Genomic DNA, 288,358 nt, shown 5'->3' with positions numbered 1-288,358 from the left:
TGAACTGTGCTAGAACTTCGACTTTAACACACTGGTTAACTCAGAAGATCCAGGACTGTAGTGACACTTGACTCCTGAGACTCTGTTTAGCTCAAAAGTCCAATGAACAGCTCCCTCCAGCACTTCACTGACTGAGGTAGCTCCTTGTAACTGCTTGTGCTGCTGCAACCCTTAACACTGTACACTGCACACTGCACGCTGTACACTTAACTCTTCAGGGCCCAACCGCTGGCGCCCCCTTTACACTTCCAGTGTCCTCTCACTAGGCACCCCCTCTGACACTTCAAGGTACTCTCACTAGGCACCCCCTTTCTTTGCTGCTAGCTAGCTCCTGGATCCCAGGGACCCTCACCGGAGTGGTCCCCTTTAAGCTGGGCAGACCCCTAGGGGCAGTTCACAGTACTCACGAACTTGGAATGCTTTCCTGGAACTGAACCCCTCTTTCTCCGCTGGTCCTCGGCACACCGGATCCTCTCTGCAGCTCAGCTCAGCCCTCTCTCTGGATTCTCAGGCACACCACCCGAGGCACCCGATCCTCCTGACAGGAGGAGAGACAGCCGTACTCTCCCTCCTGGGACTCTGCTTCCCGCCAAAGACGCTGCGTCATGCACTCCCTTCAAACTTATACCCACTCTCAGAATCCTCTGCGGCAGAATCTGCCTTCTGGGGTAGATACAGGCCTGAATGTGCCTCTGATTGGGTTTCCTCCACTACCCAATGAGAATCCTCTCATGCAGCCAGTGGGGAGACTCCCCTCAGCAGCCACACCTGGGAGACATGACAGCCCAGCTGAAAATCATGGCCCTGCTGTTAAGCAGCCAAGGCTCAGTATACTTTTGCCGGGCAGTGAGCACAGAGCCCACTAGAGGACGTTGGGCCCCCAAGCCATCCTCATGAAGTCTGTTTCTGATTGTTTGGTCAGAAACATTCACACCAGTGGCCTGCTGGAGGTCATTTTGTAGGGCTCTGGCAGTGCTCATCCTGTTCCTCCTTGCACAAAGAAGCAGATATTGGTCCTGCTGATGAGTTAAGGACCTTCTACGACCCTCTCCAACTCTCCTAGAGTAACTGCCTGTCTCCAAGAATCTCCTCCATGCTCTTGGTGGTGGTGGGAGACACAGCAAACCTTCTGGCAATGACACGTATTGATGTGCCATCCTGGAGGAGTTGGAATGCCTGTGCAACCTCTATAGGGTCCAGGTATAGCCTCATGCTACCAGCAATGACACTGACCCTAGCCAAATGCAAAACGAGTGAAAAACAGTCAGAAAAGTAGGGAAAAAAATGTCAATGGCCTCCATTCTGTTTTGAAGGCCTTCTAGTGCCCATCTAGTGCCCCTGTAGTTAATTTCATTAACATCAAAGTAGCTGAAACTGATTACCAACCCCCTCTGCTACTTAACTTTCCAGATCAATTTCCCATGACTTGATGCTATACAAAAATTGTTCCTTTCATTTTTTTGAGCATGTAGTTTGTAAAAATAATTATCACAGTGCCTGTCTCCAGCACACCCTGCCATCATGCCACAGTGTTGCCCCCTCTAGTCCTGGGGCCACTGTCCCCAACTACGTCCAGCACCATGTCAATCTTTACCAGTCTGGCAGCATTCTGCCACTGCAACCTTGCCCCCATGAACTCTTAAAACAGCCAAGATGGACCAAGCATACATTTTCACATACACCATATATATCGACCCACATGTAATGACACAGGAATGTACAGGAAGGCAGACTGCCTTGCAGTGTGTAAAGAAATACTTCCAGTCCCTGCCCACACTGTCCATGTTACTGGCACCAAGAATCATGTCAATGTGATGCAGGGTTGTAGTGCAACAACCCTGCGGCTTCGCCTTTGCCACTGACAGACACTTTGGTGGGGTTTGTACCTCCATATCCCTCCCTTATCTACCCCTCTGTACTACAGCTGTCAGAACCATGCAATGTACAACATAACATACAGCATGCAGCATGCAGCAGTCAGAGGTACGTATTCTAGGGCCTGGTGCATTTGTGTGCCATTCCTTCTTAATGGCACCCCAATGAAAACTGCCATGGGTTGCAGAGCACCACAATGCAGAGTGACTCACTGTCGTGCATTGTAATGCACTGCTTTACGCAAAATAGTACATACACCATTTTTTTTTTTGGCAGCTCATGTGCATGCTGGAGTAAACAAAAAAAAGTGTGAGTCAGTGGGGGGTATTGGTGGTTAGTGTGTGTTGAGAGGGAGACATAGAGTCAGGTCCATAAATATTGGGACATGGACACAATTCTAATCTTTTTGGCTCTATACACCACCACAATGGATTTGAAATAAAACAAACAAGGTGTACTTTAACTGCAGACGTTCAGCTTTAATTTGAGGGTATTTACATCCAAATCAGGTGAACGGCGTAGAAATTACAACAGTTTGTATATGTGCCTCACACTTTTCAAGGGACCAAAAGTAATGGGACAGATTAACAATCATAAATCAAACTTTCACTTTTTAATACTTGGTTGCAAATCCTTTGCAGTCAATTACAGCCTGAAGTCTGGAACGCATAGACATCACCAGACGCTGGGTTTCATCCCTTGTGATGCTCTACCAGGCCTTTACTGCAACTGTCTTCAGTTCCTGCTTGTTCTTGGGGCATTTTCCCTTCAGTTTGGTCTTCAGCAAGTGAAATGCATGCTCAATCGGATTCAGGTCAGGTGATTGACTTGGCCATTGCATAACATTCCACTTCTTTCCCTTAAAAATCTCTTTGGTTGCTTTTGCAGTATACTTCGGGTCATTGTCCATCTGCACTGTGAAACACTGTCCAATGAGTTCTAAAGCATTTTGCTGAATATGAGCAGATAATATTGACCAAAACACTTCAGAATTCATTCTGCTGCTTTTGTCAGCAGTCACATCATCAATAAATACAAGAGAACCAGTTCCATTGGCAGCCATACATGCCCATGCCATGACACTACCACCACCATGCTTCACTGATGAGGTGGTATGCTTTGGATCATGAGCAGTTCCTTTCCTGCTCCATACTCTTCTCTTCCCATCACTCTGGTACGAGTTGATCTTGGTCTCATCTGTCCATAGGATGTTGTTCCAGAACTGTGAAAGCTTTTTTAGATATTGTTTGGCAAACTCTAATCTGGCCTTTCTGTTTTTGAGGCTCACCAATGGTTTACATCTTGTGGTGAACCCTCTGTATTCACTCTGGTGAAGTCTTGTCTTGATTGTTGACTTTGACACACATACACCTACTTCCTGGAGAGTGTTCTTGATCTTGCCAACTGTTGTGAAGGGTGTTTTCTTCACCAGAGAAAGAATTCTTCGGTCATCCACCACAGTTGTTTTTCGTGGTCTTCCGGGTCTTTTGGTGTTGCTGAGCTCACCGGTGCGTTCTTTCTTTTTCTGGATGTTCCAAACAGTTGATTTGGCCACACCTAATGTTTTTGCTATCTCTCTGATGAGTTTGTTTTGTTTTTTCAGCCTAATGATGGCTTGCTTCACTGATAGGGACAGCTCTTTGGATCTCATATTGAGAGTTAAAATAGGGTGTAAAGGAAAATCCGTGCTTAGGATAAGAGAAGGGAGGTGGTAGGGGAAAAAAAGGGAATCCAATCGGGTGCAGCCCACTTCGGAATATAACCTACCAGAGGTTATACTAAATATGTGAAGAAAAGGGGGGAAGTGCTTGGCGCTGCCAATATGTGCGTGAAATGAAATAGGTGCTTCACTCAATGGTGGGAGATAAATAGGTGTAAATATCACAAATATTGTATACAATAAGAAATGCAGAGCAATAGGTATATAAATAAATAAATAGGTGGTGTGTAGGTTCTCAAATGGTTAAAAGGTAAATACAATGGTGTAGTATAAAACTTTATAAAAGACAACAATAGGTGTGTATAAAAACTAAATAGTGACATAAAATATCATGAATGCACTATAGTGAAAAGTGGTGCCCTTCAAGTGAGGGTGAGGTAGTGGCGTTGATAAAAATGAATAAAGTGCAGTGAATAGTTAGTAGAGTAACCAAGCAGAACCAATATATGGAAATACAAAAACCAAAATGTATGGTTGAAAATATATATATTAATTAGAGTGACTTAAGTAGCTGGAGAGTGACGTGCTCAAAAGAGTAATCTCAATCCCAAAAGGGGGAAGAGAGTGCCCAGTGGGGTACCCCGAATGACAGTGGGGTAAACCAAAAAAGTGAAAAAATGAAAAAACGGATACAAAAAATTTGAATGGGTGTCTATTATACAAGATGTCTCCAAAGCAAAGGCGTGCTAGTGGAAGAGATGCGCAAGAGAAAGTCCTCAGAAGCGCATATAGATTTAACAGTCCACAGTCCCCCCTTTTCTTCTCATATTGAGAGTTGACAGCAACAGATTCCAAATGCAAAAAGCACACTTGAAATTAACTCTGGACCTTTTATCTGCTCCTTGTAAATGGGATAATGAGGGAATAACACACACCTGGCTGGGAGGCACATATACAAACTGTTGTAATTCCTACACCTTTCTTCTGATTTGGATGTAAATACCCTCAAATTAGAGCTGAAAGTCTGCAGTTAAAACACATCTTGTTTGTTTCATTTCAAATCCATTGTGGTGGTGTATAGAGACATAAAGATTAGAATTGTGTCGATGTCCCAATATTTATGGACCTGACTGTAGATGGCCAGAGGGGGTTGAGCAGTATTGACTTAGGTGTATTGCGAGTGTCTTGTGTCATTAATCTTGCTCCTCTTTCCTCCTGCTACCGGGACTATGCATGTACTGTTGGCAGGAGATTTTTGCAAAGAGTGAGAACCAGGTGTTGGAACAAGGGTTTTGGCACTTGGCTCCTGAAAACACCCCAGATCTGCTGGACACTGGGATTGGGCTAACAACCTGGGACAATCCCACAGAATCTGGGACAGTTGAGGTGTATGTTGCAGCTAGAGTTAGAGGAAGGAGCTTGCATAGGCTTGTATAGGTTTGACGTAAACTTGCAGAGGAATTTTAGAGGGCTCTATATTAAGGCAATTGGAGAGCACTGGGAAGGTACTGTATGCGGCATCTACTCTGCAGCCTCTGCATCAGTTAGTTTAGTGTTTATTCTTAACAGAGTTGCTTAATTTTTTTTTTTTTTTTTTGTGGTTTTTCTGAGGATTAAAACAGTAGGTAGGCAAAATGAAAAAAAATAAGGTTTAAAAATGTTGCCACTTTTTTGCCTCAGCTGGATGTTTCATTTATCAAAATCTGTTTTATCTCCCTTTACACTGTCTTCATTGCATGGCTTGATGTCCTCCAGCCATGAAATGAGATGGGCTCTATCTTGCTGCAGCTTCTAACACACATTGTGAGAGGTTCACAATGTGCAGTAACATCAAAGTAAGCAAGTCCAGTACAGTAGAGGAGTCTGTATAACTGTGAAAGACATAGTTACATAGGTAATCTGGTTGAAAAAAGACACTAGTCCATCTACTTCAACCAACATAGAAAAAATATATACTATCCTATACCCACAGTTGATCCAGAGGAAGACAAAAAAACACCAATAAAACATGATCCAATTTACTCCAGCAGGGGAAAAAAATCCTTCCTGATCCCCTCCAAGAGGCAATTGGATATTCACTGGATCAACTTTACCTATAAATATTAGTATCCAGTTATATTATGTGCATTAAGGAAAATAAACCAGGCCTAAAAGCAATCTACTGAGCTGGCCAGAACTAGCTCTTGAAAGAGTTGATTCCACATTTTTACAGCTCTTACTGTGAAGAAGCCTTTCCATATTTGGAGATTAAATATCTTTTCCTCCAGACGTTAAGTGTGCCCCCTTGTCCTCTGTGATGACCTTAAAGTGAATAACTCTAAAGAGAGTTCACTATATGGACCACTTATGTATTTATACATGGTGATCATATCCCCCTTAATCTGCTTTATTCAAGAGAGAATAAATTCAGTTCCTCTAATCTTTCCCCATAGCGGAGCTCCTCCATGCAGTGGCGCACCAATGGGGGGGGTGTCAGGCCGCTCAGGGGTGCCCGCCGCCGGGGCCGTCGGGCCAGCACGCATATCCCTGTGAAGGCAGCTGCAATAACAGCTCCTTCAGTCAGCGGCGCGCTGCTCACAGGAGGCGGGAAGAAAGAAGGTAAGTGCTGTGTGCTCACTGTGATGGATAGGAGAAGCGGCTGGGACAGCTACATAAAGAGGAACTGATCTTTTCATATATCTCCTGTGTCCGTTGAATGACTGATTCTCCTCCTCTCCCTCCTGCAGGCATTCAACAGTGCAGGAGATATATGGAAAGATCAATTCCTCTTTATGCAGCTGTCCCACCGCCCCTAATATACAAATTCCTTTGCTGGCCCCCAGTGCTATCCAGCACCCCACCCACCCCAGTGCTCTTCAACCCCCTCTCTCCAGCCCCCCCCCCCCCCAGTGCTCTTTAGCCCCCCTCCTCCCAGTTCTCTTCAGCTCCCCACAGTGCTTTGCAGCTCCCCCCAATGCTCCCTGGCTCCCCCAGTGCTTTCCACTCCCTGTGCACCCTGCCCCCCCTCAGTTATCTCCAGTTCCCCCAGTGCCCCCCCCCCAGTGATCTCCAGTTCCCCCAGTGCTCTCTACCCCCCCTGTGCACCCTGGCTCCCGCCCCCCTCAGTGATCTCCACCCCCCTGTGCACCCTGCCCCCTCTTTAGTGATCTCCAGTTCCCCCCCCAGTGCTCTCCACCCCCCTGTGCACCCTGGCTCCCCCCCTCAATGATCTCCAGTCCCCCCAGTGCTCTCCACCCCCCTGTGCACCCTGGCTCCCCCCCTCAATGATCTCCAGTTCCCCCCAGTGCTCTTCACCCTCCTGTGCACCCTGGCTCCCCCCCCATAAGTGATCTCCAGTCCCCCCCAGTGCTCTCCACCCCCTTAGTGATCTCCAGTTCCCCCCCGGTGCTCTCCAGTCCCCCCCGTGCTCTCCACCACCCCCCCCCCCCAGTGCTCTCTCCACTCCTCACACTTTCCAACCCCCCTGCAATGCTTTCCACACCCCCCCCCCTTAATTCTCTCCAGTGCTCTCTGCTTCCTCTGTGCTCTCTGGCCCCCTAGTGCTCTTCTATCTTCTATCATGTCTGCAGTCTCTGACCATCTCTTGTATCATGTCTGCAGTCTCTGACCATCTCTTGTATCATGTCTGCAGTCTCTGACCATCTCCTGTATCATGTCTGCAGTCTCTGACCATCTCTTGTATCATGTCTGTAGACTCTAACCATCTCTTGTATCACATCCTCAGTCTCTGACGATCTCTGGTATCATGTCTGCAGTCTGACCATCTCTTGTATCATGTCTGCAGGGAGGGGGTGGGGACAGACTGCAAGGGGCACTGTGATGGGGGGCTGTGAAATGTGTGCAATAAATACTCTTGAAAACATTACAAATTTTTTAGGCGTTTTTACATTTTAAAGGGGGGGTGCCAGATATAGGATCCGCCCCGGGTGCCAAATGCTCTAGGTACGCCACTGCCTCCATGTCTCTTATCTGCACTTTCTCCAGTTTCCCAATATCCTTTTTGTGAGCTGATGCCCAAAACTGAACTGCATTCTCCAGATGAGGGTTTACTTATGATTTTTTACAGGAGCAGAATTATGCCTCTCTGCAGTCCATACCTCCTTTTAATACAAGAAAGGATTTTGCTAGCTTTGAAAACCACAGCTTACCATTATTAAAGTGGAGTTCCGGCCTATTTTGCAACTTTAGTGATTCCTGGAGTGCTCGCTATGCTGATCAACAATTGGGCATTTTCAATTTTTTTCGGGGGTCCCTTACCTTATTTTCAGGGCATTTTTGATTGTACTTCCTCCTTCTCCCCCCCTCTGTGGCCGCGGCCAACGACATAACTTCCGCCTTTGCATTGCCTCCTGGGAGCTGTTTGTCATCACTCCCAGGAGGCTGGAATCAGGAAGAACTCTCAGAACACTCCCTGGAATCAGGAAGAAGGACACAGAAGATTACACTGCGGCTTCAGATGCCCACATCCAAGATGGCCACGCCCAGACAGCGTTTTTAAAAGTAAGATTTTGACTAAAATCCAATATTGTACACCTTGTAAGTATGAGACTAGCGGCTCTGTAAAGGGCGATGGATTAGTATTATAGGGGTATTTTTAGTTAAAAAAGGTATTTGAGGCCGGAACTCCGCTATAAAGTAGAACTTTAAGCAAAACTCTTTTTCATTTTGGATTGAGCAAGCGGAGGGGGGGGGGGGGTTATAACCCCTGTCAGATTTTTTTTTAGCATCTGCATCCCATTAAGGAGATTTCCATTTAATTCCTGTTCCATAACCGAACAGGATGTTAAAGGGAAATCCTTGCAAATTAAGGAAAACCCTTCCCTTGGGGCCCCTAGGGTCACCAGAACTAGTGTCCTCATTGGAAGATTTCCCAGTTTTTACTTTTCTGGGGACAATCCAAAATGTGGAATTTTCTTTTACTCTCACTTTCAGTGATAATGGTAAACAGGAAAAATAGAGAGAGCGAATTTCCTTAATTGGGGCACAATCAGCAATAAAAACAGACAGCGGTTCTTATCCCTCTCCGCTCTATCCAAAACTAAAAAAAAAAAAAAGACTTGCCCTTAGTTATACTTTAAGCTTAGGATCTATCAGAACACCAAGATTTTTTTTTCCATCATTGATTCCCCCAGCTGTTCTCCTCCTAGTATGTATGATGCATGCATGTTTTTAGCCCTCAAGTGCATAACTTTACATTTGTCAACAATAAACCTCATTTGCCACACAATTGCCCAATTAAACAGAGCATTGAGGTTGGCTTGTAAGTTGGAGACATCGTATAAGGACGTTATTCCACTGCATAGCTTAGTGTCATCTGCAAAGACTGAAATGGTACTTTAAATCCCAGATCCTATATCATTTATAAATATATTAAATAGTAAGGGTCCCAACCAGGGCTTTTTTTTCTCAGAAAATAGGGCCACGACCCCCAAAACCCCCCTCCCTACACATACACCCTCCAAACCGCATCAAATGAATAGGTGTGGTCAGATTTCACTAACAGTGGGAGGATCTTAAAGTAGCACTAAATACCAGGAGTGCAAGCTACCAAGTGTAGAGTTCGGAGGTGGGGGTTACACACAGAATGCAGAGTTCAGGGATGCGGTATTTACATAGTGTAGACTTCAGAGGTGCACTACATACAGAGTGCAGAGTTCAGACTACTTCCACAGCTACTTACCCCTGCATCCCCCATATTCATCTCACTTTCACCCCTCTTTAGCTCTGACCTCTGCATGCAACTCCCCCTCCACTGCCCCAATCTTCTCCCCCCCCCCCCCCCCTGCACTCCACCAACTTCCACATGTCTTACTTTTGTTGCCCTATTAAGCTGAAACACCCAGTCAGCTCTAGTGCCTCCCCACACACTGTAGGTGGCTCTGCCTCTCTCACTTGCAGAGAGATCAACCAGTAGGGGTGTAGGCATCCGCACTGCAACCTGGGAACCTGCATCCCCCTTGTCCCCATCCTGCATTCTGTGGGAGCTGCTCAGGAGATCAGGTCTATTGGAGCCATTGGGAGATGAGCTGTCACTTGTAAACACAACACAGAAGCTGGACTTCTGTGTTTACAAGTGATAGTGGTGAGCAGAAAGCAGGGGGCCTGAGCCAGATGTGGTGGGACTGAGTTCCACCAAGTTCCAGCTGAAAAAAAGCCCTGGTCCCAACACTGAACCTCGGGATACACCACCAGAGATGTATAGTAACTAAGTAGAACTACTTCACTACTGTACTTAAGTACCGAAAGGCGGTGTCTGTACTTTCCTAGAGTAGAATTTTTTTATCTTACTTCCACTTTTACTTCACTACATTTTTTCAATGATTTCAATACTTCTACTCCGATATTTTTTTTTTGTGCTGCATAGTTACTCGTTACTATTATAAAAATTACCACTGCCAGAACAGTAGATGGCAGGTTTCATGAAGCTCAAAACATGTGTATTATCAGCGCATACGAAAATAAATGCTACTGTATGTATAAATAAAAGCTGCATTTGAAATAATAAAAAACAATATGATGTTCAAACTTTTGACTTCTTTCTTTAATAACTACATAACACAGTACTTGTACTTTTACTTTCAGTACTTGAGTAGCAATTTTTTTTTTCAAAACTACTGGTACTTTTACTTTCAGTACTTGAGTAGCAACATTTTTAAAAAAACGACTTGCAATACTTAAGTACAAAAAATGTTGAATACTTTAGTACTTCTACTCAAGTCACTTTTTGATCGAGCACTTCCACTTCTACTCAAGTCACTTTTTGATCGAGCACTTGTACTTTTACTCAAGTATGGGTTTCGAGTACTTTATACAACTCTGTACACCAATAACAACACTAGACCATCCAGAGGCTGAATCATTAACCACTGCTTTCTAAATATGGCCTTTTCTCTAGTTTTCTATACATTTTCCTTACACATTAGCCATGTGTGGGGAACTGTGTCAAACACTTTTGCAAATCCAAGTATACTACATCCACAGAAACCCCTCTGTCTTTCATGAATCCATGCTGACTTTTGCTTAAAATGCTTTTTTCAGCAAGAACTCATCTATGAGGTATTTTAATAAACTCTCCAGTATCTTCCCAACTATAGAAATTAAACTAACAGGTCTATAGTTACTTGGTAAAGACTTTGACTCCTTTTAAATATAGGCACCACATTGGCCTTACGTCACTTCTTTGTGGTTCTTTGCCAGTCAAAGAGTTCCTAAAAATTAGAAACAATGGCTTAAAAATTATATAACTCAATTCTTTTAGGATCCATGGGTGTATGCCATTTGATCCAGGTGCTTTATTCACCTTTATCCTGTCTAACAAATTCTGGACCAATTTTCAGCCATAGTGGATCATTTGGGGCTGTGTCAATACCAACCCTATTATGGACATGAGCTCCCCCATGCTCCTTTATACACACAGAGCTGAATGTATTTAATAAATCTGCCTTCTCTTTGTCCCTAGTCACCAACTCCATATTCTTTTGTAAAGGGCTTATTTCTCAGACCTGACCTTTTTGCTATTAATATATTTGAAGAATTTCTTTGGGTTTGTCTTACTCTCTTTTGCAATCTACCATTTGTTTTGGATTTTTGCAGCATTGATTTTCCTGACTGAAGTGTGACTTTGACTGTTTAGGTAGTATGTGGGGTACTTTGTTTAAGAAGTGCTGTAGGTGAGGTCAGTGATGTAAACAATATTAGTATGCCTTTAATATAAAAATTCCTAAAGTGGACCTAGAATCAATTTTTTTCACGTTAAATACATGCATGCTAAGGAATGTGCAAATGTAGTACTTTAGGTATTTCTTAAGCCTCGTACACACGCATCGATAGTTGGCCGTGAATTTTCGGCCAACGTCCGATCGGCCGATTTTCGGCTTGTTAGTATGATGCTTTCGACAACCGACTCCGACTTTTCGGCCGAACAAAATCAACACACTGGACAAAAGACGGCCGATCGGTCGGCCGATAATCGTTGCGTGTGTACGAGGCATTACTCTCAAACAGATCAAAGTACTCCACCCCTCTACTTTTCTCAGCAGGAGGTTGAAGTCAACTTTGTTCAGACATCATTCAGGTTTCGCATCTACTTCCTGGACTAGGATGCGGGCTCAGAGATATCACAATCATGATGATTGTTCAGTTGGCTGTGTCTGTCACAGATCAGCCTCTGCTACAGCCCCTCACCTTGAGACTTGCCACAAAGTTATAATGTTTTAATCACTGGGAGTCATCACTGGGAAGGAGGAGACCGGGGACATTTTTTCTCTTACCTACAGCAGAATAATGACATAATCTCAGCCCAGGCAAAGTGCATTGGCTAGAGCTCAAGTGCTATCTTTGAATTATAAAACGTACAAATAATTAAATACAAAATATAGTTAGGTATATACAGTATAGAACATATCCGGAATAGTGATAGGCCTGGGTTTGGTCCAAACCTGGAAGTTAGCTGTCATTGCTGGGCCTATGAGCTGAGGGAAAGCCATGTGGCCATATTAGGTCAATGATGCCTTGAGCCTTCCACTTCTTTGTATATGTGCAGCTGCAGGACCGGGATCTCCTACACACCAGTCATTGGCCCAGCAATGACAGCTATCTTCCGTGTTCAGACTGAACCCAAGTTTATACCTAATCAGGGATTTATTCATGTAGATCAAGCATAGTTACTAAAAAGTCACCTTTAAGTTAAACTGTTATTTCTAGGTTACTTTAGAGTTACACCGGGTCATGTTACCTTACCTTTTTTGGAAGTCAGACAACTAAGACATGTTTATTTACAATCACGCACTTTGGTACTTAAAACCAAATTTCATTTACAACTGTTTTGTCAGTGTTATGGACCACGGTAATATTGGAATTCCTTAGAGAGTTGGTTACACTGCCAGACATGAATGCTTTGTTTCCTGTTTATTATTATTTTCTTTGAGGAGTTGGGTTTTTACTAGCAGTGTACAATGCATTCACTACCAAAAGAATAATCATGCCATAACAGGAAAGCCATTTGTCAGGTATGAACAGGATAAACTCATTCAAATGAATATTCTACTGTTTAATAGCAGCTAAAAGTGAGGTGTCTGGAGAAGTTGTGTATGTAGGAAAATTAATGGCTTCCGATGCTTTGGATAGAGAACACGTTTCATTGAATTAAAATGACCTACCCAATAGGTCACAATAGATGAAAACACAAGCATAAATAGCAATATAGCTCAGTAGTTGAATGTCAATGCACAGGACACAATCACCCTTACAGCTAACTGAATGTACAGTATGTGTGTTAACAAGGTAATGTAAAATTTAGAAAGTGCGTCGTTTAAATAAAATCATGTCTTTATTTATATTGTAGAGTATAAAAAGTCACAAACTATGCCAAGATTGCTTTGATACATTACATTCACCATTCAGTAACCTAAAAGGTCTGGACAAATGAATTTTTGGGAACAGTAAACCTGGGGAAAGATAAACAGGGAATGCACTTGTAGGCAGTTAGTATCTGCTACCTTGCCCAGGGCCCTATTCTTACCTAAGTACGAAAATGGGCTTTTCCTCTCTACAATATTAAGAAAACCTTTTTTTTTTTTTAACTTCAGCCTGTAGGCAGGTGCAGTCTGCTGTCTCTACTGCAGGTGGTGCTCAACCACGTGCAGATGGAAGTCATGGGGAACAGGGTTCCTCTATGGTTTCCTGAGTTACTAGGACAGCGATCCGATTGGATGCTGGCTATTTTAGGTGTGGCAGAGTGTATTTAAGACCTGGGACCCTGGGTTTGGCGTGCTTTTCGTGGCTGGGTAGTATAGGGAAAGTTACTCCATCTGTTAGGGACAGTACTAGCAGTAGGAAAAGTTTCTTGGTGAGGAGGGAAAGCGTAGGCACACAACTCTTCTGGACATCTTTCCGATTGGGCATAAGACCCCCAGGCTGCAATATGCCCTGCTCAACAGACGCTGTCAATCCGACAGGAACCCGTTACTGGAAACTGTGAGTGCATCTGGTTGGGTAGTCTTCCCATCGGGTTTGTTGTGAACTGTTGTTGCATTGCTTCCATACGCGTTTTCTATTGCATTTACCTGTGTGAGTTATTGCCGCCTCGCCACACTGCACCACACCTACACTTGGCAGCAATGGGCAGGATATGTCCATTGCGGCTGGTGCAGAGGTAGGATAGGGATCCAGCATGGCTCAGTTGGGATCGGTCTTAGCCCTGATACCGAAGTTTATTGTCTCTAACATTACTCTGTGGAGAGTGGGAGGAGAGACTGTAGAGTACTGTGCACCTGTACTAGGTCCCTGCCTGGCTGGTGGCAGAGCTAGCTATTATTGCTTTAGAGGCGGATGCACACTACGCGTTTGAGCCTGTATACCTCAAAGAAGGGGTCCTGGCATCGTCACCACTGTTGGCCATGAAAACCGCACTGACGACACTAAGCAGGGGGTAGCCTCCTCCAAAAGGGACTCACCCCATAGGGGTAAGAACCGGTTACATAAGGACCTGGAAGAAGACAGAAAATGGTGGTGTGGTCGCTATGAACACATTTTCAAGAACTGTGGGTGGTCTGGACTCAGGAACCATTCTAGGCCGTGATAAAACTACTAACTTCTGGGGCAGAGGGACAACTCCAGGAAAATCAACCCAGAGTCCCAACAAGTCTGAAGGAATGGTTGTTTCAAGCCCAGTGGTATCTACCCTAGTCAATGGGCAAGAGGTCTCATGTTTGCTTGTCACTGGGTCCGAGGTCATAGTCATAGAATATGATTTCTATGTGCAGAGAGATGGAGCTCGGGAACAGCTGGACCCCGGTTGGCTGTATCTCCGAACAGCCATCTCCTAGTCAAAGGCATCACTTGGGTGAAGATTCAAATTGAGGACCAGATAGTGGGGTGGGTCAGAGTAGTCGTGACCCGCGGCCCAGTTAGATCCGCAGTGCCCATAGTGCTAGGCATAAACATCTTGAAGGACTTGAATCTGCACTGCCTGTTAGACGAATAAGAACATTGGGGCTGGCGGGCCGTTGCTGCAGCCTGCAGGCTGTATGGCTCAGAGCATTTTTAGGCTTTTGAGGCACAACACAGAGCTACTAAGAGGTAACCTGATCAAGTGAGCCCACAAGAAGCTACAGTGATGGTAGACCCCTACAAGGATCCCGTAATGCCAGGAGAATGGCTGGTCGGCCATACCCTATCTAGGATTCACCACAAAAGGGTGTTGGTATAGCTCATCAACCTGGGTTCAACACCAATCTCACTGCCCAGGCACGCTGCATTAGTGGACATCTACGCTGTTGAGGTGTTGAAGTCGTATGTATCCTGGGATGAGACCCAATATAAGCCTCTTAGAACAGCTGGACATTACTTTTAAAGACTTCTCCTTACCTCAACAGACTGCTTTATCAGCTGTTGAAAAACATTTATTGGCATTCGCCATCAGTCCTGATGACTACGGATTTACTGAAGCCATTGACCACCCTGTTCCCCCAGCGTTGTGCCATAAGGTTAAGGAGTTACTTTGCAAGATGCTACAATGTGGGGTGATTCAGGAAAGCCACAGTCCATGGGCCGCTCCTGTTCCACAAGAAAGATGGCGGTCTATGAGTCTACATCAAATATTGCAAACTTAACACCTGCACCCTTAAGGATGTTTACCCCCTTCCTTGGGTTGAGGAATCCCTAATAGCCCTTGGACAAGCCAAGTTCTTCTCTACCCTGGACCTGGCTACATCATCAAGACTGGAAGAAGAACCGCCTTTATTACACCCCCCGGGCCTGTTCAAGTTCAATTGTATGCTCTTCGACCTTAGCAATGCCCTCAGCACCTTCCAGTGCCTGATGGAGAGATGTCTTGGGGATTTCAATTTCGAAATTGTTAGTTTAACTCAATATTATCATCTCCTCAAAGTCCTTTGAGGAGCACATGAAACATCTGGACTGGATGTTCTCCCATTTTGCGCAATATGGCTTAAAACTTAAGCTTAGCAAATGCCGCCTGATGAAGCAAGAGATCCAGGACTTGGGGCATATGGTTGAGGCTATTTCCCCAGACCTGGGCAAAGTACTGGCTTGGACCCCCCCCCCCCAAAGGATTGGCACCCCCCCCCCCCCCCGATGCAAAATGGGAGGTATTGGAGAAGAGGCGGGCAGCTTGCTGGCACAGTTTAAACTTAAAATACATTACTGGCCAAGGAAGCTCAATGGGCTTGAAAAAACACCCTGTCCCTTTTCCCGGTGGAGTGCCCGGGAGAGAAGATGGAATCTAATCTGGAAGACATAGAGATTGCTCCTGTTCTGCCTGTACCAGCTGCCTCAGGTGCCATTGAGGGACAGAATCCTGACCCACGGGTCAAGGCAGCAGAGCTTTAGGGAAAAGAGGAATGGATGCTGATCCAATAAAAGGACCCAGGCCTCATACAGGTGCAGCGCTACCTCTCTTGGAAGTACAGGCCTACCTCACTGGAATGTCAAAGGTTGTTTCCTGTGGCCCGACCATCCTGAGAAAATAGGATCGGCTGGAATTGCGAGACAAGGAACTCTATCAGTAGGCCTGAATCCCATCTGAACAGCGAGATATCCTGCAAGTTGTGGTCCCCCAGTCGCATAACTTGGAAGTCTGTCAAGCACCGTTTCGGGGCAGATCCGACTGAGTCACTGGTCCAGAGGTACTTCTTTTGCCCCCATTTGTCACACTGAGTACACAAAGCTTGCCAGGAGTGCAGAAGCTGTACCATCCATATGTCCTCCACGAGAAGGTAGCACCTATGACCATCACCATCTCTGAACTGTTTTAGTTGGTGACTATGGAATTCTTGACAATCTTTAGCACACCCTCTGGGTACCAGTATGCGCTGATCTTTATTGACCACTTACCAAATTTGCGGTGGTAGTATCTGCCAAGGACCAGAAAGCTGTCACCACTGCCAAACTCTTCTGGGAGCAACTTGTTCAACCATATGGTTGTCCGAAACTGATTCTATCAGACCAAGGCCTGAATTTTTAAAACAAAACATTATAAATACCCTTTTTTTTTTATAGGTGATCACATTCCCACTGTTCCCACTCTTCTTAGTTGCATTAGAGCTGGGGGGGGGGGGGGGGACAACGGTCCGCTGATCTTCCAAGTGAAATGCTGTGGGGGGTAGGTGTCAAGTTTGATCAGTGGAGGAGAGCAGGCTGAGTTCCCAGCACAGCTAGGGAACTGACCACAATGAGCTCTCCTGCCTAGTGTGGTCAGTTTTTACCAGGAAAGAAGAGGGACTGGCAAGAACACCAGGCAATTCACACAGTGGAAGCAATACAAAGCAGACAGGATACTTTTTCATACAAATACATGGTACAGAAGGCACATATAAGGAATTTGGAGTGCTGGGGTAAAAAACACTTTAAGTGGCATCAGGAAGTCCCACACTACTCCCTATCATCCCCAAGGCAATGGCGCCTGTGAGCGGATTAACTCCACCTTTCTGGGGATGCTGTGGACTCGAGAGCTGGCACCAACACATAGGCTGTGTTGTGGGCCTTAAACAACACCATCCACAAGTCCACCAGCCACATATCCTTCTTCCAAATGTTTGGGTAATACGGCCGTATGCCTGTGGACCTCCTAATGGGAAAAATGGAGCACCTCCCACCCAGTACACCCAGCTCTTGGGTACAGGAGCATTGGGAGCAGATGCAAAAGGCCAAACTGTTGGTGTTGGACAAGAACAAAAAGATGGCTTCTAAATCTGTTCTGGAAGAACTGCCACTGTGTCCTAGGACAGATTGCTGGTAAAGAACACCAAGTGAACCAGAGGAAGCAAGCTGGAGCCCAGGTGGGAACACACCCCATACCAGGTGGTGGGGCAGGCTTTTCCACGTACTCCAGTCTATGACCTTGTCTTGGAGAGGCCCAACCCCATGAAAAAGAGACTGTATAGGAACATGCCAAGACCTTATGTGCTGGGCGGTGACTGTCCCGAGAGGCCTACAGAGGACCAGGAGGTGGTTGATGCTGTGGATCTTCTCTTGGTTTATGAATCCCCAACTGACTGGTTCCTGCCTCCTCTTCTACCGACTCCGTGACTGACAGCTCTGGTACTGGGCCCAGAAGACCCAGCAGCCCCATCCAGCACAACAGACTGTACTGATGTTTCTGAGGATGCAACCTTGTGCCCAGATGAGGGGCAAGCAGATGACATGTGTGAACCCTTGTCATCTGAGATCCCTAAGCCACTACCCAAAGATAAACCTTTGCCAAGTGACTCGGCTGAAAGTCAAGAGAACAGCGCCCTTTGCGGTCTAATTGCGTGCAACTCCCTGCAAGATTGCAAGATATTCAGACTATGTTATTGGAAATTGTTTGTTGCTCTGCTTAACCATGCTCTGGTATGTTTTCATTGTTACTGTGTTTTCATGTTGCTGTGATATCAAGGACAGCGTCTGTTAAAGGGGGGTTAGGCAGGTGCAGTTCCCTGAGGGTTTCCTGAGTCACTGGGACAGCAATCTGACATGTGTCTCTGGTAGCCATCTTAGACTCTCATTAAGACCCTAGGCCCTGGGGGTTTAGCAGACTTTTTGCAAGTAGATAGTGTAAGGAAAGGTACCCCATTTGTTAGGGGCAATACTAGCAGATTTCTGACAGGGGATGGAAAGCGCAGGGATGCAACTCTTCTGGACATGTTAATTGGGCACATGACAGGCAGGCAGCATTCTGCCACTCTCAACAGACAGTGTCGCATCTGGTTACATTGCTGGAAACTGTAAGTGCACCGGTAGGGCAGTCTTCCCACCGGGTTTGTTGTGAACTGTTGCTACATTACTTCAGTACATTTTCTATTGCACATGACTATTGGAATTATTTCCACCGCATCATGCTGAACCACACCTGCAACACCACCTCCTGCCTGTATTCTCACCTAGGTGTCTTTGCATCCCAGTAAGGTTCAGGGCTATCTGAAAAACACTGCACATGTGCAGTGGAACATCATCAGCAGGGGCCAGGCTGCTAGGACTCGGAAGAGAAAACAAACTGTGAATGACATCAGCAGAGAAGACAGCAACGTGGGACCAGGAGTGACCTTCAGCCAACACAGGAAACCAGGTACAGGGAAAGAAAAAAAAATATTACACAGAGGGGTAAAGCTTCAGTTTAGGCAGAACTCTATGATGTCCTCAGTCTTCTGTGTTGAATGATGATGAACATTTTTCAACCCATTTTCACTGAGCCCAGTCTGTCATTCACCCTTCCTATCCTTCTACAGGACAGTGAACAAGCAGCGGAACAGTAATAGACTTATTTCTGTGGCACTCTGCGTTTTCCTCCTATAAGCAAACTCTGTGCCACCGCATGCACTAATTGGCTTTTTGACCTGTTTATTCCTCCCTTACTCAGTGCTCTGCTGCACAGGGGCTGCAGTAAGCAAATGCCAGTTTTCATTCAGGTACTTGCATTGCTTTAATTTAACAAAACACATTTAATGATGTATTCATGACTACAGAGATTCCTTCATTTGTGTATTTGATGTTTGCCTAGAGCTTAGCTTTAAAATCATAGCTGTATGCACAGTGAAATTTATTTCTACGATGTATGATTGTATTTCTTGACCATGAGCCAAAGACTACACATTGCAGATTATAGAGTTTTCACTTACAGATAACGGCAATGAGGCTGCCAAGAGACAATCCATTTTCATCAGTGTAAAATGACTTGTACACAGCAATAGGATATCCTTATATTTTCAAATTTAATTTAATTACACTTTAAACTCTGCCCACATTTCACTGAGAAGCACAACCTGGTATATCAAGAAATTGACCCTCCAAGTTCATTTTGTTTGTTAACAAATACAAGATCCTTCTAAGTGTTCTCTTGAGTGAGAATGACCGGATCTCGGGGAACGTGGCTGTTTTGGCTCAAAGTGTATCTCCAGCACTACAATATCAAGGCCAGGATACAGCTGCCTTTTGACTACATGCATGTTTAGTGAGCAAGTCATACCCAATCACTACACGTCACCAGACATCTGTTTCCTGTTTTCATTCCTTCTTTGCTATGCTACTATCATGCTTCCCTTTCACCTGTAGGGACATTTACAGACTGACGACAAATGCTTGGGCTACCCTGGAATGTGTTATTGCAAGAATTTGTTGCTCATACCTAACCTTCTATAAGAAATGGACCAAAATATTTATTAACTCAAGCATGTCTCAGAATACACCGCTCTTGACCCTTGGGCTAACAAGGGTTATCCTCAACAAGTCACCTTCTCAAGAGTGTTGAGCTAGGGTGATACATTGTTGATCTCAAACATCAATCTGTAGCCCAAGGAAGGATGATCATACATGTAATGAAAAAGTTAAGGCAGCTGCCTTCTAACAGATTCCAGCATTCCACAAAACATTGTAATTACCAATCAAATACCCATTTGACTGGATATGGTCACTTTCCAGCTGAAAATATATTTGACCCAACTCCAACAAATGTCAAATGAAAAATCAACTTTTGGCAAGCAAGGTGATGCCAACAGGGTCCCCCATAGCTCACATTTTGAACAATTCAGATGGAATCAGCTACAATTCAAGGCATGTATGACAGAGACAAGAAAATAACAGCAACAATATATGACAGTTGGACAAAAAACTGGATTTTTGTAAGAACTTAAAGTAAAATCCTTTTCTCTGAAGTCCATTGACAGACGCAGCTCTTATGCTTCTCATACCATGGGGATTATGGTGCCCCCTACAGGAGCAGTATTAGGCAGGAAAAAAATCACTGACATGCCTACAGGGGCTGTCCTTCATGGCATAACCCCACACACACTCTGCCACAAGCCAGTTTTTTAGCAAGCATGCTACTCATGCTTCTTATACCATAGGGATGTCCCAAAGCAGAATAGGCATGAGGGGTGGGAAGAACGCAACCAAAAAACAGATAACATTTTTCCAAAGGCTGAACGTAGCCAACTGGGTAACAAAGCTCAACCAGGAACAACAGGAGCTTACCCATAGAAAGCAAATATAAACCCCTGAAAGAGAAAAACAAGTCTCTAAACAGCAGCCTGCAAAACCTTGCAGCCAAAGGATGCATCCGAAACTGCCAACAAATCTACCTTGTAGAATTTTATAAAAGTATGCACGGATGACCAAGTCGCCACCTTACACACTTAAGTAACAGGCCTGATCATGAAAAAACCCTAAAGACACTAAGCGCTCTGGTAGGACGCGCTGTCACAGGGAAAGGAGGAACCTGACCCTTCAATGAATAAGCCTGTACAACCGTCTGCCTAATCCATCTGGATAATAGTCCCTTACGAGATCCCTCAGTAAGGACAAAAAGAGAGTCTGATTTCCTAAAGGGCTCTGTGGCCAACCGGTAAACCCTGATCGCCTGAACCACATCCAGAGAGTACAGGGCAATTTCCTTGGGATGCTTAGGCTTAGGACAGAGTGAAGACAAAACAATGTCTTCATTTAAATGGAAATCAGACACCACCGTAGGAAGACAAAAACGGATTAGGTTGAAGAACCACTTTATCTCTGTGGACGATCAAACATGGCGACCGTCAGGAAAGCGCCGCCAACTCAGATACTCTGCGAGCAGAAGTAATAGCCATCAAAAAAAAGCAACCTTCTGAGATAACAAAGGCAGAGGTATGTCCCTATATTCTCAAAAAGAGGCTTTTGAAGAATAGATAAAACCAAAGTCCAATCCCACGGAAACAAAGGGGATCTTCTCGGAGGAACCATATGACACATCCCTTGAATAAAGGTGCGAATTAAGGTATTAGCAGCCAACGGGCGTTGGAAACATTGCCGAATCCAACACTTGGCCCTTGATCATGCCCAAGGCTAACAATAGCTCAACTCCTTTCTGCAAGAAAGCCAAAACCCTAACCACCAAAAAAAAGGGTGCAATTTTTGCGATTCACACCATGAAATATTCATCTTCCACGTGCGATGATAAATCTTTCTGGAAGTCACTTTTCTAGCCCTTAGTAGGGTAGGAAGCACACACTCAGAGAGACCGCTATCTCTCAGCACCTGGCCTTCAAGAGGAAGTAAACCCTATAGGTACTGTAAATATCTCCTAAACATGTACCGTTTAGGAGATATTCACCTTACATGCAGCCAGTGACATCACTGGCGCATACGCTCTGAAGGAACGGCAGCTGGTGAAGTTCCTTCAGAGCCCCGTGCCGTGACCGTCGGCTCCCGCGCGCGTGAGTGACGTCACCGCGGCTCCGGCCAATCAGATGGCCGGATGCCGTGATCCCGGAAGACGGACGACTGGACATGTCGCCCGTCATACAGGTAAGCGGGCGGCACGGCGGGGGCTCGTTCTAAGGTAAGTATTTCATAATGAGCTAGTATGCGATGCACACTAGCTCATGTTTCTCTTTCAGGTTGAAAAAAATTGATTTTTGTAAAATCTTACCGTAAAATCCTTTTCTCTTAGCTCATTGACAGACGTAGTCCTCGGTGATACACCACCTTCGGGTTATGTTGCCTCCACAGGAGCAGGACTAGACAGGAAATTAAAAAGCTCTGGCCACACCCTAGGGGCAGTCCCAGAGGGTATATCCTCTCTCTCTCTGCCTCAGCAAATCAGTTATGTGAAAAAGCAGTCTTTAGAGATTTTAACCCAACTCAAAAAACAGAGGGGCGGGGACTACGTCTGTCAATGAGCTAAGAGAAAAGGATTTTACGGTAAGATTTTACAAAAATCCATTTTTCTCTAGCGCTCATTGACAGACGTAGTCCTCGGTGATACACCACCTTCGGGACGTCCCAGAGCAGTATCACAACTGAGGGGTGGGAATATGAAATCAAATCCCAATCTAGAAGGCCCAACCGGTGCCAACTAGAAGTTTACAATGCTCATCCTTAATGATGAGACTCAACAAAAAAAGAGAAAAAATTTTTTTTTTTTTCAAACAGAAAAAAACCCTCGAGGTAGACCACCGGTCTCCTCAAATTGCGGCCTGCAAAACCTTGCGGCCAAATGAGGCATCCGCCGATGCCGTCACATCAATTTTATAGAATTTTGTAAAGGTATGTACCGACGACCAGGTGGCCGCCTTACATACCTGGACCACTGACGCCTGATGGCGAAAGGCCCAAGAAGTACTGAGCGCTCGAGTGGAGTGCGCCCTAACAGGGAACGGAGGACTCTGACCCTTAATAGAATAAGCCTGTACCACCGTTTGTCTAATCCATTTGGCAATGGTCGCGGCAGATGCAGGCAAACCCTTTCTGGGGCCATCCGTGATCACAAAAAGTGAATCCGTCTTACGGAAAGATTCCGTAGCTTTCAGGTATACCCTGATTGCCCGAACCACATCTAAGGAATGCAACGCATGTTCCCGATGATGCTTGGGCTGAGGACACAAGGAAGGTAGTACAATATCTTCCTTCAGATGAAAATCTGAAACCACCTTAGGAAGAAAAGATGGCTTAGGATGAAGTACTACCTTATCCCTATGAATCACTAGGTATGGGGACTGGCATGATAATGCAGCCAGTTCTGACACCCTGCGAGCAGAAGTAATAGCCACCAAGAAGGCCACCTTCTGGGATAAAGTAAGCAAGGGAATCTCCCTGATGTTTTCAAAGGGAGGTTTCTGTAGAACCGACAAAACCAAATTAAGATCCCAGGGCGGTAAGGGCGCGCGGACTGGAGGAGCCAGGTGCCGCACCCCCTGGATGAAATTCCGCACCAAGGATTTGGTAGCTAAAGGCTTCTGAAAGAAGATTGCTAATGCTGAAACTTGACCCTTGATGGTGCTCAAGGCTAGCTTCTGCTCAACCCCTTGTTGCAAAAAGGCCAATATTCGAGTCACCGAATAGGTACGTGGAGGAAATCCTAAAGATTCGCACCACGCAATATAAGTCTTCCATGTGTGATAATAGACTTTGCTGGAAGTCGCTTTCCTTGCTTTAATAAGGGTAGGAATGACTGAAGTAGACAAACCTCTGTCCTTCAGTACTTGGGTCTCAATGGCCAGGCCATTAAACCCAGCGACTGTAAAGCATGATGGTAAATTGGTCCTAGAGACCACAGACACTCCCTGAGACGAAGTTCCCACGGAACGTCTACGACTAACATGTCCAAGTCGGCCAGGCCGGCTTGAGGAGGCCAGCCTAGAATTTCTAGGACCACTGGCGCTGATAGAATCTGAACCAGGCGTCCCTAGGAGGTATCTGGCCCCGACCATCCGAGAAAGTCTGGTCGTTTTCTGTTCCCACACATTCATCAGATACCTGATAGTTATCAGGAAAGGTGATCTTTTCTGGTTGAACCTCAGGGACCGAAGTCACCCGACTAGAGGCTACTTGGCCTATCTGGTCAACCAGATCCGATTCCTGTGAGGTATCGGGACTAATCTTAGGAAAAGGTAAAGGAAAAGATCTATTCAGGGAACGGTAACTACCGCTTCCTGTAGTACTTAAATGTTGGGAGGGAAGAATCGCACCGGTAGTAGTGGTTGATGCTCGATCTAATGTCCTGAATACCGGTGAAAACGTCCCCCCACCCTGAAACCGGGTGGGGGCGCACCTTCAGGCTGTGTACTCCTTTGCTTCGGGTTTGGCTGGGTTGGTCCTTTGCTTGTCCGACCAGCCCTTCTTGAACCCTCCTGGAGGAGTCTTGCCTTTCCCGCTAGTACCAGCCGGGAGCCCTTTATGGGCAGTAAAGAAAGGTCCTCGCTTGTTGCGAGGTCCCTTAGCTTTAGCAGCCTGTGGCAAAAAAGTGCTCTTGCCCCCAGTGGTATCCTAATGATTTCATCTAGGTTGGCCCCAAATAGACGATTCCCCTGAAAAGGGAGATTAGTCAAGGTCTTTTTGGAACCTAGGTCAGCTGACCAGCATTTTAACCACAGCACACGTCTGAGGATCACCGCTGACTTAGATGCATGCCCTAATAAGGGAGTAGTGTCCAAGGCTGCGTCACAGATAAACTGTAGCCCTTGTATAATCTGTTCCATCAAATCAGATGTCTCCTGGGGAATATCTTTTCCCCTAAGATCTTGGCGTACCATTTTCGCCCATTCCGTAAGTGTCTGGGAAACTAGACCAATAACAATTACTGGTCTAAATGCTGACCCTATCAGAGAGAAGATGGTGCGGGACTCTGCTTCCATCTTTCGATCCACCGGATCCTTAAAGGACGAAGTGTCCTCCACTGGAATAACCGTGGCTTTATTCAGCCTGGAAATAGGTGGATCCACCACTGGTGGTACCGTCCATTTCTTAATGATGGATTCCTCAAACGGATAGCGTCTAGCAATACGCTTGGAAATAGTAAAGGTACGTTTAGAATGCTCCCATTCTCCTTTAATCTGATTACCGAAACATTTAGGTACAGGAAAAACCTTCACCGTTTTGATGGGCTTATTAGTACCAAAGGGAATCTCTGTTTCAGTTGCCTCTGCCGGTAAAGCCTCAAGTTTTAAGGTTTCCTGCACTGCCACAACTAGTGCGTCCACCAATGCTTCTTCCTGAATTATAGCAGGAGAAGAAGCGTCCTCCTCACTGTCTGAGGGGGCTTTACCTGGGATAACAGCCCTTGCAGAGGAACCTGCAACTGCAGTGACCATCTCTGAATCAGAGTCAGAGGTGTCAGATAGTATAGGGGTAGGCGGGGGTCGCTTCCTTGACCCCCGTCCCTGACAGGCCGCCTCCACCCGAGCCACCATAGACTCCAAAATTGCTGTAAATGACTCTATACTCTGTGCACCGGCGGGTCCCGTGGCCCCCTCGAGGGAAACAGGTGGGGGAATATGTGTGGCAGGGTCCATGATAATTCCAGTCACTTCCTGGATAATATAATTCAAAAATAAAAAACTTTTTTTTTTTTTTTTTCAGACCCCCAGCGCCACAAAAGCCCCTTAGTGTTACCTGCTAGGGATCCCTATCGATCGAGAGAGAGAGAGAGAGATAGACCCCCAGGCTCACCACTTGATGCTCAGAGTTTAACTGCAACAGGTTACAGCGCTGTCTTGACAAACAGGAAGTCTTTTGGCTGGCTGCCCAGGAAGAAAGGAGGCGGCTCCGCCCCTCTGCACGCCTTCCGGCGCCTCCCCCAAGCTCCACAAGGTGTTTGGATCACCTCAAACATGGCCGCCCCCATGCTGGAGACACGAGGCTACGCCAAAATGGCGGCTTGTGCGATCCAGCAAAAAAAATGGCGGCGGCCTGTACTGAATAGCGGTGTGCTGCAGGGCACACAACACTCTCTCTGCATGGGGATATGGCGTGGTTGGCGGTACCGGCCCTGGCGGACCGCATGGCCATTCCGGAGGCCTGCTAATAGCTGGAGATCTGATTAGGAAGGCAGTCTACATGTCCGTGGCTTCTGACTGGTAGGTAGCGTATTCTTAACACCGTAAGATTCCCAGAATGCCACAGATTACATCTTTTTAACATGTATACAATTAGATTGTTAGCTCCCAAACCAAGCCTCCTGGCTTTTTGCACATAAAATCACACTCAAAGTAGGAGGATCTGTGTCATGTTATAGGATAGAGAGGGACTCTATCTTACCATACAGAGAGGGGCCCGCGTTCACCACAAGACCCGTCAGGGGAAAAGGGGGAACATACTACTCACCATACCGGAACCAGGCGGGCACCAACTCCTGACAGTACCCCTCTCCACCGGGGCGGGAGGGCTGTCGACCGATACGGACGCCGTGACTCATGGTCTTTGGCGTTTCAGCGAGACGTTTAACTCGCGTGGACAGTCCTTTAATGGGACTTTGTCGCGGCCGACCCAGCGCGGAGCTATGGCCTGCACGCGCTCGTAGGCTGAACTGGGGTGACCACCGGATCTCAACATCCAGCCCGTCGCCCAGTTCAGCTTTCTTGCTTGAAGATCTCACAGGAACACTGGAGAAAAAAAAAAAAAGCTGTCTAAAAAATCCTTTAAGAAAAAATTCTTGCCAGGACCTAAGATCCCAGCAAGGTATCTAGGTCCTTACTCCTAACTAGACAGAAAATAACTGATTTGCTGAGGCAGAGAGAGAGAGGATATACCCTCTGGGACTGCCCCTAGGGTGTGGCCAGAGCTTTTTAATTTCCTGTCTAGTCCTGCTCCTGTGGAGGCAACATAACCCGAAGGTGGTGTATCACCGAGGACTACGTCTGTCAATGAGCGCTAGAGAAACATTTTTTTTTATGGGTTTACAACCTCTTTTAACAGCCGTGCCATTAAGGCCAGTGACCATAAAGCAGGATGAAGGGTCGGCCCCTGAGACAGCAGAACCTCCCTCAAAGGCAACCGCCAGGGAGGCACAGCGACCATCGTTACCAGGTCTAGCAAGACCGACGAGGCTAGTCTGGAACCACCAGAATCACCTGAACATTCTCCACCGCCATCCTGCGGAGAAACCTCAACAACAGCTGTTTCGGAGGGAAGGCATAAATCAGCTGATACTGGCTCCAAGGAGCTACCAATGCGTCTGTGGCGTCGGCCAGAAGAACTCGAGCCCTGGCCATGAACCTTTGCACCTCTTTAATTAGCCAAGACGCAAACAGGTCAACCTCCGGGGTCCCCCAACAGACACACAGGAGACCAAATACCTCTGGCTGAAGGGACCATGCCCCATGATCAAGAACCTGACGACTCATGTAATCCGCTTGCCAATTCTCCACTCACGGAATGTGAAAGGTCTTTCCTGCCAGACCAATCTGTTAACATTCTATGAGGAAGCGAGCTGCCATCTAGCTAGGAGGAGGCCTGTGGATGTGGTGTATCTGGATTTCACAGAAGCATTCGATGCAGTTCCCCAGGAACACTTAATCACACAGCGGTGCTCTGTCCCATCGCCTGCTCTCTTGTCACAGGCTGCAGTACAAGCCAATGGCCACACATGCACTGCTCAGGTCACATTTACAGCATCCTCGCTATGTCGTGGCGATGTGACTCCCATGTGCATGAATACGAGTGACGTCACCACAGCCCGGCCATTCAAGCAGCTGAAGAGATGGAACCCAGATAGAGGATAGGCGAAGATGGAAGGGCCAGGGATCATGGGGAGCATGACAGTTCAGCGCTGGAGGGCTCTTGATGTAGAGGCACTCTCAGCAGAACTATATCTGCTTAGGAGAAATGCAGCTTTTGAATTAAACTCTTCATCTATTCCAGGCAGCTCTGAGAGAGAACTGGGTGACCGGTCTCCTCAACAGGAAATGGAGCGACTGGGACAATTTAAAAGAAAGGTTTCCACAAAGATATCAAGAGAATAGAGGAAAAAACTGAATTTTTGTAAAATCTTACCTGTAAAATTCCTTTCTCTGAGTCCTCCGACAGTCGCCGCCATCTTCATATTCGTCACAATGGGGGTATTAGACTTTGCTCCGTAGGAGTAGCTAGGCAACAGAATATGTCAATATTAAAGCTTTTAACATATCCCCACCCCAGGGGGTGGTCCCCTCAGTCTATACCCTCCTGCTTCCTGTTTCCTGCTTCAGTTTCAGTGGAATAGCAGTAGAGTACCTAAACCCCAAAAGAGGGGCGGGGGCGGCGACTGTCGGAGGACTCAGAGAAAGGAATTTTACAGGTAAGATTTTACAAAAATTCCGTTTTCTCTTACGTCCTCCGACAGTCGCCGCCATCTTCATATTCGTCACAATGGGGACGTCCCAAAGCAGTGCAAACATGAGGGGTGGGAAACGCAGCCGCGCCTAAAGGCAACGCAGTCTCCGCATCAAGAAAGTAACCTTACCAAAGGAAGGAAACCAGCTGGGCAACACGAGAAAAAATTTGCTTAACGGGAGCAATAACCCAGGAAAAAAACAAATAACCCAGGGATACAAAGAAATCCCAAACAGCCCAAAGGACCAAAACCAGGGACCCTAAGGGACCGCCGCACTAAGAACCTTGCGGCCAAAGGAAGCATCTGCCGATGCTTGAACATCCACTCTGTGGAACAGAGTGAAGGTGTGCACGGTCGACCAAGTCGCCGCCCTACACACCTGGGCCACAGAAGCCCCATGACGACAGGCCCAAGACGTACTCAGAGATCTGGTAGAGTGCGCCCTCACAGGCATAAGGGAAACTTTTCCCCGCAAAGCATAGGCCTGTTCAACGGCCTGTCTGAACCAATTGGCGACGGCAGAAGCCGACGCCGCCACGCCCTTCCGAGGACCCCCGGAAGGACAAACAAAGAATCCGACTTGTGAAAAGATTCAGACGATTTTAGGTAAACCCTAATCGCCATGAACAGCATCCAAGGAGTGCAACACCACCTCCTCCGAATGTTTAGACTTCGCGCAAGGCGAAGGCAAGACAATGTCCTCATTGAGGTGAAATTCCGAAACCCTCTTCGGAAAAAAAGAAGGGTTAGGTCGCAAGACCACCTTAACCAAGTGATTGACCAGATACGGACAATGGCAGGACAGGCTGCCAGCTCCGACACTCTGCGAGCCGAATTGATCGCCACCAAAAAAGGTGACCTTCTAGGACAACATAGACAACGAGATCTACCCGATCCGTTCAAAAAAGAACCATGTTGTAACACGGACAGAACAAGATTCCAGTCCCAAGGAGGCAGAGGCACCCTCCTAGGAGGGACCAGATGCCCCCGAACCAAAGTGCCAATCAAGGAGATAGATGCCATAGGACGTTGAAAAAAGAACGGCCATCGCAGACACCTGACCCTTGATCATAGCCAGCGCCAAACGCTGTCAACACCCTTTCGAAGGAAGGACAACACCCCAGACACCGACCACGGGCGAGGTGAAGACCCCTGAACTCACACCAGGCAAAATAGGCCTCCGAAATACGGTAAAAGACCTACCCCGAGGAAAAAATTCCTCGCGTCGATCAAAGTGTGAATGACCTCAGGGGAGAGACCCCTATCCCTCAGGGCCTCGGTTTCAACAGCCAGGCCAGCAAAGCCAGCGACTGCAAGGCAGGATGAAATATCAGCCCTTGAGACCAGAGATCTTCCCGAAGAGGCAGACGCCACGGGGCGTCGACCACCAAATGCACGAGGTCTGCGTACCAGGACCGGCGAGGCCAGTCCGGTGTCACAAGAATCACCGTGTTTTGGTTCCGAGACCAACCTGCGAAGGAACCTGGGCAGCAATTGAAACGGTGAAAACGCATACATCAGTCGGTACTGATGCCACGGAGCTACCAACGCGTCTGCCCGAGGATCGCGTGGCCTAGCCACGAACCTGTACACCTTGCTGTACAGACGAGACGCGAACAGGTCCACCTCCGGAAGACCTCACGTCGCGCACAACATCTGGAGAACACCCGGACGGAGGGGCCATTCCCCCTGGTCCAGGGACTGGCGGCATCAGATAATCCGCCCGCCAGTTCTCCAACCCCTGGAATGTGAACCGCCGATATCGCCGGGACATGCGTCTCGGCCCAAGACAGAATGTCGGCCACTTCCCGAGCCACCCGGGCCCTCTTGGTGTCCCCTTGGCGAATGACGTAAGCCACCGCCGTGGCAATGTCCGTCTGCACCCGAACCGGACAGCCCTGCAGCCTGTCCGGCCAACGTTGAAGGCAGAGAATCATCGCACGCAATTCCAGAATGCTGACCGGAAGGGAGGATTCCCCCTCCGACCAAGTTCCCTGGGCGGACAGAACACCCAGAACACCACCCCAGCCCGACAGGCTGGCATCCGTGGTGACCACCGTCCATGAGAGAGGACGAAAAGACTTGCCCCCTGACACCGGCGGGGACAGGAGCCACCACAGAAGAACCTTCTGGTGCGATGGCCCAACGAAATCCGGATCCAGAGATCGCGGTCGCCCGTCCCACCTGGACAGGATCTCTGCTTGGAGACCCCGCGTGTGAAACTGGGCGAAGGGAATCGTCTCGAAAGCCGAGACCATCAATCCCAGACATCTCATGCACGTCCGAGTGGACGAGGATGGAGCGTCCCTGAGGGACCTGACTTCCTTCCTGAAGAGTCCTGAGTTTGTCGTCCGGTAGGAAGACCTTCGCCTGGACAGAGTCCAGAACCATTCCCAGGTAAGGGAGACGAACCGATGGGCACAGTGCTGACTTTGGAAAAGTTATCGTCCAACCAAACTCCTGCAGAGACTGCATCGTAACGGACAGAGCCTTCTCCAGACCCTGGCTGGTCGCAGACCGAACCAGAATATCGTCCAGATACCCTAGGACAGAGACGCCCTGGGCTCTCAACAAAGCCAAAACCGGTGCCCGCACCTTGGTGAACACCCGTGGAGCCGAGGCGAGACCAAAGGGCAACGCCACAAATTGGTAGTGATCCTCCGCTATGGCGAATCGAAGGTACCTCTGGTGACCCTCGAAATTCGGGATGTGAAGATACGCATTCTTCAAGTCGATGGAAGCCATGAACTCCCCCGGAACCAGGGCAGCCACCACCGACCGCAGAGATTCCATGCGGAACTTGCGCACCCGCACAAAGCGGTTCAGCGCCTTTAAGTCCAGAATCGGACGTACCTTGCCCTCCTTCCCGGGCACGGTGAACAGATTGGAATAGAACCCCCAAAACCTGTCCCGATGAGGCACCGGGACCACCACTCCCTGAGCCCTCAGGTCCTGCACCGCTAGATGCAGATCCCGCAAACGCTCCGGGGACAGTAGAAGATTTGAGGGAAAAAATCTGCGCTCCGGCCTATAGAGAAACTCGATCTCGTAGCCAGATCGAACGATTTCCTGAACCCACCTGTCCCGAACCCGGGACAGCCATGGCTGAAGGAAACCGAGCAAGCGTCCCCCCACCCCAGAGTCGGGTGAGGGCGCCCCTTCAGGCCGCACTGTTGTGGGCCGCTGAACCGGAATGGCCGGACTTTTGCTTACCAGTGCACGGCTTCTTACCAGGAGCCGTCTTAGCCTTGTGGGATTAGGGTAAGAGCGTGCTCTTACCACCCGTGATCCCCCTAATTAACGTATCTAGGGACTCACCAAAAAAGGCGAGAACCATCATAGGGCAGATTAGCCAAGGTCTTACGCGAAGATTGGTCCACCGACCAACACTTCAACCAAACCAAAACGGCGAGACAATACCGCCACACCATGTACACGTGCAGCCAACGGAACCATATCCAGGTCCGCATCACACAAATACATGACACCCTGGTGGATTTGATCCACCATATCCAAAGTCGCCTGGAGGGCAGAATCAGCCACCAGGACGCGATTAAGCACCTGCGTCCAGCTCGCGACAGCCTGGGCCGCCATAAGTGAAGCAAATAAAGCTTTCAGCATAGAACCCATAATAGAATAGGCATGACGGGCAAGGGACTCCGTCCGTTTGTCCGTGGCATCCCGGAACACCGGGATATCCTCAGCAGGAATCGCAGTGGGCTTATTCAGAACCGCTATCGCGTGATCTACCGGAGGTGGGACACACCAACGCCCATCAGTAGCGGGCGTAAAAGGATAGCGCAGCTTAAACCTACTTGGTATAGCAAAAGGCTTGCGTATATTACGCCAATGTTCCTTTACAGCGCATTGAAAATCATCAGTGCAGGGAAATACCTGCGATGTTTTGCGTCTTTTCTGCGTCCCATAAGCCGCCAAGGCAGCAGGAGGACAAGGTTCATCCTGTAAACGCAGTGTTTGCTTGATAGAAGCAACCAATCCATCCATGAGTGCAAGCTCTTCAGACGAGCCAGGGGGAGAAATATCAACCCCCTCAACCTCAGCCTCCATTTCTGACCCTACAAGGTCCAGGGAGGAACGGGACCCCGACAAAGAGACCCCAGCAACAGCAGCCCCATCACCAACACCCTCTGAATCAGAGGAAATTGAAAACTCTGGGCCTTTTTGAGGATTGAGCAGCCATCAGCAATTGCACCTGAGTCGCAAGGCTAGCCACAATCGCAGCCAAATCCCCCCCCCCCGAGGGGGAAAACCGCAGTCCCCTGGCTTCCCACCAATGTGACAGGAAATTTGCTTTCCTGAGAATTCATGCCCCAAAATGAGTAAAATAAAATGGGTGACCGCCCCTTTAAATAAGGCGCTGCGAACGTAGCCCACCGCCACACAAGCACACCCACACCAGGGACCCCCACAGGGAGAAGTTATACTCAGGCAAGGATACAGAGAATAGAGGGAAAAAACCTGGAGAGACCGCTGCTGCTGCTGGCCAGATCGGTGCTCCTGTAGAAAAGGAATTGCTGATATTCAGGGCGCTCCATTAAAGCCTATGGGAGGCTACAAGAAAATGGCCGCCATGCATGTGTACCATGCGGCCGGAGCGAGTACAGCCAAAATGGCGCCGTTTGGCGCAGAAACCGCCGCTCCCCCACCTCATGAAGGTGGAATAAAAATACACCACATAGTTATAAAGAACATGGTGGACCGCCGCAGCGGCGCTGTAATGTGCCCCAAACATGATAGCATCAAGTTCCACAGCACACAGCCGTTCACACACTCAGACTGACACAGAAGTGCAGCACAGCCCCCCCTCCTTGCAGCCCACAGCATGCAGTGTGAGAGATAGGGAAACATCAATAGTGTGAACACAGGGCAAGGTAACAAAGTCCCAGACTGACACCCCCCCGACAGACAGGTCCCACACATGAATACACTTACTCTTACATGGCGTGGGGGACCCGCACAGGCGAACAAGCCGCTGTACATGAGACAGGGAGAGTCGCATCCAGGACGCAGCAGAAGGTGGGTTGAGAAACCGCACAGCGTCCAGTGAGGTAGCCACCTCACCCTAGCATCCCTGCACGGAACAGGGATGGGTCGTTCAGAAAACTCAGGAGCGGTACCTGACTGAACGCTCGATGGCGGGCTGAGAAGCCACTGACCCACAACCTGCGACCAGGGGAGTCAGCCCGAGACGCAGCCCGCATTATCCTCTTCATCCGAAGATCTAACTATTGCTGGTAAAAATAACAGCTAAATAAAGAAAGAGAGAAAAAACTCAAATAAAATAAAAAAAGAGAGAAGGCTGAGACAAAATGCCCCAGCATAGAGACATCCAGCTACTCCTGACAAGCTAGACATTGAAACTGAAGCAGGAAGCAGGAGGGTATAGACTGAGGGGACCACCCCCTGGGGTGGGGATATGTTAAAAGCTTTAATATTGACATATTCTGTTGCCTAGCTACTCCTACGGAGCAAAGTCTAATACCCCCATTGTGACGAATATGAAGATGGCGGCGACTGTCGGAGGACGTAAGAGAAAGCAAGGTTTTTTTTTTTTTTTTTTTTTTTTTTTTTTTACAACCGGCAAGTACATTGCTGCATTCGACTGTTTTTATAATACCTGGAGATCAGCTTAAAGAAACAAAAAGGTTTCAAGCACAATATTGGATAATTGACGTGAACACAGCTTTACCTTCACTTTGTTAAGTGAAAAGCCTTAAAGCCGTAATAGAGAAAATGTCACCAGCACACCATGGATCTCCAGAATGGGTCCAAAGTTTTATTCAGCGATCACATCGTTACAGCAAATAACATTTCAGAGCCTCACAGGACCCCTTCATCAGGCATGTTTGTATGCCTGAAGAGGTCCTGCAAGGCTCTGAAATGCTGCCATAACGATGTGATTGTTAAAAACTTTGGACCCATTTTGGAGATCCACGGTGTGCTGGTGACATTTTCTCGCTCTGACTATTTACGGTTCCAGCCGGTTTCTTCAGCACCCACTTATATACACAGCCATTTCTACAGGAACATGTATTTTGGAAATAGTGCATTAAAGCAGTATTAGACCCAAAAGCAAAATGTACTATATTGCAACTTACCATTTCTGTGATGTGAAGGCTGCATTCATTTTTTTTTTTTTTTTTTTTAGGATTTTTCTTCTATTTTCAGCTGGTCCTAGAGCCTTTAAGTGTTGTTTTTCAAAAGAACAAGCTCTCCAGCAGAATGTATTGGATACAGTGATTAGACAAACCGTAGCAGGGGTGCTTAAAATGATCAGCTTTTTTATGTAAAACCTTTACCCCAAAAGGAAAAAACTGTTTCTTTAAATGCTTATAAAAGTATTAGCTACAGTTTGGCTTCAATTTGTTAGTGTATTTAAATCAGCTAGCATATCTAACACTCTCCTTCCCCCAGACTGACAATGCTGCTGTCCAAAAGGTAACTTTTCTTCATCCAGAGTGGGGGCATTCTAATACAGGTGGTGAGTTACTGGCCAGATCACCAGGAGGAAACAAAGGGGGGTTTATTACCACTTTAATTCCTTTAGTAAAATCAACTCCATAGTGTCTGTCTGCCACATTACTGAATGTGGAGTTTATAAAATAGAAATGATACATAAAGACACAACATACCGATACATACACACACTGTATAGTTGATTCATTTAAAAAGGCATAAATAAGTCACCAAAAATAACGTTTTTGTTGCAGGGTAGACTTCCTTTATAGCCAACACATTAGCACTACTTTTTCCTGCTTGTTCATTTAAAACTTCTGAAGAACCGGAGTACAATAGTGAATATGTTCATAAAACAAAATCCTTACAAATAAGGGAAGCCAATTCATAATCCAAAACTGCTTCTGAAGCATTGTGATAGTGAAGAGAAAGCAGCTTGTCAAGTGTGTATGTTGCTCAGTCAGGATACAGGATAGTTTTAGTATTGAAATCAAGGAAGGCATTTTAAGAGTGCATTATTAAATTCAAGGAAAGAGGCTTCCAAGGGACTACTAGTTGCCAATGTTTTTTCATAATGTCCATTTTATACAGATATTTTCTTTAGTTTACAACAGATTGTATGCAGACCTAGAAAAATCTTGGCTAAGTACCTTTGGTTGATTGTGTTGACTGAGTTGCTTTCTCTGCAAGCTTTTATTCCTTCTGTTTTTGACCTGTAAAGCTCCGTACACACGTAGCGATTGTCGGCCGAACGATCGGCCGTCTTTTGTCCGGTGCTGTCCTGTCGGTTGAAAAGTGCTAAAGACTGCACACGAATAATGTCGGCCAACAACAGCCGACTGCAGAAGTGATGCCATGTGATGGTTAACTTTCCGTGTGTTTTTTCTTCTCTGAGCATGCCCAGTCTTGCTCATCTGCTGTTTGTCGGCCGAATTCTGTACTGACTGAGGAACAATCGGCCGTTCTGGTGTTGGCCAGCAAAAATTTTAAAGCCTGCACACCAGATTCTGTTCGGCCGAAAAGTCGCAGTCGGTTGTCGGAAGCATCATACTAACAAGCCGACAATGGGCCGATCGGACGTTGGCCGAATATTTACGGCCGACAATCGCTACGTGTGTATGGGCCTTTACTCCTACCAATGAGAGACTTCGGGTCCTAGGTGACTAGTCCACAACCAGCCTCCCGTTTACATGCATCATTCATACTGGAAAGTAAAGCTTTCATTGGCAAATAAAGTTTAAAATCACACCTGCACACAACAGTGATGCACATTATAGCAAAATTACTTCTTTGCATTGCTATTTAGGGTTTTTACTTTAATTTTCCTATTTTTATAGGTTCAATTATTCCAGCTGGTAAATATGCCATCAAATGTCCACAGCTACAGTACTCCCAACAGATGCCCATATCAGTGCTGTGGTTTCAATGCCATTTTATCCAAAGGTAAGTCGGTATTTTCAAGGTGAACTCAATTTCTTAGAAATCAATTAAAGAATTAGTACACTTTTATGTGAAAACTGAGCTCTTGGGGAGGAGGGAGGGGGGAATCAGGTACCTGATTTTGACAAGTACCTGCTCACATTTCCATTCTAATCGCCTTAGGCGATCAGAAGTGGAGTTTCTCCTTCCCAAAGTCTTCTGGGACACGACAGGTCCTAGAAAACTTCAGGATCAGTCACAGAGCGCAGCGTCGCTCGCGCATGCGCAGTGGACACCCGGCTGTAAAGCCGCAAGCTGTTACAGCCGGGTGCCCATAGTAGAGCTGCTGGCGCCACCGAGGGACACAAGGTGAATACGACTGAGGTGAGTACACCGCTGGATCGTGGGACAGGTGAGTGGCTGTTTATTTACTACAAAAAGTGTAGCTGCTGACTTTTAATAAACAAAAAAATTACTGGAACTACATTTAAAAAAAATAAATAAATAAATACTAACAACCTATCTTATGTTGGGCTACAAAGTATTCAGAGGGCCTCTAACGACTATAATATGTAATATCACTTTAGGAAGAAAAAAAAAGTGAATATTTGTAATATCACTTTAGAAAAAAAACAAAAACAATACTACGCATTTGTATATTTAGTTATAGAAATTGGCTCCATTGGTGTAAAATGACAAACAAGGTTGGAGTTGTACACAAAAAAGAGAGACACAACCAGGGTATGCAATAAAATGAAAGTGTATATACAGGGGTTGGACAAAAATATGGAAACACCAAGTAAAAACAAAATTGTGCAACATAACAATATAGTGCAGGGGAAGGTATACCTAATTATAGCAGTAGCCCTGCCCGGCTGCACTTGATATGTTTCGTCCCTGCCACTGGGCGTCTTCAGAGTATGTTCTCAAGTAGCAGATACTAGTCACTGACCGGCTGCGTTTGACATGTTTCGCTCCTCCCACTGGGCGTCTTCAGAGCGTGTTCTTATGTAGCAGATGCTAGTAATTGACCGACTGCGCTTCACGTTTCACCCCTCCCACTGGGCATCTTCAGGGCTTCTGAAGACGCCTAGTGGGAGGGGCGAAACATGTTAAGCATGGCCAGTCAGTGACTAGTATTTGCTACATGAGAACACGCCGAGACGGCTTGTGGATCCATTTTTGCTTTTATTGATCGTTTTAGGCAAGTACAATTGCATTTTTATTCTTTATTAATAGTCAACAATTTTACACTATGAATGTTCTGCTGTCCTTTTCATAGTGATACCTATGCTGGTTCACATTAGGGGAGTGAAATGGAGGAGAGGGGTTGGTGATAAGGAGTGATTATAGTCAAATGCCTGATTTAGATACCACTAACAGCCAAACACCAATAAGTGGAAGGAGTGGAGGGAGGAACATATATAATCAAAGTCTGTCTTATACATACAGGTGGTGAGTATGGACACATAGGAGGGGAGCACGCCACTTTAAATTCACATTGCAGCCAGACACGCCTTAAGTTTGTCGTTTTTTTTTTCATGGTTATAGACTCTTTGATTTGATACTGCACTCAGCACTTTTAATACTAGCACTTTTTAACACCGTTAGCACTTCATCTTTAGCACTTTACCAAATGTTTATTTTGTATCACAATTGATGAATATTTTGCTCATTATTTGAATGCACTTTATTAGGGCAGCACTGTAGTCACTACTTATAATAATATAGTTACATTATGAGGTATATATGGCAGTGTACAAAATGTCATCAGTTGTAGGGTCCTGAATCTTGTTTGTTTATTATTGTGTCTATATTAGAAGGCATACTCGTGTATCCCAAAATGACAAATTGGTCACTGGATTTTGTCTGATTGCAAACCCTTTGAGAAAGGGAGCAAAGTATATGGGGGGTTGATATGCTAAAGGCAAATCCACTGTGCACTATAAATGCACTGCAAGTGTACTTGGAAGTGCAGTCGCTGTAGATCCGAGGGGGACATGATCAGATGATAGAAATCAGCAGATCTTCCCCTCAGATCTACAGCGACTGCACTTCTAAGTGCACTTGTCGTGCACAGTGGATTTGCCTTTAGTAGATAAACCCCATGGATTTGTTTAGGCCTGTGGGGTTGTGGCCCATAGTCTAAGAATCCACCTTTGTTTGTGTTGAAGCAAAATTTTGTTCCAATCGCCTCCTCGATCGGGAACGTGTATCCGATTGAGTGCAGTAAAGGTGACTCTTGTCGCGTTTAAAACACTACATGTCCACTGATGGGAAGGTATCAGTTTCCAATTGACATACTATACATTTACTTTGAAATGCATCGCCAAAATTCTTGTTTCGTCTTCGGGATTTTTGACTTACCGTAAAATCCATTTCTCTGATGTTCATTGACGGACACAGCTCCTTATCTTCTTGACCATTGGGTTATACTGCCTCCTACAGGAGTAGGACACTAGGCAGGAAAAAGCTTGACTACGCCTATGGGGCAGTCCCAGGGGCTATATTCCAACTCTCAGCTATAGACACAGTTGTATTACATGCAGTGTCAGAAGAAAGCCAACTTTACAAAGCGGTGGGTGGTGTGTCCATCAATGAACATCAGAGAAACTGATTTTACAGTAAGTCAAAAATCACATTTTCTCTATCTTATGGACGGTGACAGCTCTTTATCTTCTGGATCATTGGTATGTCCCAAAGCAGTGTCAAACAGGAGGGGTAGGAACAGCAAGAAAAAATTCCCAAGGCTAAACCATAGCCAACCAGGAAACATGGAGCTCAACCATAAACTGGAGCTCACCTGAAAAAACAATATACCCTTCAAAGAGGACCAGGTCCTCTAAAACAGCAGTCTGCAAAACCTTGCGCCCAAAAGCAGCATCCGCATATGCCAACACATCCACCTTATAAAACTTTGTAAAAAGTGTGCACAGACGACCAGGTGGCTGCCTTGCAAACCTGCAGCACAGACGCCTGATGACGGAAGGCCCAGGAGGCACCAAGCGCCCGAGTAGACTGCACCACAGGAAAAGGAGGAACCTGGCCCTTAATGTCTGATCCATCTGGAAATGGTCACAGCAAAAGCAGCCGACACTTTCCGAGGTCCATTCGTGAGTACAAATAGTGATTCTAACTTCCTAAAAGACTCCGTAGCTGATAGGTACACCCTGATTGCCCGAACCACATCCAGGGAATGCAAGGCAATTTCAGTAGTATGTTTAGGCCTGGGACATAGGAAAGACAAAATGTCTTCATTCAAATGGAAATCAAAGACGACCTTTGGAAGGAACGACAGACAAAGAACCACCTTATCTCTGTGAACCACCAGGTAAAGCGAGCGACAAGACAACACCGCCAGCTCCGACACCCTACACGCAGCAGTAACCACCACCAAAAATGGCCACGTTCTGAGACAACGCAAGCAGGGGAATCTCCCGAATATTTCCGAAGGAAGGTTTCAGGATAACCGATAACCAGATTGAGGTTCCACGGTGGCAATAGAGAGCGCACCGGAGGAGCTAAGTGTCAAACTCTCTAGATAAAGCGAAAAACCACCAAGGCCAAAACCTGGCCCTTGATGGTACTCAAGACCAGGCGCTGCTCAACCCCCAGCTGGTGGAAGGCCAAGATCCGAGCCACCAAAAAGGAGCGAGGGAGAACCCCAAGAGACTCACCCCACACAATGTACGTCTTCCAAGTACGATGGTAGCTCTTCCTAGAGGTCGATTTTCTAGCCTTTAACAGCGTAGGAATCACAAATTCAGACAAACCTACATCCCTCAACACCTGGCTTTCAACAGCCAAGCCGTTAAAATTCAGCAACTGTAAAGCAGAATGGAAGATTAGCCCTTGGGACAGCAGATCTTCCCTGAGAGGAAATCTCCAACGAGCATCAGCGACCAGCCGTACTAGATCAGCGTACCAAGACAGGCGAGGCCAGTCTGGAGCCACTAGAAAGACCGGAGTCCCTTCGGTCTCGATCCTGCACAGGAGTCTTGGCAGAAGTTAGAGAGGAGGGAAGGTGCAAATCAGACGATACTGACTCAAAGGAGCCACGAATGCGTCTGCAGTTGGCCAGAGGATCCCCAGACCGTGCCACAAACCTCTGTACCTTCCTTGGAATGTGTACCTCAGAGAGGGCTGGAATGAATGGGTCTGCCCACCTTAGAATGCCGACTACTCCCTGAACCCCTAGGAATCTTTTTGTGTCCCCTTGCTGATTGACATAGACCACGGCCGTGGAATTGTCTGACTGAAGACAAATTGTCTAAGGATCCAGACAAAGTCTGATCGCTTGTAGTTCCAGTACAATAAATCGGCAGTCTGGACTCTTCCAGAGTCCAGACCCCCTGAGCACATCTGTGCAGAGGACGCCTCCCCATCTGGACAGGCTGACATCCGTGGTGACAAGCGTCCAGTACAGGGGGGAGAAGGATTTTCCCTGTGGAAGTGCCGGAGAATGAAGTCACCTCTAGAGACCGTGGATTCTTGTCCCATTTCACCAGAATCTCTTTCCAGAGATTTAGTGTGGAACTGTGGAAACGGAACCACCTTAAAAAGGTAGACACCATCAGGCCCAGTACCCGCATGCAAGCCCGGAGGGATGACCATCTGCTGGCCAACAGAAGCTGAATTGCCTCCTGCAAGGTCTGGAGTTTTTCCAGAGGAAGAAACACTCTGGCTGAGGCCAAGTCCAGAGTCAGGCCTAGATAGTCCAGTTTTGTGGAGAGAACCAGATCAGACTGCTGAAGGTTCAGAAACCAACCAAACTCCCTCAGAGTTTGCAGAGTAATCTCCAAGTTGTCCATCAGACTCCACTCGCAGAAGATCCTCCAGGTACCCCCGTACAGCGATCCCCCACTGACGCAACAATGCTGGCACCGGGGCCAAACACATTTGTGAAGACCTGAGGAGCTGAGGCGAGACCAAGGGGTAATGCCACAAACTGATAATGCTCCTTGCCTATAGCAAAGCGGAGGAAATCCCCCTTATGTAGGGACGCCACTACCGTGTGTATGGACTCCATTCAGAACTTCTGTACCGGCACAAAGCAGTTTAGCTCTTTAAGGGCCATAATTGGGACATACCTTGCCTTCCTTCCTGGGAACTGTAACGAGGTTAAACCCCTGAAAATGTTCCGAAGTCAGAACCAGAACAATCACCCCTTGAAGTAACAAGTCTTGCACTGCCCCAAAGAAACCCCGTAAGCTATCTGGGGACAAGTGCAGGTTGGAAGGGAAGAACCTTTTCCAAGGATAAGACCGAAACTCGATCTTGTAGCTGGACAAAATGACTTCATGGACCCACTTGTCTTGTATCAGGGAGGTTCAGGGATCCGGAAACCAGTGAAGATGTCCCCCCACCCCAGATACGGGTGAGGTTGCCTCTCCATGCAGAGGAAGCCTTGTCCACAGGTCTGGAAAAGCCCGCTCGTGGCTTGTCAGACCAGGTCCTCTTGGAGCCCCTGAAGGGCTTTGATCCTTTGTCTTGAGACCCTAAGGGACGAAAAGGCCTCTTATGAGCCGAGAAGAATGGCCCACGTCTACGACGGGGCTCCTTGCCCTTGATAGCCTGCGGAAGAAGAGTACTCTTCCATCCCTGTGAGACCCTTAATGATGTCATCCAAAGAAGCTCCAAACAGACGATCCCCTACAAGGAGGAGATCAGATAAGGCCTACTTTGGTTTTCAGACCAGCATTTCAGCCAGATAATACACCGAAAGACCACTGCTGATACAAACAGCCTAGAAATAAAAAGTAGCTGCAACCAAAGAGGCTTTACAGATAAACTAGCCCCTGGACCAACTGATCCGCCAGCTCCGCAAAAGGCAGGGGGGAAGTGGTTTCCCCTCCAGGTCCCGGCGTAAAAGTTTAGCCCACTCGGTCAGAGTTTACTACACAAGGGAAATAGTAAATACTGTTATAAGTGCCGAACCAGCCACAGTGAACATATGGTGGGCCAAAGCCTCTGCCCACCTATCAGCCGGATCTTTAAAGGCTGGGGACTCCTCAACCAGAATTAGGGTAGTTCTATTTAACCTGGAAACTGGCGAGTCCACTACAGGTGGGGCCGTCCACTTTTGAAGCAGGGAATCCCCATAAGGATACTGCATAGCAAAACGCTTAGGGGCCACAAGGGTGTGTTTTGGACAACCTCACTGTTGTGTGACAATGTCAAAGTAAGCGGAAAAGGGGAACATCCTCGCCGATTTGGAGAGTCTGTGGGTGGCAAAAGGGACTGGCGCCTCCAACGCAGCATCAGCCGCATCCTGCATTTGTAAAGTTTTATGCACTGACACAATCAGTGCATCCACCAGCGTCTTTCCATGCACACTAGAGGAGCAGAGGAATCATTCTCACCATCTGAGCACTCAGGGTGCATAGACGTAGACTCAGTTGGGTAACTCGCATCCGCAGCAGCCGAAAATAATTCAGGATCGGATTAGACAGATGAGGGCGGGTGGCACTATATACTAAGCTCACCCGGAAAACAATCAGGGAAGGGACGCCGACTGCGATCCCACAAAGGGGGCACTGACCAAGGGCCCACGAATAGACTACCTACTGGACCCCTCAAACCAAAAAAAAAGGGGGGGCACCCTCCAAGGCCCACATAATAGGAAATTGCCCCTTTAAAAGGCTGACGCGCAGGCAGGGTACCCTGATGGGCCCGCAGCCCTAAAGAGGGGCAAGTACCCTTCACAATAATGGCAGCATGGCTAATATCATAAAAATAAACTAGCCCCAGTGCCAATGGAGGCGCCACGCTGGCCGGATGGCCTCGTAGGCTGCAAGCCGTGGCCTCAATTTTTGTGGAGCCCCAGCCACAAGCGCATGGATCCCAGCCAGGCCGGGGGCTTCAGTATTCTCACTGGGGCCATCCCCCAACTGAGGCACCCAACTTGGCAACATGGCCTAGTAGGCCGCAAGTTGCGGCCGCCCAGCTGCTTGGGCGCAAGCCCCAGCGGAGCCGACCACCCAGTGGTAGCAGAGGGGAGGGCGGATGCCCAAACTGAGGGTAGTGGTTTCAGCCACCCTCACTGGGGCCACCCCACATAGCTCCCAACCAGTAGACCGCAAAGCCGCAAACTAAATTTTTGGCTGGATCCAGCCGAGTGAGGTGCGGACCCACAGATGGCTCCCGCAGCCCAACAACTGCAGCAGGGAGCCCAGAAGACATCCCTGCCCCCAGGGTGGCGAGGAAATCTGCTCAACCCCCCCGTTGTGCATCAGGAAAAGCCCTGTCAGCAGCAACTCCAACAAGCCTCCCTTAAGAGCATGTGGCAAAAGCCAGCTCGTAAACTCACCCAGGGAGGAAGAGGGGACTGGAATACCCACAGTGCCCATCCAAATTTTATAGAGGCTGGGGGGGGGGGGAACCCAGGGGTCCACCGTTCAAGGGATGGGTCCACGCCCACCCCAAAACCCTCCAGGGGAAGAGGGGGGGGACAGCTACATACCATACCAGGAACAGGGTGGGCACCGCTCCTGACAGACCACTGCTCCATTGGAATGTGGGTGGCTGTCGGCCAGGAGGAACGCTGCGACTCAGGCCGAGGCCAGGTCATATGCGCTCTCGTGAGACCTTTAACTCGCAGGCCAGTTCCCATCCAGTGGGGCTATGTCGCGGTTGACCTAGCGCAGAGCTGAGGCCTGTGCGCACTCTCTCCGACCAGACTAGGGGGACCCTCTGGATCTAGATTATCCAGTCCGGCAGTTGATTGTAGATTCTAGATTGTAGATTCTCACAGGAACAAAACAACGGAAAAAGTTTCATTTAAAAGGAAAAAAAATTGCCAGGACCGAAGATCCCAGCAAGGAACTAGGTCCTTTCTCCCGACTAGGCAGAAAAAAACTGAGTGCCTATAGCTGAGAGTGGGAGTATATTCCCTGGGACTGTCCCATAGGCGTAGTCAAGCTTTTCCTGCCCAGTGTCCTACTCCTGTAGGGAGCAGTATAACCCAATAGTCAAGCAGATAAGAAGCTATGTCCGTCCATAAACGAAAGAGAAAATCTTTTAACGAATTGTTTAATCAAAACATTTTTTTTTACAATGTATTTGATTGCATAACTTACTTGCTGCTAAAAAAGCCCTGGGGGAACTAGACCAAATTCTCTGCCATTCATTTGGGGTGTGCAGCCTCTCCTTCTCAATATGTTCTTCTAAATTTAAAGAACAAAATCATTGCCCAATATGGTGTTGGACCATCTTTGGCATCCAAGCTGGCCTGAATTCTCCTGGGAGTTGACAAATTTAAATCTTGGATAGTGGAATCGGATACCACTCAAGATTGATTTCAGTGGGGGAGTTTGTTATAGGTCAAAAAACATCAGCTGATCGAGAGTATTCTGGCAGTTCTGGGGGGTCCTTTAGGATAGGCTATTTAAGGTTACCTGACCCTCTAGAACAGTGTTTCTCAACCTTTTTTCAGTCAAGGCACCCTTTAAAATTATAGACAACCTCAGGCATCCTTTAAAATTATAGACAGTCTCAAGGCACCCCATTCTAAAATGTAAAAAAATATTCTAATAGTTTTACATAATGTGGCAGCATCGACATAAGCAGAACATTATAGGTGATTTATTCTTCCAAAGCAAATACACTTTTGCACACCGGTACCGACTAGTATTTCGGCACTTCCTCAGTTTCTCTCGATCACTCAGCTATTGTGACCCCAGTGTTGACGGAGAGGGGCAGGGGAGGGTCAAACAAGGATGCTGTGCAGGCAATCAGCACCCTTATCAACACTGATGACGTCACTGGTTGTTAGAAAGCAGGTGGCTGGAAGGTTGAAATGGTGCACAATGAAAACCCATGGCTCTGTGTAACTAAAAGGCAGGTTTAATCCACCTGCTGGCTTGTATACAATCTTGGGCAACTTTTAGGGCATTTTTCCAAGGCACCCCTAAACAAACCTCAAGCCTGGGCACCCTAGTTTAAAAAAAGCTGCCCTAGAACATTACAGAAATTCTAAAGAGGCTGGGGGGGGGGGGGGGGTTGAGGACTGAACCAAACTGTAGGAGTCATTAGACACACACAGTGCAGCTCAGGATCAATCCCGCACAAGTGTCCCCATAGCAAGTGGCTTGCTATGGGGGGCACTCACAGAAGAAAAAGAGCCAGGAGTGTCAGAGGTGGATCCAAGAAGAGGAGGTTTAAGGTCATTCTGTGTGATTCTATTGCACAGAGCAAGTAAATATAAACTTATTAAAAAAAAAAAATTTAATTCCTTTACAATCACTTTAATATTATTTTTAGTGAAAACGCTGCCAAAGTAGCCATAGAAAAAAAAGAAAAAAAGAAAAAAAAAAAAAAAAAAAAAAAGAGAATTATACACACTGGACCGTGTGGCTGTTCTAGTCGCTTAAGAACTGTAATATGCCAGTAGTCGCTCATCTGTAGGCTTCAAGATCTTCTTTTCAGCCATGTTGACCACCCAACCTGGAGCAAGGCCAAAGAATATCTGCCGCGGATCCTTGCGCTGGCACAACATTTCATACAGTTCATCTTTGGTAACGTCAGGAAGGATATAGCCATATTTCCAAGCAAGTTGCTTCCTTGCTTCAGAAACCTTTATGGGATCTGCTAAGTAGCCACGTTTTTCAGCATTAGTATAATATTTCACCAAGTCCTCTGGTGGAAGCATTCTTTTGGGAATTGGTTTACCACGCATGAAAAATGGGACTGGTTTACACAGGATCTCTGCAAGGGAAATAAAACAGGTTTGGCAACACTAGAGAAATAAATGATATGGACAAACAACAAAAACCCAGTAAACACAGATTTCATCCTGTCAAAGGATATTACTCATCAGTAGTATTTATTCTAGAGCATGTTTTCATCTTCCATCTACACTAGCCAACATACATAGCAAAGTGCACATAGGACCATCTCCCTTTCCAAAAAATGAGAATGAAAAACTTCCAAGGGGTAACTACTTTTTTATGTTTCCATATGTTACGTCATACAACACTGAATCAATGTGGATTTATTTCAAAGATTAATTTCAATAGAAATAGATGGCAACTACCAAGGTGTTGGCCATTTTACTTTTTTTCCAAAGGTATGCAGTCCCCAAGACTTGAATTGGGTCACCCTCATGAAGGATCAGCTGCGAAAAAGCAGCAGAGGCTTGTCCTATAGTCTAAAGACTGAACAAACCCAAAGAAAAAGGCTGGCCACACTCTCTTCATGCGTTTCATTCACCAGGCTGGGCTTAAATCATAGAGGTGAGGAGGAGCAGGAAAGAACAAACATACTTGTTATCTTTATAGAAGCGCAACTCTTTTTTTGTTTAATTTAAGTTTGACTGTGTATAGTATCTCACGGAGGAGTTGCTGCTCTAATTTAACTTGGTTTTGTATGTATTCAATTTATAGTGCAGTTTCTTTTTTTAAATTTTGGTATTTAAAAAGGTGTGTAGCAGCCGCCCCAGCACCCCCTAATACTTACCTGAGCCCCCTCTCTATCCAGCAATGTCCACGAGCACCTTGGCCATCTGGAACTCTCCCTCCTGATTGGCTGAGACACAGCAGCAGCTCCATTGGCTCCAGCTGCTGTCAAAGTCAGTTAGCCAATCAGGAGAGAGAGAGGGGCGGGTCGAAATGATGTTACAATGTTTCAAAGAAATACCCACAAGTGCATTCATCATTAGGGTTCATAATCCATTGAAACAGTTCATTGAATATGAATAAAGTGGCCAAAAATAGTGCCAAATGTATGTGAAAATACAAAACAAAACAAAAAAAAAAAAAGTGTTCCTCTTGTCTTCTAATATTAATACAGACTAGGAATCGGCCGAATATCGGCAAGGCCAATATATCGAAGGCCGATATTGACTTTTGCCGATATATCTGCATCACCCCCGGAACTGGCGATATTGCCAATATTCCAAATAGTGCTCATTTGAGGGTAAATGATGTAACATAGCATAACTCCGTTTACAAAGGTTATTGAATATGCCACTCACATATGTACAAATTAACCACTTAAGCCCCGGAAGATCTTACCCCCATTCCGACCAGGGGGTATTTTGCGATTCGGCACTGCGTGACTTTAACGGACAATTGCGCGGTCGTGCGACGCTGTACCTAAACGAATTTGGCGTCCTTTTTTTCCCACAAACAGAGCTTTCTTTTGGTGGTATTTGATCACCTGTGCGATTTTTTGATCACGCGCTATAAACAAAAAAAGAGCGTCAATTTTGCAAAAATAACAATATTTTTCAAATTTTTTTATATGAAATTCCCCCAAAAAAAATGTAAAAATCAAAATTTTTTAACATTTTCGGCCAATTTGTTTTATGCTACCTATGTTTGGTAAAAAAAAAAAAAAAAAAAAAAAAAAAAAATCGCAAAAAGCGTATTTTGATTGGTTTGCGCAAAAGTTATCGCGTTTACTAACAAAGGGAAAGATTTTTGTCATTTTTGTTGTTTTTTTTTTTTAACGCGTAATGGCGGCGATCTGCGATTTTTTTTGCGGTACTGTGACATTGGGGCGGACAGATCGGACCCTTGACTGACATTTTTGACACTTTTGGGGTTACCAGTGACATTTCTACAGTAATCAGTGCTATACATATGCACTGTTACTGTAAAAATGCACTGGTAGTGAAGGGGTTAACTTTATTTGGGAGGGAGGGGCTGTGTGTGTCCCTAGGGGCGTGCTTTCTACTGTGATTGGCTGTGGCTTCAGCTGTAAGGACACTGATCAACGGATCTACATAGTAGATCCATGTGATCTGTGTCTTTGCAGCGAGGAGAATGACAGGCAGCTTGTTTACACAAGCTGCCTGACATTCTCCCTCTCCCCCGCCGATCGCCGAGTGACCGGCGGACATCGGGTCCGCTGGTCACACGCTGTCCGTGACCACGCGGGAGCGCGCCTCCGGGGGCGCGCGCTCGCTCCCTAGACCCTCACGAGCAAGCAACGTAGCCCTACGTTAGTTTGCCTGTGAGGGGCTGACCGCCGACGTAGATAGTCGTGCGGCGGTCGGCAAGTGGTTAAAGATACAAGCAATGAAGTGATGTCATGACATCACTTCCGGGTACGGGCGCCAGATTAAAAAAAAAAAAATCACAGCATTCAAAAACAGCCAAACTTGGCGTTTTGAATGCTATTAAGTGCAGAGGAGGGGTTTGGGGTCTTTTAGGCCCCCCAGATCCCTCCACAAGAGTACCTGTCACGTGATAAAAATAAAAAAATATATATTTTTTTTAAATGTACGAAAATATCGGCCGATACCGATATGCAATGGCCAAAATATCGGTATCGGCAACGAAAAACCAATATCGGTTGATCACTAATACAAACTGCCCTGTGAAGACGTCCAATGACAAAACGTACATGGGCGTGAGCTGGAGAAATTGCTATCACATTGAGTCGGATTGGCTCGCAGCAGCAGAGAAGTTGGAGCCAGCCCGCATATGAACCAATGCTGTTTACACTCATGTCAGTGGAGACACTTTTAAATGTGAGTGTTAAATTGTTTTAATAAAGTGGGAATATTTTTAAAGGATCTTATGCTATGCCATGCTCTTTTCTCTTCCACTGATTTCCTCCATGCCTGAGATATCCATTGAGAGCAAGAGAGGAGCATTTTAAAAGATTATTCCAGAGGGCTGCAGACTCTCACTCCCCACAAAGAAAAACGCTTGCATGCTGGTTTATCATATTACCAGCCATTCCATCTGGTGAGTGAATTCATTATAAGGAGGTGGTGGATCATATTTTTTCTTGATTTGACAAGAGGAGCACACAATTTTTTATTTTTATTTTCACATTCATTTAGCACAATTTTTGGACACGTTATTCATATTAATTCAATTAATTGTTTTAATGAATTGTGAACTCTAAGGCCCCTTTCACACAGGGGAGTCAGTCGGCAGACTCTGTTTATCTCAGCGGGGGATGGCAGCTCTGTCTCCGTGCTGTGTTCGGAGACAGAGCTGTCAGGTCCCCGCTGTTCTCTATGGGGAAATCGGATGGGAATGGACCGTCTGTCCGTTCTCATCCGATCCCATCCGCTGGACTGATGGAAAAACTGAATTTATGTAAAATCTTACCTGTAAAATTCCTTTCTCGAAGTCCTCCGACAGTCGCCGCCTCTCCATATTCGTCACAATAGGGTATTTGACTTTGCTCCGTAGAAGTAGCTAGGCAACAGAATATGTCAATATTAAAGCTTTTAACATATCCCACCCCCAGGGGGTGGTCCCCTCAGTCAATACCCTCCTACTTCCTGTATCCATACCTCAGTTTCAGTAGAATAGCAGTAGGGTACATAACAAACCCCAAAAGAGGGGCGGGGGCGGCGACTGTCGGAGGACTCAGAGAAAGGAATTTTACAGGTAAGATTTTACAAAAATTCAGTTTTCTCTTACGTCCTCCGACAGTACCCGCCTCTCCATATTCGTCACAATGGGGACGTCCCAAAGCAGTGCAAACATGAGGGGTGGGAAACGCAGCCGCGCCTAAGGCAACGCAGTCTCCACATCAGAGAAAGGAACCTTACCAAGGGAAGGAAACCAGCTGGGCAGCATGAAAAAAAACTTGCTCAACAGGAGCAACAACCCAGGAAAAAACAAACAACCTAGGGATAAAAAATATATCCCAAACAGCCAAGGGTCTAAAAACAATGGACCCCAAGGAACCGCCGCACTAAGAACCTTGCGGCCAAAGGAAGCATCTGCCGATGCCTGAACATCCACCTTGTAGAACTTTGAGAAGGTGTGAACGGACGACCAAGTCGCCGCCTACACACCTGGGCCACCGAGGCCCGACGATGACAGGCCCAAGACGTACTCAGAGATCTGGTAGAGTGCGCCTTCACAGGCATGGGGGGAACTTTCCCCTTCAGAACATAAGCCTGTTCAATGGTCTGTCTGATCCATTTCAAACAAAGAATCCGACTTGCGAAAAGATTCAGTCTATTTTAGGTAAACCTTAATCGCCCGAACAACATCCAAGGAGTGCAAATTCACCTCCTTCGGATGTTTAGGCTTCGCGCAGAGCGAAGGCAAGACAATGTCCTCATTGAGGTGAAATTCTGAAATCCTCTTCGGAAGAAAGGAAGGGTTAGGTCGCAAGACCACCTTATCCAAGTGAATGCGGAGACCTGCAGGACAAGGCTGCCAGCTTCGACACTCCGCGAGCCGAAGTGATCGCCACCAAAAAGACGACCTTCTTGGACAACATAGACAACGAGATCCTCCCGATCTGTTCAAAAGGAGCATGTTGTAACACGGATAGAACAAGATTCAAGTCCCAAGGAGGCAGAGGTTCCCTCCTAGGAGGGACCAGATGCCGCACCCTGTGAACAAATGTGCTAACCAAGGAGTTAGACGCCACAGGACATTGAAAAAGAACGGCCAGCGCAGAGATCTGACCCTTGATCGTAGCCAGCGCCAAACGCTGGTCAACACCCGTCTGAAGGAAGGACAACACCCTAGACACCGAGTAAGTGCGAGGTGAAAAACCCCCTGGACTCACACCAGGCAAAATAGGCCTTCCAAGTACGGTAATAGACCTTCCCCGAGGAAGACTTCCTCGCGTTGATCAAAGTGTGAATGACCTCAGGGGAGAGACCCCTATCCTTCAGGACCTCGGTTTCAACAGGCTGTCAAAGCCAGCGACTGTAAAACAGGATGGAATATTGGTCCTTGAGACAGAAGATCTTCTCGAAGAGGCAGACGCCACGGGGCGTCGACCGCCAGATTCACGAGGTCTGCGTACTAGGACCGGCGAGGCCAGTCCGGCGCCACAAGAATCACCGTGTGCGGTTCCGAGTACAACCTGCGAAGGAACCTGGACAGCAGTTGAATCGGTGGAAATGCATACATCAGTCGGTACTGATGCCACGGAGCTACCAACGCGTCTGACGCGTCTGCCTGAGGATCGCGCGACCTTGCCACGAACCTTTCCACCTTGTTGTTCAGACGAGACGCAAACAGGTCCACATCCGGAAGACCCCACTTTGCGCACAACATCTGGAATACATCCGGGTGGAGGGACCATTCCCCCTGGTCCAGGAACTGGCGACAATCCGCCTGCCAGTTCTCCACCCCCGGAATGTGAACCGCCGTTATCGCTGGGACGTGCGTCTCGGCCCAAGACAGAATGTCGGCCACTTCCGAAGCCGCTCGGACACTCCTGGTGCCCCCTTGGTGGTTGATGTAGGCCACCGCCGTGGCATTGTCCGTCTGCACCCGAACCGGACGGCCCTGCAGCCTGTCCGTCCAACGTCGAAGGCAGAGATTTATCGCTCGCAATTCCAGAATGTTGATCGGAAGGGAGGATTCCTCCTCCGACCAAGTTCCCTGGGCGGACAGAACGCCCAGAACACCACCCCAGCCCGACAGGCTGGCATCCGTGGTGACCACCGTCCATGAGAGAGGACGAAAAGACTTGCCCCCCGACACCGCCGGGGACTAGAGCCACCACAGAAGATCCCTTCTGGTGCGATGACCCAACGAAATCTGGAGATCCAGAGATTGCGGTCGCCCGTCCCACCTGGACAGGATCTCCGCTTGGAGACCCCACGTGTGAAACTGGGCGAAGGGAATTGCCTCGAAAGCCGAGACCATCAATCCCAAACATCGCATGCACGTCCGGAGTGACGAGCACGGAACGTCCCTGAGGGACCTGACTTCTTCCTGAAGAGTCCTGAGCTTGTCGTCCGGTAGGAAGACCCTCGCCTGGACCGAGTCCAGAATCATTCCCAGGTAGGGAAGACGAACCGACGGGCACAGCGTCGATTTTGGAAAGTTTATCGTCCAACCAAACTCCTGCAGAGTCTGCATCGTGACGGACAGGTCCTTCACCAGACCCTGCCTGGTCGCAGACCGAACCAGAATGTCGTCCAGATACCCCAGGACAGAGATGCCCTGGGCTCTCAACAAAGCCAGAACCGGTGCAAGCACCTTGGTGAACACCCGTGGAGCCGAAGCGAGACCAAAAGGTAGCGCCACGAATTGGTAATGATCCTTCGCAATGGAGAATCGAAGGTACCTCTGGTGACCCTCGAAAAATGGAATGTGAAGGTACGCATCCTTCAAGTCGATGGAGGCCATGAATTCCCCCGGAACCAGGGCAGCCACCACCGACCGCAGGGATTCCATGCGGAACTTGCGAACCCGCACAAAGCGGTTCAGAGCCTTTAAGTCCAGAAATGGACGCACCTTGCCCTCCTTCCTGGGCACGGTGAACAGATTGGAATAGAACCCCCGAAATCTGTCCCGATGAGGCACCGGAACCACCACTCCCTGAGCTCACAGGTCCCGCACCGCCAGGTGCAGATCCCGCAACCGCTCCGGAGACAGTTGAAGATTTGAGGCAAAAAATCTGCTCGCCGGCCGAGAGAGAAACTCGATCTTGTAGCCAGATTGAACGATTTCCTGAACCCACCTGTCCCGAACACGGGCCATCCAGGGTTGAAGAAAACCGAGCAAACGTCCCCCCACCCCAGAACTGGGTGAGGGCGTCCCTTCAGGCCGCATTGTTATGGGCAGCGGAGCCGGACTGGCCGGACTTCTGCTTACCTGTCCACGGCTTCTTTTGGGAGCCTTGACCTTTGAAGGGCTTGCCCTTATAGTGTGACCGAAAGGCACGAAAGGACCCCTGAGAGGGCCGAAAAGAAGCATGCTTCTTACCCGGAGCAACCTTAGCCTTGTGGGATTGGGGTAAGAGTGTGCTCTTACCACCCGTGGTCCCTTTTATCAGCGCATCCAAGGGTTCGCCAAAAAGGCGAGATCCCGTATAGGGTAGATTAGCTAAGGTTTTGCGCGAAGATTTTGTCCACAGACCAACACTTCAGCCAAATCAGGCGGCGTGACAACACCGCCACGCTGTGCACACGTGCAGCCAACGGGACTATATCCAAGTCCGCATCACACAAATACATGACACCCTGACGGATTTGATCCACCATAGCCAGCGTCGCTGGAGGGGCAGAGTCAGCCACCAGGACGCGCCTAAGTACCTGCGTCCAATCCGCGACAGCCTGAGCTGCCATAAGAGAAGCAAAAATAGCTTTCAGCATGGAACCGGTAACCGAATAAGTATGACGGGCAAGTGACTCCAGCCTCCTGTCCGTGGCATCCCGGAACACCGGGGTATCCTCAGCAGGAATCGCAGTGGACTTATTCAAAACCGCCACCGCTCATCAGTAGCGGGTGAGAAAGGATAACGCAGCTTGACCTACTTGGCACAGCAAAAGGCTTCCGTATATTGCGCCATTGTTCACTAACAGCGCACTGAAAATCCTCAGTGCAAGGAAAAACCTGCGATAATTTGCGTCTTCGCTGCGTCCCATAAGAGGCCAGGACAGCAGGAGGACAAGGCTCATCCTGCAAACGCAGTGTTTGTTTGATAGAAGCAACCAAGTCATCCATGAGTGCAAGCTCTTCAGACGAGCCAGGGGGGGAATTATCAACCCCTTCAACCTCAGCCTCCACTTCAGACCCTACAAGGTCCAGACACGAACGGGACCCCGATAAGGAGACCCCAGCCATAGCAGCCCCATCACCATCACCCTCTGAATCAGAGGAAATTGAAACTCTGGGCCGTTTTGTGGATTGAGCAGCCACAAGCATTTGCACCTGAGCAGCAAGGTTAGCCACAACAGTAGCCAAATCACCCCCCTCGGGGGAAGCAGCAGCAGTCCCCTGGCCCCCCACTAAGGTGAGAGGAAATTTGCTTTCCTGAGAATCCATGCCCCCAAAAGTGTGTTAGGAAGAAAAGGAGTACTGCCCCTTTAACAGCGCGGCGAGCGCAGCCCACCGCACACAAGCACACACCGACCCCCACAGGGATAAACACAAAACTTAGGCAAGGAATACAGGGATAAGGAAGATAAACCTGGAGAGAACACTCAGCTGCTGCACCGATCGCTGTTGCTCAGGGAAAGGAAGTGAGGAAACACAGACCGCTCCTATAAAGCCTATGGAAGGCTCCACAAACATGGCCGCGGGTGAGGGACTAGCAAAGGCAGAGCATGCAGCGCTGACATGCGGCCCGAGCGATCGCCGCCAAAATGGCGGCGCTTGGCGCCAAAAACGCCGCTCCTATCACACAGATATGGCCAGCACACGCCTGCAGCTATAATAAAAATGGCGGACCGCCGTAGCGGCCGCCGCATGTATGCACCAACATGTATAACATCATGTCCTATAATCATACAGCATGTCACACAGATAATCACAGTATTGACACTGAACAGTGTACAACAGCCCCCCTCCTTGCAGCCCACAGCAGCATTAAACCAGACAGGGAGCCCAACAGTGTTAACAGGCATGCAGGGTTACACAGTCCCAGACTGACACCCACTACACATACAGGTCCCCACACAAAGTACACTTACCTCCTGAATGGCGTGGGGAACCCGCACAAGCGATCAAGCCACTGCACATGTGACAGGGAGAGTCGCAGCCAGGACGCAGTAGAACTGCGGTGCGAAACCGCATGGCGTCCAGTGAGGTAGCCACCTCACCATAGCATCCCTGCAGCGAACAGGGATGGGTCGTTCACATATGCCAGGAAAAATACCTGACTGAACGCTCGATGGCAGGCTGGGAAGCCACTGGCCCACAACCTGCGACCAGGGGGGCCAGCCCGAGACCCAGCCCGCACGATCCTCTTCATCAGAAGAACTAACTAATGCTGACAAAAGTAACAGCTAGGTAAAGAAAGAGAAAAAACTCAAATAAAATCAAAAAAAGAAGATAAAGGCTGAGACAAAATGTCCCAGCATAGAAACATCCAGCCACTCCTGAAAGCTAGACAAAGAAACTGAGGTATGGATACAGGAAGTAGGAGGGTATTGACTGAGGGGACCACCCCCTGGGGGTGGGATATGTTAAAAGCTTTAATATTGACATATTCTGTTGCCTAGCTACTCCTACGGAGCAAAGTCAAATACCCCATTGTGACGAATATGGCGAGGCGGCGACTGTCGGAGGACGTAAGAGAAATAGGGTTTCCATCCGTCCAGATTTGACGGATCGGATGTCAGCAGACATGTCTCCACTGACATCCGATGCCCCATAGAGATGCATGGGGCATCCGTTCAGATCCTTCTGAAAAACGGACAGGCGGATCTGAACGGTCTACCTGTGTGAAAGGAGCCTAATGATGAATGGCACTTGCAGGTATTTCTTTGAAAAATTGTAACATCTTTTTGTTACATTTGTTATAGGCTTGTTGAATCAGTTTGATATATTTTAATATGGATATTTATAGAAGCACCAGAATACTTTATTACATACCCAGATAAGCTAATAATTTTTGATAAAATATCAATTTGATAATTATTCTTTCACACAGTAGGATTTATTATTTAAGAATTTTTAAGGAGTGTAAAAGTAATTATTTGGGTATACCTAAGTATACTTGCCCCCTAATATATCCCACTGACTTTCAGTTGTCATTGTAAAGAGATAATCAGTTATTCACTTAACCCGCCAGTGGTCCTAAAGGTATGGATGATTGGTGTACTGTATATAAAACACATTGATTTACTAAAACTAGAGTGCTTCCAGGTTTTTTTTTTTTTGTGGAAGCTTAATTGAACAAGCTGAAGTTAGAAGCTGATTGGCTACCATGCAGAGCTGCACCAAATTTTGCACGTTCCAAAATTAGTAAATCAATCCTACTGTGTGTATACACACACACCAATCATCCAAAACTTTAGGACCACTGACGGGTTAAGTGAATAACATTAACCACACAACGACAAAAACAAACAAAATATGCTTATTGCGATTTTTTTTTACCAAACATATGTAGCAGAAAACAAATTGGTCTAAAATGTTAAAAAAACTGAATTTTTGCAAAATCTTACCTGTAAAATTCCTTTCTCTGAGTCCTCCGACAGTCGCCGCCTCTTCATATTCGTCACATATGGGGTATTAGACTTTGCTCCGAAGGAGTAGCTAGGCAACAGAATATGTTAACATTAAAGCTTTTAACATATCCCACCCTCAAGGGGTGGTCCCCTCAGTCAATACCCTCCTACTTCCTGCAACCATATCTCAGTTTCAGTGGAATAGCAGTAGAGTATACAACCAAACCCCAAAAGAGGGGCGGGGACTGTCGGAGGACTCAGAGAAAGGAATTTTACAGGTAAGATTTTACAAAAATTCCGTTATCTCTTACGTCCTCCGACAGTCGCCGCCTCTTCATATTCGTCACATATGGGGACGTCCCAAAGCAGTGCAAACATGAGGGGTGGGAAACGCATCCGCGCCGAAAGGCAACGCAGTCTCCGCATCAAAGAAAGGAACCTTACCAAAGGAAGGAAACCAGCTGGGCTACAGGAAAAATAAATTGCTCAACAGGAGCAACAACCCAGGAAAAGACAAATAACCAGGGGATAAAAAACTTATCCCAACAGCCAGAGGTCCCCAACAAGGGACCCTAGCGAATTGCCGCACTAAGAACCTTGCGGCCAAAGGAAGCATCCGCCGATGCCTGAACATCTACTTTGTAGAATTTTGTGAAAGTGTGCACGGTCGACCAGGTCGCCGCCTTACACACCTGGGCTACAGAAGCCCCATGACGACAGGCCCAAGACGTACTCAGAGATCTAGTAGAGTGCGCCTTCACAGGCACAGGGGGAACCTTCCCCTGCAAGGCATAGGCCTGTTCAATGGTCTGCCTGATCCATTTGGCGATGGTAGAGGCCGACGCCGCCATGCCCTTCCGAGGACCCTCTGGAAGAACAAACAAGGAGTCCGTCTTTCGAAAAGACTCAGTCGAGTTAAGGTAAACCCTTATCGCCCGAACAACATCCAAAGAATGTAGTCTCACCTCCTTTGGATGTTTAGGCTTCGCGCACAGCGAAGGCAAGACAATATCTTCATTAAGATGGAATTCCGAAACTCGCTTCGGAAGAAAAGAAGGATTAGGTCGCAAGACCACCTTATCCAAATGAACAACCAGATACGGAGACTTGCAGGACAAAGCCGCCAGCTCCGACACTCTGCGAGCCGAAGTGATCGCAACCAAAAAGGCGACCTTTTTGGACAACATAGACAACGAGATCTCCCTGATCTGTTCAAAAGGAGCATGTTGTAACACAGATAGAACGAGATTCAAGTCCCAAGGGGGCCGAGGATCCCTCCTAGGAGGAACCAGATGCCGCACTCCCTGAACAAAAGTGCCAACCAAGGAGTTGGAAGCCACGGGACGTTTAAACAGAACGGCCAGCGCAGACACCCGACCCTTTATCGTAGCCAGCGCTAAACGCTGATCGACACCTGTTTGAAGGAAGGACAGTACTCGGGAAACCGAGTACGTGCGGGGTGAAAACCCCCTGGACTCACACCAGGCAAAATAGGCCTTCCAAGTACGGTAATAAACCTTCCCCGAGGAAGACTTCCTCGTGTTGATCAAGGTATGAACGACCTCTGGGGAGAGACCCTTCTCCTTCAGGACCTCGGTCTCAACAGCCAGGCCGTCAAAGCCAGCGACTGTAAAGCAGGATGGTATATCGGCCCTTGAGACAGGAGATCGTCTGGAAGAGGCAGACGCCACGGGGCGTCGACCGCCAGATTCACGAGGTCTGCGTACCAGGACCGGCGAGGCCAGTCCGGTGCCAAAAGAATCACCGTGCTGCGTTCCGAGTGTAACCTGCGAAGGAACCTGGACAGCAACTGAATCGGTGGAAACGCGTACATCAGCTTGTACTGATGCCACGGGGCCACTAACGCGTCCGACGCGTCTGCCCGAGGGTCGCGCGTCCTTGCCACGAACCTTCTCACCTTGTTGTTGAGACGAGACGCGAACAGGTCCACATCTGGAAGACCCCACTTCGCGCACAACATCTGGAAGACAGCCGGGTGGAGAGACCATTCCCCCTGATCCAGGGTCTGGCGACTCAGATAGTCCGCCTGCCAGTTCTCCACCCCCGGAACGTGCACCGCCGTTATCGCCGGGACATGAGTCTCGGCCCAAGACAGAATGTTGGCCACTTCTCGAGCCGCTCGGGCACTCCTGGTGCCCCCTTGGTGGTTGATGTAGGCCACCGCCGTGGCATTGTCCATCTGCACCCGAACCGGGCAGCCCTGCAGCCGGTCCGTCCAGCGATGAAGACAGAGAATTAACGCACGCAATTCCAGAATGTTGATCGGAAGGGAGGACTCCCCCTCCGACCAAGTTCCCTGGGCGGACAGAACGCCCAGAACACCACCCCAGCCCGACAGGCTGGCATCCGTGGTGATTACCGTCCACGAGACAGGACGAAACGACTTGCCCCCGGACACCATCGGGGACTGGAGCCACCACAGAAGGTCTCTTCTGGTGCGATGACTCAACGAGATTTGAAGATCCAGAGATTGAGGACGCCCGTCCCACATGGACAGGATCTCCGCTTGGAGACCCCGCGTGTGAAACTGGGCGAAGGGAATCGCCTCGAAGGCCGAGACCATCAATCCCAGACATCTCATGCACGTCCGCAGAGACGAGTGCGGAACGTCCCTGAGGGACCTGACTTCCTCCTGAAGAGTCCTGAGTTTGTCTTCCGGAAGGAAGACCTTCGCCTGCACCGAGTCCAGGATCATTCCCAGGTAGGGAAGACGAACCGACGGACTCAGTGTCGACTTCGGAAAATTTATCGTCCAACCAAACTCCTGCAGAGTTTGCATCGTGACAGACAGGTCCTTCTCCAGCCCCTGGCTGGTCGCAGACCGAACCAGAATGTCGTCCAGATACCCCAGGACAGAAATGCCCTGGGCCCTCAATAATGCCAGAACCGGTGCAAGCACCTTGGTGAAAACCCGCGGAGCCGAGGCGAGACCAAAAGGCAACGCCACGAACTGGTAGTGATCCTCCGCAATGGCGAATCGAAGGTACCTCTGGTGACCCTCGAAAATGGGGATGTGAAGATACGCATCCTTCAAATCGATGGAGGCCATGAATTCCCCCGGAACCAGGGCAGCCACCACCGACCGCAGGGATTCCATGCGGAACTTGCGAACCCGCACAGAGCGGTTCAGAGCCTTCAAGTCCAGAATTGGACGAACCTTGCCCTCCTTCCTGGGCACGGTGAACAGATTGGAATAAAACCCCCGAAATCTGTCCCGATGAGGCACCGGAACCACCACTCCCTGAGCCCTCAGGTCCCGCACCGCCAGGTGCAGGTCCCGTAAACGCTCTGGAGACAGTTGAAGATTTGAGGGAAAAAATCTGCTCTCCGGCCGAGAGAGAAACTCGATCTTGTAACCAGATCGAACGATCTCCTGAACCCATCTGTCCCGCACGCTCGCCAACCAGGGTTGAAGAAAACCGAGCAAGCATCCCCCCACCCCAAAACTGGGTGAGGGCGCCCCTTCAGGCCGCACTGTTATGGGCTGCGGATCCGGATTGACCGGACTTCTGTTTCCCAGACCAGGGCTTCTTCTGAGAGCCTTGACCTTTGAACGATTTGCCCTTGTAGTGCGACCGAAAAGCACGAAAGGACCCCTGAGGGGGCCGAAAATTAGCATGCTTCTTTCCCAGAAGCCCCCTTAGCCTTGGGGAAATGGGGCAAGAGAGTGCCCTTACCTCCGGTGATCCCCTTAATCAACACATCCAAGGACTCCCCAAAAAGGCGAGACCCATCATAAGGCAGATTGGCTAAGGTCTTACGTGAAGATTGGTCCACGACCAACATTTCAACCAAACCAGGCGGCGAGACAACACCGCCACGCTGTGCACACGTGCAGCCAACGGGACTAAGTCCAAGTCCGCATCACACAGATACATGACCCCCTGGTGGATTTGATCCACCATATCCAGGGTCGCCGGCGAGGCCGAATCGGCCACTAGGACGCGCCTAAGCACCTGCGTCCAACTTGTGACAGCCTGGGCCGCCATGAGAGAGGCAAACAGAGCCTTAAGCATAGAACCCGTAACAGAATAAGTATGACGGGCAAGAGACTCCAATCTCCTATCCGTGGCATCACGGAACACTGGGGAATCCTCTGCAGGAATCGCAGTGGATTTGTTTAAAACCGCAATTGCGTGATCCACTGGGGGTGGCACACACCACCGTTCATCAGTGGAAGGCGAGAAAGGATAACGCAGCTTGAACCTACTTGGTACAGCAAAAGGTTTGCGCAGATTGCGCCATTGTTCCTTAACAGCGCGCTGAAAATCATCATTGCAGGGAAAAACCTGGGGCGTCCTGCGTCCCATAAGCCGCCAAGGCAGCGGGGGGACACACTTCATCCTGCAAACGCAGCGTTTGTTTTATGGAAGCAATCAATTCATCCATGATTGCAAGCTCTTCAGGCGAGCCAGGGGGAGAATTATCAACTCCTTCAACTTCAGCCTCCACCTCGGACCCCACTAGATCCAGGGAGGAGCGGGACCCCGATAAGGAGGCCCCCGCCATAACAGCCCCATCACCTTCACCCTCAGAATCAGAGGAAAGAGAAACTCTGGGTCTCTTAGCAGATTGAGCAGCCACCAGCATCTGCACCTGAGCAGCAAGGCCAGCCACAATAGTGGCTAAATCCCCCCCTGGGGGGGAAACAGCGGTCCCCTGGCTTTCCACCAAGGCGGTAGGAAATTTGCCCTCCTGAGAATCCATTGCCCCAATATCAAATGCCGGATAATAAAGGGTTAACTGCCCCTTTAACAAGCGCGGCGAGCGCAGCCCACCGCACCACACACAAGCACAATGAGACCCCCACAGGGACAATAAAACTGACACAGGCAATGGATAAGAAGGATATAACCTGAGGAGACCCTCGCCGCTGCTGCTGCCTCGATCGGTGTATCCGGGAGAAGAGGAAGTGATGCGGCCAGGGCGCTCTATTAAAGCCTATGGGAGGCTACAAGAAAATGGCCGCCATGCATGTAGAACATGCGGCCGGAGCGAGTGTAGGCAAAATGGCGCCGAAACCGCCGCTCCACAGTACAGTAATGCACACGTTATCCATATATAAAAAAACATGGTAGATCGCCGCAGCGATCGCTGTATAGTGCCCAAATATGCCACAAAACATGCCCCACAGCACACAGCTTCTCACACTGACAAGGCTGACACACACAGTGTCACACAGCCACCCCCCCCCCTGCAGCCCACAGCATGCAGCCGAGTGATAGGGAGACAAACAGTGAGAACAGAGGCAGGTTACACAGTCCCAGACTGACACCCCCCCAGACAGACAGGTCCCCACATAGATACACTTACCTCACAATGGCGTGGGGGACCCGCACAGGCGAACAAGCCGCTGCACATGAGGCAGGGAGAGTCGCATACAAGACGCACAGAATTGGGGTTAAGAAACCGCACAGCGTCCAGTGAGGTAGCAACCTCACCAATCATCCCTGCACCGAACAGGGATGGGTCGTTCACTGCGCCAGGAGCGTTACCTGGCTGAACGCTCGATGGCAGGCTGGGAAGCCACTGACCCACGACCTGCGACCAGGGGGATCAGCCCGAGACCCAGCCCGCATGATCCTCTTCATCAGAAGAACTAACTAATGCTGACAAAAAGAACAGCTAAGTAAAGGTAGAGAGAAAACTCAAACAAAAAATCAAAAAAGAAGAAGAAAGAGTCTGGGGCACAAAGCCCCAGCACAGAGAGAGCCAGCAACTCCTGACAAGCTAGACTTTGAAACTGAGATATGGTTGCAGGAAGTAGGAGGGTATTGACTGAGGGGACCACCCCTTGAGGGTGGGATATGTTAAAAGCTTTAATGTTAACATATTCTGTTGCCTAGCTACTCCTTCGGAGCAAAGTCTAAGAATATGAAGAGGCGGCGACTGTCGGAGGACGTAAGAGAAATTTTGATTTTTACATTTTTTAAATCAATTAAAAAAAATGTGAAAAATACTGTTATTTTTTCAAACTTGTCGCTCTTTTTGTTTATAGCGCAAAAAAAAAAAAAAAAAAATATTTGCACAGGTGATCAAATACCACCAAAGGAAAGCTCTGTTTGTGGGGAAAAAAAAAAGACGTCAATTTTGTTTGGGTACAGCGTCGCACGACCGCGCAATTGTCCATTAAAGCGGAGTTCCAGCCTAAACACACACTCACCTGTCGCACGGTCCAGCGGTGCGCCGTCTTCTCCCTCTCTGCTCTGCGAAGCCGGCATCACTGATGTGGGCACCTGGCTGTGACAGTTTGCCGCTTCATAGCCGGGTACGCACTGCGCATGCGCGAGTTGCGCTATGCGTTGTGATTGGCCGGCAATCTTCTGGGACCTCTGACATGTCCTAGAAGATTGCAAGGAGGGAGGGAGAGAGAGAGGAGAACTTCCGCTCAGGGCGCCGCGGAAGTGGGAGCGGGTACCTTTCAAAATTAGGTACCCGCTCCTCCCCCTCCCCCCCAAAAAATAATACATGCCAAATGTGGCATGTCAAGGGGTTAGAACTACCTAAAGCGGAAGTTCCACTTTTGGGTGGAACTCCGCTTTAAAATCACGCAGTGCCGAATCGCAAAATAGGGCCTGGTCTTTGAGCAGCCAAATCTTCCGGGGCTTAAGTGGTTAAAGGATTTGTAAAGGCAGAAGGTTTTTTTTGTATCTTAATGCATTCTATAGGATAAAAAAAGACTTCTGTGTGCAGCCCCCCTAACACTTACCCGAGGTCAATATCTGTCCAGCAAAGTCCACAAGTTTCTCAGCCGTCCGAGATTCTCCCTTCTGATTGGCTGACACAGCAGTGGTGCCATTGGCTGCCGCTGCTGTGACGGTTAGCTAGCCAATCAGGGAAGTGAAGGGGGTGGGGCCAGGTCGGGGTCCCTGTCTGAATGGACACAGGGAGCTGTGACTCGGCTCAGGAGCCCCTTAGCAAGCTGCTTGCTGTGGGGGCACTGAACAGGAGGGAGGGGCCAGGATCCCAGAGGAGAGACCCGAGGAGAGGAGGATCAAGGCTGCTCTGTGCAAAACCAACTGCACATAGCAGGTAAGTATAACAGATTTGTTATTTTTATAGGGAAAAAAAAAATAGACTTTACAATTGCTTTAGATATCTTGTTACAATGACAAATGAAAGTCAGCGGGATATACAAGGAAGCAAGTGTAACTAGCATTTGAAGACATTTAAAAGCAACAGACAACAGATCGTGTGTAGTCGATCAAGCACCCTAATGTGTCATAGTTTCACCCCAATTTGGGGCTAGGCATTATCCTCTCTTAGTAAAAATGGAGATAAAAGCAAAAATACCTGCTAAAAGATTTATTAGAGACAATTATTATTATAACAATAGTGTTTTGATAGAATACAAGAGACTTAAAACGTCACCAAATACAAATTAAACAAATCAAACTGTGCATAGATTATATATATATATATATATTTTTCTTTTTACCTGCTCACCTCTCAGATTAAGCCCAGCCTTAAGTGTGAAAAGCATCTTGTGTTCATATTGTCTGGATGACTAAAGTTAACCATTTTATTACCTGGAAAATTAGTTCACTGCACTAGCGATTTAGGTGTGCCTCCAGGAGAACATAGTGATTACTACTAGGGGCCATAATAGCCACTAGAAAAAAATCACATTTAAAATCAGACCGGCTGCTTATACCAAAGTTAATCGATCAAACAACTTGGGTATATTCAGCCTGCCCATACATGGTTTGAATCTTGGCCAGTCCCTGCTGAACCGGCCAAGATTCAAACCATCTATGCCCAGCTTTAAAACGGCTTGAAAAAAAAACTTTTGTTTTTGACAGAGAGGGGGAAAGACGATTTGAAAAATCATTTAAAAATTGTGGATGGGCTTTAACCTCTTTACGACTGCCCAGCGCAGACATACTGCGGCAGGCAGCCGCTCCCAGGCAAATCACCGTACATGTATAGTGCTTGCTCTCGGGGGGCGGGGAAGCCGATGCAGCGGGCAGGCTGCTCAGATTGCGGCCTGACACCTGCGATCGTTCCCTGCTGAGAGAGAAGAACGGTCGGCTTTTGTAAAACACAGCTGACCGTTCTTTTCCCTGAAATGATCATAGAGCTCATGTGATCCTGCTATATAGGATCACATGTCTCTAAGGTCATTTCAGAAGCTACGCCCCGCCACAGTTAGAATCACTCCCCTAGGCTCACATTTAACCCCTTGATCACCCACAATGTTAACCCCTTCCCTGCCAGTGTCATTATTACAGTAATAGTGCATATTTTTAGCACTGATTACTATAGGAAGGTCACTGGTCCCCCCAAAAGTGTCAAAAATGTCAGTCAGGGGTCCGATCTGTCCGCCGAAATGTCGCAGTCCAGCAAAAAGAAAACATAATAAAAAGGACATAAATCTTTCCCGTAGTTAGTAGACGTGATAACTTTTGCGCAAACCAATCAAAATACGCTTATTGCGATTTTTTTTTACCAAAAATATGTAGCAGAAAACAAATTGGCCTAAAAAAAATTTGATTTTTACTTTTTTTTTGAGAATGTTATATAGCAGAATGTGAAAAAAAAATTTTTTTTCAAAATTGTCGCTCTTTTTAGTTTGTTTTTAGCGCAAAAAAAAAAAAGAAAAATCGCACAGGCAATTAAATACCACCAAAAGAAAGCTCTATTTGTGGGGAAAAAAAGGACATCAATTTTATTTGGGTACAGCGTGACCACGCAATTGTCCGTTAAAATAATGCAGTGCCGAATCGCAAAAAAGGGCCTGGTCAGGAAGGGGGCAAATCATTCCCGTATTAAAGTGGTTAAAGATCACTTTGCAGAGATGTTTTACTTTGCCATTATTGGTCTATTAATGGTGATCAGTGTATTAAAAAAAAAAAAAAGAAAGAAATGCATGCATATATTATATCCACTGTGGTTTATTGGTATATTACTATATAGCATGAAAATTTTAGGGGGGGGGGGGTAGTCTTATCTAGAACTGTATAGAGATAATTACAAATACAGCAATTTCATTATCTGTCATGGCAGAGAGATCTCAACAACAGCAGGACAATTTCAACATATGACATACATTGCAACTTACCAAGGCTTCGTGGATCATAAAAACCAGTTGTTATAACTCCACCATTTCTTTCTATGGCTGCAACTGCCAACTCTGATGCCCACTGGACTTCAATGTTAACTCTTGCGCAAAACAAATCAGCCCCCTGAAAACAGGCAAATATTGAAGACTTTAATGTGTATGCATACCCCAACTTTCCTTTGCTACCTTCAGTCTGTTAAAAGGTATTCATCAAGACAAAATTTTAAATAAACATAATTTGTTCTTGTACATCTCTAAAATACATGCAACTTTCCCCATGTTTTATTCCTCTAAACAGAAAAATAACTGTTGATGTGCCAGAAAGTAAGTCTGCCCCTAACTTCCTCTTTTTTTTAGATTACTTTTTAAAATTTACATTAAGAAAAAAAAAATGAACCTAACCAACCAACCAAAATCCAAAAATCCATCCTCTGTTCCATATTGTAAATACCATCGAATAGCTTTTAACGTAAAAAACTCTGTAGGTGGTAAAGTCTTGATAGAGAAGAAAGACTGCTTTTTTTGTTTGAGTATAGATTTATAATATTTGTCCGAAGCATGTTTAAAGCCACTTAGGCCTCATGCACACTGGACGTTTTTCCAGCTGCTGTTTTTGGCGTCACATTTTTTCTGCAGCCAGTAAACTCCCCAGCATGTTATCCTATGTGTCCATGCACACATAGGCTGTTATCAGCATTTTGGCAGGGGCGTTTTCTGGTTGGAAAAAACCCCAGAACTAGTGGGTTTAAAAAGGAGGTTTTCAGCTGTAAAAACGCTCTGACTCTGAAAAATGTGAACACTGAAAAACGTGGCTATTCTGCATTTATGAGCCATAAACTTTTGTGGGAATATAGTTTTGTTAAACAAAAAAAAAAAAAAAAAACCTAAAAAATGCTACTACAAAAACCGCTGAAAAACTCATCCTATAGCTACAGCTTTCTACAGATATTGCTACTGGCGTTTTTATAACATCCAGTGTGCATGAGGTACTCACTACCTCTGCTGAAAGTCTATTCCAAGCATCAAATATCCTTTCAATAAAATACTTTCTAAGATTAGTTTTAGGTTATCTCTCCATGTTCTTGATCATAATTCCATATTGAAAATCCTGCCCTCTTGAACCCCCCTTGATGTATTTAAAAGTTTCTAACATGTCTCCTCCTCTGGAAAGATAGGGTAAGAGCATTTCAGAGTTTGCATAGCAATGCAATTGGATAAATCATTACTGGAACAGAGTAAGTAATAGGAGAAGAACAGTCATGACACTGGTTCTCAATTTAGGGCGACCGGGGTGCTGTACATTGCAGAACTTTCCATGCCCCAAGATGGCCACAATCGACGGTTACATCGTGATTGGCCTGTTGCCATCCCCATGCTAACCTTCCCTACTCTATCCATAACAAACAAAACTAGGCTGATCTATAACAGTGATTTCCACCCTTTATTCACTTGGGTAACCCTCAGCACATATACGTAAACTTCCCCCCTGCATTGGTGGTGGGAGTATGTAATAGCAACAGATACAGAAAACAAAATAATGGACATGGCCAATTTACACTAACAGTGGGAGGGGCTTAATAATGGGAGAAAAAGAATGCCACTATGTCAGTGGAAAGAAAAAAAAAAAAAAGACACTGGGTTGGTGTCAATGGGATGAAGGAAGGAGCTAGGAGGGACTCTTTAGGGTGGTGTGTCCAGTGTGGTCTTGGGGCTTGTATGAGGTGCAGTCTGACACTGGCTCCTTGGATCTGGGGGCTCCCTGGGGTTTTGGAGTGGCTGTTGGTTGGAGGTCTAGGCATTCATGATGGATTGCTGGGTCACGAAGGATGCACATGAGACAGGAGTACGGTCTGGTGGCTCACCTGGATGTTGCAGTTCAGAAAGGGATTCTGCGCTCCAATGAGAGTGTATTGGAGGAATTAGGGATACAAAACTAAGGGGATCTCACCTGATAGAAGCAGATGGCCCCAAAGAGCGGTTGGTCAGGGAGATTTTGGTGACATTCAAGACTAAAAGCTGCAAGCTGATCTTAAAAAAATAAAAAATTCCCCCGTCAACACTCGATGTGGATGAAGGAATCTTCTCTTCTGAGCTATAGTATACTGACAGTGGGACTCTTCCACTGCCAGAAAATACTGATCAGTGCCGCAGACAAATGGCTGCAGGTGCTGATTAAACAGAATTTTTTTCAGCAGTCCAGTTCAAGAGGTCCCTGCTGAACTGGCCGAATCCCGATCAGTCTATGGTCAGCTTAACTCCGGACTCAAGTCTGTCCTATATCACTTCCTATGAAGTGCAAATTAAAGATAGTTGTATCCGCTCAGGGAGAGCATATCACTCCGCTGCGGACTGATTAAGGAGGCGGCAGCAGGATTATAGAAGGAGTCTCAGAAAACATGGCTGTGGGATTACCGCACAAATTATCTGAACACAATTTAGTTCTTCATGGATCAAAAATAAAGAATCAAGTCCCGGACTGCCTACCATAACCATTATTACAAAACTATTTTTGCGTACCCCAGGTTGGGAATCTGAAAGGTTTGCAGTGATTGCGTAAAAAAAAAGTTTTCCACAATCTTTTGATCAAAGTATAACGGCCATAAATGTTCCAGTTAGTGATTTGTGTACACAAAGGTAGGGGGGCATTTTATTCAGTGATGCGTGGTAGAGGTGTCTTTGTGGCATAAAGAATTCACACATGGAACATTAATTCTATATTTCTGGGCTGCTGCAGTTTGCTCACAATACTGCATAGTATGTGTTTTGTTACTTTTCTGGGTTGTATCCAATATTTTGCTGGTCTTCAGAGCAGCATCAACACTGGAAGGGTCATGTATGGGTAAATGTAGGTGCATGCATTGCACTACTGCAGCTATAGACATTACCTGCATTAAGGGAGAAAAAAAAAAAAAAAACTTCCCCTTGCGGTTTGCTCCCCTCCCTAAATACATACCCAGGTCCTCTCTTGATCTAGCACTGTGCCCATCTCCAACAGCTATGGTTTTTCTCCCTGCTCTCAGGGGACAGACTGATAACAGCAGGAGCCATTGGTTCCTGCTGCTGTGAATCAAAACTAGTGAGGAGGGAGCGGGAGGCATGGGTGAGCTGCACTGTGTGTGTCTATGGACTCACACAGCCTGGCCCAGGAGCACTGTTGTGTGTGCTCCCATAGCACACGGTTTGCCATGGAGGCACACTCACAAGAGGAGTAGCAGAAAGCAACAGCAGGAGACCCCAGAAGAGGCAGTAAGAGGCCACTGTGTGCAATATCCTTGCACAGGGCGAGTTAGTATGAACCTCTCTTTATATTTTACGTCAAAACATTCCAGCTTTTAATATCACTTTAAATAAATTCATACTATCAGGCCAAACTACTATTGATGTTTGCATCTAGCAAATACAGAAAGGCTGCAATTAGCCTACACAATCTTGTCTATTTTGCATTTATTTGAAAAAGCATTTAAAAACATCCAAAACCAAAGTATGTCACAAAAAAACATAAAGCATTAGGAGGATCTTCATTCTAGAAAAAAAAAAAGGCAGCAACTACAAATACTGCAGCTGCTGACTTAAAAACAAAAAAGGACACTCGCCCGTTCAGGGATCCAGTGCTGTCCTCACCAGAACCAGTTTTTCGTTGGTCTTCGGGCCCCCATCGCCAGCATGTGGGAAGCCGCTTGTGACTCGTTGCGGCTTCATGCTACACATAAAAGATCCACATTGTGCTCTGTAAATGAACCTGCAGCCTTCTGGGGGACATGTCCCAGAAAGCTGCAGATAAAGAGAGGGGGGCCAAACTTCCGCTGGAACCACCTAAACCAGGCATCACTAAATGGCGGCCCGCGGGCCAAGTCCGGACCCAATCAATGTTCCGTCCGGCCCCGCAGCGGTCGCGCCATTTAGGATCTGTTTTTTCCCTCTGCCGCCGCCGCCGCTGCAGCTGCAGCTCTGTCTTTACAGAGCTGATATCGGAGGAGCAGCGCAGTGATTCACGGAGGACAGGGGCTGGTACAGTTAACTGATTGGTTGCTAGAACTGCCCTGTATTCTAGCAACCAGTCAGTTACCTGGGGCAGGTCCCACCCTCCGTGCATCCCTTCTGATGTCAGCTGCTGTGCCTCCGATGTCAGCCACGCTGCCCTGTTTAAGGTAGGACAGGGAAGAGGCACTGCTAATGTAAAGTGGGAAAGAGGGGTAATATCAAAGAGGCAGAAAAGTAAAGGAGTGATACGGTATGAAGGGGGATGGGGTTCTACAAAGGGGGTGAGGATTGGAATGTGAAGGGGGGCTGGAGACTGCAGTGTGAAGGGGGGTTTTAAAAAAAAGGAGATGAGCACAGGAATGTCTGAGGGTGCTATATAGGGGGTGAGGACAGGAATGTTAATGGGGGACTGGGGACTGCAGTGTGAAGGAGGGGCACAATAAAATGGGGGAGGACAGTTATGTGAAGGGGGGTGCTATAAAGGGGGGGATGACAGTTATATGAAGGGGGGTGCTATGAAGGGGGTGAGGACAGTTATGTGAAGGGGGGTGAGGACAGTTATGTGAAGGGGGGTGCTATGAATGGGGTGAGGACAGTTATGTGAAGGGGGGTGCTATAAAGGGGGGGGGGGACAGTTATGTGAAGAGGGGTGCTATGAAGGGGGTGAGGACAGTTATGTGAAGGGGGGTGCTATAAAGGGGGGGAGGACAGTTATGTGAAGGGGGTGAGGACAGTTATGTGAAGGGGGTGCTATAAAGGGGGGGAGGACAGTTATGTGAAGGGGGTGAGGACAGTTATGTGAAGGGGGTGCTATAAAGGGGGGGGGAGGACAGTTATGTGAAGGGGGTGCTATGAAGGGGGTGAGGACAGTTATGTGAAGGGGGGTGCTATAAAGGGGGGGGGGGGGGACAGGTATGTGAAGGGGTGCTATAAAGGGGGGGGGAGGACACTTATGTGAATGGGGTGCTGTAAAGAGGAGGAGGACAGGAATGTGAAGGGGGGCTGGGGACTGCAATGTGAAGGAGGGGTACTATAAAGGGGGCGAGAACAGGAATGTGAAGGGTGGGTGATATGAAAGGGGCTTGGAATTGAAATTTAAAGTAGGGGGTGATATAAAGGTGGGCCGCTGACAAAAATGTGAAGGGGGGATGATATACAGGGGGACTGAGAACACTGATGTAATAAAAAGGTTTGTGATGAGAAGGATTGTAGACTAGGTTCACATTATTGCGTAACGCGTGTAGGCGGCCCATTTATTTCAGTGGGCTGCCTTGTAAGCAGAAACGCAGAAAAATAAGTCCCTGACCTTTTTTTTTTTTTTTTCTTTTTAATTGCGCCGTACCAAGCTGCATGGTACTGTGGCACCATGTGATGTGGCACTCGTAAACACGCGCCATGTTTGCGCATTGTGCAGAGGTCAAATTGAGAGCCAAACATATGATTCGGACCTCGGTTGGAAGAAAATTTTACCTACTGGACCTTCATGAATTTTAATTCATTACCCCTGACCTAAACGATCTGAATAGAAGTGGGTCCCTATCAATACTAGGTACGCACCCCACACCCTCCCAAAAAAAAAGTAATGTGCCAAATGTAGTGCGGGAGAAGGATATAAAATGGGACTTCCCCTTTAGGATGTATTTCTGCTTTAAAGAACAAAACAAAAGATAAAAATATAAAAAAAAAAAAAAAAAAAAGGCAAAAAGAAATACTTTTTAAAACCATTCACTTGGCTAATGTCTCCACCTAGTGGTGATTAATGTCTCTAGTTTTACTATTTAAAGCAGCTGTTTAGAAGAAAAAAAAGGTAGATAGCATTTTTATAAAAAGAGACTTTGTATGTCTCTTTTCCAAAGAAAAAAAAAAAAAAAGCTCCTCACACTAAATTTTTGATTTGTGTGTGCATACAGAGAGCATGAGCAAGGGGATGTAACTTCCAGAAATAAGTGGCTGCCCAATAGCCAAATGCAGAAGAACCCAAGGCAGTTCATTTTGAAGAAGGGCAAACTAAGAGGTAAATCTACTGTTATATCCAAGCCTCATCTCATTTTTCTTTCTATTTTTTCCCTATAAAAAAAGGTCTAATTTTTTTTCCTATAAAAATAACAAACATGTCATACTTTCCTCCTCTGTGTAGTTTTTGCACAGAGAAGCCCAAGATCCTACTCTTCTGGGGTCCCTCTTCTGTGATCCTGGCCCCTCCCTCCTGTTCAAGCAGCTTGCTATGTGTCCATTCAGACATGGAGCCCCGCCCCTCTCTCTCTCCTGATTGGCGCCGCTGCTAAGTCTCAGCCAATCAGGAGGGAGAATCTCAGACAGCTGAGACACTTGTGGACATCGCTGGTCAAAGAGGGACCTCAAGTATTAGGGGGTGCTGGGGAGGCTGCTGCACACAGTTTTTTTATCTTATTGCATGGAGTTTATTGCATTTTGACTTTTCAACTCCTTTAAAGAGAAACTAAAAAGTCTAAAATAAAAAAAATGCAAGCAGGCAGACATGAAATTTCTCTTCTGCAATAAAAAACGTTTGTGCCTACTTGCAGTCTTTTTTTTAATGTACACTGAGCTGTGAATGCGCAGGTCTCATTACAATCCTAGCACAGTACCTGTGTGGCGGGATACTTGAACTTCTGTGCATGCACAGAGTTAAGTCATCTAGTACAAGCCAATTAAGATAGTCAAAGATCAGCACTCAGAAGATGGAGAAAAGATGTCGGCAAAAGATCTTGTGGGCATCAGACCATTAGAGCAGAGGTAATTATTGTGGGCTTTAGTTATACTTTAAGTCGGAGTCCAGATTTCCTTTCATTTTAAAATTCTTTGGGCTAAGCTGGATCAAACGAACAAATGATCGAATGAACTATTTCTATTAACAAATGATTCGGCCACTGTGCTATACGGTAGTAGCATTAACTGCTTACAGTATACAGCACTGTGTTCCGGCATCAGTATAGGCATCTTCTCTTCTGCTGCCAGAACCAAACTAAGTCAGGCTGAGTGCATACAGAGCAAGTCTTGTATCTTTATCAACAAATACAAGGCTTCTTCTGATTGGCCAAGGTGGAGAGTCCAGTAGATATGGTCAACCTCGATCCATGCAACCACTGAAAAAAATAAAAGGCTTCCTCTGAGTGATTGAGGCGCACTCAGTCCAACTCGATCCTGGCAGCAGACAGGAAGTTTTTACTATTTAAAGTGCCAGTAAACCTAGACTTCGGCTTTAATTTCCACTATAACACAGACGTTAAAGTGGTTGTAAAGGCTGGAGGTTTTTTACCTTCATGACTTGTATGCATGAAAAGTAAAAAACCTGTGTGCTGCTCCCTCTACAGCACCTCCCTCATAGCCCCTTCTTGATCTAGCCATGTGCATGGGAGCCTCGGCTGTTCAGGGTCTCTCTCCCCTCATTGGCTGAGACACAGCACTGTTAGCAACTGATGTCAATCACAGCCAGTCAGTCAATGAGGAGAGAGCGGGGGGGGGGGGCGAGCCACAGCTCTGCGTGTCTTATGGACACATAGTGGGGCTTGGGAGCAAGCCCACACCAGTGCCCCCATAAAAAGCAGATTGCTATTGGGGGGCACTGGTCAAGGGGGAGGAGCCAAGAGTGGCAGCAGGGGACCTGAGAAAAAGAGGATCAGGGCTGAGCTGTGCAAAACCACTGCGCAGAGCAGGTAAGTATAACATGTTTGTTATTCTAAAAAAAAAAAAAAAAAAACACAAAACTCACCTTTAAACTATATTATAAAAAATAATGTACGGATTTGTAGCCAATATGCAGCTTAGAAAGGCATGCCAAGCACAGGAAAAACAAATATATTTATTGTATTGTTTACAACAATAACCAGGGTACTCAACTGGCCAATACCAAAAATTAGGGCCAATGGCCGTAGTGTATGCATTCTCTAATTTACAGAACAGTACCTTCTTGCCAAAGAAAAGGACTGCAATTTTAGGGCCAGACATTGGGTATTTCCTACAGCTCAGCCATAAGTCAGCCTGACTGGGGCAAAGCCCCAACTACAACGAAGAATAATTGCCACAAAGACTACAGTGGGCCTCAGAATACTTTCCGTTACAGACTGCAGGATTAGAGCTATGATACAATTTTAATGAAACCTGGTTGAACCTAAGATGTCAGTTTTAAAGTGCTTTAAATGGAATAAAGAATGAATTATCCCGCTTAACAGATAAGCTGCAGGTCAAGCATTCAGTCATTAAAGGCTTCGGTTGTTGCCATACCTCTTCCACCAACTGTACACCATAATCCCTTTTCAGTGGCTGGATGGTCACTCCTCTACCATTGACCAGCTGGGTTAGGTCGATTGGTTGTGAGGGATCGACTCTTCCAAGGTCAATGAGGTACTGGAGCTTCTTTAGGCTTAGCGGCTGATACTGGCGTCGGTTGCTAAACAGAAAACAATACAGAATACACAATCCATTAAATGATGGTAACATTTTATATTGTTTTTTCTTCTTCTGGCTGTTTATTTCTTTCTGCCTTTGGCATTTTCAATTTTAGGTTTCAAGCCTTTACACAGACGGTCCTTATTTCAGTATCTTTGATAAATAACATTTTCATTGGGAGCAGGTGAAAAATCAGATCCTGTGGGCTTTATTACAGGTTATGAACATTTTTTCTGAAGTCCTCAACTATCCTGAATAGGAATATGTATTGGGACTGTTTGCCCTGTTTTTCTTTCTATGCTCTGTACACCAAGTCATCCCTTAGCTGGCAGCACAGTAGGATCTACATGAAAACCTGGAGGCAATCTTAATGTAGGATGAGCATCATAAAACATGGCAGCTACAGAATATACTGTACACAGGAAATGTAAACCAGGCATGGATCATAAAGTGGCATTGATATGCAATTACTTTGAAATTAATCATATTGAGCATCTTTCACAATGTGATCCGAAAGGGATTCTAAAGGCTGAAGGTTTTTACCTTAAAGCGGAAATCCACCCAAAAGGGGAAGTTCCACTTTAAAGAATCGTCCCCCGCTCGCTCCTCTTGCACAATTGGCACTTTTGAGGAGCGGGGGGAGAAGGTACCCGATTTTGACAGGTACCTGCTTCCATTTCCGCGGCGCTCGGCATAGGCAATTTTCCTCCCATCCTCCCCCTGCAGTCCTCTGGGACACTGACAGGTCCCAGAAGACTGCATCCACCAATCCAGGATGCGCCGCGCGACTCGTGCATGTGCAGTGGGCACCCGGCTGTGAAGCCGCAAGCTGTTACAGCATGGTGTCCATAGAGAAGATGCCAGCGCCGCCGAGGGAGGACGGAGGATAAAGATGGTTGGAGTGAGCTCACAGCTGGACCGTGGAACAGGTGAGTGGCTGTCTTTTAAAAGTCAGCAGCTACACTTTTAGTAGCTTTTGACTTTTATATTTTTTATTTATAGCTGGCTGGAGCTCCTCTTTAAGATACATTAACTGCATGAAGGTAGAAAACCTGAGTACAGCCCCCCCCCCCCTTTATACTTACCTGAGCCCCCATCTCGATCCAGCGCTGTGCCCGAGAGCAGCAGCTCTCTCCCTCTTCATAGGCTCAGAGACAGCAGTGAGAGCCACTGGATCCCACTGCAGTCATTCAGAGCCAGTGAAAGAGGGGAAGCGAAGCTGAGCCATGCTCTCTGTGTCAATGGATACAGAGCGTGGCTCAGGAGTGACTGGGCATTTGGTGAGGGAAGGGAGGGGGGGGGGGAGGTCAGGAGCGAAGGCAGGGGACCTGAGAAGAGCAGGATTGGGGCTGCTCTGTGCAATACCACTGCACAGAGCAGGTAAATATTACAGGTTTGTTATTAAAAAAACCAAACACACACACACACACATGTATATGTGTGTTTACAAACACTTTAATGCCTCTGTAAGGTTACATGGGTCAATATTTTAGAGAGTATTTTTTTTAGGTTATTGATACATGCCTGTGTCCCTCATTGAATCCATACTTTGGGATAATCAAGTAAAAAGGAGTCTGCCCGCCTTCAAACCCTAGACGAGGTTTGTTTCCTCTCTGCGTTTCTCCTTTGTGGCCTCTACCACTTTTGTTGCCACCATGTTGGCCTCGACCTCGTCGTTTTTCCTTCGAACAAATGAACAAAATCATTAAAACAGGACGCACATACAAACATATACAACATTGCAATAAAAAAGAAACATCTGACAGTTCTAGTAAATCTGGCCTGCATTCAAGGATCATGGTAGGGTAAAAGTACCCATTCCGCTCTTCACTGAGCTCAGAATACCAAGTCACTGCTGTGAATGCCAAGATAAGCTGCAGTATCTTCATATGGCCCACCCCTTCACCGCAGTATGGGGCTTTCTATAGGCAGATGGAAAGAGGAGAATCACAATTGTCACACATTTATAATAAAATTGACTCTTTATTGTACATATATGTATAAAAAATATATATCATATAGATACATATTGCATGAAAAATATAAAAGAAAATTGCATATATAGAAATTTATTGCCGTAGGGAATGCCGATAGTGTATCACAGATTTTTTACGGTATGTAGCACGGTCTAGGGTCCCCAGCAAGCCGACGCGTTACGCAGCAAGGCTTCCTCAGGGCCAGAGAGACCAAGGTAGACCGGTATTTCCTACTGCGACAGAGACCTAGATGAACATATGCGCAGAAGCAGATCACCAGAGATGATGTATAGGGGAGGTGTACGCTGGAACCACGGCGATCATATAGATTTAGCAAGGCATTCCTATTCAATATCTTTTAAATATTACCATAGGACCACAACATAAATATAGAGGACACGTCCCTCACAGCATTCGTCATCAGTATTGATGGGGTCTCAATATAGACCGCTGTATGCGTGAGGCAGGTAATTCCTAAAATATATTCCCATGTATTAATGACATCATAGATATTCCCCACCTAGCCACCAAAGTGAAGGACCCCTTGTGTACACCGTCATTATATACCTTAGGGGTATAGGCTATATATCACGGTAATTTGTATCAACTCTTCACCGCAGTATTAACACAAATCAGTGTTGACATGTATGCTGTAAATGGGTCATATGGACACCTTGAGACAGTGGAGAGTGTAAAGCCTCGTACACACGCACCGATTGTTGGCCGTGAATTTTCGGCCAACGTCCGATCGGCCGATTGTCGGCTTGTTAGTATGATGCTTCCGACAACTGACTGCGACTTTTCAGCCGAACAAAATCTGGTGTGCATGTTATAAAATTTTTGTTGGCCGTCACCAGAATGGCCGATTGTTCCTCATTCAGTACAGATTTCGGCCGACAAAAATCAGATGAGCAAGACTGGGCATGCTCAGAGAAGAAAAAACACAGAAGTTAACCAGCACATGACATCACTTCTGAAGTTGGTTTTTGTTGGCCGACAAAATTTGTGCGCAGTCTAAGCACATTTCAACCAACACAACAACACTGGACAAAAGACGGCCGATCGTTCGGCCGACAATCGGTGCGTGTGTACGGGGCTTAAGCAACTACAAGCATGGATTTAGGAGTACATCCAGCACCTCTAGGACACAAAGTGCTAGATGTCAGTGTAAGGGATACAAACATAGGTGTTAATCTGAATCTCCCAGCCACCTAAGTATATACACTAACATTACTCTAATATCTAGACTCATGTAGTGTGCACTTGCCTTGAGATAATTTTCTTTATGCCAAAGCAGGACCCCCGCCGTGTGCAGAGACTTTATTTATTTCTCTAAAAGTAAAATAAAAATGAACCCGTGCTTTGACAGTGCAGGACACAGCAACAGGTTCACTTAAAGTGGTTCTAAAACCAGGACATTTTTAACGCTAAAGCATTTCCTGCATTAAGCTCGGCTCTCATTATGCGATGGCAGACATCGCTTGTGATTCAGAGCACACTGCTCTGAAAATCACATGCCATGTCTGTGCGATGCAAATTCAGCCATACAGATTGTATGGCTGAATTCGCATCTGATTTGGCACAAACACGCACAGGACCCTTTTTTGGGTCCGCACCAGAATCTGATCGCATGGTGGTTCACACTTATGCGATCCCATTCATGTCCGAATGTCAGTTTGCACTGCGATATGTGAACTGATTTGGGGGTGTCGTTAACTTTGAATTAACTCCCCCAGAAATTTGCATATGGCAGTGTGCACTGCCTGCGCTGGGAATATGATGTGGGAACCCGCAGTAGAATGTCGCAGGGTTCCCGCATCGCATAAATGTGAACCGGGACTGAAGGTAAGGTTTCATCCACACTACCTAACTATAAACAGCTTTAGAAACGCTGGACAAAAAAAAAAAAAAAAAGCAATTTAAGCATTTTTTTGCTGGCATTAACAGTGTTTAGCCTAGTGTGTAAGGCTAGTTTGCCCTTGGTCAGTGATCATGTCATGCGCCTATTTTTGACACTTGGTGTTTACAAGCTAAAATCATTTTTTTTTGCTAGAAAACTATTTAGAATCCCCAAACATGTTATATATATATATTTAGCAGAGACCCTAGAGAATAAAATGGAGATCGTTGCAATATTTTTTATCACACCGTACTTGCGCAGCGGTCTTCCAAACTCAATTTTGGAAAAAATTCACTTTTTTTAATTAAAAAATAAGAAAACAGTAGAGTTAGCCCAATTTTTTTCAATAATGTGAAAGACAATGTTACACCAAGTAAATAGATACCCAACATGTCATGCTTCAAAATTGCGCATGCTCGCAGAATGGCAACAAACATTGGTACTTAAAAACCCCCATAGGCGACATTTTAAAAATTTCTACAGGTTACAGCTTAGAGTTACAGAGGAGGTCTAGGGTTCAAATTATTGCTCTTGCTCTAACGATGGCGTATGCGTTCACTTCTAAGCGCGAGCTAATGGGGACAGGGCGCTTACATTTTTTTTTTCCTATTTATTTTTACACAGTTTAAAAAAAAAAAATGATCATATTTTTTCCTACTACAAGGAATGTAAACATCCCTTGTAATAGAAAAAGGTATGACAGGTCCTCTTTATTGTGAGAACTGGGGTCAAAAAGATCTCACACCTCACAACTACACTAAAAAAGAAAAGAAAAAAAAAAAATCGTCCCTTTAAAATCGGTTGCTAGGCTTGAGGTTGCTCCGGTGCTCAAAGACCATAGAGTTGAGTGGGGGCCATCTTGCCCTCACTCTTCCTGTCTCTGAGGATCCGGGACCGGATCGTTTTCCCCGCTGCGGGTCCAGTAAGCAGGGAAAACGGCCAGGACATGGCGGGGGGGCACCTCTTCCACCGCACTGTAAGTGTGATCCCGTGGCGAATCTGCCGCTGGGACCACCCTTATCTGAAAGCCGCCCGCCGTTGGAAAAAAATACCAGATTTATTTAGCGTCAAAGGACCGACTTAAAACTGCGGCAGGTGGTCAGTAAGTGGTTAAGAGCTGTCAGACAGCGGGATCCTTCATCGGGATCGGAGTTTTGTTTTTTTTTTCTTGGGTCGGCGGTCGTCATGACTGACGATGGATCTACATCGAGAGATATATTTTTTAATAAAGGACTTATTTGCTCGTGGAATGGAGCCAAACTAGAGCATTTCAAAATCTCCATAGGCGATGCCTTTAAAAATCTTTACAGGTTACCAGTTTAGAGTTACAGAGGAGGTCTAGTGCTAGGATTATTGCTCTCGCTCTAACGTTCGCATCAATACCTCACCTGTGTGGTGCAAACACCGCTTACATACGCGGGCATGACCTATGTATGCATCCGCCCCTTCGCCTGAGCATGGGGGGATTGGGGCGCTTTAAAAAATGTTTTTGGTTTATTTTATTACATTTTTTTATTTTTCCAATGCTAGTTTAATTTTTTTTTTTTTTTATCACTTTTATTTAGAGGTGCCCCGAATGGAAATATTGGTACCGAAACCTAAAATGCCAGATGCACTTGGCCAGGAACCGAAACTGAAAATAACAGTTTTGAAAAAAAAAAAAATAAATAAATTATATATAATTTGTATTATATTCGACTTTTTAATTAAGAATATCATGAATTTAAACTTAATTTGAATTTATTGTTGGCCATTCTTGGCACCTTTAGCCCAAGAAAAATGTATCCCTTTAAATTCTATGTGTCTTCACATTGGTCTGTTGCAATTCCATTGTGGAAGCTAAAAAAAAAAACCCTGGGACAGTCAAGGCTAGTGCATGTAAGCAACGATAGCCTCTGAACTGTCCCCTATTTCACTTACCAGTAAGAAGAAATACTTACCTTGAAAATGTCTTGTCCAGCGCTGCCATCTCAGGTGTGGGCAGCTGAAGCCAGAGCGTCCCTCTTCGTGTCCTCTCAGTGACATCGGAGTCCCAGAATGCCCTGCTCGCCACTTCCGATGCAGGCGTGTCATCCCTGAACAGCTTCTGCGCATGCCCAGAATCTGTTCAGCAGGGAATGACGCGCATGCACCGGAAGTGACGAGTGACTCCGATGCAGGCGCATTAACTCCTGGGATTGATGACACTCATCTCCCAGGAGTCAATGCAAGGAGGAAGTGCCATTGTGGGCCGTGGCCACAGAGGGAGGAAGAGGAAGGAAGGTAAGTATATTTGCATTAAAAACAAGGTAAGTGAAACAAAAAAAAAAAAAATGTATTTATCCAATTCTTTTTCAGGTTCATCTAAGCAAGCGTACGGTGCAAAGATAGTTTTTAGGGTGGAACTCCGCTTTAATATACCCTGCATGCTGCATTTTTGGTCAGTTAAAGAAAACCCACACCAAAAAATGCACTTCCCTGCTGAAATGCATTGAAAACGCAGCACGAAGGCATCAATAACACACACCCGTGTTACAATTTCGAGTCACATGACCAATAAAAAAAAAAAAAAAAAAACCATAAGCACAGTAAAATCGCCACAAACTCCTTTTCGGTGTCATTATTGGCATCTTTTTCTCTTATTGGCACAATGCCTCTCCCGCCGCTTCTAAAAGTGGCTAATCAGCCTCTCGGATCACTTTTAGCGATTACAAAATCGCCAGATAAAAAAAAAAAAAAAAAACACATATTGCTACATCCATAACCCGTATGCCATTTCCAACCCAGGCCCTCATTATACAATGGCCCGGATGGGAAGTGGTTAAGTTAAAAGAGAAAATGCAGGATTTCAAAAAAATAAACAATCATACTCACCTAGGTGGATGCAGCGTCTGCCCCCTGCTGCCTCTACACTGACGGCTGAGCCATCAAAGACCATTGATCGATCATTTCTCAGGTTTGCTCTGAGCAGAGCGGTGACAGTCAGTCGCGACTCTCTGCTCCTCCAGTGCTCAGTGGAGCGTCAGGCTTTGAAGGGGGTGGGAGCAGCTGGCACAGGCGCTCAGCAGATCACTGAGAGGTTTAGCCAGCTGCCGGTCAGGAAATTGGGTGGATCCCGACAATATCACCAAGATCCCTGCAGAGCCCAGACCAGCTGAGTAACATCAGCCAACATTAGAGCTGCACGATTAATCGTATGAAAATCGCGATCTCGATTCACCCCCCCCTGACGATCTAAACCTGACATATGCTCGATTCTTTGCATAGCTGAGGGAGCAGAGAAAACAGCTGTGGAAAACTCCCAGTAACTATAAACAGAATGATTACATTGTATCTTTCCTCCCGCAAAAGCCTATCAGCATTAAATCTCCCAGTAACTAAAAACAAAAATGATTACATTGTATCTTTTCCTTCCCTCTGCCAGGGAGAAAGGAAGTTTAACCTCTCCTGACACTTGTTGCTTGCAAGTTAAAATCATTTTTTTTTGCTAGAAAAGTACTTAGAACCCCCAAACATTTTATATATATTTTTTAGCAGAGACCCTACAGAATAAAATGGCGATTGTTGTAATATTTTATGTCACACTGTATTTGCGCAGCAGTCTTTCAAACGCAATTAATAAACTTTAATGAATAAAAAAAAAAACGTAACAGTAAAGTTATCCCAATTTTTTTTTGTTACACAGAGAATCGTGAGAGAATCGTGATCTTTATTCAAAGCTAAAAAATTGTGATTCTCATTTTGGCCAGAATCGTGCAGCTCTAGCCAACATTGGACTTTAGCCAGCTGTCGGCTGAAAACAGGGCACAGGACTACAGAACCAAGTGCACTCCAGTGACCCACAGTAGGGCTAAAAGAGCTTTGGCTATACTTCTCCTTTAGGCCCTGTTCACGCCTGAGCATTTTTCAGCTCATAAAAAACGCTCATCTCTGAGGTTCCAAAACGCCCAACAAGCAAAATCCCATTCATTTCAATGGCCCCTGTTCACATGAGCGTTTTGTTGCCTGAAGCTCAAAAATGTATATGAGCTTTTTTGGCACACTATAAGCATTTTTGGTCAGATGTCAATGCCTGCCTCCAAACATTTGCAAAAAACGCTCAGGTGTGAATAGAGACTTAAATAAAATAAAAATTATAATAAAATGTATAAAAACAAAGAAATGAAATGTAACCCGTTTCCCTGCACAAACCTACAAATGCACGCACACTGGGTACAAACATATGTAAACCGATCACACCACACATGTGAGGTATCCCCGCAAATGTCGGGGTGAAAACGATCATTCTAGCACCACAGCTCATTCTATACGGAGGAGCTGTAAATAATTGTAAAGCATCACCTATGGAGATATTTGGGTACCACATTTAATTTGCAATATCATGGTCACATGCTAATTTAAGACTTAAAGCGGTGTTCCAGCTGTTATAAAAAAAAAAAAGGGTCAGAAGCTACAAATACCATAGCTGCTGACTATTAATATATAGACACTTACCTGTCCAGGGAGCCTGTGATGTCAGCACCCCAGCCAAATTTTCAGATCGGCTGTCAGGTGCTGCACCGCCATTCATTCTATGGGAAATCGGCTTCACAGTGGGTTCCCTACTGCGCATGCACGAAGCACGCTGAGCATTCTAGATAGCTTGGCGGTGAGGGAAGGAGGAGGATGGAACTTCCCAGGGACAGCGGCGTTGTCTCCTGAATGTAGGGGAGGGTACCTGTCAAAAACAGATACCCGTTCCCCCATCCCCCCTGAAAGGTGCCAAATGCGGCAAAAGCAGATGAGCGGAAGTTCCACTTTTGGGTGGAACTCCGCTTTTACGTGTTTGGTATCTATTTACTTGGCAGTTGGTACAACCTCCTCTTTTATATTTTTACAAAATATTTTGTATTCCATTGTGTTTTTATGTACGAGAAATTCGTTTTATTATATTTTTTCTGAAATTATGCGCCTGACAGTTTTGCAAAAATCATGCAACATAAAAAATGCAACTCCTATCTTTTTATTCCCCAGGGCCTTTGTGTTCGGAAAACAGATCATATTCTGTGGGGTTTTGGTGATTTTAAAGCCAAAAATGCAGATTTTCCATGTGTGCAAATAATGAAAAGATTGTTGTAATGTAGAAGTGGTTAGGAAGAGCTTTCCGTGTGTACTCTCCGGAGACGGGAACTCTATAGTTCCCGCCTTGCTGGTACTTGTAGTTCTACCAGAGCTGGCCAGGCAGTGTGTGTGTGATGGGGTCCTGGCAATGAGCACGTGACACTCCCCAAGCCCCGACCATGGCGGTGTACGGACACAGATCGGCTCTTACTCTCTGCCTGGCTCCGGGGTTGGGTCTCAGGTTGGCCAGGGACACTCGGGGCAGAGTCTTCAGTAGTTCCCCGGCTTTCTTCCCACTGCTCCCGGAGGCCGCCATGTTCGCATTCTGAAGGGCAGAATGACAGCAAAGACCATGTGACCGCATTCACTCCTAAGCCCCGCCTCCAAGGTTTTGCTTTACGGCGCTAACCTCAGAGTTTTCGCCATGTTGGTTTCGGGCAGAGTGGAGGACACATAAAAGACATGCGGGGTGGCGCCAAGTCTTACCAGTTCTCTGTATTCCAGAAAGAGAAGTAATTATCAGATGTTTGGTCATCCCTGGACTGATATACAAAGCAGTATCAGAGCTCCCATCTGTCCTGTATTAGCAGTAATCCCTCTGTCCTTCCTCCAGTTGCCCCTCCTTTTATTGTGAAGTATAGCATTCTATATTAAAGGTACTAGTTAAAGAAGAAGTAGTCTCTTTTATTACTTAATTTTTATTAACCACCTGAAGACCAGGCTTTTATTGGCACTTTTCTTTTACAGGTTTAGGCCTCTTTCACACTTGTGCGACTTGGAACTGCAAAGTCACATGAGAAGTTGTACTCCATGATTTCCAATAAGTACCGTTCATATCTGTGCGACTTCAAGACTCAACGACTTTAAAGTGGAGTTCTTCCTCCCCCTCCACCCCCTCCATAAATTAACCCCAGCCCTATTTCAGACACTCTTTTTGTTTACAAGTTAAAATCTGTAGAAAACTGCTTAGAACCCCCAAACATTATATATATTTTTTTAGCAAAGACTGGAGAATAAAATGTCGGTCATTGCAATATTTTTTGTCACGCGGTATTTGCGCAGCGGTCTTTAAAACGCCATTTTTTTGGAAAATTTTTGAAAAATCACATTTCACTGCATTTAAAAAATAACAGTAAAGTTAGCCCATTTTTTTCGTATATTGTGAAAGATGATGTCACACCGAGTAAATAGATACCCAACATGCTACGGTTTAAAATTGCGCACACCTGTGGAATGGCGACAAACTACGGTCAATAGAGATCTCAATAGGCGACACTTTAAATTTTTTTAACGGTTACCAGTTTAAAGTTAGAGTGTAGCTCTTTTTTTTTTTTAATTATTGCTCACGCTCTGACGATCGCAGCGATACCTCACATGTGTGGTTTGAACAGCGAAGTCAAAAAGTGACTTGAGTAGAAGTACTAAAGTATTCAACATTTTTTGTACTTAAGTATTGCAAGTAGTTTTTTTAAAAAATGTTGCTACTCAAGTACTGAAAGTAAAAGTACAAGTACTGTGTTATGTAGTTATTAAAGAAAGAAGTTAAAAGTTTGAACATCATATTGATTTTTATTATTTCAAATGCAGCTTTTATTTATACATACAGTAGCATTTATTTTCGTATGCGCTGATAATACACATGTTTTGAACTTCATGAAACCTGCCATCTACTGTTCTGGCAGTGGTAATTTATATAATAGTAACGAATAACTATGCAGCACAAAAAAAAAATATTGGAGTAGAAGTATTGAAATCATCGAAAAAATGTAGTGAAGTAAAAGTGGAAGTAGGAGAAAAAAATTCTACTCCAGGAAAGTACAGATACCGCCTTACAGTACTTAAGTACAGTAGTGAAGTAGTTCTACTTAGTTACTATACATCTCTGGTTACAACCCAGCAAGCACGGAGACGTCTGCTCTGACAGACAGCACTTTTCTCCATCACCAGCTGCTTGTCTGTAACATTTTAGCTAAAAAGCTTATTGAAGCAAAAGCTGTCCCTTCGCACTCTTCTCTCCCTTCCTTGTGAGATGCTTGTCTTGGTTGCCATCTCTCAAAGCAGCCATTCCTATGCAAGCTGCGCTGTCTGACAGCCAAGGAGTGAAGAGGGGGTGCCCTGTCTGACCTCACATGTAGCCTTATGGGCCATACACACTATACGATTTTATTTCGATTTTTTCCTTTAGATTTACCAAAACCATATAATATGAGGTCAAATCTAAACCCTTCTAATTTGTATGCAATTAGACAGGCCCTTGCACTACATCGTCGAAGGTAAATCTAACAACAAAAGTTGTATAGTGTGTATCCAGCTTTAGACAGCACACTGGACACAGTGGATTGGAGACGTAACAGAAAGCAAGAGAAAATCTCCCCAAAGCAAGGTCATTTTCATCTTGGACAGCTGTCAATGGAACATTTGTCCTCATTGGGAAATTCCCCCTTACCGCTTGCTCTCATGACATTTCCTTTTTCTTTCTGTGGTCACCAGAAGAAGAGGTGGTCAACTTACTTTAAATTGGTAGCCCCCCTGACATCACCAAAGGGCTGCTTTTAATGTTCAGTGAATGTTATGTAGCACCCTCCTAGGTAGGTGCTAGTAAGAGGGTATAGTTTTGAGCTCTGTATGCTTACCAGAGGGGCTGCAGGTAAATCGATATTGTTCTCCTACCTACCAAAGAGCAGGATCTGTTAGTGAGATCATCTCAATGTGCTCAGTCTCCGATTCATTCAGTCTGGAGAGTGTTTCCAATAGGGAGGCATGATGGACAGTGGGAGGAAACCTGACGAATGGGTGCAAAGGCTTTGATACAGTCCTGATGATTGGCAGAGGGCAGGTCGCCTCAGTGCATGCTGGAATATTGTAAAAAAAGCGAGGAGCACATGTGCTCGGGGTCTTTTGTTGGAGAGCGGAGTCCCAGAGGGAGGGGGCGGCTGCCTCCTCCTCTGTGAGGTGCCATGCAGACACAGGAGGTCATCCTGAGGGCCGGAGGAGCAGTTAAGAGGAGCTGAACCCAGAGGTCCAGGGAAGCTGACTGAGAGAGGAGACACTGGAGACCCTGTGGCTGCAGTATCATGAGTACAGGGACTTGTGTCAAGGGGCCTGACCTGAGGGGGCCACCCCGGCTCATAGGATAGTCAGTGGACGGGTGTCAGCAGAAAGAGGCTGCTAGGGAGAGTGTCCTGAAGATAAGATAAAAGATTGTCCACCAAGTCGTCTTGAAGAAAAACAAGAGACTTAATCCCTATTCATCTAAAGTGGCAGTATGAATGAACAGCCTGGCTGTTCCATACCTAAACGTAAGGTAGAGAAGCTAGAAGTCCTCAAATACTGTGAATAGTTAAATTGGAGTATCCCACTATTTCCTTCTCCTATCTCCATCACCATATAAACAACAAAACAACCAAATACCCCTGGACTGATTATTGAAGAGATAGAGCCAAGAGTGTCATGGTCTTACCTTCTTGCTGTTCTCCTTCGTTTGACATGTGCTGGCGGCCATCTTGGTGTCAGGGATACCACATGCAGGCATCCAGCAAGGGTGATCAGATCAGTTGGCTGCACCAAGGAATCAGGACCCAGATGGATAAAGATGTAAATAAGTTTATTAAGCAAAATGACACACTCCAATACCAACACCAGTGACCATAAACAAGTAAACAAAATATAAATGATAACAGTACAAAACCCCAATAGAACCTAACAAACTATATACAAAGGGATGGAGCAAACAATAGCAGGACAGGACAGGGACAGGAGACAAGGAAAGCAGGGAGCCAGGTACAGGAAGCAGGATGCAGGGAACATGACTCAGGATCAGGATACAGGTTTCAGGATACAGGTTTCAGGATACAGGTTTCAGGATACAGGTTTCAGGATACAGGTTCAGACAGGGACACGGCTAGCAGAGAAAATACTGAAGCACTGAGCCTCAGTGAAGGGCGGGCTTATATTCCCTCAGCAGTCCTCCTCAGGTGCAGCTTAATTAAAAGAACAGTCCAGCTGCTGGGAGACACCCGCTGGTGGGCCCTGGAACTGCGCCCCTCAGTTCCAGGAACAACAGTGCCACCAGCAGGTGACCCATGTAATGACACAGATCCTGACACTTGGTTTCTGGGTTTCTTGTAGCCTCCCACCCTGCGGCTCCTCCTTCCCACTGGGAGGAGCTGGATGCCTAGCTCATATATATAGGAGGTCTGTGGCTTCAGTTCCTTGCTTGGTCCTCCTGTGTTCACATGCTTCTAAGACTGCTGCTGCTTCTGGTCCCTGATCCTGGCTTCGTCTGACTACCCTGCTGGTTCCTGATCCTGGCTTCGTCTGACTACCCTCCTGGTTCCTGACCTCTGGCTTCGCAAGGACTCTGCCTCGGTTTCGCCTTCCGTTTGGACTTTTGCTTTACAGCTTGATTTTCAATAAAGCCTTCTTATTTTCACTTATCTGTTGTTGTACGTCTGGTTCATGGTTCCGTGACATTAGGACCAAGCCATGAATTCTGACGGTACAGGGCCATCCTCGCTACCCACGCTGGTTGCCAGACTTGATCAGCAGGATCACCTGTTGGGTCGGTTCGCCGTGGCGTTGCAAACCCTGCTGGAACGCACGACTCATTTCGCTCCCGTTGCCGATGGGTCGGTTGTCGCGCCTGGGCCCGCTCCTACTGCCGCTCCGGTTGTTGCGCCAGAGTCTACCCCGACACCTGTTGTTGCGCCTGCGGTGTTTCGGGGTATGACCGGTTCTGCCCCCCTTCCACAGCGCTTTGGGGGAGAGCCAACTCAGTGCCGAGGTTTCCTTAACCAGGTGGGCATTTATTTCGAGTTGCTGCCACATGCCTTTCCTACTGAGAGATCAAAGGTGGGCTTCTTAATTTCGCTGCTCTCGGACAAGGCCTTGGCCTGGGCCAGCCCTTTATGGGAGAACAACAATCCGGTGGTTGCCGAGTTTTCCGGTTTTGTTGCTTCTCTTCGGAGGGTATTCGATGTGCCGGCTCGTGCTGCCTCTGCTGCGAAGCTCCTTATGTCCATCAGACAGGGTTCACGATCCGTAGCTGAATACGCCATTGAGTTTCGTACCCTGGCAGCAGAGGTGGGCTGGAATAACGAGGCTCTGGTCGCTGCTTTCTCTCATGGTCTCTCGGATGCCTTGAAGGATGAGGTTGCAGCTAAGGACCTACCAGTGGAGCTCGAGTCTCTTATTTCTTTCTTGATTTTGATTGACACCAGACTCAGGGAGAGACCTTCCTTTAAGGAGAGTTTGCGGAGACCTCCTAACAGATTGGCGCCTACCTTTGCTGTCCCACCCGTGCCTCCCTCTCCTCCCACGCCTCCTGGGGATGACTTGGCTGGGGGTGAACCCATGCAGCTGGGCTTTGCTCGCCTGTCCGAGGGGGAGAGGGTACTCCGAAGACGCGAGGGTCGATGCATGTACTGTGGTCTCGGTGGGCATTTTCGGTTGGCATGTCCGAGCCGTCCGGGAAACGCTCGCACCTGAGATCCTGTCGGGGGCAGATCTTGGGTGGAGTCTCCTCGTCCCCGGTTTCCCGTGTTGACAAACCACTGATCACTGTTGTCCTCTCCTGGGTCGGGGGCTCAGTGACGACCCAGGCGTTGGTGGACTCTGGTGCTGGTGGTTTGTTCATTGATAGTGTGTTCGCTGCCGCCAATTCCATTCCTCTGCAGGCCCGAGGTTCTCCACTGGCTCTTGAGGCGATAGACGGCAGACCCCTTCTGCCGCCACACGTGACTCATAAGACCCTTCCAGTGGGGATAGCCATTGGTGCCGTTCACAGAGAGTCGGTCTGCTTCCAGGTTATTTCGTCTCCACACTACTCGGTGGTCTTGGGGTACCCCTGGCTCCAGAAGCATAATCCGACTTTCGATTGGAGATCGGCCGAGATCCTCTCGTGGTCACCGCAGTGTGGGGCTAGTTGCATGCATGGGCCTGTCAAGTTGCTGTGTACTTCCTCGGACTCTCTGTTGCCTCCTGAATACGAGGAGTACCGGGATGTATTCGATAAGGTGCGCGCGGTTGCCCTACCTCCGCACCGCCCATACGATTGTGCCATCGAGTTACAACCTGGTGCCGTTCCTCCTCGTGGCAAGGTCTATCCACTGTCGGTAGCAGAGAATGAGGCCATGGAGGAGTACGTGAAGGAGGCGCTTTCACGCGGACACATTCGCAAATCCTCGTCCCCGGCAGGGGCTGGATTTTTCTTTGTGAAAAAGAAGGGCGGTGAGTTGAGGCCTTGCATCGATTACAGGGGTCTCAATCGCATCACGATCAAGAACGCTTACCCGATACCCTTGATTTCCGAGCTGTTCGATCGCCTTAAAGGGGCCACGGTCTTTACCAAACTCGACCTGAGGGCGGCATATAACCTCGTAAGGATCAAGGCGGGCGATGAGTGGAAGACCGCGTTTAACACCAGGACCGGTCATTATGAATCCTTGGTTATGCCCTTTGGGTTGTGCAATGCGCCCGCAGTCTTTCAGGAATTCATTAACGATGTTTTCCGTGACCTGTTGCAGCAGTGTGTGGTGGTCTATTTGGATGACATCTTGGTATATTCTGAATCCATGGAGACCCACATTCTGGATGTCAGACGAGTGTTGCAACGGTTACGAGAGAACAAGCTGTTCGGTAAGCTTGAGAAATGCGAATTTCACCGATCCCAGGTAACCTTCTTAGGTTACATCATTTCCGCTGAGGGGTTCTCCATGGATCCTGAGAAGGTTTCGGCTGTCTTACAGTGGCCCCAGCCCAGTGGTCTTCGCTCCCTGCAGCGCTTTTTGGGCTTCGCCAATTATTATCGGAAGTTCATCAGGGACTTTTCCATGCTAGCCAAGCCTCTCACGGATCTGACCAGGAAGGGCAGTAATTCACAGGTCTGGCCGCTCGAGGCCATCCGAGCTTTTGAGGCTCTAAAGTCCGCCTTTGTGTCGGCTCCTATTCTGTCGCATCCCAACCCTGGGTTGCCCTTTGTCCTCGAGGTGGACGCGTCTGAGACGGGAGTAGGCGCCCTTCTGTCTCAGCGTAGAACACCAGAGGGTCCTCTGCTTCCTTGTGGGTTTTACTCCCGGAAACTGTCTTCCGCGGAGTGCAACTATCAGATTGGTGACAGGGAGTTATTGGCCATCGTGCAGGCCCTTAAAGAATGGAGGCACTTGCTCGAGGGTTCGGTGGTTCCGGTCCTCATCCTGACGGACCACAAGAATCTGACCTACCTTTCTGAGGCCAAGAGATTGACACCACGTCAGGCCAGATGGGCTCTGTTCTTGTCACGTTTTAATTACGTGGTCTCCTACCTACCCGGTTCCAAGAACATCAGGGCGGATGCCTTATCACGGCAGTACTCCGACCTGTCCAGGGAGGAGTCGATTCCGACTTCGGTCATACCTCCGAATCAGATCCTGGCCGCCATTCGCACCAGCCTGACCTCTCCCCTGGGTGAGCAGATTTTGGCGGCTCAATCTGGTGCTCCCTCTGAGAGACCCAACGGCAGATGTTTTGTGCCTGAGGAGTTGCGCACTCGGTTGTTGCGAACCTACCATAACTCCAAGACCGCGGGGCATCCTGGAAAGAATCAGCTGTCCTGGGCTGTTTCACGTCTGTTCTGGTGGCCTTCCCTACGTTCCGATATCACATATGTAGCGGCATGCTCCGTTTGTGCCCAGAGTAAGTCCCCTCGGCACCTTCCGTTGGGCCTTTTGCAACCCATAGACACCGGGGAGCGCCCATGGTCACACCTGGGGATGGATTTCATTGTGGACCTCCCTGCATCCCGAGGCCGTACGGTCATTCTCATGATTATGGATCGATTTTCCAAAATGTGCCACTGTGTTCCTCTCAAGAAGTTACCCTCTGCACAGGAGTTGGCCACGATTTTTGCCAGGGAGGTCTTCCGGTTGCACGGTTTGCCCAAGGAGATTGTGTCGGATCGGGGGAGTCAGTTTGTGTCCAGGTTCTGGCGCGCCTTTTGCTCCCAGTTGGGGATTCATCTCTCCTTCTCCTCGGCCTACCACCCTCAGTCCAATGGGGCCGCAGAACGATCCAATCAGGCCTTGGAACAATTCCTTCGTTGCTATGTCTCCGATCACCAAGACAATTGGGTTGACCTCCTGCCTTGGGCTGAGTTTGCCAGGAACACGGCGGTGAACTCTTCCTCTGGGACGTCTCCCTTCATGGCCAATTATGGGTTCCAACCTGCCGTGTTACCGGAGGTATTCTCTCCCCAGGATATTCTGGCTGTGGAGGATCACCTTTCCGTCCTACGTGCTTCTTGGGTACAGATCCAGAAGTCCCTTGAGGTTTCTGCGCAGCGCCAGAGACTCCAGGCTGATCGCAGACGAGCGCCTGCTCCTTCCTACCAGGCCGGAGACCGTGTATGGTTGTCCACCCGCAACCTCAACCTTCGAGTGCCCACTCCCAAGCTGGCGCCTCGCTTTGTTGGTCCCTTCCGAGTGCTTCGCAGGGTAAACCCGGTAGCCTATGCCCTTGCGCTTCCTCCTGGCATGCGGATCTCCAACGTGTTTCATGTCTCCCTGTTGAAGCCACTGGTGTGTAATCGTTTCACTTCCTCGGTTCCTCGGCCCCGTCCGGTCCAAGTGGGCAATCGTGAGGAGTATGAGGTGAGCAATATCCTGGACTCACGCCTGGTCCGCGGTCGGGTGCAGTTTTTGGTTCATTGGCGTGGTTATGGTCCAGAGGAGCGTTCCTGGGTTCCCTCCGCAGATGTCCATGCTCCTGCCTTGCTCCGAGCCTTCCACGCACGCTTCCCTCAGAAACCGTTCTTTACTCCGCGGAGGAGGGGCCCTTGAGGGGGAGGTACTGTCATGGTCTTACCTTCTTGCTGTTCTCCTTCGTTTGACATGTGCTGGCGGCCATCTTGGTTTCTGGGTTTCTTGTAGCCTCCCACCCTGCGGCTCCTCCTTCCCACTGGGAGGAGCTGGATGCCTAGCTCATATATATAGGAGGTCTGTGGCTTCAGTTCCTTGCTTGGTCCTCCTGTGTTCACATGCTTCTAAGACTGCTGCTGCTTCTGGTCCCTGATCCTGGCTTCGTCTGACTACCCTGCTGGTTCCTGATCCTGGCTTCGTCTGACTACCCTCCTGGTTCCTGACCTCTGGCTTCGCAAGGACTCTGCCTCGGTTTCGCCTTCCGTTTGGACTTTTGCTTTACAGCTTGATTTTCAATAAAGCCTTCTTATTTTCACTTATCTGTTGTTGTACGTCTGGTTCATGGTTCCGTGATAAAGAGGAATGTAAGAAGATTGCATTGCCTAAAAGCTGTGTGCTGGTAATCAGGGGGACCAGTGCTACATTTGGGGGCTTGTCCGGGATGTACCCCTGGGTTAAGCAACAGTTGCTACCGGCAACTACCCAGTGGTCGTACCAAGAAAGATGTCAAACATTAAAGACATGCATCAGGACCTGTTGGAGACAGGGGATGTGCTTCAGAAGATAGGCATAGACTTAAGAGACTTCAAGTCAGTGCTTCCACAGCTGTCCTCCCTACAGCCAAGTCAGAAAGTACTTGTGCCACACGTACCACCCCTGTCACTGGGTTACCTTTTTCCCCAGAAGGGGGACCCCCAGGGCACTTTAGCACTGTCCATAGGAAAGTTTTGTGGCTGTAGTTCAAAGTGTATATTACACTGATTGACAAACCTGCTGCAACCCTATGGATCCCTGGAGAAGCATGGAGGAGGCAGCAAATGAAGCATGCAGGCCACAGACGCAGCTGATGGCTGAGATAGAATGGATTGCGACGAGACCAGAAGTTTGGAGGCTGGAGTGACAGGGGCCTGTAGTTAATCCATATAGAGCAAAGAGATGTCTGATCCCCTGGAGTTGACCAACTTGTTGGAAGGTACAGTCTATTTTCTCCACTGCAGGTGGTGCTCAACCGCAGTGGCAGTGCAGCGGGAAAGGAAGTCAGGAGGGACATGGTTCCTCTATGGTTTCCTGGGTCACTGGGGCAGCGATCTGGTTGGATGCTGACAGCCCATGTGACTCTGGTGGACATCTTAGGTCAGACAGAGTCTATTCAAGGCCCTGGCTTCTTGGTTTAGCACGCATTTAGTGTGTGGGTAGTGTAAGGGCAGGTCACCCGTCTGTCAGGGACAATGCTAGTGGTATTGAAAGTTTCCAGATGAGTAGGGAAAGCATAGGGACTCACCACTCTTCCTGGAAACTTCCACACTTGGGCTTGGCCCAGCCAGGAAGTATGCCACCCCTCAAGATAGACGCTGTCAGCTTGGCTAAGACCATTTCCGTTACACGCTGCTATCATTCGTGAGTGCTCCTGGTTGGCTTCCTTTTACAGTGCTTGTTGTAAACTGTTTTCCTTTAACTTCAATACAAGTTCTTGCGGCTGCACTATGCTTCACCTATCCATAAGCGCCCTAGGCATCGACTCTAAGAGAGTCCCTAGTTTGGATTGATAGGCAGCTGGGGTTTGTTGAAGGAATTTATGAGTATCCACTGAGGGATGGACAGTCCAAGTGATTACAGGAGCACACCAATAGTTGTGAGGAGACACAGGTGTCATGGAGGCACTCAGGGTTGCACTGGAGGTATAGGGGTACACTTGCAGACACAGGGGCATAAGGGAAACAATCAAGATACAGGAGCACACTTGGAGACACAAGAGCAAACTTCGACATATAGGAGTGTACAGGGAGCTCTTGGAAACACAAGGACAATCTTGGAGATACAGAAATGTACTGGGGACACAGGAGTTCACAGGGCACAGGCGGAGACAAAAGGACACACAGGAACACACCGGAGACACAGGGGGTACAGAGACACTGAGGCACAAGAGGGGCACTGAGGACATGGAGGTCTGAAAGCAGGCATGGACAACACAGAGGTGGAAGGCATGGAGAACACTGGCAAGATTAATGCAGCAGAGGGAGTCGAGTTAGGTAGACTGAGCTTTGCCTTGTCAATTAAGCCAACGCCACTGAGATGATTGGCCAAAGCACCTATCAGGAGAACGGTACCACAACTGGCCCTGCACTGTAGAGGAGACCTGCTCCAGGAGAGGTGTGTAACAATTCTATCACCAATCCAGTGATCAAAGTGTTACTTTTATTATAAAATGTATAGTGTATTTTAGAGAAGATCCAAGAACCAAAATCTCACTTAAATATCTCGTGAGTAGTGTGCAGTTATAAAGTAGTGCTTTGATCCCTCCTTCTTTTAACAAATGCAACAAATCTTATCATTCACCTGTATAAAATGTACCACCTCGTCACCAATCTAATAAACAAAGTGTTACATTAAAACAAATATATATCAATTTCAAGTCCGGTAAAATAAGTGTATTACAAAAACTCAAAATAAAAATCTCCAAATCAGTGTATGTGTGTATCCCTCCACCACAGTATAGTCAAACGCCGCATTTATTGGAATCTGTGAGACCAAACAGGTCTAAATGCGCTCAGTTATCAATATTACTCCTTTGTCAGTAACGCCATGTGTATCCTCCCCTATTTCTCATGCGGGACCAGGGTGACCTAAAAAAAACAAACAAATAAAGCGGAACTAAACCCATCAATTTAGCAGTTTCCCAAAAAAGATACATTCATACCTTAAATGAGCTGTCAAGCCATTGGGAGTGGTTTCCATTTTTCCGAAGCATGATCAGCGATCCTACTCCTATGTGGCTGCTCCACCTCCTGCCCCCCCCCCCCTTTGTTTTAATCCTTCACTCTCAGTAGAGCACACAGCCTCATGTACAGCACACTGCAAACCCTATGCATTCCCACACACAAAAAATGGCACAAAAGGAGCCTGGCACACTTTTACGGTACCAAACAAAAACCTAACCGAACTGTTTCATCAGGTTACAGGTCTTTGTTAAGCCTGCCATACATGAATCAAAATTCGGCCAGTTCAGCAGGAACCGGTCGAATTTCAAACCATTTATGGGCAGGCTGATTGTACCCATGTTGATCCATCTATCTACTTGCATATAACCAGCCTGTCGGATTTCTCTACATGCAATTACTGCCAGCGGCAATAGCTGCTAGCAGTAATCATTGTATTCTGCCGACAGGGAGAAGGGAGGGGGGGAGCCCCACTGCTGCGTCAAGACACCTTTGATAAGTGTAGTCCCTATGGGATCGTTCAGGCAAGTGGCAGCCCTCATCACCCCTCTGAAAAAAGATCAGTAGTGCATCACTTTTCTGGGGGGTTACAGAAAGTGAGGAGGCGATATGTCCCAAACTCCCCACCTGTTTTAACCCTAAAAGGCTGAACCACCATGCCGCGACCCTATACACTCAAATGGGTCACAGTTAGTGATTGTACTGCCTGCTGCTGAATCTAACAAGAGATGTAATTTTTACTGTGGCCACAGGAAGTGTAAGCCCTGAGCAGCTGTATGCCCTTCTTCAGGTGGGTGGTTGGGTAGTGTTAAAACCACAGCTTTTACTGCCTCCTGGCCGCCTGTGTGAAGGAGCCCTGATTCTAAACTATCTGAGTTCCCCATTGTGATGGAACTTTCAGCACCCAGCTTGGGTGCTTCTGTCAAGATACAGCTTCCTCCAGTCTGGACACAGGAACAGGAACCGAGTATTATAGCTGAGCAGCCATGGACTGGACGACACTTGCTTAGCTGCAAACTGGAACTCAGTTTATTGAATATTCACACAAAATATATAACACACAAGATCAGGTAGAACCTGATTGCATTATCCTAATAATGCAAACTGTAAGCAGGAATATAATTAACTTAGCTAAGGAACAGCCAACATAAACATGTAAAAAAGTAAGCTTTTTACAACAAGTCACGCAAACAAGCCTAGGTGCCCAGAACTTCCGGCAACAAGCCCACAACCCTGGATACAGAAAGTAAATTACACATTATTATAAGCATAAACACAGAAACATCCCACAATGGTTCGAGAACAAGGTAAAGTGGGCACACTATAATCACATCTCCAAGAGATGAGCAGACAAACAGAAACAATAGGTGACCCAATTAACAATGGGAATTCACACCTAGGAGGCACACAATGGGGAAATAATACCATGGGAGAAAAATACCTTAGTGAACAGATTATAGCAGGAGACCCCAGCATAAGGTTGGTTTGAAATGATTATGTTAACATCTGCTCTGAGTCTCACAGTTTAAAGCAGTCATTGCTGGTTTGGGCACAGAGGCCCCAAATCTGTATCCGAGTCTTAGGTTCCCAGAGTCTGTGTGTTTTGGGGAGACATGGACCCAAATCCGAAACAAGACCACTCCAATGCTCCCTCAGGCACAACTCCCAAAGAATAGAGATCCCTCAAAAGCCAGGGCCCAAAGTCAGCACGCAAGAGGCTACCCTGCAGTCCCCTCCAAAAGCCCCTGTTCTGGTTGGGTCTGTCACTCACAACCTTGAGACACATTTAACAATGCACAGAGAGCAGACTCACCTAGATGCTGCCCTTTCCTTCCTAAAGCCCTGTACACACGCACCGATTGTTGGCCGTAAATTTTCGGCCAACGTCCGATCGGCCGATTGTCGGCTTGTTAGTATGATGCTTCCGACAACCGACTGCGACTTTTCGGCCGAACAAAATCTGGTGTGCATGCTATAAAATTTTTGTTGGCCGTCACCAGAACGGCCGATTGTTCGTCAGTCAATACAGATTTCGGCCGACAAAAGTCAGATGAGCAAGACTGGGCATGCTCAGAGAAGAAAACACACACGAAAAGTAGACCAGAACATGACATCACTTCTGCAGTTGGTTGTTGTTGGCCGACAAAATTTATGTGCACATATCAACCAACACAACAACACTGGACAAAAGACGGCCGATCGTTTGGCCAACAATCGGTGCGTGTGTACGAGGCATAAAGCTACAGCAACGCATCAGAAGCCCAGATATTGCCTTTACAAAGCAGCTGAAGACTTGAAATGTGTTTCTGCACCAAACCAAAGAAAGTAATGATGGCAGCAGCTTGATCTGTTCAAAAACTAACAAAAAATGGGCAGGGGGATATTGACAGGCCAATATTTAAAACAATACAAAAGGCCCCTACAACACTTTTAAGCTAGCCTCTAGCCAGGAAAAAGTGCATTCTTTTTAGCATACATTGAATTCTTTGTTGCATACATTTGCAAACACATGTGGAATCCACACTGCTGCTTCAGGGCACCTCAGTTTAGTGTGGTATCTAGCTGTAAACTATCTGCTAGTTTCAAATATATCGGAACAGCTGCCATTGTTGCTTTTTTCATACAGGCATACCACACAGATTACACACCAGTCACAGAATACATACACTCATTCATAGGAGACAGACCGCATATCCATAGCACACAGGCAGAGCTCACACCCAGTCACTGAAGAGTGACATTCTCTGTCTCTGGCCCCTATCGAATGAAAACAGCGGAGGCATTAATGGTCTAATGTAGGGTGGCTAGATGTCCCCAGTTTCTAGGGACATTTCCTTAAAATCAAGAACTGTCCCAGAAACTGGGGACATTTTCTCACTCTACATTAAAAGCCAAGTGTCCCTGATTGTGTCCACAGTTAAAAGATTTGTCCCTGATTCTTTCCAGCTTTAATAATGAAGATCCTGCCCCAGGCAGCTGCACTGTAATCTGTTTTAGCAACATTTCTGTAATTGGCCTGGACCATTAGGAAGGAGAGAACTGTGTCTGATCGCAGCTGTGTCCAGGGTTATGGATGATGTCACATGGTGATGTCACATAGCCTACATACAATGCATCCGGAAAGTATTCACAGTGCTTCACTTTTTCCACATTTTGTTATGTTACAGCCTTATTCCTAAATATATTAAATCGATTCTTTTTTTCAAAATTCTACATACAATGAAAACTTTGCAAATTTATTCAAAATAAAAAATGAAAAAAATCACATGTACAGAAGTATTCACAACCTCTGCTCAATACTTTGTTGAAGCATCTTTGGCACCAATTACAGCCTCAAGTCTTTTTGAGTATGATGCTACAAGCTTGGCACACCTATTTTTGGGCATTTTCTCCCTTTCTTCGTTGCAAGACCTATCAAGCTCCAACCAGGTTGCATGGGGAGCGCCGGTGCACAGCCATTTTCAGATCTCTCCAAAGATGTTTAATCGGGTTCAAGGCTGGACCCTGGCTGGGCCTCTCAAGGACATTTACAGAGTTGTCCTGATGGAAGATGAACCTTCGCCCCAGCCTGAGGTCCAGAGGGCTCTGGAGCAGGCTTTCATCAAGGATGTCTCTGGACATTGCTGCATTCATCTTTCCCTCGATCCTGACTAGTCTCCCAGTTCCTGCTGCTGAAAAACATCCCCACAAAATGAAGCTGCCACTACCATGCTTCACTGTAGGGATGGTATTGGCCAGGTGATGAGCGGTGCCTGGTTTCCTCCAGACATGACGCTTGCCATTCAGGTCAAAGAGTCCTATCTTTCTTTCATCAGACCAGAAAATTTACTTTCTCATGGTCTGAGAGTCCTTCAGGTGCCTTTTGGCAGACTCCAGATGGGCTGTCATGTGCCTTTTACTGAGGAGTGGCTTCTGTCTGGCCACTATACCATACAGACCTGATTGGTGGAGTGCTGCAGAGATGGTTGTTCTTCTGAAATGTTATCCTCTCTCCACAGAGAAATGCTGGAGCTCTGTCAGAGTGACCATCGGGTTCTTGGTCACCTCCCTAACTAAGGCCCTTTTCCTCCGATCGCACAGTTTGGCCAGACAGACCGCTCTAGAAAGAGTCCTGGTGGTTCCAAACTTCTTCCATTTATGGATGATGGAGGCCACTGTGTTCATTGGAACCTTCAATGCAGCAGAAATGTTTCAGTACCCTTCTACATATCTGTGTCTCTATCCCGTCCCAGAGGTCTACAGACTATTCCTTGGACTTCATGGCTTGCTTTGTGCTCTGACATGCACTGTTAACTGTGGGACCTTATATAGACAGGTATTTGCCTTTCCAGATCATGTCCAATTAACTAAATTTACCACAGGATGACTCCAATCAAGTTGTAGAAACATCTCAAGGGTGACCAGTGAAAACAGGATGCACCTGAGCTCAATTTTGAGTGTCATGGCAAAGGCTGTAAATACTTATGTACATTTGATTTTTTTTCTTTCTTTTTTATATTACATTTGCAAAGATTTTAAACAAACTTATTTCATGTTGACATTATGGGGTATTGTTTGTAGAATTATGAGGAAAATAATGAATGTAATCAATTTTGGAATAAGGCTGTAACATAGCGAAATGTGGAAAAACTGAAACGCTGTGAATACTTTCCAGATGCACTGTAATATCCCACTTTTACTGGCGGGCCCCTGGATTTCATTTCGAAAATCTGTGGACCACAGATATCTACATAAGGAGAACCTGTCATTACAGTAATACATTTACCAAGCAATAAAAACATGTATCCCATACCACCATATGTTCCACTGCTTTTCCCCTATGTTTTACACACCCTGTCTGTACATTGAATATGCTGTCATAGACTTGTCTCCCCACCACCTATCATATAAATTGGGTCCACTGTCATACCTTTATGGAGAGGTGGGCTCCCTCCAGGCATACCTGCCCTCAATCTGTCCATTATTATAAATGTGCTCCGAATTTAGAGACCCTCAAAATTTATAGTTAGGACTGTAGTACATTGGGGTGCCATGAAGTAGCCCCTGCAGCTTATGCATATATTTGCAAATGTGTGCAAACGAAACCCCTGGTTTTAATGGGAACTATTACACGGGATAATTCGGTATTTTTCAGGCTCGCTGGTGAGCTTGGAATTTTTCTTTGTTGTTTTTTTCACATGCGTCATCCTTCCATGTGCTCCTTGCTGCAAAGGCCAGTTACAGGCTGGGGTGGTTGCAATTTGTTTGTACTGTGTAATGTTCTGGTACCTCTGGTACCCTTATTTCCACATTTCTCTCTTAAATTTGCGTCCCATCTTGCTATCCAAATGGAACGCATACACCTTTAAGGGCAATGATGTCATCGCCGTGCGCCGCTATGAGCGGCTATTTCAATCGCCGGCTTTCTCTCACTCATTGCTCGTTCAAACCGCATGTTGCCTTGTCTTGTCCAATGCTGCCGGAGCTTCAAGCTATTCCCCTTGCCTGAACAAGCCCGGAACCTCGCTACCGATCCAGTATCTCGCTACCGGATTACTCCATTACTCTTGGACCTTGCTACTACTAACCCATCTAGTGATAAGTACCCCGCAGGGGATTCCTTCCTCAACCTAACTTTCACTATCTACTACTGCATACTAAAGGGACTATTACTATCTAAGCTATTTCTATCATCTGCATAGATTGCTAGCTCTTGGGACTACCATCACCTATCATTGCACTAGGTTACTCTCTCTTGCATACTTCATCTGCTGTCCCCTACCACCTGGTACTATACATGATTGCTAAAACCTATCTGCATACTATCATCACCTACCACTCTCCTGAATACTACTACTAAGTGCTCACCATTCTATTGCCTGTCTCTCACCTCTATTCTATCATATACATTCTATCACTCCAGGAACATCATATTGAGTGTATGTATATTTGCATAACAGGCTGTACACAGTGATGAAGTCCTGAGAGTTGGATATGTTGTTCAACACATTCTCTACATGACTACTGAGTGTAATAATTCTGCAGCTGCAAATCCATTCACTAACAAAAAACGCATGAGCGTTACATACTGTTGGGTCCATTGTCATACCCTCAACATACTCCCTTCTGTCATACCCTCCACATTCTTGGCACTCCAAAAGTTGCCTATGTTATATAACGTTGTAGTGACAGGTTCTCTTCAAAGACATTAGCAGTCTATTTCGACCCCTGATGTCTCACCTGCCTTCTATTGAAGCTAATGGAGTGCATATTGGGCTATATTAACTTTTTCCTTGGCCGCAGTTACCAGGAAAAGTGACACTAGAAACTGGAACTGATGTTATACACGTGACTTCCACGTTCTTTGCAGCCAGGTGAGATCAGTGAATGGAGGTTCACTGATCTCCCTTTCCTTCACCCAGTGACACCCACTATTGGCACCAGCACCATTCAGAGAGCACTTTGCATTTTCTCAAAGAACGTGAAGTGTTCTCTGATGGGATGCAGTGGAGAATGGAGATGATCTACACCTCATTCAATCAGAGAACAATTTGCATTCATTGGGAAAATGGAAATCATTCTCTGAATGTACAGTGACCTCCTGTTCAATAAGCAGCAGGGCAGCCATTCGACATGCAACCCAGAAGCTCGCTGCAAGCACTGTCGTTTTGGTGCCTAGTACAGTGATATCAAACTCTCACAGGGATTCCACAGGTATGGCAGATACATACTGGCGTTGGTCCAAACTGGACTAATATACCTGTGTACCAGAAGGATTTGGGTGTTCTGGTAGATCATAAGCCTAATATTAGCATGCAATGCCAAGCTGCGGTTTCCAAAGCAAGCAAAGTCCTTTCTTGTATTAACAGAGGCATGGACTCCAGAGAGAGAGAGATATCATTTGCCCCTGTACAAATCATCAGTAACACCTCATCTGGAATATGCAGTTCAGTTTTGGGCACCAGTTCTTAAAAAGGATATCAGGGATCTGGAGAAAGTGCAGAGAAGGGCAACCAAACTGATAAGAGGCATGGAGGAGCTCAGCTATGAGAAAAGATTAGAGGAACTGAATGTATTCTCTCTTGAGAAGAGGAGATTAAGGGGGGATATGATCAACATGTATAAATACATAAGGGGTCCAAATAGTGAACTTGGTGTTGAGTTGTTCACTTTAAGGTCAACACAGAGGACAAGGGGGCACTCTTTACGTCTAGAGGAAAAGAGATTTCGTCTCCAAATACGGAAAGGTTTCTTCACCGTAAGAGCTGTGAAAATTTGGAATAGACTCCCTCCAGAGGTGGTTCTGGTTAGCTCACTAGATTGCTTTTAAAAAAGGCCTGGATTCTTTCCTGGGTGTACTTAATATAAATGGGTACTAATATTTATAGGTGAAGTTGATCCAGGGAATATCAGATTGCCTCTCAGGGGATCAGGAAGGAATTTTTTCCCCCGCTGTAGCAACTTGGATCATGCTTTGCTGGGGTTTTTCGCCTTCCTCTGGATCAACTGCAGGTATAGGATTGTGTATATGGGATTGTACGGTTGGGTTTTCATTACTGTTTTTTTTTTATTTTTTATTGGTTGAGCCAGATGGGCTTGAGTTTTTTTTTTCAACCTGACTAACTATGTAACTATGTGTAAAGTTGTCATACTTCTGTTATAAATTGCTTGGGTGATCAGAATTCATAATTTAAAGTAGACAGAGGCAGTGTGGCGTGCCAAAATTTACCTTCCCTACTAACGCAGTATGGATTATAAGAGACGTTTAAAGACAACCAGAGGCTTAATAGTTTACCTGCCAAGGTATTTTTTAGCCTTCTAATTCCTTTAATCATCCGTGTGTAAAATGACCGGGGAAGGTCAATGTACTGTACAGTATAATGAAATTGTTCACTAGTTGTACATACCATACCGAGTTTACAAGGTTTTGTGGATGTGTCCACATTGATATGTTTAATTTTATTAGAGGACACCTACATAGAGAGTGTATCACTTTTCCTATGATATCTACATAAGGTATGAAGAGAAGTACAAGCTTATTCCAGCATGCACAATCAAAAACTATTGTAGCCATCCTCCTTGTACGCTCCCAAAATGACCTACACAAGTGCGTGCTGAAATATCCAGCACTGGCATGTGCAAGCTCTTTTCATTCATGCAAACTCCACCTATGCATGTGCATTACAATTAGTAGTGATCGCTAGGAACGGCAGTTTGAGGGGAGCAGTGCAAATGACCACATGTGTGCACTTCTCATACTCAAAACATGGAAGTAAAGGGAAAGGAGCCTTCTGTGAGAAGCGTGCAAAGAGGAGATTTCTGGGAAGGGGGGAATAAAAAGCATGTAGAAGTCATTTGTGGGTTTTCATAAAAAGGATATAAACAAAACAAAAAATATATATATATATTTATATATATAGATATATATATATATATATATATATATATACACATACACTATTTACTGTCACTCTTTTTTTCATATTATTAGTATTCATTTAATTGCATGATTACTTCCCAACCAGCCTATAGACAAATGATGGCCGAGCGGGAGCATTACAGTTCTAGGTGTGTGTCACATGATGTCCTACTAGTCACGTGCCTCACACGTACCCTAGGGGCAGCGTTACAGCACGATATGTCACTCGTTGTCGCCCTGGTACCACGTGATCACTGTGACCAATCACAAAAATCACATGACAGTTTTACACAATGAATGGCTTTCATTCATAGCCTGTCAGTAAGGGCTTGCCAGGAGGCAAGATGGCTCTCTCAGGCAGTCTCCTGCCCTTGGAACTTTACATGGAAGAAGACCGCAAGTGCATACTAATTGCCAACGCGCATGCGCACCCATGTGCGCGGGAATACGAATAGATGTGCGTGCATTGGTGTGTGCGGGGTATTCTGTGACAGATGAGGGGGCCAAATGGATTATTTAAACTGAGTCAGTTCCAAGGATCAGTGCTGTCTTGTCTACAGCGTTCCCGTGCTTGTCCTGATCCCTGTTACCTATATCTGCTTCCAGTTATCTGCCTGGCTTGTTCTGGCTACTCCTGTTCTCCACCTGCATCAACCTTGGCTTGCTCTTGACCACTCTTCTGCCTCCATATCTGTACCTGATCTGTCCACACGTGTATGACCCTGCTTGTCTGATACTGCTTATGTTCCTGTCCTTATTGAACTACCAAGCTGCAAGTACCTGTCCGTTGGCCACTGGGACCTGCTCTTCTGTCAACTACACCCCAGTTCCAGCTTGTTCCAGTCTGCAGGACATCCGCTGTCATCTTGCATACCAGCCCACCACAAGTCCAGCAGCTGGCAAGACTACCGGCACTCATGCAATTCTGCACTCCTGTGCTACCTGTCTACTCTATCAAGGGCATGGAGTCAGAGATGTAAGAGAAGCCTTCCTCTGCATGTCAGGCTTATCCCACCAGGTATGTGACATAGTTATTCATTGTGTACTGTTGTGATGATCTCTGCGATTGGTCACAGTGATCACATGGTACAGACAGGGCCAATCACAGCACATCTTTACCATGTGATAGCTGTGACCAATCACAGCTATCTCAAAAGTACAGCCTGTGAATGAACGGATGCGTTCATAAAAATGATTGCTTATAACAGTGATCATTACTGTTATAAACAATCATAGTGTGAAAAAAAAAAAACTATGACACAGTATATAAAAAGAAAAAAAATCGTAAAAAGGAAAAAAAGGTAACATTTATTTTTACATACTGTCACTGGTTCATGTCGCTGATCACCACCACACTAGTCATATGATGACACTGTACTGCTCTGGTGACAGTATGTAAAAAAAATTGGACAAAAAACAAATATAAATACCTTGTACTGTCTACTTTCCAAAAAAGGGGTCATTTTGGGGATATTTGTACTGTCCTGGTATTAACTAGCCTCAAGGAATAAGATAGGCCACCAGTACATCAGGATTAATTAATTTATAAATATATGTATCATAGTTTTTAGAGTCTATAACTTTCACACAGACTAAATAATATGCACTGATTTGGGTTATTTTTAACAAAGAAATGTAGCTGAAAACATTTTGGCCTGAATTTATGCAAAACTTTATAACAGAATATTTTTGGTATTTCATTTTTTTACCAAAAAAAAAACAGTGGTGAATAAATACCGCCAAAAGCTTGATCTGTCTCGAAAAATGATAGAAATGTAATTTGGGTACAAAGTGACGATCCCCAAAGCTGAAAATTAGCCTGGGCAGAAAGGTGGTAAAAGTGTCTGGCATTGAATTGGTTAATGAAGTATTACTAAAAACAGAGCTACTAGAATTTGTGTCTTTTATATTTTAATCTTGAACATGTACCTGTAATGCTAGCTTGGAATGCAGACTAGCGCTGGCAATTACCATCACCATCAGAATCAGGACTTTATTTAAATGTTCATATGAAATTCTAAAAAATCAGGGGGGTATAATGGGCACAGTGTACCTCTTTTGTTGGGGGGAATGTTTTATTTATCATCTTGCACCAACAGAACCTATGCAGATTCCATGTAAAAAAAACGTGGCCCTTTAGATGATTGAGAAATTATAACTGTTTTTTTTTTTTTTTATTTATACATGACACATGACATGATATTTTATTTAAAAAAATAAACGGGATTAGTGGTATTCCATAATGGGCCTCAAAATTTACTAAAATAAATGATATACCTAGCCACACAGTACTGTGTATATAGACACGACTTGTGGGCTAAAAAGAGGCATTGAGTGGCCGTTGGATGGGAATATGAAAATGAAAAAACAAAAAGTAGTGGGGGTGGTCCAGGAGGGAACCCCCCACGGAAAACCAACTAAGGGTACTCAAGCTTTTAATGAAAAAAGGTAAATTTTATTAAGGCACGTATGCCTATAAAGGTAAAAATAAGACACAATACAGGGTAACGGAGAAACACACTGCAATGACACTGATTAAAAACATAAAATAAAAGGTGGCACTACACACATATGAAAATAGGACTGGAGCACATCAAATAGCATGAGTATAACCAAGATTGGCTAAAATTATTGATACATCCTAAGGGTGGTGTAGGTCTAAGACCAGCCAATAGGTAGGTCACTCAAAATAGCCTGACAAACCACGCGGCATATGTCGAACAATGAAGTCGGCACGATTGCCGGGTGGTGTGTGGTAACCTCTATGGATGCATCCAATGACACAGCCTGAAAACGTGCTTCAGTGAAACATTAACCCGCTGTCACCTCAATGACTCATAGTGTTCCTGTGTAGGTATGTGTATGAAACAGGAAAGCCTGTGGATCAAACAGTCCTCTCATAGGAGAGATGTAAAGGGGCTGTGGGCTCCAAATGAAAAGGGACAGAGGGTTGATCGCAAAGAGTTGGCAAATCGATGTAATAGTCAGCTGTTTGAGTCCCGTGAAGGCTCGGGTTCGCTGTTACAAATGCTGATGAGGGGACGATATCCTCATAGGGTAGGTTTGAGTACAGGAAGCAGAGGAATGTTCCACAGGTATATGAATACGGACAGCTTTACCTGCAGATATTTGGATGGATATGCGATCCGACTGGGCTTTAAATGGAATCCATAGAGGGATGAAGCTCCGTCCCAGTCCCGTTGTGTTGTGCAGTCCGGTCCACTGGCTTCTTCCGTGCGGCGTTCAACCCGGGTCTCGGCTACCACGGCATGAGGGATTCAGTAGCTTCCTGGTGTGAGTAAAGAACGTCACTTCCGGTTAGTACGATCCGCCGGGTGCCTGGAAAGGGGAACAGCCGCTGACAGTGACCATAAGGATGGCAAGCAATGTGGATGATGCTGCACAGGGGGACACAGTGTGTGGGGTGCCGCCACACCAACGCTGACGCGTTTCACCGACACACAGTCGGTTTCTTCAGAGCTAGTGGTGTTATCCAAGGTGCCCGCCTTTATGTTGGACATAATTGGCGGCAGTAAATTAACTATGTCATCACCATTGCGGCGCTTAACCCATTCAGGGGACACCTGTAAAGAGTAACCCCTCAATGAATTAACAGCATCCACATCTTTGACTAAGGTGAATGTACTAATCACAAAGGGTGGCACCAGGAAATGTCCAAATTAATGAACAGACAGGATAAAAATACTGCATAAAACGTGGATAATTAAGCTATAGACACAACATGGAAATAAATAAAATAATGGTCTGTGTGATTGCCATCACCGTGGGAACTCAAACAAAAAAGGGGGGGGGAAAAAGAGAAGATTTATCCATGATAATCATATAGAATCTAACTAGTACCTATGTTGGACAGGCTAGAAAGAATCACAATATTGGTGACCTATGATTGAGGAGATCTGTGGGCTGAGCTTATCCTGAACAGTCCAGGACTGTAAGTTACACAGTAAACATGGGTACTGTATGTCTACTTACGGAAAAGAGGAAATATCGAGAATTTAGCTGAATAGACACAGAACCGTGCCCCTCCCGTCAGGGCAACCAGGGGGTGCGTCCAGGGGGGCCCAAATCATGCATTAAGAAAAGGCTGGAGGTTAAATTCAACATTTAAGCCGTGGGGTACCCGGGACCCCATCATGTATATCCACATCTTTTCTTTTTGAAGGAGGACATTATCAAAGTCCCCCCTTCTGGCAGGCAGTTTTAATGCATAGATCCCCCTAACTTTCAGGCCCTCCGGGTCAGCCCCGTGGTGCTCAAGAAAGTGGAGGGGCACGGTTCTGTTATCTACCTTTTTCTTGATGTCAGAGATATGTTCCAAAATCCGCACTTTGAGCTGTCGTTTCGTCTTGCCGATGTACGACTTTTTACAGGGGCAGATTAGTTCGTAGATAACGCGCTCTGTTTGGCAGTTTATGAAACTGTTAATGGTAAACTCCCTCTGTCCATCACAGCTTGAAAAAGTTTTACATTTGAGGACCGATTTGCAGATCGCGCAACTTCCGCATGGGAACATACCTTTTAGTCTAGGCAACGAGGAAAGCCAAGTGTCTTCCCCTCGTGAGCGCGTAAACTCCGAGTGGCAGAGGTTGTCCCTAAGGCTCGGTGCCCGTTTAGCTGTAAGTAAGGGGCGTGGTCCGACAATGCGTTCAATTAGAGGAGAAATTGTAAGGACCTGCCAATGTTTATTCAACACAGTCCTGACCTGCTCCCATTGCGTGCCGAAAGGTGTGATAATGCGGGGATGGGTAGTCTCTTTGGAAGTTTTTTTAGGAATTGAGTTGTCACCCTTACCAAGGAGGGTTGTCCTGGGTCTCAAGGCCACTTTTTTGCGGGCTCGTTTGATAGTTTGGTGTGTATAGCCCCTTTCATGAAATCTCTTATGGAGCTGCCTAGCTTCGACTTGGTAGTCCTCTGGGTCAGAGCAATTCCTTTTGTGACGGAGAAATTGACCCACTGGAATGCTCTGGACCAGGGGTCTAGGGTGGTGGCTGCTTGCCGCTAGGAGTGTGTTAGCTGCTGTCTCCTTACGGTATGTGGTTGTTTTTAACCTACCACCCTCATTGGAAATGAGCAGGTCTAAGAAAGGAAGGTGATTGAAAGAGGCATTAAGAAATTGGTGTTGAAATCGCTTAATCGGAAGTGGGATATAGCATCGCTTCAGTCCCATATAGCACATCGTATTATTCCAAGGGGTTTGAGAGAAAGATTACTCCCAGCTCAGCACCTCCACACCCCCAGATTTCTGGAGGTGTGGAAAAAAGATTGTGTTGAACGGGGGCTACATGTGATGCACCTAATTGTGGACGAAGAGAAAACACAGCTGGGTGAATTACAGATAGAAATTGAAGCCACTACAGCGGCCCTTGAACCTTTCAAGGAAAAAGAGGAATTCCAGAGATTAAACGAGAACCTTAAGAAAGAAGTCGAGAAAACTCAAAAAAATCTAAAATTGACTAAACAGAATAAGTTTAGACAGAATCTAGTTGATTGTGAAAGTGAGGATTTATTTAATCCCACAATCACCAGGAACCGTAGCAGATCCAGAAGTAGATACAATAAAAATAGAAAATCAAGCCGACATAGGGGACAGTCATCTGGTAGTGAATCTGATAGTACTGAAAAATCGGTCACTTTTTTAGTCCCGGGATCAGACCCAACTGCAGGGGAAATACATCCCCAACATACGGAACCTGTGGGGGGGTCGCAGAGGGGCAGGGGAAACCCCAAGAACAAATGCGGGGACACTCAAAACAACCCAGGCCCCCAAAGGGAAACCAGATCCAACACCCTGAGGAAATACCGCTAGAGACCACGTCCAGTGACCTCAGAGTGGTGAATCTCTCAACATTTAATCTACAAGAGAGACATATTAAATTACTCAGTAAGGGACTCTCTTTTGCACCCACCTCTTCCATGACAGAGTTTGATGTCTACAAAGACATTTGCTTGTTTCTTAGAAAGTTACTGTTCAGGATATGGCACAACAGGGAAGATGGCTCTCCGGACCAAAGCGTCCCTCCATCAGAGGAAGACGCCGAGGTATTGGAAATCTTGGCTTCCCTTCTTTTGGAGGGCAATGAAATTGAGACAGATAACCTATCCGATGAGCCCATACGAAGGGATGCTAACCTCCAGATCAGGTCCAAAAAGATGCCCTCCCTTTCCAAACATAAAAATATAAAAATATTCTTGGATCTAGTCCAACAAGATCTTACCAAAATAAAATGGACTAGGGAGGGGCAGGATAACCTTTCTAAGGCGGAGAGGATAGCCCTTAAGGAATTGAAAGAAGCCACCGGTGTGGTCATTAAGGGCAGTGACAAGGGAGGCAATGTGGTCCTCATGAGCGAAGAAATGTACACCCGTGAGGTGTTTAGACAACTTAGTGATACTAACACATATTTAAAGCTCCAGGGGAACCCCTTTCCCTCCCTTGTCGCTGCCCTTAACCAGAAGATCCTCCTTGCCAGGGAGGCAGACCTGATCTCCAAGAGAGAGGCAGACCATTTGACTGTAAAGAGTTATAACACCCCAACTTTTTACATCATCCCTAAACTGCACAAATCCTTGAACAACCCCCCAGGTAGACCCATTGTCTCAGCGATAGGGGGACCACTCGAAAGGGTGGGCCAATTTATTGATGTGCTGATCAAGGAGATGGTGACTAACCTACCTTCTTTTGTACAGGACACCAGAGATGTCCTCTTTAAATTATCACAAACTTCCAATATGTATAACATCACCCTAGTTGGGATCGATGTGGAAAGTTTATATACTTCCATCCCACATGAGTGGGGCCTACAGGCAGTCACCTACTTCCTTGATCGGCACCATCCACACCTGGGGGCACATAATGAATTTGTTGTTGAGCTCCTTGAATTCTTACTCCAACACAATTACTTTCAATTTTTACATAACTATTACCAACAAATTAGAGGCACATCGATGGGGGCACCGTGGGCCCCGGCCTACGCGTGCCTCCACTTGGGACTCTGGGAGGAACAGGTGGTCTACCCATCCCCGATGTACCTCAGCCATTCACGCATGTGGCTGAGGTACATCGACGATGTCCTGCTCCTCTGGGGCGGTACCCAATATGAACTGGAGGAATTCATGCATGAGCTCAACGACAACAATCGTAACATCAAACTGACATTTAATGCCTCTTTCAATCACCTTCCTTTCTTAGACCTGCTCATTTCCAATGAGGGTGGTAGGTTAAAAACAACCACATACCGTAAGGAGACAGCAGCTAACACACTCCTAGCGGCAAGCAGCCACCACCCTAGACCCCTGGTCCAGAGCATTCCAGTGGGTCAATTTCTCCGTCACAAAAGGAATTGCTCTGACCCAGAGGACTACCAAGTCGAAGCTAGGCAGCTCCATAAGAGATTTCATGAAAGGGGCTATACACACCAAACTATCAAACGAGCCCGCAAAAAAGTGGCCTTGAGACCCAGGACAACCCTCCTTGGTAAGGGTGACAACTCAATTCCTAAAAAAACTTCCAAAGAGACTACCCATCCCCGCATTATCACACCTTTCGGCACGCAATGGGAGCAGGTCAGGACTGTGTTGAATAAACATTGGCAGGTCCTTACAATTTCTCCTCTAATTGAACGCATTGTCGGACCACGCCCCTTACTTACAGCTAAACGGGCACCGAGCCTTAGGGACAACCTCTGCCACTCGGAGTTTACGCGCTCACGAGGGGAAGACACTTGGCTTTCCTCGTTGCCTAGACTAAAAGGTATGTTCCCATGCGGAAGGTGCGCGATCTGCAAATCGGTCCTCAAATGTAAAACTTTTTCAAGCTGTGATGGACAGAGGGAGTTTACCATTAACAGTTTCATAAACTGCCAAACAGAGCGCGTTATCTACGAACTAATCTGCCCCTGTAAAAAGTCGTACATCGGCAAGACGAAACGACAGCTCAAAGTGCGGATTTTGGAACATATCTCTGACATCAAGAAAAAGGTAGATAACAGAACCGTGCCCCTCCACTTTCTTGAGCACCACGGGGCTGACCCGGAGGGCCTGAAAGTTAGGGGGATCTATGCATTAAAACTGCCTGCCAGAAGGGGGGACTTTGATAATGTCCTCCTTCAAAAAGAAAAGATGTGGATATACATGATGGGGTCCCGGGTACCCCACGGCTTAAATGTTGAATTTAACCTCCAGCCTTTTCTTAATGCATGATTTGGGCCCCCCTGGACGCACCCCCTGGTTGCCCTGACGGGAGGGGCACGGTTCTGTGTCTATTCAGCTAAATTCTCGATATTTCCTCTTTTCCGTAAGTAGACATACAGTACCCATGTTTACTGTGTAACTTACAGTCCTGGACTGTTCAGGATAAGCTCAGCCCACAGATCTCCTCAATCATAGGTCACCAATATTGTGATTCTTTCTAGCCTGTCCAACATAGGTACTAGTTAGATTCTATATGATTATCATGGATAAATCTTCTCTTTTTTCCCCCCCCTTTTTTGTTTGAGTTCCCACGGTGATGGCAATCACACAGACCATTATTTTATTTATTTCCATGTTGTGTCTATAGCTTAATTATCCACGTTTTATGCAGTATTTTTATCCTGTCTGTTCATTAATTTGGACATTTCCTGGTGCCACCCTTTGTGATTAGTACATTCACCTTAGTCAAAGATGTGGATGCTGTTAATTCATTGAGGGGTTACTCTTTACAGGTGTCCCCTGAATGGGTTAAGCGCCGCAATGGTGATGACATAGTTAATTTACTGCCGCCAATTATGTCCAACATAAAGGCGGGCACCTTGGATAACACCACTAGCTCTGAAGAAACCGACTGTGTGTCGGTGAAACGCGTCAGCGTTGGTGTGGCGGCACCCCACACACTGTGTCCCCCTGTGCAGCATCATCCACATTGCTTGCCATCCTTATGGTCACTGTCAGCGGCTGTTCCCCTTTCCAGGCACCCGGCGGATCGTACTAACCGGAAGTGACGTTCTTTACTCACACCAGGAAGCTACTGAATCCCTCATGCCGTGGTAGCCGAGACCCGGGTTGAACGCCGCACGGAAGAAGCCAGTGGACCGGACTGCACAACACAACGGGACTGGGACGGAGCTTCATCCCTCTATGGATTCCATTTAAAGCCCAGTCGGATCGCATATCCATCCAAATATCTGCAGGTAAAGCTGTCCGTATTCATATACCTGTGGAACATTCCTCTGCTTCCTGTACTCAAACCTACCCTATGAGGATATCGTCCCCTCATCAGCATTTGTAACAGCGAACCCGAGCCTTCACGGGACTCAAACAGCTGACTATTACATTGATTTGCCAACTCTTTGCGATCAACCCTCTGTCCCTTTTCATTTGGAGCCCACAGCCCCTTTACATCTCTCCTATGAGAGGACTGTTTGATCCACAGGCTTTCCTGTTTCATACACATACCTACACAGGAACACTATGAGTCATTGAGGTGACAGCGGGTTAATGTTTCACTGAAGCACGTTTTCAGGCTGTGTCATTGGATGCATCCATAGAGGTTACCACACACCACCCGGCAATCGTGCCGACTTCATTGTTCGACATATGCCGCGTGGTTTGTCAGGCTATTTTGAGTGACCTACCTATTGGCTGGTCTTAGACCTACACCACCCTTAGGATGTATCAATAATTTTAGCCAATCTTGGTTATACTCATGCTATTTGATATGCTCCAGTCCTATTTTCATATGTGTGTAGTGCCACCTTTTATTTTATGTTTTTAATCAGTGTCATTGCAGTGTGTTTCTCCGTTACCCTGTATTGTGTCTTATTTTTACCTTTATAGGCATACGTGCCTTAATAAAATTTACCTTTTTTCATTAAAAGCTTGAGTACCCTTAGTTGGTTTTCCGTGGGGGGTTCCCTCCTGGACCACCCCCACTACTTTTTGTTTTTTCATGATATTTTATTTAACCCTGTCAAGGACAATTTCCCCTAGAAACAAATCTGAGACTAAAGTGGTTGTAAATCTCAGACATAAAATAAGAACAAAGCATATCCCTCTATAGTGTGTACTTGTCTCAATCCAGAGCACTAAATGTCATTTCTGTCTGCTGCTTCATGCCTAATAACATGAATCCCATCTGACAAGTTTTCCTGACACCAAAAGCTCTGCAGAGTGTGACTTCAGCTGTCCACCCCCTTTTTTTAAAGAGGTTGTAAACCCTTTTTGTTTTTTTTTCTTTTTCACCCTGAAAGACATAATGAGCTAGTATGCATCGCTTACTAGCTCATTATGAAATACTTACCTTAGAACGAAGCCCCCGCCGTGCCGCCCGCTTACCTGTATGACGGGCGACATGTCCACAGACTTGTATAAAGTACTCAAAATTTCTACTTGAGTAAAAGTACAAGTGCTCGATCAAAAAGTGACTTGAGTAGAAGTGGAAGTGCTCGCAGAAAAAGTTACTTAAGTAGAAGTACTAAAGTATTCAACATTTTTTTTACTTAAGTATTGCAAGTAGTTTTTTCAAAAAATTTGCTACTTAAGTACTAAAAGTAAAAAGTACCAGTAGTTTTGAAAAAAAAATTCTACTCAAGTACTGAAAGTAGAAGTACAAGTACTGTGTTATGTAGTCATTAAAGAAAGAAGTCAAAAGTTTGAACATCATATTGTTTTTTATTATTTCAAATGATTAACCTGTGTTTGTTAGTAGTTTCTTGATGCACTTTAAGCGCTGTAGCACCATTTATTTGTTTGTTTCATATTTTCTTTTTATTGGAAAGATTTGGTCTAGCAGCTTTTATTATACACAGCCTTTATTTTCGTATGCGCTGATTTACAAATGACATTATACACATTTTTTTGAGCTTTATGCAACCTGCCATCTACTGTTCTGGCAGTGGTAATTTTTTTAAAAGTAACGAGTAACTATGCAGCACAAAAAAAAATACTTGAGTAGAAGTATCGAAATCATCGAAAAAATGTAGTGAAGTAAAAGTAGAAGTAGGAGAAAAAAATTCTACTCTAGGAAAGTACAGATACCGCATTTCGGTACTTAAGTACAGTACTTAAGTAGTTCTACTTCGTTACTATACATCTCTGCATGTCCAGTCGCCCGTCTTCCCGGGATCGCGGCATCCGGCCATCTGCTTGGCCGGAGCCGCGGTGACGTCACTCCAGCGCATGCGCGCGGGAGCCGAAGGTCACGGCACGGAGTTCTGAAGGAACGGCACCAGCGGCCGTTCCTTCAGAGCGCATGCGCCAGTGACGTCACTGGCTGCATCTAAGGTAAATATCTCCTAAACAGTACATGTTTAGGAGATATTTACAGTACTTATAGGTAAGCCTTATCATAGGCTTACCTATAGGTAAAAGTGTCAGAGGAGGGTTTACTTCCTCTTTAACTCTCAGACAAGCTTCAAATATTCAGAGCTTTTAAAGGATGTAGAGAAGAGAAGATTGCAGATAGACAGGTGCAGTTTATGTAGGATTTATTTAATCTCTGTGTGTCACTTGAGGCCAATCACTTTACTGGGTATATGTAAGGGTTTATATTATACCCCAGTTGACATTTTTTTCTATCATTTTCATAAAACACGTTTTTTCATCCTTTTTTGCATCTCAGTAGTTGTAATCTCCCCCAGCCTCTTCCAACTACTCCATAGCAGGAAGTGCCTGAACAAGAACCTTTATTGAAGGCTTTTACATTTATATTAATAACTAATCCAATTAAATAAATTACATGAGTTAAATAAATACGTTTAATACATTTTAAAACATTTGACGAAAGCTGCCTCTTTAAAGCGGAAATTCATCCAAAACAGGATTGCATCCTCCCCCCTCCACTGCCATTTTTGACACTTTTTGGGGGAGAGAAGGTCCCTGGTAATGACAGGTACTCGCTCCCATTTCAAGTCATATGCACAGCAGCGATCTGAGATGGAAGTTCATCCCCCCTCCTTCTATCACAGGTCCTAGAAAGCTGAGGGACCATTCAAAAATGTGGCTCGAGCATGAGCAGTAGGAAACGGGCTGTGAAGCTGCAAGGCTTTAATTATTGTTTCCCTTATTTGAGATGCCGGTGCCTGCACCCAAAGCCAATTGAAGAATCAGGTCAGGTGACGGGATCCCTGGACAGGTAAGTGTCCTTATATTAAAAGTCAGTAGTTACAGTATTTGTAGCTCCTGACATTTCATTTTTTGGACCTTCTCTTTAGGAAATATTCATAATAATTTTACAGAATATACAGAATATACCTTATTATGCTAAAGCTTATATGACTTTGTAATGATTGCATTTGGGCATTTTGGATGTACCTTCACAGACATAACTTGAAGTCCCAAAGTACTGACCCCTTTCACACGATCGGACTGACCGGGTCCACCTGTCTGTTTTTCAGGTGGACCCAATAGGGCCACCTATTGACCTCCATAGGGAGGCGGATCCGCTGACACCTGCCTGGCATCTGATCAGTGGCGGGCGGTGTATTGAGGGCGCAGGGGCGCCTCCCCCCCATCCATGCGTCCGGCCCCCTAATCTGCATGCAGGGGCGCCAGACGCATGGAGCTTAATTTTTTTTTTTTTTTTTTAAATCACCTGATTAGAGCCAGAGGCTCTAATAGGGTGATGCAAAGGGTGGAGCCGGGGCGCAGAGCGCCCCGAGCCCACCCATTGTGTGACAATAGCGAATGAAAATTCGCTATTGTCACACCGATCCTCCTCCTGGCCAATCAGGAAGTGTGTCCGATACGCGCTTCCTGATTGGCCGCAAGGCAAACCCCATGCCATTGGCCGAGCAGGAGGCGAGAGCGGGAGGACTGGAGTAGACGCGCCGCCGGGACTGAGGAGAAACCGCCGCCGGGGGACTGAAGAGAAGCCGCCCGCCGCTGCTGCTGCTCCAGGTAAGTAAGGGGGCGCGCACGCTGATCTCTGCATTGGGGGAATGTATGCTGGTCACTGCATTGAAGGGGACACGCACGCTTATCTCTGCATTGGGGGAATGTATGCTGGTCACTGCAATGAAGGGGACACGCACGCTTATCTCTGCATTGGGGGAATGTATGCTGGTCACTGCATTGAAGGGGGCACGCACGCTGATCTCTGCATTGGGGAAATGTATGCTGGTCACTGCATTGAAGGGGACACGCATGCTGATCTCTGCATTGGGGGAATGTATGCTGGTCACTGCATTGAAGGGGGCACGCATGCTGATCTCTGCATTGAAGGGGGCATGTACGCTGGTCACTCTGCATTGAAAGGGGGCACACTGGTCTCTCTGCATTGAAAGGGGGCACGCTGGTCTCTCCGCATTGAAAGGGGGCACGCTGGTCTCTCTGCTTTCAAAGGGGGTACGCTGGTCTCTGCATTGAAGGGGGCACGCTGGTCACTGTGCATTGAAAGGGGGCACGCTGGTCACTGTACATTGAAAGGGGGCACGCTGGTCTCTCTGCATTGAAAGGGGGCACGCTGGTCTCTCTGCATTGAAAGGGGGCACGCTGGTCTCTCTGCATTGAAAGGAGGTATGCTGGTCTCTCTGCATTGAAGGGGGCACGCTGGTCACTGTGCATTGAAAGGGGGCACGCTGGTCACTGTGCATTGAAAGGGGGCACGCTGGTCTCTCTGCATTGAAAGGGGGCACGCTGGTCTCTCTGCTTTGGAAGGGGGCACGCTGGTCTCTCTGCTTTGGAAGGGGGCACACTGGCATCTCTGCATTGAAAGGGGGCACGCTGGTCTCTGTGCATTGAAAGGGGGCACGCTGGTCTCTCTGCATTGAAAGGGGGCATGCTGGTCTCTCTGCATTGAAAGGCGGCACGCTGGTCTCTCTGCATTGAAAGGGGGCACGCTGGTCTCTCTGCATTGAAAGGGGGCACACTATACCTTAATTACTGAAGGCCCCTTTCACACTTTTGCGACCTCAAAGTCATGCAATTTTTTACAGCGTTTTTTGCCACAAAGCAATGCCTATTACATTGTTCTGTTTGCGCCCCCCCAAAAATTTTGAGCACCAGCCGCCACTGCATCCGATCCAACAAAATCCGCTGAAAAGGAGACATATGGCGATACGTTCGCCATCCGTCTGGCGGGTCGGATCAGATGAAAACTGACAGGCTGTCCTATTTTCATCCAATCTCCTCATAGAGGAGAGCAGGACCGTCAGGTCCGGCTCTGCACAATGAGTGTAGACAGACCTGTCATCCTCCTGCTCAGCGGGGATCAGCGAAACGATCCCCGCTGAGCAAGTGGAGTCCATCCAAACTGATCCGCCCTGTGTGAAAGGGGCCTTATAATGAAAGCAGGTTACAATGTTCATTTGCAATTCATTTAAAAATAGAAGTGTTCAAATACATCTCTGCCATGTGAGGAAATAAAGTCATATTAAATTGTAACATTTTATGATCTCCAAGAGTCTAGAAAAATACAAATGGCTGATAACTAGTTAATGAATAAAATGTCTGTGCATTTCTGTGCAGTCTGACCTCATAATGATTATGTTCTTAATATAATATCATTGTAAGCTTAGGAAATAACCGGTAGATCAAGACCAATACCTCAATGGATGAATGAGTGTCAGTGACGCAGCTATGGAGAATTAGTGTTGAAGAGTGCCAAGTTCCAGTAAATGGCTCTCCCCAGATGAGGTCAGGTGATATGAGCGGGCATATCCGCTGCTGTCCCCAGAGTACTGCGGTGATCTGCTGATTATCTTCTCAAACGTCAAGTGTGCCATTACATGAATACAATCAATGATCAGAGCCTATATGGGCTGCAGGTATGAACCTTATATCGTTTCATTCTTGTACCAAAATCTACAGAGAGAGCTGCTGATGCTTCACATTTTTGCAGATTTTGATTTGTAAGCTTTTTATTATTTATGAATTCTAAAAAGAAATAATATATAAATAATAAATAAATATTACATAAATAAATAAAAATAATAAATAAATTAATTAATATATAAATAATAAATAATAAATAATCAGTAAGGCCCCATTTATGCTTTAGAGAACAGTACATCAACACTGCACTGATCTGGCTGAGCTGCACAGCACACCAGCCGCAGCAATTTAATGCAACAGCTAGTGTGAATATACCATAAAGCTGTATTCACACTGGTCACTGCAAGGGCACACAAAAAACAATTGATCCCCTGATGACGTCAGCACGGACTGACGAAACGTGCGTCGGGAACGTGAGGCCGTAGACTTCCGGGTTGGCGGAACGCAGGCGTGGAGTGGCGTTCATTACTCCAACAACCGAGAATTGTCACTGTTTAAAAGGCGGAATTTCTTATGGATTGTAGTAAGTGCAACTTGTAACAATAAAATGTTTAACTATGCTGACATACTGCACCATGAGAGCTTTTTTGTTACCCCTTATAAGTCCTGAAAACTTGGAGTTCCATATTTAACCTGATCATACATCCTTGCTGGTGAGAGAATGCCATGTGGATGGTCTGGATTCTTTGTGGATACCAATGCTTTCTGTGACCCCCTATAATTAAGGGGTCATATCCTTCTGGTAAGGAGCACTGGGTGAAAGTGTGGAGGTGAAGGTTTTAGATTCCACTTCTATCAAGTCTGTGCTTTTATCAACTGCTGCGGTTAACCATTTAACTACCTCTGATGTTCACAAGCACCAAGGACTTTATTTATATATATATATATTTTTTTTTTTTTTCACTTATTTATTTGCACTAAGGCTACATTCACACCTGAGCATAGCGTTTTTCGCGCGTTTTTTACCGCGATTTTACCGCGATTTTACCGCGATTTTTGTGCAGGCGTTTTTTAGATTGAATAGAGATCAATGGAAAACGCCTGTAATCTGCCCAAAAAGAAGCTCATGTACTTTTTTGAGCGTTGGGCGTTTTGTATACAGCGTCAAAACGCTCAGATGTGAACAGGGGCCATTGAAATGAATAGGATTTGTCTTGTTGGGCGTTTTGAGAGCTGATCCTAGAGCAGAAAAACGCCCCAAAAACGCCCCAAAACGCCTAGATGTGAACGGAGCCTAATGCACTTTTTCATTGTGAACAAATATTTGCTGAGCGCAATATATCCTTTAATTCCACATTCATCATGTTAATACGTTGTTTGTTTGCAGCTCGCATCGTGGAAGATATTCCCACATATTTATTGGTTTATTTATTTATTTATATATTTATATATTTATTTATTTATTCACTCATGTTTTGAAGTTCACAACACTATATTAGCTGGTACCTATAACTTTAAAGTGTGTTCACCCATTTTGCGCAGTTCCTTTTGGTAATCACCAATTTTTTTCCTACAAAAAACAATTGTACTCTGCATATCCCATTCACGCTGCAATGCAGCCCATGGTTGCGCTGCAGCGAGCTGCAATAAAATGCAGACATGCTACATTTTACCGCAGCGCACTGTATAGGATTGCATGTCACTGTACAGCAGCGCAGCACATCGAACTGCTGTACAGTGACATGACTGAGGTATACTTTTGAACAGTTCAAATAAAGTTCAGTGAGGAAAAAAAGGAGCTGTGTGATGTACTGAATGGTGCACCACACTGTTCCCTACCGCAGCCGGAAGGAACAGCTGCAAGAGAGGAAACCCTTGTGGTTTACAAATACCTGAATACAGCCTAAGGCAGGCCATAAACGATTCGAATTTTGTTCGAAAATCGTAAATGGCAGTGTTATCGAACGATTTTCGTATCGTTAGTGTGGTATGTAAAACGTTCGATTTTCGTACGACAGCAAAAATTCACATATCCAACATGTTGGGTTTTTTTGCGAAAATCGGCCGAATTTCGTATCATTAGTGGGGGAGTTGTATGATTTCGCCTAACAAAACACAGAACAGTAGGGAGTGTGTCCGGTAGAGATGTGGTTAAAAGGCACAAAAAATAGTGTTTTGTCGTACGATTTTCGGCTCACATTGATGGTACACTCGATGATGTGCACGAGTTGCGCTTTTCGTTATCGAACGATAAATCGTACGTAATTCGAATCGTCTATGGCCTGCCTTAGGCTAGGTTCACATCTGTGCGGGTGGTTCCCGTTGTGGGTCCGCACCTGTTCCCGCAGCCGCAACCACCCAGACAGAAAAACACACTGGATGTGTGCAAGTGCCATTCATTCTACTATACTTGCAGTTCCCGTGTGAGCTGCGATTTCTAAAATGCCGCAAGGACCTTTACCCTGCATTTCAGGAGGCATGGCAGCCTATTCAAGTGAATGTCCTGCCTGTGCAAAATGTGGCTCGCGGAGCCGCATATGTGTGAACCTAGCCAGAGGCAGAACTAGAACCTTCAGGGCCCCAGTGCAAGAAACCATGAAAGGCCCCCCTGGGCCCCTTCAGTCAAAACAGCATACAAAATGTGAGCATGACTAAGATCATGGAAGATCTGGGGCACCCTGGAAAATGTGTGCCGCAGCGAACAGTGGGCATGGCAGGTGGGAGGGTCTTATAGGGGGATTGAACAGAATCTGGGCCTGCAGACACTGCACACATTACTAAAGTACACTTTGCAGGATGTATGGAGGCACCCAGGAGAATGTAAGGGGGCACTCTGGATGTAATAAAATGTAAAAAAAAAATTAAAAATCTAATTTTTTTAACATTTTAGGCCAATTTGTTTTCGGCTACATATTTTTGGTAAAAACAAAATCACAATAGGCGTATTTTGATTGGTTTGCACAAAAGTTATTGTGTCTACTAACTAGATTTATGTCATTTTTATTGTTTTTTTTTTTTTTTTTTAGTAATGGCGGTGATCTGCGATTTTTAGCGGGACTGCAACCTTAATCGGACCCCTAACTGACATTTTTGACACTTTTGGGGGGACCAGTGACATTACTACAGTAATCGGTGCTATAAATATGCACTGTTACTGTAATAATGACACTGGCAGGGAAGGGGTTAACACAGTGGGTGATCAAGGGGTTAAATGTAAGCCTAGGGGCGTGTTTCTAAATGTTGGGGGGATGGGCTTTTGAAATGATCACAGAGACCTGTGACCCTATATAGAAGGTTCACAGGCGCTCTGTTATCATTCCAGAAAGAAGAACGGTCAGCTGTGTTTACAACAGCTGACCGTCCTTCTCTTTTAGCGGGGAGCGATCGCGGGTGGCCGGCGGCAATCGGAGCCCCCTAGCAGCAGGCACGCGACCGATGTAGGGCTATGTCGGTTCGCGCAGGAGGGGCTGCTTGCTGCAGTATAGTAGCTGAGATAAACTTTGTTGGGGTGACACAGACACCATGGGAACTTGTTCTAATATCCTCCTATATTTCATCTGACAGTGCACCCAAATCTTTTTCCCAAACCCTTCTACCCAGGTAGGCAGCCTTCCTCTGGTACTGTCTAATCAAACCGTGTATATATATATATATATATATATATATATATATATATATATATGTATGTATATGTATGTATATGTATGTATATATATATATATATATATATATATATATATATATATATATATATATATATATGGCCCTTTCTAACCTGTGACTTAGCATATATATCTATAAGTGGCATAGTCTGTATCTTAGATTTTTTCATCTTTAAACTGAGACTGTATAGCGTGTTGCAACTGTAAATACCGAAAAAAGCATGAGAGGATAGTGGGTACATCGTCCGGAGATCCTGAAATGTTCTAAAGGTATTATCTGTATATAACTGTGCAATATAATAGATGCGGTAAAACACTTTAGAAAAAAAATCAGTCTCTGCGACTTTGAACTGCGCATAGGCAGTTCCGGAGCCAACTGATTAGAGGACTGCCGAGCACAGCCTCTACTCATGTTATGGGTTGTGTGAATATAAGCCCCACCCCGTTGCCCGATCCGGGGCTGAACCTAGTAGCCCTCTAATCGGCTGGCTCTGAAACTGTGCATGCGCAGTTCAGAGTTGGAATCGCCGAGAAGTGTGTTTTTTACACTCCAGGGACAAGGAGGTTTCTTTACCGGCACTGACAGGAGAAAAGTGCCTGCTTTAGCAACACTGAGTCTCAGACCCCCCCTCCCCCATGTTGGCAGAACCCCAGGACCCAGTTGCAAGTGCAAACTTTTTTTTTTTTTTTTTTTATAAATTTTCCAGAATAAGATTAATGCCTTACAGGCGTAATAGTGTAACAGATTCAGCAGTGAGCTCTGGAAGACGCCCACCCCTCCACCAGACTAAGTAGACAGACTGCCACCATAATGGGGACAGGTATAGAAGTGATCTCCGTTATACAGTGAAGTATTTCATTCTAATGATCTCTGACCAGCGGGCAGTGCCAAAACACATGACCAAAGGGGATTGGAGAGAAGGAACATCGCCAGCATTCCGCCGAAATCCCCGGGTAGATTTTGGCTAAGTTTGCCAGAGTGTAGTAGATCCTGTGTAGGAATTTAAAGTGGATCAGCTGATACCAGCAGTGGTGTATTAGGTTTTGTGCTGCCCTAGGCCTGACTAAACTTGTGCACCCCCTAATTTACATATGACCCACCCCTTCCTGTAAATGCCACGCCCTTTACTGTTTACGACCCGCCCTGTCATCTGTGAACCACAGACCACAAGTCTATCAGTGCCCATCAGCGTAGCCTCATCAGTTCCCACACATTCAGCCTCATCAGTGCCTATCTGTGCAGCCTTATCAGTGCCGCCTCATTACTGCCCATCAGTACAGCCTCATCACAGACCGCTTTATGGGGGTGCCAGACCGATTTGCCTCCTAGACTCTGCCCTCTGGCCCAATTCACCCCATAAGACTGGCACTATATTAAAAATGTAGCGCAAGGCAGCGGAGACCCTTTTCGTGCGGGAACTGGGAGGAGGCTGTTTTTTTTTTTCTGCCCCCCTGCAAAGTGCCGCCCTAGGCCTGGGCCTTGTTGGCCCAGGCCAAGATACAGCACTGGATACCAGGTGAGTAAAGGGGAAACTCCAGAGCTTCCCCCCCCCCCCCCCGATCCGCGACCTTCTCCACCCACTGCTTCCTGCACTTGACTATCAAGGGAGGAGGTGCAGGAAAAAGTTCTTTATATAACTCAGAGGTTTTTTATGGACTCATCTTACAAAACATTTTCTAGGTTGGACGGCTTAACCTACACTCCAGCAGAGCCAAATTGGGAGGTGAAAGCATGTCAGTTGTAGATATCTAAAAAGATAGGAATTTGGTAGGTTATACTTTAGTTTGAGATCCGTAAAGGATAGCCGCTCACCCTTTCTAGTATATCCCTCTAGTAGCCCTTATGATGGGGTCTGGTATGGTAAGGAATTGAGGAAGACAGACAGTGGTTCATCCAAAGTGGGGAGGTCGGTGAAAAAAAAAATCAGAAGCAGGTTGTAGCAGGCTTTGTATATAGTCACATGCTTTGATCGTGGCTCTTATGGTTGTCGTTAGGGGGAACTTGGCCTCTGTGCCCCTTTATAATAGAAGGCGCTGACTTTCATAGGAGCCCAACAACGCTGCCTCCAACACCGTAGCCGAGCCCTGCTTTCCCCAAGAAGCCACCTACATGCAAAGACCCCTTGTCCAGCCAAAAGACATTTGAAAAGGTCAGGAAGAGCTAAACCCCCCTGTCCTCAAGGTTCCTGCAGAGCCCTGAGTCCAATTCTGGGAGGGGCGGCCCCCCCAAATGAAAGAGCTGAAAAGCCTGTGTGCTGTGCAGAAAAAAGAGCGAGGGACCCAAACATGGGAGTTCGGAAGAAAATACAGAAAAACTGGCAGTATCTTCATTTTAATAAGATTGATGCGTCCAATCGCTGTCAATAGGAGGTTTCTCCAGGCCTCAGTCTTTCGTTTGAGAAAGTCCAGTAACGGGTGTAGGTTTAGTGCGTAATAGTCTGCAACTCCTGCTGATACCCCAGATCAGTGGCGTAGCGTGGGGGGTGCTGGGGGGGCCAGTGGCACCGGGCGCAATATTTAGGGGGGCGCATCCCGCGCCAGTGTCACTTTGTCCTAATCCTTATTTTTGTACAGACTGTGTCACTGGCTCGCTGTGCTTCGGCCGTCATGTTCAGGCTCACAATGGGCGGCGGGCGCCCTGTGATTGGGCGGATGGGGTCATGTGACGGCGGCAGGGCTGGCCTGTCTGTGATCGTGGGTGGCACATGCGCAAACCATTGCTCTTGAAGTCCCGCCTGCTGCTCGCTCTCCGAGCTATGGTGTCCCCGTCTCCCTCTCTTCCACTCTAGACCGGATCTCTGATTTCCTCGTTGTGGCAGCCAGTCTGGCAGTGTGGCCACAGCAGAGCAGATGAAGATAACAAAAAGCCGGGGAGACCTGAGAGCCGTGTTTCCGGGGGGCCACGGTCTGGGGAGGAGGACAGCCCTGGAGCAGCCAGCCAGAGCAGACGAGGAGTTACAGTATGAGGCAGTATTGCAGCAAGCAAACATTCCCGAGACCCGCATCTGTGCATGCGCCGGCTAACTTCTTACTTGCCAAATGCCCTGAGAGACGTGCATGGTGCATTACAAAACATAATTATTTATTTAACGGTTTAATAGTTACTCCTGCCTATGTAATGTATCCCTCAGGGCATCCGGCATGTAAGGTGTATTGTTTAACCCCTTACATGCCAAATGCCCTTAGGGATATGCATCACATTGCAGGATTCATCATTTAACCCCTTAAATGCCCTGAGGGACATGCATTAAATAGCAGGATTCATCATTTAACCCCTTACACACCAAATGCCCTGGTCTGAGGGACATGCATTACATAGCAGTATTTATCATTTAACCCCTTGCATGCCGAATGCCCTGAGGGACATGCATTACATAGCAGGATTCACCATTTAACCCGTTACATGCCGAATGCCCCGAGGGACATGCATAACATAGCAGGATCCCTCAATTAACCCCTTACACGCCAAATGCCCTGGTCTGAGGGACATGCATTACATAGCGGTATTTATCATTTAACCTCTTGCACGCTGAATGCTTGGTGGGGACAAATGCAGGAACATTACTAATCCCCTTACATGCTAAATGCTTGGCAGGGATACAGGCAGGAACATCACTTAATAATGGTTACCTCAACGCTTCATATTCCTGATATGTGCCTTCCGTACCCTGTACTGGTGTGAAAAAGTATCCTGTTCTCTTTGTATTGCTTCCTTTGTGTGAAATCCCTGGTGATCCTGCTAGTCCCTCTGCTTTCCTTTTATAAACTGACCACACCGTGGTCAGTCTTCTAGCTATGCTGGGTGGGAACTCAGCCTGCTTTCCTCCAATGATCAGACTTGTTCTGACACCCCCCCTCCTGCACAGCCATTCACTGGGATGCTCAGTGTGCTGCTGTTTCTCCTCCCCTCTGCTCTTATGTTGGGGGTCAAAAGAATACCTCACACCTGTGGAAACAGCTAGTCGAAGGGACTCTTTGAGTGCTAAAACTCCACAGGTTAGGGGGCGCAAATTACTTGCCTTGCCCCGGGCGCTGACAACCCACGCTACGCCACTGCCCCAGATCCCAAGATATGTAAACTGGGAGACCCATTGCAGCTGCCCTGCCAAATCTGCCACAGCCGCAGCTCCAGGGTCCAAGAGAAGTATAGTGGACTTATCCCAGTTCACGCGTACGCCCGGAAAATTCGCAAATTTATCTAGGATACAAAAAACCGCACATAGAGATGGGACTGGGTCTTTCAGAAACAGCAATATATAATCCGTGTAAAGCGCTAAGCATTGTCTGATGGATCCAGCAAGTGCTACCTTTGTGGCCCTGGTAGTTCCACCACTGAATCTAGCCTTCGAGGCGGTGAGGAGCTTTACGATAAAAGTGATCTGGGTGGCTCTAGAGTTGTCTGATCACTTTTAGAGGGCTCTCAAGTGTACATGTATCCCCCTATCCCTCCTAATGACCAACTAATGTCCCCAGAAGCGACAAGTATTACTTCACTTCCAGGGTCACAGCTGTCATTCCTTGGCTAGTGTAGCCGAGGATGCAGCTATTCCAACACAATCTATGTTTTAATAGTTCCTTTGGAGGGAAGGGGAGACATCGGGGTCAAAAAAATGTCTCCATAAAGCAGGGATTCCCAAACTACGGCCCTCCAGTTGTTCAGGAACTACAATTCCCATTATGCCTAGTCATGTCTGTGAATGTCAGAGTTTTACAATGCCTCATGGGAAGTGTAGTTCTGCAACAGCTGCAGGGCCGTAGTTTGGGAATCTCTGCCATAAAGAGTACCTGTCATCTTCCCATGCTATCACATAGGCTTTTTAGCTCTCTTGTGATAGCAATAAAGTTTAAAAAAATGGAAAAGTGTAAAAGAAAATTTGCATAAAACAAATAAAAATAATTAAAATTTTCTTTGCAAGCACCCCATCGCCTCTGCACGCACCCAATATAAATAAAAAGTGCAGTGTAGGGCAAGCACGTAGATGTAAAAGTCTATTCACATGTGTGACCTAAAAATTGTGCGATTTCCATTACAGCTTTATGGTGTGACTTTATGCGACTTTGGATGAGTACGACTTTGTTATGACCCTGGCTTTGACCAATGTGATTGTTTTTGCTCTACAAAGTTGCACACCAGTCGCATGTACAGTATATCATGCAGGTGTGACTTTCATGTGACTTTGAGGGTTTACATTGAAGTCTGTGGCCCTCAAGTCACATGAAAGTTGAACAAAAACAGCGAAGGAACAACTTTAAAGCTGCTGCGACTTTAAGTCGCACAGATATGAACAGTACTCATTGGGAAAACATGGGGTGTGACTTGACCTGCGATTTTAGGGTCCAAAGTCGCATGACAAGTCACACAATTGTGAATGGGGCCTTAGTTAGGGTTGTTTTTTTGCGATTCCATGCCATATGTTAAGCCTTGACCTGTTTGGTGTCTATATACTCAATATTTTATATTTTACCAAAACTGGGGTATATTAATATTGTATTTGTATAAAAGTACGTTTTTGTGTATTTTCCCTGAAAATGTGCGTTTATTATATAACTGCGCAGAGAGTGTGCGATATAAAAACATTTCATTCTCCAGGGTCTCTGCTCTCAGAAAATCTAGAACTGTTGGGGGATTACAGGGATTTCTAGCAAACAATGCAGAATGTAACAAATGCCGGTAGACAAATAGTAAATAAAGGCCAGTGTGAGTATGAAATGATTGGCGGGTGGGTGTGGGGTGTATGGGAAGGGACAGCTGAGAGTATCATATATCGGTGTATGGTGTTGTGCACACATAGGGAAGAGGTCCCCTCCCACCTCCCCACATCGCTATACGGATCTCCGCTCTTTATCAATGGGATTATCAGGGTTCTATTACTCCACCTCTGTATACCTCGGAGCTCCGCCCACACCCCATCACGCCCCTTTTACACACCCTCTGACTCCCCAAAAATGAAAGGTCGCACTCTGCCTACTTTATCCCCTCCCACATGCATCTTTACCCAATCAGAGACACCCAGTATGTGACATCACGCCCGCCATACGGCCCCTTTTAGTCTCCGGTCTTGGCCCGGGCTCAGCTGGTGATTGGTGGGATCGGCTGGGTGTCTGCTGTGCCTCATGACGCCGCTGGACCGCCCTCTTCCGCGCGGCTTATCTCCGGGTTATTGAAGGATAAGGGCGGTGCGGCGGCGGACGGCCAGAGACACCCGGTAGCACGAGGACGAATTTGGGCACACCCGGTGTATGTGCGGCAACACCATGTCCGCACCCCTGCCTGCCATAGTGCCCGCCGCCAGAAAGGCCACGGCCGCGGTGAGTTCTCATATAGAAGGCTGACTGTCCTGTGCCTAGCCACACTGCTCAGGGTCACTGCACGCTGGGTGCTACTATGTAACCTCTGTCCCCTCCCCCACCTGTCCCCCTCACCCCCCCCCCCGACACCTGTCCCACTGTCCTCCCTCCCAGCAGCCTCTGCTCTCACTCCCAATACACATATTCTAACTGCCCTGCTCTGTCCACCCTCAACACTTATCACCCCCCTCTACCGTATCCCTCCTAACACTGATCACCCCCTCTACCCTATTCCCCCCCCCCCAACACTGATTACCCCCCCCCACAAGCACTGATCACCCTCTCTACCCCATCCCCCCCAACACTGATCACCCCCTCTACCCTATCCCCCCCCCAACACTGATTACCCCCCCCCCCCACAAGCACTGATCACCCTCTACCCCATCCCTCCCAACACTGATCACCCCCTCTACCCTATTCCCCCCCCCCCCCCAACGCTGATTACCCCCCCCCACAAGCACTGATCACCCTCTCTACCCCATCCCCCCAACACTGATCACCCCCTCTACCCTATCCCCCCCAACACCGATTACCCCCCCCAAGCACTGATCACCCTCTCTACCCCATCCCTCCCAACACTGATCACCCCCCCACACAAGCACTGATCACCCTCTCTACCCCCATCCCCCCAACACTGATCACCCCCTCTACCCTATCCCCCCCCCCAACACTGATTATCCCCCCCACAATCACTGATCACCCTCTCTACCCCATCCCCCCCAACACTGATCACCCCCTCTACCCTACCCCCCCAACACTGATTACCCCCCCCCCCACAAGCACTGATCACCCCCTTCTACCCCCATCCCTCCCAACTTGCCCCCTTCTACCCCATCCCTCCCCCTTCTACCCCATCCCTCACAACTCGCCCCCTTCTACCCCATCCCTCTGAACACTGGTTGCCCCCTTCTACCCCATCCCCCCCAACACTGGTCTATCTAACTCACCCCCTCTACCCCATTCTGCCCCCCCCAACACTGATCACCCTCTCTACCCCATCCCTCCCAACTCATCCTATCTACCCCCTCCTCCCTACCTCTCCAACTTTGATCATCCCCTCCTCTTCTCCATTACTCTCAACTCTGCCCACCACTCCTCCCCCCCCCCACCCAACTCTGCCCATCCCCTACTCTGCCCATCCCCTACTCTGCCCATCCCCTACTCTGATCACTTCCCAACACCCTCACCCTTGCTTGCCCCCACTGTTTGTCACCCCCATCTTTTCTGGTCTACTCCCTCTTCTCCATCACTCCAACTCTGCTCATCCCAAGCTTTGATCACCTTCTCTTCCCTTAACTTTCTTTTCTCTTTCACTCCCAACTCTGCATACCCATCCTCCAACTCTGCTCTTTTCTCCAACATCCCCAGCTCTGCTCATCCCCTCTTTAACATCACCTTTAACTCTGCTGACCCCCTCTTCTCCAAACATTGTCTCAGTAACCCCCCCCCCCCCCCATCCACCTTCTCCCCTTCCCCAGATCTTTACTGTCATCTGTCACCTCTTCTTCAAACATTGTGACCATAAAACCCGATTTCCACCTCCAGTGTGTCCCCCCCTCCACGACTGCTCTGCCTTCTCTTCCCAAGTCAATCCTGTCACCCTCCCAACAACTGTCCCTCCATCTCCTCCCTTCTCCCCCCCCCCCCCCCCCTCGATCTATCCTCTGTCACTCCCAACCAGTGTCCCCTTTTCTCCACGTATGGTCATTGTGCTGCCCACCTTTACTCCCCTAATATGTCCCTTATCAATACCAACTATATCGCCACCTCATGTCACCTTTCTTCTATATTGTGTCGTCCTCCACAAAATGCTCTGCCTTCCCACGTTCTCCAGCTCTCTTATGGCTTCCTTTACCTCCACTTCCTAGTGTGTTGGCATTTGTAGAATTAAAATCCTGAAAAGTGGGTGAAGGTCTATTTTAAAGGGACAATATGAACATGTTGGTGTCTCTTCCAGCAGCACACAAATGCATTTAGTTTACTTATGACTTGTGTTTTTACATATTTAAAGTAAGGCAAATATGTGAATGTGTGTGGTTTTTCTTTAATCTAGAAATGCTTCCTCTGCTATAGAAGATACAAACTCAGGACTGTCTGCGGTTTGGCAATTTAAATTCCTTCTGTCCTAGATGGTTATGAGGAACTTGGTATTTACCCCAAATCTTGGGTACTTTATTACTTTAAATTGTTATATTGGAGCTCTAGCCTGGAATATACTCGGTCACAATTTACCTAAAGCAGATTGACTGTCTGCATGTGTTTACATCAGTGTGTTTAAAACTTACTTTGATGCTGTTGGAATCCATCATTTTTAGACTTTGAAGCCTAAAGTATTACAAAACCCACAATGGTAAAATCAGTCTGTATATGCAGTAAAGCATCCTTTTTATACTCACTGTGGAACCAAGCTGCACATGCTCAGTTTACTTGAAAGTGCACGTGATCAGCCGTGTCCAGACAAAGGGTCAGGGGTCATGCAAGGGGGGGCATGTTTGCTTTTTGGGGGCTCATTCTCAAAGTGGGGCAATTTCTATAAGTGGGACGCACTTCTGAGTCTGCACTTCAGAGATTGCACAAAGTAAATGAACAAAGGAAAGGCTGAGATATACACCATACAGACTGCAGGTGACCTAATTTACCCTATCAGCTCTTGCTCCTTGTAACATGCATTCTCCACCACTTCTTGTTACAGCCATGTCCTCTATCCTTAAACTCTCTCTCCTTCACCCCTCTTCTCCACCTCACAGCTTACATATTATCACCCTCACTACTGTCCTCTCCTCATTACTGCACATACCATCTCCTCTTATTTCTAAATCCACACGCACACTAAACCTCCAGGACACTGGGGCATGTCCCTTCATATAAATCACACTCTCATATTACCACCCTCACCTTTCTGCTTCTCCTAACCTCTGGAGACATCCCCAAACCCTGGGCCTCCATCATTTACCTCTGCTCAACACACCGATTACCCCGCACCCTCTGGCTGCAGCCACAATCAGCACAATCTACTTTCCATCTCTCTTCTTCCCATGACCAGACTCCCTTTCTCTTGCGCCCTTTGGAATGCCCGCTCTGTCTGTAATAAACTCACCTCTCTCCATGACCTTTTTATCGCTAACTCTTTAAATCTACTTGCCATCACCGAAACCTGGCTTCATGAATCTGACACTACGTCTCCTGCTGCCCTATCCCAAGGTGGTCTTTTATGGACTCACTCCCCCAGACCCAATGGACGCAAGGGAGGGGTTGTTGGAATCCTTCTAGCCCCACATAGCACCTTTCAAGTACTTCACCCACCTCCCCTCTCTGTCACTCTCCTCATTTGAGGTACATTGCATTCATCTTTTCTCTCCTGTTTCTCTAAGGATAGCTGTGATCTACCGCCCACCTGGACCAGTATCGACCTTTCTAGACGACTTCTCCGCCTGGCTCCCCTACTTTCTCTCATCTAAAATCCCCACAATCATTCTCGGCGACTTCAACATCCCTGTTAATACTAACACTCCTGCCACTTCCAAACTTCTCTGTCTAACCTCCTCCTTTGACCTGAAGCATTGGATACATGCTTCTATTCACTCTGAAGGCAATATCCTTGACCTTGTTTTCTCCCACCTATGCACTCCTGACAACCTTTCAAACATTCCTTTCCCTCTCTCTGATCACTACTACCTTATTAGTTTCACTCTCTCCCTCTCCTCCACCTCCTCTCCCGCAAGCTACCATACAGTTACCCGCAGAAACCTACGCCATCTCAACCCTTCTCTTCTCTACTCTGCTACCGACCACCTCTATGACAAAATCGCACCCCTGTCCTGCACCAACCTAGCCACTTCTGTCTACAACGCTTCACACTTAGCCTCCCTGGACACACTGGTCCACCTCGCTACACACCGAATCAGGCCACGACCCCTTCAACCTTGGCAAACCGATAACACTAGAAGTCTGAAAAGCATAGCTGTGCTCTTGAGCGCCTATGGCGTAAGACTAAAGCCCCGTACACACGTACCGATCGTCTGCTGTAAATATTCGGCCGCCGAACAATCGGCCGATTGTAGGCTTGTTAGTATGATGCTGCCGACAGCGCATTTTCGGCCGAACAGAATCTGTTGTGCAGACTTTAAAATATTTGTTGGCCGTCACCAGAACGGCCGATTGTTCGCCAGTCAGTACAGATTTCGGCCGACAGACAGCAGATTAGCAAGACTGGGCATGCTCAGAAAAGAAAAAAGACAAGGAAAGTTAACCATCACATGACATCACTTCTGCGGTCGGCTGTTGTTGGCCGACAAAATTCGTGTGCAGTCTTTTGCAGTTTTCAACAGACACGACAGCCCTGGACAAAAGACGGCGGATCGTTCGGCCGACGATCAGTACGTGTGTACGGGGCTTTAGTCTCAGGAAGATTTCAACCAATATAAATCTGCCCTCCAAAAATACAATTCCAGTCTCCACACTGCCAAGCAGACCTATTTTATCAAACTTCCAAAGAGAAAAAGTGACCGCACTCAGCTGAATGAACTTGAAGTGTTTCTTCCCATTCATAAAAGACAACGGTGCATCGAACAGACATTGACACGGTTGACATGTTTCACGACTCTGTAGGTCGCTTACTCATGAGTAAGCGACCTACAGAGTTGTGAAACATGTCAAACGTGTCCATGTCTGTTCGATGCACCGTTGTCTTTTATAAATGGGAATAAACACTTCAAGTTCATTCAGCTCTGAGTGCGGTCACTTTTTCTCTTTGGAAGTTTGATCACTGGATGGCGGATCCGACCAGCACCTGGATATCTGTGCCTCACCTGAGCGGCTTTCCCTGTGTTGCTTGAAAGACCTATTTTATCACTCATTAACAACTTGTCATCCAGCCCCCGGCAACTCTTCGCTACCTTTTAATTCTCTACTCCGTCCTCCACTGCCTCCACCCACTAATTCACTCACTGCCCAGGAGATTGCCAACCACTTCAAACAAAAGATTGATACAATCCATAAGGAGATCATTACCGTTCAGATACCTGCCATCATCTACGCCTCATGCCCATAGGTGCAATCACTACTTCCCTCATTCAACCCCACCACTATAGACGAGGTTGCTGTACTACTTGCTAATGTCCACTTAACCACCTGCCATCTGGATCCTGTTCCCTCGCAAATGCTACGTTCACCCTCTGGACCTATTCTACACTCTCTAACCCACATCTTCAATCTCTCTCTCTCTTCTGGCATCTTCCCCAACTCTGTAAAACATGCACTAGTCAGCCCCATACTTAAAAAGCCCTCACTGGACCCAACCGATCTTAACAACCTACGTCCTATTTCCTTGCACCCCTTTTTATCCAAACTCCTTTAACATCTGGTCTGCAACCGACTGTGCGACCTCATTGCCGAGAATAGCCTCCTTGATCCCCTTCAGTCTGGATTTCGGCCTCAACACTCCACTGAAACTGCTCCCCTAAAACTGACAAACGATCTACTAACGGCCAAAACCAATGGATGGTATTCTGTACTCCTCCTCCTGGACCTCTCTGCTGCCTTTGATACGGTTGACCATCTCCTCCTACTCAATAAACTCCATGCCTTTGGTCTCCGTGACTGTACTCTTCACTGGTTCTCTTCCTACCTATCCAACCGCACCTTTAGCGTTACTTACAATTCCACTTCCTCCTCTGGGGAGGGAAGGGACTTGGAGACAAGCAGAGAGCTTGTCTATTCACAGCACAGCCCTGCAAGTTTCTTCATTCCTTTGCCCTATGTGGAAGAGGAGGAGGGGGGAGTGGAGTTTTTTTTTTTTTTTTTTTTTTTTTATTTTCCCCCGCCAATCAGTTCACACAGTGTATGCCAAGACTCCACACACAGTGTTGAAACAGAAAGAAAAATCTGTAACACGATGTTCACTTTCTAAAGAATATAGAAAGCTGAAGCAGATATACAAATAAAACGTATGTAGGGAGATTGGTTTCATCGGAGACTGTTCACTTCACTGGGTATATGTGAGGGTTTGCATCCACTATAACACCGGGCTTTTTCTATGGAGTTTCCCTTTGCTTATATACGGTAAATACAAGCAGACATTTGTTTTCTGTAACTTCTATTCAGAGAAATCCTTATTGAGGCTGTGAGGTCATCAATTCTCTGAATGCTAGGAGAAGAGATCAGTGAGGTGTCCAAAGCTACTTATTCCATTATCTGGTTATCCCTCATTTAAACTACTGCAACTTCATCTTTGTTGGTCTACTACACAGTATTTTTTTTTTTTTTTAATCAGATCGTTTTTATTGAATTTTTTAAACACATAACAATAAAAACAAAACCAACATTATGGTGGCAGGCCACCTACAGTACAGCGAAGCATTCACAATTTCAAGAGTATATCATGGTATCAGAACAACGAGCATACATCCAGTGTTTAACAGTACAGTATTTCCCTTTATAGTCATTGAGCAATGACAATCACTCAACACTGCAATCGATACCTGACCATAAATGTAAGGAAGCTGACCGTGACCCGCCCCCAAAACAAAACAGACAAACCCGGTGAACTCCACTATGCCCCCCATTTGACCCAGCCCGTCGGCCGTGTCCAGAACTCCAACACAACCGAGGGGAGCCAGGAAGTTTACATATGTCAGCCCAGCCCGCCCTGAAATAAGAGTAGACCCCAGTACCACTTTACGATAATGTAATCACCCCACCCAAAATCCTATTGGCAACTAAATGGACAGGCGCCAGGCCCGGTACATCGAGCCAGGGACCCCAGACGCGGTCGAACTTCAGTGCATTTCCCCTGTGTTTGTACGTGAGATGTTCTCTATTCAATAGCACCCTGACCTCCTCTATCCACTCAGTATGGGAAGGTGCCACAGCCGAGATCCACTTACGAGCTATCAGCTTCCTGGCCAGGAAGAGAACTCTGAGAATGGCAGTGTGTACGTCAGGAGGGTAGAGCTCTTCATCTAGCCATCCCAGTATACACAGTTTTGGCTCTACAGATAAAGACAATTTCCATATATCGTTAATTGTACGCATAATCGCATGCCAGTAACGATGCAATTTCGGGCACCGCCAGAGCATGTGTAGTAGATCACCTGTATGCACCCTGCAGCGAGGGCAGAGGGGGGAATCTCTCCTCTGCCAGCGATGCAGACGCTGTGGAGTCCTATACCTGCGATGTAATATAAACAATTGTGTAAGTTTCTGCGAGGAGGACAGAGAGACCTTAGGTACATTATCTAGTATGCCGGTCCACTCCTCAGAGGAGATAGGACCCAAATCCTCAGTCCAAGCCTCCCGGCACCTGAATGACATAGCTCGAGAGCTTCGGTCCATAAAAGCAGTGTATAGGGAAGAAATCTGACCCTTTTTAACAGAGGTGTTCGCCAGATCAGTAAGCACCACAGGATTGCACAGACCCCAGGGAGAGACCTTAGACTGCGACACCAGGGCGTGCCGCAGCTGCAAGTACTGGTAAAACAGAGAGTTGGGGAGGCCGAACTCCTCACGAAGGGTCTGGAAGTCCTTGAGGACCCCGCCCCTGTACAACTGTGTGATGAACCGGATCCCATAATTATCCCACTTAAGGGAGTCTTGCAATTTATTCAGTTCAGGGTAGTTCAAATTATGCGAAATTCGGGAGAATCTGGAGAAACCGTCATAGGCAAAATGCTTCTTAGCCCTCTGCCATATTTTGTCCATGAGCACCAGGGTGAGGTAACCAGGAGAGCCCCGCAAGACGCCCGCTTCCAGAGACTCCACTAATTCCCCGCCCTTCAAATGAGTCCGGACGATTCGCTGAACAGGATCAGAATCACATCCTCGCGACCAGCCAGTTAAATGCTGGAGCTGAGCCGCCAGGAAATAATAGTAGGGGTTTGGAACCGCCAATCCGCCACTATCCTTAGCCTCCTGAAGCGTTTCCAAGCGAATTCTAGGGGATTGTTTCCTCCAGATGAGTGACCTATAAACCGTGTTGAATTGTTTGAAGATGTGGATGGGGATCCACAGCGGCGCGTTATGCAACGCGTATAGCAGCTGCGGATTCCATATCATCTTAATCAGATTGCATCTGCCAACCACCGACAGAGGCAACCTAATCCAGCTAGCCAGCTTCTCTCTGAACTTATGCAAGAGGGGGATAACATTAAGTTTGACGTATTGTCCCAAATCAGGATGGATCATCACTCCCAAATACCGGAACCGGTCCACCACCAGGATCTGCGACGCCACAGTAGGCAGTGCGTTCTCAAGGGGGTCCAATGGCAATAAAACTGATTTGTCCCAGTTAATCTGGAAGCCCGAAAAGGATCCGAACCTGCCAATCAGGCGCATCAGTGCAGTCAGGGAACCCGAGGCGTCACCCAAAAATAAAAGTGCGTCATCGGCGTATAAAGCTATCTTGTCCTCCCCCTCACCCCTACGGAAACCAACAATAGCAGAGTCTGCCCTGATAGCTGCTGCCAGTGGCTCCACCGCAAGGGCAAACAGCAGGGGCGACAGCGGACACCCCTGCCTGGTGCCCCTATGCAGCGAAAACGACTGTGAGAGCGAGTTGTTAACCCGCAGACTAGCGGTGGGAGCCTTATACAGTAAGCGAATCCATTTAATAAAGGCAGGCCCAAAGCCGAAGCTCTCAAGGGTCGCCCAAAGGTATTGCCATTCCACGCTGTCAAAAGCCTTAGCAGCGTCAAGCGACAATATAGCTCTCTGACCACAGTTATCCGGAGGCAATTGCATATTAAGGTATAATCTGCGAATGTTGGTTGCTGTGGACCTGCCCGGTATGAACCCAGACTGGTCCCCATGCACCAAGGAAGCAATCACCTTAGATAAACGATTAGCCAATACTTTAGCAAGTAGTTTCAGATCAGTGGGCAATAAAGAGATCGGTCGGTAAGAGTCAGGACGAAGCGGATCCTTCCCAGGCTTCAAGAGGACCACCACCACCGCTTCATACATAGAGCGGGGGAGCTCCCCCTCCTCATAAGCGGCCCGAACGACATTAAGCAATTCGGGTAACAGAACCCCCCCGAAGGTTTTATATAATTCGATAGGGATGCCATCAGTCCCGGGAGCCTTACAGTTAGGGAACGATGCTAGCGCCTCCTGGAATTCCTCCAATTTAATGGGGGAGTCCAGCATGGCTCGATCCCTGGAGGAGATCTGTGGCAATGGAAGGTCGTGTAGAAAAGTTTGCAGGTCCTCCGGGTCGTAAACCACCTTGGAGGAGTACAAATCCTCAAAGAACATGCGGAAGCCCTGTAGGACATCCGTCGTGTCCTCCACCACCTGGTCGGAAGGAAGTACCAATCTATGAATCACAGAAGGGGGGCGCTGCGCCCTGGAGATGAGCGCCAGCATATGACCAGTTTTCTCCCCCTCTTCGAAATGTGCCTGAGAGGTGAAGAAACGTTTGTGGTCTGCCTGCTGTTGTTGAACCGACCGGAAGAAGCGTTGTGCCTCCAACCAGCGGCCCTCAGAAGCTGACGTGGGCGAGCTTAAGTAATCACGTTCAGCTTGTAATACAGCCTCACCGGCATCCTGTGCCCACTTCCTACTGTTAGTTTTAATAGTAGACACCTCCTTAATGCATAAACCTCGTAGGAAGGCCTTCATGGTGTCCCAAACCACCCCGTGAGATGCGGAGTGCCTGTTGTCGGTGAAAAAGTGTTCCAGTTGGGTAACAAATGTGGCAGGGTTAGAGAATAATGGAAGCCAAAATGGGTTCAGCTTCCAGTGTATTGGAAGTCTAGTCCCCGGGAACCGCAGGCGAATCTGTACTGGGGAATGATCGGATAGACCCCTAGCCAAATACGTGACTTCTGGCGCTAGCACATGAAGCAGATCCGAGCCAAAGGCCAAGTCGATGCGGGACAATGACAAGTGGGATAGAGAGAGGCAGGAGAAGCCTGCTTCTAGGGGGTGTTTACTGCGCCAGAGGTCCACAAGACCCAGCTCCCCCACGAATCTGGCAAAGGGAGTGGGCGTTCTGGATCCCCCGGGGCAAAACCGTTTATGTATATCCAGTGTTGGGTCAAGAACATTATTAAAATCTCCCATCACAAGTATCGGCACCTGAGGATGTTTCCCTATAAACCGAGACAGACACTCCAGCACCTCAAATGAGAACGGGGGAGGGATATAAACATTAGCAATAATACATTTAAAGACATTCCACACACCGATCAAAAAAATAAACCGACCCTGAGGGTCCACTACAGAGTCTAAAAGTTCAAATTTGGCAGCTGAAGAAATCAAAATAGACACACCCCTGGAATACTGATTGTGACAGGAGTGCAATTGGGTGGTGTACCTCCGAGACCGGAGACATCCCTTAGTGTCCGGAGTAAGGTGAGTTTCCTGCAGGCACACCAGAGTGGGACCGTGGTGCGACAACAGGGACATCACAGCCGTACGCTTACGCGGGTCCCCCAGTCCCCTCACATTCCATGAGAGAGCAGATTCCCAACTGTCAGCCATGAGGAAAGATTAGAGTACACACGGGGCAAAGGAAGTCGCCAAGTGGGTGAGCGGTCTGGGTAGCAGTGATCGGAGCACAGGGCATGATAGGAGCAGGTAGGGCATCAAAGAGGAATTCACCAAAAAATAAAAACCAGACAAAAAAAGGGAAAAAAAAGAGATACACAACACAAAAAACAGGAACAACCAAAGTGTAGGAAAGGCAGCCAACGTGGCCACCTTCTTCCATACCCCGCAGGGAACAGTGTGTCGGCCCCAAAGGGGCTGGGGGGTAGTAGTAGAGGGCCCGAACTCGGTCAGACTCGGAAGCCCAGCGATTCCTTCCCATGGGCTTCATAAGATGGAAGAACAACAGAGCCAAAGTATTGTAAACAGAACTTGATACCATGGCTCCAATCAGGGGACTTGTAGACCCAAAAAAAAAAAAAAAAAAAACTAAAAAACATAATTCCAAATATTAGCCGGATAGAGCATCATCACTCCGCTGCTCCTCTGAGGTGTCGCTCCAGGCGATCCAACCAGTTAGCTGCCAGAGCGGGGTTCTCGAAAGTGCACGGTGCCATTCGCCACCACACGTAGCTTAGCAGGGTACATCATGGAGTAAATCAATGGGATGGCACGCAGGCGTTTCTTAACATCTGTAAATTTCGCTCTTTGTTTTTGCAGGGCAGCTGAGAAATCAGGGTATATAGAAATCTTTGCGCCTTGTATCTCCATGCGTGGTTGCTGACGGGCCAGTCTCAGGATAACATCCCTGTCCTTGTAATGCAGGAGTTTCAGGAGGAAAGGCCGATCAGGGCCCCCGGGTGGCGGAGCCCGGAACGGCACCCTGTGTGCACGTTCCACTGAAAAGAATGGTGAGAGATTGTCCTTACCAAAAGTAGTCAGCAACCACTGTTCGATAAATTCCACAGGGGTTTTACCCTCAGCTTTTTCAGGTATGCCCACCAAACGGAGATTGCTGCGGCGCAAACGATTCTCCATATCTTCCAGTCTGTGCATCGCCTCAGCGACACCCGAGGAATTTAGACGCACATCTTGTGCAAGGGGGGGTAAATCATCCTCAACAGCACTCACCCGGCCCTCCAGAGCCGTAGTTCTCTCCCTCATCTTCTGCATGTCATGTCTGATGTGCAGCAAACCCTCTTTCATGCTTTTAACCTCTGTAGATAGTTCAGAGAGGGATGCACCATAGGTATGCACCGCATTTAGGACGTCTTGTATGGTGGGGACAGCCTGCTCCGCCTCACCCCGATCCCCAAGGCCCTCCACCACGCTCGGCGGGGCATTCACTGCGCTCCCGCCGGAGGGCCCCGCCGAGCCCACGGAACCCGGAGACATCACAGCCACCGGAGGGGACGGGGCAGTACGGGGCGCCGGAGAGGTGCTCGCCGGGGAAGCGGAGGAATGATGAGTCACAGGATCCCGGGCAAACTGCCCCAGCTTGGCTATGGCAGTAGGAGGCTTCTCACGGCCCGCACGCTGTGGCAGTGCGGCGCCGCCATTTTGAGTTTGCCTGGAGGCCGAGGAACCCTCTCCCTTCTTCTTCTGCATGTCGGATACAGGCAGCCGAGCGATCGGAGCGGTCACCTGTGTGAGGCAGAGTCGGGAGCGGAGTATACGGGCAATTTTAGCAAAGAATAGGGTCCAGTATGCAGGATAATAGAGGTCAGGATCACTGAGCCAGCTCGGCACACGTCTGTTCACATGAACGGTCCAGCCACGCCCCCTACTACACAGTATTTTTAGAACCCCCCCCCCCCCCTCCCTCGGTCTTTCATGATTGCTGGTGCAAGACTCGCTCACCTTACCAACCGCTCATTGTCGGCCCCTCCTCCTTGCCAATCATGCCACTCAAAATACTTACTACATAGCAATCCATAGCTCCAGCTACGTCGCCAACCTTGTATTCAATATCACCCAAATTGTCCCTCTCCCTACTCCAGAGATCTCCCTGCTTTCTAGCTTCTCCGGAGCCTCTCCCATCCTCTGGAACTCCCTTATCCAATCTCTCCAGCTACCTCCTTCTGTTTTTTCCTTTTTAGGGGATCCATGAAAACTCATCTGTATAGCGAAGCTGATTCTACCTCTACCTGACAACTGAAGTTTAATTTCTTCATCAACGCAACCCCACCATGGTTCATTTTTTTATTTTTTAAGATCTCTGCGCTTTTCATTGTAATTCCCTATTACCGGGCCCCCAATCCTTTTGTCTTTAATTGTGGTGTGACTCTTCTGTCTGCCTTATTTTGTAAAGTGCTGCACAAACTGTTGGTTCTATATAAATCCTGTATAATAATTCTGGGCTAAGTTCGGGCTTCTTGCATACAGAGATTTCTCTGGCTTTTTATATGCCTAGCTTCATGTTCTGATGGCTTTCCCAGTTGATGGCCTAGTTGCTGCAGGTGCCACGTACAGCCTGACCTACAGGCTTGCAGGTATACGGCCGTACTTTTGCAAATGTCAATGTCCCTTTACATCGGTGTTGACCCATATGCGCAAAACTGATGTATTTGCTCAGCATGAAACATCTGTGTTTAAGAAATGTTGGATGCTCATGCACGATAAACACAGAAGTAACAGCATTTGCAAGTGTGTGGCTTCGTACAGCCTTTCACTTGTATAGCAGACTGTATGCAGCACCTGTGTCTCCTCGGACAAAATCTCCCCACCTGTGTCTCCTCGGACAAAATCTCCTTAAAGAGAAGCTCAAGTCTCCCCTCAAAAACATTTAAAGAGGAAGTAAACCCTCCTCTACAACTTGTACCTATCGGTAAGCCTATGATAAGGCTTACCTATAGGTACTGTAAATATCTCCTAAACATGTACCGTTTAGGAGATATTTACCTTAGATTCATCCAGTGACGTCACTGGCGCAGGCGCTCTGAAGGAACGGCCACTCGTGCCGTTCCTTCAGAGACCCGTGCCGTGACTGTCTGCTCCCGCGCGCAGGAATGACGTCACCACGGCTCCGGCCAATCAGATGGCTGGATGCCGCGATCCCGGAAGATGGGCGACTGGACATGTCGCCTGTCATAGAGGTGAGTGAGCGGCACGGCGGGGGCTCGTTCTAAGGTAAGTATTGCATAATGAGCTAGTATGCGATGCATACTAGCTCATTATGTCTTTCTCTTACAGGTTGCAAAAAAAAAAATGGTACGGGCTTACAACCTCTTTAAGGAGGCAGCTTTAACTTCTGTAGCTGCTGACTTTTAATATAAGGACACTTGCCTGCTTCTGGATCCAGCGATGTCAGCACCTGAGCCAATTCTTTGGGCCCAGGCGCCTACATCTTGACGAAAGGGAAACCGGCAGTGTAGCCTTGTGGCTTCCAACTGTGTGAGTGCTTTTTGAATGGTCTTGCAGTCTTCTGGGACCTGTGATGTGTCCCAGAAGGCTGCGGAGAAAGGAGGGGGGTGAGCTTCCGCTCTAATTACTGCAGTGATCTGGCCAGAAGTGGGGGAGCGGGTACCTGCCCCCCACAAAAAAAGTGCCAAATGTAAAGGGGGGGGGGGGTGAGTAGGAGGAAGAGCAGGACTTCCCATTTTAGTGAAGTTCTGCTATAATTTCCTAAGATAAAGTTTAATATAGCAGTTTAGTAGAGAAGTGCGGGATTTCAAAATAACAAACATTTAGTGCCGGTTCACACATCCGCGTTTGCGGCGATCGCATGTAGTATCGGAGCGCACTGCTCCTTCATTACATGTGATCGGATGTGCAGTGCGAATTCAGCCATACACTTTGTATGGCTAAATTCGCACTGCACCCGCACAAATGTCGCACATGAGGCATTTTTTCAGCCGCATCAGGATCGGATCGCACAGTGGTTCACACTTGTGCGATCCGATCCTGTGCGTACTGTCAGACCGCACTGCGATATGCGATCAAACTGGGGTTGTCGTTAACATTTCATTGACACCCCCAGCATATGGCAGTGTGAACTGCCAGATGTGCGTTTGCGATGCGGGAACATGCTGCGAATTCGCAGCCTTCCCGCATCGCACAAGTGTGACCCGGCACGCATACTTATTCACCTAGATGTATGCAGCATCATTCTAATGCTGCATTTGTCCACTGCTGCCTCTACACTGAGAATTGAACCATCAAAGTCTGCTGATAGCTCAATTCTCGGTCTTCAGTGAACAGAGAGCCCCTGACTTTCTGCTCTGCCCCACCCCTGGGCTGTGGACAGGTTGGGAGCGGATGGCTCAGGCTGTCAGTGGCGTGATAACTCAGCTAGCTGCCACTATGGCATCTGGGTGGATCCCAGCATTAAAGTCCAGATCCCTCCAGAGCCTGGACCAATAGAGTGACGTCAGCCGACAGAGGACTTTAGCCCACTATCAGCTGGATCTTGGTCATGTGAATGCACTTGGTTCAAAAGAGCTTTGGCCCTACTTCTCCTTTTTAGCTCTATTTTTGTCATAATCTTATTGTTGGACATTATCATGTAGCCCTTTGGAGTCAAGTTTCTCAAAGTCCAATGAGCCTGAAATGCCAGCCCCCGGAATCCCGGAATTTAATAAAAATGAACAGTGTCAGCTTGTGGCTGCAATGAGGGAACCATATTATAATGGAGCCTTGTGTTACAAAGATATGCACACAAAGACATTTTGCCTTTCAAAAAAATAACTGGAATACCTGAACGTGAAGTGATTCTGTATGATGGTGTATTTTGTTTTGTAAGCAGTCTATTTGCTAGTTAAGTGAGCAGTATAAATGATTTTACAGAATAAATATGCAAACATGAATTCTGATACAACATGTTACATTGTATATTAATTGGCAACTTGCCTCAAAAGTTTTTACACTTTCTTTTTTTTTTTTTTTGGCATATCACTAGCCATCAAAGACACTAGGGTTTAAATGGAAACCTATTATTATTTTTGAAAGTTCATAGCTGGGTCCAGCGCTGGATCCTTGAAGGGATCAGGTAGGTATTTGTGGGGGGGGGGGGGGGGGGGAGATAGTTATTGGGTGTTTTTTGCCCTAATACAGGGAATGCATTAGAGCAGTGTTTCTCAACTCCGGTCCTCAGGGCACACTAACAGGCCAGATTTTAGGTATTCCCTTGGGGAGATGCAGACTAGAATACTGCAATCACTGAGCAGCAAATTATATCACCTGTGATGTATGTAAAGTTGATCACCCAGCCTTTAAAACCACTCTACTAAAATTCGACACTGCCTGCTAACTTGTTGACTAGTTCTGCAGACTGAAATTCCAGGCCCTTTTTGTCTGTGTTTTTGGCATTTGATTCCCTACTATTTTCTACATTTACTGACTATGCCCCATGCAAACCATTTGCATTATTTTTTTTCCAAAAGGTGAACTTCTCCTTAAAGTGGAGTTCCGGCCTGAAGAAAAAAAATGTAGATAAAAATATCCCCAGACAGTCAGGGCTAGTGCATTTCAATGGATAGCCTCTGAACTGTCCCAGGTTGCACTTACCTTTTAGAAGAAATACTTACCTTGAAAATGTTCGTGTCCAGCGCTGCCATCTCAGGTGTGGGCAGCTGAAGCCAGGGCGTCCTCTTTGGTCCCAGAGTGCCCTGCACCAGCCCCGCTCGTCAGTTGCGGCACAGGCGTGTCATCCCTGCACAGCTTCTGGGCATGGCCAGAAGCGGTTTAGCAGGGAATGACGCGCCTGCGCCGGAACTGACGAGTGGGGCCGGTGCTGGCGCATTGACTCCTGGGAGCGATGACGTTCAGCTCCCAGGAGTCAACGGAAGCAGGAAGTGACGGCGCGGGCCGTGGCTGCAGAGGGAGGAAGAGGGAGTAAGGTAAGTATATTTTCTTTAAAAACAAGGTAAGTGAAGAAAAAAAAAATTTAATTATCCAATTGTTTTACAGGTAATTTAGAGCAATCGGACGCTGAAAAAAAATGTCAGGGTGGAACCCCGCTTTAAGTCTCTTTATGACTTCTTGCCAATCGCCTAATGCATACATGTGGCGACAAGAAAAAGGTGGGCTGTAACGTCTCACCGCTGCACATATGCGTCTAAGGCGGCAACTGGGGGCTGAGAGCGTCCTCACTGCACACTGCCAGCAAACTGACTTGCCTGTCTCTGACCGCTCTTGGTCAAAGCTTCTGATTTGGGAGCCAGTGAGAAGAGCGCCTGATCGTGACTGCTGTTTCAATGAAATATTCTAATCCTACGATAACAGAAAGCTGCGCCCCCTCCTAGGCATTAAAACCCACTTAGTGGTTGTATCCCCCTGTGTAATAAAAAAAAAAGATACGCCGGACCTTCAGATCGCATGCGTGGCTGGTGTCAGCGGCTGCATGCAGGGTGAATATCTCCTAAACCGTGCAGGTTTAGGAGATATTCATTTTACCTACAGGTAAGCCTTATTATAAGCTTACCTGTAGGTAAAAGTTAAAAAGCAGAGTATGCTACCGCTACTATACTTTAAATGGCTGTCTGGAGGCAGCATCAGGGGGTTAAGTTATGCTTACCAGTTTAGTGTATTAAAGCCTGGAAAATAATGTGTTACTTGTAATACATGCCAGTGTATCTTTTTATTTAATTTTGCCTTCCTAGTCCTGTAATGTTTTCAAATGAATGTTCTTTATTTCAGGTTATATTCCTGCACGGCTTGGGAGATACTGGGTATGTCTGAAATTTTGCTAGCTTTATTAGTATGTGTCTATTATTGGCTGTGTGCATCATCACAGATAAAAGAACAGAATATCTGAAATATCATTAGATGCCTTCACCATTAACCACTTTTTAGAGGGGGTTACCCCTACTTTTGAGACCTTTCCTTATCCTACCTTGTCTTCAGGAAGTTATAGCGAACCTCAGTCCTGCTCTGTGCCATCCCTTCCCCTCTTTGGCTCCGCCATTAGAGTGTATACGTATGTCCGAAGGGCTCTGCCTGGCTTTCTGGTTCTGGCAGAGCCCTTCAGCACAGCTCTGCACATGCAGGTGATTTCTTGTGCACGTGCAAAGACAGTGAAGTCTGCTGACTTCCCGAATAGGCTTTTTTTTAATTTATTTTTTTGTGCAGAAACCCCTACACGTGCCACACGGCTTGCTTGGTACCTGAAGCACTGGGGCACATTTGTGCATGTTGTGGGGGGGTGGAAAGCTGATTTTCATGTTTTTTCACACTAAATGATTTTAGACTAAACCATTTCTCTCACTAAGTTCTGTATGTAGCTTCAGCTACAATACAGTACAGTACAGTGCTGTAATGTCTCAAACCCGGAACAATATTGAATCAATGCTCAGCCATTCATAGGCAGCTTTGTATTCTGTGAATGAGTTGGAGGTTGTGATGTCATCAACCCGCCTCAGCCAGTCAGAGAAAGCTTTGTATTTATTCACAGAATACAAAGCTACATATGGATGGCTTAGTGCCACTCAGAACAACTTTGATATTATTCCGGGTATGGGACGGGAAGTCTGTCTCACAGCTGGAACCTAGCACAGTCAATACATCTAAGAATTTAACAGAAACCTTTTGGCTTCATGGCACCTTTTTAGAAGCTACACTGGCTGACAGATCCATAGGCATTCCATTTTCAACATAACTGTAGTGTAATGACATGTTAAGGCAAGCTTACTCTTTTGAAGTGAAGAGACTAGCGCACATATTCACATGTTTTAGCACCAGATGGAGTGACATGCCTTCTGTGCAGCTACAGCCAAGTTTTTTTTTTTTTTTTGGCAAGGGGACCTCGGACATGAAGCAGATATTTTAGGTTCAACCACCGTAATAAAGGGGTCTTGCTCTCATAAAGCATGTGAGGCACCCCTCCACTTCCATACCCTAACAATGAGAACCAAAAGCTTATGGTCAGAGGTACTTTTTCTTTTTCACACTTGGCATAAACAAATATTTTTTTTCTCTTGTACCCACTAGGCATGGCTGGGCAGAAGCAATGGCAAGCATCAGGAGTCCTCATGTAAAGTACATATGTCCACATGCGTAAGTGTTGTATATTGCATTTGATTTATCCACTTTGATAGCCTTATCTTACATTTTAGATTTAACATTACAAAAGGCATATGTTCTGTGCCTTAGTATAACTACATAATTTCAGCTACAGTAATGAATATTTCTGCTTTTTTAAATCTATTGTAAATTGCCACATATATTTATGCTGCAGGTCAGATACATATTGTATAACTAGAGCTTTTCTATTTGCAGGCCTATCATGCCGGTAACATTAAACATGAACATGGCTATGCCTTCATGGTAAGTAAGTACACACTGCAAAAATCCTGTTTTTTGGTCTTACAGTTTTTAACAAATCAGTCTCAAGGAAGGGATATTCTTAGGGTCCATGTACACGGGACGTTGGAAATGGCCATTTAGGAGCAGTTGGGCATTTTTTTCAGAAGCCCCTGAACGCAGCTCCATGTTATCTTATCTGTCCATGTACACATGGTCGTTTACAGTCATTTGCAGGCAGTTGCGTTCAGGGACTTTTTTTAGAACGCAATTATTTGCGTTCAAATGTGTGTTTCCCGGCGTTTCAAACGCATGAACCGCGTTTAGCATTCGCGTTTTTCCATTTTAAAGGGGAATAATTTTTTTGACCTCCTAGGAACGGTTCTAAACGCAAACGCGACCTAACGGACGTTTCAAACGTCCTAAAAATTCCAGCATTCAAAGGGACTTTTAACAACGTCCCGTGTACATGGAGCCTTAGTATAGTTGTACACCCGCTTTCTAATTCTTTGTGGCCATATACTAGTTGATGTGCCTGTGGCATCTTGTATATTGCCTTCCCAACCCATTCATCACCATGTAAATGTACTTTGAAAATACTTGAATAAAAACGTATTGAAAGTTAAGTCCATTTTTTCCATTTTCATTGCATGCCTTATTTTAGAATCTGATGTCGTCACTGGGTCTCTGCTCCTTTATGCAAAGCAGGCAGATCATGGCTGGTGGGAGAGGCTGAAAAGGTGCTGTATGTGGTTTCATGAAAATATCAGGAAAGGGCTAGATGATTGATGTGCTCCATCCCGGGAATGGGGATGACTCTGACATGTGGCAGCTCTTAATGCACACTGTGAGATGCACAGTGTGCAGTGAAATCAGAGAAATACATTGAGGACCGGAGAGGATGCTGTACAACTGCACAAGCCTGAAGTTGATCACCTTTTTCTTTTGACACGTACTAAATAGAGTATTTGCAGGAACACATACAGTGTCTGATAGTTGTTTGAACCTGTAGAAATGCAGGTAACCGACAACAGGAATCTTGTATGTATACGCTTTCTCTGAGGGAGTCCTGTGAGTGGTGGTAGCTTAAAGCTCAGCAGGTTTTTGCTGTCCTCCTGGTACAGTATAATGTAACAAATTATATTTGTTAATAGCAATGCAGCATATGTAAATGATTTGCTGTGCACATTGGAACTGTTTCTGCATCAGTGAATCTAAGCAAAAGATACGGTTGTAGTAAACCATCTATGCTGCCCCTCACTAATCTCATCCGATGCTACAATAGCAGTTTTTGCAGCACTATTACTAGGGCGTTTCTCTTCATGAAAGTAGGCCAAGTATTAGTGATCCTTTCTTTTGGCTAGCTTAGCAGGTGTTGCCATATGCCACTATATTAGATTGGCTGTTACTGTGCTGCCTCTCATAGATAACGCATCTGTCTGACAGAAAAATAAATACTGTGTGCCATTTAGACCTCCTAGTCAGAGCCTTTGTCTTCTGTGTAATATCCACAACTTGTACATTATTGTATAGAAAACACATTAATCTGTACAGTATACAGGTGGTCCCCAGATTACAAACAAGATATGGTCTGTAGGTTTGTGAAGTCGGAATTTGTATGCAAGTCGTAACAGGTACATTTATTAAGCTCCAGCCCAAAAAATTATTTTTACGTTTTTTGGATAGCATTGGGAAGGGTTAACACCCCTGTACCATTTTTTGTTTTGCTCTGTGTGCCCTTGTTCAGAAGAGGTCACCTCACTTTCTGTCCCTATGACAATTAGATTTTGAAAATTTTGGGGTTGTTGTGGAAACAAGGATTGGTGATAAAGCTCCAGTGGAGACACCTTTTTTTCCCCATGAGAACTCTTATAGGAGTGAATTTCCCTTCCTAGGGGTAGATTTCTCCTCACTTCCTGTTGTCTCCCAGAGTTAAGTAGGAATCATTTGTAAGTCGGATGTTTGTAACCCGGGGACGGCCTGTATGGTGCACTTAGTTCTCTATTTGCTCATTTTTAGTTGTCTGCCAAAAAAAAAAATTGTCACATGATGAGCATCATTTTCCTTTTTTTATTTTGCTAAACGCAAAGAACTATCGCCTTACACATTGTTTTGTAAAAAGAACAAGAAATTTGAAATTGGGTTTGGTCACAGGGTATTTAGCAGAACTTGTTACAGAGATTGATGCAGTCAGCACATTTTGTTTCAGTAATAACTAATAATTCAGGTGACAGCATGTCCCTATGCCATACTATTGATACACCTGCTGTAAATGGTATATTCTAAAGTGACGTGACCCTGTTTCAACTAAGTAATTGGGAATTTTTTGGTTCGAGTTTGTTTCCTTGCCGACTTGTCACTCTTTAGTAAAAGGGGGGGAAGAAGTCACAAAATGTATGCAAGGTCCTACAACTCGCCTCAAGACAGCATTGTGGTGTTAACAGGGTACATAAATCAATTATTTATTGATCATACATCACAGGACACAGGGTACTTCTATTAATGACTACTATGCAGCTACCATCAGGTGTATGGACACTGGCCATAAGAAAGGCAGCAATTTCCCTCCCAGCTTAGCTAAGTCTCCGTTTTTTTGGTAGTGTCCTTTTTTAAAGTAGAACTATGGGCAAAACTCCTCCCTCTTTTTCTTGTTCGTTTTCTCTCTCTCTCTCTCTCTCTCTCTCTCTCTCTCTCTCTCTCTCTCTTTCTCTCTTTCTCTCTTTCTCTCTTTCTCTCTTTCTCTCTTTCTCTCTTTCTCTCTTTCTCTCTTTCTCTCTTTCTCTCTTTCTCTCTTTCTCTCTTTCTCTCTTTCTCTCTTTCTCTCTTTTTTTTTTCTCTTTTTTCTCTTTTTTCTCTTTCTGTCCTCGGACCCCCCAGGTCACCGGAACTAGTGTCCCCATTGGAAGATTTCACTTCTATTGCATTAGAGGGTAAACCTCCCCAACAGGTGCACAAACAGCAATAAGAACTGACAAGTGTTCTAGTCCCCCTGCACTCTGTTAAAAAAAGAAAAAAAAATTTGCCTTTTAGTTTATGTACGTGTGAAGTCTCTGCAGATTCCTTTCTGTGAGTATTCATATTCTAAGTTCATGGCCTGTACTGCACACCCCTATTGGGGTAGGGGAAAGGCCTAATCTTAAATCGGTCACCTGCAGTGTTAATTTTGGCATTGAATTTTGTTTTAGTTAGTCTTTTAAATAAAATGCCATTTTAGTTTTAGTCCCTCCCTTTTTTTTTTTTTTTTTTTTTTTTTTGTCGACTAAAATCTCCAGTACATTTTAGTCAACTAAAATCGAATGTGTTTAGGGTTCATAGGGTTCATATGGTCATGAAAATCCTGGAAAGTCATGGGATTTTGACATGACACTTTCCAGGCCTGGAAAAGTTATGGAAAATGAGTAAACCCCACTAAGTTTTGGAAAAGTCATGGAATTTTGTGCAACTATTTAATTTAGAAAATTTCTCCGGGCCCCCCTGTATTCTGTGGGAGCGGGGTACAGTAAGTGGACTATTTTCTCTGTTTTGGGTTCAGACGGATTAATCAGCCGCAGCGCGCTGCACAGCTGAAGCCTGGTCACTGGCCTCTTCAATATGAATAGACTGTGACAGGTTAGGAACTCTGCGGCGGATTGATCCGCCTAAACATGAAACCAAGAAATAGTGCACTTACTGTCCCGCTCTCAGGGGTGTACCAGCGGGGAGGGAGGGGGGGCGCGCACTGGGGGGTGTCAGCCGGGCCGCCTGCATCTCCGTACTGGGGGGTGTCAGGCTGCACTGGGGGGGTGTCAGGCCGGTGTCCGCTGGGCCGCCCGCATCTCCGTGTGAAGAAGGCAGCGGCAGGAAGAAGGTCAGTCACCATCCCCCTGGTTTTCCCTGCTTCCCCCCCCCCAGTGCTCTCCACCCCCCCCTGCGCCTTCCAACCGCCCTGCAATGCTTTCCAAATCCCCCCTTAAATCTCTCCAGTCCCCCCCCCCCCCCCCGTGCCATTCAGCTCCTCCAGTGCTCTCTGCTTCCCCTCTGCTCTCCGGCCCCCCTAGTGCTCTTCTATCTTCTGTCATGTCCGCAGTTCTTGACCTTCTCTTGTATCATGTCCGTAGTCTCTGACCATCTCTTGTATCATGTCTGCAGCCTTTGACCATCTTCTGTATCATGTCCACAGCCCCTGACCACCTCCTGTATCAGGTCCACAGCCCCACACTTTTTTTTTCCCAGGACTTGACCCCTCAGTATAGACAAGAGTAAGCGCCGCATTTGTGCATCTGTGCCATCCATACCAGTCCACCTGCACCTCCATCATGACTGTGGCTTGGGCCTAAAGAGTAAGCGCCGCATTTTGTGCATCTGACTGTGCCATCCATACCAGTCCGGGTGCACCTCCATCATGACTGCCTGAACTGAAGCTTTATCCCCAAGCAGGAGCGGCCATTAATCTTCTTTCTCCAGTTACACTATATTGGTCAAATTACAAGTTAACTTTATGGGGGTAACACAGTTTCAGCTAAAGTTAGTGTGTTCACAAGGTAGCAATGCCAGGGAAATACAGCTTTAAAATGTATGGCTTCATGATGAAAAGTATGAGAGGTGGCTTGAGAAAGATCAGGACCCGGGACGTGCTAAATGTACAGTGTGTGTCGTAAAACGTTTAACATTTCGAACATGGGAGAGGCAGCGCTGTCTAGCCACGCTAAAGGTGCAAGGCACCAGTCTGCAGCTGCGTGCTCGACAGCTTCCAATCGGATCGCTGGCTTTTTCACCCGTGCGCCTGAAGTGACACCGGCTCCCAGCTGCGGCAGCGGTGCTTCCATCTCATCCACTGTAAAACAAGGGACCATTTTGAGTCGCACTGTATCCAGAAACGAAACCCTAACTGCAGAGGTACTGTACACTACAAAGCTTGTCATTTATTTTAGTAAAAATATGCTGGGTGTGACATGGTTTTTCTTCTTATTTAACATGTATACATAGACATTTCATGAAACTTTAGGTCATGAATATTTACGTGAAGTCATGGAAAAGTCATGGAATTTTATTGGTAAAAATGTGTATGAACCCTGTTTTGTAATGCATTATTTAAGCATTTCTATAAACATTTTCCAAGCTCATTATATACTCCTGGAGTAAGAAAATTCTAATATGGTATAAAGGTTTGAACAAACTCGCCAGATACAGATTTAGCCACTCTGGATGGTCTGAGGAGGCCTGTAATGCTGTACAGTGCTCTGGATGGTGGTCTCCGGTCTGAGGGGATGGCCTGTAATGAACAGTGTTCTGGATGCCGCCATGCCGGTGGTCACTGGTCAGAGGAGAGGATGCAGAGGGGGGCAGAGAATAAAGGAAAAGAGAAACATGGGTACAGGCTTTTTAATATTAAAAAACATTTTTTTAAAAAACCAGTCACTAGCACTTTACAAGAGGATATTTTTATTCATAGTGGTCTAAGGAATAAATCCACCTTTAACCCCAAAAACACAAGTAATCGATGTTTGGAGGTTTTTAAGATGATGGTGGAACAGGATCTTGACAACATATCGATACACCCAGTCAAAGTATTAAGCAATAAGAAAAAGCCAATGATATCATTAGGCCGGCAGATAAAGGTGGAGGAATAGTGGTAATGGATAAAAGGGACTACATTGCAGAACTGAACCGCCTGGTTGATAAGGAGACTTATACAAAATTAAAAGGTGACCCTGTCAAAAAATTGAAAGCAATGCTGACAAAGATTAAGAAGGCACAAAAAAGAGGCCAGATACCTAATACCGGATGAACCCAGAAAACCAATAATTTATCGATAACCCTAAAATACACAAAAATGTGAACAATCCACCAGGGCGTCCGATTATCAATGGAGTGGAGTCCCTGTATTCCAGAGTGGGGGAATACGTGGACTATCTCCAACCATTGGCACAGGGATGCCCGGCATACTTGAAGGATAGCAAAGATCTAATAAATCAGATTTTGAACATCAAAGTATCAGAGTACAATATTGGCCAGTATAGACGTCAACTCTTTATATACAAAAATTAAACCAAGAGATGCCAGTAAGGCAGTGGAATGGGCTTTAAAGAAGAATGAGAAATTTCCACAACAACAAATTGACTTTTTAATAGATATTTTAAATATGGCCATGCGAAATAACTACTTCTGGCACGATGGTCAATATTTTAATCAAACAAAGGGTGTTGCCATGGGGGCTAAATATGCCCCCACGGTAGCAAACTTGTTTATGAGTAAATGGGAAGAGGAGTCGATTTTTAAAAGACCCCACCCCTCCCTCACCATGTACAAAAGGTACATTGATGATATATTTTTATTATCTGGGAGGGGTCACAAGACAGTTTTATGAATTTTATTGCAGATATTAATAATAATATTTATGGGATTACTTTTTACAGAGAATTTTAGTACTACAGAAGTAAATTATTTGGATCTGACAATTTTTGAAAATGGCCCTAATTTATTTTCTAAGACCTATTTTTAAAAGTACCGATCGGAATAATTATATTCCTACCAGCAGTGGACACCACCCGCAATGGATTTCAGCTGTCCCAAAGGGTCAATTCCTAAGAATGAAAAGAAATTGCAACCAAGAAACCGATTTTGAGGAGCAATCGGAAACCATAATTAATAGATTTGTAGAAAAAGGGTATAAGAAATCCTATTTACAAAAAGTAAAAAAACAGGTAAATAATATGGACAGAGCAGAATTGTTGGCCAATAAACCAAAACCAGTGAAGACATTTGACATTGCCTTTTGTACGGAAGTCAACCAACAGTACAGACAAGTGGAAAAAACATTGGGGTATCTTATTAAGGGACCCCATATATATATATATATATATATATTGCCAGGCAAACCTAAATTTATTTATAGGAGACCCCCCCCAGTGCTAAAAGACAGGATAGTAAAAAGCATTCCTAACCCCCCAAAAAAACTGGTAACTTTTTTGGATAGAACAGGTTTTTACAAGTGTGGCAGATGTGTGGCTTGTAAAACCTGTTATAGAGATAAAAGTATAAAAAGTTTTGACTAATGGACCACTAAAAAGAAGTATGAAATAAGTCAGTTCATTTCTTGTAGGAGTACACATGTTACTTATTTGTTACAATGTGAATGCGGCCTGCAGTACGTGGGCCGCACAACCAGAGAATTGAGAGTGAGATTGAGGGAGCATATAAGTAACATTAAGAAGGGCTTCCAGAAGCATAATTTATCAAATCATTTTAGATTGTTCCACAATAGAGATCCCACTAAAATGATTTTTTGTGGTATACCCACATTGGAGAGGGACACACATGAAAAGGGCTGTGTCCCAAAATGCAACATGGTGGATACAGCAGCTTAAGAGTATGGTGCCTGCAGGCCTTAATGTAGAGCTTGATATTGTTTTATCAGTAATTTTTAATTAGGCACTTATTTATATTTAATATTTTAATATAAATAATATAATTGGTAATATTTCTAGTGACTGTAGTGTAGGTAGTAGGTAATAATAGTATTATTAGCAGGTTTTAAATATATCTTTTAGCGGGCATATTGATGTGGTATATATGTATTTTGCAATATTGTATATTTATCGCTCATGTAAACATTGTTACAGTTTTGGACACACCGGAACTGATATTATTATTATTTTTAGATATTTAATATTTATGCTAATATCTATTTATTGATATGAATATAGAGAGAATAAAATGGAATTCCGCATCGGGGAATTTAAAAATATAAACACTAGATTAGAGGTGTACTAAGATTGTGATTCACAGGAAGTTAACCAAATAGGAGCCCTAAGATGGCGGCATTTCACTTCCGGTCTCTCCAGGTGTTTGTAATAATGGAAGAATGAATGGTAAATAAATAGTAGTACGTGAACGTGACGCATTCGCTTTTGAAAATGCTCTGATTGGCGGAGCGAAGCAAGTCAAGCTGACCACTTTACGTACTACGCTACTTCCGTTTCTGGTTTATGCGGGTGGAACGCACGGCCATAGTTTGGCGTCCCGCAGGAAATGTGAAGGCGTTTTTAAACTTCAACACTGTAAGTGTATTTCTGTTTATGCGTGAGAATAAAGAGTCTTGATTTACTGCACAATGAAAGTTGTTCTTTTTCTATGATACATGGGCATGGATAATTGATCCTGGATGTGCGAGTTGCAGAGTGTTCTGGCATTTCATATCACTGGCTGGTGATCCCCGCTGCTCCTGTTTCAATAAGGATTATCCTTAAGGCTCATATAAAATTACTATTTGGTGAGTAGGGGACCGAGAGGGGAGCACCTACTCACAATTTAAAGAGCACCGGCACCTTGGATAGAATATCCTGAGCAAGCACTTAGCACTTTTGTTGTGGAATTGTTGGTTTGCACAAAGACTGTCACTCAGCACAATTTTTTCGGGTTATATATGAACTATTTTTTATAAGAGATATTGTATTTTTCACTTTATCACTGAAGCACTTTGATTACTTATAACACTAATTGTTTTAGAAGGATTTGATTAGCATAATTTTATGAACTTAAGAATTTGTTTGAGACATTTATGAATTTAAATTGGCACCAGCACTTTATTTTATTGCACAGTATAATAAGAGTAGTAGTGAGATATCTATATGAGATTGCATATAATGGAGAGCAGCGCTGATACTTTACTCTTCTTACTGGTCAGAGGAGGCTTGTAAGGCTGTACAGTGCTGGATGGTGTTCTGAGGGATGGCCAATAATGCACAGTGAACAAACAATTCAGCCAAGCGCTCATTCCAAAGGGGAAGACTGGCGTGCTGCTCTCCTCAGGCAGGGAACTCCAAAATGGGTACATGAAAGAAAACAGAAAGGAGGCGCAAACACCTAGTGCATTACCCGTGGTCACTGTATTTTGTGTAGGCTGTATGTATGCATTGGTTGTCATATCCCTTTTGTTGAAATGCAAAAGATTATGTGCTTTCATATATACTTTAAGTGTGGTTCTCCTGGCTCATATTCCACGATTCTGTGGATCCTTTTGATTTGCTTGTGTGGTTTTTTTTTTATTTTTTATTTTTTTATTTTTTTATTTTTGTGTTTTTGATGTCAGATTTTCTTTTTGACTTTCCAATGTGGTATACAACCAGTGGCCACAGATGTTTTGAGGGTTAAATGTCTAACAAAGCTTTTTGGACACGAAGGATCCCGCCCCCTCCCTCTGGGGGAAGGGGGGGTGGAGGTGGAGGAAGCCACTATATATATTCTGATCTGCTACTGTTATGTCCAGCTCTGAGGAAGGGAGCTTGACTCCTGAAACGCGTTAGCAGTCTTATCTTCAAGGATATGTTCATGTGTGATGGGAATTTGTAACACGATTTTAATATCTTCATGTCTGTGTGAGTGCATTTGGCATTTTATTAAAAATTTTTAAAACATAGAAACATAGAATGTGTCGGCAGATAAGAACCATTTGGCCCATCTAGTCTGCCCAATATATCTGAATCCTATGAATAGTCCCTGGCCCTATCTTGTATGAAGGATAGCCTTATGCCTATCCCATGCATGCTTAAACTCCTTCACTGTATTTTGCAGCTACCACTTCTGCAGGAAGGTTATTCCATGCATCCACTACTCTCTCAGTAAAGTAATACTTCCTCATATTACTTTTAAACCTTTGCCCCTCTAATTTAAAACTGTGTCTCTAAAAACAGTGACTACGGGTAATGCACTAGGTGTTTGCGCCTCTTTTCTCTTTTTCTTCAATAATGCACAGTGCCCTGGATGCCAGTGGTCAGAGGAGGCCTATAATAATGCACACACACAGTGCTCTGGAGGAACGATGGTCTGGGGGGAGGCCTCAGGCCTGCTGAAATTGTAATGTAAACTAGTACTACACACTGTCTGCTCTCTGCTCTGGACGTTGGTGGTTGTCTTGGGAGTGGGACAGTCTTGTCAGGACTCGGGAGGCCTGTCTGTAATGCACAGTGCTCCTATGGTCTCTGGCAGTCGTCACGGACAGTGCTCAGTCACCTCAACTCGCTTGCTGGGAGCGGAAGCAGGCGGAGCTCTGTGAAAACTGGAAGTTTACCGAGGGTAAATATACCGCATATGGAAACAGATTTGATTTGTCAGTGGACGAAAATGTGCTGTCATTTTCGTTTTGTCACTGTAAAAATTGCCACTGACAAACCGTTTCCATTGATAAAATGAACACTTGGTCACCTGGAGCCAAGAGGGACATTCTCTGGACCCTGCAAGCAAGAGCAGGGACAGCCAGTAATATTGCTTTTTGCCGCTTTTATTCCATCCCTGGGTTGCCCAGTATTCGTTGACTTCTCTGGCAGGGTGCTATATGGGTCCAGGGCCGTGATCCCCCTGAGTCCCTGAAAGCCCTACTGCGCATGCCAAACATGAGGGGTGAAGATTGGGCCCTTGTCTGTAAATGGCGAGTGCCTATGTGTATGGTTACAGCGCATGAAGGCTGGTGCCTTCTGCAAATATAGGGACATAGCTGACCTGCCACATAGGTGTTAATCTTGACAGACACCCCAACCAACTGAGTGGCTGCTCCCTTTACCATGGTATGGGTCTATTGACAGCAAGCCATAGCAATACACAGTCGGAGAGGTGGGGGAGAAGAGGATGATGGAGTGGACTTCCAAAGCCCTCTCCCACCAGGTGAAGAGGCCCCCCTGTATAGTTCATCCTCGAATGGCGCTCCCCTAAGGGTGAGATTAGCTCTGTAGTCTTGTCCTAGTATTTCCACTTCCAAGGGCACAATCCTCCAATTGTGTCTAGGGAGGAATTATCAGCAGCCATTTATAGTCTGTGAAATGAAGTTTCTTGCTGGTTGGGAACTCTCAGTACTCGTAATCCCAGGTGAATTCTCTGAGGTCAATGAAAGACCCTCAATTTGGGCCTGCACAAAGATGCTTGGGAAGATAGAAAGCCGCTTTTGATGTGGTCACCTATGAGCAGTTTGTCCCATATTGACAGGATATTGAACTAAGAGTTGGAGTCAAACTTCGGTAGTCTTTGGACCTGCCAATGCATTTGACTTACGATGCCAGTTTTAAAATTATAGATATTTATGTAGATGCTGGGCGATCCTCCTTTGTGATGAACTGTACTGATGACAGATGCCTGCTTTTAAGGCTAGGGAGGTGTTTTGGAGCAGGACCGGATCTAGAATGTCTGATCGGATGTGGGGGTGTATTAAAATATGTTAGGGGGCAGAGGATAGGGCTAGCAGTTTGTAGGGCAGCGGGGGGGGGGATGTCGCTACTGGCAGGGCACTCAGCAGAGGTCCGCCTCCCATCCCATCACTGCACACAGCCTGGGCACTCAGCAGATTCCCTCCTTCCCGCACACAGAGAATAGTTGAAGTTTGGATTTTCTTTTTTACTGCTTCAGGGTATGGCTGTCTTTTTTGTGGTGGGTCTGTAGAATGGAGCATGGACGAGCTCTGTCCAGTGCTGTGCCCTGATTTGGAGTCGCTGCAGGGACCTAGAATTGATGACTATTTCTCATCCACTACTCTGTAAGCTCTAACTCTAGGAAAAATTACTCGTGCTCTGTAAAAAGGAGTTACTTCTGATGGTAATCCTAGATGCTTTGTTGCTGCTGTGTAGGTTTAAAATTGGTTTATTGTGTGGGCGTTCTGTTCCCTGGTTCCCAGAGATTTTCTGTTTGGGTCCTTTTTCACACGGTCCGCATCTGCCAACGGAGTCCGTTCTGCTCAGCGGGGATCGATCTGCCAATCCCCGCTGAGCAGGTGGATAACAGCTCTGTCTCCGCACACAATGCGGAGCTGTCAGATCCCCCCTGTCTTCTGTGGGGGAATTGGATGAGAATGGACCGCCTTTCCATTCTCATCTGATCCGCTGGACGAAGGGAAAATAGGGTTTCCATCCGTCTGGATTTTACGGATAGGATCGGAAGCGGATGGCAGTGGGTGTCAGCGGAGATGTCTCCGCTTGCATTCCGCTGCCCCATAGGGATGCATAGAGCATCCGCTCAGGTCCGCCTGAAAAACTGACAGGCGGATCTGATCCGATCGTTTGTGTGAAAGGATCCTTTGAGTTGACAAAGACCCTTGGGTGCATTTCATCAGTTTTATTGCTTCTGTACAGACTGATGTGTGCTTCAAAGAGTAATGTGAAACCTTTTGTCTGTGTAAGGCTTGGTTCACACATGTGCAGTGCGAATTAAAGCTATTTTTTTTTTTACAGCTAATTGACAAAGTATTTTTTCAGCATTTCAAGTCAGGTTTGGATCAGGTCAGGATTTTACCCTGTTCACAACTGAATTAGTGCGATTCAGAAGTGTCCCCCCCCCCCCCCCCCTAGAAGTCAATGGGCCAAAATTCACACCTGAGCAGGGCCACACTGCTTAAAAAAACTTACAGGGCTCTTTCAGTTCGCACTGAATCCGCATTCCGGCTGCACCGGACATATGTGAACAGACACAATAGAAAGCAGTGTTCTTTCACATGTCATGCAAATTGGATGCGGTCCAAAATGCATCCAATACGCATATGTGTGAACCTAGCCTAAAGGTTTTCAATCAATGTATAAGCTGAAAAAAAAGGTTTCAGGGGATCGGCAGGTGGACTGTAACAGGAACACAATTGCATGAAGAAAAAGCTAAATATTCTAGTCTTGATGGGGTAATGCCATTTAAAGGGAAGCAGGAAATCTAGTGTCACTATTTAAATAGTCAAAATTGAGAGCCTTTTGAAGCTTATGTGGATTACACCATGCCTAAAGAAGGGCACTTCTCTATTCACCTCCATAAATGGTACATCCATAGCAGCGGTTTGCATCATTGGTTAATATAGTTGCAAAGAAACCTGATTTAAACTGTAACTAAAACCGGCTATACAAAATGTTCTATAGAAATTTGCTGTGTCACGGGGCGAATATATTGTGCAAAAAAACTCCTTCTCTCACATTATTGTATACAAAGGTGGAACAAATCGCAGGGCGAGCCTAAAAAAATGGCATGTAGTGTCAGTATGAATAAATGGCACCTGGCTTCTTAGGTTGCAGACACTTATGCCTCATACACACGCAATGATTATCGGCCGACCGATTGTCCGACTTTTGTCCAGAGTGGTGTTTTGTTGGTTGGAATGTGCTAGACTGCACACTCATTTTCTCGGCCAACAAAAATCTACTTCAGAAGTGATGTCGTGCTGGTTTACTTTCCGTGTGTTTTTTCTTCTCCGAGCATGCCCAGTCTTGCTCATCAGATTTTTGTCTGTACTGACTGACGGAAAATTGGCCGTTGTGTTGACGGCCACAAAAAATTTTATAGCCTGCACACCAGATTTTATTCGGCCGAAAAGTCGCAGTCGGTTGTCGAAAGCATCATACTAACAAGCCGAAAATCGGCCGATCGGACGTTGGCTGAAAATTCCCAGCCAATAATCGTTGCGTGTGTACGAGGCATTAGTTTGGGCTAAATGAATCCTGAATGTGAAATCTATTTTGTCAGCCAGTTTAAATACGCTTTAGAAACTACACCCTTGATCTCATTTTACATGGTTGGTGTCTCTTGCTATTTCCCCCTCTGCTGCTTAAAGTAAATATTTCCCAAGAGGAATAAGGGGGTCCCTCTTGCTGATTTCTTTCTGAAGATGATAGTTGCCTTGATTTTTTCCAAGAAATGTGATGGGTTATAAATGGCAAAACGGCTCTATCGGCATAACCCTTATTTCTGATACTTCCCACCCCCATAATGAAGTAGATTCAAATCCTTGCTCTTTAGACAATGCTGTAGCTTCAGACATGCATTTTATTAATGTTGTAGATCTCTCTGCTAGCTTTTGTCCTCCCTCTTGTAGTCCTGTCAAGAGACTTTAAATATATCTACTTCCCTCTAATTAATTTTAAATGACATTTTAATTAAAAATGCATAGTGTCCACAGGGCAAAGCAGGCTCAGTGTTGTCTGGTAACATAAATAAATGGTTCCTTAAGGCTTTAGGAGTAGAACGATGTTGCGTGGTATTATGGTAATGTAGCTTTCATTTAAGATGTTTGCAGCTATATCGGGAACTATTTTAGACAAATGCAATGCTCAAAAAAATGTAACACTTTAAAAACCCATTAGATCTCAATGGGGGAAAAATATCATGCTAGATAACTGTACTGATATGGACTGGGTAATGTTAGGAACTAGGGCTGCAACTAACGATTATTTTCATAATCGATTAGTTGGCCGATTATTGCTTCGATTAATCGACTAATCGGATAAAAACCTAAAAAAAAAAAAAAAAAAAAAGTGCATAATTTAGTTAATATTCTTGAAAATCTATATGCAGTGGTAAATATAACTATCCAGCTATATAGATGGATATTTAATCCACTCTGAAACAGATATATGTATTATTAGAGGTTTAAATGTGGTACATATCAGACTCCGAGATCAATATTTTTAAAAGACCTAAAACACTGTTTTGCAAATTTTCAGACCGGATTGGTATATAATCATGATAGACTCCCTTATTAATAGGCAGGTAGTTTGATACAAGCTCCCTGTGCCTGCTGTCACTTATGCTGGTAATACACAAACTAAATTTTTTTAGAACATTTTTAAAAACATTCATCTGATTTTTCTAACCATTAGTGTATATTGGTGTCCGGTGTCAACCACAGTGACAGGAAAATTAGAAGGAGCAGAATAGAAAACTTCTCGATCAAACAAATCTTCAAATAGTGTATGTGGTTTTTGCTCAGAAGTTATATTCATTTTAAAATTTATTGTTAAAAGCAAGTGGAATTTTCAAACAACACTCGTCCATTCAACAAATATACATATCATTTTTGAACAAATATAGATGCAAATATTTTTGTCCAAAAATCCAATACATGTATGGGCAGCAGAAGACCTTTAGTAGCAGCAGCAGCATGCTTTTTTTTTCATGTGTATGTATATAAAAAAAATATGCCCAGAAGTCAGATATGCAGGATATTTTAACTGGGAGTCAGACATGAAGGTATATGAAGGGTGGAGGGGGGAAAATAACATTTATATATTAAAGTAGTACTAAAAGCTGAGACTTTTTTTTTTCATGGATATAATAATTTTAAATACAGTATAATGCACAATACTAATAAATTTTTACGTTAAATGTAATTGTAATGCCTTATATCACCTCTAGTCTATCGGCCCCCACCTTCTCTGGGTTCAGATGCTGATCTTCCCAGCACAGAGCCCTAAAGTGATTGTAAACGTTGGATTCTTTTCTTTTTAACAACAATCTTGTAATACTTATCCTCTCTGTGTAATGATTTTTCACAGAGCAGCACTGATTCTCCTCTTCTGCCCACCCCCCCCCCCCCATGGCGCTTCCAGCCCCTTCTGCCTTCAAAGTGCCCCTATAGGAAGCAGCAAAGTATAGTACTGTACAGAGTGTCCCTATAGCAAGGTTAAAAAACCTCTGCCTTTAGAATCACTTGGTTCCTTCTCTTGCCCAGGACTACATTTCCCATGAGGCATTGCTCCTCACACATTCACAAGTTCTCTGTCATCTACTGACATGTATGGATGGTTTACTGAGCTGTATGTGTGTTGCACTGTATTTTCTGATATGTAAACAAATAATGCATTCTGTATGAAGGACAACGAATCGGCTGACGATTAATCGATTACGAAAATAGTTGACAACTATTTTCATAATCGATTAGTTGACGATTATAATCGATTAATCGATTAGTTGTTTCAGCCCTATTAGGAACAAAAGGATGCCACATTGTTTAATGGAAATTAAAATTATCACCTTACAGAGGGCTGAATTCAAAGACACCCCGAAAATCAAAGTTAAAAAATAATGCAGAAGGCTAGGCAGTTCAAAATGGTACTCGGTTGGTATGGCCCCCACATGCTTGTATGCATGCCTGACAACGTTGGGGCATGCTCCTAATGAGATGGGGTCCTGGGGTGTTTCCCCCTCAGATCTGGACCAGGTCATCACTGAGCTCCTGAACAGACTTGGGTGCAACCTGGCGGTGTCGGATGGACTGAAACACAATGTCCCAGAGGTGTTCTATTAGATTTAGGTCAGGCAGAAGTGGGGACCATTCAATGGTATCAATTTCTTCGTCCTCCAGGAACTGGGTGCATACTCTCGCTGCATGAGGCCGGGCATTTTCGTGCACCAGGAGGAACCCAGGACCAACTGCACTATCTTAGGGTCTGACAATGGGTACAAGGATTTCATCCCGATACCGAATGGCAGTCAGGGTGCCATTGTCTAGCCTGTAGTGGTCTGTGTCCCATGGATATGCCTTCTCAGACCCTAACTGACCCACCACCAAACTGGTCTTGCTGAATGATGTTACAGGCAGCATAACGTTCTCCACGGCTTTTCCAGACTCTCGCGTGTGCTCAGGGTGAACCCGGCTCTCCTCTGTAAAAAGCACAGGGTGCCAGTGGTGGACCTGCCAGTTTTGGTGTTTAATGGCAAATGAAAATCGAGCTCCTCAGTGCCGGGCAGTGAGCACAGGGCCCACTAGAGGATGTCATGCCCTCAGGCCACTCTCATGAAGTCTGTTTCTGATTGTTTGGTCAGAGACATTCACACCAGTGGCCTTGCGGAGGTCATTTTGTAGGGCTCTGGCAGTGCTCATCCTTTTTCTCTTTGCACAAAGCAGATACTGGTCTTGCTGATCGAATAAGGACCTTCTACGGCCCTGTCCAGCTCTCCTAGAGTAACTGCCCATCTCCTGGAATCTCCTCCTCCATGCTCTAGAACACGTGTCAAACACAAGGCCGCGGCCCGATTGCAGCCCTCCAAGCCAGTTAATGTGGCCCTCGCACCTCACCTGTAGCTACCCCTTCATCGCTTTCCCCACCTTGTTTCAGCAGTTGTCAGCAGAGAGGACAGAACTCCTCATACAGATTCTGTGCAGCTGCAGCACCACCCTTTCTCTGCCTCCCCTGGTCTTAGCATTCAGAAAATTCCAGCCCTCCTCTAGTCCTCCTCCCATACCCTGCACTTTCTGCTTTCCAGCTCCTTCCCCGACTTCTTCCAGGCAGCAGCACAAGGTAAAGGGGGTGCACTGTGATGTAATGGAGGATGACTCCTGGTAGGGGGGGTGGCTCTTGACACCTGAGGTAAGGGAGGGGGGGTGCTCTGGACATCTAGTCTTACAGATACAACTGGCCCTGTGAGGGCAAACATAATGCTGATGCGGCCCGCAATGAAATTCAGTTTGACACCCCTGCTCTAGAGACTCTGCTGGTAGACTTGTCAAACCTTCTCCAGGATGGCACATAAATTCGTGCCATTGCCAGGAGTTGGATTGCCTGTGCAACCTCTATAATAGGAATCCTCAAACTACGTCCCTCTAGCTGTTATGGAACCACCCATCCTATAATGCATTGTAAATGTCTAACATTCACAGACATGACTAGGCACTTGAAGTTCCTGAACAACTGGAGGGCCATAGTTTGAAGGCCCCTGCTCTATAGGGTCCAGGTATCACCTCATGCTAACAGCAGTGTCACTGACCCTAGCCAAGTGAAAAACCGTTGGCAAAGACGTTAAAAAAATTTAGTGGCCTCCCACCTGTAAAACCATTCCTGTATTGGATGTAGTCTAATTGTTGCCCATCTAGTGTACCTGTTAAATTCATTACCACCAAAGCAGCTAAAACTGATTAACACCCTCTGCTACCTAACTGACCAGATCAATATCCTAAGAGTTTATTGGACTTGATGCTATACTTTGATAAATTGTTCCCTAAATTTTTTTTCTGAGCAGTGTACGGTTACTATCCAAGGCATATTTTCTTAACGATTTGTGCTTATTATGTTTTATAGGTTTGACATCATTGGATTGTCTCCAGATGCTCAGGAGGATGATGCTGGCATTAAGCAGGCTGCAGAGAACAGTATGATTTCTCACCTATTTTACTGATTTCTTATACACACTTTCTATGTTTTTTCTTTATCAAATTCATTTTGTACATACATTTTACAATAGTTCACTTTAATTAAGTTAAAAGCATTCTTTCTCTTTTGTTCATTGATGGACGCAGCTCCTGTCATTATTGACCATTGGGTTATGCTGCCTCCTACAGGAGTAGGACACTAGGCAGAAATGAAACCGGTTACACCCATTGGCAGTCCCAGGGGGTATACTCCCTCTCTCGGCTATAGTCACTCAGTTTTGTGTGTGTGGTTTTTTTTTTTTTTTTTTTTTTTTTTTTTTTTGTTTCTGTCTAGTCAGGAGTAAGGACCTAGTTACTTGCTGAGATTTTTTCCTGTGAGAACTACATTCAACTGCTGGAATGGGCGATGGGCTGGATAATCTAGATCCAGTGGTCACCCCGGTCTGGACCGAAGGCCCTTGGCAGGCCTCAGCTCTATGCTAGGTTGGCCGTGACATAGTCCAACTGGACAGGGGCTGGCCCTGAGTCACTGCGTTCCTCCTGGCCGACAGCCCCTCATTTCAATGAAGAGGAGGATCTGTCTGGAGCGGTGCCCACTTGGTTCCTGATATGGTGAGTAGCTGTCTCCCCTCTACCCCTGGATGGTTTTGAGGTGGACGTGGGCCCCTCCTTGGGACAGTCGGACCCCTGGGTTCCCCTACAACCCCCCCCCCCAGGCACCCCCCCCCTGCCAAGTTCCTTATCTCCCCCCCCCCCCCCCTCCACATACGCTGGGGATGTATTTATTTTCTATTTTTGGGGTGCTCTGACCATTTTTCTGGGGTGGGGGCTCCTGCCAGGGCCCCCTGTCCTGCCTAGATCTGTCCTGAGGCCTGGTCTTCTTATTTTTTCGGTTCCTGTTGGCCTAGTGGCGCCGCACGGAGCTGCCATTTTGTTGTAGCCTTGTGCATTCCTATACAAGGCGGCCTTTTTCATGTGGTTTGCATTGCAAATGGCGGCAGCCATGACCGTGGAGCCCCGTGGGCGGTGATTTCAGCAGTGGGAGCCCCTCCTTATCCCCTGGTGCTGACTCCTGGATCATTTTGTTTCCTGATTTCCGCATGTGTAGTGCAGATTCTCCTGGTGACTGCAGGTGCCTGTGTCCGCGGTTGGGGAGTCTGGTGGGGTCCTCTCCCTCTCTGCTGAGGATCGCTCTGTGACCTGGTAGTGCTGCCAGCACGGTGGGGGTTGGCCCTTAGAAGTGTGTTACACTTTTTTGTGGGGTCCCCCTGGTGACTCATGGAGCCTTTGAAGCGCATTTCCCCACCTGATCCCCTCTGAGGCTGTGGGGCCCTCCGGGTCCTATCCATCCATGCACTAACAGTGGTCCTGCAGTCCCTTGTGTCCTGGGTGGAGACTGCTTGCGGGTGACTGGCTAGGAAACGGTGCCCCCCATCTTCCCCTGCCTCATCTATCTCATTGGATCCCAAATCTGATTTGGCGGACGTGGGTCACTCTACTGGGTCTGCGACCATGCACCTAGAATCCTGATTGTGAGGATGATTCCTCCACATCTGTGTCTGCGCACGAAAAGGCGCTGGTAGATGCACTGATTGTATCTGTGTGTGAGACCCTAAAGATGGAGGACGCAGCTAAGGCTTCGACGGAGGGGCAGGTACCCTTTGGCACACAAGCCATCCAGAGCGGCAAATGTGTTTCTTTTCCCTGCCTATTTTGACAGAATTGTCGCAAAAGAGTGGGTACGAACCAAAGCGCCCCTGTGGGGTTCCTAAACGCTTTACTAGGTGTTCCCTATGAAGGGTCCCTCCTTAAGAAGTTGACTGTGCCACCAGTGGTGGACCCCTCCGGTTTCCATATTAAACAAGGCAACCATGATTCCTGTGAAGAGTCCCCGGCCTTTGAGGATCAGGCTGACCGGAAGGTGGAGGCTGTGTCCCCCAATTCGTACACCTTAGCTGGTTAGGCAAGGAGGCCGTTATTTACCATTGCCCTAGTGTTGCAAACTCTGACTGAGTGGTCTAAACTCCTACATTGTGACCTGGAGGGAGACAGCTCCCTCCTGCCTTTGCTGAGCTGGCGGACCACCTGGTTCAGGGGCCGCAGTTTATCTGTGATGCCTCTTTGGACGCAGCTCCGCTGATGGCTCGCCTGTTTTGGCGGTGGTCCTTTGGCGTGTCTTTTGGCTCAAAAGGATGGTCTGTGGACCAGATTTCTAAAAAGGCTTTGACTGATCTTCCCTTTCAAGGGGATCGCCTTTTTGGTGCTACCCTGGATGACATCATTAAAGGTCTCATGGGGGAAAGAGTACCTTCTTCCGCAGGCTACTAAGGGAAAGGAACCCTGTCGTTGACGTGGACCTTCCTTCACGGCTCATAAGAAGTTTTTCATCCCTCAGAGTCGACTGACAAGGGCTCCAAACCTCTAGCAGATCCAAACGAACCTGGTCTGGCAAGCCGAGAGCGGGCTTCTCCAGACCCGCGGACAAGGCTCCTTCTGCATGAAGGTGCGCCCTCACTTGTATCAGGGGTGGGGAAACGTCTTTTTCGCTGTTTTCCGGACATGTGGACTTCCCTGGTGCAAGACAAGTGGGTCCACAAAGTCATTCAGTCCGGCTACAAGAGCGATTTTTCGCTCTTGCACTCCGGCAAGGTTTTTTTTTCCTTCCAACCTGCGCCTGTTTCTAGACCGGTTACAGGGTCTGTATGTGGCGGTACAAGACTTGTTCCTTCAAGGGGTAATTGTCCCTGTTCCGACTTTGGAACCTGTTCACAGTTCCCTGGAAGGAAGGCAAAGTGCGTCAAATCCTGGACCTCAAAGCGCTAAACTGCTTTGTGCAGGTTCAGAATGCAGTCCATTTGTGGTGGCATCCCTGTGTCAGGAATTTCCTCTCCTTTGTAGATATCAATATCAAGGATGCCTATCTTCATATTCGAATATGTGCCAGTCACCAGTGTCTTCTTCGCTTTGTTGTGGGAGAGGAGCATTATCAGTTTCTGGTGTTACCCTTTGGTCTCACAAAAGTATTAGCTTCGGTGCTAGCCTTGCTACGCCAACGGAGGATCACGGTACTAGACGATCTCCTTTTGCGAACAGTCTCCCTCTGCTCTGGTGGAGAACCTGGAGATCACAATATGAACTCTTCGGGAGTTTCCCTGGATTCTGAATTTTCTGGATTCTGAATTTTCAGAAGTCTGCCCTGGTTCCATCCATGAAGCTGGACTATTTAGGCCGGACTCTGGAATCTGCTGTAGCCAGAGTGCTCATTCCTCTGGACAAACTCCAGAAATTGCAGGCCACAATTAGTCTCCTGCTGTCCAACAATTAGTCATCCCTCTGGACTTGATGGTATCTACCTTCGAGGTGGTTCAGTTTGCAAGGTTCCATACAAGGTCACTGCAAAGGGAAATTCTGACCAAATGGGACAAGACTCTGCAGTCTCTGGACAATCCGATCTGGCTGAGACGGGGCACAAAGGAGTCCCTGATATGGTGGCTTCGCTCTCTGGTGCTTCGGTTGGCAAAATCCTTTCTCCCCTTGTATTGACTGGTCACCATGGATGCCAGCCTGTCCGGCTGGGAAGGCGTTCTCAGCAAGCATTCTACTCGGGGGATCTGGATGGTTAGAGTCCAGGATACTGATCAATGTCCTGAAATTCTGAGCGTGTGGCTTGTGTCAATCGCAAAGGGGGCACAAGTGTCCCGGTGGCTCTGGAGGTAGCCAGCATTCTAAGGTGGCCAGAACTGTTCGTTCCAGCCCTCTCCGCCGTACACATTCCCAGGGTGGAAAATTGGCAGGCAGATTACCTCAGTTGGCAGGCGTTGGACCAAGGGGAGTGGTCCCTTCATCTGGAGGGGTTTCATCAGCGGTGTCTCCGGTGGGGCATCCCCGAGGTGGATCTGTTGGCATCTCGGCTCAACAGAAAGGTGCAGAGGTTTGTGAATCAGTCACAGGATCCTCTGGCAGACGCGCTAGTGGCCCCGTGGGTCAGTATCTGATCTACGCCTTCCCTCCTTTCAAGCTTCTGCCCAGACTCCTGCACAGGATCGAGGCAGAAGGGATTCCAGTCATCCTAGTGGCACTGGACTGGCCTCGCCGACCTGCTACACCGATCTAGTGCGACTGGTCGCCAACGTTCTTTGGAAGCTTCTCGTTCAAATGATTTTTATTGCAAATTTTCCTAACAAACCGGTCTAAAGAAACAGGCAGGTAAAATTACAACAGTGTATCATGTAAACATAACCATTAACAGCAGGATTTTGAACACCTTGTACAGCAGTTTCAAGCCAAGAAAACATTACATTAATGACGTATGCACGGCATGCCCTCTAGCGGCACCAGTTGGTAGTGCTTGCATTAAATTTTCACATATTACAAATTGTCTCCGGGAGGTACACTATTGCCATCTAGTGTTCAAACCAGAAAGTTCAGGGTCTAAAGGTATCAGATGAGACTAGTTGTGGAAATATGTATTATATTAATGTGTCCATTGTTGCCATTTGGATTTCTCCCTTTGATAGAGCTTATGAGTAGGGGTCATAAGCAATTCAAATGTATGGTGGGTTTGAGTAGTGTTGACGATCTCTAGAAGGGACGGGGGTCTTGGAAGCTTCTCTCAGGGAGGAACTGCTGTCCCAAAGACCGATCTTGCATCCTGCTTTAGTCGCAGGCTTTGACGGCTTGGCTGTTGGACCGTCAGGTGCTAAAGAATAGAGGTTTGTCTGAGTTGGTAATTCCTACATTTAAAAGCTAGGCAATCGACCTTGGAAAATCTACCATTGTACGCGGAAGACGTACATTGCGTGATGTGAGTCTTTTTGCGTTCATCCTCACTCCTCCTTGGTGGCTCGTATCGTAAACCTTCCTTCAACGGAGGGTTGAACAGAATTTGGCCTTGAGTACCATCAAGGGCCCGGTCTCGGCCTTAGCAGTCTTTTTCCAGCGACCCTAGGCCACACCCTCCCTGGTGCGTAACCTTTCTTCAGGGTGCCTGACATTTAGTTCTTCCAGTGCGTGCTCCGTTGCCGCCTTTTTTTAGGATCTTCATTTGGTGCTTTCAGCTCTACAGAAGCCTCCCTTTGAAAATATTCAGGAGATTCCTCTGCTTATGCTGTCTAAGAAGGTGGCCTTTTTTGTGGCTATAACTTCTGCGCGCAGGGTGTCCGAACTGGCGGCATCCTGACGCTCACCTTATTTGGTGATTCACAAGGATAAGGTGGTGCTTCTCCCCTGTCGGTCATTCTTTCCTAAGGTGGTTTCTGATTTTGATTTAAATGAACGGATGGACCTTGCAAAGGGTTGTCCGCTTCCTCTGCGATCGTTTTCAGGTGGTTTAGGCATATTCCATCATGGGTCAGGTTCCTCCTTTCCCTGTCAAGGTGCACTTTACTTGGGCGCTTAGTGCCTTCTGGGCCTTCCGTCATCAAGTGTCAGTGATGCAGGTTTGCAAGGCGGCCATCGTCTGTGCATGCTTTTACAAAGTGGATGTGTTGGCATCTGAATGAATGCTTCCTTTGGCCACAAGGTTTTGCAGGCTGATAAGAGGACCTGATCCTCTTTGAGGGTGTATTGTTTTTTGCAGGTGGGCTCCAGTTGTTTGGGTTGAGTCCCTGTCGCCTGGTTGGCTACGGTTTAGCCTTGGGAATTGTTTGCTGTTTCCCACCCCTCATGTGTGGCACTGCTTTGGGACATCCCAGTTTTCAAGAATGACAGGCGCTGTGTCCGTCAATGAACGAAAGAGAAAATGGGATTTTTGACTTACTGTAAAATCCATTTCTCTGATGTTCATTGACAGACACGGCACCCACCCCTCTGTGGAGTTATAATTCTCCTGACACTGCTTGTAACAAACTGAGTGACTACAGCAGAGAGATGGAGTATACCTGGGACTGCCCATGGGCAAAGCCTGAATTTATTCATTTTATTTTTTCCCTGCCTAATGTCCTTCTCTTGTAGGGGCAGCATAACCTAATGGTCAAGAATGACAGGAGCTGTGTACATCAGAGAAATGGATTTTACGGCAAGTCAAAAATCCCATTTTTACCCTAGTGCTTGACAAGACTTTGATTCAATGTGTAATTTCATAAAGACTATAATTACCAAACAAATGACTAAGGCAAGGTTGAGGATAAAACTGTAGCTACTCGCCAGCTAGTACCACTATGAAAATCATTAGCCACAAAGACACATGAGTGTTGCGTCATTCTATAACCACTATAATATATATATATATATATATTTTTTTTTCTTTCCAGTTAAAGCTCTTATAGACCAAGAAGTAAAGAATGGTATACCCTCAAATAGAATAATATTAGGAGGATTTTCTCAGGTAAGTGATCTTGTTAGAAAGTCCTTTCCAACTGAGGGCTGTACATTTCTAACCCCCACAGCCTTTTACTCACTGCTTAAAGCTATACAATTCGTCTAGTGGTGCAGTAGCATGATTACCTTCATGATTCATAGCTTGAAATCAAGCAGGTCGGTGAGTGACAAAGTACAGGTTGCACTCTGTTGGAATGCATTTGCATATATTGGTGGCCATACAATAAAAGAATATGGCACCCAGCTGGGTGGTCTCTAATTCCTGAGCTTTGGACATGGCTAAAGCAGAGTTTATAAACAAAGCTATGATATAGCTTTAGTATGCTAATGCACTAATTTTGTAATGTGGGATTTGTTTGTGTTAACAGACATTTTACCCTTCCAGGGAGGCGCCTTGTCATTGTACACTGCTCTAACAATGAGTCAGAAATTAGCTGGTGTTGTTGCCCTGAGCTGTTGGCTTCCATTAAGAACATCTTTTCCCCAGGTAATGTAGAAAATCAATTTATGCTGGCTGTACATGGAAAAATAAATGATAGGCTATAGATCTAATTGAATCAGATTTTTGTCAATCAAAATAATTAAAAACAGCGTGTGTATGTTTGTACATGTGTATGTATGTTTGTACTAGGCTTGTGACGGTATCAGATTTTCATGCTGCGATTAATTGATTAAGGTTTTGCCACGGTATACGGTATTATCACGGTATTCTATTAAATTTCTACCTCACTTGAATTTCATTGCTGAATTTAGGGGCTTTGGTTCACTTATGCACATTATTATATAGTCAGTCAGTACAGACTCTGTGAACCAGGCCTAAAATAGGTCATCAAGCAGTGTCTGGCCTAACTGGTGATAGCTGGTCCTGGCGCTCGGCTCCGATCCGATGGCCTGGTCATTAAGAGGGCAAATCCTTGTGGTCAAGAAGTGGTTAAACCTGAAGGAGGTGTTGTTATTTATAAATTACTTTACTATTGCTTTAGGCCTGGTTCACATGTATGCGGGTTGGCGGTTCACATGTATGCGGGTTGGCGGTTCACATGTATGCGGGTTGGCGGCCCACATTTGCACAGGCATAGCAGCCCATTGATTTGAACGGGCTGCTATGCCCGCATTTTCTGCAGAAAAAAGGTGCATGCAGCATTTTTTTAAAATTCAGTGGCCTTGAAATCCATCCTGCTTTTGCACCATGCGACTAACCTGCAGTTCCTGCTCTGGCAAGCTTTCTGCATTTTTTGTATACGTGGGCACGGCATTTAAAAACAGTTTGCGTGTGCAGCAACGGCAGGTAAGTCGCATGGTGCAAAAGAAGGATGGATTTCATGGCCACTGCATTTTTTTTAAATTCTGCATGCACCTTTTTTCAGCTGAAAACGCAGGCATAGCAGCTCAAGCCCATTCACATCAATGGGCTGCTATGCCTGTGCAAATGTGGGCCCCCAACCCGCATACATGTGAACCACCAACCCGCATACATGTGAACCAGGCCTAAAGCAATAGTAAAGTCATTAATAGATAAAAACACCGGTCCTCCTGCAGGTTTAACCACTTCTGGATCGCAAGGATTTGCCCCTTTAAAGACCAGGCCATCGGATCAGAGCGCCAGGACCAGTCATCACCAGGTAGGCCAGACACTGCTTGATGGCTATATAATAATGTAATGTGGGCTGCTATGCGTGTGTGTGTATATGTGTGTGTATATGTATGTATGTATGTATATGTGTATATATATATATATATATATATATATATATATATATATATATATATATATATATTAGAGCTGCACGATTCTGGCCAAAATGAGAATCACGATTTTTTTAGCTTGGAATAAAGATCACGATTCTCTGTGTAACAAAAAAAAAATTGGGATAACTTTACTGTTACGGTTTTTTTTTTTTTTTTTTTTTATTCATTAAAGTCTATTAATTGCGTTTGAAAGACTGCTGCGCAAATACAGTGTGACATAAAATATTACAACAATCGCCATTTTTTTCTGTAGGGTCTCTGCTAAAAAAAATATATAAAATGTTTGGGGGTTCTAAGTACTTTTCTAGCAAAAAAAAAAACTGATTTTAACTTGCAAGCAACAAGTGTCAGAAAAAGATCCAGTCTTTAAGAGGTTAAACTTCCTTTCTCCCTGGCAGAGGGAAAGAAAAGATACAAATGTAATCATTTTTGTTTATAGTTAGGTGTTAGCTGTGTGAGTGATTGAGTCATCCAGCTCACTGAAATGTATCAATTCACAAGTCAGACCCAGGAGCAGAGGAACTCGGTATTTTAAAAATGCCACAATAACAATACCGTGGCTATGCAATACCGCGATATATCGAATTACCGAAAACCGGCATATGTCTAGTTTGTACGTGTGTGTATGTATGTATGTTTGTGTGTGTGTGTTTGTGTGTGTGTGTGTATATGTATATATATGTGTGTATATATATATATATATATATATATATATATATAATATACACTGTATATAATCAACCTAGTTCATGATGCCAGATCCTCATCCCTAATCAGTATTTGAAAAATTGAAAGCACTCCCTGGTCCTAGAACCCAGTGAGAAGGGGGAAGGGTATGGGACTATAGCGGATCTGGTATCTATAGTATGAAGGTAAGCAACAAGGTTATAAAATTAACAAACATATAGCAGCATATTAGTCGGATGGTATACATGGTGAATCATATGAGGTTGCTAGTTCGATGCATTTCGCAGGGTAAATCCTTGCTTCATCAGGAATATAAGCAACTTTGTTCACCTACAGAAAGGCTGAGATTTCGTAGAAGCCTTAAGAAATCATTTCTGAAAACAAAGGGGGAAAAAAGGTAGATAAGAGAACATTCCAGATATTACTATGCTGATTAGACAGACAAAGTTCAGCATTTATCATTTACATAATTTTCAAGATGTATATACACAAAGCTTACCAAACTTCACAGGTGTAACCATTCTCAAACATTGGCTTGACCATTGGCACCATCTATGCCGTCATTCGACACCTCACAACCAATTGACTCCCAGGAGATGGTTAAATATGCAGGTTGGACCAGTCTTACAGGGAACCCCACCACAGCAGGCAATAGGTGGACATTGTTTTCTGTAGAAAATTATTGTTATAACGTATGTGCTGGAGTTGGACAAAATAGGTTATAAAGCACAAAGAAGGTGCTAATACTTTAATTCATAAAGTCCCCACTGGGTTAGCCATCACCAACAACTAAAAAAGGGGGAGGCTAACTTCCATACATGTGGAAAACGTGTATCTTTATATTGGAGAGTAATGGATAGACCCCCCCAATCCATGGGAACATATGTTTCCCATAAATATAATTAATTATAGTCAGGGGAGAGCAAGGCACCAAAGAGAGTATAGCCATGTCTATACTTAAATGAATACAAGGAGCGGTTGTTCAGAGGCTTGATAACTCACCTAATAGTTTTCCAACACTGTCGGGATGAGCCGCTACCGGCGTTCTCCCGCACTCGCAGCTTAAGTCTGGTCCCACCGGAAGTGACGCGACGCCCGCTGCCATCACTTCCGGTGCGGGCGCAGAACTGCTACACGGCAACCGCTAGGGGCCGCCAAGGAACCCCGCAGTATCACGCAGTTCCAGCAATAGCCGGAAGGGACGAAATCCAAAGGACATCATTCCTGCTTTGCGCCCGAACCTGCATGAAAATGATAAGAAATGACAGCACAAACGATGCCCAGGATCAAATTATGCAGTAAAACGAAACATATATAGAACATAAATTGTAACATAATACAATTGATTGCAAGAATACATTTTACAAATAGAAAAAGGCATACACTATGCATAATGCAATGCCAACATACAAAGCAGAACAGTGTGTGTATGTATGTATGTATGTATGTGTGTGTATGTGTATATATATATGTGTGTATATATATACACAGCCATTATTGAATCTATATTCTGTCATATAACCAAATCCCAACATCATTGAGATAAAAAACACTCAATAGTATATAGGGCAAAAAAGAAAAAGGGGGGGGGGGGGGAAGAGAAGGAGAAAGAAAAGGGGGAGTTGAATGTTATAAACACAAGGTGGACATATATTTGTAAAATGTATTCTTGCAAACTATTGTATTATGTTACAATTTATGTTATATATGTTTCGTTTTACTGCACAATTTGATCCTGGGCATCGTTGGTGCTGCCATTTCTTATCCTCTTCATGCAGGTTCGGGCGCAAAGCAGGGATGATGTCCTTTTGGATTTCGTCCTTTCCGGCTATTGCTGGAACTGCGTGATACTATGCGGTTCCTTGGCGGCCCCTAGCGGTTGCCGCGTAGCGGTTCTGCGCCCGCACCGGAAGTGACGGCAGCGGGTGTCGCCTCACTTCCGGTGGGACCAGACTTAAGCCGCGAGTGCGGGAGAACGCCGGTAGTATGTATGTATATACTTTTTTTTTTTTCACAAAAGTGAGTAATGTTTAAGAGAGGTAACACATGAGAATATAGTGAAAATTAAACTAAGTAAGCAGAACATGAAATCACAAGAATGTAGTACCTGTTGAGGTAGGGTCTTAAATTCGTATTTATTTGGTTTACATTAATTTTTATTCTCCCCTTTTGCAGGCTGCTGTTAATAGTGCCAACAAAGATGTATGTGTTCTCCAGTGTCATGGTGAAAGTGATCCACTAGTTCCACTCATGTTCGGGTCTCTCACATCAGAAAAGCTAAAAGCTATAATAAATCCAGCAAAAATGAATTTCAAGACCTACCCGGGTTTGGCACACAGCTCATGCAACCAGGTGAAACACAATGTATTCGTTAGATTGATGACTGTGTACAGCAGCTTCTTTCATCATAATTGATTGTAGTTTTGGTATTAATTTGCAATATTTTAAAATGTTTTATGTCCACACAGACAGAATTAGTTTGCATTTTATATATACAGCGATATTGAACTTTTTTACTTTTATTTTCTCAGTTTTACAATTGTCTGGGTAGAAGCAGATAAAGAAAAGCATTTAACATGCACGTAAAGCAAGAAAAATGCATGAATTGTCATTGCTGCAATGCTTCTGAAAATGCTAGGGGACTGTTACACTGACCCATTAACTTTAATACTTTGTGTTACTGACCTGGATGCAGATCGGAAAAGTGCAAAAAATGGCAGCCAGGCAACTAACTTTCACAAATCCCATGTCGTTTTTTTTAACCACTTCAGCTCCGGAAGGTTTTGCCCCCTTAATGACCTGGCCATTTTTTGTGATTCGGCACTGCGTTACTTTAACTAAAAATTGTGCAGTTGTGCGACGAGGTACAATTTTGAAAAACGCCATATTTTTTACTTTCTGCTATAAAATATTCCCAATAAAAAAAAAAATTTAAAAATCAAATTTTTTTTAATCAGTTTAGGCCAATTTGTATTCTACTACATATTTTTGGTTAAAAAAATATCAAAACGTATTTTAATTTGTTTGCGCAAAAGTTAGTGTTTACAAACTATGGGATAGATTTTTGGAATTTTTATTTATTTTTTTCTTTTTATTAGTAATGGCGGCGATCTACGTTTTTTAACGGGACTGCAACATTGCGGTGGACAGATCGGGCCCCTAACTGACATTTTTTACACTTTGGGGACCAGTGACATTAATACAGTAATCGGTGCTAAATATTATGCACTGTTACTGTATAAATGACACTGGCAGGGAAGGGGTTAATGTGTACCTAAATGTGCTTACTCACTGTGTATGGGAATGGTTCTGTGACATAAGCAGGCGGGTCTTCTGTCAGTTTATCTGACGATCACGGGAGAGAGAGGTGGCGATGGCCGCTGCTCCTCCCGCGGTGCCTAAACACAGCGGGAACACGGCCGAAATTGCGTAGTACTACGTGATTTTGCACCGCCCTGCTGCAGTAATACTACAAGAGGTTAATAGCGCTTCAGAAAAGACTTCCTTTCCCTGGCAGCATGTTGCACAGGGGATGTGATTGTTAGTAACTGAGCATGGTAGTTGTGCTTGTCGCCCCAGTGTGAACCGGCTCTAAGACATTCTTCCATATTTTGTAATATGTTCTTTTCAGTCTAACCAGTACCCAAAACATTCTGTAACAGAACAGTTCAAACCCATAGCTGTGTAATAGAAATGTGTTCCACATCTTGATAGAACAGTGGGACAAGACCAAACACTGCCTATCCAATGACTGAAGAGTTCCTTTTTAAAATGATGTTGGTCTCTGTGGTGTCTACAGTTGCTGTTGGAGAATATGGTCATGCTAAAGAGGATCTGGGGTTAGTATGGCGATTAAGGCTCCATGTACACGGGACGTTGTAAATGGCCGTTTAGGAGCAGTTGAGTTTTTTTTTTTTTTTTTTTTTTTTTTCAGAAGCCTCTGAACCCACCTGCATGTTATCTTATCTGTCCATGTACACAGGGTCGTTTACAGTCATTTGCAGGCAGTTGAGTTCAGGGACGTTTTTTTTGGAACGCAATTATTTGCGTTCAAACGTGTGTTTCCCGGCGTTAAAAACGCGATCGAACGTGATGAAGTACGTTCAGCCACGTTATACATTTTTTTTTTTTTCTTCCATTCAAAATCAATGGTTCCCTATGGGAGCCTATTGATTTGAATGGAAGTCGCACCGCAAGTCTGATCAGGATGATCCGACTTGCGGTGCGACTTGCGCTGTGAGAATCTTCAGGGGGAACTCCACGCCAAAAATGGGGGGGGGGAACTGCATGGGGGTCCCCCCCAGGTTCCAAACCAGGCCCTTCGGGTCTGGTATGGAATTTGAGGGCAGCCCCACGCCGAAAAAATGGCGTGGGGTCCCCCCCAAAATACATACCAGACCCTTATCCGAGCATGCAGCCTGGTAGGGCAGGAAGGGGACGAGCGAGCGGCCCCACCTCCCCTGGACCATACCAGGCCACATGCCTTCAACATGGGGGGGGGTGTTGATGCTTTGGGGCAGGGGGGAGCTCTGCACCCCACACCTCAAAGCACCTTGCCCCCATGTTGATGAGGACAAGGGCCTCATCCCCACAACCCTGGCAGGTGGTTGTGGGGGTCTGTGGGCAGAGGGCTTCTCGGTATCTGGAAGCCCCCTTTAACAAGGGTGGCCCCCCAGATCCCGGACCCCCTCCCTACATTGTACCCCTAACCCATTCACCCCATAAAAGGCAGTGTATGAAAATAACGACAGATGTTTTGGAAAGTTTAAAAAAAATCTTCATCCGGACTTCTCCGCTCTGGTCTTCTCCCTCTCCGCTCTTCTTGTCTTCTGCTCTTTTGCTATCCGCTCTTCTGTTGTCCAATATGCTGCTCTTTTGCTGTCCAATCTTCTGCTCTTTTGCCCTCTGCTCTTCTTCTTCCTCCAGTCCTCCTCAGACGATGTCTCTGGTGATTATGCCGGTCTCTGCAGCTTGTTATATAGCCATTGTGGGTGTGGCTGCCAGGTGACGTCATCAGGAGATCCCCGCCCCCTTATGTCACAGATGATGTCATCTGTGACATGAAGGGGTGGGGTCTCCTGGTGATGTCACCTGGCGGCCACACCCACAATGGCTATATAACAAGCTTCGGAGACCGGCATAATCACCAGAGACATCGTCTGAGGAGGACTGGAGGAAGAAGAGCCGCTCGCTCGTCCCCTCCCCCTTCCTGCCCTACCGGGCTGCATGCTCGGATAAGGGTCTGGTATGGTTCTTGAAAAAAGTGGTGTCCAATAGTATTTAAAACAGTTTATTCCCGATTTTGTTAAATGTGTTTTTTTTTTTTTTTTCAGGAAATGTCTGACATCAAGCAATTCATTGAGAAGCAACTACCTCCAAGTTAACTGACACTACTTTATGCCTTTTGGAATTTTGGAATATGCACCAGCAACAGTCACTATGCTCCTCCTAAATGTCTTCAATAAGGAATCTTATAGTTATTCTGATAAGATGCAGTAATGAGGGTTGGGATAATCAATATGGTTACCAAGTATTTGCTGATTTTAAATTTGTCCAAATCTAGGATATTAAAGGCCACATTACAAAAATGTAGTTGACTGAATGCTATATTTTATAGCATTGTAAGGGCTATTTCATGATATGGTAGTAGCAGAGGACTCTGAAAACTGTTGACAGATGGTGGGTCTATACGTACATATAGTATAACCCAACCCTCTAGATTTGTTTCCAGTTCTGTGTTCATGTTGTGCATTAAAATGCAGTACATCTTGTTAAGCTTTTCTAACCTGTTGTACATTTCTACAATAAAGTTATAGAAAAAAGTTTAAAATGTATGGAAAAGTCCATATTTCTGTTATCTCAGCTAGGGTTAAATCTTGAGATTTTTAGGCTGTGTTTTGGTAGGCAGAATGTTGGCTGTGGGTTTATTGCTTAGCAGGAATAGTATATTAGATATGCCCATAATATCCGTTTTTATTACCTGATATGTTGGTACATTTTATTGTGTCATAATTGGAATATTGATGGACCATGATCACTTAGAACTTTTGTTACATGCTGCCATGAGGCAGACTCAACCTTTCCCACTTTATGTAACTGCAGATTTATAATGAGCAGTAGTGACGTGAACAGGGACTGATTGGCCATAGCTAGAAACTATTTCTGTGTAGCAAGTTCTTCCTGCTCTTTTAAATTCGGGGCTCTAATTGCACAGGAATGATCAAGAAATTTGAGGGATTTTGAGAAATTTGAATGTACAAGGTAATGAGTACTTCGGGTGCTCCAGGACCATAAGCTGGATGTCAGGATTTGCATCCAGGTTTTATTTTTTTCTAGCCGGGATGACTGCTTTTTTTTTTTTCCCTCTTCATTTTAGTACATTGTAAGCCAATAGTTTTGCATTGGGTTTATCATTCCTTTTGCTTTATAGCCCCTTTGTCCGAATGACTATAAAAAACTTTTTTTTTTTTTTTTTTTTTTTCTTTTTGAGGTAGACTTCATTGTAACTATTTCTTGAATATGTAAAGTATAGTTGATTTAAGGATGTACATGTGCTAGACTCAAAGATGATGATAAATAACTATTGTAAGGAAGATGTCATTTGCTAGACTCAAGATGATAAATAACTATTGTAAGGAAGATGTCATGTGCATAAATTAAGCTATGCAATAGGTCAGTTGCTGTATCGGCCAGAATAGTGGTACTCAGCTGTGATCTTTATCTATCCGTAACAGTGCATGTTTTTCAGTTTTCTTCACAGGCTTGCAGGTAAGGTACCTACCTGGTAGTGGTAGATTATTGGTAGATGTCGAGGACTAGAATATGGCACCACTGATCTAGACAGGAACCAAAATAAATGGCTTTTATGCTCTTTATTATACATAGTAAAGTACAGTATTGGTGAGTTAAAACACTGGACTGTTTAGTGAAAATCTATTAGGTACTGTAGTGCTGGACCCAAATCTCAGAACAAGAGTTGAAGTACATTGTGTGTAACTCCATGGTCATTTTTATAAAATGCTTCGAAATCTGTCTGTCAGCTTTACCCACCATTGATAAAGATAATCATAGCAGCAATTAGACAAGACAAATGTAAAGCTACTGGACTAAAAGCTTTCATAAAAAAGATGTACTTGAAGGTCTTTGAAACTGCATACTGATTTTCTTGAGTTCGAATTTTTGTGTTATCGTGTGCATGACATGCAGCCTCCCTGTGATTTTTCAGTGCACTTATAACTTTGGTTGGCTGCTTCAAACAAATTGCAGTCATAGTCCATCTTGCATCATCATTTGTTTTAGTACGTTTTGCTGTTCTAACTACTAAGATGTTAAAAAAAAAAAAAAAAAAAAACTTGATCTTAACCAGGATTACCTGCATTAAAGCTTTCTAATTGTATTTAGCAATTTTACCTGACTATAACCCCGCTGGGACTAGTTTTAATGTAGTAAAATTGCATGTATTTCAAATAATCGGGACTAGTGGCTCAACTCGGGGTCCCACTATTTTTTACATTGCATATTTTTCTAATCTTAAAGGAACACTGCTGTATGAATCGGCCATGTGTGTAATGGTGGCACACATCTTGACTGGTTTGAAACTCCTATATCGGCTATAAACCACAGCAATACACAATCCGTGGTTTTAATCAATAGCTGAGTTGAGTTCCCAGTGATCAAACTAGGAGGTGAAATCAATTTGATAATGCATTTTATGTGATACTGCAGTGGTTTAATGTCCATTGCAATTTTGATTGTTTTATGTCACTTGTTCACCTCAAACTAAAACTCAGATTGAACTTGGTTGACTGGCAGATTGCTATGGAAAATATCCAAAATTTCCAATTGTATGGACAACATTGTAGAATACTATTCAATATCTTGTGAGTTTTTGAAGGAAATTGGACAACATGCATTATAGTCAGGCTTGAGGACTGGAGTTGCACACGTTCCCAGCTACGTTAGATCTCTCTATTTCAGGTTGAGGGAATTTCCTTTGTAAGCCATACGGTTCTTTTTTATCTCAATAATAGGTGTAGCAAATTTAAGATGCAGCTTGATTTTTTTTTTTTTTGTCTTTTTAAATGTGAATGGAGACTGTGCTTATGCAGTATGTTCTGTCAGAATGGTGTTTAGTAATTTTATGATAGAAAATGTCTTTTGTGTGAAAATTCTCTATAATGGAAGAACGGATAATTCTTTGATGAGGTACATTTAATACAACTGCTAAATTCCAAACCTGTAAAAGGATAATTGCCTTTTAACATTGGTACATTAATCATGTTTAATAAACAATACATCTAAATGATCGACTGCTTCTTCTTTTCCCCCTCCTTCTTTTTTTTTTTTTTTTTGTTAATGAATTGTTGAAGATGAAATTAAAACTAATCCTAAAGCAATATGTGTTTTTTTTTTTTTTTTTTTTTTTTTTTTTTTTTTTTTTTTTTTTTTGCTGTGTTAGAGGTTTTAAACTGCAGGTGTAAAAAAAAAAAAAAATCACACTGAACTTCTAATGAAGCAACATTGTCAGCACTGAAACCTAAGGGATGTAATAAGCCAAAAAAGTACTTAAAGCATTTGTTTGGCTACAGGTTTAAACTGAACTCTGAGCAGATGTGTGTGCTTTTCTTACCTATTCTTCTTGCATGCATAGGTGTCCAGGACGTGAGAAACCCATGATTTCTCCTTTGTTCATTAATGGATACAGCTCCTGATATTCATAACATTTGGCTTATACTGCCCCCTACATGAGTAAGACACTAGGCATAAAATAATTCTTGGCAGTCCCAGCGGTTGTACTCCCTCTGCTATAGCTATAGCCACAGTATTTATTTTATTTTTTTCTGCCTAGTTGGGAGTAAGGAGATATTTTGTTGCTGGGATCTTTGGTCATGGCAAAAATTTTTTTAGATAAATGTTTTCCTCCTGGATCTTTTCCTGTGAGATCTACAATCAACTGCCGTACTGGGCAACGGCTCGACAATCTATATCCAGTGGTCACCTCAGCTCTGCGCTAGGTCGGCAACGACATAGCCCAACTGGATTAAACGCCTCACTGGGTCGCATACGAACAGGTCTCGGCCCGAGTCGCAGTGTTACTTTTGGCCGACAGCACCCTCATTTCGATGGAGAGGGGTTCTGTCTGGAGTGGCGCCTGCCTGGTATGGTGAGTAGCTGTCCGTCCCGGTCCCCCTTCCCCCCCCTTGAGGGATTTGGGGTGGACGTGGGCCTCTCCTTGGGACGGTTGGACCCCCTGGGTTCCACTCCTTCCCGCAGGAACCCTTCCTTGCCAAGTGCCTCATCCTGCCCCCCCTCAATGCTGGAGCTGTTGTCCTTGAGGCCTGGTCCCACCCCTCCTGGGTCCCTGTAAGCCTCATGGTGCCACTATATTTTTTTTTTTATGCAAAAAATGAATTGGCGCTAATGGAATAATATCTCAAAGACTCTAAACGAGCTGACATTGCATCATGCCATAAAAAAATCCTGAATAAAAACGTATGGATAAAATAGGAACAATAAAACTTGGACTTGCATAATCACTGGTGGGCCTGGGACATATCAGGCCGAAAGCTCCCCTCAACAATTGGAGTAAAATGTATAAAATCAGCCAACATGTGGTCAAAGTCGCAAAATAAAGCATGTCTGTCTTCAATCTGAGAATCTAAAACCAATGATCATAAAAACAGCCAAACTATCGCATCATGCGATCAAAGTCGCAAAGAAACATGTATATGTCTGTCGTCAATCCAAAAACCAAATGATCGCTGAACACATCCAAAAAACAAATATCAAAGGTTGATAAATTAAGTATAAGTGATGAATCAATGTGTTCCAATATTAATCGAAGTGCATAAACGAATGTATCAATTCATGACAAAACTGTATATAAAATCATACAATGTTAGAATAATTAGATATCCAAAAACAATAATTCATGTATAAAAGTGCAGGTAAGTGTTAAAAATTAGTGATGGTGAAATTTTAAATCTTCTCTCCCAATCGAAATAAATATGAATGAATAAAGTAGATGATAAATAAAGTCCTTGTGCAATAATTGAAGTGACTGTTGGTGATCAGGTAAAGTTCCTGTGCTCAAATAAAATAAAGTGACAATTGGTGATTTCTCTTTAAAATAATTTTGTGAAGTTCCAGTGATGTGATCCGAAGTGAGCAGAAATAATATATGTGCAATGGCTGCTTACCTCACATTGCACCATTACAGGCACTTTTAGCTGGTATAGAACCCTGGGATAGGGGTGCTGGATTTCCTTAGTAGGCTTGTAATTATACTGGTGTCCACTATTAAAGAGTTCGGTAACTCTGACATCCACTGCTTCCTCGATATCCGCCTTTTACATGAATGCTCCCAGTGTACTCAAAAAAAAAAAGAAAATCAGGGCTTTGGGTACTGTTGACCACCGGGAATCTAAGACGAGCAGCTCACCCTCATGAGGCGTTGTGCGCGGGTATCCAAAGCCTCGTGAGGGTGAGCTGCTCGTCTTAGATTCCCGGTGGTCAACGGCATCCAAGGCCCTGATTTTTTTTTTTGAGTACACTGGGAGCATTGGCGCATTCATGTAAAAGGCGGATATCGAGGAAGCAGTGGATGTCGGAGTTACCGAAATCTTAAATGGTGGACACCAGTATAATTACAAGCCTACTAAGGAAATCCAGCACCCCTATCCCAGGGTTCTATACCAGCTAAAAGCGCCTGTAATGGTGCAATGTGAGGTAAGCAGCCATTGCACATATATTATTTCTGCTCACTTTGGATCACATCACTGGAACTTCAAAAAATTATTTTAAAGAGAAATCACCAATTGTCACTTTATTTTATTTGAGCACATCACCAACAGTCACTTCAATTATTGCACAAGGACTTTATATATTTATTTATCATCTACTTTTATTCATTCATATTTATTTCGATTGAGAGAGAAGATTTAAAATTTCACCATCACAGATTTTTTAACACTTACCTGCACTTTTATACATGAATTATTGTTTTATGGATTTCTAATTATTGTAACATTGTATGATTTTATATACAGTTTTGTCATGGTTCGATACATTAGTTTATGCACTTAGATTAATATTGGAACACGTTGATTCATCACTTATACTTAATTTATCAACCTTTTTGATATCCTTTGTTTTTTGGATGTGTTCAGCGATCATTTGGTTTTTGGATTGACGGCAGACATACATGTTTCTTTGCGACTTTGATCGCATGATGCTATAGTTTGGCTGTTTTTATGATCATCTGTTTTAGATTCTCAGATTGAAGACAGACATGCTTTATTTTGCGACTTTGACCACATGATGCGATAGTTGGGCTGATTTTATACATTTTACTCCAATTGTTGAGGGGAGCTTTTGGCCTGATATGTCCCAGGCCCACCAGTGATTACGCAAGTCCAAGTTTTATTGTTCCTATTTTATCCTCAGATCCTAAATCTCATTTAGCCACTGCGGATGTGGGTCACCCTGCTGGGGTCTGCAACCACGCGCCTGGAATCCTCTGATAGTGAGGATGATTCCTCCACATCTGCACCCGTGCATGAAAAGGCGTTGGTGAATACACTGGTTGTATCTATGCATGAGACCCTGAAGATGGAGGATGCAGGTGCCCTTTGGCACTCGCAAGCCATCCATTGTGGCAAAGGTGTTTCCGTTCCCTGCCTATTTTGACAGAATTGTCACTAAAGAGTGGGGACGACCAAAGCGTCCCCGTGGGGTCCCTACATGCTTTACTAGGCATTACCCTTAAGAGGTGTCCCTTCTTAAGAAGTTGACCGTGCCACCGGTGGTGGCCCTTCCAGATTAAACAAGGCCTTTAAGGATCGGGCTGACCGGAAGGCGGAGGCTGTACACTCTGGCTGGTTCGGCAGTGAGGCCCGTATTCAGCATTGCCCTAGTGTTGCAAACTCTGACCGAGTGGGCTAAGCTCCTACACTGTGACCTGGAGGGGGAACTGCGCTCCTCCCCTCCCTTTGCCAAGCTGGCAGACCAGCTGGTCCAGGGGCTGCAGTTTATCTGTGATGCCTCTTTGGATGTGGCTCCCCTGATGGGTTTGCCTCTGTTTTGGCGGTGGTCCTTTGGCATGTCTTTTGGCTCAAGGGCTGGTCTGTGGATCAGACTTCAAAAAAGTCCTTGACTGATCTTCCTTTTCAAGGAGATTGCCTATTTTGGAGCTACCCTGGATGACCTAATTTAAAGGTCTCACGGGGGGGGAAAAGAGTACTTTTTTATTCTGTAGACTATTAAGGGCAAGGAACCTCCTTGTAGAGGTGGGCCTTCCTTCTCAACTCATAAGTCTTTTTCGTCCTTCAGGGTTGTCGGACAAGGGCTCGAAGCATTTCAGGGCCTCTTCTTGAGGATCCAAACGAACCTGGTCTGGCAAGCCAAGATCGGGTCCTCTCCAGACCCGTGGACAATGCTCCTTCTGCATGAAGGTGCGTCCTCACCCATATCGAGAGTTGGAGGATGTCTTTGCTGGTTTCTGGTTCTGTGGACTTCCCAGATGCAAGACAAGTGGGTCCGTGAAGTTCTTCGGTCTGACTACAAGATCGAGTTTCGCTCTTGTCCCTCTGCAGGGTTTTTTCCTTCCAACTTGCATCTGTCCCCAGATCGCTTACAGGGCCTATTTGGGGCTGTACAAGACCTGTTCCTAATTGTCCTAGTGCCGACCTCGGAACATTTTTCAGGGTTTTTACTCACACCAGTTCAGTTCCCAGGAACGAAGGCAAAGTGCGTCCAGTCCTGGACCACAAGGCGCTAAACTGCTTTGTGTGGGTACAGAAGTTCAGAATGGAGTCAATTCGAATGGTGGTGGCATTTCCACGCCTCTATTGATATCAAGAAGGCTTATCTTCACATTCCAGTATGTGCCAGTCACCAGCGGTTTCTCCGCTTGCTGTGGGAGAGGAGCATTATCAGTGTGTGGCGTTTTAACTCTTTGGTCTCGCATCTGCTCCTCAGGTCTTTACAAAAGTGTTAGCCCCGGTGCTAGCTTTGCTATGCCAATGAGGGATCATGGTACTGGGCTAGTTAGACGATTTCCTTCTGGGAGCAGAGTCTCCCTTTGGACCTGGAAATCACGATATGAACTTCACAAGAGCAGCCTAAAAATCACATCAAATGAGGCTATATGCAACCGGTCAAAATTACGAGGTTTGTATACCAATGCCAGAAGCCTGGCTAACACGATGGGAGAGCTGGAGCTGCTGATGTTTGAGGAGGACTTAGATTTTGTGGGGATAACAGAGACTTGATTCGACAACTCTCATGACTGGATGGTGACCATTCAGGGGTACTCCCTTTATCGCAGAGATAGAGAAGGTAAAAAAGGGGAGGGGTATGTCTGTATATTAAGAACTGTGTACAGGTAAATATAAGGGATGATCTTAATAATGGAGCTATGGACGAGGCAGAATCCCTATGGTAGAACTTAAAGGGGAAGGCACTATAGGGAGGGTAATATTGGGTGTATGTTATAGGCCCCCCAACCAGAGGGAGGAGGTGGAGGTCGACCTCCTTTTACAGATAGGATTGGCAGCAAGGATGGGAAATGTCATTATAATGGGGGACTTTAGGTATCCAGATATAGACTGGGCTGAAGGAACCGCGGATTCAGCCAAGGCTCGGCAGTTCCTAAATGTTTTGCAGGACAATTTCATGGGTCAGATGGTGAACGCACCGACAAACAATGCAAGACTTGACCTACTGATTACCAACAATTCAGACCTGCTTGCGGATATAGAAATATGGGGCAACTTAGGAAACAGTGACCATAGGTCAATAAGTTTCAGTATTAATTATAGTAATAAGAAACACAAGGGTAATATAAGGACACTGAATTTCAAAAGAGCCAATTTCCCAAAACTGCTCTCTCCTAGAAAATATCATATGGGATAGAACCCTGGGAACAAAGAACACGGAGGAAAAATGGGAGTGCTTCAAGAGCATACTAAACAAAGGGATTGGCCAGTGCATTCCAAAGGGAAATCAATTTAAAAGAGCAAAACTAAACCCTGGGTGGCTAAACTCCAACATAAAAATGCATATTAATACTAAAGAAAAGGCCTTCAAAAAATACAAGCCTGAGTGGTCATTGGCAGCATTCAGGCATTACAAAGAGTGTAATAAGAAATGTAAAGGCGAAATCAGGGCGGCTAAAATAGAACACGAGAGACATATAGCGGAAGAGAGTAAAAAGAAGCCCAAAAAATTGTTAAGTATATAAACAGTAAGAAAGCGAGGCCAGAACACATTGGCCCTATAAAAGATGACAAAGGAAATTTGGCCACAGAAGACAGGGAAAAGGCGAAAGTGTTAAATAATTTCTTCTCTTCAGTCTCCACAAAGGAATTGGGGGGCTACACTAACCCAGCTTGTAATGCTAAACTTAATTATACACCTCAGGAAGTACCCCCATGGCTAACAGAAGATAGACATAGAACTAAACTAGAGAAACAACATAAATAAATCACCAGGACCGGATGGCTTGCACCCGAGGGTTCTTAAAGAGCTCAGCCAGGTGATTGCCAGACCATTATTCTTGATCTTTAAGGATAGTCTACTGACGGGTATGGTGCCAGCTGATTGGAAAAAAGCCAACGTGGTACCAATATTTAAAAAAAGGGCCAAGATATATCCAGGGTAACTATAGGCCGGTCAGCCTAACATCAGTGGAGGGGATGTTAACCACTTGCCGACAGTCACGTTGACTGTACTGCGGCAAAGTGGTTAGTTATCATCCAGCGATGTAGAACTACATCGCTGGACTCCTCCCCTTGTGGGCGGCGCGCTCCCGCTGTATTCAGTCACAGTGGGAGTCGGGCCAGGGGAGGAGTGGCGGTGAACACCGCCGCTCTTCCCTGATCGTCGGGGAATGGAGTGTGGAGATCCGCCCGCTTGTATAAACAAAGCGGGCGGATCTCCTAAGTGACAGACAGGGTCAGATTGCAGGGTTCAGCATAGCTGAACCTGCGATCTGTCCCTATGTCACTCAGTCACCTCCCCCCACACACGTTAATAAGCACCAGGCATACATTAACCCCTTGATCACCAATAAAATTAACCCCTTCCCTGCCAGTGTCATTTTTACAGTAACCGTGCATATGTATAGCACTGATTACTGTAGTAATGTCACTGGTACCCCCAAAAGTGTCAAAAATGTCAGTCAAGGGTCCGATCTGTCCGCCGCAATGTCGCAGTCCCGCAAAAAAAAAAAACGCAGATCGCCGCCATTACTCGAAGACAGAAATCTTTTCCCTTAGTTAGTAAACGCAATAACTTTTGCGCAAACCAATCAGAATACGCTTATTGTGATTTTTCTTTTTACCAAACATAGGTAGCAGAAAACAAATTGGCCAAAAATTTTAAAAAATTTTGATTTTTACATTTTTGTGGGGGGGAATTTCATATAAAAAAAAATGTGAAAAATATTGTTATTTTTTCAAAATGTACGCTCTTTTTTTGTTTATAGTGCAAAAAGTAAAAATCGCACAGGTGATCAAATACCACCAAAAGAAAGCTCTGTGGGAAAAAAAGGACGTAAATTTCGTTTGGGTACGGCGTCGCACGACCGCGCAATTGTCAGTTAAAGTCGCACAGTGCCGAATCGCAAAAAGTGGCCTGGACGTAAGACAGCAAAATCTTCCGGTGGTAAAGTGGTTAAGAGACTATATACAAGACTTTAGTAATGAAAACTGTATTATTAGTAGTAATCAGCATGGATTCATGAAAAATTGTTCTTGCCAAACCAATCTATTAACCTTCTACGATGAAGTGAGCTGCCACGTAGATAAGGGTAAGCTTGTGGATGTGGTGTATCTGGACTTTGCAAAGGCCTTTGACACCGTTCCCCACAAACGCTTACTGTACAAACTAAGGAATGTAGGTATGGCCCATAGGGTGAGTACCTGGATAGAGAACTGGCTCCAGGGGAGAGTCCAGAGGGTGGTGATTAATGGGGAATACTTGGATTGGGCGGGTGTGGAAAGTGGGGTCCCCCAGAGTTCTGTCCTGGGACCAATCCTGTTTAATTTATTCATAAATGATCTAGAGGGGGGGATATCTAGTACAATCTCAGTATTTGCGGATGATACTAAACTAAGCATGCCAATATCTGCTATACAGGATGTGGAAACCTTACAAGCGGACCTGAACAAAATAATGGGGTGGGCAACTACATGGCAGATGAGGTTTTAATGTTGAGACATGTAAAGTAATGCACTTTGGCATCAGAAACACGAAAGCAAGCTACTCACTGGGGGGGGGGGGGACCTCTGTGTGAGTCTAGGATGGAAAAAGACCTGGGGGTACTGGTGGACAACAGGCTTGGCAGTGGCAGGAAGGACGTGCTGGAAATGGAGAGAGTCCAGAGAAGGGCAACAAAATTAATTAGGGGAATGGAGGGCATCGGCTATGAGGAAAGACTACAAGCACTGAACTTATTCTCTCTGGAGAAGAGACGATTGAGGGGGGATATGATATCAATGTACAAATACTGTACTGGCGACCCTAGCATAAGGAACAAACTTTTTAGAGAAAAGGAGTATGATAAGACACATTTAACCTTAAAATACGTAAGGGGTTCTTCACTGTCAGAGCAGTAAGGATGTGGAATTCTCTTCCACAAGCAGTGGTATCAGCAGGGAGCATTGATAGTTTCAAAGGACTATTGGATGGGCACCTTGGAGACCACAACATACAGGGTGTGAGGGATTAGCTCGGTAGCAGGTGTGGATAACCCCTTTTGGGGGGTTCGTCACACAGGGAGATAGCCGAGGAGTGATTGAAAACAACAGTTTATGGTTTATTCTTCCAATTTCGTCAAACAAGTGCATGCAGCAAAAACATCAAAAAATCTAAATAAAACACAAAATAAATCCTGGCCGCTGTGGGCGTCTACCTTCTCACACACCGGAACCTACCTAAGAAGTCTTCCCAACCTACTGTTGGGCAGACACTGCTGGTCCTACAGCAGACACTCAAATGTCCATTTGTGTTTTCTTTACACAGAAAAAGTTCAACACCTCACCTTTAGAAGTCTCTCATCTGACTGCTCTCCCCAGCTTACACAGCCTCAGGAGACAGCAATCACTAGTCATCCTCTTGATAACTTATAGAGGCCTTAATTGCCTCATTCTGAACAGCTGAAAGTTTTCTCAACTTCCGTACACCTTCCTGCCTACCTCTGCAGCCGACACCTGATAGTAATTGGTGAATTGTCTAAACCAAGCAGAAATATATCTCCCGTCGGTGACAACACCCATAGATTTACCTGACTTCCTGTCACAAGGGGTATACAATGTACGGTAAACAGCAAACACACATGCACATCATAGGTTGAACTGGATGGACTGGTGTCTTTTTTCAGCCTCACAAACTATGTAACTGTGAACTCTGCGGGAGTTGGCCTGGATTCTGAATTTTTAGAAGTCTGCTCTGGTTCTGTGCATAAAGCTGGACTATCAGCCTTAGCCAGAGTGCTCCTTTCTCTGGACAAACTCCAAAAATTGCAGGCTGCAATTTGCCTCCTGCTGCCCAACAAATGGTCATCCCCCCTTGGACTTGCATGCGAGTGCTGGGCCTGATGGTGTCTACCTTTTTTGAGGCGGTTCCATTTGCACAGTTCTGTACAAGGTCCCTGCAAAGGGAAATTCTGACCAAATGGGACAAGACTACGCAGTCTCTGGACAATCAGATCTGGCTGTCGGGAGTCGGGGCACGAAGGAGTCCCTGATATGGTGGCTTCGTTCTCCGGCGCTTCGACTGGGAAAATCCTTCCTCCACTTGTATTGGATAGTGGTCACCATGGATGCCAGCCTGTCCGGCTAGGGAGGCTTCCTCAGCAAGCATTCTGCTCAGGGGATCTGGACGCTGGAAGAGTCAAGACTGATCAATGTCTTGGAACTCCAAGCGATCCGTCTGTGTTTGGATCATTGGACGAATCCATATGCAGGGTTGTCCAGTGCACATTCAATTAGACAATGCCCCAGCCGTGGCTTATGTCAAGCACAAGAAGTGTCCTGACGGCCCCGGGATGTAGCTGGCATTCTAAGGTGGGCAGAACAGTTAGTTTCAGCCCTCTCCGCTGTACACATTCCTGGGGTGTAAAATTGGCAAGCAGATTACCACAGCTGGCAGGCGTTGGATCACGGGGGTGTTCCCTTCAACCGGAGGGGTTTCATCAGCTATCTCCGGTGGGTTATCCCTGAGGTGGATCTGTTGGCGTCTCAGGTCAACATAAAGGTGCCAAGGTTTGTGACTTGGTCAAGGGATCCTCTGGCGGATGCCACAGACATGCTGGTGGCCCCAGTATAGTCTAGTCTGATCTATGCCTTCCCTCCTCTCAAGCTTCTGCCCAGACTTCGATGCAGGATTGAGGCAGAAAGGGTTCTGGCCTTAGTGGCTCCGGACTGGCCTCGTCGGGTTTGGTACGCCGATCTGGTGTGGCTGTTCGCCGACGTTCCTTGGCAGCTTCCTCTTGGGGAGGATCTGCTGTCCCAAGGACTGATCCTCCATCCTGCTTTACAGTCACTGGCTTTGATGGCCTGGCTGTTGGAACACCAGGTGCTGAAGGATAGGGGTTTATCTGAGTCGGTGATTCTTACACTGTTGAAAGCTAGGAAATCTACTTTTAGGAAGATCTATAATCGTACTTGGAAGATGTACATTGCGTGGTGTGAGTCTCTTAGGGTTCATCCTCGCACTTTCTCCGTGACTCGGATCTTGACCTTCCTTCAACGGGGGGGTTAAACAGAAATTGGCCTTGAGTACCATCAAGGGCCAGATATCTGCTTTGGCAGTTTTCTTCCAACTACTTTTGGCTACACACTCCCTGGGGTGTACCTTTCTTCAGGGTGTCCGACATTTGGTTCCTCCAGTGCGGGCTCTCTTGTGATCTTTGTGATCTTAATTTGGTGCTTTCAGCTCTACAGAAGCCTCCCTTTGAAAATATTTGGGAGATTCCCCTGCTTATGCTGTCCCAGAAGGTGGCCTTTTTAGTGGCTATCGCCTCTGCGTGCATGGTATCGGAACTGGCGGCGTTATCCTGTCATTCACCTTACCTGGTCATTCACAGGGATAAGGTGGTTCTTCGTCCCTGTCTGTCGTTCCTTCCAAAGGTTGTTTCTGATTTTCATTTGAAGAAAGACATTGTGTTGCCTTTCCTGTGTCCCAGGCCTAAACATCCAAAGGAAATTGCCTTGGATGTGGTCTGGGCTACTAGGGTGTATCTGGCAGTGGCGGAGTCTTTCAGGAAAGCAGACTCTTTATACTCACTGATAAACCTTTGAAAAGGGTTGTCTGCTTCTTCTGCGCCCGTTTCCAGATGGCTCAGACAGACGATGATTCAGGCCTATTCTGTCAGGGGTCATGTTCCTCTTTTCCCTTTCAAGGTGCACTCTACTATGGCGCTTAGTGTCTTCTGGGCTTTACGTCCTCAGGCATCACTGACACAGGTTTGCAAGGCAGCCACCTGCTCGTTGGTGTACACTTTTTTTTTTCTTTTTTTTCTTTACAATGGTTTATGAAGTGGATGTGTTGGCATCTGTGGATGCTTCTTTTGCCCACAAGGTTTTGCAGGTTTCTGTTTAGAGGACCTTGGCCTCTTTGAGGGTGTGTTGTTTTTTTTTTCCAGGTGAGCTCCTGTTGCATGGTTGGTTAATGTTGTTGTTTAGCCTGGAGTTTTTTATTTATTTTTTTCCCCGCCCCTCATGTTTAACACTGCTTTTGGGACATGCCAATGGTTTTGAATCAGAAGCTGTGTCGGTCCATGAACAAAAAGAGAAAAGGGGATTTTTGAATTGCCGTAAATACCATTTCTCTGATGTTCATTGATGGACACAGCATCCACCCTGCAGTGGAGTTATAATTCTCCTGACACTGTAACAAAACTGAGTATACGCTCTGGGACTGCCCATGTGTGTAGCCATAATTTTTTTTCTACCTAGTGTCCTACTGTTAAGTTCAAATGTAAAGTTTGAGCCTTGCAATAATCTACGCCAATCAGGTTTGCATTCGTCTCCATATGTTTACTCAGAATATACGCCATACAGCGGCCGTACAACGGTTCACATCATCCTTCAACGGATGTGTGACCCAGCTTTTATAGTACATAAATGGGCACAAGCCCAAGTTACAGATTACACAAGGTTTCACAAGATTTCACAATACAGTCTAGGCGGATGACAATACATTCCTTGTGGAAAATCCCAATTACACATCAGGTCATCTTGACACAGCAAGGGCGTAGTGACAGGTTAGTCTGACAATTAAAAAAGATTGAATATGTTAGGGGAAATAACATTTTATGGTAATAAGGGGCTTGTTTTCATAAACATCTCTTTCCGGGAATCTTATCATATCTTTGGCAGAACATTTCATACCATCTGGAACACAACTGGGACACAGCTATTAAATACCAACTAGAGTTCTAAACATTTAGAAGAATATATTCTTTAGCATATTGACTATATAACGATATATAATGATAGGATCTTGACACTACTCCCAGTAGGGGGCAGTATAACCCAATGGGTATGAATATCAGGAGCTGTGTACATCAGAGAAATGGATTTTTACGGTCAAATCAAAAATACAATTTTTACTGATGTAAAGGCCTATGTCCCCTTTAAAGCAGAATTCCAGCCAAACCTAAATAGTCTTAAACATGCAACACACGCCTATAGTGAAGCATTTTTCCCTCAAAATCCTACACAATACCTTTTAATGACAATGTGAAAGAAGTTTGTTTGAAATCTTTGCAAATTTATTAAAAATAAAAAACGAAAAAAAATCCCATGTACATAACTATTTACAGACTTTGCTCAATACTTTGTTGAAGCACTTTTAAAACCAATTAAAGCCTCAAGTCATTTTGAGTATGATGCTACAAGCCTGGCACACCTATTTTTTGGGCAGTTTCTCCCATTTGTCTTTACAGGACCTCTTAAATGCCATTAGGTTTGATGGGGAGCATTGATGCCCAGCCATTTTCAGACCTCTCTAGAGATGTTCAATCAGGTTTAAGTCTGGGCCACACAAGGACATTCTCACAGTTGTCACATAGCCACACTTTAGTTATCTTGGCTGTGTGCCTAGGGTTGTTTGTCCTTTTGGAAGATCTTTCACCCCAGTCTGTGGTCCAGTGCGCTCTGGAGCAGGTTTTCATCCATGATGTCCCTGTACATTGCGTCATTCATCTTTTCCTTGATCTTGACTAGTCTCCCAGTTTCTGCCACTGAAAAACATCCCCACAGCATGTTGCTGCCACCACCAGGTTTCATTATAGGGATGGGGTTGGCCAGGAGAGGAGCAGTGCCTGGTTTCCTCCACACACGCCATTCAGGCCAAAGAGTTCAATCTTTGTTTTCATCAGACCAGAGAATTTTGTTCTACATGATCTGAGAATCCTTCATGTGCCTTTTGGCAAACTCCAGGTGGGCTGTCATGTACCTTTTTACTGAGGATTGGCTCCCATCTGGCCACTCTACCATACAGGCTTGATTGGTGGAATGCTGCAGATCTGATGGTTCTTCTGGAAGGATCTCCTCTCTCCATAGAGAAATGCTGGAGCTCTGTCAGAGTGACTATTGGGTTCTTGGTCTCCACCCAGACTAAGGCCCTTTTCCCTTGATCGCTAAGTTTGGCCGGGCGGCCCGCTCAAGAAAGAGTCCTGGTGGTTCCAAACTTGTTCTATTTACTGGTAATGGAGGCTATTGTGATGATTGGAGCCTTCAATTCTGCAGACATTTTTCTGTACCCTTCACCAGATCTGTGCCTTGATACAATCCTGTCTCAGAGGTCTACAGACAATTTCTTGTACGTTTGTGCTCTGACATGCATTAACTGTGGGACCTTTATAGACAGGTGTGTGCCTTTCCAAATTATGTCCAATCAAGTTTTAGAAACATCTCAAGGATGATCAGTGGAAACAGGATGCACCTGAACTCAATTTTGAGTGTCATGGCAAATGCTGTAAATACTTACAGTGCCTTGCAAAAGTATCCCCCCCCCCCCCCTTAACGTTTTACCTATTGTGTTACATTACAGCCTTAAGTTAAATGTTTTGTTAATCTGAATTTTATGTAATGTATCTGAACACAATAGTCTAAGTTGGTGAAGTGAAATTAGAAAAAATATATACATAAAACTATTTTTTAAAACTAGAAAACAGAAAATTGGCATGTGTGTATGTATTCACCCCCTTGTGCTTGTTATAAAGCCCATACAAAGCTCTGAAGCAACCAATTGCCTTCAGAAGGCACATAATTAGTGAAATTATGTTCACCTGAGTGCAATCTAAATGTTACATGACCTTTCATTACATATACACACCTTCTTTTTTTTTTTTTTAAAGGCCCCATAGGCTGCAACACCTAAGCAAGAGGCACAACTAACCAAACACTGCCATGAAGACCAGGGAACTTTCCAAACAAGTAAGGGACAATGTTTTTAAGAAGTACAAGTCAGGGTTAAGTTATAAAAAAATATCCAAATCTATGATGATCCCCAGGAGCACCATCAAATATATCACAACCAAAGGAAAAGAACATGGCACAACAGCAAACCTGCCAAGAGACAGCGGCCCACCAAAACTCACGGACCAGGCAAGGAGGGCATTAATCAGAGAGGCCGCACAGAGACCTAAGGTAACCCTGGAGAAGCTGCATAGTTCCACAGCAGAGACTGGAGTATCTGTACATAGGACGACAATAAGCCGTATGCTCCATAGAGCTGGGCATCATGGCAGAGTGGCCAGAAGAAAGCCATTACTTTCAGCAAAAAACAAAATGGCATGTTTTGACTTTGCAAAAAGGCAGGTGGGAGACTCCCAAAATGTATGGCGGAAGGTGCTCTTGTCTGATGAGACTAAAATTTAACTTTGCGGCCATCAAAGAAAACTCTATGTCTAGCGCAAATCCAACACATCACCCAAAGAACACCATCCCCACAGTAAAACATGGTGGTGGTAGCATCATGCTGTGAGGATGTTTTTCGGCAGCCGGGACTGGGAAACTGGTCAGAGCTGAGGGAAAGATAGATGGTGCTAAAAACAGGGATATTCTTGAGCAAAACCTGTACCACTCTGTGTGTGTGATTTGAGGCTAGGACGGAGGTTCGCCTTCCAGCAGGACAATGACCCCAAACACACTGCTAGAGCAACACTTGAGTGGTTTAAGGGGAAACATGTAAATGTGTTGGAATGGCCTAGTCAAAGCCCAAACTTCAATCCAATAGAAAATCTGTGGTCAGACTTAAAGATTGCTGTTCACAAGCGCAGACCATCCAAATTGAAGGAGCTGGAGCAGTTTTGCTAGGAGGAATGGGCAAAAATCCCAGTGGTAAGATGTGGCAAGCTCATAGAGACTTCAAAAATGTGCAGTTTTGGGACTTTAGATGAGACACCAGCGAGCACTGCTCAGCGTCTCCATCCCTGTATATAACAAAATTGAAAAGCAAGGGGGATTAAAGAAGGTGTGTGCAAATCAGCCGGTCCCTAGTTTGATATACTTACCCACCAGTCTGCTAACAAACCTAATAAACCTGTCTAACAAAATAGGGTAAAAACGGGTTTAGTTAACACACATTTGCAAACGCATGTATAAGCTGCAAGGCCAACAACAAGGCACCCTGTGTATCTTGCAGTCCTAACACTACTCAACCTGAGTGTCTGAGTGTCTCCACAAGGGAAGTACATGAATGCTGATCGATGGAAGGGAAACAGATGGGCTTAGAGATCGCCCAATCCTCCCCCAACCTGCTCCAATCCATGACCGGTAATTAAAAACTAATGGCTATGTAAAAGCCATAGGGTGCAAACTAAAAGTGATCAGCTGGGAACACATCCCCCCATCCCTTTAGTATGGATGGTGAAGGCAAAAGGGGACTTTGAGTGAGACATCCGCCTATAAAGCAAGCGTCTCCATCCCTGATAAGGTACAAAAAATGGTCAGTTTTGGGACTTTAGATGAGACACCGGCGAGCACTGCTCAGCATCTCCATCCCTGTATATAACAAAATTGAAAAGAAAGGGGTATTAAAGTAGGTGTGTGGAAACCAGCCGGTCCCTAGTTTGATATACTTACCCACCAGTCTGCTAACAAACCTAATAAACCTGCAAGGCCAACAACAAGGCACCCTGTGTATCTTGCAGTCCTAACACTACTCAACCTGAGTGTCTCCACACACACCCCCATCCCTTTAGTATGGATGGTTCACCATCCATACTAAAGGGATGGGGGGATGTGTTTTGTTTCCCAGCTGATCACTTTTAGTTTGCACCCTATGGCTTTTACATAGCCATTCGTTTTTCATTACCAGTCATGGATTGGAGCTGGTTGGGGGAGGATTGGGCGATCTCCAAGCCCATCTGTTTCCCATCCATCCATCAGCATTCATGTACTTCCCTTGTGGAGACACTTAGGTTGAGTAGTGTTAGGAAGTGTTAGGACTGCAAGATACACAGGGTGCCTTGTTGTTGGCCTTGCAGGTTATAAATGCGTTTGCAAATGTGTGTTAACTAAACCCCTGTTTTTAAGCTATTTTGTTAGACAGGTTTATTAGGTTTGTTAGCAGACTGGTGGGTAAGTATCAAACTAGGGACCGGCTGGTTTCCACACACCTTCTTTAATCCCCCTTGCTTTTCAACTTTGTCATCTAAAGTCCCAAAACTGCCCATGATTTATCCAAAGCAACTTGGAGCTGTGATTGTTGCAAAAGGTGGCTCTACAAAGTATTGGCTTTAGGAGAGTGAATAGTTATGCACATTTACTTTTTCTGTTATTTTGTCCAATTTGTTTGCTTCACAATAAAAAAAAAAAAACATCTTTAAAGTTGTGGGCATGTTCTTTAAAATAAATGATGCAAATCCTCAAACAATCCATGTTCATTCCATGTTGTGAGGCAACAAAACACAGAAAATGCCAAGTGGGGGAGGGGGATACTTTTGCAAGGCACTGCCATGTACATGTGATTTTTTTTTTATTTTTAATAAATTTGCAGAGATTTCAAACAAACTTCTTTCATGTTGTCATTATGGGGTATTGTTTGTAGAATTTTGAGGAAAATAATGAATTAAATTAATTTTGGAATAAGGCTGTAACATAAAAAAATGTGGAATAAGTGAACGAAGAGCTGTGAATACTTTCTGTATAGACCTATGCAGACTAACCTGTGTAAAAAAAAAGATCTGTATATACTTGCCTATTTTCAGCCAGGTCTGGTTACGTGATCTGACTCCCCTGTGTCAGCCAGCGGTGCATGGACAACAGCTAGGACACAGGGAGCTATGAGTGACATCACTGCTCTAGGCTTCCCAGTCGTTGGCCAAGCAATCTTTCTCCTCCTTCAACCACCGCTAGCTGGCATGGGATCACATGACTGGACCCGAGCAGGCTGAAAATAGGCAAGTATGCCCTCCTTTACTCACCTCAAACTCCAATCTTGTAGCAACCCATTGTTTTGTTTTTTGCAGTGAGTGGTGACTTAATTACATCACAGTAGTGCAAATGCAGTAGTCTCCGCTCCCAATTTGAACTAAATACTAAAGTGTACTCCTGCGCTGCCTAAAATCAGTTGTGATTTAAACAATACCCCAAAAAATGTGATTTGCTGTTCCAGCTGCCACCTCAAAGATCACCCTTTTAGCGTGCTATATCAAACATAGAATGCAATTTGAAAAAAATCATATTTAGTAATAAATAAAACAATTATCCTTGTGCTCACGCAAAACACATAAAAATCCAAAAATAGGTGTAGTTTGTGATCAAGTGTGATGGAGGAGTGCAATAGGACAAAAGGACACTGAATCACAGATTATGGATTTTTGTGAGTTGCATGAGCACAAGGTTTAATGTTTTTTTTTCAATACTGAATATGGATTTTTTTTAATGCATTAGGTTTGCATATGATGCCAGTCTAAACTGTGATGTATCTACTTCCGTTGTACCTTTTCTAGGTGCCTGGCCAGAGCTGCATATTTTCAATCAGAGTGATGCCAGATTTTTTTTTTTTTTTTTTAAAGTAAATTTCTACTAAAGATGGCTGCTTTTACTGTAGCTCATTAGGAGCTATATAATGTACTTATCATTTAATGTACATATCTGTTTTTATGAAACAAGTTTTAATGTTTCCTGGAGTTCAGACTTAAAGGAATGGCGCCTGAAGCATTTAACAATCTTTGGTACTATAAGGGATTCCTTCATTGGCTTCTTAGAGCATTCCTTCTGATTTGGGTGCCCGAAAGAGCAGCTTAATGTGCACAATTTTATCATATATATATATATATATATATATATATATATATATATATATATATATATATATAATACATTTTTTTGTTATAGATGGGACATATTGATTTATTTTTGTAGTGCTTACCTTTTTAATCCCTTTTTTTTTACCCTAGTTGTATAGTATAGAACAGGGATTCCCAAACTTCGGCCTTCCAGTTGTTCTGGTACTACAATTCCCATCATGCCTAGTCATGTATGACAATGTCAGAGTTTTACAATGCCTCATGGGATGTGTAGTTCTGCAACAGCTGCAGGGCCGTAGTTTATGAATCCCTAGTATAGAAGACAGGTTTTTTTTTTAATTAAAGGTGGGACATCCAAATGTAAAAACAGAAGTCTAGGTGGCAGACTTGCAAACCTATGCTGAATATGCCCCCTTTCAATGCAGAGATGCCAGTGTGCCAAGCCCCCCCCCCCGAGACCAGTGCACTTACCTGTAGCGGTGGCTTCTCTTCAGTCCCCCGGCGTCTCCTTGAGTGCTCAGTCCTCCCGCCTCCTCCTCTGCCAATGGCATGGGGTTTGCCTTTCGGCCAATCAGGAAGTGCGTATCGGACCCGCTTCCTGATTGGCCAGGAGGAGGATCCGTGTGACAATAGCGAATTTTCATTTGCGATTGTCACACAATGGGTGGGCTCGGGGCGCACTGCTCTGCGCCCCGGGTCCACCCTTTCCTGAAGCCTATTAGAGCCTCTGGCTCTAATCAGATGACAAAAAAAAAAGCCCCATTGAACACCATGCGTCCGGCACCCCGCATGTAGATTAGGGGGCCGGACGCATGGATGGGGGGCGGCGCCCCTGCGCCCCCAACGCACTGCAAGGGATGCTGTTCATCTCTTACGATAACAATAAAGGTAATATAGAAAAAACTTAGAGACCGTGTAAAACAAAAAAAAACAAAAAAAACAAAAAAAGTTTTGGATGAAATGAATAATACATTTTTTTTAAATTTAGAGCTCCCCCCGTGCTTACATGCAAATGTGAATGCATACGTAAGTCCCACACGCATATGTAAACAGTGATTGGCACCACCCATGTGAGGTAGGGTCCTTTCACACGGTCCGCTGTGCGGTGTGAACCGTTCTCTGCTCAGCAGGAATCGATCCGCCGATCCCCGCTGAACAGGCGAATGACAGCTCCGGAGAGGGCGGTGTCAGGGCCCCGCTGCTCTCTATGTGGGAATCGGATGAGAGTGGACCGCCTGTCCGCTTTCATCCGATCCCATCCGATCCCCTGGACGGATGGAAAATAGGGTTTACATCCGTCCGGATTTCACAGACAGGATCGGATGCGGATGGCAGCGGGTGTCAGCGGACATGTCTCCGCTGACATCCGCTGCCCCATAGGGATGCATGGAGGATCCAATCAGATCCGCCTAAAAAACTGACAGGCGAATCTGATCGGATCGTTCGTGTGAAAGAGGCCGTACTGTCATGAGCATCAAAGCGAGAGCAATAATTCTAGTGCTGTACCTCCTGTGTATCTCTAAACTGGTAACCTGCAAAGGCGTTTAAAGCATCACATATAGAGAATTTTAAATTCTGTAGTTTGGCACCATAACACAGATGGACGCAAGTTCAAAGTGTGAGATGTTTGGCATCTACACTGCTCAAAAAAATTAAAGGAACACTTTAAGAACACATCAGATCTCAATGGGGAAAATATCATCCTGGATATCTATACTGATATAGGATGCCACATCGTTTAATGACAATGAAAATTATCAACCTACAGAGAGCTGAATTCAAAGACACCCCTAAAAATCAAAGTGAAAAAATGATGCAGCAGGCTAGTCCATTTTGCTGAAATCTTTTTTTTGATGGTTTTTCACTAGGTTTGCACTTGGCTAGGGTCAGTGTCACTACTGGTAGCATGAGGCGATACCTGGACCCTATAGAGCACAGGTGTCAAACACAAGGCCTGCGGGCAGAATGGGCAGAATGGGGCCCCCCAGGCCATTCCATGTGGCCCTCGCACCTCTCCTGCAGCTGTGGCACCCCCCTTGTCTCTGCCCCCACCTTGTCTCAGTAGTCAGCAGCAGAGAGGACAGAAATCCTTTGCCAGAACCTGCACTCCTCTGTGCAGCTGCAGAAAAGCTTGTCTTTGCCCCCCCCCTTCTCCACAGTCTGCAGCAAAGGGGAGGGCAGAACTCCTGCACCTCTCTGTGCCGTCACAACACCACCTTGCCTCTGCCTCCCCTGGTCTCAGCAATAAGCAGACTCTGGAGGCTGACTCCAGCCCTCCACTGGTTCTCCTCTAGACCCTGCAATTTCTTCTTCTCAGATCTACCCGCATCCTCTTCCTGGCAACAGCACAAGGTAAGGTAGTGCATTGTGATGTAAGGAAGGGTGGGTGACTCTTGACTTCTGATGGTGGGGGTGGGAAAGGTTGACATCTCATGTAAGGGTGTAAGGGGGCGTGGGGTGCTCTGGACATCTAATCTTACAGATATAATGGGCCCTTTGAGGGCAACCATAATGCTGATGCGGCCCACGATGAAATTGAGTTTGACACCCCTGCTATAGAGGTTGCACAGGCAGTCCAACTCCTCCAGCATGGCACATCAATACGTGCCACTGCCAGAAGGTTTGCTGTGTCTCCCAGCACTGTCTCAAGAGCATGGAGGAGATTCCAGGAGACAGGCAGTTAGGCTAGGAGAGCTGGACAGGGCCGTAGAAGGTCCTTAACCCATCAGCAGGACCTGTATCTGCTCCTTTGTGCTAGGAGTAACACGTTTAGCACTGCCAGAGCCCTACAAAATTACCTCCAGCAGGCCACTAGTGTAAATGTCTCTGACCAAACAATCAAAAAAAGACTTCATGAGGGTGGCCTGAGGGCCTGATGTCCTCTAGTGGACCCTGTGCTCACTGCTTGTCAGTGTGGAGCTCAATTGGCATTTGCCATTGAACACCAAAATTGGCAGGTTGGCCACTGGCGCCCTGTGCTTTTCACAGATGAGAGCAGGTTCACCCTGTGAACATGTGACAGACGAGAAAAGGTCTGGAGAAGCTGTGGAGAAAGTCTTGCTGCCTGTAACCACGTTCAGCATGACCGGTTTGGTAGTGAGTCAGTGATGGTCTGGGGAGGCATATCCTTTGAGGGACGCACAGACCTCTACAGGATAGACAATGGCACCCTGACTGCCATTAGGTATCAGGATGAAATCCTTGGACTCATTGTCAGACCTTACACTGGTGCAGTAGGTCCTGAATTCCTCCTGGTGCACGACAATGCCCGGCCTCATGTGGCAAAAGTATGCAGCCAGGTCCAGGAGGATGAAGGAATTGATAACATTGAATGACCCCCATGCTCACCTGACCTAAATCCAACACCTAAATAGAACTCCTCTGGGACATTATGTTTCGGTCCATCCGACGCTGCCAGGTTGCACCTCAGGACACCATCCTTCATCTCATTAGGAGCATGTCCCAACCTTGTCAGGCATGCATACAAGCACATGGGGGTCATACAAACTACTGAGTACCATTTTGAGTTGCTGCAATGAAATTTCAGCAAAATGGACTAACCTGCTGCATCGTTTTTTCACTTTCATTTTTGAGGTGTCTTGACTTCAGCTCTCTGTAGGTTGATGATTTTCATTTCCATCAAACGATGTTGCATCCTTTTGTTCCTAATGGGCCATACACACTATACAATTTTCTGAAGACTTTTTCCTTTAGACTTACCAAAACCATATAATATGAGGTCAAACCTAAACACTTTCAATTTGTATGCAATCTGGCAGGCCCTTGCACTACACAGAAAAGGTAAATCTGAAGGAAATCTAACCACAAAAGTTGGATAGTGTGTATCCAGCTTAAAGCGGAGTTCTGGCCTATTTTGCAACTTTAGTGATTCCTGGAGTGCTCGCTATGCTGATCAACAATTGGGCATTTTCAATTTTTTTTTGGGGGTCCCTTACCTTATTTTCAGGGCATTTTTGATTGTACTTCCTCCTTCTCCCCCCTCTGTGGCCACGGTCACCGACATCACTTCCGCCTTTGCATTGCATCCTGGGAGCTGTTTGTCATCACTCCCAGGAGGCTGGAATCAGAAAGAACTCCCAGAACACTCCCTGGAATCAGGAAGAATGACACAGCAGATTACACTGCAGCTTCAGATGCCCACATCCAAGATGGCTGCGCCCAGACAGCATTTTTTAAAAGTAAGATTTTGACTAAAATCTAATATTGTACACCTTGTAAGTATGAGAATAGCGGTTCTGTAAAGGGCGATGGATTCGTGTTATAGGGGTATTTTTAGTTTAAAAAGGTATTTGAGGCCGGAACTCCACTTTAACACTGCTCTGGGAAGACATCCAATGAGGAAACGTACTTCAGGCGTGAGCTGGAGAGATCGCTATTACATTGAGTTGGGTCGGCTCGCAGCAGCAGCAGAGAAGTTGGTGCCAGCCTGCACATGATCCAGTGCGGTTTACACTCATGTCAGTGGAGACACTTTTAAATGTGAGTTTAAATTGTTTTGAATAAAGTGGGAATATTTTTAAAGGATCTTATGCTATGCCGAGTTCTTTTCTCTTCCATTGATTTCCTCCTTGCCTGAGATATCCATTGTTTTAAAAGATTGATCCAGAGGGCTGCAGACTGTCACTCCCTACAAAAGAAAAAGCTTGCATGCTGGTTTATCACATTACCAGCCATTCCGTCTGGTGAGTGAATTAATTATAAGAGGTGATGGATTATATTTTTTCTTGATGTGGCATTAATATAAGAAGACAAGAGGAACACACAATAATCATTTTTTTTTATTTTGATATTCATTTGGCACTATTTTTTGACACTTCATTCACATTATTTCACAGGAACTGTTTCAATAGATTATGAACACTAATGATTGATGTATGCACTTGTGGATATTTCTTTGAAACATTGTAACATTTTTCTGTTTGTTATATGTTTGCTGAATTAGTTTATGTTTATTAGTTTATTAGTCATGCCTGCCTCCAAAGACGCCCAAAAAATGCCCGATAAATGCCAGCAAAAAAAAAATGCAAGGTGTAGAGAAGCCGCCACACTGCTGTATTAATAATTATAAGAAAAATTATATTTTTTTTTGGGTTCTGGACATGCTACAGAGCTGAAACTTCACAGGTACACTTTTTAGACCAGACACTAAATCCAAAAAAAGTCATGCCTGCCTCCAAAAATGCCCGATAAATGCCTGCAAGAAAAACGGCCAGGTGTAGAGAAGCCATATTCATGTGCTACTAAAAATTATAAGAAAAATGCTCTTTTTTTCTTGTTCAGGACCATTTTTATGGAAAGTCGGATCCCAAGTCGCTTCAATTAAGATAAGGAGGCGACTCCCTTTGAAGTATATGGGACAAGTCGGATCACAAGTCGCCTCAAAGTAGTACAGGACCCTTTTCTGAAGTCGGAGTGACTTCAGTAGTGCCAATTAAGACAGCACTGATTGATTAACATTGCTTTTGTTATGTCAAGCGACTTGGGGCGACTTGAGGGCACACAAGTCACCTCACAAGTCGCGCTAGTGTGAATGGGCTCTTAGAGTCGCATGCCCAGAAGCTGTTTAGCAGGGAATGCCGCGCCTGCACCAGAAGTGACGAGCGGGCCGGTGCAGGCGCATTGACTCCTGGGAGCGATGACGTTCAGCTCCCAGAAGTCATCGCAAGCCGGAAGTGACGACGCGGGCCTAGCCGCAGAGGGAGGAAGTGGAAGGAAGGTGAGTATATTTTCTTCAAAAACAAGGTAAGTGAACTAAAAAAAAATTCGGGAGCATCCATTTCTTTATTTAGGTGATCCTAAGCAAGCGGATGGCCCAAACCCGATTTTTGTTTTCTTTTTTGAGGCCGAAACTCCGCTTTAACTGCTAAAAACAAAAAGTGTGAAACTGAAGACATGTTTGGGTGTAAGATGATGTCCGCTGTCCATGTCCTGCCAGAATACCGCTACTCATCAGAAAATGTAACGAAAGTGACGTTCTGAGCGAAAAATTCTTACTGCGCATGCGCCATGTGTTCCAACATGGCCCTATGCATTCCAATAGGTTTCCTAATGTGACAGAAGACGAAGGCATCAGCGGACATCTTCTTACACCCTGGCAAGTTTTCAATTTCACACTTATTTTCACACTAAACTCACCTAATATCCTCAAATACAAGATTCAATTTTTATTATAGATTTATTACTATTATTAGCGACAAGCCTACAGGTAGAAGGTGGCGACGGCCATCTTGGTACACCCCGCACTGCTCATCGCCACACAGATTATATAGTGAAATAGACTATTTCACTCGGTCGCAGTGAAATAACGGAATTTTTGTAAAATCTTACCGTAAAATTCCTTTCTCGGAGTCCTCCGACAGTCGCCGCCCACTCACAAGTCTTCACCAATGGGTATTGACCTTTGCTCCGCAGGAGTAGCTAGGCAACAAGAATTGTTAATACAAAAGCTTTTAGCATAGACATACCTCCCTGCACCAGCATTCCCAACTCAGTTTGGTAGCATAGCAGTAAGAGTACACAAAAAACCCCAAAAGAGGGGCGGGGGCGGCGACTGTCGGAGGACTCAGAGAAAGGAATTTTACGGTAAGATTTTACAAAAATTCCGTTTTCTTTTACGTCCTCCGACAGTCGCCGCCCACTCACAAGTCTTCACCAATGGGACGTCCCAAAGCAGTGTAGACATGAGGGGTGGGAGACGCAACCGTAGAAAAGGCAACGCAGTACCCACATCAGAGAAAGGAACCTTACCACAGTAAGAGAACCAACTGGGCAACAGGAAAGCGTGCTCAACAGGAGCAAAAACCCAGGAAAACAAGTAACCCAGGGGTAAAACACCCCAATAACCAAGGGCCCACAAAAACAAGGGTCCCTAAGAAACTGCCGCACTGAGAACTTTAATGCCAAAGGAGGCATCGGTAGATGCCTGAACATCCACCTTATAGAATTTTGAGAAGGTGTGAACGGGCGACCAAGTCGCCGCCTTACACACCTGGGCCACAGAAGCCTGATGACGGTAAGCCCAAGACGTACTCAAAGATCTGGTACAGTGCGCCTTCACAGGAAAAGGAGGAACCTTCCCCTTCAAGGCATAGGCTTGCTCAATGGTCTGTCTGATCCACTTGGCGATGGTCGCAGCCGACGCCGCCATGCCCTTCCGAGGTCCCTCAGGAAGGACAAAGAGGGAATCCGACTTGCGAAAAGATTTAGTGGACGACAGGTAAACCCTGATCGCCCAGACAACATCCAAGGAATGTAAGGCAACCTCCTTCGGATGCTTAGGCTTCGCGCAGAGCGAAGGCAAGACAATGTCTTCATTAAGGTGAAACTCCGAGATCCTTTTCGGAAGAAAGGATGGGTTAGGTCGCAAGACCACCTTATCCTTGTGAATCACCAGGTAGGGAGAACTGCAGGACAAAGCTCCGACACCCTGCGAGCCGAAGTGAACGCCACCAAAAAGGCAACCTTCTTGGACAACAGAGACAACGAGATCTCCCTGATCTTTTCAAAGGGAGCCTGTTGTAACACGGACAGAACCAAGTTCAAGTCCCATGGAGGCAAAGGTTCCCTCCTAGGAGGGGCCAAATGTCGCACCCCCTGAACAAAGGTGCTAACCAATGAATTAGACGCCACAGGGCGTTGAAAGAGAACGGCCAGCGCAGAAATCTGACTCTTAATCGTGGCCAACGCCAAACGCTGGTCCACTCCAGTTTGGAGGAAAGCCAACACTCTCGACACCGAGTATGAGCGAGGGGAATACCCCCTGGACTCACACCAGGCAAAGTATGCTTTCCAAGTACGGTAGTAAACTTTCCCCGAAGAGGCTTTTCTAGCCTTGATCAAAGTGGGAATGACCTCAGGGGAGAGACCCCTATCCTTCAGGACCTGGCTTTCAACAGCCAGGCCGTTAAAGCCAGCGACTGTAAAGCAGGATGGAATATCGGCCCTTGAGACAGAAGGTCTTCCCGAAGCGACAGGCGCCACGGAGGGTCGACTGCCAGATTTATGAGGTCTGCGTACCAAGACCGGCGAGGCCAGTCCGGTGCCACCAGAATCACCGCATGCTGTTCCGAGGCCAATCTGCGAAGCAGCCTGGACAGTAGTTGAAACAGGGGAAAGGCATACATCAGACAATACTGATGCCAGGGCGCCACTAACGCGTCCGAGGCATCCGCCCGAGGATCGCGCGTTCTTGCCACGAACCTTTCCACTTTGTTGTTTAGACGATACGCGAACAGGTCCACATCTGGAGAACCCCCCTTCGCGCACAACATCTGGAAGACATCCGGGTGAAGGGACCATTCCCCCCGGTCCAGGGTCTGGCGACTCAGATAGTCCGCCTGCCAGTTCTCCACCCCCGGTATGTGAACTGCCGTTATCGCCGGGACGTGTGTCTCGGCCCAAGACAGAATGTCGGCTACTTCCCGAGCCGCCCGGGCACTCCTGGTGCCCCCTTGATGGTTGACATAGGCCACCGCGGTGGCACTGTCCGTCTGAACCCGAACTGGACGGCCCCGAAGCCGGTCCGTCCATCGCAGAAGGCAAAGCTTTATCGTCCTCAATTCCAGAATGTTGATCAGAAGGGAGGACTCCTCCTCCGACCAAGTTCCCTGGGCGGACAAAATGCCCAGAACACCACCCCAGCCCGACAGGCTGGCATTCGTGGTGATCACCGTCCACAATAATGGACGAAAAGACTTGCCCCCCGACACCGCCGGGGACTGGAGCCACCACAGAAGATCCCTTCTGATGCTGTGGCTCAACGAAATCCGCAGATCCAGGGATTGCGGCCGCCCGTCCCACTCGGCAAGAATCTCCGCTTGGAGACCCCGCGTGTGAAACTGGGCAAAGGGGATCGCCTCGAAAGCCGAGACCATTAAACCTAGACATCTCATGCATGTCCGGAGAGACGAGTGCCGGTTGTCACTGAGGGACCTGACCTCGTCCTGAAGTGTCCGAAGCTTGTCTTCCGGTAGGAAGACCTTCGCTTGAACAGAGTCCAGAATCATTCCCAGGTAGGGAAGACGAACCGAAGGACACAGAGTCGACTTCGGAATGTTTATAGTCCAACCGAACTCCTGCAGTGTCCGCATCGTGGTGGACAGGTCGGTCACCAGGCTCTGACTGGCGTTTGACCTTATCAGGATATCGTCCAGATACCCCAAGACAGCAATGCCCTGTGCTCGCAACAGGGCCAGAACCGGCGCCAGCACCTTGGTAAAAACCCGCGGAGCCGAAGCGAGACCGAAAGGTAACGCCATGAATTGGTAGTGATCCTCCGCAATGGCGAATCAAAGGTACCTCTGGTGACCCTCGAAAATGGGGATGTGTAGGTACGCATCCTTCAGATCGATGGAGGCCATGAATTCCCCCGGACTCAGGGCAGCCACCACTGAGCGCAGGGATTCCATGCGGAACTTGCGAACCCGCGTAAAGCGGTTCAGAGCTTTCAAGTCCAGAATCGGATGCACCTTGCCCTCCTTTCTGGGCACAGTGAACAGATTGGAGTAAAACCCCCGAAATCTGTCCCGATGAGGCACCGGAACAACCACCCCTTGGGCCCGCAGGTCCCGCACCGCCAGGTGCAGATCCTGCAAGCGCTCCGGAGACAGCTGAAGATTTGAGGGAAAAAATCTGCCCGCCGGCCGAGAGAGAAATTCGATCTTATAACCAGATCGAACGATTTCCTGAACCCATCTGTCCCGAATGTGGGTCAGCCAAGGTTGTAGGAAACCGCGCAGACGTCCCCCCACCCCAGAAACGGGTGAGGGCGCCCCTTCAGGTGGAAGTGGTATGGGAAGTCGAACCGGACTGGCCGGACTTCTGCTTCCCTGCCCACGGCTTCTTCTGGGAGCCTTGGCCTTTGAAGGGCTTGCCCTTGGATTGCGACCTAAAGGCACGAAAGGACCCCTGAGAGGGTCTAAACGAGGAATTCCGTTTACCACGGAAGGACTTATGCTTGTGAGACTGGGGTAAGAGAGTACTCTTGCCCCCCGTAACCCCTTTTATCAGAGTATCCAAAGCCTCGCCAAAAAGGCGAGATCCCGTGTAGGGAAAATCCGTCAGCGTCTTGCGAGAAGATTGGTCGACCGACCAATTTTTCAGCCATATCAGACGACGGTTCAGTATCGCCACGCTGGACAGGCGCGCAGCCAAGGGAGCTAAATTCAAGTCCGCATCACACAAGTACATGACACCCTGATGGATCTGATCCACCATAGCCAACGTGGTAGGCGGAGCCGAATCAGCCACCAGGGTGCGCCTGAGCATCTTCGTCCAATCTGCAACAGCCTGTGCCGCCATAATGGAAGCAAAAATAGGCTTCAGCATAGAACCAGCAACCATATAGGCATGACGGGCAAGAGACTCCATTCTCCTGTCCGTAGGGTCCCGGAAAACCGGGGTGTCCTCAGAAGGAACCGCAGTAGCCTTGTTCAAAATGGCCACCGCGTGATCCACCTGAGGCGCCACACACCAACGCTCGTCGGTGGAGGGCGCAAACGGATAAAGCAGTTTAAACTTACTTGGCACAGTAAATGGCTTCTTTAAATTGCGCCACTGCTCATTAACAGTATGATGAAATTCCGCAGGGCAGGGAAAAGCCTGCGCTGATTTTCGAGTTCTCTGCGTTACAAAGGAGGACACCCTAGCAGGAGGAGTAGGCTCATCCTCTATGTGCAAGGTATCTTTAATGGAGGCAATCAGCTCATTCATGAGTGCAAGCTCTTCAGGCGAGCCAGGGGGAGAAACATCAACCCCCTCCACCTCTGCCTCCCCCTCGGACCCCATAAGGTCCAAAGATGAGCGGGACCCCGAGAAGGGTACGCCAGCCACAGCAGCCACATCGCCCTCTGAATCAGAGGAGATGGATAACCTGGCCCTTTTTGCGGATCGATCAGCCATCAGCATCTGCACCTGAGAAACCAAGGACGCCACCACCGCGGCCAGATCAGCCCCCTCGGGGGGTGCAGCAGCCCCTTGGTCCCCCACCAGGGCAGGGGGAAACTTGCTATCCTGAGAATCCATGCCCCAGCAATGAACAGGAAAAAAAGGTACTGGCCCTTTAACACCACGGCGAGCGCAGCCCACCGTACACTACTGTATGCACCGATCCCGCAGGGATAGATAACACTGAGCAAGGAAAGACAGGACAAAGAAGGTAAAAACCTGGGGAGAGCACAACAGGCTGCTGCCACCGATCGATGTTCCCAGAGAAAGAGGAAGTGATGCAATAGCTGGCTGACTGATATAGCCTATGAGGCTCCGCAAACATGGCCGCTCGGCTGAGGGATGAGGCTACAGGAAAATGGCGCCGACATGTGCTCGAACGAGCGCGGCCCGCCAAAATGGCGGCGAATGGCGCCAAAACACGGCGCTGTACAGGGACAGGGCCGGCCACAGCATATATGCAAAAAAATGGCGGATCGCAGCAGCGGCCGCCGCACAACATATGTCTGTACCTAAATCTGCCCCCAGAGCATAACTCACAGCAGAGCAGGATGCCCCCCCCCTCGCAGCCCACAGGCAATGCAGCCATACAGGGATCTGACAGGGAGCCCGCATTTGCACAGACATAGGGGGTACTACACAGCCACAGACTGACACACACACAGAAGGTCCCCACACAGAAGGTGCTTACCGTACCAGATGGCGTGGGGAACCGTCTCCAGCGACAAACCGCTATCAAGGCAGACAGGGAGTGCCGCAGCCAGGACGCTTGTGGACTGCAGCCATAGACCGCAGCATGGCGTCCAGTGAGGTAGCCACCTAACAGGCAGCATCCCTGCAGCGAACAGGGATGGGTCGTTCAATGTGCCAGGGCAAACCTAAGCTGAACGCTCGATGGCAGGCTGGGGATCCATCTGGCTCTCAGCCCTGAGATCCAGGGCGGCCAGTCCGAGACCCAGCTCCGCATGAACATCTTCTTCCGAAGAATCCTAAACTAAAGCTGACAAAATAACAGCTAGTAAAGAAAAGAAAAATACTTGAAATAAAATCAAAAAGGGTAGAAGGCTGAGACTAAAGCCCCAGCACAGGAAAGCCTGCTACTCCTAAGCTAGGCAAGATCAAACTGAGTTGGGAATGCTGGTGCAGGGAGGTATTGACTGAGGGGACAGCCCCTAGGGGTGTGTCTATGCTAAAAGCTTTTGTATTAACAATTCTTGTTGCCTAGCTACTCCTGCGGAGCAAAGGTCAATACCCATTGGTGAAGACTTGTGAGTGGGCGGCGACTGTCGGAGGACGTAAGAGAAAGTCTATTTTACTATATCAGGTGAGTTTACTGCTAAAATAAGTGTGAAATGTAAGACTTGAGTGGGTGTAAGAAGATGTCCGCTGCTGCCTCCATGTTCTGTCAGATTAGGAAACCTATTGAAGCGCATAGCGGCCATGTTGGAATGCATGGCGCACGCGCAATAAGCAATTTTGTTTGCACAGTCAATGCATTTTCTGATGGGTAGTGGTATTCTGATAGCACACCGCCTTCATCTTCTGTCAGATTAGGAAACCTATTGAAACGCAAAGCAGCGGTGATGTTGGACCGCATAGCGCGTGCGCAGTAAGCAATTTTGATCGCACAGTCACTTCCATTGCATTTTCTGCTGGGTAGCGGTATTCTGACAGAACACCGTAATGAGTTATCAGAGAATGGTTAGGCCCATAGCTGAAATGTGATCACAGCTCTGCTCTATAGAGGTGTACAGGTGGAAGCAGAACTGCTCATCTATCACGGTACGTGCATTTCCCACATCTAACCAGCAGGTGGCGCAAGCACTCTCCATACGCTGCTTACTATGGGCGTGGCGGACCGTACAGCACCTCCCCGGAAGAGGCCGCTCGTCTTCTAGAACGACAACATACTTGCGACCTCTCTGTTTGGGATTGTCGTGCTAGACTTCCGGTTGGACTGTAGGGAAGACGCGCTAAGCGGGAATTCGCCTTTACCTCCAGTGTTGTTGTCTCGTTTTCTCCGTCTCATTGTTTGCAGCCACCAATAGAGCAGAGATGAGCGGGTCCGGCGGGGAGGAGATTATCCGTATCGCCAAGAAGATGGAGCGCATGGTTCAGAAGAAGAACACGGTGAGCCCGTTGTGAAGTTGGCACAGGCCGCTGTCCTTGCACGCACCTTTTATTCCTCATATCTCCCCCATAGACCTATGCAATGGTGTGCGCTGGGGGATCTGAACAGCCTATCAGAGGGTGTCTTTGTGCTGCCTAGAGCGAGCAGACCAATGGTAGTGATTGGCGGTATAGGGCGGACTGATTTATACAGGGGGGGTTTCCTGAGGGTGGAAGATACGGAGATATCTGGAGTTCCCCGGTTGTTGTCTGCTGGGGTTCCCCTGTGCCTAACAATAGAGGGAGCCAGTGAGGGAACATCATCCCTGCCCATAGACTGGAGGGAAGGACACCCAGGGACCGGTGGAAGGAATAGAAGGATGTCAGAGAGGGACTGGACTTTGCTTTCCCTGAACTGTTCTGTTCTTTGTACTGGTCCTCTGGGTGTCTCCCTCATCTGTGATAATGCCTTCCTATGTGCTTAAAGCAGAGCCTCCCCCCCCCCCCAACTGCTGACTTTTATTATTAGGACACTTGTCCAGGGGTCCTGCGATGCATTCCAGCCCATTTTTGAATCGTCTCAGGTGCTGCTTCTGCCATTCGTGGTAAGCAATACCAACTTCACATGCCCAAAATGCACTGAGCTTTCTAACTGGCCCGGCGGCAGATGGAGGAGGAGGAGGAGGAGGGCGAACTTCTGAGGGATCCCCCTGTGGGGACAGTACCCGCTTCCCCCTGAAAGATGCCAAATGTGGCACCGGGGGGTAAGCAAGCAGATGAGGGCAGCTTCCAGTTTTGGGTGGAACTCTGCTGCTTTAAGCCCCCTATTTATCATGCGAATGACAGGTCCCATCCTCTTGCCAGCAATGGCAGTGTTCAAATTGATGCAACACTGACTTCTCAGTGCAGCATCATTTAAAACAAATAGTACATGTGCTACTTTTGGTTCATGTGTGTCTTGCATTGCATAGACATGTGTGCATGAAGCTGCACATACACTATACGGTATTACTGTGTGTTCCCAACCCACACAGAAAGCAGGTGCACAGGGGATGGCATTCATTCTTAATGGCACCCCCACGCGTTGGTTTTTTGCACATGCTGCCACATCACCATGCATTCTGTGCAGTGCGTTTTTAAAAAAAGAGTTGGGGATTTAAAGTATTGGGAGCCTGCCTTTACACGCACATGAACTTTAATGGTATCCCAGTCTTATGCCCCGTACACACGCAACGATTATCGGCTGACTTTTGTCCAGAGTGGTGGTTTGTTGGTTGGAATGTGCCTAGATTGCACACGAATTTTTTCAGCCAACAAAAATCTACTTCAGAAGTGATGTCATGTGATTTACTTTCCGTGTGTTTTTTCTTCTCTGAGCATGCCCAGTCTTGCTCATCAGATTTTTGTCTGCCGAAATCTGTACTGACTGACAGAAAATTGGCCGTTTTGTTGACGGCCAACAAAAATTTTATAGCCTGCACACCAAATTTTATTCGGCCGAAAAGTCGGAGCCGGTTGTCGAAAGCATCATACTAACAAGCCGAAAATCGGCCGATCGGACGTTGGCCGAAAATTCACGGCCAACTATCGATGCGTGTGTACGGGGTATTAGTCCGTAGGGTTCAATATTGAGTTGCCCCACCCTTTGCAGCTATAACAGCTTCAACTCTTCTGGGAAGGCTGTCCATAAGGTTTAGGAGTGTCTATGGGAATGTTTGACCATTCTTCCAGAAGCGCATTTGTGAGGTCAGCCACTGATGTGGAGTAGAAGGCCTGGCTCACAGTCTCTGATCAAATTAATTCCAAAGGCATTCTATCAGGTTGAGGTTAGGACTCTGTGCGGGCCAGTCAAGTTCATCCGTCCCAAACTCACTCATCCATGTCTTTATGGACCCTCTTTGTGCACTGGGGTGCAGTCATGTTGGATCAGGAAGGGGCCACCTCCTAACTGTTCCCACAAAATTGGGAGCATGAAATTGTCCATAATGTTTTGGTATGCTGACACCTTAAAGAGGAAGTAAACCCTCCTCTGCAACTTTTACCTATAGGTAAGCCTATGATAAGGCTTACCTATAGGTACTGTAAAGATCTCCTAAACATCCATAGTTTAGGAGATATTTACCTTACATGCAGCCGGTGACGTCACTGGCGCATGCGCTCTGAAGGAACGGCTGCTGGTGCCGTTCCTTCAGAGCCCCATGCCGTGACCTCCCGCGCGTGTGTCCAATCAGATGGCCGGATGCCGCAATCCCAGAAGACGGGCAACTGGACATGTCGCCCGTCATACAGGTAAGCGGGCGGCACGGCGGGGGCTCGTTCTGTAAGTATTTCATAATGAGCTAGTATGCGATGCATACTAGCTCATTATGGGTTTCTCTTTCAGGTTGCAGCAAAAAAAAAAAAAAAGTTTCATGGGTTTACAACCTCTTTAAGAGTTCCTTTTACTGGAACTAAGGGGCCAAGCCCAACCCCTGAAAAACAACCCCACACCATACTCTCCCTCCACTAAATGATTTGCACCAGTGCACAAAGTAAAGTCCATAAACGCATGGATGAGCAAGTTTGGGGTGGAGGAATTTGACTTGATATCTTCAAAATCATGCCTGATGCCACACAGAGATGCGGCTTTGAAATTGCCCGATTTCTAAGTCACACTTAATATGAATGGGGGCTAAGGCCTGTTTCACATAGGCTTCAGCTTGTGTAGGAGTGGTGTGAGCAGCAAGCTTTGACAAAGCATTTCCAGAGCTTTCAGCAAGCTTTGTTGAAGCTTTGAAAGTATCATTCAGCTCTAGTTTGTAAATGCTGTACACAGATCCTAACTGGAGTGCTGATTGCCACTTTATACAAGCTGCTAGTAGGCTTCAGCACTTCTTGAAGCTTGTTGAAAGCCTGCTAGCAGCTTGTTTTAAAGTGGCAGTCAGCACTCCCATTAAGATCTGTGTTCAGCATTTACACAGTGGAGCTGAGCCCTCGTCCACATTGCAGCGACTTGTCAGAAATGGCCATGTTCAAATCGATACAACGCCGCATCGATTTGAAAAAGTAGTCCCTGCACTAATTTTGACAATTTTGTGTGCGACTTTCATAGACATCTGTGAATGAAGCAGCACAGATGTCTTCATAGTCGCGCTGAAGTGGCTTTAACCACTTGCCGACCGCCGCACGACTATCTACGGCGGCGGTCAGCCCCTCACAGGCAAAGTGACGTAGGTCTACGTCGCTCGCCTGTGAGGGTTTAGGGAGCGAGCGCGCGCCGCCGGAGGCGCACTCCCGCTCCCGCGTGGTCACGGACCCCCCCCCCCGCGAGTGTGACCGGCGGACCCGATCGCCGCCGGCCACTCTGCGATCGGCGGGGGAGAGGGAGAAAGTCAGGCAGCTTGTGTAAACAAGCTGCCTGTCATTCTCCTCTCTGTATGAGAGATGATCACATGGATCTACTATGTAGATCCATTGATCACTCTGCATACAGTTGAAGCCACAGCCAATCACAGTTAGAATCACGCCCCTAGGGACACACACAGCCCCTCCCTCTCAAATAAAGTTAACCCCTTCACTACCAGTGTATTTTTACAGTAACAGTGCATATATATAGCACTGATTACTGTAGAAATGTCACTGGTAACCCCAAAAGTGTCACAAATGTCAGTCAAGGGTCCGATCTGTCCGCCGCAATGTCGCAGTACCGCAAAAAAAATCGCAGATCGCCGCCATTACGCGTTAAAAAAAAAAACAACAAAAATGACAAAAATCTTTCCCTTTGTTAGTAAACGCAATAACTTTTGCGCAAACCAATCAAAATACGCTTTTTGCGATTTTTTTTTTTTTTTTTTTTTTTTTTTTTTTTTTTTTTTTTTTTTTTTTTTTTTTACCAAACATATGTAGCATAAAACAAAATGGCCGAAAATATTAAAAAATTTTGATTTTTACATTTTTTTTGGGGGGAATTTCATATAAAAAAAAAGGGAAAAATATTGCTATTTTTGCAAAATTTACGCTCTTTTTTTGTTTATAGCGCGTGATCAAAAAATCGCACAGGTGATCAAATACCGCCAAAAGAAAGCTCTGTTTGTGGGAAAAAAAGGACGCCAAATTCGTTTAGGTACAGCGTCGCACGACCGCGCAATTGTCCGTTAAAGTCACGCAGTGCCGAATCGCAAAATACCCTCTGGTCGTTTAGCAGCCAAATCCTCCGGGGCTTAAGTGGTTAAAATCGTCCGTTTTTTTTTTTTTTTTTTTTTTTTTTTTTTTTTTTTAGGTTAAGTTGCACGATATTAAAGCCACATTCAATGTGAATGAGGGCTTAATGGTACTTTAAAAGCTTCCATAAAGCTTGCTGAAAGCTCTGCAAAAGCTTTCTTAATACTTGCTATTCACATTGCTCTTATACAGGTTGAAGTCTCTGTAAAACGGGTCTTATGCATTAAAAGATAACTCCAGGAAAATGACTTTTTTGCTATGTACTAATCAGCTCTATGGGTGTCCCATTTTTTGTCAGTTTATTCAGCCCTGAGATGTACCCTCCTAGCTCTAGTACAGTGTATACAGTGAGGGGTATGTGGAAAGCTCCATCTCCTCCATTCTTGTCTTTTCACTGAATACAATGCATTTACAAAAGACCTTTGTTGTTGGGGGTTTCCATACACATTCAAAAAGAAGTTTGGGTTTCCTATTTTTTTTTTTCATCCTTTTTCCTGTAAGCTGTTCATAAAAATCCTTCCAGCCCTCTGAGAAGTGTGCCCTTTCTATTTAAGGTAAATACCCGTGGCAGGGGCTACAGTCTTCTCTGGATTCTTATGCTGATTATCTTGTCAGGATCCATCTCTTCTCTGATGTTGGCTTCTTTTACTTTCACTTTCAGTGACCGTGGTAAACATACAACATAACAGTGCAGCGCAATCAGCATGAACACATCAATAGAAAAAATGTGATAGTAAAAGCCCAAAAGTCCCTTGTAAAGGAAGGATCGCATAACAAGTGAGGTATTGAGTCCAGAGTCCACTTCAGGTGATGAACCTCCACCTCCTATTAAGCTATTGCGCTCACCCCAAGATTAGACCTCTGTGTTACTAATAGGTCTAATGCACTCGTCTTTGTGATCACTCATTGGATGTGATACCGCGACATCCCAGCCTACAGTATTCCGTGTCCAACATGTGCAGCCAGGAAAAGCAGAGGGGCAAGAACTCCCCACGAGTAATATACATGAAGTGCTATAAAGCAAAATCTAAGAGCGATCCACTTTATAAATGGTTGCGCTTAGTCATGACAATATAAAACCGCAATGAACCAAGCAGCCGGTGTCCAGACGGCTTAGTGAAAGGATGGCATATGTGGAATTATTATTTTTTTAATTCTATATTTTTATTATTTCCTCTACCCGATGTATGAGGAATTGTATTTAAAAATGACATTGCAGGTCTGTTTAATTTGACTCTGAGTGAGCAACTATACGATGACTTGTCTAGCCCTTCTTTCTTTTTTTGGGCACTAGATGTCATTGCAAGTGGCTTCTCTGTTGGAGCATTTTAATTATCAAGCTGTTGCTTTTCGTTGTGAGCAGTTCTTAATGAAGTGATGTCGTATGTAGCTCCACCCCGCTGACGTTGTCCCATACAACGTAACGCGTACGGGGAGAGGGCTACCTGCCTGACATCAGCTGCTGCCATCCTTTCACGAAGCCACCTGGACACTGGCTGCTTGGTTCATTGCTGTTTTATATTATCATCACTGTAAGTGCAACCGTTTAATAAATTGAGAACCTTTTATAAAGTTGATCACTTAGATTTTGCTTTATTGCCCTTCATGTATACTTGTGGGGAGTTCTTGCTGGTGGATTGTGATTGCCTCTGCTTGTCCTGGCTGCACACGTTGGACACGGAATACTGTAGGCTGGGATGTTGCGGTATCACATCCAATGAGTGATCACAAAGACGAGTGCATTAGACCTACTAGTAACAGAGGTCTAATCTTGGGGTGAGCGCAATAGCTTAATAGGAGGTGGAAGCTCATCACCTGAAGTGGACTCTGGACTCAATATCTCACTTGTTATGCGATCCTTCCTTTACAAGGGACTCTTGGGCTTTTACTATCACATTTTTCTATTGATGTGTTCATGCTGATTGCGCTGCACTGTTTTATGTTGTATGTTTTGTGATTAACCTTTTAGTGTCCAGCTGGATTATTTACATGTATCACTATTTGGGTTTACTCCTTGCGCTTATTGCCTTTTGCCTATAACAATGGTAAACATGACAAATCAAGATAGTGCATCTATTTAATGGGGACACAGACAGCAATAAAAATGACAGGTGTTCTAATCCCTCTCCACTCTATCCAAAACTAAAACCAAAAGATTTGCCTTTAGTTATACTTTCAGTAAAAACAGGTAGGTAGGTCTTGTGTTGTGGCTGGATAAAACTTGTCAGGATATTGGGGACCGGTCATTCGCCACCAAGGACAATAGCAGGATCTCTGTACTAGCCATGGTGAATCAGGTACATATAAGGTTGTTTGGGAAAGGTCAAAGGCTAAGTTCACATAAGATAAATAATATTACTACAAGAGCGATCATCTGCCCATTCACAGTTCATTAAGAACTAAAAAGCCATCTGCAATTGTGGCAGATGAGACTTTGTAGTTCATTCACAGATCTGTGTGGGTAGGGGGGTGGGGGGATCCCATTAACAGATTGCTCACTTCTCAGAGCGGGGAGCATTGGCTTATCTGTTACTGGCCTCTGCTCTGCCCCTCCAGTGCTCACTGGGCCATCAGACTGTGGAGGGGGTGGTAGCAGCTGGTTCTGGCTCTCAGCAGTGCAGACAAACTGGAAGGAAGGGGCAGTGCGTGAAAGGTGCCCCATACCTTTCCTGCTTGCTGAATGCGCAAAGTGGAACTTCAGTCTTCCAATCAACATTGAAATATTTTAATCTAATGTTGCTAGCGTTTGTAAAAAAGATAGGAAAGTATATCATATTTACTTTTTTTTTTTATAAACAAATTAAATTTTTAATCACTAAAATGTTATTAAAAATGGGAATGCATTAATTGATATGCATTGGTAGAGTGGGTTTTGTATGCATGATATAGTCATATATTCTTCAATAACTGTAGATATTAAGATTTTTTTTCTTCATTGTTTTGCAGGCTGGGGCTTTAGATTTATTAAAGGAACTTAAAATTCTCCCAATGACATTGGAGCTTCTTCAGGTAAGTTTTGTGGCACTGTTCTGGTTTTAGGTTAAAAAAAAAAAAAACTATACCTTGATAACTTAGTACTGTAATTATGAAGGCTGCTATTGCTGAATTATACAGGCCACGGTGGTTAAGCCTTGGCACTGCAGCTTGCAGAAATCCAGCATTTTAGAGTTGTCACCGGAAAAGGAATAGTAAAGAGATCCTTTGACAGTCACCCACTGTGGTGATTGTTGTGCATGGAGGTATTTTACCTCCCTTTGGGGAGATTTTCTCTCCTTTTGTGATGTCTCAAGCTAAAGTGAAGGAAAATCTTCCCAAGGGGACACCCAATATCACAGGGGTTTCAATCCTTTCCCTACTCTATCCAATTAAGTCTGCCTTTACACCATTGTGTTGCACTACCGCAGTATGCACCCGTTGGTGCATTGCATTGCAGTGCCATTCATTCAAAAATTACACCCTTGACTCACTGGGGGGTGATTAACCAAAACTGGAGCACACAGAATCTGGTGCAGCTTTGCATAGTAACTAATCAGCTTCCAGGCTTTATTGTCAAGGCTTAATTTAACAAGCTGAAGTTAGAAGCTGATTGGCTACGATTTACAGCTACACCAGATTCTGTGTGCACCAGTGCTATTAAATTCCCCCTCACTAATGCAACAACTGTGTGCAGTGTTGGAGGGAGAAAGAGAGTAAAGCTGCCCATAGATGGTTCTAGGGGGACCAGCAAAATTTCAATCCTTTCATGGACCGAAATCAATCTAGCAAATTAACTTTTGTGGTTTTTAATTATTTTTCACTATGGGCACTTAGATGTATTTTGGCAATGTAGGAGGAAAAGGGAGAGTTCTCCGTTCTTTGACGGACACAGCTCCTGATACTTCTTAACCATTGGGTTATACTGCCCCCTACAGGAGTAGGACACTAGGCAGTAAAAAGCTTGACTACGCCTATGGGCAGTCCCCAGGGGTGTTTCTTCTTCTGGAAAAATTCCAGACATTGCAGGAGGCAATTCAGCTTCTGCTGTTCAGCAGACTGTCATTCCTCCAGGCTTGCATGCGGGCGCTGGGCCCGATGGTGTCCACCCTTGAGGCGGTCTGTTTGCACAGTTCCACACAAGATCTCTGATAAAGAGATTCTGGTGAAATGGGACAAGGATCCACAGTCTCTAGAGGTGGCTTTATTCTCCGGCACTTCAACAGGGAAAATCCTTTCGTCACCTGTACTGGACGGTTGTCACCATGGATGCCAGCCTGTCCTGGTGGGAAGGCATCCTCAGCACAGACCTGCTCAGTGGGTCCAGACTCTGGCAGAGTCCAGACTGCCGATGAATGTACTGTAACTCCGAGCGATCAGACCGTCTGACTCATTGAACAATTCGTCTTCAGGGGTGTACGGTACAAATTCACGGCCATGGTCTGTCAATCACCAAGGGGGCTAAAAGTGGCTATAATGGTGGACAATAAATTCAATTCATATTCATTTAAAAAATTTTTTTTTTATTTAAATTTTTCTTATTTATTATTAATTAAAAGCTGAATGTAATATATATATATATATATATATATATATATATATATATATATATATATATATATATATATATATATATTAATTTCTGGTCAGATATCGGCACCGATATGGCCATTTTAGATGGATCGGGGGACACCTGTTTTTTTTTTTTTTTTTTTTCCTGTGAGATTTACTATCAACTCCTGGACTGGGTGAAGGGCTAGATAATCTATATCCAGTTGTCGTCACAGTCTGGCAAGTGAGTGCGTACAGACCTTGGCTCCGCACTAGGTTTGCCCCAACATAGCTCCACCGGACGGTGGTTGGCCTGCGAGGTCGCATACGACTGGGTCTTGGCCCGAGTCGCAGCGTTCCTCTTGGCTGACAGCCGCCCCCACATTTAGATGGAAAGGAGGTTCTGTCTGGAGCGTTGCCCTCCTGGTTCCTGGTATGGTAAGTAACTGTCCCCCTCTCCCTCTGTAGGGTTTTGGGGAGGACGAAGGCCCCTCAATGGGGAGGTTGGATCCCCGGGTTCCCCTCCTTCCTGTTAGGCACACCCCTCATCGCTCTGGTGGTCCCTGTGGGCCATCTCGCCCCCCCCCCCCTCTTCATTTACGCTGGGGCTGTGGGGTGGCCTGGTCCACCACCTGGTGTGAGGGAAGTCAGACTCAGTGGTTATGAAGATCAGGAGCTGCGTCCATCAATGGAACATCAGAGAAATGGATTTTACAGTAGGTCAAAAATCCCATTTCCCTGTGGTAACATCTGCCACATGAGTGAGGTTGAATGTACACTCTGTTCATTAGCACAGAGACCTGTAATGTGAGGAGGATACTCTGTGTATAAAATAAAAAACCATCAAGGATCAGTTTATTTTAAAGAGCAATCCCCAGAGTGAAGTCACAATTTATTTTCTTTTAGTGAGTGATGGTTTGCAGCAGTATGGCTAAGGTGGAGATCGTCATATGCCCTCCTCCACCTCAGCCTATGACCATGCGCGAAGACTGACCGAACCTATATCTGGCAGTATATACTGTATGTAGCTAGTGCTATTAGAGCGGGCCCAGCGTCCAGACCTTTCTGGCTGGAAATAGTTCGTTTTATGCCACCTTGAGGAGAGAACTGGACGGTGAAAATAAAATTGGAACTCTACTTCAGCTAAAGGCTTTGTTACGCAGGGAATATTATCTCATACAAATTTTACTACATAAATATTAAAATAGTGTGGTTATGATTTTTCCGTCTTAAGGGGACCTTGTTGGCACATTGCAGGTTCAACATACCGTGTTACTGTAACTGCTGCACAGTTACTGGAGTGGACTTTCTGCTAAATATCTGTTCACCCCCCAATCATGTCTAAATTTACCTGCAGAGCTTGTCACCTGAGGAAATTACAGAGTGTGTATTATCACCAGTGTTTTCTCTAGTATCTTTGGTTTGACGACTGTATGTGCCCAACCCATTTGTTTTTTTGTTTTTTTCCAGTCCACGCGAATTGGAATGTCTGTGAACGCCATCCGTAAACAAAGCTCCGATGATGACGTGACCTCTCTAGCCAAATCGCTCATTAAGTCCTGGAAAAAACTTTTAGGTAACAAAGGACTTTACCACCTTCCAGCTATTTGAAACAGTAAATGCTTCTGAATAAGAGAAATGTATATTTTAAAAGAAGTTTCTTATTGAGCTCATCCTTTGCCAGGTATTCCATGCACTTGTCTACTGATGCTATGGTACTGCACCATGATAACTTGATAAAATCGTAAGGTAAATAAAAAAAAAAAAAAAAACAAACATCTCTATACTTGCATAGAGGAATTGCATAGAGCGGCCCCAAACCTCCTTATCTTGGGTTCTCCAACATTGCTCCTTGCCCCTCCCCTTTGTCCAGTGCCCCCACAGGAAGCCGCTTCCCATGGGGGCACTAATGCTTGCTTGAGCCCTGCTGCTGCGTTCCTTTGACACAGACAGCAGCACTCTGCTCCCTCATCACTGGCTTTGATTGACAATGGCTCTCGGTGCCCCAGGATAATCAGTGTGACCCAGAAGTGAGGGGAGAGAAGAGCTGCAGATGTGCATAGCGCTGGATATAATAAGGGCTCAGGTAAGTAAAAGCTGGGGGGGGGGGGTGAGGAGGAATGCTAATGCCTAAATATATTTTTACAAGGAATGCATTAAGGTAAAAAGTGTTTAGGCTAAAGAACCACTTTAGGGTCCATTCACACAAATGAATTGGATGTAGATACTTAAAACTGACCGTCTGCAGGAATGAAGGCCTCCTATCACTCCTGTAAATTACAAATGTCAAAGTTTGCATTGAGCCCAGTATTTGAATCACATTAAAATCCCCTTTTTTTTTGAAAGACTCAAAGATGAATTAAAGCCTACCTTCTATTTGTAGTACAGTGGCTAAGTGGTTAGCACATGCCCCAAGTGACTACCTGCCTGGAGTTTGCATGTTCTCCCTGTGCCAGTGTGGGTTTACTCTAGATACTCCGGCTTCCTCCCACACTCCAAAGACGTGCTGGTAAATTATCTTCCTCCTGTCTAAATTGGCCCTAGTATTTGTATGATTGTGAGTTAGGGACCTTGGATTGTAAGCTCTTTTGAGGGCAGGGACTAATGTGCATGTACAATATACTGTATATATGTAAGTTGACAGCGCATTATAAGTACCAATCTTATTAGTAATAATAATTATGATCCAATTATTTGAGAAAAAGTTTGTTACAAAGAACACAAGTTATCTGTTAGTCTTCTGCAAGTCTTGACTTGTAAGACTGTAAGAAGGTGAACTACACAGTGAAGTCCCGTTACCAGGGAGAGCACATAGATGACTCCTTCACTATTTTTGCACATATTCCTGACTGTTAGACGCTGAGGTATTGAATTAAAAACAAGTGTATTTTTCTGAAAGAGGGGTTTTGGTGATCTAAAATTGCATTGGTTTACTTCTGGCATCAGTTTCAATGCTTTTTGGAAAATGCTAGTTTCCTGGCTTCCAGACCCAAACGTTCTGTTACTGAACCCCTGCAAGCATGTAGCCAGTAAGGTTTGAGAATTGGAAAACAGTTGCGTAAAAATAGAGGTGAGATCTGCCATTTCAAATGTTTGTTCAGACTTTTTTTTGTAGAAAATCTCCAAGGCACTGGGGTCAACTTAGAAATTGATGTTCTGTTAATTCTTTCTGTTTAAAGTGATTCTAAAGGCTGAAGATTTTTTTTTTTTTTTACCCTAGTGCATTCACTGCATTAAGGTAAAAAACATTTCTGATTGCAGCTCCCAACGCCCCCCCCCCCCCCCCCATCCCCCAGTCCTTATACTTACCTGAGCCAGATCCTAATCCAGCACAGTCTTGAGACAACAGCTGCAGCCATTGGTCTATGGACACATAGGCCGACTTGTGCCCTTATAGTAATAGCAAGCAACTTGGTGGGGGGGAGTCAGGAGTGCCGGCGGGAGCCTGAGAAAAGGTGAGTTGGGACAGTTCTGTTCATCACCATTGCACAGAGCAGATAAGTATAGCTAGTTTGGTGATGTTTGAAAGAAGAAAGGAGAAAAAAAAACGTGTTTAATATTACTTAAATTTTTGGAGAGGGCACCATAAGAATTGTGTGAGGGGAATTTTAGAACAAATGAATAGGTACACAACATTTCTGTATCTTTGTTTCGATGTCCTCACTGTTTCTTCCTCTTGGTGAAGAGCGCCTCTTATCCACACAAGTAATGCCTGGGAGGAGCTTCCTACTTAGCAGAGGAGGATGAAGAGACCCCAAGAGGCTGCAATCCATGGTGTAGTATACATCAGTCCAGACAAGGATAGGACACTTTCCCAAAAAAAAAAAAAAAAAAATCACTTTTTAGGATGAAAGGGCACTGCATTTGTAAAAACTTGAAGATTAACAAACATCACACCCGTACTACGCGTGCATACCTTTTAGACTAAAGAAAACTGTTGCTGCTGTTCATCACAGTGAAATCAAAACAAATGAAACGTACCACAGCACATAAAGCATATAAAGAATTGCACTTACAATTTTGCAGATCAAAAACCACGATCCATAGCCCAATGCATATATATGTATTGGGCTATGGAATGCGGTTTTTGATCTGCAATATTGTAAGTGCAATTCTTGATATGCTTAATAATATAGGAAATGTACTACACTATTTAGATCCCCTTTTGTTTCTAATGTGAGTGGTGATCATACAGAATCTACAGGAAGTGATATCCCTCTACTTACCAGAAAAAGCTTGTTAGACCCACATGCAGTATTGCTAAGGGGTCAACGTCTTCTGGTAAGTTCAAGCACATTGGGGTGTGGAGCACAGCTTGTTGCATGGTACTTCAGGCACAGAAGCACTCCGATTTCATAATTTTCCATGGACTTTTACTTGACACTTGATTGTTGGAATAATGGACTATTTTCTTTAAAATTGTTATTTCCAGTATTCACATTGTATTATTTTACAGGTGTTGATGGTTTTTTAGGGGTGCACTTCTCTTTACAGTCAAGCACCTTATTCATTAGAGATACACTTGGTACCATAATTGGTATATGCACACATTTATAGCTTAATGAAATTATCTCCATCACTGGTATAGTTTGGTGGGTACACATATGCCATATTTTTTAATTTTATATATATTTTTTATTATTACTTATTATTTTTTGCACTGTGGTACATGTTTCGTTTGATTTGTAAAAACTTGCTGGCTCCTTATTCAGATAGTGGCTCAAGATTATTGTATCCCTTTTTTTATTTTTTCTAGATGGCCCTTCCGATGACAAAGAGCCAGAGGAAAAGAAAGAACCACTGCCTCCTGCCCAGAACAGCCCAGAAGCCAGAGAAGAAAGGTATTTTTGCATATGTTGATTATTGTGCAGCTTTTCTATTTCTAGTTTTATGCTAACTGTAGTCCAACAAGGTAACCTTCCCATCTGGACACAGTAGAGATTGCAGTATATTTTCTCACTGGCTCTTGGTGAATCTTCTTGACTTTTATAAAGCTAAATTCCCCCTAAAAGGGGTGCTGCTTTGAGATAAGTGCTTAGTTGCTATAAATGTAGATCATAAAACTGGAAACTATTGAACCTTGTTAGGAGGTGCGTTTGCTGAAGGTCACAGGCTTCTTAATTTTGGTCAAATTATGGAGTACTCTTCTCAAAACTGATCATTACAGGCACATCTGCTATGAGGCTACCGAAGGCATAGGTGGTAACCAAACTTACAATCTATTTCAGTCAGTTTTTTTTTTTCCTTAATGCCTTCCCCCAAAATCCAGTAGCCTACTAACAGGCCATAGTTGTCATTAATGTAGTGCACTTTTTTTTTTTTTTTTTCTTAAAACGCTTACTGGTCCCTGAACAGGCCGCACGTTTTGAGATGCCATCCTTCTTCATTCTGTGGATAGCTCCATACTCCCAATCCAAATGGAGTCCAGAGCTATCTGAAAGAATGAACCTGGGACCACCACAGGCTCAGGACTGTTTTTAAAAAAAGAAAAATGCTGTGCAGCCTTTGGCAGGGCGAAGCAATGAGTCTCAAGTGTGGCTAGTATTTGCCTACAGAAGATCCACTAAAGGGGTAAAGGGTTTAGGCTCATAAGATTTCACTAAAAGTGAAATTGTTCTTTATTGGTATATTTGTAATTAAAGGGAAGCTCCAGGCTCCCCCCCCCCACAAAAAAATAATTAAGTCCACAGCTACAAATAATGTAGCTGCTGACTTTTAATACTAGAGCACTTGCCTATCCAGGCTTTAAGCGGTGTCCTCACCTGAGCCGATTCTTCAATCGGGTACAAGCACCACCATCTTGACTAAGGGAAACCGGCAACGAAGCCTTGCAGATTTACTGCCGCTTTCCTACTGGGAATGCGCAAAGCGTGCTGCACTTTCATGAATGGGCCACAGTCTTCTGGGACTTGTGATGTATCCCAGAAGGCTGTGGGGGAAGGTTGTTGTGTGTTACTCCCCTAAAGCGGTTTTAAAGTGAATACTATGCATGAAGGTTAAAAACCTGTGTGCATGGATGGAGGGTGTGGCCTGAAGCTGCGTGGAGTAGGACGCAGTTCATCGGAGCTCCGTCGGCAGACCCGCTTTTCCTTCTGCTGCTTATCAAGAAAAATCAGCACAAATTACACATAGTAAACATTGTTAGGTGCACATTTAACCCTTTGATTGCCCCAGATGTTAACCCCCTTCCCAGCCAGTGTCGGTACAGTGACAGTGTATATTCTTACCACTGATCACTGTATTAGTGTTACTAGAGATGTCAGTGGCAGTCACTTATTGTCAAATTGGCGGCAGTCCTGCTATAAGTCGCTGATCACTGCCATTACTGCCGTTACTAGTAGTAAAAAAAAAAAAGAAAAGAGAAACTCCAGTATGTATCTGTTTTGTAGACACTAAAACTTTCACGCAAACCAATTACACTTATTGTGATTTTCTTTTACCAAAGACCTACAGCAGAATACATTTTGGCCTAAATGAGAAGCATAAACTCTGTAGTGATTAAATACACTGAAGGAAAGCTGTATGTGGGGTAAAAAACTATTTAAATTTTGTTTGTGTACAGCATTGCGTGATCGTGCAGTTGTCAGTTAAAATAGCGCAGTGCTGAATAGCAAAAAAGGGCCTGGTCATAAAGGGGATAAAAGCTTCCATAGCTGAAGTGGATATAGAACTCTGCTTTGTGTATTGTGGTCTTTGGTGGGATGTAGTTCCTACAATCCAGATGGGACGATGTGCCTAAAGCCCCGTAACCCACGTACCGATCGTCGGCCGAACGATCGGCCGTCTTTTGTCCAGGGCTGTCGTGTCTGTTAAACTGCAAAAGACTGCACACGAATTTTGTCGGCCAACAACAGCCGACTGCAGAAGTGATGTCATGTGATGGTTAACTTTCCTTGTCTTTTTTCTTTTCTGAGCATGCCCAGTCTTGCAAATCTGCTGTCTGTCGGCCAAATTCTGTACTGACTGGCGAACAATCGGCCGTTCTGGTGTTGGCCAACAAAAATTTTAATGCATGCACGACAGATTCTGTTCGGCCGAAAATGCGCTGTTGGCTGTCGCAAGCATTATACTAACAAGCCTACAATCGGCCGATCGGTCGTCGGCCGAATATTTTCGCCCGATAATCGGTACGTGTGTACGGGGCTTAACTCCCTTTTAGTTCTTTTGTGTCTCCAATACCTTACTGGTTTCACTTTGCAGTGAGTGACCATCCTGGGTCTGTCTTTGGGACAGGTTTTCCTAACTAGCCTTTGTTATACTTTGTAATTTTTCCTTCAATTGCTGTCTTCTAACTTAATAGTTTTACCTGGAACCTGCCAACTAATTTGAGGCTGCCCTTCTAATTTTTTAGGTGCTTTCTGTGAGTAGAGCTGAATTTCTACAGTACTGGAAAGCTGTCTCTGCTAGTGTTTGCTAGAAAATTGTACATGTCTATTAGAGTGACAGATTCTGGTTTGGTTCAGGGCACTATACAGTTTTGTAGGCCGTTCTGCATTACCCTCCTTTCTTTTCCACTCTCAGCAGTTCAAGCAGTAATTCCAGCTTTCGGAAGGAGGACTGTGCCGCCTCATCTGAAAGCTTCATAACCTCTTATCCACGAGCTCCTAGTACATCAGACCCTGTTCGGATTAAATGCAGAGAGCTGCTGTCTGCAGCCCTGAAAACAGGAGGTGAGTTTCAGTAGATACATTTAACAAATTTAAAGTGATTGTAAAGTTTTTTTCCTTATTAAAATAGCAAACCTGTTATACTTCCTCTGTGCAGTTGGTTTTGCACAGGACAGCCCGGATCCTCCTCTTCTTGGGTCCCTCTTCGGCTCTCCTGGCTCCTCCCTCCTGTTGAATGCCCCCACAGCAAGCAGCTTGCTATGGGTTTACCTGAGCCGAGCTACATCGCCAAGTATCCATTCGGCCACAAAGCTGCCATTCTGCCCAGCTCCTTCTCTTTCTGATTGTCTGAGTTTGACAGCAGCGGTAGCCAATGACGCCGCTGCTATGTCTCAGCCAATTAGGAGACAGAGATGCCTGAGGTACTCGGGGACATTGCTGGATAGCTAGTGGGCTTAGATAAGTATTGGGGGGGCTGCTGCACACAGAAGGATTTTTAGAATGCATGAAGATAAAAAAAACCTTCTGACTTTACAACCCCTTTAAGAAGACTACTGGGGAAAGCGAAGTTCTTCACAAAGTGGAAACATGCCTATTGTCTGGAATTGGTTACTATAGCATTTATTTGGAGGGGGTGGGGGAGCTTTTGATTTTTCAGTTTTTTTTTAATCTGCTTCTTGATTATTCATTTTTTTTTTTTTTTTTTTACTCCTCCTGTTTTTCTAGGTAATGCTAGTTTGTTGCCACTAGAGGGCATAACCATCTTTAGCATTGTGTATGAGATAAATGCATGAAGTTACAGAAGCATATTTACGTATCTTTGTAATATCACACCATAAGTAATTGTGAGGCATCAAACAGCAAATTACGTAGGCCTTTCCATACGTTCTTCGTAGATCTGGGAAGCTGCTTTTCCTGGAACTAAGTAATGTGCAGTTTATCCCTCAGGATATCCTTGATCATATCAATCCGATATTACTACCTCCATTCTGAAAAAATTAGGACACTATGTAAAATCTACATAAAAACAGAATGCAATAATTTGCAAATCCCATAAAATTATTCACAATAGAAAATAAAAAGCATATCAAATGTTTAAACTGAGAAAATGTGCCATTTTAATAAAAAAAATTAGGGTAACTTTGAAATTGAAGGGACAGGGTAACAACAAGCTGGCAAAGGAAGAGCTGTGGAAGAACATTTTGCAACTATCTAGGGTAATTGGCAAAAGGCCAGTAACACAACTGGCTAAAAAAAGGGCATCTTGGAGGTTCACCAATCTGTGAAAAGCTAAAACTAAAAATTGTAGAACAATTGAATAATTTTTCCCCTATGTAAAATTGGAAATACTTCAAATACATCATCATCTACGGTACATAATGTCAAAAGATTCAGAATCTGGAGAAATCTCCGTGCACAAGGAACAAGGTCAAAACACAATATTGGATGCCTGTGATCTTCAGGCCCTCAAACTGCGATGTATTCTTAGCTGGACATCATTGCATGGGCTTTGGCATACTTTCAAAAATCACTCCTTGTGAACACAGTTCCCCTTGCAATCCATCTTAGGCAAAGGCCTATTATGCAAAGCCACATCTGAACATTATTATTATTGTTAATATTATTATTCTTATTATTGCGCAAACAGTTTGCGCAGCGTTTTACAATATAAACCCTTGTTCACATTGACTGCGGCTTTGAAATGGTGCGACTTTTTTCTGAAATTGCACAATTTCAAAGCCGCATGTCGGTGCGACTTGGAAGACATCTGTGTGGCTTCGTACACAGATGTCTATGGCAAAAGTACGCTGTACCATCTATCAGCAAAAGTAGTGCAGGAACTACTTTTTAAAATCCAAGCGGCACCGCAAAGTCGGTGTCGCACCGATTTGAGTATGATTGCCGGCAATAGGATGTGACTTGTCATAAGATTTGACCTGTCAAATTGCATGACCTGTCGCTTTAATGTAAACGAGGGCTGAAGGGAGACAATACAATTAAATACCAAGAGGGTTAGTGGGCCCTGCTACTGGGAGCTTACAATCATTTCGGGAGGGGTAGGTGAAACAAAAGGTAATGACTGGGGGATGAACTGAAGGGAGAAATAAAAGATTAGGATATTGGCTGAAGGCAGGATAGGCTTCTCTGAAGAGATGAGTTTTCATGGAACGCCTGAACATTATCCAGAAATGCTGCCGTTTTTCCTTGGGCTAAAGCTTAGGGTCACTCCATTAATGTAGTTGTAAGGGAGGACCAACAACGGTGTAAGATACAAAAAATCACTTTATTGAAAAGAAAATGTGTATAAAAATCCAGTCATTTCATAAATCGAAACCTCCCCAGACACCTCATTGTAAAAACCACACGGACAACGTTGGCACTTTCAAATGGGCCCCACTCACTCCTATATGTAAAGGCACCGATGCACAACCTAATACCCTGATGGTATATACAATATTAATGTGGATTGTATCAAAGATGTCATGTCAGGAATATTTATTTTTGTTATGGAACCTTGTGCCTCGGAATAATAGTTCATAGAAGACAAATATCTTGTAACATAGGGTCATGATTGTGTGTTTCGCATATATCCAGTCCCAAGTACACAAAGCCAGAAGCAGACAAGTTTCCTCCTATGGAGGTGATCAGCTGTAGCATATACACAAGTGCTAAATCCAAAACTGCTAATGGAGCAGATATCCAATCCACCTAGGCGAAACAAAGTACGCGTTCCAGTATGTAGACAAGCTGACCTATGTACATCCCAAGTCCAAGCTAATGTATGAGCTGGATAGATTTGCAGGCGTATATACTCTAATGGGAACATAGTCCACTCAAAAGGGCAGTTAAGAAACAGTGGTAATGAAGGATGGAGTAAACGGGTGCTGGCTCTCACCACTCCTCAGTACCCAGCAGGTCTCCTCCTCCTTCTTACTACTTTCTTCTTCTTCCTTCTTCTTCTTCCTTCTTCCTCTTCTTCCTTCTTTCGACTAGATACTGGAACAATGTCAGGCATATTGGTAATAAATCACTATGCCAGAGTCGCGTGTCTGCATTCGCCAATGCTCCTTCAAAGTTTGTTGAAACTAGCGAATACAGCCGGTGGAACGCATATTGGAGTGCGAAGCCCTCTGTGCAGCTTACGTCAACGTGTTTTACAAACGTCACATATGCTTCGTCAGAACAACATGACGCTCTCTCCCTATATCTATTTATAGTGGGGTTCCCACAATTAACATATCAAGAGTTAGTGTCAAACGCTATCTAGTGGTAAAAATAAAAACTACAATATAATTGAAGATATTAATTTGTGGCAATTCATGGCGCAAATTAACCCATTCACGCTGAGTTTCAAACTAGAGGTGCATTTGTGACCAAGCATGACTTAACGAGGAACACCATTCTACATATTCACTCACCACACTTCTAAAGTAGAGACTCAAAATTCAAACATTCCTTCAAACAGAGGCCTAGACATGGAGGGCAGAATATTAAATCCAAATAGTCCAGCCCCCTCCATTTAGGGATAACCCTACTTTCACGAAGGTAATTATCATGATCCAGGACACCCCCTCCCAAAAAAAAGGGAACAAAAAATGGTACATTGTATAATAAGGATCCAAAAAGACCTTTGAATTCATTTTTAACCCTTTAGGGGCCAAAGTATCAAATCTAAAAATCCAAGATTTTTCTATCTTGAGCAAGACCATGTCAAAATCGCCCCTGCGACTAGAAAGCTGCAAGGCAAAAAAACTTTTACTTTTAGGCTAGGATTTCCCATCTACTGCAGCAAAGTGTAGGCTGATTGGTGTTTCCTCTTTCAGTTTAATACTCTTTAGGTGTTTGCCAAACCACACACGCAGCTACGTTTGGTTTTTCCAATGTACATTTTCTTACAAGGCCACTCTAGAATATAGAGTACCCTCGAAGTAGCACAGTTAATAAATTGTTTAATCTCAAAGCTATTTAACCTCCCTGGCGGTCTGATTATGTCAGGATTTCTGTGCTAAAAGCGGTACATTCTTTTGCATGGAAATCGGTTTTACATTTTAAAACTCTCCTTCCCCTGAAATTCCTCCGCTGTCCTCCCACTGTGTGCTCAGCCGATGCCGGCACCTGTCTTCCGACTCCCTTCCCTACGAGCGTTGCGACGCAGGGGGGTAGAACCGGCGGCAATTTTAAAATTGTAAATACACCAAATGACATGATACAAGGCTGTGATCCTAACGGATTACACTGTATCATGCCATTTCACCACAGGATTGCACCTTGTGACTTTTCCAGTGCCCTGCCTGTGCTTTTCCAGTTATTTGTGCCTGGAAAATAGAGAACGCCCATGGCGTCCAAAAAGCATTTTTGCGCAAAAGTGCTTTTAGATGAACTGGAAAACAGCGAAACAGAGTTACTTGAACTGAGCGATAGCGGTTCGTGTGAAAATTCGTCATCCGGTACGGTAAGTGACGACAGCGACGATTCTGATGTTTCTTTCTGGCACATAGCTTGTGGAACTTGAAGTATATCAAATGATTCTTCAGAATTTCCAACGGAGCTATGTGTCCGAAAGAGACATCCGAATCTTCGCTGTCATCACTTTCTGTACCTGATGACAAATGTTCCCACGAATCACTATCGCTCAGTTCTTCAAGTAACTTGGTTTCGTTGCTGCTGTTTTCCAGTTTGTCTAAAAGCGCTTTTGCGCAAAAAGAACGCTTTTTGGACGCCATGGTTCAAAATTTTCCATGCATAAAGCACTTGAAAAGCCCAGGCAGGGCACTGGAAAAGTCACACTGGTGCAATTCTGTGCTGAAATGGCATGATACAGTGTAATCCGTTAGGATCACAGCTTTGTATCATGTCATTTGTATATTTACGCTTTTGAATTTGCCGCCGGTTCCACTCCCCTGCGTCGCAACGCTCGCAGGGAAGGGAACCGGAAGGCAAGTGCTGGCAATCGGCCGTGCACAGAGCGGGGAGAAACTGTGAGGAGCACGGCGGGGGAGCAAAGGGAAGAGGAGTAACATTCTGGGGTAATCCAGAGTGTGGCTCTGGGTTTCTGCTTTTGGTACTGAAAGTTAACCCTGAGCCACACTCGGGAATACCGCTAAGGAGGTTAAACCATCAGAATCCAAGAAAACATTTGATATTTACACATATTGCAGTGACCACAGGCAAACATTCCTTTTAGTTCAGGAAGATCTGTAAGCCAGTTTCTATTTACTTTCCTTTGAAATTGTGTACCAGGGTATCGTTTTCAATTCTTAGCCCGTCGAGCGACTATTACCCAGAATCAGGCGAGCGATAGTACGATTTTTTTACTCGTTCTTTCACAGCAAATCGGAACCGATGAACGAGAATTTGTAGAAAAATTCTCATACAACAAAGACTCTTTTTTTTTTTTTTTTTTTTTTTTTTTTTTTTTTTTTTTTTTTTTTCTTGTACAAAAATCATATGAAAACGGTACACATTAAACGAAAATCTTGTTTTGTTGTTTTTCCATATGAGAAAAATTTTGGAGTTTGTCTCTTCGAGAATTTTCTTATGAAAATTCAGAATCGGCTGTGGAAAGTTGTGTACACACTATACGAAATCGTACGAAAATTCTTTGGATGAAAATGTTCGCCTGATTTTTTCTTATTGTGTACTAGCCTTTACTCTATCTGACCTAGTCTATGCCAGTGATCTCATAGAACTTTGCCAACCCCCTCCCGCATTCAGTAATAATCCTTAGTGGGGCTTCAGAATTCATATATTTTTTTTTTTTTATAGATTTTACAGAGTCCCAACTTTTTTAGAATTTTGACTGTATATTGGTTTCCCCTTGTGCAGAGTTTAAAGCTTTTTTGTTATTTTTGCCTAGTTACATAGAGCACATTGAAAAGGGCTATTATGCATAGTGCTGACATGTTCCATTTTATTCTGATGACATTACTTGCTCCCATTCAGATGTCTCTTGTTGGGGGTAAGCAGGTGTTGGGTGAAGTTAACAGGTTTGGAAAATTAACTCTTGAGTGAAGCATATTTGAGTATACACGAATACAATGTTAGTGTTTAGTGGCTGATTAAATTAAAAAAAAAAAAATTGGATGTATTTATATATATTTTATGTTTTTGTCTTTTTTTTTTTTTTTTTTTTTTTTTTAATATTTTGTTTTCTTCCTATAGATGATTACATTACAATTGGTGCAGATGATGAGGAGCTTGGGGCTCAGATTGAAGAAGATATCCTTTTTATTATGAGATTTGTAGATCGTTTATTGTATGTAGTTTGTATAAAGACCTCCTTTTTATTTTATTTTTTGCTAGATAGTAAGTCTACAATTATTGCTCCAATAGCCTCAAGATGCTTGTAGACAGGCACATCTCTCTCAGAGGCGGCTTTAGGCTTTGTGAGGCCTTAGGCAAAATTTAGACATGAGGCCCCACTGAATCCCTTTGGAGAGGTTAAGGAGAGAGAGAGAGAGAGAGAGAGAGAAGACCCCTCACATCAGAGTACTCACTGGGAGTCAGGAGAGACAAGGGAGGGACTGGATAAATGGATGGATCAGGCTCAATATTTCCTCTTCTGGCTGCTGGGCTTCAAACTTCCCACTCAAGCATCCCCTGGTGGGCAAGCACAGGAGGAGAGGGCAGGAGGAGAATCAGAAGGAACTGTCAGTGCTGGCTTTGCTGAGCGGCTGTATCTTGTTGTGATCAGGGCCAGTGCTAGACTATTTTGCGCCCTAGGCAAGACCAGCTAATTGCGCCCCCGCCCCCCCAAAAAAAAAAAAAGAAAAAATCTAAATAAATTCACTAATACTAGCACCAGAACTCCTGCATAACATTAAACTGATGACCTATAGGGTCTTTTCGTGTGTGCACCCATGAAACAGCGAAAAACTTCAGTACCCTATATTTTTTCATAGGCAACACTCAATAAGCCCCTACAGGACATCAGGTTAGTGTTATGCAGTAGTTCTGATACTAGAAATATTGCTGTCAGTCTGGCGTGCGTGGTGATGCATAACATGTGCAGGGCAATCACATGCATTTTTTTTCTTGTGTGTGTGTCTTGGGGGGGGGGGGGGCGCTCTAAAATGTTTTGATTTTATATGTGTCTCTTTAAATGTTTAAAAAGTTTTTTTTTTTTTTTTACATCAACTTTTATTGCCATTAGACAGAGGACCAATAGCCCCCTATGTGGTAGTATATAGGTGACAGGTACTCTTGATTAGACAGAGCCAGGTGGACAGGAAAGGGAGGGTGCAGCCAGGTGGAGAGGACAGAGCCAGGTGAACAGGAGAGGGGGGGTGCAGCCAGATGGGGGCTGGACAGAGCAAGGTGTGCAAGAGAGGGGGGTGCAACCAGGTGGAGGTGGGAAATGTTGCCAGGTGGACAGGAGAGGGGGGAGGGTACAGCCAGGTGGGGGGAGGACAGAGCCAGGTAAACAGGAGAGGGTGGGGTGCAGCCAGGTGGGGGGAGGACAGAGCCAGGTGGGGGGGAAGGCAGCCAGGTGGAAAAGAGAGGGGGTTGCAGCCAGGTGGACAGGAGATGGGGTGCAGCCAGGTGGACAGGAGATGGGCAGAGGGTACAGCTAGGTGGTGGGGGAGGACAGAGCCAGGTGGTCAGGAGAGGAGTGTGCAGCCAGGTGACGGGGGGACAGAGCCAGGTGGACAGGAGAGGGGGGAAGGTACAGCCAGGTGGGGGGGACAGAGCCAGGTGGACAGGAGAGGGGGGGAGGGTACAGCCAGGTGGGGGGGACAGAGCCAGGTGGACAGGAGAGGGGGGTTGCAGCTACAGAAGGTGGAGGGGGGATGCAGCCAAGTGGACAGGAGAGGAGTGTTCAGCCAGGTGGTTGGGGGGGGGGGGGGGAGAGGACAGATCCAGGTGGACAGGAGAGGGGGATGCAGCCAGGTGGACAGGAGAGGGGGGTTGCAGCCAGGTGGACAGGAGAGGGGGGTTGCAGCCAGGTGGACAGGAGAGGGGGGTTGCAGCCAGGTGGACAGGATAGGGGGGTTGCAGCCAGGTGGACAGGAGAGGGCAGAGCAAGGTGGATAGGAGAGGGCAGAGCAAGGTGGATAGGAGAGGGCAGAGCCAGGTGGACAGGAGAGGGGAGGTGCAGCCAGGTGGGGGAGAGGACAGAGCCAGGTGGACAAGAGAGGGGGGGATGCAGCCAGGTGGGGGGGGGGACAGAGCCAGGTGGACAGGAGAGTGGAGGTGCAGCCAGGTGGGGGGGGAGAGGACAGAGCCAGGTGGACAGGAGAGGGGGGGGACACAGGGCCGGTGCAGGAGAGAGACTGGTAAGTCACAGTGCTTACTCACTTGGAATGGTCCTGGGTGTGGAATGTTATTGAAGCTGCAGGCATGCTGGAGGTGGAGAGGACAGAACAGAGGGGAATGGATCCTCTCCACCTAGGACAATTGCACTTCCCAAACCATCACCTGAGCACAGTGACAGAGCAGAGAACAGAGGGGTCATAGAAGGAGAGAGGGGGAGGAGAGGAGCAGGTGAATGGGTTTTCTGAGTCCCTTACCTTACATAGCAGGTGGAAGACAGAGGGCAGAAGACAGCATGTCCGAGCAGAGGGCAGAAGCTGTCCAACTTTTCATTAACAGGCAGATGATTGGTTGCTAGGACCGCCCATACTAACAAATCACAAGCTTTTTTACTTGAAAAGTTGGACGGCTCCCGCCTTCTGCTCGGACATTCTCTCTTCTACATGCTGCTGTGTAAGAATGAAATTGGCGGCGGGGGAAGGAGGACACACATAGGCAGTCTGCCAGATACCACAGCACTTGTCACCTGTGACCTGCACATACTCCCCCTCCAGCCTTGTGTACCTGAGCAGGGCGGGCCAGGCGCAGTCCTCTTGGAAGCAGCAGCACCTTCTCTCCTGCTGGGGGTGGAGGTAGGGGCGGGGAGGGAGTTCTCTGAGTCATCTTATGCATGCAGTCTGCCTGGCAGCACAGCTGAAGTGCTCAACCCTCACCGCCGCATGCAGCCAGCAGGATGCCAGCGCGGCGCTCTGGGACCCCACGCTGTGCTGAAGGCAGGGAGATCCTTGCTGCCAGGCTCAGAAGCGGCTCTTTAACTAGGCAAATTAGGCGGCTGCGAGGCCCCTGTGAGTGTGAGGCCTAAGGCGACCGCCTAATTTGCCTAATTAGAGAGCCGCCTCTGATCTCTCTGTAGGAATATAGGGTACAGGGTTATTTTTTTTTTTTTTTTTTTTTAATAATGTGGTATATTGTGACATGTTATGAACTTTAATTATGTAGACTTTTGAAGATATTAAAAGGTCCACTTTAGGAGTTGTTTTCCCTTGACTGCACTGAACCTGTGTTTCAAGAGTTTAAAAACACAGATGCAAAGTACAAGAACAGAGTTCGGAGCAGAATTGCCAACCTAAAGGATGCAAAAAACCCTAACTTAAGGCGAAATGTCCTTTGTGGCAACATTTCTCCAAGTTTGTTTGCCAAGATGTCTGCAGAGGTGAGTGTGTGGGAGCACTGAGAGAATGCCTTGCATGAACAGACAGTTGCAATATGCTTGTTATTTGGGCTTTCCAAGTGGCAGTGGAAAGATGTCACAAAGGTGTCTTGGTTGTAACACGTTGTGCTCCCCTGGTGCAGGAGTTTAGAATCACAGAATGGAGTATGCTGTCCAGTTCTGGGCACCGGTCCTTAGGAAGGATGTGCTGGAACTGGAGAGAGTCCAGAGAAGGGTAACAAAAATAATTAGGGGAATGGAGGGCATCGGCTATGAGGAAAGACTACAAGCACTGAACTTATTCTCTCTGGAGAAGAGACGATTGAGGGGGGGATATGATATCAATGTACAAATACTGTACTGGTGATGACCCTAGCATAAGGAACAAACTTTTCAGAGAAAGGGAATACAATAAGACACGGGGCCACTCACTAAAACTAGAGGAAAAACGGTTTAACCTTTAAATACGTAGGGGGTTCTTCACTGTCAGAGCAGTAAGGATGTGAAATTGTCTTCCACAAGCAGTTGTATCAGCAGGGAGCATCGATAGTTTCAAAAAACTATTAGATGGGCACCTTAAAGACCACAACATAACAGGGGTATACAATGTACGGTTAACAGCAAACACACACACACACACACACACACACACACACACACACACACACACACACACACACACACACACACATCGGTTGAACTGGATGGACTGGTGTCTTTTTTTCAACCTCACTAACTATGTAACAATGTAAGAATGAAAAAAAAAAAAAAAGTTAAACTGTAGAAATGAGGAATCAAAGAAGATTGCCTGGAAAAAGGAGTTGGGGGAGAGGTGGAAAGTTAGGACTGCAGGGTACAAGGTTCTTATCACCAGGCTTTCATATTTCAGTAATGCGCGAATGCTAAACGCTCCTAGTGTTTAGATGTATTTACATGCGTTTAGGCATGTTAAGCGTTTTTCTGGCCAAAACCTCCTCTCCTGAACTTGCAAGTTATGTTTGTTTTTTATTTCCCAACCACCCCAGCCTCTTAATCATTTCTCTTCTTCTAATACACATGTAAACGCCTGTGTGTGTGTGTGTGTGTGTGTGTGTGTGTGTGTGTGTGTGTGTGTGTTCATATAATAGGTTTATGCTCTGTTCACACCAGGACGTTCTAAGTCTCGAAACAGAATAGGTGCAATTCTGCTTGCGAACCCTAATCGCCGCAAAACGCGTGACACGCTTGCAATCCCAGGTACTTTCAATGACACCCCAATCGCAACACCATTTTGCTGCAATTGTTGCCCAACAAATCACAGTAAAATCACACAAACAGAATAGTGGGATGCCTGTGGGCCACTTCTTTTGGGCAACAGGTGTCTCGTGATTCGGGTTTGGGTGATTTTACTGCGATCCGTTGGGCAAAAATCGTAGCAAAATCATGACCCGATTGGGGTGCCATTGAAGGTAACAGGGATCGCAAGTGCGTCACGCATTGTGCCGCGATTCGGGATCGCGGGCAGAAATGCGATCCGAAACACCATGGTGTGAACGGAGCCCAACATAAAGGTGCATTTAGAAGCTGGGAAACTGCCAAAAAACACCTGTAGAATTTTTTTTTTTTTTTTTTTTAAGCCTAGTGTGCTTCAGCTCTAATATTGCTTACAGTAAGGATGCTGTTAATCAGAAACCAATGGAGAAATTCTGGTAAAGGGCTGGCTTCATAGTTGAAATTTCTTTTGGTTGAACTGTTTACCTGCAGAAAGATTTGTAACTTTATTCAGTTGGTGTCAGGATCTACATGTCACACTGCACAGCAAATTAACAGTTTTTAATGTCACCTGCCTTCTCATTACATGATGAATCTGCTTTATCACACAACTGATCTATTGAGCAAGTAGGTGACCAGGGAAGATGAACAGTTGAAATAGAAATTGGTTCAATAAAAAAAAAAAGAATGCTTTCTTCTGTCTGGTTTATTGATAAAAATGTTTTGTCCTTGGCAGCAGGTCCAATCCATACTTCTTGCAATAGACTGGGAAATGAAGTTTGAATTGCATTGTCATGAACAGCTTTGTTTTTAGTTTGGTCCTTCTGTTCAGCCTTTAAAAGTGCTTTGAAGTGTCTGAAGTGTGGCTTCTTCCTGTCTTGCCCAGGAAATGGCCAGTGATGAGCTTAAGGAAATGAGGAAGAACCTGACTAAGGAGGCCATCCGGGAGCACCAAATGGCCAGGACTGGTGGTACACAGACTGACCTGTTTAGCTGTGGAAAATGTAAAAAGAAGAATTGTACATACACACAGGTAAGCTTTCTCATACAAGAACTATTCTGTGAATGTTTTTTCTAGCTTCCTTTAAGTTTCTATGATTTTCTGAACTGTTGTGTTTTTTTCCTTTTTAACCACCTCCTTCCCAAGCCTATTCTGACACTTTGCTCGTACATGTAAAAATCTACTTTTCTCTTTCGTTCATTGACGGACACAGCTTCTAATATTCTTTTAATTATTGGGTTATACTGCCCCCTACAGGAGTTGGCCACTAGGCAGAAAAAAAGTCTGGCTACGCCTATGGACAGTCCTAGGGGATATACTCCTTCTCTCTGCCTATAGGCACTGTTTTTCTGTTTTTTTTTTTTTTTTTTTTTTTTTTTTCTGCCTAGTCCGGAGTAAGGACCTAGTTCCTTGCTGTGATCTCTGGTCCTGGCAATTTTTTCTTTAGATACAAATGTTTCTCATGATTTTTTCCTGTGAGATCTACAATTAAGGGCATGCGCAGACCTCAGCTCTACGCTAGGTCGCCACCACATAGCCCCACCGGATGGTGGCTGGCCTGCAAGTTAAACGACTCGCGGGGTCGCGTATGGCCCGGGTCTCGGCCAAAGTTGCAGCGTTCCTCCTGGTCCACAGCCCCCCATTTAGATGGCGAGGGGGTTCTATCTGGAGCAGGGCTGGTCTGGTTCCTGGTATGGGGAGTAGCTGTCCTCCCCTCTCCCCCTGGAGGATTTTGGGGTGGACATGGGCCCCTTTTTGGGACGGTTGGACCCCCTAGTTCCCCTCCTTTCCGTCAGACACCCACCTTAATCTGTCTCCCCTCCACTTATGCTGGGGCTGTGTGGGTGTTCTGGTCCACCTCCTGAGGTGGGGGCAGTGCGCTATGCTTGGGAGGGGGGGGGGGGTTGCGCTGCTGTGCTGGGGGGTTTGTACCTGGTGGCGACTCCTGCCAGTGCCCCCTGTCCTGCCTGGGCCTGTGGCCTAGGGATCCCTTCTGGGTCCCTGGGAGCCTTGTGATGCCGCTGTTTTGGTGTAGTCTTTGTGCTCAATGCACGGTGGCCATGTTTGTGTAGTCCGGCGGCCATTTTGCGGTGGTTTGCCATTGAAAAAAGCGACGGCCATGACTCTTTTTGGCGGGTGGGAACCCCTCCTCATCCTCTGGTGCTGACTCCTGGATACTTCCTAATCGCCGCACATGGAGTGCAGATTAATCCTGGTGGCTGCGGGTGCCTTTTTCAGCTGGGTGGTGAGTCAGGTGGGGTACTCTCCTTCTCTGCTGAGGATCGCTTTGTGCCTAACGATTGGGTGCTGCCTGGAGTCCTTTGTGTACCAGGTGGGGTGGTTTTTGGCGACGGGCTGGCAAAAAGCCACGGACTTGGGTCTCCCTGCTGGGTCTATGACCATGAGCCCAGTATCTTCAGATAGTAAGGATGATTCTGCCACATCTGCAACCAGGCATGAAAAGATGCTGGTGGAAGCACTGATTTATATCTGTGCGCGAGGCCTTAAAAAATGGACGACGCACCCTTTGGCACTCACAAGCCATCCAGAGAGGCAAAGGGGTTTCTTTTACCTGCCTATTTTGACAGAATTGTCACTAAAGAGTGCGGACGACCAAATCGTCCCCTAAGCTTTTACACCGTGACCTGGAGGGAGAACAGCACCCCCCTGCCTTTGGTGAGCTGGCGGACCAGCTGGTCCAGGGGCTGCAGTTTATCTTTGATGCTTCTTTGGATGCTGCTCCCCTAGTGGCTCGGATCTTTTTCAGCAGTGATCCTTCAGCGTTTCTTTTGGTTCAAACGCTGGTCTGCGGACCAGACTTTGAAAAAGGCCTTGACTGTTCTTCCCTTTCATGGAGATTGCCTGTTTGGAGCTACCCTGGATGACATCATTAAAGGTCTTGCAAGGGAAAAAAAAGATTACCTTTCTTCCGCAAGCTACTAAGGGTAAGGACCCTCATTGAAGACATGGGCAGTCCTTCTTGGCTCATAGAAGTTTTTTCGTCCCTGAGGGTCCACTGACAAGGTCTCGAAGCCTTCCAGGGCCTCCTCCTGGAGGATCCAAACAAACTTGGTCTGGCAAGCTGAGAGCGGACAATGCTCGTTCAGCATGAAGGTGCGCCTACATCCGTATCAGGGGGTTGGGGGGGACATCTTCGCTGGTTTCCGGACCTGTGACTACAAGACAAGTGGATCCACAAATTTATTGGGTCTGGCTACAAGATCGAGTTTTGCTCTTGTCCCCCTGCAAGGTTCTTTCCTTCCAACTGGTGCCTGTCCCTGGACCGCTTACAGGGTCTGTTTGGGGGCAGTACAAGACCCGTTGCTTCAAGGGATGATTTCCTGCTTCCGGCTTAATAATATTTTCAGGGTTTTTACTCAAACCTGTTAACAGTTCCCAGGGTGGAATGCAAGGTGTGTCCAATCCTAGATCTCAAGGCGCTGAACTGCTTTGTGCGGGTGCAGAAGTTCAGGATGGAGTCTATTCGTACGGTGGTGACATCCCTGCATCAGGGGGATTTTCTTGCCTCTAGCGACATCAAGGATGCTTAACTTCACATTCCAATATGTGCTGGTCACCAGCGCTTCCCCTGTTTTGCCCTGGGAGAGGAGCATTATCAGTTTGTGGCGTTACTTTTTGATCTCACCTCTACTCCTTGGGTCTTTATAAAAGTGTTAGCCCCGCTGCTAGCGTTGTTACGCCAAATACGGATCGCGGTACTGGGCTACTTGGAGGACCTCCTGCAAGCCGAGTCTCCTGCTCTGGTAGAAAACATGAAAATCACCATAGGAGCTTGAGGGAGTTTGGCTGGATTCTGAATTTTCAGAAGTCTGCTCTGGTTCCGTCCACAATGCTGGACTATCTGGGTCTGACTCTTGACTTGGCCTTAGCCAGAGTGTTCCTTCCTCCTGGACAAGCTCCAGAAATGGCAGGCTGCAATTTGTCTCCTGCTGTCCAGCAGATGGTCATCCCCCAGACTTGCATGCGGGTGCTGGGCCTAATGGTGTCTACCTTCGAGGCGGTTCCGTTTTGTATAGTTTGATATGATGTCCCTTCAAGGGAGATTCTGGACAAATGGGACAAAACTCTGCAGTCTCTAGACAATCGGATCCGGCATGAGCTGGGGATCGAAGGGGTCACTGATATGATGGCTTTGTTCTCCAGGGCTTCAGCTAGGGAAATCCTTCCTCCCCTTGTATTGGACAGTGGTCACCACAGATGCTAGCCTGTCCAGCTGGGGTGGCATCCTCGGCAAAAATTTTGCTCAGGGGCTTTGGACACTGGAAGAGTCCAGACTACTGAATAATGTCTTGGAACTCTGAGCAATTAGACTGTGCTTGGACCATTGGACGAATCTTCTTCAGGGATGTCCAGTGCACATTCAATCAGACAATGCCACACACATGGCTTATGTCAATCACCCGGGGGGGGGGGGGGGCACAAGAAGTGTCCTGGCGGCTCTTGAGGTAGCTGGCATTCTAAGGTGGGCAGAATGGTTTGGTTTGTTCCAGCCCTCTCAGGATTCATATTCCCGGGGTGGAAAACTGGCAGGCAGATTATCTCAGTTGGCAGGTGTTGTACCAAGCGGAGTGGTCCCTTCATCTGGAGGTGTTTCATCAGTTGTCTCCAGTGGGGCATCCCCGAGGTTGGCGTCTCGGCTCAACAGAAAGGTGCAGAGGTTTGTGGCTTGGTCACAGGATCCTCTGGCGGTCACCACAGACGTGCTGGTGGCCCTGTGATATCAGTATAGTCTGACTTTACGCCTTCCCTCCTCTCAAGTTTTTGCCGAGACTTCTACGCAGGATTGAGGCAGAAGGGATTCCGGTCATCTTGGTGCCTCTGGCTTGGTATGCCGGTCTGGTGTGGCTGGTCGCCAATGTTCCTTGGAAGCTTCCTCTCAGGGAGGATCTGCTGTCCCAAGGACCAAACTTCCATCCTTTACAGTCGCTGGCTTTGACAGCTTGGCTGTTGAACGCCAGGTGCTGATGGATAGAGGTTTGTCTGGGTTGGTGACTCCCAACGCGGTTAAGCTAGGAAATCTACTTCTAGGAAGATCCACCATCGTATGTGGAAGTCGTTCATTGCGTGGTGCGAGTGTCTCTTGGGGTTCATCCTCGCTCTTTCTTGGTGGCTCCGATCTTGAACTTCCTTCAATGGGGGTTGAGCAGAAACTTGCCTAGAGTACTATCATGGATCAGGTGTTGGCCTTAGCCGTCGTCTTTCAACAGCCCTTGGCCACACACTCCCTGGCGCGTACTTTCTTCAGGTAGTTTGGCACTTGGCCCCTCCAGTGCGGTCTCCGTTGCCGCCTTGGGACCTCCATTTGGTGTTCTGTCCTTTTTTTTAGAAGCCTCCTTTTGAGAATCTTTGGGAGGTTCCCCTGCTTACTCTGTCCCAGAAGGTGGCCGCCTTGGTGGCTATCACTTCTGCGTGCAGGGTGTTGGCATTGGTGGCGTTATCCTGTCATTCATCTTACTTGGTGGTTCACAGAGATGAGGTGGTTCTTCGTCCCTGTCTGTCGTTCCTTCCAAAGGTTGTCTCTGATTTTCATTAGAATGAAGATGTTGTGTTGCCTTCCCTGTGCCCCAGGCCAAAACATCAAAGAAATTGCTTTACATATCTTGGGTGTGGTCCGGGCAATTGGGGTGTACCTGGCAGCTATGGAGTCTTTTAGGAAATCAGACTCCCTATTTGTGCTTATGGTTGGGCCTCGGAAAGGTTTGTCCGCTTCCTCTGCGACCATTTCCAGTAGGATCAGACAGACAGTGAGTGAGATTTCTCCTTTACTTGTCAAGGCGCATTCCACTCAGGGCGTCAGTGATGCAGGTTTGCAAGGCGGCCATCTGGTCGTCGGTGCACATTTGTGCAAAGTTCTATAAAGTGGATGTGTTGCCATCTGTGGATGCTTCCTTTGGCCGCAAGGTTTTGCAGGCTGCTTTTCAGCGGACCCGGTCCTCTTTGAGGGTGTATTGTGTATTGGTTGTGCTCCTGTTTACCTGGTTAGCCTTGGTCATTTTTTTCGCTGTTCTCACCTCTCATGTTTATCGCTGCTTTGGGACATCCTAGTGGTTAAGACTATCAGCTGTGTCAGTCAATGAACAAAAACGAAACGGGATTTTTGATTTACCATAAAATCCATTTCTCTAATGTTCCTTGACGGACTGAGCACCCATCCCTCTGTGGAGTTGTATTCTTCTGACCCTGCTTGTAACAAAATGGAGTACCTATAGTAGAGAGAGTATATCCCCTGGAACTGCCCATAGGCATGGCCAGATATTTTTTTTTTTTTTTCTGCCTAGTGTACTACACCTGTAGGGGGCAGTATAACCCTATGGTTAAGAATATCAGGATCTGTCTGTCAATGAACATCAGAGAAATGGATTTTACGGTAAGTCAAAAATCAAACTAAGAAAATCCCTTTTTTTTTTTTTTTAAAATCAACCTAGTGGTGATTAAATGTATCTATCTAAAAGTAAGCTCCGTCAAAAAAACATTTTGTTGGAGTAGCTTGTTTTATGACCGCGCATTTGTCATTCAAAGTGTGACAGCGTGGAAAATGTGGCCTGGGCAGGAAGGGGGTAAAAGTGCCCAGTAGGCAAGTGGTTAAACCTGGAAAAAGTCTTTAAAAAAATTAATTTTTAAAAATAATCAAATACTGGCAGATTGTTCTTTTTAATGAACCGATCTGGTCAGTCAGTATTTTGTAGGTGAAAGGCAAACAGGTGGAGTGGGATATATTCTTCATTATTACTCCACTGTCCATGGATCTCTTAACGCCAAACTAAATGTTTGGTGGACAGTCCTCTGTCTTCGCTTTGCAACATTTGGGTATAATTTTCAAAGAAGTCCCATCAAGCGCCAGCTGTTAGGTTAATCTTGTTTTATTTTAAATGGTACGGATTAATCTTGTTTCTAATTGGAATCTCCCTGTTATATTGTATGTTGATGCTGATGGGCGAGTCTTTGAGTAAATCCTCTGAAAATGATAGCCAAATTCTGTACAGATGGGCTAATGTCTAGCAGGCATTTGCTGTATAAATTGCAGAATAAAGCCTTAACCACTTGCCGACCGCCGCACGACTATCTACGTCGGCGGTCAGCCCCTCACAGGCAAAGTGACGTAGGGTTACGTCACTAGCTTGTGAGGGTCTAGGGAGCGAGCGCGCGCCGCCGGAGGCGCGCTCCCGCGTGGTCACGGACCCCCCCCGCGCGCGCGTGTGACCGGCGGACCCGATGTCCGCCGGCCACTTGCGATCGGCGGGGGAGAGGGAGAAAGTCAGGCAGCTTGTGTAAACAAGCTGCCCGTCATTCTCCCCTCTGTATGAGAGCTGATCATATGGATCTACTATGTAGATCCGTTGATCACTCTGCATACAGCTGAAGCCACAGCCAATCAGTTAGAATCACGCCCCTAGGGACACACACAGCCCCTCCCTCTCAAATAAAGTTAACCCCTTCACTACCAGTGTATTTTTACAGTAACAGTGCATATATATATATATATATATAGCACTAATTACTGTAGAAATGTCACTGGTAACCCCAAAAATGTCAGTCAAGGGTCCGATCTGTCCGCCGCAATGTCGCAGTACCGCAAAAAAAATCGCAGATCGCCGCCATTACGCGTTAAAAAAAAAACAACAAAAATGACAAAAATCTTTCCCTTAGTTAGTAAACGCAATAACTTTTGCGCAAACCAATCAAAATACGCTTTTTGCGATTTTTTTTTTTTTTTTTTTTTTTTTTTTTTTTTTTTTACCAAACATAGGTAGCATAAAAAAATTGGCCGAAAATGTTAAATTTTGATTTTTACATTTTTTTTGGGGGGGGAATTTCATATAAAAAAAAGGGAAAAATATTGCTATTTTTGCAAAATTTACGCTCTTTTTTTTGTTTATAGCGCGTGATCAAAAAATCGCACAGGTGATCAAATACCGCCAAAAGAAAGCTCTGTGGGAAAAAAAGGACGCCAAATTCGTTTAGGTACAGCGTCGCACGACCGCGCAATTGTCCGTTAAAGTCACGCAGTGCCGAATCGCAAAATACCCCCTGGTCGTTTAGCAGCCAAATCCTCCGGGGCTTAAGTGGTTAAACAATAGTCCCCTGTGTATGCTGTTGCTTATCTAAATGGTCTCCCAACTGCTGTGTAGGCTTACTTGCAGAACCTTAGATTCTCTGTGCCTTTTTTTTTTTTTTTTTTCTTTATTTAAAAAAAAAAAAAAAAAGGGCTTACATAGTTAGTCAGGATGAAAAAAGACAAGTCCATCTGGCTCAACCAATAAAAAAACAAAACCGTAATGAAAACCCAACCATACAATCCTATACACGCAGCAGAGGAAGGTGAAAAAACCCCAGCAAAGCATGAGCCAATTTGCTACAGCAGGGGAAAAAAATCCCCCGAGAGGCAATCGGATATTGCCTGGATCAACTTTACCTATAAATATTAGTACCCACTTATATTATATTATATTATATTATATTATATTATATTATTATTATATTATGTACACCTAGGAAAGAATCCAGGCCTTTTTTAAAGCAATCTAGTGAGCTGGCCAGAACCACCTCTGGAGGGAGTCTATTCCGCATTTTCACAGCTCTTACGGTGAAGAAACCTTTCCGTATTTGGAGACGATCTGTTTTCCTCTAGACATAGAGTGCCCCCTTGACCTCTGTGTTGACCTTAAAGTGAACAACTCAACACGAAGTTCACTATATTGACCCCTTATGTATTTATACATGTTGATCATATCCCCCCTTAATCTCCTCTTCTCAAGAGAGAATAAATTCAGTTCCTCTAATCTTTTCTTGTAACTGAGCTCCTCCATGCCTCTTATCAGTATGGCTGCCCTTCTCTGCACTTTCTCCAGTTCCCTGATTATCCTTTAAGAACTGGTGCCCAAAACTGAACTGCATATTCCAGATGAAGTCTAATGATTTGTACAAGGGCAAAATGATCTCTCTCTTGTATACAGTCCATACCATGCGAACACCAACTGTTGTGCAAACATTGTGATATCAGGAACATTTATTGGAACATACATAGCACAGCTCATTGCTCACAGCTATTGCAGGAGAGATCCACATATTGATAGAGATCCACAGGTGGCATAGTACAGTCAAATTTCTATATGGGTGTATGGGGGTTTTTTGACTTTAAATGAGGTCCATATGCCTCCATCCCTAAAGGTTTGGGACTTTAAATGAAGCATGTGACACATAGCTGGTAAAGTATTCAAATGCATGATAGCACATTTCTTTCATTTATATACAGATATCATGATGGCATATTATCATTATAATTCATATATATATTTATTAAATCATGAATATCACATTGCTGTATAAAGTAAAATTATTGTGCGCTAGCTTGTAATCCGTATAATAAAATTTATATTAAAATCCTTTAATGAGTGCAGAAAGTTTATAATAGTTTAAGCTGTAAATGCATGATTATAATGCATCTAAAAGTGTCCAGGCTGGGGGGCCGTTCCCTATCAGACCCCAATAGCAAATGCATGATTATAATGTATCTAAAAGTGTTCAGGCTTGGGGGCTGACACCCCTATCAGATCCCAATAGCACAGCAGGGGAGATTGCTGTACTAACATCAGATTGTAAGTACAGCGGCTCCGACCTGATCTGGGATCCACTGGGTTGTGTAAAAAAAAAAAAAAAAAACTTGTAGTGTGTACCAGGCTTAAGTTATCAGCCTATCTCAACCACACAAGCCACATTTCATTGTAAGCTTCTGTCTAGATACTGCTAAATATGTCTGTTTTTTATATTTCACAGGTTCAGACCCGCAGTGCTGATGAACCTATGACAACATTTGTATTCTGTAATGAGTGTGGAAATCGTTGGAAGGTAAGATATAACGTTATTGAAGGTTATCTAAATTGCCATGGTGTTCTGTGTCTCTATTTTAGAGTAGGCTTAAAATAGTTTAATAAAGAAGGTACAAAAATAGTGACTTGAAGCAGGATACACAAAGTTCTCATCTTGTTGCTGGTGAGCTGTGTCTACATTAACCCTTTCCAACATCTGAGCGAGCACATGCTGCCTGATTTGCTGTATATTTTTATTTCAACAGTGAAGAGGCCACGGGTGGTCCCTGTGTATGTAGATCTGTTCTCGCTACTCAGTTGGCTGTTAACGTCCTTTTAATAATGAGGCAGAGTGATGTTTGTCACACGTCAGTGCTAAGCAAAGAAACCTTTTAGGCCTCATGCCCACAGGAAATTTTTTTTTTTTTTTTTTTTTACTCTAAAAGCCAGCAGCGGTTTTGCAGAAAAAACACCTGATGTTTGTAAAAGTGTCTAGCGCTTTTACAACAGTTTAGGCACATATACAGGCATTAAGCGCTTGGGAGTTAATTCATTTATTGGCCAGAATAAATATTTTTTTCTGGCCATTGAAATGAAATCACACTTAAGCGCTAAACGTGGATGGCGTCAACATGCATTTTGGGTGCGTTTTTTAGAGGTGTTTACTAGCATCAAGAATTTTTTTTACTGCCCTAACTCTACTGCTCCGGGATGCACTGGTAGAGGGTTCTTTTTTTTTTCTTATCTGTAAATGCTCCTCCCGCTAAACACTGCTAAAATCCTATGTATGTATGGACACATAGAATAACACGAAGGGAAGTTTGAAAGCAGGAAAAAAATACCTAAAAATGCCAGATGCCCCTAGGAGCAGCTGCAAAAATATCCAACGTGCATGAGGCCTTATGGACACTGTTGCCCGGAATATGGGGTAAACCGCTGCTAGTATGGAGATAGACATACTGCATTTCTTGGGAAGACCTTCATCTGCAGTTGGGAGGCACTGGTAATAATGTACCCTTGTCAGGGGGAAATGTTGATATTGGGTGACCTACATGAAGAGGTAGTCTGTATATAATGCCCTAATTAAATTTGTCCAAAGTTTATTAAACAATACTGCACTATACCCTCTACACTAAGAGGGCTATTATGGGGTCAGATACTGCAATTTGCTCTCCGCAGTACATCGCCGTGTCCACTCCTTCTCTTTTCACAACCACGCCGTAGCCGAATGACAGCGTCTATTGACATCCTCCCGTGATTGCGCTTCTCGCGCAACCCCTACGGCGCACACAGCAAGGATCTGTGATTGCTGTGTCCTTCAATCACAGATGGGGGTACATAGCCAATCACAGCAGTTCTTTACCATGTGACCAGCTGTGTCCAATCACAGCTAATCAGTGTAAACAAGATTTGCCGGTTATCGGCATTCCCCTTCTCACGCTGACAGAAAGTAAGGAGAGCCGGTAAGCGGCAATCTACACTGATCATTAGCGCTGCCTCATCAGTGTCCCATATCAGAGTCCGTCAGTGCAGCCTATCCGTATCCATTAGTGAAAGAGAAAAATTACTTATTCACAAAATTTTATAGTAAAAACAAACTTTCTTTTTTTTTTTTCTCAAATTTTTATTTTTTTGATTAAGCAAAAAATTAAATATCACCAAAAGAAAGCTCTATCTGTCTAAAAAAAAAACAAACAAAATAAAAACGCTGAAAATTTGCCTGGGGATAAAGGGGGTAAAAGTGCCCAGTAGGCAGGTGGTCCCCCCCCCCCCCCCCCCATTTTAAGTCATTCATAAAACATAGGAATTGGCGTGGAGCCTACAGTGTTCATTAATTAAGTGTTTTCTGCATAATGCGAAGTATGCTCTGACAGAAGTTGAGCTTCATCACATGACGTTGGCAGGTCATGCGACCTCTCTCGCCATTCTCCCGCCACTTCCCGGTCGTTTTACCTGCTTACCAGAGCCGTTGGTAGCGGGGAAAACGATACGGTCCAATCCCCTCCTAGGCAAGAAGTTAAGTAGGGGCAAGTTGGCCCCCACTTGACTCTATGGCCTTGGAGAACCAGAGTGATGTCCTTAAAGGGTCCCTGATGGGAAAAAAAATACTTTTTTTTTGCTTTTTAGTGTAGATGTGAGATTTGAGGTCTTTGACCCCGGATCTTATATTAAGAGGACCTTTTCCTCATTTTATTATTATTACAAGGGATGTGTACATTCCTTGTAATAGGAATAAAAGTGGTCACAAAATATTTTTAAAGGGACTGTGTAAAAAAAGGTAAAATAAATAAAAAAAAAAAAAAAAAATGTAAGCACCCCGTTCCTCCGAGCTCGCGCGCAGAAGTGAACATATGTGCAAGACGGGCCCACATATGTGAACCGTGTTCAAACCACACATGTGAGGTATCGCCACGATGGTTAGAGCGACAGCAATAATTCTAGCCCTAGACCTCCTCTGTAACTCTAAACTGGTAACCTAAAGATATTTTTAAAGCGTCGCCTATGGAGATATTTAAGTACCAGTGTTTGTCGCCATTCCACGAGCCTGCGCAATTTTGAATCATGGCATGTTGGGTATCTATTTACTCGACACATTATATAAAAAAAAATGGGTTAACTTTACTCTTTTTTTAGTTTTTTTTTAAACTAAACTAAAACGGCCGCCATTTTATTCTCCAGAGTCTTTGTTAAATATATATATATAATATAAATGTTTGGGAGTTCTAAGTCATTTACAAGTTAAAATCAGTATTTTTTGCTATAAAACAAGAAGTGTCAGAAGTAGGCTTAGTCCTTAAGTGGTTAAAGAGCGTGGGCTGTGCTTTCTTCGGAATCCTAAATAAAAAGTGGAAAGCATATTTTGTAAATCACAAAGCTGCTTTATAATTGTATAATTTATTTTAAACTATAGTATGGCCACAGTAAGGCCTTATGGCTGCATTATCACTGTGTCCCAAAGACATTTTCTCTGGTCACCTTCATGTACTTTGGATGATAAAACATTACACTGCCTATATATACCTCTGTATAGATCCCCAAGTATATTGATTCAGGTCTAGTCTCCCCCCTCCTAGTAACCAGATACTAGATTGCTTCCATCATCACAATATCTGGATGGATCGATCGATTACAGTATCCAGAATGGATGCACATTTGCAACTATTTTCTTAGTAAATACTGACTGATTTCAATTACTGTGTCAAGTCATTCAGCGTTTCTGTGCTCTGCGCTCTCATGGATTCTCCATAAGTGTTAAACTCCAGAAGCTGGTGACATTTTCTGCAAGAGATGGCCTTTTCGTGAGGGTAGGGGGAGCTTCCCATGGTAGCCCTATACCAGCCATAAGTTCCTAGCAAGGAATCGCATCTTGACATAAACCTTATATTAGGGGACATTGGTATTAGGTAGTCTAGGGGGGAAATGCTTAATATAAACTGTTAACTAACTTTCCTCTTTATTTTTTTTTTCGTTTCAGTTTTGTTAAAGAAAATCTAATCCAACTTTAAAGGAAGAGTGAGTTATGTAATTGATTCAAGCACGTGGTTCTCGAAATTGGATTTTTTTTTTTTAAGCTGGATTCAACTTGTGGGATCTGTGATTTTTTTAAGAACTGAAAAATTTGTGGAAAAAAATTTGCCTTGCACAAAAAAAAAAAAAAATGCCCCAATTTTATGGTGCAAGTTTAAAACGGAAAACTAATTTTATAAAGGTCCACTTTAAACTTTTATCAGTCAGCACATCTTTGGCATCATCATTTCCGTCTGAACATATACGACAAATCCGTTTTACTTTAGCTAAAACCCCGACTGTATTGTATGCCATTAATTAGTCTTGCACCGTCGGACCCTAAAGCTGTTAAAAATGAGTGTACATAATATTGCCACAGGTTGTGGACAAGTCTAATATTTCTCTCTTGTATGGCTTTTCCAATGTTAGAAATGTTCTTCTAATCATGAAATGAAAATTGCTAATTAATTGTGACACCAAAGTAAGTTATTACGTTGAAACATGATTAGTTTGAGCTTCATTCCCTCTAAACATTGTGTCATGCTGGATTTCATTTTATAGAGCTTTTCATTAAAACTCAGATTGTTTGTTTTTTTTTGTGCTTCAACTTTTTATGTCTTGAATGTTTAAAAAAAAAAAAAAAAAAAAAAAAGTTTAGATTTCAGCTAGTACTTGATACTGTATTTGGGACATTACTATGTAAAAAAAATAAAATAGTACACACTTCGGTCACTTGCACACCTGGGCTGTATTGGTAACAAGAACTGGACTTCCACCCCATTCACACTTGTGTGACTTGTCATGTGACTTTGGACACCAAATCCCTCCCTTTCCGTCGCATTCCGCAGCTCTCTTAGGCTCCCCTGCCCCACAGGGAGACCAGAGTGTTCAGCCGGTGGTTGCGCCGGCTTGCCCGAATAGTGTTCAGAGACCTGGTAGTCTCCGATCACGTCTAATGTTAGAAACCAGGAAGCAGCATGTATAGGTCACTTCCGGTTTCAGTGTTTTTGTTTACAAGCTTTTGCTAGCTTGTTCAAGTATTGGATCAGACTGATCTTGGTCTGATCTAATGCTGTTAAGGTCAGAGGAGAATTCTGGGGTCTAATAAACTCCAGATGTCTAATTAAAGAGGACCTGTCATTTGTTTGTCACAAGGGATGTTTACATTTATTTTGACAGCAATAAAAGTGATTGCATTTTTTTTTTTTTTTTTTTAAAGCGAACAGTGTAAAGAAATTAAATTTAAAAATATTTTAAAGTGCCCACATGCTTGCGCAAAAAGGCATACACATTTCTAAACAGCGATCGCACTACACATGTGAGATATCATGGTGAAGGTCAGAGCAGGAGCAATAATTTTAGCACCAGACCTCCTGTGTAACTTTAAACTGGTAATATGTAAAGGCATTTAAAGCACAGCCTATAGAGATTTTTAGGTACTGTAGTTTGGGGTTCCACAGGCATACTCAATTTTAAAGTGTTACATGTTTGGTATCTGTTTACTCCGCATAACATCTTTTTATATTTTACCAAAAAATGGGTATTATGTTGTGTTTGTACGCATTAAAATTATTAATGTGTATTTTTTCCAAAAATTGTTGCCTTTTAAAAAAACGCTGCGCAAATACGTCACCTAAAAAAATTGCAACACCACCCACCATTTTATTCTCTAGGGCCTCTGCTTAAACATATATTGTTTTTGGGTGCTACATAATTTTCTAGCAAAAAAAAAGATTTTTACATGTAAGCGAGAAGTGTCAGAATAGGCTTGGGAAGCAATTGGTTAAAGGGTCAATATAACTAACATTTCCTTATTGTACATCCCACGATACAAGGGATCTTATCCAGTGCAAAAGGGTTATACTGCCACCTTCAGTTGAATGTACATGGAATCCAGCCCCCCCTCAGCCCCATCTAGGCAAGGCTTCAGTGTTTTTTTGTATGCTAGTGTCTTAGGTGATGGTCATGTCTGTGCTAAAGAGTGGTACTTGGGTCCCACACTGGACACACGGGGATATTATATAAAGTTTCCAGTTGACACTGGACCCTGTGGGGTGACCTCCTGTGCAATGATATATTGCTTTGCAGACAGATGGGGTACTATACAAGTCCAGGGCAGCTGGGAAGTAGATTCCCTGAAGGCCCTTTATGGAGCCTGCTGTGATGGGTGAAGATTGGATCTCCAAGGGGGTCCTGCTCTCTTGATGCAACAGAAAACTAGGGGAGGATGAGGTAGAGGGGGAATTTATTCCCAAACAACCCCAGGATCATGCTATTTCAGACCCAAGTGTTTTTTTTTTTTTTTCTTTCATTTTCCACACTGTGTCAGTGCGTGAAACTTTAAAAATGGAGGTTGCGGCTGATGCCACATCAGAGGCACCCATTCCTTTTGGCACCCACAGGGCCTCCAAAGCGGCGAGGATGTTCCTCTGTGACAATGTTGTCAAGATAAACAGTGTGGTTGTCACAAAAGGCAGTGGTTGCTTGCGGTATACTTATGAGGATTTACTGCGTAAAAGGTGGCCGGTTCCACCTGCAGTGGACTCGCAGGTTTCCAGGTCAAATTGAGTTACCTTCATCCTGGTTGAGGAGTCCCAACCTTTACAGGTCCAGCTAATAGGAGGGTGGATGCTCTGGCCTGCCATTTGTGTGCATTGGCTGGTTCGTCAAGTTGGCCAGTAATTACTATTGCCCTGGTGTTGTGAACTGTGGCCGAGTGGGCTGAGCTTTTACACCGGAAACCTAGAGGGAGAATAGCTTCCTCCCGGTCTTTGCTAGCAACTGGACCAACCGGTCTGCCACAGTTTGTCTGTGATGCCTTTGGATGCAGCTTTCTAGGCTGTCTGTATCAGCAGTGGTCCTTCGGCTTATCTGTCCGAAATGCTGGTCTGCGGACTAGACTTTCAGAAGGCCTTATCTGATCTCCCTCTTGTAGGGGGTCGCCTGTTTGGAGCTTCCTTGAATGACATTGAGTCTCACAGGGGGATGAGTACTTTTCTTCCACAGGCTGCAAAGAGCAAGAAGCATCGGCCATTCTCCTCGGCTCCTAAGGGGCCTCTTCTTCTCTCAGGATGTCAAGACAAGGGCTCAAAATTCAGGCCCTCCACCAGAGGTTCCAAGAGGCCATGGTCTGGCAAGCCACTAGCAGGCTCTTCCAGACCTGTGGATAAGGCTGCCTCTGCATGAAAGGGTGCCCTCACCCGTATCTGGGGTGGGGGGATGTCTTCACTGGTTTCCAGATCCATGGACATCCCTGGCACAGGACAAGTGGGTCCACAAGGTTATTCGGTCAGGCTACGAGATCGAGTTTGGTCTTGTCCTCCGGAAAGGTTTTTTTCCCCTTCCATCCTGCACTTGTCCCCAGATCCCTTACGGGTCTCTTTGGGGGCAGTACAAGACTTGATCCTTCAAGGGGTGATTGTTCCGGTTCTGACTTCGAAACCTTTTCAAGCGTTTTTTACTCAAACCTCTTTACAGTCCCCAGGAAGGAAGAGCAAGGTAAGTTAAATTCTGGACCTCAAGGCGCTAAGCTGCTTTGTGCGAGTACCGCATGGAGTCCATTTACATGGTAGGGTAGGATGTCCCTACATCAGGGGGATTTCTTCTCGCTTCTTTCTACATCAAGGACGCCTACCTGCTTATTCTAATATGTGCTGGTTTTCCGTTTTGCCGTAGATGAGGAGCATTATCACTTTGTGGTGCTGACCTTTGGTCTCGCCTCCACACCTCGGGTCTTCACAGGAGTGTTGGCCCTGGTGCTGGCATTGTTTGTTTGAGTCAGCGGGGGAATGCAGTACTGGGGTACCTGGGGATCTTATGCGAGCGGAGTCTCCGACTGCTCTGATGGACTGCTGGAGATTTCTCTGCGAAACCTCGGAGTTTGGTGGGATCCTGAACATTCAGGAATCTGCTTTGGTTCTGTCCACAAAAAAATGGCATATCTGGGTCCGACTGGAGTTTTTTCCCTGAGGAAGAAACATTGACTGAGGCAGAGTCCAGACATTGCAGGAGGCAATTCAGCTTCTGTTGTTCAGCAGTCAGTCATCCCTCTGGGCTTGCATGTTTGTGCTGGGCCTGATGGCGTGCACCCTTGAGGTGGTCTTTTTTGCACAGTTCCACACAAGATCTTTGCTAAAAGGAATCTGGTGAAATGGGTCAAGGATCCACAGTCTCTAGAGTTGGCTTCGCTCTCTGGCACTTCCAACAGGGAAAATCCTTCTCCTCCTGTACTGGATGGTTGTCTCCATGGATGCCAGCCTGTCTGACTGGGGAGGTGTCCTCAGCACAGAAGTGCTGAGGGTTCTGGACTCTGGCAGAGCCCAGACTGCCGTTTTTTTTTTTTTTTTTTTTTTTGCACTGGATCTCCGAGTGAGCAGACTGTCTGGCTCATTGGACAGTCATCTTCAGGGGTGTCTGGTACGAATTCATTCGTACCATGCCATGGCCGTGGTCTGTTATTTACCAAGAAGGCACAAAAGTAGTGTCCTGGTGGCTCGGTAAGTAGCTGGCATTCTAAGGTGGGCTGACTGATTCGTTCCAGTCCTTTCAAACTTCTGCCACGCCTTCTGTGCAGGATTCAGGCAGAAGGGATTCCGTTCATTCTAATGGTCTCGCCGGTCCTGGTATGCCGATCTGGTACAGTTGGTCACCGATGCTCCTTGGGGACTTCCTCTCAGGGAGGATCTGCTGTCCCAAGGACCAATCTTCCATCCTGCTTTAACAGCTTGGCCATTGAACACCAGGTGCTTAAGGCTGGAGGTTTGTTTGAATCAGTGATTCTTACGCTGTTAAAAAGTTTGGAAATCTGCCTCTAGGAAGATCTATTATTGGATGTGGAAGACGTACATTGCAGTGTGTGACTCTTGGGGTTCATCCTCGCTCCTTCTCAGGGGATCGGATCTTACCCTTCCTTCAAAGGGGGGGGGGGGTTGACCAAAAACTTTGCCTTAAGTACCATCAAGGGCCAGGTATCTGGTTTTGGCGTTTTTGTTTTTTTTTTTTTCCCAATGACCTGTGGCCACACACTCCCTGGTGCATACCTTTTTCTTTAGGGTGTCCGACGTTTAGTTTCTTCAATGCGGGTTCTGTTGCCGCCCTGGAATCTTAATGGGGTGCTTTCCACTCTACTGAAGCTTCTCTTTAAAAAATATTTGGTAAGTTTCCCTGCTTACTTTGCCCTAGAAGGTGGCCGCCTTTGGTGGCTATCACCTCTGCATGCAGGGTGTCGGAACTGACAGTGCTATTCTATTCACCTTATGGTGCTCCACAAGGATAAGGTGGTGCTTTGCCTCTGTCTGTCATTCCTTCCTAAGGTGGTATCTGTCATTTGACAGAATACATTGTGTTGCTTTCCCTATGTCCCAGGCCTAAACCTCTGAAGGAAATTGCCTTGGATGTCTTGGATGTGGTGCGGGCAATTGGGGTGTACCTGGCAGCTACGGAGTCTTTTAGGAAATCGGAATCTCTATTTGCTCTCACGACCGGACCTCACAAAGGGTTGTTCGTTCATAAAGATGGTGGTTTAGGCCTAATGCATCAGGGGGGGTCAGGTTCCTCCTTTCCCTGCTTAGGCGCACTTTACTAGGGCGCTTGGTGTCTCCTGGGCTTTCCCTCTGAGCATCAGTGACGCAGGTTTTGCAAGGCTGCCACCTGGTCGTCGATGCACACTTTTACAAAGTTTTTATTTATTTATTTATATTTATTTTTTTTTGTAAAGTGGTTGTGTTGGCAGCTGCGAATGCTTCTTTTGGCCACAAGGTCTTGCTGGTTCTATATCTATATATATATATATATATATATATATATATATATATATATATATATAAATTTTTTTTTTTTTCAGTAGTTTATGGTTGAGCTCTGTTACCTGGTTGTATGGTTAGCCTTGGGAACTTTTTTTTCTGCTCCCCCCCATGTTTAACACTGCTTTGGGATGTCCAAATTGTTTTGTCAATTTACTGTAAAATACATTTCTCTGATGTTCATTGACAGACACAGCACTCGCCCCTCTGTGGAGTTGGCTTTTTTCTGACACTGCTTGTAACAAAACTGAGTGCCTAATAGCTGAGAGTGGGTGTTATACCCCCTTGGACTGCTCAGACGTAGTCAAGCTTTTTCTTGCCTAGTGTCCTACTCCTGTTAGGGGGCAGTATAACCCAGTGGTTAAGAAGAATCAGGAGCTGTCCCATCAATGAACATCAGAAAAAAAGGATTTTATGGTAAGTCCAAAAAAATCCCTTTTTGTATGCAAACTGGGCTTAACCTTTCAAGGCGTCTATCTACCAAAAAGTTCACTCGGCAATGCGTTATGGAGTATGCCTTCAGTGAATCGGGCAATTTATCTCAGTAAGACCCCTTCATGTCCACTGGATGAAGTCCCAGGATTTTAAAGGCTTGATTTACCTTTATTCTTTAAAAAAAAAAGAAATAAATGCACATCTTTCTGCAGTTAATGCACCCTTTTTTTTTAATTTTGTTTTTGTTTTTTTTTTTTTTTTTTTTTTTTTTTTTTTTTAATCCGGGGCCTGGTAAGCATTGCACCCCCAATTGTCAGTGCGTGGGTGCAATGTCCGGCTTCTGCACACACTTGCTACGGTTCTGTTGCCCATATCTTTTGTACGGGCTGTCATTGGAGTACTGTAGAACAAACACCACATCTGTTTCCCACTCCCACGCCTATCTAGTTTCATTGTTACTCAGCCCTAACTGTAATTGGCTAAGCCTATGTAAAGGCATTTGCATTGGACAGGGTTACAGGTTAGCTAGGTGGGCACCAGGTGAGGCTTTACTGGACTAATACAAATTTTAAGGGTCATCTTGTGAGGTTTGCCCCTCAAGTGTAACAAAATCAGCTTTGTGATTGGTGAGCTTTTGCTGTGTTGCTGACAACATCTGCGTTTGGCCATCCTGACCGACCAGCCCTGTGTGGACCTAACTCCTGTACATGGGATTTACTTTGTCAACCACTGCATGCCAGGTTTGTACACTGAGCTGTGACATGCAGAATGTTGAAGAGTCCAAAGAAAATTTCTTGCACAGAATTAAGAGCTTTTATTGCAGAACAGACATACGGCGTCTCTCCTACCATAAAAAGTTACCTGCTAGCAATTAACAAAAAAACAACAAAACAAAACATTTAGTTATGCTTCAAGCAGCACATTACCTAGAACAGCTTATAGCTCAATTGTAGTTCCCTTAAAACTATACAAAATTAATTTAGGTTACATAAAATGTATATTACCTACTGGTTTCTGGCTTTTGTTTTCTTCATGCTGTCACCGTGAAGAAAAGAAGCAAGCCGTTAACCAGCTTCTGTTCGAGTAGAGGGACATTGGTCCCCTTAGTGATCACCAGTGCCACCCATCAGTGCCCATCAGAAGAAAAATTACCTATTTGCAAAATTTTATAACAAAATATGAAAAACTTTGTTTTTTCAACATTTTCAGTCTTTTTTTGTTTGTTTAGAAAAAAAAAAAAAAAAACCAGCGGTGAATAAATACCACCACCAAGCTCTATTTGTGTGAAAAAATGTATAAAAATTAAATTTAGGTACAGTGTTGCATGACCGCGCAAATGTCATTCAAATTGTGAGAGCGCTGAAAATTGGCATAGGCAGGAAAGGGGGTATAAGTGCCCAGTAAGCAAGTGGTTAAGGGAAGGTCTTACAATGGATACCAGCCTGTTACCTTGGGGAGATGTCCTGGATGCCCTCCCAGTACATCCTGGAACTCATAATTTGAAATGTCAAAGAAAACCTATATCATTAGCATAACAACCCAGAGTAGAAATAAAGAAGTTGATGTAGTTCAGCAGATGAGAGTGGCTTTTATCGCCAACTCCCTTAGAAAATCGGAATCCTGTGCCCCGTTTTTTTTCTTGTATTAAGACAAGAATCCAGTCAGAGAATGCAATAACCGTGGCCCACATCAACCAGCAATCGGGGCACCTGATGTCACACTGCTAGAAAGGAAATGGACTTGATCTTCTTGGGCAGAACTGCATGTTCTGGCCCTGTCCTCTGTCCACATCCCAGGCATGGAAAATTGGCAGGTGGACTGGATTCGGGTAAATGGGTTTTCCACCTGGAGGTGTTCCATGATCTTTGCCACAGATGGTATATCGATTTTTAAAAACGGTACTTTGATTTTTATTTTTTTTATTAGAATAAATAGTGCTATCATCCATCTACATAAAAAAAAAAGGGATGATATAAATTAAACAGTGTGTGTTTAGTATCAAACACTAAGGCTGGCCATAGACGGAGCAAAGTTCATTCTTGCAATCATGGACAGTATTGACAGGGGAATCAGGGGAGCAATTTTGTTCTCTTGGCGGGGGAAGCCATCCCCGCCAGGAGAACACAGTGATTATTGCTAGCAACTAGCAATAACCTCAAGTAAAATCCAGCAGGCTGGCTGCACCCATGTCGATTGATCGATGGGCACATTCATCCTACATGGTTAGAATCTCAGCCGATTCCTGATGAACTGGCCAAGATTCGAACCATCTATGGCCAGCTTATAGATCCTGTGTCCTGCACTGTACAGCTAAGCCAATTGGATTTTTGACTTACCAGTCAAATCTGCTTCTTGGAGTACATTACAGGCCCCCCCCCAATGCATACTTGTGATTAGGAGCTTCCCAATCATGTCACTGCTGTGACAGCCAATCACAGTAGTCACATGACTCGAATGCCTGTCTCTGCTTCCCGGCTTTTAGAACTCTTAAAGGGCTGCGAGGAGGTTTGCATGAAAGGGTAAAGACTAATGATCCATTGTACTGAACTCCAAGAAACCGATTTTACTAGCAAGTCAAAAATCCTAATTTAAGTACTTGCTGCCTGCCCACCAAATGACAGTGGAGCCGTGCGGCTCTCGTTCTGGGAGGATGTCATATGACGGTGCCCCAGAACGGCTGGGCCCGCGAGGCGCACGGTAATCGTGACCGCGCCGTGTTCCTAGGACACGGCGTGACCTTGATCTTGGTAAAGAGCCAATGACGCGGCTCTTTACCCATGTGATCGGCTGTGTCCAATCAGCTGATCACATGTAAATAAGGAAGTGCCGTTTATCAGCGCTCCTCGTCTCATACGAGGAGCGATGTGCCCCCTCAGAGTGTGTGGTCCTGATTACAGTTAAGAAAAAACAATGCACATCAGTGACACCAATCAGTGACAAAAAACAGTGCCCATTAGTGATGCCAGTCAGTGCCTGCTCATCTGTAGTGCCACACTGCCCATCAGTGCTCCCCATCAGTACCTGTGACGGGAGCCACTTTGGGCAGGGGGCTTGTGGAACGCAGATTACTTTAGAGAGGTCGGGAAACTCCTTGTCCAGCTTCCCTGGCCCTTCCTATGTGTAAGTCACCCTGTGTCTATGAAGGGGACATGGTGACCGAGAACCCCAGTCGGGTCTGCACTAACCAGACTCACAGTACAACCACACCGGGTTCAGCATTTCGTGTTACTACTGTTATCCTGGGTTCTATATGCGTGATTTGTGTTGAAAGAATGTTCACTTAGAACAGAAATATTTATGAAGAATATCCCTCAAGAAATATATTATACATTGGTTCAACCTTTTCAGGCTGCTTGTAGGAGTTTATCTCATAGACCATTGCTAGATAGTTTGAGATGGGGTGGGGTTTGTTATTGTTAAGTGCCTGTATCTCTTTGTTCTATTGTTTCTGTCTGCCTTGGCATAAACCTATTATGGGATGTATATGTGTATGTGGATTAGCTACTAAAATGAAGGGGGGATTGTCCCAGAGTGTATATCTCTTTGTGCCTGTGTTTGAATAAACAGTCTTATGCTTCTTACCACCCTACACTGATGTCTCAACAAGTGACTAGGTGGGCTAAGGGATCTTGGATCGTGCTGTTTCCAGACAAGGGCATCTTATACGGCAAACATACTCTTCTTGAGTACAGGGTCCGTCACAGTGCTCATCAGTGCCTATAAGTGCCACCTCATCACTGCCAATCAGTGCAGCCTATCAGTGCCTATCAGTGCCGCCTCATCAGCACACATCAGTGAAGGAGAAAAATTACTTATTTTCTACATTTACTGACAGAAATTAGGAAAAACTTTTTTTTTTCAAAATTTTCTTTTTTTTCTTTGTAAAAAATAAAAAACCCAGCGGTGATTAAATACCACCAAAAGAAAGCTCTATTTGTGTGAAAAAAATGATAAAAATTTCATTTGGGTACAGCATTGCATGACCACGCAATTGTCATTCAAAATGTGACAGCGCTGAAAGCTGAAAATTGCCTGTGCAGGAAGGGGGTAAAAGTGCCCAGTACTGAAGTGGTTAAACTGAGCATGTTAAAAAACAATGCAGGGAATACCCTTGGTGACAAATGCATGTCAAAACAATCTGTAGATCCAAGATGTAGGAAGCTATCAAAGTGAAGATTTGTATATAAATACAGCTATCTATATATTCAAGTCTGTTTTTTTTTTTTTTTTAATCAAATACTCAAATTAGTTGGAATTGGCTAAATTGATGGCGGGGTAACTTTTTCACCTTGGGACCCACAGCACAGCAGTTACATAGTAGATGGTGACAGTTCAGTGTGTCGCGTATCTTCAGGAATTGAGGCATTTAATAGTGCCAGAAGCCATGAATATATAATATACAGATGTTTTTTCATGTTTACTACTGGAAAAACAACAATGCATTGTAAAAGGATTATTTGAATGCTTTTTTTTTTTTACTTCCAGTTTGCTTTGTCTGTGTGGCATGTTGTAAATATTTTAAAGCTTCACAATTAATATGTTCATTCTCTGGCCACATGTGTTGGTGATAATCAATTGTCTGAGGTTTAGTCTTTTGTCAGTGGGGAGAAAGTGTATTTTCCACGCTATTGAGCACGTGTGAATCAGGAAGCACAACCATTTCCCCCATGTACTACCTGCAGTGTGGTGTGTAAAGCGTGAATTACAAAGACTCACTGGCTGTCTTGCTTCTGTGAGAATCCATACCACTCGCCTTGCTTGTTGATTATTTGTGAAATCTTTAACATGTTACCAATGTGGTAAAGGATAAGTTAACCTTTTGGAACATGTTACATGTTCCACCCCTATTTAGGATGGAACATCATGTGACATGTTCCAGTAGCTGCAGTCCCCCCCACCCCCCCCCCCCCCCACAGTGACAGCGAGTGGGGGGGGGGACTTCTCCCAGGGCCCGCTGTCACTATGTGTCCACCCACAGGACCACAGCGTTCATTTACAGTTTTCTGTGAATTACTCGAACTACAAGTACCCTCAGCCTCTGCAGCTGACGGTTTGTAGTTCTGAATGGACTGCAAGGTCGCTAATGAGCGGCCTCAATGTTTATTCACAAGCCCTGCAGCTTGTAAACAGCCATCTCATATGCCGGTACAGGCTCAAAGCTGCACGAGTCTGGCATTGCACCCCTGATCTACTGATCTTGGGTGCGATGCTTTCTGGGCTCCTTAGGGAAAAGAATAAAAAAATGCACATTTTGTTTCCTGCAAAAATATGTGCATTGATTATTTTTCCCCAAAAGGTGAATGTATCCTTTAGGCCCTTTTCACACTTGCGGACCATTCAGATCCACCTGTCAGTTTTTCAGGCAGATCTGAACAGATGCCCCATGCATTTCTATGGGGCATCGGACGTCAGCGGAGACATATCTGCTGACATGTGATCCGATCCTGTCCATTAAATCCGGACGAATGGAATACCTATTTTCCATCCGTCTGGCGGATCGGATGAGAACGGACAGGCGGTCCGATTCCCCCATAGAGAAGAGCGGGGACCTGACAGCTCTGTCTCTGCACACAGCGCAGAGACAGAGCTGCCATCTGCCTGCTCAACGGCAGATCACTTCCCCTGCTGAGATAAACTGAGTCCGCCGACGGAGCGGCAAGTGTGAAAGGGGCCTTAAGGCTGGGTTTACACTTGATTCGCATGCCGCTCACAGCAGGGGTTCGGTGTGTCCCTGTTCTCCGCTTCAGGGATGGGTCAGGCCATATCTTTTGCCTGAAATCAGACCTGAAACAGCCAAAGAAGATGCACAGGACCCCTGTGTAATTTGCTCCGCAGTTACCCCAGAGATATGCGAACCACCTCCATTGAGAGACGTCACAGTCTCCTCTCATGCATAACGGATGCGGGGAAACCCGCATCCAATTCGCATAAGTGTGAACTCAGCCTTAATTATAGTGGTTTTCTGTTGGTATTTATATTGTTTTGCTACTGTAAGCATTTTGGCATATAAAGTGTTCCTGGAGAAAAGGCTGCTACATGCTTGCTTCAGTGGGAAACCTGTGTCTGACGGCATGGTACTTAGATTCCTTCTTTTACTCAGAGATCCTGTCATCACAAATAATGTTGATGGCAGACCACATCACATAAATACACTGCTCAAAAAAATGAAATGACCACTTTTTAATCAGAGTATAGCATCAAATCATCTAAACTCCTGGGATGTTGATCAAGTCAGTTAAGTAGCAGAGGGGGTTGTTAATCAGTTTCAGCTGCTTTGGTGGTAATTGAATTAACAACAGGTGCACTAGATGGGCAACATTGAGATGACCTCCAAAACAGGAATGGTTTTGCAGGTGGAGACCACTGACATTTTTTCCCTACTCATCTTTTCTGACTGTTTTTCACTAGTTTTACATTTGGCTAGGGGCAGTGTCACTACTGGTAGCATGAGGCGATACCTGGACCCTATAGCGGTTGCACAGGCAGTCAAACTGCTCCAGGATGGCACATCAATACATGCCATAGCCAGAAGGTTTGCTGTGTCTCCCAGCACAGTCCCAAGAGCATGCAGGAGATTCCAGTAGACAGGCAGTTACTCTAAGAGAGCTGGACAGGGCTGTAGAAGGTCCTTAACCCATAAGCAGGACCGGTATCTGCTCCTTTGTGCAAGGAGGAACAGGATGAGCACTGCCTGGGCCCTAAAAAATGACCTCCAGCAGGCCACTGGTGTGAATGTCTCTGACCAAACAATCAGAAACAGACTTCATGAGGGTGGCCTGAGGGCCTGACATCCTCTAGTGGGCCCTGTGCTCACTGCCTGGCACCGTGGGGCTCAATTGTCATTTGCCATCGAACACCAGAATTGGCAGGTCCACCACTGGTGCTCTGTGCTTTTCACAGATGAGAGCAGGTTCACCCTGAGCACATGTGACAGACGTGAAATGGTCTGGAAAAAATGGCAGAGAACATTATGCGGCCTATAACATCGTTCAGCATGACCGGTTTTGTGGTGGGTCAGTGATGGTCTGGGGAGGCATATCCATGGATGGACACACAGACCTCTACAGACTAGACAATGGCACCCTGACTGCCATTAGGTATCAGAATGAAATCCTTGGACCCATTGTCAAACCCTACGCTGGTGCAGTGGATCCTGGGTTCCTCCTGGTACAGGACAATGCCCGGCCTTCTTAGAGGATAAAGGAATTGGTACCATTGAATGACCCTCACGCTTGCCTGACCTAAATTCAATAGAACACCTCTGGGACGTTATGTTTGAGTCCATCCAATGCTGCCAGGTTGCATCTCAGTCTGTTCAGGAGCTCAGTGATGCCCTGGTCCAGATCTGGGAGAAAATACCCCAGCGACACTATTTATCGTTTCTTAGGAGACATACAAGCACATGGGGGCCATAGAACCTACTGAGTACCATTTTAAATTGCTGCAATGAAATTTCAGCAAAATGGACCAGCCTGCTGCATCATTTTTTCACTTTGATTTTCGCTGTATTTCTGAATTCAGCCCTCTGTAGGTTGGTAATTTTAATATCCATTAAACGATGTGGCATTGATTCGTTCCTAACACATTACCCAGTCTATATCAGTATAGATATTCCGCATATTTTCCCCATTGAGATCTGATGTGTTTTCAAAGTGTTCCTTTAATTTTTTTGAGCAGTGTATAATTGCGCACCGATAAAATAGCTCCTGTTGCGTGGTATATTATTGCTGAAGCAGCGTTGCTTTCTTCTCGCATATCTTTGACACTCCTGGGTGTGTTGAAACTTTTTAGTTCTCCCCTACCCACAGCTGCCACCCCATAACCTTGTATGGCTCAGGTGTTTGAGCAGCTGTATGTAAAGACTCTGTCTGGAATTGTGCTTGAGCACTGGCTGTATAATTATAAGTGACCATTCTGGAGTCACTGCCTTCACAGACAGAATAATGTCCCTCAGCAGCTGACAGCTACAATTTGGATACCATATACAAAAGAGTGGGGGAGTGGGATTTCTTGTAAAATATAAAAAGTTATGTTCAGATAAAAGTTGCTTTCATAAAGCAAAAGAATTATTACCTGATACATACCACACATTTTTTTTCCTTGCTTATCCTCCTGTTATTATACTATGGGTCAAACCTGCAGCCTTGACTCCACCAGACTTATGCAGGCCATACCCGGGTTGAATTTCTGAACAAATTTTCTTTAAAAAATCAGACATTTTGTGATCCGATGGTGCCACTATTGATTTAGAAATTTAACCTACCAAGCCTTCAATTTAACCTCATGTTGCTAAAGAAAATAATTTTTGTGGCTGGAAATCTTCTTTTCTTTCTAGGAATTTTTTTTTTCTTGTGCTCATGCGCATTTCTTTTTTGGATTATATTTCTCACACGGTTCTCCCATCATTGATTAGAAAATCGTGAGTTTTTAAAAAAAATGTAAAACATGCCCGATCACTCAAATTCGATGGCCGCAGGAAAATCGTCCGTTGCTGTGGCCCACTAATGGTGCGAAATTAGAAAGAAAATTCTTAGATAAGGTATTAGAAAGAAAATTCTTTCGGAATTCGATTCATGTATGGCCATGGAAAGCTAATATGAGCCAGATAAAAGTGAATACTCCTGCTGCCCACACCACTCCAATGTAAAGAAATTCTCTACTGAAGTGTTTACCGAAACCAACACGGTCATTAAACCCAAATCTTAAAAAAGCTTGTCAATACATGCTATACATTGTGTTCGCACTGTGACAAGTTGGGGAATTTGTAGCTCTTTGATAGTGCCAGTGAGTTTACTCCCTGCCAGAAGTAAATTTTAGGGCTTTTTCTGCCCATTTTTATTCAAAACAAAGCAAAATAAGAAAATACAAAAAGTTCACATGGATATCTTCCTACGCAGGGGGTTCTCACTGTCAATGCAATAAACAAACCATATTCAATAAATTCCGTTCCACTTCATGATTGTGTCCCACTTGGTGTTGATTCTTCACAAAAAATTACAGTTTTATATCTTTATGTTTGAAGCCTGAAATGTGGCAAAAGGTCGCAAAATTCAAGGGGGCCGAATACTTTCGCAAGGCACTGTAAAAACACTCACTCATACCAGCGCCTACTTTATCCTTCATGAATAGTTGAGTGCTGCTGTATTACTCTATACAGTGATCCTAAACATGAGTACAGCAGTGTACAACTATTCATGTCAGTGACGGACTGTACATTGCACCTGGACTGCAATTACACAGAGTGGGCTCAGCCACCTGTGTGCAATAGCCCTGATTCTCAATAAAAGTAATGTGAACTTTCTCTCTGTACTATCTCTCTCTTCTTATGTTAGTGTAAATTATATTCCATATTGAGTTTGGTGGTCAGTACTATCCAGGGCCGGAGTGGGACTCATTTTCATCCCTGGAGTTTCATGTCTTAGACCGGCCCACTTTAGTTGCAATGGTGCCGCCTCAGTGTCTGCGATTTTCACAGAGACTTGAATGCAGCGTATTGATTGGAGGCCTTTGGCCTCCCACATATCCAGTGCAGCTTATAATTTACACACAACTAAAGAGATAAGGACTGTACCAATAGCAGGCAATGGGGGGGGGGGGGGGTAGAAATCAGGGGGTTAGTATTCTACCTCAGGACAGGGTAGTATTGATCTTCCTCCGCTCCTTGAACACTGCCCCCAGGCCGCTATCTATGTGTGGGTGACACAACTGATGTGTATATAGTAGTCTATGAGATATAACGCCATATACAGATACGGACCACACCTCCCCCATCCCTCTGACATTACAGCGGGGATACCCCATGCACCTGCACCTACCGTCTCCACTGTGTCACTCCCCCGGCAGAGAAACTCCGGAGTCCCCCATTGACACGCAGCCTCAGATTGGAGCCAATGGCGGACCTGACCGAGACACCACCCTCCTGTACCGGTCTGACACAGTCACTAGCAGCGTTATTGGATGTCACAGCACTAACTCCGCCCAGCCAGCCAAGGGGGTGCGGGGACCACAAGCACGTTATCAAACAAGCAGTGCAGGGGGAGGAGTCGAATAGGCGGGGTTACATGACCATGCCCGCCCCCCGGCTGGGATGTGAGCTCCGGTTTCCCTGTACTCAGTGATCTGCCACTGGGAGGAATATTGTCCCAGTGCCATGACAAGGGCCCTCGCGGGCAAAAAAAACCGACCAGCCCACCGGGAATTCTCCCGGAGCTCTCAATTAGCCAATCCGGGCCTAGTAGCATCATCAAATGCAATTTTTTCAAGAGAATCAGCTAATTCGCAACTCTGCACTCTATGTAGTGCATGACTGAATGCTACACTCTGTACATAGCGTGCTCCCAAACTCTGTATATAGCACACTCCTGATCTCTGCACTATGTGCGTAGCACATTCCGATAATCTGCACTGTGTATGTAGCGCATTCCTAAACTCTGCACTGTGTACATAGCACACTCCTGATTTCCGCACCTTATGTAGCGCACTATTGAACGCTGCACTCTGTACATAGCGCATTCCTGAACTCTGTATATAGCACACCCTTGAACTCTGCACTCTGTAACATTGCACACCCCTGAACTCTGTACATTGCGCACCCCTGAACTCTGTACATTGCGCACCCCTGAACTCTGTACATTGCGCACCCCCTGAACCCTGTACACCGCACACCCCTGAGTTCTGTACATAATGCAACCCTAAACTCTGCACGTGGTGCACCCCTGAACTCTTCACTCTGTACATAGCGCACCTCTGCACTTTTTTGGTAAGAGTAAAATACAAAATATGCATTAAAAATGTTTTCTTTATCTTATCTTCTTAACATTTGGTAGTTACAGTATATTCCAAAAGATTCTAAAAAGTATCTTTTTTTTTTTTTTTATCTCATGGGCGAAATGTGAGAAATAACGTATAGCTGCAAGAAAAAGTATGTGAACCCTTTGGAATGATATGGATTTCTGCACAAATTGGTCATAAAATGTGATCTGATCATCATCTAAGTCACAACAATAGACAATAACTCCCCATTCACACTAGCGCAACTTGTCAGGCGACTTGGTCGCCTGACAAGTCGCTGTGGGTCGCCTGCCATTGATTAGCACAGGACCTGTTCTAATAGGAGCTACACAAGTCGCTCCGACTTAGAAAAAGGGTCCTGTACTACTTTGGGGCGACCTGCATTGACTTCAATGATATGAAGTCCGTGCATGTCGCGCCGAGGTCACGGTGCACGCTGTGCACCGCGACTTCACAGGTCGCCCCAGCAAGTAGCATCGCCCCTGTGTGAACGGGGTCAGTCTGCTTAAACTAATAACACACGAAGAATGAAATGTTGCCATGTTTTTATTGAACACATCATGTAAACATTCACAGTGCAGGTGGAAAAAGTATGTGAACCCTTGGATTTAATAACTGGTTGAACCTCCTTTAGCAGCAATAACTTCCTGTAGTTGCAGATCAGACGTGCACAACCGTCAGGAGTAATTCTTGACCATCCCTCTTTACAGAACTGTTTCAGTTCAGCAATATTCTTGGGATGTCTGGTGTGAATCGCTTTCTTGAGGTCATGCCACAGCATCTCAATCGGGTTGAGGTCAGGACTCTGACTGGGCCACTTCAGAAGGCGTATTTTCTTCTGTTTAAGCCATACTGTTGTTGATTTACTTCTATGCTTTGGGTCATTGTCCTGTTGCAATATCCATCTTCTGTTGAGCTTCAGCTGGTAGACAGATGGCCTTAAGTTCTCCTGCAAAATGTCTTGATAAACTTGGGAATTCATTTTTCCTTCGATGATAGCAATCCGTCCAGGCCCTGACACAGCAAAGCAGCCCCAAACCATGATGCCCCCACCACCATACTTCACAGTTGGGATGAGGTTTTGATGTTGGTGTGCTGTGCCTCTTTTTCGCCACACATAGAGTTGTGTGTTTCTTCCAAACAACTCAACTTTAGTTTCATCTGTCCACAGAATATTTTGCCAGTACTGCTGTGGAACATCCAGGTGCAAGCTGTAAATGTGCAGCAATGTTTTGTTTGGACAGCAGTGGCTTCCTCTGTGGTATCCTTCCACTAAATCCATTCTTGTTTAGTGTTTTACATATTGTAGATTCGCTAACAGGGATGTTAGCATTTGCCAGTGACTTTTGTAAGTCTTTAGCTGACACTCTAGGATTCTTCTTCACCTCATTGAGCAGTCTACGCTGTGCTCTTGCAGTCATCTTTACAGGACGGCCACTCCTAGGGAGAGTAGCAGCAGTGCTGAACTTTCTCCGTTTATAGACAATTTGTCTTACCGTGGACTGATGAACAGCAAGGCTTTTGGAGATACTTTTATAACCCTTTCCAGCATTATGCAAGTCAACAATTCTTAACCGTAGGTCTTCTGAGAGCTCTTTTGTGCGAGGCATCATTCATATCAGGCAATGCTTCTTGTGAAAAGCAAACCCAGAACTGGTGTGTGTTTTTTATAGCATAGGACAGCTGTAACCAACACCTCCAATCTCATCTCATTGATTGGACTCCAGTTGGCGGACATCTCACTCCAATTAGCTCTTGGAGATGTCATTAGTCTAGGGATTCACATACTTTTTCCACCTGCACTGTGAATGTTTACATGGTGTGTTCAATGAAAACATGGCATCATTTCATTCTTTGTGTGTTATTCGTTTAAACAGACTGTGATTGTCTATTGTTGTGACTTAGATGATGATCAGATCACATTTTATGACCAATTTGTGCAGAAATCCATGTCATTCCAAAGGGTTCACATACTTTTTCTTGCAGCTGTATATATCATATAATTGTTCCATAAACTAATACCACAAACACTGCATATATAATTTGAGGAAAAGATGCTTATAAAATAGTTTTTATATAGTTTTTTTATAGTTTTTTTTATAGTAATTTGCCATAAAAAAAAATATATATATATGGATTTCATTTTAAAACTCTGGTCACCTTACTCTGCAAGCCCTGGTGGGGCCCCTCTGCTAACCTGTTGTTCCCATGGGATTGTTAGTGTTTGTGTAATGTGTTGCCCATTCAAGCGGCCGGACAGAAAGAATCCAGAATGAAGACAGGACGGAAAATGGAAATACATATATTACATCTATAACAAGGGCTAGTTGTGTACCCTATATTTCCTTGATTGCCCTTCTCCCCCCCCTCTTCTCTTTCTGTTCTTAACCTCCATGAAGGACACGTAGTGCTGTCCTTCTCCTCCCTGACACAATAGGCCTTAATAGTCCTATGGTCTTTGGATGATTCATTCTAAGCCTTCTGTAGGGTGCAGTATGAATCTACATACCTTTTGTGTATGGAAATATATGTTTGACATAACCCCATCAGACCTCTGTAAATTGTAAAACACCATTAAAAGTACAAAAGTTTATTCAATGTATTTCATGCACAGAAAGTATGCATTTTTAAGTGCAGAGATGTAAAAGAACCTTTTGTGTTTAAAGATTCATTTTAAAAATCAGTCAAAGAATAACTTAAATATTATTTAAAAAGCAGATCTAGGCCCTTTTGCAGAGGACCAATGGGAGGAAGCTCTTCAGGCAGTGCAGCTATATTCACCCAGCTTAACACAAAAACTCATACAGTTATACTTGCTTCTACGGGTTCATTATACCCCTTTAAAACTTTTTTTAAGGTGAGCATATTAGAGAACCCCATGGTTAATAGACTTAGAAGGACTCATGGTGACCTCATTCACCTTGTGCGGAAATGTCCCAAACTGCATTTATACTGGGAAGGAATCATGCGCACTCTGAACGCAGTGTTCCAGGCCCCAATTCACCTTGATCCTAAACATTGTTTGGAATTCTAGATACTCTACACCTGTCTACAAATACAAGGGAAATGGTGGCTAGAGCACTAATTCAAGCACGTAGGGTCATCCTACCACATTGGAAGTCATCTGACCCACCTACTCATAAGGAATGACTGCCATGCATGGGGGACACTCTTAGAATGGAGAAATACAAGTTTTCTAAAAAGCTTGGTGAATGGTGTTAGAAAACAAGCAAAACAGAAGATACAAACAAAGCACCCTTATTGGCCTTCAAAATAATCGCCATCCTTCACAACACACTTTTGGCAACATTCATAAAGCTTCTGGAAACCGTCAGCAAAGGCCTCTTTAGGAATCGATTGCAGAACCGCTGTCACACATTCTTGGATTGCCACCAACACTGTCTTGACTTTGAGCTTTGCAGGCGATTTTTTTTTTTGGGTCACGTGGAAGACAGTGAATGCCATTCCATCGATTGCTGCTTGGATTATGTATCAAACTGGTGGCACCAGGTCTCATCCCCTGTGATGATGGTTTGCAGAAAGGATGGATCCTGGTCACTCATGGTAATGAAATCTCCAGAGGTTGCCATCAGTTTTGCTTTCTGTTTCTTCTGTCAGCTTGTGCAGCACAAATCAAGAACAGATTTTCTGCTTACCCAAAACTTTGCAGACGATGACGTGCCCCATGTCCTTGCTAATGCCAAATTCCTCTGCCAATTCCTCCACCATCAATCGTAGAGTCAGTCATCAGTCTCGTGCCAGAATTTGGCGCACTCCCTCGATCATGTCCTGGGTTTTGTTTGTCGACGGCCAACCTGAATGTGGCTCATCCATAGTCATTTCCTTTCTGTCAGGAAAGCTTTTGAGCCAGTGGTAAACACATTTTCTGTTTACGGCTTCAGTCCCGTATACTTGCACCAACATTTCATGCGTCTCCGTCGCTGTTTACCCCAATTCGTAGCAGAACTTTATGTTCACTCGTTGCTCCATTGCACTGTGACTCTTCCTCTCTCACTGACTATGTTCGACTGCCCGCAGCGAGTTTTACCCTGACGGTCATGTGTACTCCATGCTAGGTGGCGCTTCTCAACGTGTCTCTGGATAGTCATGTGCAGGCACGCACCTGGCCCATGTTGCCGTTGAGATACCAGTCTATTCACCAAACATTTTAGACACACCTCGTAAATCTACCAGCACAGGGGTTGCCCACACAAATTTGAAAAACTCAGGGGCCCTTGGTTGGACATCCCAGGCATAAGTCTATTCGACCTGCTAAAAGGCAAAATTCTTACTGGCTAACGTACTACCAAGGTGTTTCTGTCTGCATTACTCACTTTTCTCTTGACATGGCAAATGGATGTTTACTTTCAGTACTATTTTAGTTTTATACCATTATATAATCAGAATTGTTGCAATGAGTGTGTGCATGCACATTCCATTCCAGAATCTTTATTCTCCCTTTTTTCTCAATAAAACCTCTTTGAATTAAAAAAATATATATATATTCTTTTAAATTTGTTTAGAAATCTTGCCTATGGAAAAGTTTAGCATTTGTGGCGTACACTTGTTATATTAGCTGCTCAACCACAAGGTGGCTGCTTGTGCCTGTCATTTTGGCCATGGCTGTGCAGATTTGTTTGCTGTTAGACATACAGTAGAAATGATTGTAATCTTTTACAGTGGAGATTTCCAGCTTGTTAAATGATAAACCAGGTTAAATGTATCAAAGTTTTGCTTTTTTATCGCAGTTTCACTCTTTTTTTTTTTTTAATTCTTTATTTTGAAGAATCAGCTTGGCAGTTCAATAGTCAAAACACATAGTCATAACATATGATACAATAAGTGAGACAATGCGTGACAAGTCAAGAAACAGAAATTTGACAAGGATCCATGGACCCAATTAAAAAAAAAAAGGTGTCCTAACAGCGTATCTTGCCTACACACTAGGTCATATCACAGTTTCATCCTTAAAACAAACAACAAAATCTAAAATCCTTAATGATCCAGAGAAAGAAAATTGTGAAGCTACAGTTCCATTCTCTATGGTTTTACTGGTGAAGGGGTTAATGCTATGGGACTAAGTGTTGATATCATGCAGTGGGCAGAGTGTTGCACACATGCTTTGCTGTCTCTTTTCTACCATATGTCGAAGAAATATCTCCCTCCCTACTACTGCTCCTGCTTACAAAGAACACCATGGAGCTTTAATTTTCGATTTGTTCCCTTTTTCTGCCTAAAATGACTTTGGTCACCTCTTGCCTTCTACCCACCTGATAGGAGCTGCCCAGGTTTTGTGAGTACCTGAAACATTGCCTCTTACCCTGGGCCTTGTGTTGCCTTATCCCCATGCAGTCCCAACATGTTTGATTCTAGACATGGGGAGACAGATTTGTTGTTCTGGGTGCCCCCAGCTCACTCTCTTTTGGGGCTGCTTGCAGCATGAGCCTACTGACATTGCCAACATCTGCAGCCTTGAATCATGATGCCCTCTGCTCTTAGAGTCTATCATGTCATCTGAGTTCTTTAGCTGCATTGGATGTGGATGAATCCTATGCCCTATTTGCTGAGGTGTTTGTTAAAGTTATGCAAAACTTTATGTCCCAAATCATCCAGTTATTTGCTTACTGTGACTGCAGGGGCCACAAGCACAAGTGGTTAGTTTACTTGGAGGTATTCTTAAACGCTTGTTGCATTGGGAGGCTGGATGTGGACCTCTTGGCCCCTAGGTTGAACAACAAACTGTGCAGGTTTGGATTCAGTTACAGGGATACTCAGGTGGCACCCCGATCTATTCATTTCCTTCCCTGAAACTTCTTTGTCTGCTCAGCAGGATCAAGATGGAGGGCATTCTGATGATCCTTTTTGCTCTGGACAGGCCCAGGCAGATGTGGTACATTGACCTGGTAAGACTCCTGACAGGCGTGGGCACTGCTAGATCATCATGAGAATCTTCTGTCTTAAGGCCCAATTTGCCATTCTGCCTCTTGGTTGCTGGCTTGTAACAGTGTGGCTGTTGAAGCCCAGGTTCTGAGGGACAGAGACATCGCTGTCTGATTCCTACCATACACAAAGCTAGAAAGTCTACTTCCCAAATGTTTACCATCAAACGTGGATTTTCTCAGTGAGGTGAGTCCTCTCTTTCCTACAGCTGGGTCTGAACCAGCATTTGGCTCTCAGCAGAATCAGGAGTCAGATTTACCTTTTCTATTCTATTTCAAATACTGTTGGCCTTTCCATTTGCACAGGGGGTCTCTTATTTAGCTCCACCTGTTGATTCCCCTTCGACACTGTGGGAGCTGAATCTTGTTCTGTTTTAATTCATTAGAGACATTCCTCTCTCTACTTAAAGCAACCTCTTTTACCAAAACCTCAAACATTTTCCTTTTGAAGAAATCATGATTGGATGATGAAACACGTTAGGACTTGGCCGGATGATGTCATCATGTTAGGTGGAACCAGAAGTCGGCCATCTTGGTTAGGTATCTGACCAACTGTGCAGCTGTTTCTATGTGCACTAGGTAAAGTGCACTTTTTTTGTGAGTGTCTTTTTTAACTCTGCTGCCTAATACATTTGTATGGTGAGATAATATATTGTGGAATGAGGTTTCTTCCATTTTTTTTGAGCTGTATGTGGAGGAACGCTTATGGTGCATGGGACAAGAGAGTATATCAGGGTGACGAGGAGTATTCCTCAGAGAGGGGCTCTGAGGAAGAGGCTTATGCCTCGAAACGCGTCAGCCGTCATCCTAATGAGACTATGGACACCTTTATGGACTACTTCTGATACTCAAGTTCATGAGTTTGATGTGATAGATTTTTACCTGCGTTTGTGAGTAGCCATTTTTATGTTTTAATAATAAAGCCTATATTGAGGATAATGCGCTAGGTCAGTGCGCCCTTTTTTTGTGTTTTTGTTTGCAGTATTGTTAGACTGCCCCAGTCCTTTAGGGCAGCAAGACCTTAGCAATCCGAGACGCCATTTATAAAGTCCAGTCGGAAAAGCGGTTGGGGAAGCCTCGTCTTCTGAGCGCAGGAGAAAGGTGGTTAATTCGCCACATTTTGTTTGACGAGGAGTATTAGCCCTATTTAAAAGGCAAAGTGTAGATTGACCTTACATTGATATAGTCAGTATCCTGAGGTAAGCGGTTCAGGTGGAAGGTGGTGGACACCCTGGTTAATGGTGATCTACTAATTCTAATTTTGCACAGTATTTGGGAATTCTTGAGGTAAAACCAATATGGGACTTTTATGAACTATTAATATTCACAGAAGAGGAGCTTTTATTATAGACTGTGCATTTTATTACACATTGTGTATGGTAGAGGACAGCACAGCAATATACAGTATATACTACTGATATTCACAGAAGAAAAATCCTTTTGGGATTTATTTAACTGAACACTGGAGTAAAATACATAATATTTTCACATATGATCTATACACGCGGTTTAGTATATATATTTAAATATACACTATATTACCAAAAGTATTGGGACACCTGCCTTTACACGCACATGAACTTTAATGGGATCCCAGTCTCAGTCCGTAGGGTTCAATATTGAGTTGGCCTGGAAGAATGGTCAAACATTCCCATAGACGCACTCCTAAACCTTGTGGACAGCCCTCCCCAGAAGAGTTGAAGCTGTTATAGCTGCAAAGGGTGGGCCAATGCAATATTGAACCCTACGGACTAAGACTGGGATCAGTGTTGGGGTAGTTACTCAAAAAATGTAACTAGTTACTAGTTACTTCTGTAAATTGTAATGAGATTACTTTACTAGTTGCTGCATTTGAAAAGTAACTTCACTACTTATTACTTTACTTTCCTCTTTCTTAATTGACCGCGTAGAAGAAGATACATGACACTCTTTCTGCATAGAGTTTATTGTATAAACACAGGCTGTGGGAAACATGAGAACAAAACCTGAAAAAACAGAATAAAACATAAAGTGCAACAAAAAGTCATAAACTTCATCCCTCTCTATTCTTCGAAATAACGATTGTATCGCACGGCTTGGGTAACGCAGGAAAGCGCCTTCCTATAGCCTAGTAAAGTAGTGTAGTTACTTCCTATAGCCTAGTAAAGTAGTGTAGTTACCAATATTAGTATTGTAACTAGTTACTTTACTTAGTTACCAAAAAAAGTAATGTAGTTACTGTAATCAGTTACTTTGTAACTAGTTACCCCCAACACTGACTGGGATGCCATTAAAGTTCATGTGCATGCAAAGGCAGGCATCCCAATACTTTTGGTAATATAGCGTTTTTGTTTAATTTGATGTGCTCTGGAGGAGCTGCAGAAATCCACAGCTCAGGTGGGAGAATCCGTCTATAGGACAACTATTAGTCATGCACTCTAAAAATCTGGCCTTTATGGAAGCGTGGCAAGAAGAAAGCCATTGCTGAAAGAAAGCCATAAGAAGTCCCGTTTGCAGTTTGTGAGAAGCCATGTGGGGGACACAGCAAACATACGGAAGAGGGTCCTCTGGTCAGATGAGACCAACAAGAAACTTTTTGGTCTAAAAGCAAAACGCTATGTGTAGCGGAAAAACTATCACTGCACATCACCCTGAACACACCATCCCCACTGTGAAACATGGTGGCAGCATCATGTTGTGGGGTAGCTTTTCTTCAGCAGGGACTGAGAAACTGGTCAGAGTTAGAAGAAAACCAGTTAGACTCTGCAAAAGACTTGAGACTGGGGCGGAGGTTCACCTTCCAGCAAGACAACAACCCTAAACATACAGCTAGAGCTACAATGGAATGGTTTAGATCAAAGCATATTCATGTGTTAGAATGGCCCAGTCAAAGTCCAGACCTAAATCCAATTGAGAATCTGTGGCAAGACTTGAAAATTGCTGTTTACAGACGCTCTCCATCCAATCTGACAGAGCCTGAGCTATTTTGCAAAGAAGAATGGGCAAATCATACCCAAAAAGACTTGCAGCTGTAATTGCAGTGAAAGGTGGTTCTACAAAGTATTGACTCAGGGGAGCTGAATACAAACGCACGTCACACTTTTCACATATTTATTTGTAAAAAAAACAATTGAAAACCATTTATAATTTCCCTTCCATTTCACAGTTATGTACCACTTTGTGTTGGTCTATCATATAAAATCCCCAAAAAATACATTTACATTTTTGGTTGTAACATGACAAAATGTGGACATTTTTAAGGGGTATAAATACTTTTTTAAGGCACTGCAAGGGTGCCCTGGCCTCCACCATCTCTACATGGCTCAGGCAGATCATAATTAAACCCTATGGTCCCAATAATGAGGTTCCACCTTTTCTTGTCAAGGTGCACCCTACTAGATCCATAACCATACTAGATCTATGAGTGCTTCTTGGGCTTTCCAACAACAAGTAACTGTTTCTGAGATTTGCAAAGTTGCCATCTGGTCTTCTGTTCACATGTTCTCTTTCTATCAGGTCCATGGTTTTGCCTCATCTGATGTCAGCTTGGGGCATACAGCCCTTCTGGTGACTCTCTGAGCTGCAGGCAGCCCCCAGTTTTTTTTTTGTTGCCCTATTTGTGTTTGCTGTGTTGTCCACCCCCAGTTGGACTGCTTTTGGAAGTTACAAAGTTTAAAGATTTCCTGTTTCTCTCAATGGAATGAGAGAATGAAGAGGAACTTTGTATTCACCGTAAAATCCTTTTTCTTTTGGAGTCCGTTGATTGACACAGGTCCCACACCTCTGTGTTTATGTTAATGATTTCTTTACTGCTTTGCTACCGAATGGAGGCATGCAGGTAGTAGGAAGGGTTATCCTGAGCTGGCATACAGGTTGTTTTTTTTGCCAGTGTCCAATCCTCTTGTAGCCAGCAGTTCAACCCAATGGTTAAAGAGTTCCTGTGTCCCTAAATGGATTTCAAGAAAATAATTTTACAGTGAATATAATAATCCTTTTATACTTTATCTTTAAATTATTCCATTTATTTTCCTCATAAATAACTTATATGTTTGCTTATATCTAGCCTAATATTTTTAATTGAGGTCCTCCATGCAGGCAAAGTGACGTAGGACTACGTCGCTAGCCTGTGAGCCTCTAGGGGGCGAGCTCCCGCCCCCCGCTCGTTCCCTAACAAGTCCGCGCGTGTGACCGGTGGACCCGATGTCCGCCGGTCACTCGCGATCTCCCGGTGCAGAGGGAGAAAGGCAGGCGGCTGATTTAAACAAAGCCGCCTGTCATTCTCCCTGATCTAACTGCAGAGATCATACGATCCTGCTATGTAGGATCGTATGTCTCTGTGCTTACATCACTAGCCACACCCCTTTAAAGTTAGAAGCATGCCCCTAGGGACACACTTAACCACTGCATCACCAATAAAGTTAACCCCTTCCCTGCCAGTGTCATTTTTACAGTAACAGTGCATATGTATAGCACTGATTACTGTAGTAATGTCACTGGTACCCCCAAAAGTGTCAAAAATGTCAGTCAAGGGTCCGATCTGTCCGCCGCAATGTCGCAGTCCCGCAAAAAAATCGCAGATCGCCGCCATTACTCGTTTAAAAAAAAAACACCAAAAATGACAGAAATATTTCCCTTAGTTAGTAAACGCAATAACTTTTGCGCAAACCAATCAAAATACGCTTATTGCGATTTTTTTTTACCAAACATATGTAGCAGAAAACAAATTGGCCTAAAATGTTAAAAAATGTTGATTTTTACATTTTTTTGGGGATTTTCATATAAAAAAATGTGAAAAATATTGTTTTTTCACAATTGTCGCTATTTTTTTGTTTATAGCACAAAAAGTAAAAATCGCACAGGTGATAAAATACCACCAAAAGAAAGCTCTGTTTGTGGGAAAAAAAGGACGTCAATTTCATTTGGGTACAGCGTCGCACGACCGCGCAATTGTCCGTTAAAATCACGCAGTGCCGAATCGCAAAATAGGGCCTGGTCAGGAAGGGGGTAAAATCTTCTGGGGCTTAAGTGGTTTATAAGTTTTGTTATCCCTTCACTATACCGTTTTCAATTCCTGGTCTTTACTTTTCTTAATTGCCAGCCATTGAACCACATATTATAGAAGTGTGTGTATTAATTGAATACCCATTGTGTGGTCATTTCTACACTGGCCACTACACCACGATCTTCAGTGTCGTATGTTTACATCATATTGTTACTAATTTCATTTCCAGAATATTACTAGAAATACTCTATGTTCACCAAGTTCTTTATACTCATAGTTAAAACATTCTACAACGTACTGGTAATGCAAAGGTAGTGTGAGCTTGGACCTCTGTGATCTATACTGTACTACTGTTTATCTTTCTAACAATGTTTGGACATGTCATTTTTTGCCAATTACTTTTAAAATGTATGTTTTTGTACTTTGAATAAAATTGTTCCTTTTTTATACAAATGTTTTCTTCCATTTTCTCTATAGTCTTACAGACCATATCACAGCCCTTGAAAAATCCCAATTTCTAGCAAGGTGGAAGACTGGTATCCTTCCAGTTTTCTGGTTCGGACTAGTACTAAGACTACCCCTGACTAACTGTACCTACCACGATGTTCATTGTCATATGTTTACATCGTATTGTTACTAATTTCATTTCCAGAGTATTACTAGAAATACTCTATGTTCACCAAGTTCTTTATACTCATAGTTAAAACATTCTACAACGTACTGGTAATGCAAAGGTACTGTGAGCAGTGGTCATAATCATTTTTTAGCAGGGATTACCCAAAACCTGAAAATTATTTCAAGAGTTTCTTTGTAACAGAAAGGTTGAGAAATGCTGTAATACAAGAAATATAAAAATGCTAGCTTCAGAATCTGTGCATTGGCATTGTATGTTATGCTTGAGTCTGTGATCTACGAATATAACAACATGCTATTCCATCATGGATTCACCCAGATAAACCTGCCAGCCCCGAGGATACAGGCATTTTGTTCTATAGTCAGTGCTGTATCATGGCCTAGGCCAACAAGGCCCAGGCCTAGGGCAGCACTTTGCAGGGGGGCAGCAAAAAAAGCTGCATCCTGCACGAAAAGTGTCCCCGTCGGCTTGGGCTACACTTTTAGTATAGTGCCAGTCTTATGGGGCGAATTGGGCAGGGTCCAGGAGGCAAGTCAGTCATGTCAATGATATAATTTCATTTCTTTAAACATCCTTGTCCTTGAGCGAGCAGATTGAAATGCATCATATACTTTTTAATTGTACATGATGGCAATAATATTTTGGACCTGCTCACCTATTATGTGCGATCGCAATATGTCACTGGTTTAGTAAGATTAGCCTATCTTTTAGGACTTGTGTTTGCTGCCATTGATTATTTCATTTATTTGTATGACTCTGGACTTTATTCATTATACAAATTTGTGAAATAATCCTATGATTACAATCAGTGGCAGCAAACACAAGTCCAAATATCCTAAAAGAAAGGAATAATCTTACTAATCCATTGACATAAGGCAATAGTAAGGCTGCACTGATGCCCACTGATGAGGTGGCAATGATAAGCTGCACTGATGGGCACTGTTGAGGCAGGACTGAGATAAGTAGCACTGACTGATGGGCTGCACTAATGGGCACCGATAGGCTGCACTAATGGGCACCGATAGGCTGCACTAATGGGCACCAATAGGCTGCACTGATGGGCAGTATTGAGGATGCATTGATGAGCACTGATGAGGCTGCACTTGTGGTCTGTGGTTTACAGATAACAGGGCGGGTCATAAATAGGAAGGGGTGTGGACTTTACAGGAAGGAGTGGGTCCTATTTAAATTAGGGGGTGCCCAAGTTTAGTCAGGCCTAGGGCAGCACAAAACCTAAATACATCACTGTCTATAGTGTTATGGATGCTGATCATTGTTTGTTCATATAATATCACAGACAAGATTGAAAGGGCTCAGTCAGTAACTACTTGAATACACTCCACTCTATTTGCACTGTAACAACGCAAAGGAGACTTTTGGTCTGGACTGCTGCCACAAGCCAGCTACTACGTTTTTGTATAATCCCAGAATGTATTGGAGTGAAATAGAGAGCCTAGATTGTTTTAACGACCACCTATAAAAAAATGCCACTTTAAGAGTAATCAGGAAATGTACCCTTATTAGAGAAAGTTTGTCATATCTATCCCCCACTGCCCCATACTAATACAAGGACAACTATGCGAGAGTGCTTCATTCATTAAAACAAAAATCCAGACAGAAAGTGAAATATACATTTCTTACATGCATGATGTTTGTAAATATTGTCCAGTCTGTTTTATAATCCAGACAGCCCAAGCAGACCTTTAAAGCTCGGTTCACACTATTGCGATGCGGGAAGGCTGCGAATTCGCAGCCTGTTCCCGCATCGCACACGCACCCCCGGCAGTTCACACTGCCATATGCGATCCGCTGGGGGTGTCAATGTAATCTTAACGACACCCCCAGTTTGATCGCATATCGCAGTGCGATCGTGCAGTTCGCACAGGATCGGATCGCACAAGTGTGAACCGCTGTGCGATCCGATCCTGATGCGGCAGCAAAAATGCCTCCTGTGCGTCTTTGCTGCGGGTGCGATGCGAATTTAGCCATACAAACTGTATGGCTAAACTCGCACCGCACAGCTGATCGCATGTCATGTCGGAGCAGTGCGCTCCGACATGACATGCGAACCCGGCACACGCAGTAGTGTGAACCGGGGCTTAAGAGTATTTCAGTTTTTTTTTGGCGTCAGATTTGAGAAAATCCCACTATATGTTTGTTCTTTGTTCCCATGCACACAAAAAGCATGTGTGTGTGTGTGTGTGTTTCTTACCTTTTAGATGTTTCTCAGCAGAAAGTGTCATTGCTGACTGTAAGGTTTTTTGAACGATGTCAGGGTGAGTCTGTCCTAAGTCTGTCTTAAAGTGGATGTAAACCCCATTCAAATTTGACGTTATATCTGTAGTGTTTACTTATCTCTCTTCAAAACTCTAAGTCCCGTGTCTTTCTGCTGCTTCGTCCTCTGCTATCAGCATGATAACTTCTGACAAGTTCTCAGACACAGGAGATAAAAGCAGCTGTATATTTGTGTCGGGGTGGGTGCATAGAGATAGATTAGCAGAGAGCTTGTCTATTCACAGCACACCTAGGGATGTTTCTTCCTTCCTCTGCCTATGTGAAGGGGGGGGGGGGGGGGGGTGTGCCTTTCCTCCAATCAGCTGACACACAGTGTATGCCAAGACCCCACACCCAGTGCTGGAACAGGAAGAACAAAATGCTAAGACAATGTTCACTTTCTAAACAGGGTAGAAAGCTAAAGACAACAGATATACAAAAAAAAAAAAAAAAAAAACGATGTAGGGAGATTTGTCTCATCTCTGTGTATCATCTGAGGCTGTTCACTTCACTGGGTATATGTGAGGGTTTACTTCCACTTTAACATACAATGCAAGAGGCCCAGCCTCTACACCTTTAACTCTTTGATAGACAGTGTTCAAATCTACTTACACTTGATCATGAAGATCTGCCTACTGTACAGGGGTAATTATGGCAAACTAAGCTTTTTCCTTTCTAGAGGATCCAGAATAGAGTATCTAAAGAAGGTAAGATGCTATTTTTTTTTTAAGTTAGGCTATGTAATTGGGAACATGTACAAAAATAAAGTACGTGTTATCTCAATTTGGCTGCAAAAACGGAAATAAACTTTAGGAAATACTTTGTTCAAGCGCCTACTCCAACCTGTTGATGGAACATCAGCACACTGATGAGGTCATTCCTATGCACATCTCAGTTTACATTCCAGTAGAGTACAGGAGTGATGTCATCTCACACAGACCAATAAAGAAGGCTGCAGCCTGGCACCCAGAAGAAGCCAGCAAAAGAGCTTGGCCTGCTGAAGGAGAACTTTGGTTCTGTTTTAAGTAAGTAAAAAATATATATATATATTTTTAAAATTGTCCTTTTTTATTTTGTTTATAGCGCAAAAAATAAAAACCGCACTGGTGATCAAATACCACCAAATGAAAGCTCTATTTGTGGTAAAAAAAGGACATACATGTTATTTGGGTACAGCATCGCATGCCCACACAATGGTCAGTAAAGTAACACAGTGCCGTATTGCAAAAAATGGCCTGGTCATGAAGGGGGGTAAACCTTGGCAGCAGCCAAAGGTGTACACATGCTGCAGCAAGAATTAAGCCCCCTGTTGCTTTTGGTGTGTGCTTCAACCTACCAATTGTGACACATTCAAGTAAATGGGGCCACTCTGCAAGTGCCCCCCAACTGCATGCTTCTGTGGGTTCCAAGGGATTAAAGCAGTTGGTGATAAAGCAATACAACGTTGCCTGCTTTACCCCCTTATTTTGCTGTACTGTTCAAGGTTGCAGGGCTCTTACAGAGTGGCCTCATTCACTTGAATGGGTCATGCTTGGCAGGTGCTACACCTACCAACCATGACAGGATGTTTAACTTCTGCTGTGAAATGTGTCAGCCCATTGCAGTAAAGGGGGTGTGGTTGGGACAGGGGTGATAAAAAACATGTCTTAACTATGGGGTTTTACCACCCCCCAGGCTGCAAATGTCAATGAACCTTTACTTTTCCGAGCCCCCTAAAGGGCTGTTTTCACACTGATGTGCTGCAGTTTGCCATGGCAGGCGCAGCACAGTGAGTCTTTAACTTCTTCAGTGTGTCTTTAGCTGGTACTGCTGGTGGTTACTGCTGGCTGGTACTGCTGGCTGGTAACGCTTGTGGTATTGCTGGCTGGTACTGCTGGTGGTTACTGCTGGCTAGTACTGCTGACTGGTACCGCTTGTGGTATTGCTGGCTGGTACTGCTGGTGGTTACTGCTGGCTGGTACTGCTGGCTGGTACCGCTTGTGGTATTGCTGGCTGGTTCTGCTGGGGATACTGCTGGTGGGAAATGCTGGCTCGAGACACATGACATCAATGGAGCGAGAGAGAGGAGCAGCGCCATGCTGGAGGAAGCATGCTGCAGAGCCGATGCTTCCTGTATCTCTCGGTCAGTCTCCTCACAGGCGGAGTGCATTTGATATTACTCCAGTGGTTTTGCACAGAGCAGTTCCGATCCTGCCTTTTAAGGTCCCTCGCTGGCGCCCTTACCTCCTCCTCTTCAACCAGTGCCCCCAATAACAAGCTGTTTACTCTGGGAGCACTGGTGCATGCTCTACACGTTTATAAGACACATAGTGCCGTGGCTTGGCCCCACCCCACAATCTTGTCTGGCTGTGATTGACAGTAACAGGAGCCAGTGGCTCCCACTGCTATCTCAGCCAATAAAGAATGAGAGTCCCAGGAGAAGCTCCGCTCTCATGCACATTGCTGGATCGAGAGGGAGCTCAGGTAAATATTTAGGGAGGCTGGGGGGAGCTGCACACAGAAGGTTTATTACATTTATGCATTGAATGCATGAAGATAAAAAACTGTGAGCCTTTAAAAACACTTTAAAACTACTTGTCAATCGAAACTCAGCCATACATGGATCAAATTTGGCAGGTTCAGCGGAGACCGGCTTAATTTTGATCCATGTATGGGCATGCTGGTTGTACAGAAGTCAATTTACAGATTTACTTGTGTACAACCAGCCTGTTGGAAAATGTCTGCACAATCAGCGCCTCCAGATAAAGCCAGTAGTGCTGATCAGTGTATTCTGATGGTGGCTTAATCTGCCCACTGTCAGCGGGAGTGATTCCCCCATCCACACTGACACATTGAGTGCGTGAATGGGGCAATCAATACATCCTTTTTTTTAATTCAACCTGCTGATTGAACGAAAACAAATGAACCATATATAGGCTGCTTAAGGCTCCATTTGCACGATTGTGTTTTTTCATGCTTTTAGCAGAAATGGAACACATTCACATCAATGCATTTTTGTGCCCTTGCATTTTTGGAAAGGGTCAGGGACTTTTTTAAACACAAAACTGTGCTTTTTTTTTTTGCATTTTTAAATCTGCCCAACAAATTTTCCCCAAAAAAAAGCATATAAAAATGCGGAGAAGCAAATCGCGTAAAATAGCGGTAATAAACCGAGGGAAAGCACAGCAAAAAGCACTGCAGAAACTGCATCTGCATTTTTGGAAAGGGTCGGGGACTTTTTTCCCTGCAAAATGCAGCATTTTGCATGTAATAGACTTCAATGGACCTGCATCCAAAATGCAAGTATTGTGTTTTTACAGCGGTTTTACCACGATTTGCATTTTTAAATCTGCCCAACAACAAATTTTCCCCCTAAAAAAACGCAAATCGTGGTAAAAAAACCTGGAAAGCACAGTAAAAGGCACTATAGAAATGCAACATGCATAGGTGTGAATCAAGCCTAAGACTACCCTTCAACAGGATGACAACCGGGCACCGTTTAGAAGATATTTACATATTTACATTGCATACAGCCAGGGACATCACTGGCGAATGCGCTTTGAAGGAACGGCCTGCCCATGCTGTTCCTTCAGAGCCCTGTGCAGTGAACGGCGAATCTGTGCGCGGGAGTGACGTTATGGCGGCTCTGGCCAGTCACAAAGCCGGAATCCCCAAAGCTAGAAGCAAGACGGGCGAAGATGGAGGCGCCTGCAGCGCTGACTTCTCGGTGTGGAAGGGCTTTGTTTCCAGGTAAGTTTACCATAATTATTGCTTTACCCCACAGGTTTACCCCCTCAAAAAAAAAAAAAAATCTCTAGCGGTGTACAACCGCTTTAACCACTTGCCGACTGCCGCACGACTATATACGGCGGCAGTCAGCCCCTCACAGGCAAAGTGACGTAGGGGTATGTCACTCGCCTGTGAGGCTCTAGGGAGCGAGCGCGCGCCTCCGGAGGCGCGCTCCCGCTCGTTCAGGGACCCCCCCACGCGTGTGAACGGCGGACCAAATGTCCGCCGCTCACTCGCGATCATCGGTTACAGCGGGAGAAAGGCAGGCGGCTAATGTAAACACAGCCGCCTGTCATTCTCCCCTGTGTAACAGCAGAGATCATACGGTCCCGCTATGTAGGACCGTTGATCTCTGCTGTTACATGAAAAGCCACATCCAATCACAGTTAGAAGCACACCCCTAGGGACACACTTAACCCCTCCTTCTCCAACAAAGTTAACCCCTTCCCTGCCAGTGTCATTTTTACAGTAACAGTGCATATGTATAGCACTGATTACTGTAGTAATGTCACTGGTAACCCCAAAAGTGTCAAAAATGTCAGTCAAGGGTCCGATCTGTCCACCGCAATGTCGCAGTCCTGCAAAAAAAAACGCAGATCGCCGCCATTACTCGTTAAAAAAAAAAAAACAATAAAAATGACAAAAATCTTTCCCTTAGTTAGTAAATGCAATAACTTTTGCGCAAACCAATCAAAATACGCTATTTTGTTTTACCAAACATATGTAGCACAAAACAATTTGGCCTAAAATGTTAAAAAAATTAGATTTTTACATTTTTTTTGGGGAATTTCATATAAAACAATGTGAAAAATACTGTTATTTTTGCAAAATTGTCTCTATTTTTTTTTGTTTATAGTGCATGATCAAAAAATCGCACAGGTGATCAAATACCACCAAAAGAAAGCTCTGTTTGTGGGGAAAAAAGGACATCAATTTCATTTGGGTACAGCGTCGCACAACCGCGCAATTGTCTGTTAAAGTCATGCAGTGCCGAATCGCAAAATAGGCCCTGGTCAGGAAGGGGGTAAAATCTTCCGGGGCTTAAGTGGTTAATATTAGTGCCAGACTGCATGATCTATGTCATTTCTGATTTTGGCCTTAGTTTTATACTAAAGATATTATAAGGCATTTCATTTATTTTGTCTACTCTATTTCAGCTGCAAAAACAAAAAAAGAAAAGCCTTGGAGTATCTACCCCTTTGTCCCTCAGCTTCTCTTTGCGGTCTCAGCCAGCCACCATCTGCGGCTCAAGCCTCATTTTGCCCGGATTCCCTCCAATAGCCTGGTGTTCATCCTGGCCAGCTTCCCTCCTAGAGTCTGACGTCATATTGGGCTCTCGTCCTGGTGCGAATCCATTGCGGAGCTGAGGACCAGTCATGGAAACACCACCACTACATCATATTCTTCCCTGCCCGCTCTTCATGGGAACCTTGTGACCTGGGACTCCATCTCTGGGCTCCTTCCCCTGGACACCTTTCCCTCTCCACGGCCATGACCATAGTGAGGCCACCTATACCGCTGCACTGATCTGGTTGCTGACATGCTCCCCCCAGCGAGCCAACTGTGAGTTAATTCCACTCCTTAAAGTTCCACACTGCAGTCTGGAGATTTTTGTTTTTAAGCTTGTTGTTTATATACTGTCCATTGCTAACCTTTTTAAATAAATGATTTCCACACAATATCAGAGGGTGTTGCACCAACTTTGCTTTGTGCGCTGTTTATCAACGCCAACCCTTTTGGGTTCATCTAGTG

At 45.4% G+C, this 288,358-nt stretch overlaps 2 protein-coding genes across 4 annotated transcripts; one reads left to right on the top strand and one right to left on the bottom strand.

Moving 5' to 3' along the window:
• Nucleotides 1-45,343: 45,343 nt before the first annotated feature.
• On the bottom strand, nucleotides 45,344-82,633 carry MRPL15 (mitochondrial ribosomal protein L15). Its single transcript, XM_082259621.1, has 5 exons — nucleotides 82,470-82,633; nucleotides 74,828-74,985; nucleotides 73,139-73,304; nucleotides 64,916-65,039; nucleotides 45,344-45,695 (listed from the first exon to the last, which is right to left on the bottom strand). The coding sequence occupies exons 1-5, from the start codon at nucleotides 82,620-82,622 to the stop codon at nucleotides 45,358-45,360; spliced, it is 939 nt and encodes a 312-aa protein (XP_082115747.1). The 5' UTR covers nucleotides 82,623-82,633; the 3' UTR covers nucleotides 45,344-45,357.
• A 44,068-nt stretch (nucleotides 82,634-126,701) lies between these two features.
• On the top strand, nucleotides 126,702-252,573 carry LOC309556824 (acyl-protein thioesterase 1-like). 3 transcript variants are annotated; one of them, XM_082259344.1, is made up of 17 exons: nucleotides 126,714-126,944; nucleotides 144,045-144,076; nucleotides 145,335-145,400; nucleotides 145,623-145,670; nucleotides 163,436-163,506; nucleotides 169,758-169,831; nucleotides 170,210-170,311; nucleotides 174,436-174,612; nucleotides 218,750-218,812; nucleotides 221,798-221,903; nucleotides 225,084-225,168; nucleotides 227,849-227,997; nucleotides 234,097-234,153; nucleotides 237,246-237,400; nucleotides 239,535-239,681; nucleotides 248,445-248,516; nucleotides 251,952-252,573. In XM_082259344.1, exons 1-17 carry the CDS (start codon nucleotides 126,876-126,878, stop codon nucleotides 251,958-251,960), a joined length of 1,482 nt encoding a protein of 493 aa, XP_082115470.1. In that variant the 5' UTR covers nucleotides 126,714-126,875; the 3' UTR covers nucleotides 251,961-252,573. The 3 variants fall into 3 exon arrangements, with proteins under 3 accessions (XP_082115469.1, XP_082115470.1, XP_082115468.1); XM_082259342.1 differs by lacking the exons at nucleotides 126,714-126,944; nucleotides 144,045-144,076; nucleotides 145,335-145,400; ... (3 more) ...; nucleotides 170,210-170,311; nucleotides 174,436-174,612 and adding an exon at nucleotides 211,381-211,624; XM_082259343.1 differs by lacking the exons at nucleotides 218,750-218,812; nucleotides 221,798-221,903; nucleotides 225,084-225,168; ... (4 more) ...; nucleotides 248,445-248,516; nucleotides 251,952-252,573 and adding an exon at nucleotides 177,594-178,228 and having other exon boundaries at nucleotides 126,702-126,944.
• The last annotated feature ends 35,785 nt before the right edge of the window (nucleotides 252,574-288,358 follow it).

Source organism: Pelophylax lessonae (genome assembly GCF_965119305.1).
Source record: "Pelophylax lessonae genome assembly, chromosome: 5".
NCBI lineage: Eukaryota > Metazoa > Chordata > Amphibia > Anura > Ranidae > Pelophylax > Pelophylax lessonae.
Note: the sequence above shows the minus strand (reverse complement) of the source record. Positions and strands in the feature narration are given on the sequence as shown.

Excerpts from the sequence above, each read along its gene's own strand:
- MRPL15 (XM_082259621.1), bottom strand. The coding sequence starts at position 82,622 with ATGCGGTCACATGGTCTTTGCTGTCATTCTGCCCTTCAGAATGCGAAC. Across the intron at positions 73,305-74,827 it reads GGATTCAATGAGGGACACAG|CAACCGACGCCAGTATCAGC; the intron begins GCATGTATCAAT and ends TTTTCTGTTTAG. Across the intron at positions 45,696-64,915 it reads TTATGATCCACGAAGCCTTG|AGATCCTGTGTAAACCAGTC; the intron begins GTAAGTTGCAAT and ends TTTCCCTTGCAG.
- LOC309556824 (XM_082259344.1), top strand. The coding sequence starts at position 126,876 with ATGTGCGGCAACACCATGTCCGCACCCCTGCCTGCCATAGTGCCCGCC. Across the intron at positions 144,077-145,334 it reads CACGGCTTGGGAGATACTGG|GCATGGCTGGGCAGAAGCAA; the intron begins GTATGTCTGAAA and ends TGTACCCACTAG. Across the intron at positions 218,813-221,797 it reads TGACATTGGAGCTTCTTCAG|TCCACGCGAATTGGAATGTC; the intron begins GTAAGTTTTGTG and ends GTTTTTTTCCAG.